Source organism: Opisthocomus hoazin, chromosome 19 (assembly GCF_030867145.1).
Source record: "Opisthocomus hoazin isolate bOpiHoa1 chromosome 19, bOpiHoa1.hap1, whole genome shotgun sequence".
Classification (NCBI taxonomy): domain Eukaryota; kingdom Metazoa; phylum Chordata; class Aves; order Opisthocomiformes; family Opisthocomidae; genus Opisthocomus; species Opisthocomus hoazin.
This window is the reverse complement of record NC_134432.1, coordinates 6,018,373-6,301,161: the sequence shown is the minus strand read 5'-3', so window position 1 is coordinate 6,301,161 and position 282,789 is coordinate 6,018,373. Positions and strand designations below refer to the sequence as shown.

The following is a 282,789-nucleotide window of genomic DNA, read 5'->3' as shown; positions in this document are numbered from 1 at the left end:
GGTTTCATTTTCTGGGCGCAGGAACCCCTCTGGTCCACAGCCACCCGCACACCCCGCAGCCCCCGGGCTGGGAGCTGCCCCCGGGGCCCGGCCGTGCCCGGGGACGTGCCAGTGCTTTGGAAGCGGCTGGTGGCCCATAGCAGAGGGCAGAGCCAGCCGCTGCTCCCGGACACTGGGAATTCGGGGACCAGCACTGGGCCAGCGGGGCTGTGCCTGCACAGAAAGCCTCAGCGTGCGCACACACGCACCCTCCGCCACGCACACGCGTGTACACACGTGTGCGCCCACCAGCCCGCGTGCACATCTCGGCCCCACGCTGCTGACGCCCCGGGGAACGGCGCTGCCCTGCGAGCGTCCTCCCGGCTGCTTCTGCTGCAGGTTTCTGCCTCTCCCAGCCGGGGAACTGCCGCGACGGTGACCCCGGGGCCCGCTCGGCACAGGCAGTGGGTGCTCCCCGCTGATGCTGTTTGCCGGGTACACGCTGGGTCTCGGGGCATTTCCGCGTGCCGCTGGGGATGGTGCGGAGAGGGGTGCATGGCAGCGCCTGTGGTGCGTCTGCCTCACTGGAGTGGGGCAGAGGGAGCCCAGCGCTGCCCATGTCCCTGCCCGGCTCCCTTCACCAGTGGGTGCTGCCAGGGCCAGGCTGGCAAATCCTCCTCCCAGTACCCTGTGTGACTCGGGGAGGAACGGGACATCTGACGGATATTTAAGAGCCTCTCGGTGTGGCTGAGGAACACTTGCCAAGGTGGGCAGAGCACCCCGAGGTGCCCAGCCATGTGCAGTGGGACCAAGGACTGGGCAGGGAAGGGGCACAACCGCGTCAGAGCCGAGAGCCAGGGCGGTGGTATCAGTCCAGAGAAAAGCCCTTCCTCTGGGTACCTCCCTCCCTCCCCAACCTGCCCCAGGGACCGAGCGGGGCCAGGGCGCAGTGTCCCGGCTGGTGCGCAGCCCCGCGCCTGCCCGCGACGTGCCCCCCGAGACGCTGGCTCGCCGTTCGTTCCAATATAACCTTTATTGGGGGAGACTGATGGGGGTTAGAACAAGGCCGGGTATAAAACATGATCATCGTCACAACCAGCAGCGGGAGGCATTGGCAGAGCAACACAGAAACGGTATTGGCCCCTGTTCTCCGCCGGCAGCGGGGTGGTACCCGGGGCTGCGCCGGCGGCATCGCCTGCTCCCTCGGGGCGGGCGGGGGGGGGTCGGTTCGGCCCCTCTCCCTGGCTGGATGCTGGGCTTCCGTCAGTGTTGGGGGCTGCTCTTTCCTCCAGGGCGCAGGGCTCCACGGGGCTCCTCCGGCTTGGCCAGCCTGGGTGCCCAGGGTCCGGGCACTGCATGCCCCCGGTGCCGCGGGGTGCTGGGTTGTGGTGCTCAGCCCCACGGGAGCACCCGCAAGTTATGGCTTTTTCTTTGTTTTTTTTTTAGGTTTAGTTTTTTTGCTTTTTTGGCAGCAAACTTACCCCTCCAGGTGCCCTGGAAAAAGCAAGACTGCACACAGCGGGCTGCCACCCTGCCAGCCCCCCTGCACAGGGGTCAGAGCAGAGGTGCTGCTCCGGGGACGGGACTGTGGGCAGGAGCCAGACCTCTGCCCCCCCTGCCCGGCCAAATCCCCTCGCTGGAGCTGGCAATTTGGGGTACCGGACCCCGCACCACCCCCCAGGCCATGCCCCGGGCAGAGCGGCAGAGAATGGGCACAGCTCAATGCCTTGGCGAACGCGTAGCGGCCTGGGATGGGGCGGCCGGGGATGGACAGGGGAAAAAACGAGAATCCTCCAAAACGAGGATAAAGTGGAGCTTTCCTCAAGGGCCTGCGGAGGAAACGGGCCGCGTGTCTGCTCGCAACCGAGGGGCCTGTGCGGCGGCGTGGCGTGGCTACAACGACTCGGGTGCACGGCAGCTTGGCCGCTGAGACGAAAGCTTTGGCAAATAACTTACAGAGAAGGAGCGGGGGGCAGGCATCCGGGGACCTGTCCTCACCTCCCGGCGTGGCACCGTGCACCTCCGGGGCTCCTCGTGCCGCTGCCGGCGTCCGCAGGGCGATGGGGAGGGTGTTGCTCCAGCCGGGACACAGTGTCTGCTCTTGGGAGCCACGGGGAGAGAGGAGGGAGAAGGCGCCCGGGGAAGGAGCGCGGCGGGATGCTCGATGCACGGCGGGGTCACCTGCGGCAGGGCGCGGGGCGCTGGAGCCCCTGGGTGCGCTGGCAGATGTGCTCCCCATCCCAGCGTCCCTCTCCCCGGACACCGCCGGGGTGCAGGGGGCTGCCGCCAGGTCCCAGCATCCCCATCGCTCCCTGGTCCCTCATCCTTGGCCACGGCGAGCATCAGAGCATCCCCAGGCCGTGCCGCCAGTGAAGAAGGGCTCGGGGACCGGCCGCGCCGCCGCGCCGTCCCCTGCCACCCGCTGCCGGGCAGTGCGGCCAGGGGCGCGGGGCTCACATGATGGTGCAGGAGGACAGTGGGTTGCGGATGTGGCAGGTGCAGGCGGCCCCGCAGTACTGGCGGAAGGTCTGGTAGCAGCTGCGGTCGGTGTCGCTGCTCCACTGGACGGGGTTGGCGGCCAGCGCCTCGGCCGGCAGTCTGTTGAGGATACTGGTGTTGACGGCCAGCGCCGCCAGCCCGTAGTCGGTGAAGAGGACGGTCTCCCGCTTGCAGGTGGGGCAGGAGATGAACTTGTACTTGGGGCAGGACTCGTAGAGGATCTGCAGGCACTCCTCGCACACCGAGTGCAGGCAGGAGAGGATGCGGGGCCGCTTGTTGGTGAAGTTGTACATGTGGCCGCAGGTGGGGCACTCGAGGGGCTCGCAGGGCGTCGAGGGGTGCAGCACGTACTGGTTGACGATGACCTCGTCCGACGGCGGCTGCCGGTGGTAGCAGACCTCCGAGCTGCCCTTCCGCTGGCTCTGGTACCCGCGCTCTCGCCGCGGCAGGGGGGGAGTCCGGGGCAGCGGCAAGGGGCCGGGGGTGGCATCCAAGGCGGGGATGTCCCCGCACGCCTGGTTGACGATGATCTCGGACTCGGAGGGCCACGCGCGCTTGGCCACGAGGGGCGGCTCGCGGCGTGGGGCCGGCGCGTAGCGCGGCTGCGAGGCCTGCAGCTCCGAAAACTTCTCCGGGTGGATGATCTTCATCGCCTCCATCTTAATGATGACCTGTTGCCCTTTCAGACACGACATGAGTATCGTTTTCACATTACTGTCCACTGCTCTGGGGTCTCCGAGGGACGCCTGCATGAGGCTAAAACATGCCGGCAGCCTGCTGAGCTTTCAGTCTCGGTCTGCCCACGGAGCAGGAGCACGGGGAGCAGCCGCCGGCGTGGGAGAGCATCCTGGGGAAACGGGACAGAGCCAGCGGGCCCCGTGCCCCTCTTCTCCCCGAGGGTGCCGGGTGTGAGGCCGGGGCAGGATGCTCTTGGGCAGGCGATCAGAGCTTCAGCTCCCCGCAGCGCCTCGCCGGGAGGTTAACGTGACAGTGGCCGTCGCTCGGCAGCCCCCTCTCCTTCGCCTTCGCTGGCGCTTCCCTCGCCGGATCAGCCGCAGTCGGGAACGGTGAACTGGGGGCCGTGGCAGGGCAGGTGAGTCCGGGGGGAGTCTCGCAGGAACCGGGGGCAGCCCCCGCCTCGCCCCGGCCTCCGCCCGGACTTTATTCCTGTTTAGGCGCCATGGGATCCTCGTGGGGCTGAAGAATGCGTCTGCAAATTCCTTTGCTCTGACTTCCCGGCTCTCCCACGTGCTGTCACCGGCAGCTCCCGCCGGGCAGGGTCTCAGGGGGCATCCCGTGCCGGGGGGCAGCTCACCTTGGCTGGTGTCAGTGCCGCCGCACGCCTTGTCCCCTCCGTCCCCAGCTCAGCTTCGTGCTCGCTGGAAATGAGAAGCGAGATGGGGGGTTGGATCCGCGGCTCTGCAGGGATCTACCGGCTGCCGGCGCTCCCTCGGGATGCGTGCCCGCCTGCATCCCGGCAGTTTGGCAAACGAGCCCTGCGGGTCCTGTCCATCCGCCCGCGTGTTTGGGCCGGTGGGAGCAGGAGCAGGCAAGTATTTCCCCCCCCCGGCATCTCCTCGGCACGGCCCCGAGCGTGGGTCCCGGGTCCCCCCTCTGCCCTGGGGGCCGGCAGGGCAAGACCCCTGCACCCCACTGGGAGGCAGGGCCCCTCCCGGGGGGGCTCCCCCACCGACCTGCCTCTGCTCAGGGTTTTCTCTCACGTTTAGCCCCTCCTCTGCTCGGTGGATCTATTTTTACCTCCATCGCTTGCTCCTGATCTGTGCCTGCCATTATCCCTCCCTCCAGCTTCCTCTCCCCCTTCCCAGCTCCCTGCCCTTGTCCCGGGGCTGCGGGAGAGGACGGGCCGCGCTCGGGGGGCAGAGGTGGGGGCAGGCAGCCAGCCCGTGGCCATTTTCTCCCTCCGCAGCCCTGGCGACAGCCTGTCTCTCCTCCGAGAAGGGCGAAGGCGCTCGCCTCCATCACGCTGCAAATCCTGTTAGAGGGATGGATGCCCGCTCGCTCCCAGCCCTGCCAGGCCTGACGGAGGGGGCCCGAGGGGGCCATCTGGTCGCAGCAGCAGCCCCTGGGGACGGCGAGAGGCCGGGGGGGGGGCTCAGCCCTGGACGCCCGAGAGCCGTGGGGGGCTGGATCCCTGCCCGACCCCCGTGGGGGGGTCCCCAAGGGCCATGCCCTGGTGGCACCGGAGCCTTGCGAGCATCCCGCGACGCCTGGCCGGGGGAAGGGAGGCCTCGCGTCCCGCACCCCGCATCCCGCGCCCACATCCCGCGCCCCACAAGCAGCACGCATCCCCCCCCCCGCGCCCCGCAGCAGTCCCGGGGGCTCCCTGCCCGCAGGTCTCACGCAGATGCTCACCCGCAGCCACGGCCATCCCCGCGGCCACGCAGCCGCCACCGCGTCGTCCCCCCGTCACACCCCTTCACGCGCAGCCCCGCCGCTGCACCCCGCAACCCCAGCGGCGACGCAGCCCTCCCCAGCATCCCCCTCCCCCCCTCTGACACACGGCACCCACCCCGCAACGCCCTCCCGCCGCACCCCCCCCCCCCAGCCCCCCAGCCCCCCGCACCCCAGTCCCGCGCAGGGCAGATGTGCGCACAGATGCGCACACTCGCACACACCCGCACACACCCGCACGTCCCGGGCGGCCCAAGGACGGTCGCTGCCGGTCGTTACCTGCATCGGGGATCCCGGTGCCGCCGCCTCCCCGCTTCAGCCTCCGGACCCCCCCCCCCCCACCGCTCCGGAGGCCCAGCCGGCTAAAGGTGATCTGAAAGGCAGAGCGATGCGGGGCGCTGCCCGTGCGGGGTGCCGGCTCCCCGGGGGGGTCCCGGCGGTTCCCTTCCCGGCCCCGCTTCCCACCGCCTCCTCCCGCGGCTTCCCCCGGCGGCGGGGAGGGGGGGGGAGGCTGCGGGGCACAAAGGCAGGGCCGGGCTCCGGATGCTCGGCGGGAGGGGGTGCGGGGGGGGGGGGGGGGGAGGCAGGTACCGCGGGGGGAGGCACCTTCCGCCCGCCCGCCCCCGGCTCCCCCGCCAGCCCGGGGCTGATGCAACGCTGGGTTGGCTGCCCTGGGGGGGGGGGTACAGCCTGGGTACCCCCGCTTCCCTCCTTCGGGCAGGTGCGGGGGGCTGGGTGCGCGCTGCCCGCGGGGGCTCGGCGGGCGCTGCCCGTGCGCGCTCCCGCAGTGCCGCCGCCCGCAGTCCCGCCGCAGTGGTGCAGCCGCCGCTCGCCTTTCCCCCGCTCGGCCGCCCCGCACGCCCCGCACGCCGGCCCCGCACTCCCCGCCCCCGGTACCCCCCGGGCGCTGCTCCGTGGAGGGGCCCGCCGTGACTCAGCAGCCGCCGCCGCCGCTGGAAATGGCTCCGCGGCGCGGGGGGGGGGGGGGGGGGGGGGGGGGGGGGGGGGGGGGGCGGCGCGGGGGGCTGCGGGTTCGGGGCCGGCGGCGGGGAGGGTGCGGGGTCGGGGGGGAGGGGCCCCCGCCTGCGGCCCCCCAGGGCGCTCGGGGCTGGGGGAAAGGTCACGGCACCAGTAACACCACCCCCCCCTCCCTCCACCCCCCCCGCCCCTTTTTCCACAGAGCCAGGCACCCCACCACATCCCAAGGGACCCCTGCCCCACCGCCGGGCCTGCCCCCAACCCCTGCGAGAGGGGAGCAGAGCAGGTCCCCCCACGCCGAGGTCAAAACCCAACTGAGCATCCCAGTCCCTGCTGGGCTCTAGGTGGGGGGAGCAGGGCACAGGGTCTCGCTGGTCCCCGGGGGACGTGGTGGGCTCGGCATGGCCTGGGGGTGCCAGGTCCCGGGAGAGGACTGGGGAGCATCACACACTGCCGTGGTCTTGCTGGTTTGACCCCTTCCACTGGGGTAGGCGGGTACGAGCTCGAGGGCTGGGGACACCCCACGTCGTGCCCCGGGATGACAAGTCCCAGTCTGGGCTTCCCAGCTCCTGCCGTGCCCTGGCAGATGTTAGAGCCCGGGCTGCCCTGTCCCCCCACCATGTGTGTGGGTGGGGAGTCTACAGGCAGCCAGAATGGGCATCCAGCCCCAAGTGGAGCCCCCCAGCTCCCCAGCCATCCTTGCACCCGCTGCTCACAGCCAGCACCCCCCCCAGTGACAGTGACAGAGGCATGCACGCACCCAAACCCAAAGCCACTCCAGCTCTCCAACCCGCCTCGGCCAGGACAGGGTGCCAGTGGGAGCCCCTTTGGGTGCTGCCGAGGTTTTCCTGGTCGTGTTGCCCACTGCCGCTCTCAAGCTCTTTATACTCCTTCCCTCTGGAAGGATTTTGCCTGGATTTGGATGCAGGATGGACACAGAAGCTGCAGCTCACAGATTTCACCGAACAGTTCTGCAGCCCCGCTGTCAGCCTGGAGGAAAGCTTAGCTCCATCAGGCCTTACACGTCCCACAGACGATCCGACCATCCATGCTCCAGGCAGTGATGCTAAAAACCTCACCCAGACGCCTGGCCTGGAGGAGATGACCAAACCGCCTGGTCCAGAGGGATGCCCTGGTACCCCAAGGGCTCAGCCACGCTCCGTCCTCGGGCTGGACTGACCCTGGAGCGTGGCTTCCCCCGGGACCATGCAGCTTCACCCACCCGCTGCCCCCACCGGGAAGCCCACGCTGCCTTGTTGGCAAGGTTAGCGGTTGTATTTTTAATCTTCTGGTTTCTCGTTGGGTAAGGGATTTTGTAACGACTTTGACTGTAGTCCCTCTAGGTGCGATGCTTTGATCTGCTCACCTGCCGAAATCAGTGCGAGCCTGCTGCTGCCTGGCCCCCTAACAGTGCGAAACAGGGATTCCCGCCGTCTTCCCCAGCCTCTCGGTGTCAGTTTTTGCTTACTTTCCCACTAACGCTTCTGGATGCAGACAGCAAGAACTGATATATTATTCTTGAACTCACAGAGCAAAGGAAATTGCAGGAAGTGAGTGAGCACGAGCCATTTTCTGTTATTAATTCATATGGCATCCCCGTGCTGACCCAGCTACGCGGCGTTACTACGCTCCTGTTCCGGGAGTTAAGCAACAGCTCTGTTTAAAAATGATCATAAATGATATCAGGCATCTTTTCCGCTGAACAAGAGCGTGTTTGTGCCAAGACGCTGGGGATCCTCGCGCTGCCCCAGTGGCACTGCTAGTCTGCTGCGTGTGCTCCGTGGACGCGGCCCTGGATCCTCCCCATCCCAGCGCAGCAGTGCTTCTGCGCCTCTCCACCATCTATTCAGGCACTTGCGAAGCAGTTTGCGGCCCAGGCCAAAGCCTGGCACTTCTTTTTTTCCTAGAGCTTGCGTTAGGCTTGATGGGGTGCTTGGTGGCAAGAGCCACTGGTTAAGACTTGGGCAAGGGAAGCTTTGGCCCCAAATTTTCATCCCGATGTATCAATCAGACTTGTAGAGCTCTCCCAGGCTTGCTTTTGGAGGCGCAGAGTTTTCCCTGTTCTCTGCTGAGCTGGTTCACCAAGAGCTCTGCTTTCCCACCCCAAACTGAAAATCATCTCGTCCTTCAAAGCCCAGACCCCTCCTGTCTGGCGGGGCCTGGGTGGCCGCGCTCTCGCTGATGTCCGTACCAAACCCCAGCCCCTGTGGCCGGCTTTAACATTTGCCTTTGGGTCTGGCCACACTCTGACTCCTGGCTTTAACACCTCACTTTTCCATATATACATCCATGCTGCATTATCCTTCACAAAAATCTGTTGTGTTCTGGGTTATCACAAATGTACATCCTTATGCTGCACGTGGATATTCTCAGCATGTCTTCTGAGCCGTGCTGATGTGACTTGACATGCTTTTCTGGGTTTTACAAACAGCACTGATTTATTTTCCCATTTTGTGAGACCTCTCCAGCAGGCCAAGCGTGCCCTTGGGTTCGGAGGGAGCTCCTTAGCTCAAGCGCAGCCGCCGCTCCCCGTGCCCTGCTTCGAGCTCTGCTTGGACAGACACGCGGAGGCAGCTTTGCCAGGGGGTTCGCTTGATGCCACCCAGGACAAGCGAAGATTTGCTTCTATGGCCAAGTGGTGGTGGTTGTTCTTTGGTACCTGCACGCAACCACAGCTCCTCTCCGCAAAGCTCCTTACTTTCCAGTGTCACAAAGGGATCATTTGTAAACCTTTGCTTTACAGATGCATTCAGAGAGGTAACGCCTCTGTCCAGTCTCTGCTGCAACTCTGCTGAGATGAACAGCGATGCCAGTAGATAATTTGACCCAAAATTTCTTCTTTGTCATCTGCATCAGCCATCACGGGCTCAGTCCTCCAGCTGCACGCTCCGGATTTTACTGCTCTTCCAGATTCCCAAAGCCTGCAGAGAAGGCTCTGCCCTAACATGATGGTTTCCTCCTTGCTTGGTGCTGACCCTGTGCCGTGATGAGACGCGAGTCTTTGCTTTTCGCTCAACCCGAGCGAGCCAGCAGCTCCGTGTGTGGCCAGGTCTTGCCCTGCGTCCCGGATCCCACCTACCGCCTGCAGACCCGGCACAGCGCTTTGCTGTCCGCGCTTCTGGCGGCAGCACCTGGGGTGCTTTGGCCGTGACTCACGCCGCTTTTATTTACTACTCGCCGCTCTCGTTACAGAGTTCACTTGACCGGGTCCTGCAGACACCCACAGCTCTTTCCAAAAGCCAGCCTGTTTCTTGCGATGATCCTGTTTTGCACTGGTGAATCACTTGTCACACAGATAATTCACCCACAAAAAAATGAGCTCATCTTCAGCTTTCCAGAGAGCAGCCTTATCAGCAGCTCTGCAGTGGGCCAGGCACCGGTGCCAGCGCCCGCCCGGCTGCTCTGCGGCGCCGGAGGGACGACCCATCCCGGCGTGGGGATGTGGGACCCACGCTCCACGTTACGCCCTTTCATCCTCTGTGCTCCACTGTGCCACGCTCCGTCCCCTCGGGACTGTTTCTCCTTCCCGATGTAGAGCATCAGGAAAAGGGACCCCAAGTGCCGCAATCTCCACCCTCACAGGCTGAGACTCTCCACGCCTGGCTGAGGTGGCATCAGCCCCATGACGGCTCAGCACAGACAGCAACAAAACGCAGGGACGTGGAGGGACCTGTTCAGAAGAGGTAAGCAGGGCAGGTCTCACATGGTGCATCTGTCACGCGGCTCCACCAAAACAATCACAGGAGCTGTCTGCAGCTCCGGGGATGTGCAGCTTGCCCAGGCAGAGCAAACACCATTTTGCAGGAGGGATGCTATTAAAAATCTGCCAAGAACCCAGCAGAATCGCTTGTTGCCAGCTGGTTGCTTAAGGATGCAACCAGCTGCTGCGGAGCTGGTCGCTCCGGTTGCTGTTTGAAGCAGCAGAAGCGTGGGTTGGTGGTGGTCAGGACCTGACGCTTGATGTTCTTGCAGTACAGTCCTAACACATTGATGGGGGGTCGGATGTGGTTGTTTCTAGGCTTGCAGCCCTCTACAGAGACTCCACCACGAGAAAAATGGTGCTCTGAAGATCTGCAAAGTGGTCTGAAGCCTGCGGCTCTTCCACGTGCTACCACGCGCAGACCTTGAGATTAGGAGAATTATAAGCTCCACAGTATGACAGATCTACACGTGTGGTGGTCTGGCCAGCTTGGAGGTTCTGGGTGTTCCTAAAGCCCCAACAGATCCCAAGGGGTGCAATCACTATTTTTACTACTCATTTGGTTTAGTGATTAATACTGTGGCCACTTCTGAGAGCCCTCGGTGTGAAGTAGGTGCCCACCTTGCTGGTGCTCCACTGAGGGCAGGAGGGTGGGGAGGAGGAGGAGGGATGCATGTGGACTGGGCAGAGATCAAGGCAGCAGGGCCAGAGAGAACATCTCCTCTCTCCTCGGCTGCGGTGACCTCTGTTCCCCTCCCCACCAGCTCCCTGCCTGCAGACCTGGGGTTGCTCAGCTGTCAGAAAAGGCTACTCATGGAAGATTCGTTGCTCTGCACAGCTATTTCACGGGAGGAGGGAGAGAGGCTGAGGATCAACAGCCACAAGCCGGGACGTGGGAAACTCCAGCTGTATTTCCCTATAGCTATGTAGCGAACAGTTTTTTCACTTTGAGAGTTAAACATTGGACCAGGGCGCAGAGAGGTGGTGGGATCTTCAGCCTTGGAGCTGTTCAGAGCTGCCCTGTGCAAGGACCAGACCAACACGTCGGCCATGCTTTCAGCAGGGCATTGGACTCCGCTATGGGACTGGGACCAGACGCAGTCCCCGTGGGGCAAGTGGGGTCCCCTGCTCCCATCAGAGCCCCCTTCTTCACCTGGGGGCTGCATCTCCCCCACCCCATGTCTGCGCAGTCCCAGGGACTCCAAGGCAAGGAGGATTTCCCATCTTGCTGGTGACCCCGCAGCAGCGCAGTCACGTCAGAAGCTCCCTCCTGGTCCTGCGGCGCTGACAGGGGCTGATGGGGGAGATCTGGAGCTCCCCGGGGGCTACTGGCCCAGACATGGGGTGGCCGCAAAGACCCAAAGCTGCATTTCAGAGGCGAGGGGGTGCAAGGAAGACCCACGTCCTTTAGAAAACACCTTGCGCCGAGGCAGAATGGGACAAGGATGGCCAAGAACTAGAAGCGGCAGCTCTGTAGAAACCTTCCCCTTTCCCATCCAGCTCAGCTGATGCTGGGTTCAACAGAGCTCGAGGAATCTGAGGTTCAGCAGAAACCAGAGCAGGTACCAGAGCGGGGATACGGCCGCTCTTCCCAGCCCTCCTACTCCGGGCTGGGCAGGCGCGGGGCTGGTGGAGCAGCTCCGGTGCCGGCGACGCTGGGGCTGAAGCAGATACCTCGTAAGCGCGGTGACCATTAGCGTTTGCTTTGCCAGCTCCCTGGGAGACCCCGGCGCTGCCTGCCCTTGTAACCTGACATCGCAGCTCGCCTGGACGCGGCGGCGAGTCGCAGACTGGGTCAGGGAGAAGGAGGGGGCGCGGCGGCTGCGTGGGCCTTGGGGATGCCCGTCAGCAGCGTGGTGGGGCAACGCGGACCTGGCGTGGGGGAAGAGGTGCCCAAGCTCCTGCTTGTCCCTCCTGGGTGCTGCCTTGGCTGGGGCACGGCTCCAAAGAGCAGCCCAGTGCCAAAGGAGCAATTTGATTTTGCAGCAGAATTTCAGTTTTTTGAGGCAAACTTCCCTGAAGGTGGTGGACGGGACACACTGAGCCCTGCCCGGCTCCCGGCCAGCACCGCTGCTGACGCTTGCTCCGAACGCAGCTCCACACACACGGCCACAGCCATGCTCGCGTGTGGTGGGATCCTGCTGTCCCAGCGTGGCTGGCCCGGGGTTCCTGGCAGGACCTGGGGGCACAAAATGCGTCCCCGTCCCTGCTCCCCGCAGCTGGCACCCACCCCAGGGTCTCCCACCAGCCCTTCTGCTCGGTTTGGGCGACCGATGCTCTAACACGGAGCACCGTGGTTGCATTTCTAGGTCAGTTGGGGGAATTTGAGTCTTGACCCGAGAATTTTGTTTTCCCTTCTGGGGAGCTGCGTGGGTGCAGGGCTGGGAGCTGCCCCCCTGCGTGGCTCCTGCTCCGGCACAGTGTCCTGCAGCAGGGTGGCTGCGGGCGAGTGGGGAGGAACACCTGGGGAGGAACAACCTGAGGAGGAACAACCTCATGCACCAGTACAGGCTTGGGGTGGACCTGCTGGAGAGCAGCTCTGCGGAGAGGGACCTGGGTGTCCTGGTGGACGACAGGTTAACCATGAGCCAGCAGCGTGCCCTGGCTGCCAAGAAAGCCAATGGGATCCTGGGGTGCATCAAGAAGAGTGTGGCCAGCAGGACGAGGGAGGTTCTCCTTCCCCTCTACACTGCCCTGGTGAGGCCCCATCTGGAGTACTGTGTCCAGTTCTGGGCTCCCCAGTTCAAGAAAGATGAAGAGCTACTGGAGAGAGTCCAGCGGAGGGCTACAAAGATGATGAGGGGACTGGAACATCTCCCCTACGAGGAGAGGCTGAGGGAGCTGGGCTTGTTCAGCCTGAAGAAGAGAAGGCTGAGAGGGGACCTTAGAAATGCTTACAAATATCTGCAGGATGGGTGTCAGGAGGATGAGGCCAGACTCTTTCCAGTGGTGCCCAGCAACAGGACAAGGGGCAATGGGCACAAACTGAAGCAGAGGAAGCTCCAACTGAACATGAGGAAGAACTTCTTCCCTCTGAGGGTGACGGAGCCCTGGCCCAGGCTGCCCAGGGAGGCTGTGGAGTCTCCTTCTCTGGAGATATTCCAGCCCCGCCTGGACGCGGTGCTGTGCAGCCTGCTCTGGGTGACCCTGCTTCAGCAGGAGGGTTGGACTGGGTGACCCCCAGAGGTCCCTTCCAACCCCTGCCATTCTGTGATTCTGTGATTCTGTGATTCTGTGGGGGCTGCTGGAGCAGGCTCTCCTTCGCTGCGGTTTGAGCATGGGGAGCTGAGCCGCTGCTTGCTCAGAGCGTGCGGTGGGGGGATCTTCAGCTGGGGGCAGAGCGGCTGCTTGCAGCCTGGGGACGGATGGCTGCAGGGTGGAGGCAGGGAGGGGGGCACGAGGAAGCACAGGGGCCAGTGAACTCCCCAGCATCTTCTCGGGTGGAAGCTGGGAGCCACGTAGAGCCCTTGGCAGGGGGTCTGTGGGAGGGGGCTGCATCCCACGGTGCCGGGACGATGTGCTGCGCCTGCTGTTGGGGACGTTTGCTGGGGCTGACAGCACCATCTGACCTTGGGCTTTCCATCACCTCTTTCCTCTCCCCAATTTCTTCAGTCCTCCAAGGGCCTGGCCAAAATATTTGGTGCCAGGGGCCATCCTGGGGTGCCATGGGAGGACCCATCGCCCATCACTCCCTGCTGCTCCCTCCAGAGAGGACGCCCTGCCCGGTGCCTTGGCTGGTGGGGGACCACTGTAACAGGGGGTTGCCACAGCCCAGTGCTCCCCTGCAAGGCTGTGGAGAAGCAAGTGGTCATACTGGATCCAGCTCCATCCCCAGTGTGACATGGGGAGATGAGATTTTCTCATGTAAGGGAAACCAGTGCTCCAGCCTGGAAGGGTACCTGGCATGCCCAGACTGCTGGGGGAGCCGGTGGGTGCCATCGGGGACTGTGCTGTGTCCCCAGGACAGGACAGGGGTAACCAGAGAGACTTGCACCGCTGTGAGCCGTGTCCCTGTCTGCTGGGGCCACATGTGGGTTTGGGGGGGATGGGAAGCTGTGCAGGGCACCAAGCACCCACGCAGCCCCCAGGATGCTCCAGAGTAGCTGTGGTCCTATGGATGGGGAAGAAGGTGCAGTTTTGGGTGCTGGCTCGAGGACAAGGGCCATCCTCCAGCAAGGCAGAAGGGGTCTCTAGGGAGCTCCCCATTTGCTGGGATTCACCCAGGTCCTCGCTTTCTGCAGGACCCTGGGGGATCTGGATCCACGCATGGGGGTTTGGGGCCAGCAGAGCTGCGGAGGAGGCTCTGCACCAGCACAGGGGCTGCCTGCCCAGTCACTGCCCACCCAGTCACTGCCCATGTGCCAGCGCGGTCCCCTGGCAGCACGACAGACACAAATGGGAGCAGACAGGCTGGCTCGAGCGGTAAACATCAAAAACCCTGGGAGCCCGGGGCTGCTGTCAGCACGAGATGGGGTGCTTGGAGCCATCCCAGCAGCAGCTGCATTGCTCACCCTGCCTGGTGATGCCCCCGTTGAAGTGTTGCATCCCTGCACGGCTGCGGCACGGTGCTGCTGGCAGAGAGCGGGCAGGAACCTGCCGGGGGGCTGCTCACGCTGCAGCCACCACGGCGGGGACTGGCAGGGCTCAGGATGGTGGCACAGGCAGAGGGTCCGGGGGTTTGCTGCCCTGGGTTTCAGATCTGGGGGATGTACAAGCCACTGCCCGGGTGTAGGAATAAACGACCCTGCTCCTCCCGCTGGGGTCTGCTGATGGGGATGCTCCTCTGCCCAGCACCTCACCAGGGGCTGCACCCCGGCTTCTCTGTGGGCTCAGGAGGGGAAGGCGGCCCCAAAACACGGCCCTGCCCGGAACTGCTGTGGAAAGTCCCCCTCCCCAGCCTGCATCAGCGAGCGGAAAATTCAACCGCCTGCCCCAGGCTCTCGCCGAGCCGGCGGCCGTGGGAGGACGGTGCTGCGGCGGTGGCACGTGTGTCGTGGGTTGCAGGAAGCCGGCAGGCTGCACCCACGCTCCCAGGGAGTGAGGCAGGGGAGCACCCTGCACGGCCGGGGCAGCACGGGCAGCACCCACCGAGGCGGGTGGAGGGAGCTGAGCAGATGTCAGTGGCACAGGGCTGGCACCCTGGGAGCTGCAGGTCCAGGCACAGCTTCCTCATCCTCCTCCAGCCCTGAAGAGGTTTGGAGGGAGCCGTGGGATCCCGCACGAGCCCAGAACGCCTGGATTTTGCACAACCTGCCTGTTTCCCACCCGGGAAGCCGGCAGTCATCACACAGAATCACAGAATGGTAGGAGCTGGAAGGACCCTCTGTGGGTCCCCCAGCCCAGCCCCCTGCCCAAGCAGGGTCACCCAGAGCAGGCTGCACAGCACCACATCCAGGCGGGGCTGGAATATCTCCAGAGAAGGAGACTCCACAGCCCCTCTGGGCAACCTGGGCCAGGGCTCTGTCACCCTCAGAGTGACACCCCGGTGCCCATGTCCTGCTGGGCTGGAGGTGGCCCGTTGCGGGCAGCAGAACTGCTGCCCCTGGCCCAGAGCAGGAGGGATGAATGTCCACAGTGCAGCCGGGGAGCACGGAGAGGGCATGGCTAATTGGGATAATTGCTAAAGCAGGCAAGGGGCGAGTGGTGGGAGAGGCAGCGAACAAGGAGCCGTTGTGCACAGGCAGCCCAGGCACGCGGCCCCGGCTCCAGCCAGTAGCAAGAGCCAAACAAACGGGGACTGTTCGGAGCAAGGGAGGACAAGCCGGCTGCAGGACAGAAACCAGACCTCCGCTGGGAAGGAGCCAGAGCCAAGGGCTTAGCTGGGAGCTGGGCGCTGCCTGGGATCTGCCTGCTCCCCACCGGGAAAGCATCCCCACACTGCCACGGCAAAGCCTTTGCCGAGGGCGGGATGGTGCCATCCCCGATCCATCCCTGGGGCAGGGACCAAAGGGGGAGGATGGCAAAATGCTGGGGATGCTCCGGGCTTGGTGACAGCCCTTCTGCTGCAGTCATGCTGGGGGCTGGAAACTTTGAATCATGGAAAAATAGCAGGAAATCAGCCCCTTGTCCTAAAAAAAGCCATCGACAGGTGTAATCGCCACGTAAGATCTCGTGGCACAGCGGAAGCCGCGGCATCGCCCAGCGCGGCTGTTTGCGGCGAAAGCAAAAGCGGTGCCTGCAGGGAGGCTGCCGAGGGGTGGGTGCCAGCAGCTGCCCCCGCCTCGGGCCGGCTTCTTCCTCTGCAGGAAGGAGAAGTGACATCTGAGGAGGGAGAACCGTGGCCGTGCACGTGAGTGTTCCCAGCTGGGGCTCTGACAGCCCGCTTTTCCAGGTCTCTGTGTGCGAGCCAGTGTTTAGCCTTGGAAGATATCCCGGGCTGTTTGCTGCTGCCTGGCTCTGAGTGGGGAGCTGCAGGTTATGGCCCGCTGGACACGAATCCTGCAGCACCGACCGGCCATGGGCGCGGGGCTGAGTTTGGCAATGGGTGAATTCCCCTTCCCGAAGTCCCCGCGCAATGGCACGAGGCCACCCCCACCACCCCGACCCCGTGGCACATCGCCGGAGGATGCACGAGCACCGAGGGCACGGAAGGGGACGTCTCCGTGCTGGCCAGAGGCTTTTCCTGAGTGGGAATTCTGCATGTGGGTAGGACAGAGCTGGGGGACAGATTTTGGCGCTGGAAGATGGCGTCAACCAACGTGCCCCGGCTCTGTGCTCCCCTCCTGCTCACTTGCACATTCGTCAGCAGCTCGGTGCAGGGCGGCCGCTGGCTCCCAGTCCGCAGCCCATCGGGAACAGCCCACCCTCAGCCCCAAAGCGCTCGGCTGCTGGGAGGAGACGGGAAGGACTTGCTCCGGGCCAGGAAATCCTTGCTTTCTCCTCCAGCTGGGCCGCAGTGGGCAGCCACAATGCACGCTTCCCCCGCGCCGCTGCCAAGCCCTGGTGTGACCCGGGGGCTGGCCGGGCCGGGGAGCCGCAGGGGACAGGGACGGAGGGTGAGTGCGGGAGGACGATAAGGAAACCAGCTCCTCTCCCGGTTCCTGCGGCCAGTGCAAGCCCGGGGAGAGGCAGGCAGCAAGCCAGGGGCCGGCCGACTCGCGCCATGCTGGTTCCAGCCGTGTCATCGTGGACACCGGATGATTTCACACACACACACACAATGGTCAGGGTTGGAAGGGACCTCTGTGGGTCACCCAGTCCAACCCTCCTGCCGAAGCAGGGTCACCTACAGCAGGCTGCACAGGACCGTATCCAGGGGTGTCTTGAATATCTCCAGAGAAGGAGACTCCACAACCTCCCTAGGCAGACTGTGCCAGGGCTCCGTCACCCTCAGAGGGAAGAAGTTCCTCCTCATCTTCAGACGGAAGTTCCTCTGCTTCAGTTTGTGCCCGTTGCCCCTTGTCCTGTCGCTGGGCACCACTGAAAAGAGCTTGGCCCCATCCTCCTGACACCCACCCTGCAGATATTGATAAGCATATATTACATCCCCTCGCAGCCTTCTCTTCTTCAGGCTGAACAAGCCCACCTCCCTCAGTCTTTCCTCGTAGGAGAGATGCTCCTGTCCCCTCACCATCCTCGTAGCCCTCCGCTGGACTCTCTCCAGTAGCTCCTCATCTTTCTTTATCCTTGGGGAACACAGCATCCCCCTGCCAGGGCAGCGTGGGGCTCAAACTAGAAAGGCTCTGGGCTCTGTGGTCGCGGCTTGAGCATCCCCCGCTTACGCGGACGACGTGCAGCGCAGGCTTGGGGGACCCCAAACGCACCAGGCGTTGCAGATGTGCCTCTGCAGCGTCCTCAGCCCTGCCGCGGGCACACAGGTCAACCAGGCAGGCAGACGGGTGCCCAGCATCACCTGTGCACGGATGCCCCAGCTGTGCACAGCACCCGCTGCGTTTCGCACGTCCCCGCGGTGCTCCCGGCGTCCCTGTCCCCCTCTCCCAGCCCTGCGGGGCGGCCAAGAGGTCACGTCGGGAGAGCGCAGCGTGTGCAGGATGGAGCCGGCGACGGATCCTGTCGGATGTGGGGAGCTGCCAACCCTTCTGGGGGACATGCTGGTGCCACAGGGCGAGTGCCAGAGCCGCAGGGGGTTTTGCAGAGGAGCCTGCGCTGCCCGTCTGTACAGAGCTGAGTGCCGGGAGCCAGTGTCGGTGCAGGATCGGACCTGCCTCAGGATAGGTGCGTGGCCCAGGGCCGCCCCGTGCTGACCCGAGTGACAGGACACATCCTGACACTGCAGGCAATCCCTCCCATTGAGCAGCTTCTGCAGGTCATTTGCAGGCTCCGTTTTGGCTTTAAAAGCTGCTGCTACCCTTTGGGACACATTTCTTTCCCTAAGACGGAACCGAGAGCTGAGAAAACGCATTGCATGCCACAGGCAGACTACCTGGAGACAAGCACCGCAGGGCTGCGACTCCGCACATGGACACCGGGCACGTGTGGGTGCCGCGGCCCCATGCAATGCTGCAGGGCTGCAGGGCTGCCAGGTCGCATGCCCCCACCGGGCTGCACCCACACGCTGCATCGAACGCCGGGTTCAGCCCCAGGACCCGCAGGGTGGGGTGCTGAGCACAGGCTGCCAGCCCGGCCTGGGGGCACGAGATGGATTTTGCTCCATCCCAGAATTTCCCACCCAGGGTGCTGGAAATGGGGCTGTGCCACCGAAGGGCACAGAGCACAAGCTGCTACTGCTGCCATGACCCCCCCAAGACCCCCGTCCTGGCAGCTTTGTCCCCATGTGCTGGTCTGTGCTCCCCACGTCACTGCTCAGAGAGGCACCAGCAGTCCCCTCCATGGCACCCTCGTGCCACCAGCACCTCGTCCCTGCTCGCTGGGTGCCCAGCTGAACCCCTGTGTGCGGTGGCACCAACCCCATGGGGGGGGGTCCCCTTACAGATCACTATTGCCTCCCGCTCCCTGGACCACCCCATACTCCCTCCTTCCACGTCCCCCAACCTTGCTCTGCTTTTTAATGAGGAGGCAGCCAAGAATTAGGGCCTTGGAGAAGACCTCAAACTGCAGAGGGGCCCATGGAGGGAGCCTTGTGATGTCTCCCAAATCATCCCACCTGTCTGGCTTTGTTTCGCACAGCCTGAAGCTGGGGTTTGGCTTCCTATTACTGCACTGGCCCAGCTCATCCACGCGCCCTTTTCACACAGTGACCACCTCTGAGCTCTCCTTATCTTCCAAAAAGTCTTCAGTCCCACCAAAGTTTGGTGAGTCTGCTTTGGGGGCTTCCAGGGAGCAGCTCCCCAAGCTGACTGCAGAACCTTTGCCACTCTGCAGCGTCCTTCGCCACTGCTGGGCTGGAAGGAGCATCAGACCCTCCCGTGCCTGCGCCCCGGCACAGCATCTCCCCGGGAGCCGGAGGGATATATTCAGCAAACATGACCTGCCCACGAGTTTTTGTGTCCTGGTGACTGCGAGAGCCCCTGGGAGGAGCTGTGGAAGCTCCACTGGCCCTGATGCCACGTGTGTGCCTGTCCCCGGGGGAGCGATGCCCGGTAGCGGGATGCACTCGTGGCTTTCTGGTTGTTTTTTTTTAACAAACTAAATGCCCCTTTTGCTGCGTGTGAGGCGTCGGTGAGTTGAGGCATCCCAGGAGATCACTGTAGTTACCGGTATCCCGCAAAAAAATCCTAAAAGCTTGTGTTCAGTCACACGGGATCAGGGCTGTGGGTCCCCCGCCACGGTACAGCTGCACACACCCAAGATCACAGAATCACAGAATCACAGAATAGTAGGGGTTGGAAGGGACCTCTGTGGGTCACCCAGTCCAACCCCCCTGCCGAAGCAGGGTCACCTACAGCAGGCTGCACAGGACCTTGTCCAGGCGGGTCTTGATTATCTCCAGAGAAGGAGACTCCACAACCTCCCTGGGCAGCCTGGGCCAGGGCTCCGTCACCCTCAGAGGGAAGAAGTTCTTCCTCATGTTCAGATGGAACTTCCTGTGCCTCAGTTTGTGCCCATTGCCCCTTGTCCTGTCGCTGGGCACCACTGAAAAGAGCTTGGCCCCATCCTCCTGACACCCACCCTTCAGATATTTGTAGGCATTTATAAGGTCCCCTCGCAGCCTTCTCTTCTTCAGGCTGATCAAGCCCAGTTCCCTCAACCTCTCCTCGTAGGGGAGATGCTCCAGTCCCCTCACCATCCTCGTAGATCCTTTATGGATGGCTGTTGCGGAACTGGTGAGCCCAGCGCCTTCTTCCTGGCTGCGCGTCCCACGGCTGGGGATGCTCCCACCCCTGCAGCACCCGCCGGACTCCAGACCTGCCATCAGCTGCCCACGCTGGGAACGCAACGCCCGGCCCCCTCCGTGGCTCTGCCCCCCGTTTCTGGGCTGCTGGGAGGCGGTACGGGCTGCAGACGAGCTCACAGGTCTGTGAAATAAAAGAAGGAAGGCAAAGCTTGGCTTTTTCTCCTGCTTCTCCTGGTTTTCTCAGGCTCCTCCTCAAAGCACAGAGCTTGTCTCCTGGGCTGCATGGAGCCGGAGCACCTTTCTGTGGAGGCACCACGGCATCTCGTGAGGACCTCCATCTCCATCGCCTCTTCTAGCACAGGACATCGCCTGGGTGGGCAGCGAGGTTTCGATGTTTTTTTCTGTTGAATTCCACTCCCCCCCGCAAACAATTGCAGGAAATTTGGCTGGTTTTAAGCAACAAAAAGCTACGCACTAGTTTGGCTCCTCCATTTACTGGAGGGGTGCACAGCTCCGAAGCACCCGCCGGCTCCCAGCTCAGCGAGTCCCACATGAGATGACTCCAAAACAGCAGCCTGAACTTGGGCACAGCGGCTTTTCCATCTGAGGCTTCTCCATCATCCAACCACCCTCCAAGGAGCTGCGTGAGGCTGCCAGGTGTGGCTGTCGGAGCTCAGTTCGGAGCCGTACCTTGCCAAGAAACGAAATGTTTGAACTTCAGGCTCCCGACTGGGGGTTGCTGCTCGGGCTGGGGCTGAGCCGCTGCGGATCTGGCCCGCTGCCAGCGCTGCTGCTCTGGCACTGGACGGACAAACGCCGAATGACTCTGCCATGCCCAAACTTCTCCCCCAGCTCCCGTAGGATGGACCGATTTCGGGGACATGGAGCAGGGAACGATGTTTTTCAGTGGTGAAAAGGGCGGATTTAGGCTTTCGTCCGCTGAATCTCCCTCCTGGGGAAGAACGCTGAACCTGAAGGACTGACTGATCTCCATTTGTGGGGACCGCAGGACTCCCGGGAAGGGGGGCTGGTGCCCGTCGTCCCCTGCCAGCAGGGACAGGCGAGCCCGGAGCCACCCTCCTGACCACGGGATGCAGCCTGGCCCTGGGGCTGTCCGTCCTGTCCGGCTGGGGGGACAGCAGGACAATCCTCCCCTCCCCGGGGACCCAGAGCTGCTTGGATGCAGGTCTGCCCGATGCTGCGATGCTCTGCAGCCAGCGAGGGACGGTGACGGGCACAGCTCCTGGGGCATCACCAGAGCAGCCAGGTGACCAGTCCCAGCATCTTCACCTCCCTGTCCGCGTTTGCTGGCTGCCTGTGACGACAGCGTCCCTCTCTCGTGGGTGTCCTCTTTCCCGGCTCCCGTTACAGACAAAGCCGCTCTTCCAAGGTGCCTCATTTCTGGAGGACGGACCCCAATAACTCCAGCCACCCCACACTTTGCAGAGGCTGGAGCTGGATGCATCCTCTGTCCAAGAGCAGCCCGCATGTGTGCCCACTGGTGCTGCAGCAGGTCGGTGCTGAGGCTGAGGGGAGCACTGGGGGCACTGGGAGTACTGGTATGGGCACTCATGAGAGTGAAGAGTATGGAGGTGTCACCAAAGCCATCCTCATGGGTGGGACACTTGTAGGGGTGCTGGCCCACGTGGGTTCACAAGTGGGAGCTCTGAGCAAAGCCCTTCCTGCACTTGGGGCATTTACAGGGTCTCTGCCACAGGGGCCTTTTGGCACAAGGGCTCTCCGCATCGTCCCTGAGGTCCCCAGCAGCCTGGGAGGGGGTGTCCCTGCGGCATCCTGATGTGCTAGATCTTCCACCTCCTCCTCCTCCACGTTCTCAGCATCTGTCGGAAGAGAGAAAACTGAGCTGTAACTCCTCCCACGGACCACCCGCACACGCCAGAGCCCCTGCTCCCATGTGAGTCACCCATAGCTGGGTCAACGTACCCCCGAGGAGATGAACAAGCCCCACGAGGGCCCAGGACCTCAGCCCTGGTGGCAGCGCCCTCGGTGCTGGGGACTTTATCTGCGACATGGGAGAAGAGGGTTGAAGCTCCCTGGGGCTGACATGGGGCTGGTGAGCTTTGAAGAGGAAGACGGGATGCTGCTGTGACCCTGAACTGATCAGCCTTTGGAGACACCTTGCCTACAGGCAGCAGCCCAAATGGCAGGTGCTGTGGTGGCCACCTTGGCCTGATAGGGACCGTACAGGGGACGCAGACGATGTAGCTGCTCCTGTTCCTTTTGCTCGCCAGAGGACCTGGGTTAACCCAATGTCCACCAGCGGTGCTGTCAGTCTGCTGCTCGCTGCGGGACTGGTTCCAGGTACGTCACCGCTGCGCCCACGGCCAGGGCGAAGAGAGCTGTTAAAGACACTGTTGGCCCAGGAACAAATTGCCCATCAGGAAATTGAGGCTGGAAAGGGGAAGGTGGCCAGATCTGAACCAGGAGAGCAGCAGCAGAGGCTGGAAGGGCTTTCCCGAGACGAGAGTGCAACCAGCCCGGCTGCTGCGGAGCAGGCACAGGAACCTGCGAGGAATGAGCTTGTCCAGAAGGTGCCTGCGAGATGGGAACTGCCGTGGCAAGATGCCCAGGAGAGACATCATCCAGGATGGAGACGCTTCAGATCAAAGCGAACACTCTGCTCAGAGAGGTAGTGAGGGGTCTGCAGCCCTGGGCAGCGGCGTGTGGGGTGTCCCCACCCCGAGAAGCTCCCAGGTGCTGATGAGGTGAGCTTCACGGTGGAGCTGCTCCGGGAGGGCGAAGGCACTGAGGACCAGGGTGCCGTGGTGGGGTCTCAGGGTTCCCCAGACCTGAGCCGTGCCTGGCGCGCAGCCTCGCAGCTCCCTGCGAGCGGAGCCGCTTATGAACAGGGCTGTGAGTGGAAATGTGGGGCGAAGAGCCGAAAGGAGCCAGTCCTGAGGCGCTGGCAGGGAGAGAAACTGGCTGCTGGAGAGAGCGACAGCGACATCCCCCGCGCGAGCAGGGATGCTCGGGCAGGCAGGGCTGGGGTCACGGCAGGACGCCTGGATGCACGCTGCCTCTTTTTTTTATGCCTGCTTAGCAAAATGTATGAATTTTTCTCCGGGTAGACAGCTCAAGATGGGAAAGTCTGGCAGCAGTGAGGCCCGGGGAAGGGACTGGGGCTGCCGGTGGCTTTCCTCCGGGTGAGCCTGAGGGAGCAGAGAGGACCCGAGGGTGTCTGTGCAAGCGTTTTGCAGCTTTCAGAACCCAAGAGCTGGGTGCTGTGATGCTGGTTATGCATGGCACATGCTCTGCTGCACCCCTACTGTCAGCCCTCAGTGGGGAAACTGAGGCACAGAGCTGCATGGGGCCCCTCTCCTGATGCTAGAGCTGGTCAGAGGAGGGTTTGACCTCCCAGGTTATCAAAAAAAAATCCCAGGCTTCCTTCTTCCCTTCCCTCCACCCCCTGGGAGGTCACTGGGTCTCATCACAGGGCAGACCATGCTGTGGGAGCTGCAAGCTCAGGACGGAGGGACCAGCATCAGAGGGCAGGTGAGGGAGACCGGGGCTTGCAGGCAGGGTGCTGGCAGCAGGACACACTGACAGGTGCCCGGCCAGCTCAGCACCCACCAGCATCTGTCCCTCATCCCAGGGACTATGCAGCCCCAGCTCCTCAGGGCAGGTGAGAAAGGCGGTTTTCTGTTGCAATGGCCAGAAGCAAGTGGCTTTTCCCCTTGCAAAGTGCTGCAGGAAACATAATTCAATCCAGGAGGATTCAGCTGCAATGTGGGGCACCCTCTGCCCTGCCCTGTCCCCCTCTGCACAGCCCTGTCCCCAGCACCCTGGGGCTCCCGGGACGGACAGGTTTCTGCACGGAACTGCTTGTGGGAAGATGCTGGGGCTCTTCACAAGCCGGTTTTGGGGGCTTGGTGTTGGGAATCATCTGACCATCATTCTGGCTGAGGACATCACAGCAGTGTCACGCGGCAGGGACACGACTGGAGCAGGGGACATGTGGTGGCCCTGTCCCGCGACACAGCAAGCTCAGCCACCAGCACAGGAGGGACCATCCAGCTGCAGGACAGGAGCTGTGTGCCACAGTCTGGGGACAGGACACCCTGTCCTCAAGCACCCAAAAGCAGGGACGTCATGCACTGGAGCCCCTGGCAGGGCTGGCTGTGGCCACCCAGCAGTAAGGACCCTCCTGAGGAGCCCAAAGTCCTGCAGCCTTCAGCAAAATGCCCGCTCAGGACCCACAGGGGACACACAGGGGACATGTGGGAGTCCTGCCCAGGGCAGGGCAGAGTGGTGAAGCTGTGGCAGTGCTGTATCCCCACCAAGCCTTGTTTCCCCAAGCTGAGCTGGCAGCATCTCCCGTTGTCCCTGCGCCTTCCAGCTTTCCCTGCAGCTTCCCCAGGGAAGTGGCAGCACGGAGGGTGCCAGGTCGGGGTGTGGGGCTGGGATGCTCCTGTGCCTGGCTGGCAGGCTGGTCCCCATGGTCCCCTCTGTCCCCCAAGGCTCAGCTCTTGCTCTGAGGGACATCCATCTGGAGATGGCCACCTCCTTCCAGCCACAGCTGGAGCCATGGGGCAGGCATGCCGGGGCAGCATCCGAGAAGAAAGCCCGGACCCTGGTGGGGGTGGCAGGAGGGGACACCAGAGGAGCAGCGAGGGGTGGCAGTGGCCCACGGGGCTGCGACAAGGCTGGGAACACGGGCCCAGCTCCATCAGCGCTGGGGTTTTCCTCGCTGGAGGGAAGCCACGAGCCTGGGGAGCTTGCAGGCAGCACTGCCCTGCCTGCAGCCCTGCGTGGAGAACTGCAGCAGGGTTTGGGCTCGGAGGGACCTTACAGACCACCTTGTTCCACCCTCTGCACTGGGCAGGGACCCCTTCCACCAGCCCAGGTTGCTCAGAGCTCCATCCAGCCTGGCCTTGAACCCTGCCAGGGAGGGGGCAGCCACAGCTCCTCTGGGCAGCCTGGGCCAGGGCCCCACTACCCTCAGAGGGAAGAGTTTCTTTCTTACAGAATCACAGGATCCCAGCATGGCAAGGGTTGGCAGGGACCTCTGGGGATCCCCCAGCCCAACCCCCTGCCCAAGCAGGGTCACCCAGAGCAGGCTGCACAGCACCGCGTCCAGGCGGGGCTGGAATATCTCCAGAGAAGGAGACTCCACAGCCTCCCTGGGCAGCCTGGGCCAGGGCTCCGTCACCCTCAGAGGGAAGAAGTTCTTCCTCGGGTTCAGCTGGAGCTTCCTCTGCTGCAGTTTGTGCCCGTTGCCCCTTGTCCTGTTGCTGGGCACCACTGGAAAGAGTCTGGCCCCGTCCTCCTGACCCCCACCCTGCAGATATTTACAAGCATTTATTAGGTCCCCTTATGTCTAATCTTTATCTCCCCACTTCCAGTTTAAAGCCATTCCTGCTGTCCTGGCAGGGCTGATGCTGCCCCAGAGCCCCACCATGGGCCCAGCAGGTATCAGTGAGCGGGACATGACAACGCCAGGGAACCAAAGGAGCCCTGGCAGCTGGTGATGGCGGGGACAGGGACACTGGTATGGTGATGGTGGGAGTGTGGCAGGATCAGCAGCCTGGCCTCTGGGCTGGGTTTTCAGCCGGGATATTCCAAAAAGCCTCGCAAGAGAGCAGGACTGAGGGCTGGGGCTCGCACAGGGTCTCTCCTGCCCGATCATGGGTGGAAGGTGCTGAAAACTTGCGTCTTTGCCCTCGCAGCACTTCTGGCCCTGGGGACTGGCACATGCACCAGCATCCCTCTTCTTGCCCTTGCGCCAGCCGTGTCCCTCTGTCCATCCAGCCTCGTGTGTCTCACCCGTGTCCCTCCACCCATCCAGCCTCGTGTGTCTCACCCTCCAGCGCTGCCCTGGGGGCAGGCACAGGGAAACCCCCCCAAACCTACGCTGGAAAGGGCTCCGGTGGTGGGCACAGGTTCACGCCACAGCCGACATCGCTCCATAGGACCTCCCGATGCCCAGGCACACACCGGGTCACTTGGGGCCAGCACGCTCAGTCCGTGCCCCTCCGGCCACCCGGGAGCCCAGGGATCACTGGGGGATGAGGACCCCAGCAGAGACCTGGTGGTGGGGTGTGGAGAGGTGGGCTGTGAGGGACCCCTGGGCTGCTGTGAGGGACCTGGGTGTCCAAGGGGACAAGCAGCGCCTGGCGGTGGGTCTGGGGGCTGCCCGAGCATGCAGCGGCTGCAGGTGCCTGGTGTCCCCCGCCTGGCGCTCAGGACCAGTGCATGGTACTCGGTGCCCTCCGCCCAGTGCCTGGTGCTTGGTGTTTGCTGCTTCCAACCTGCCCACGGTGTGAGGTGCCCCCACCCCATGGCCCCCGCCCGCTGCCCAGTACCAGTGCTGGTGCCAGCGCACAGTGCTGGAGCTCGGTGCCCGGCGCATGGAACTGCTGGTGCTGGTGCCAGCGGATGGTACTGGTGCCTGCACTGGTGTCAGTGCCTGGTCCTGGCAGTGGTGACAGTGCGTGGTACCACTGCCTGCTGTGTGGTGTCCGGTGCGCACTGCGTGGTGCTGGTGCCAGTGCACGCTACCAGTGCCCATGCTGTTGCTGGTACCCACTGCCTGGTGCCGAAGCCAGCACCCAGTGGCTGGTACCAGCAGCTGGTGCTGGTGCCTGGCGCACAGTGCTCTGTACTGGGGGCCTTGCCCAATGCCCAGTGCCTCTGTCCAGTGCCCAGACCTCATTGCCCAGTGCCCCCTGCCCAGTGTCCCTGCCCAGTGCTCAATGTCCCCTGCCCAGTGTCCCCTGCCTCCTGTCCCTGTCCAGTGCCCAGTGTCTCTGTTCAGTGCTGGTGCCCAGTGCCCCCTGCCCAGTGTCCCCGTCCAGTGCCCAGTGACCCTGTTCAGTGCTGGTGCCAGTGCCCAGTGCCCCCTGTCCAGTGCCCAGTGTCCCCTTCCCCCTGTCTCCGTCCAGTGCCCAGTGTCCCCTGCCCAGTGTCCCCTGCCCCTGTCTAGTGCCCAGTGCCCCCGCTCAGCGCTGGTACCAGTCCCCAGCTCACCCTGCCCAGTGCCCGGTGCCTGGTACTGGTGCCCAGGTCCTTTTGCCCCCAGCCTGGTGCCGGTGTCCAGTGCAGGCGCGGGCCGGGCCGGGCGGGGCGGGGCGGGGCTGAGCCGGGAGGGGCGGGGCCGGGGAAGGGCGGGGCTGAGCCGGGCGGGGCGGGGCCGGGCGGGGCGGGGCGGGGCTGAGCCGGGAGGGGCGGGGCCGGGCGGGGCGGGGCCGGGCGGGGCTGTCCCGTCCCCGCAGCAGGAAGTGCTGCCCGTGGCGGGGCGGCCCTGCAGCCCGCGCGGTCGGTGAGTGCCGGGAGCGACTCCCTGCCCCCCTCCTGCTGCCCCCCTACCCGCCTCCTGCCCCTGCCCGCCCGAGCCCACCTCCCCCTGCCTGCCCCCTGCCCCCCCGCCCCGCTTCCCCTTCTTCTCCCCGCCTGCCCCGTCCCCTGCCCCTCTCCCCCCCAACTCTGCCTCTCCTTCCCCCCGCACCCCCTTTCGCCCCGCTCCTCTCCCCAGCGCCTGCCCCCCACCGCAGAGACCTGTCTCCCCCTAGAAGCCCCTACCCCGCCCCACTGCCCTACCCGCACCGTGTCTCCCCCCCAGCACCCCCTCCCGCCCCCCAGCACCCACCCCCACGTCTCCCTGCCCAGGTGTCACCCTCTCCTGCCTCCCGCCCCCCCGGCTCTGCCATTGGGCCCCGCAGTACGGCTTGCATGGGAGGGTCCCCTGGGGCTGGCAGGGAGGGGGGAGCACAGCCCTGCACCCTGCTCCCAGACCGGTGGGCTCTGCCAGGGGTCCCTTCCCCGTGCCAGGAGAACAACCCCGGCACTGACACCCCTGCTCCCTGGGCTGGCAGGGTCTCTGTCTCCCAGGAGGTGGGCACTGCCAGCCAGGCCACGCGTGCTGACGACGAGCAGGGAGATGGATCGCGGCGTCAGCCTGGAGAACCCCTACGCCAGCGTCAACATCCCGCGGGACCAGTTCCAGCAAAGCTTCATCACTCGCTACCTGAAGGACGAGCCCACCGTCATCGCCAACCCCGCAGCCGTGCCCACCTACGGCGCAGAGGAGCAGGCGGACCCCGCTGGCAGCTGGAACAGCCCGGCCGTGTCCACGGAGAAGTCCTGGTCGCGTCCCTACAACCCCTACGCCAGCCTGAAGATGCCCAACGGGGAATCGCCCGACTCCTTCTACTCTGTCACCCTGAACAAGCCGCCCAAAGGCCAGGGGCAGGAGGCCGGCGGGGGCTGCGGCTGCTGCAAGTGCTGCGCGTGCTGCAGAAAGCGCTGCTGCGTCGTCTCCTGAGGGCCCTCGCTGCGCCCGCGGGACGTGCTGACCACGGGAGGGGGACGGGTGGCCCCGCGGGGACGTTTTCAGAGCTGGGAGGTGGCACCGGCTGGACTCTGCTGTTGGTTTTCACCCATGAGCCCTGCGGCCAGCTACGCCGGTGACGGGCACCTGCCAGGTCCCGAGAGCCCCGTGTGGGGCGTGGGGGACAAGGACCGGTCCCCCCTGCCCCGCCCAGAGCCGTGAACCTTGGGGATGACGTGTGCCAACGCAGATGCCACCAAGAAGTGCCTGTGCTGGGGACAGGGCAGCATACTGAGCTTGCGACCCTGCACCCTGAGCCTGCCAGTCTGCCCTGGCTGGGAGACCTCCGGCTCGGGGGAAGGCGCAGGCGCTGCCCGCCCGCCCACCGGAGGAGAGGTTCGGGTGATGGCAGCCCCGTGTGCGTGGCGGAGAAGGGCCTCGTCGCCGCTGTCCTGGAGCGGTGGAGAGGGGCCAGGGACATGCCCCCAGCTGAGCTGGGGTCCCACCTCCCCAGAACGGAGCGGTTCCCCCTCCCGCGGGATCACGGGGATGCTGCAGTGCCCTGCGCTGAGCTCTGGCTGGGTACTGCTGCCCGCGGGACGGAGGGAAGGAGACAGGACGGACGGACAGACAAAGCGTGGCAGCGTGCCGGGCAGCGCTCCGTGCGGCACAGCGTGGGTGCGGGTGTTAACGTCCCTGTGCCGGGAAACCCCCGGCCCCATTCGGTTCCTCCTGCTGATGGGGCGCTGGGCAGGACCCCTCACTCCATCTGCGTCCCGGCTCGGGGCTCCGCACCGCGGCGGGGGGCCCAGCGCCCAGGGCTGGCCCATCTGCACCCCGTTCGGGACGGAGATCCCCATCGTTCACCTTCTGCGACCCCCTGGCACGGAGGAAGGCGAGCGAGGAGCTTTCTGGCCTCTCCGCAGTGTGCTGGGGCGGCTCCGGGCTGGGTCTTTGGCTGGGGCTGACGCCGACGACGTGGAACAAGCCCGCCGTTGTGTCGGCGTCCCGCGGGCGGCTGCTGCCGGCGCTGCCAGGTCCGCAGGGGCTTGGAAAGAGTTGCGTGTGTTAGATGACTTCAGGGTGCTGCGAATAAAATTACAGCCATCTCCTCCCCTGCCAAGGTACGCCTCTTCCCTCCGCCCTGGGTTTTCCGGGATTCCCGTCTTACTTCTTGCTTACGCTGGTGGGTTGGGTAAGGGCAGGGCAGGGGGCACAGAGCCCTCTCCTCTGCCCTCAAAACCAGGCTTAACTGTTGCACTGCTGGCTCGCGGCAGCGGCGGTGGCACGCTGAGCTCTTCAGCTCGCTGCTGCCTGCTGCCCCGCTGCCAGCCTGGGCCCAGCGCTTCCCTCGCCCCGGCGTTCCCAGTACAGCCTGGTCCTGCCTGCCCGGGGACGCTGGCTGGTGCTCAGCCGGGTGGCTGTCCTGTCTGTGGGAAAGGGAGAGCCCGGTGCTGGGGGGGGGCTGGGGAAGGGGGAGGTTGCTGGCTGGGCCAGCTGGGTGGGCTTTGTGGCATTGCCCCGGCTGGCTGCAACCCCCTGGGAGCCCACCAGCACTGGGAGCCCATCACTGTTTGGAGCCCACCACCACCAGGGTTCCAACAGTGCTGGGATCCTGCCAGAACTGGGAGCCCACCAGTGCTGGGATCCTACCAGAACTGGGATCCTACCAGAACTGTTTGGAGCCCACCACCACCAGGGTTCCAACAGTGCTGGGATTCTACCAGAACTGGGAGCCCACCAGCACCAGGAGCCCACCATTGCTGGAAGCCCCCCAGCAGCAGGATCCCACCACCACTGAGATCCCACCAGAACTGGAAGCCAACCATCGCTGAGAGCCCACCACCACCTGTAAGCCCACCACCCTTGAAATCCCACCACCCTTGAAGTCTCACCACCCTTGGGAACTTCTGTCCTGGGTGACAGTGGCTTGGCAGAGGTGCAAGGCAGAGCTCTGCCAGTTTGCCCCCCCGGCCCTGACCCCTCTGCCTGGCGCAGGGCCCGTGCTGGTGGGTGGCCGGGGGTGTGCAGCTTGCAGGAGGAGGTTGGCAGGGACACAGCCCCACGCCCGCTCTGCACAAGGAGCACTCTTGTTCGCCCTGCCTGGATCGTGGGCAGTGCTGGCGTGGGGACGGGCACATCCACCCCTTGTCGGCTTTCGCGGCCCCACCACCAGCCCTGCCCTGCCGCAGAGCCCGCTCGCTGCGTGGCTGGGCACGGACGTGGCGTCACCACGTTGGCTTGGCTGAAACCCCCATCCCGCAGAGGCTGCTCGCTGCCCCGGGGGTCTGGCAGGGTCTGCGGGGACAAACATGGTTTGGGGAAGGAGAACTGCCCTGAGGGGTGTGCGGCAGCTGCGGGAGAGCCCCGTGCCAAGTTTGCTGATGACACAAAACGGGGAGGTATGGTGGATACACCGGCAGGCTGTGCTGCCATTCGGAGAGACCTGGACAGGCTGGAGAGCTGGGCACAGAGGAACCTGATGAGATTCAGCAAGGGCAAGGGCAGGGTCCTGCACCTGGGGAGGAACAACCCCAGGCACCAGTACAGGCTGGGGCAGACCTGCTGGAGAGCAGCTCTGTGGAGAGGGACTGGGAGTGCTGGGGGACGACAGGGTGACCATGAGCCAGCAGCGTGCCCTGGGTATCAAGAAGGCCAACGGGATCCTGGGGTGCATGAGGAGGAGTGTGGGCAGCAGGGCGAGGGAGGTTCTCCTGCCCCTCTGCTCTGCCCTGGGGAGGCCCCATCTGCAGTGCTGTGTCCAGTTCTGGGCTCCCCACTTCAAGAAAGATGAGGAGCTACTGGAGAGAGTCCAGCGGAGGGCTACGAGGATGGTGAGGGAACTGGAGCATCTCTGCTACGAGGAGAGGCTGAGGGAGCTGGGCTTGTTCAGCCTGGAGAAGAGAAGGCTGAGAGGGAACCTTCGAAATGCCTCAAAATATCTGCAGGGTGGGTGTCAGGAGGATGGGGCCAGACCCTTTCCAGTGGTGCCCAGCGACAGGACAAGGGGCAACGGGCACAAACTGAAGCAGAGGAAGCTCCAGCTGAACCTGAGGAAGAACTTCTTCCCCCTGAGGGTGACGGAGCCCTGGCCCAGGCTGCCCAGGGAGGCTGTGGTGTCTCCTTCTCTGGAGATATTCCAGCCCCGCCTGGCCGCGGTGCTGTGCAGCCTGCTCTGGGTGACCCTGCTTCAGCAGGGGGTTTGACAGGGTGACGTACAGAGGTCCCTTCCAGTCCCTACCATTCTGTGATTCTGTGCTGTGGGTGACCCTGCTTCGGCAGGGGGTTGGACTAGATGACCCACAGAGGTCCCTTCCAACCCCGAACATTCTGTGATTCTGTGAGAGGGTGAGGGATGTGCTGGCCTGGCCCGGACAGGGCGCTGGCGGGGGGCAGCATCTGCCAGCAGTGCCGTGTGTCACTGCTGCCCTTTGCTCTGCCCTTCCTAACCTTGGGGCGATGGCGAACAAGCCAGGAGAGGCCGGGCAGAGCGCTGCCTGCCAGCCACCTGGGCAATGGTTAAGCTGGAGGCAGCCGGAAAGCCAGGGCTGCGAGCAGGGGAGGGCACGGGATGCTGCCCCCGCCCTCGAGGGGCTCTGGGTGACGTGGGCTGCTGCGTGCAGGGTCCCATGGGTGCTCGCTGGGCGTGTTTCATCTCTGAAGGGCGCTCAGGGGTGCGGAGGGCTGTGCTGGGTGATTGCCACCTCGTGCGTCTGGAGCGTGGGTGGTGATGCGCGGCTCTGGCTCGTCTGGATCAGACCTTTGCACTCCCCCGAGGGTGCCGCTCCCCGTCCCGCTGGGCCAAAGGTCCCTGCAGCTCTTGGGCACGAATCCTGGGAAACAGCAAAAGACATTCCCCACCCATGCGTGTCTCTGCTGATTGCAGATATGCCTTCCCTGTGCCAGCATTCGAGTGTTTGGGCAGGAAGCTGGTTCCAGGCAGCGTGCCCCTCGGTGTCACCCTCGGTGTCACCCTGCGCGGGGCTGAAGGCTGGTTCCAGGCAGCGTGCCCCTCGGTGTCACCCTCGGTGTCACCCTGCGTGGGGCTGAAGGCTGTTTCCAAGCAGCGTGCCCCTCGGTGTCACCCTCGGTGTCACCCTTGGTGTCACCCTGCGCGGGGCTGAAGGCTGGTTCCAGGCAGCGTGCCCCTTGGTGTCACCCTTGGTGTCACCCTTGGTGTCACCCTGCGCGGGGCTGAAGGCTGGTTCCAGGCAGCGTGCCCCTCGGTGTCACCCTCGGTGTCACCCTTGGTGTCACCCTGCGCGGGGCTGAAGGCTGGTTCCAGGCAGCGTGCCCCTCGGTGTCACCCTCGGTGTCACCCTGCGCGGGGCTGAAGGCTGGTTCCAGGCAGCATGCCCCTTGGTGTCACCCTTGGTGTCACCCTGCGTGGCTTGGCAGATGCACAGCCCATGTCCCCAAGGGCTCTCCCCCCCCCCAAGCCCTGCCTGCGGGGTGCAGGATGGGTGAGTTGGGGTGCCCAGCCCCACACCGGGGGCTCACATGCGCAGGGCAGAAGTGGCCGAGGGCAGCTGGGCACAACCCCTCGCTGGGACGCAGCTCTGCTGGCCTCTGGGAGGGGGGCACGGCGGCTGGTGGGCAGGGGACGGGCAGGGGCGGCGTGGGGCAGAAGGGCAGGCAGCGTGCGTGTGTGTGTGTGTGTGCCTGCACATTTCTCAAGAAGCGGCAGCCAAGGGGGGGTCACTGCCCCTGGCCAGGGCTGGGGGTACCCCCAGTTATGCACGGAGCCAAGCCCACCCCTCTCACCCATGCAGTCTTTTTGGGCAGGGCTTCCTATGGCCCAAAGGGGCTGGCGCCTGCTTGCTCCGTCCCTCACCCTGCGGCAGGTGACCCAGGCCACTACCGTGCTTTGGATGCGAGTGACTTCGTGCCAGCGTCGGGACGTGCCCAGACATCGCCAGGCATCCGGCTGCCCGTGCCTCCCCGGGCACGCGGCCTCGGAGGGAGCGCGCTGAGCCTACCCGGGCGCTGGCTCTGCCCTGGCTGCCGGCATCCAGGGCGCTGCCGCCCAGCCCGCGGGCGTCGGGGCGGCACCCTGCGATGCCCGGGCACAGCGGCAATGCCACGCAGCTGGTTCCTGATCCGCCCAGGGCACGCGGCCCTTGCCACCGCCTCGCCCGCTGGGTCTGGCCAAAATCGAGGTCCCCAGCACAGCCCTGTCCCAAGCTGGCCGCTCTGCCGTCGCTTGCCTGCCGCCAGCCCGGCAAGGGGAGGGCAAAGCCGTGCCATGGGGTGCCATGCCCACACGCGCCTCGTGTGCCCTGCCTGGGGAAACCCGTGACAGAGGATGTATCGCGATCCTGTGTCGGGATATGGCCGCTGTGCCCCCTGAGCAGCCATGCTGCCGGCTCTGCTGCCTTGCTCCCAAGCGCCGGCGTCAAGGGGTGGAGATGTTCCGCAGAGCCTGGTGACCCTGTGGGGCTCTCCGTTTCCAAACCCCCCAGTTCTTGGTGCCGAGGAGTGTTGGGAACACGGCCCCTTTGGTAAGCAGGCAGCACAGGAGAGCACTGCCTGCCTCCCTGCCTGCACCGCTGCCTGCTCCTGCCTGGAGCAGAAGCTGCTGCCCTCTCCTGCTCCCAGGCAGAAACGCTGCTGGGTGTCCTGGCAGTCCTGCCCTGGCTCTAGGATGGGCTTTTCTTCTCCAGCATCCTGGGTGCAGGATCGATCCCCCTACCACACTCCCTGTTTTCATCCTTGCTCCCTGAAGAGGCTGTGGCATCGCTGTTGGACCAAGGGTCCTGCAGCTGCAGGGACCGCGTCTGCCACCACCCTGCTGCTGTCACCTCCCCTGGGTCATGCGTTGTCGTGAACCTTGCAGGTGTCACCAGAGGGTGCTGGGCTCTCCCCAGCCTGGTGATGAGCATCGGCCCTGGCAGAGTTGAGGGTAACTCAGCCCCCAGCGCAAGAACCCGCAGCGCCCGGTCACGAATGCGTCTGTGGCAGCGGTCACTCCCAGGCACAGGATGAGGACCACCACCCCATGCGTGGGCACTGCCAGGCTGGAGCCTCCGTGTCCCTGTGCCAGCCCCAGCCCCCCGATCCCCGCAAGCCTGGAGCCTCGCTGTGCCCTCCCGCGCCGGCCGCAGCCCTCCCCGCGGCCCGGACCACCTGGGATGTGCGGGTTGGAGTGCGATGGGGTGTCTCCACTGGCCAGCATCTGCCCAGATGTTCTTGGCCATGATGTGGTGGCCGAGGATGTGGAAGACTCCGCCGCTGCTGCCCAGGTCCAGCCAATGTCCAAGCGCTCTCCATCCATGGTGAAGCCCAGAGCTCCTTGGCCTCACGGGGACGGTTTCTTCTGCTAACGAAGCAGAGATGGACGGTTAATGACGCTCCTGAGGCTTAGATTTCAGAGGTCATTGTTATCCAGGTGCTTGTAACGCAATCTCCCAAGCTTGGCTTCCCGGCAGCCGCCTGTCCCTGAAAGGTGAGCCCCTTCCCGCTGCTGCAGCCACCGGCAGCCGTCGGGACCTGGCTGGGGACCTGCTGGTGGCTTGGACCCCCGATGCTCCCCATGGGACTGCCGCAGCCCCCCGGGACAGCACAGCCCTGCTGCCACCTCCTCTGAGGCCCTGGGGAACATCTCAGGACAGGTACGGATGGGGGAATTGGGAGGTGGGGAGAAGAGGGGTACCCACGGACACCAAAATGCTTGAGGTCACCCACAGAGAGGAAGCAGGGTCTTAGTGGCCTCCAGGAGAGGTTTGCAAATATGCTGGTGGGTACCAGACCCCACCTGAGATGAGGCTGGACCCCTCCACTCCTCCCCACCAGCCTGCATGCCCATCCCTGGCTGCTGACAGCCATGCCATGGCAGCCTGGCACAGCCCAGGTCTGGCGAGGAGCAGAGCTGGGGCACTGCCTGGTCCTCTGGACACAGCTCCCATGCCCACCGGGCCGACACGCTTCTGCCCACCCCGTATTGCCCACCAATGCAGAGCCCAGGCAGGCTGCTGAGATCCAGCCAGCCCCGATCCCTCACGGGACGAAAGGGGCATTTGGCTGAGCTCCTGGCAGAGATACAGGGTGGCACCAGGGAAAACGCATCCCCTTGGATGCAGGCAGAGCCGTCTGCAGTGGCAGGGTCCTGTTTTTCTAGGCAGGGCTGCCCACGGGGCAGGCATGCAGCAGGTAGGGGTGTTGGGCAGGGAGCCTGATGCCCCTGGGAACCCACCACAGGTCTCAGGTTCCCCACATCTCCCACACATCAGAGGCACTCAGAGGTGACATCCCACACCGGGGCCGTGGGTCTGACGGCTCCTCTCACCCTCCGTTCCCCAGTATGTCCCAGGCCAGCGGCAGCCCCCGGGCAGAGGAAGCGGGACCGTGTGTCGGGGAGCACTCGCGCACCCCGAGCCGGGGCAGCCAGCGGGTTGAGTGCATCATCTGCTACTCCTCCTACGACCTGTGCGGCCGGCTGCCGCGCCGGCTCTACTGCGGCCATACCTTCTGCCAAGCCTGCCTGAAACGCCTCGATGCCATCACCAACGAGCAGCGCTGGATCCCCTGCCCGCAGTGCCGCCAAAATACGCCCACACCACGCGGCGGCATCGCCATGCTCGACCTCGACCTGGCCACCTTCCTTGCCATCAAGGCTGACAAGGAGCATCCCCGGGTGGCCGGCAGGTCCCAGCCCGACTTGGCCACCAAGGGCTGGTGCAAAGAGCAGGCGGTCACTCAGCAGCCGGAGGGGCTGTGCCAAGATGCGGTGCCTCCAGCGCCGTTCCCCCGGCACGGGTGCTGCCGGCCATGCCTGTGCTGTGGGGTGACGGCGGCCTTCGAGAGCTGAGCGTGAGGAGGGGGCTGCCGGCGGTGCGCGGGCAGCTGAGCTCCTGGGGTGCAGAATGGGACCGTTTATGAGGACCCCACCCCATGGCTTGACCAAGGAGTGTGTGGACAGGAGCGGTGGGGCTGTGCTGGCAGCCTGGGGAGGTCTTCAGCTTGCTCGGGGCTTGCTGTCCATTCTGCTGGGGTTTGGGGTGTGGTGCAGGGGGGTGAGGATGCCGCCACCCCCTCACCCTGCCCACCCGCCCCTCTGACAACTCAGAAGCCTGGTCCAGCCGTCACGGATGTTCCCTGGTTCCCGGCCAAGGGCTTGCTCACACCCGGCTTCTCCACGCCTGTGGCTCTGCAGCAGGGACCCCCCCGCCCAGCATCCCCCAGGCAGGGGACACGGGAGCCTGGCACGCCACGCAGCGATGCTCCGGGGAGCGCATCCAGCACCCCGAAAGCTTCGCACCTATTAAACAGAGCTCGGTTGGCCCTGCTGGCCTGCACGTCTTGGTCGCATTTGTCCATAAGCCTCAGGCTAGCCCGGGGCAAGCCCTGCCTAGGGCGGTGGGGCAGGATGTGGAGAAGAGACTCGTCCTGCTGGATTGCTTTCCTTTAGTGTTTGCTCTGTTGGCTGTTTGCATGAGAAATCTGGGCGTTGGGGTAGCTGGACAGCTGAAACCAAGGATGACGGAGTTGTTAGGAGGCCACAACACGCTGGTCCAGCTCTTTGGATTTTACTGTTCACCGCCTACTTTGCTCCAGTATGGGAGGAGAGCTGAGTCCCCTGCTTGCCTTGTGCTCTGTGGCTCCTGCCAGGTTTGGTTTCTCCTTCCTGACCCCCTGCCCACCTCCCTGCCTGCACCCCCTTGCACATCCCCTACACGAGCCCCCCTGATGTTCTTCCAGGTCACGCCTTCGCTGCCAGCGTGGCTTTCCAAAACAGAGGGTGGAAGGGCGAGAGCCCGGACGGCTGGGTGTGGGTTTAACAGACGCCATACGGGGAGGACTGGGGTGCACTGGTGTGAGGCTAATACAGCTGCTGGGCAGGGCTTGCCTGGGAAGCTCGTGCGTTTCTTCCTCAGAGCCCATTTTCTGCACCTGCTTCCCTTGTGGTTTATGAGCTCTCACCATATCCCAGCACCAGGCACCTCTGGCTGCCCCCCAGGGTTCAGCAGGGGACCCCAGCCTGCACCTCCCTGGGGCCAGCAGCCACCCCGTGCTCCCTGGGCAGTCCTGGTGCTTGGCTGCACCTCCCTGGGGCCAGCAGCCACCCCGTGCCCCCTGGGCAGTCCTGGTGCTTAGCTGTCCCCTGTGCTGGGTGCTATGCGCAGCACTCACCCCACGCACAGCACCCACCGTGTGCACAGCACCCGCACTGCACACAGCATCCACGGTGTACAGAGCATCCAGACCGTGCACAGCACCCAACCCATGCACAGGACCCACCCCATGCATGACACCCACACCGTGCACAGCGCCCGTGCACAATTCTGCCACTTGGTGTCACCTGCCATTAAAAAGTCAGAGCTGAGACGTCCCCAGCAAAGCCCAACCCGGGGAACTCCAGCCGTGGGAGTGGGAGCACCAGGGATGTCCCAGGGCGGCTTGGGATGTCCCAGCATGGTTCAGGGACTCCATGAGACAGGCATCTGCCTACCCCGGATCTTTAATTACATGGAAACATGCAATAAATTAGAACCTTCCAGGATGGGATAAAAGCTAACACAGAGTCTTAAGGCACCTTCCCCTCTATCTTCATTTATCCCCAAATACACCACGGTGGGTGGTGGGAAGAGTCTGGGCATGGCCCATCCCTACCCCGGGCACGGCTCCGTGCAAAGGTGCCAGCAGGACTCTGTGCTCAGCCCAGCACCTTGGGTCCCAGCTTCCAGCAGTGGAGGGGGACAAAGACCCATGGCTCCCTGTCCCTAGCCCCAGGTCCTTGCCTCTGTGCTCCCACCCCTCTGCACTGCATCCCCCCAGCACCAGACCCCAGCTGTGAAGCTTGGCCCTTCCCATGCACCCCTGTGCACGTCCCTGCTGCTCCCGGCCGGTGGCCGGACTCTGAAGGACTTTATCTGCCCCTCCATCACTCCGTCGTGGGAACGGTCTTGGCGTGCTGGCCGGGCTTTCTGATTTACTCCCCTTGGCCAGAGCTGGTGTTGAGCCCCATGGCTCGGGGGACCCAAGCGTCCTTGCAGAACGGGCTCTCGGCGCAGCCTCTCCTGGAGCTGGACCGGGCTGCAGGAGCAGGCATCGCAGCGGGGGAGCAGGGACCTGGGCTGGGGATGGGGACGTGGGCTCTTCCTGCAGGGTGCTGGGTCCCCCTGCTCCAGGGAAGGGGACAGTGACAGGAGTGACAGGACCCATGCTCTGCTGAGCACTGGCAGCGTGCATGAAGGGACAGTGGTGGCACCGCGGGGGTGCAGGACCCCGCAGGGTCACCAGCCTGCGATCGCAGCAGGGTGCAGCCAGCGCATGCGAAACAGGAGAGGGATCAGGCACAGCCAGCACCAGCCCTGCGCTTGGCTGCTGGCCCTGGCAGGCAGGACACTGGGGACACCTCTCCTGCCACATACTACGGGAGAGTGCAGCGGGGTGACAGCGAGGGGCTGGCAGCAGAGCTGGGATGGGTTGCAGCCTCCTTCGCTCTCTGAGCACAAAATCTGGAAATGGCCTTGTTTTTCACACTTTTTTTCCCCCCCAAAGAATTTTATGCTTCTCACCTGATCCCAGGTGGCCGCAGGCAGTGTGTAATGCAGCCCCCGGGGAGGAAGAGCGTTTTGGGACAGCGGTCCCTAAAATTTCAGGTCCCCGTATAGCCCCAGCTGCTGGCGGGGTGAGCTGGTGCTGCAGCTCCACGTGGCTGCGGGTTTGTGCCCCGCTTCGGGGCTGGGCTGGGCTGGAGGATTCCTCTGAATTATTTCCAGATGGGGATTAAAGCAGCAAACCGAGTTTGCTGCAGGATAGATAAACAAACCAAAGCTCCTCTGGATGCTATTAATAAACTGCCTTCCTGCTGCTTCTGCCCCGGATTTGGGAACATCCTGGTCCTGGCCTGGGCTGCCCTGCCAGCCCTTTGGCTGTGGGGCAGAGGTGCCAGGGATCCCTCCGGGACCGGGACCGCCGAGGTCCCAGATGAGACGGGAGTTGTGAGGGTGCGAGTGGAGGACTCTGTCTGCTCCGGGTCCCCGCTCCGGGCTGCCGGTGGGATGGGGTGCTGCCGGCCATGTCTGCCAGGGACGGTGGGTGCCAGGAGGTGACATCTCTCCTCTCCAGCCTTCTGCTGTGGGGCTACAGGCAGCTTTGAAACCAGAGCAGGTGTAAACAGGGTGGAGGCAGACTTTGAGCCCTCTTGTACCGGTACTGCTGTGCCAGGGAAAGGGTAAGCAAGTTTTGGGCGGCTGCAGCCTGTCAAGGTCACCTTTCCCATGCCTGCTCATGTGGGGGGTCCCAGGTGTCCCCCAGCTTGCCTGCAGATGTGCCAGCCTGCTGGGGAGGAGGAGGGTGGTCCGTGGGACTCGCATCCCAACCTTCCTTGTTTTGGCAGGGCTTGCGATTCCTGCCAGGGGCAAACAGAGCCCGGCCAAGGGCTGGGCTCAGCGGGGTGGCCTGTAGCTCACAGCAGAGCTCCACATTGAGGACCTCTGGGCATGGTGGGCCAGCACAGAAGATGGGGTTAGACCTGCCTGGGATATGATTTAAGCTTTGTCCGACCCCAGCCAACTACAGGGGTCCCAGGTACACATCTCCCTGCAGGTGGCTGGTGAGGCAGCACACCCGTGGGGCATCCCCGTGGGGAGGATGGAGAACAAGGCATGGGTCTGGTTGTGCTTTTTTCCAGCTCTCCAGCCTGCAGCACACACAAGCAGTTAATGCCAGGCCGTGCGGAGCTGGCTGCTTACCTGGCTGGAGCAGTACCTGGCAGAGGGAGGGATGAGGGCACGGCTCCACACCTTGCCAGGGCAGACATCACTGCAAAAATATTTGCTGAAGAACCTTCAGCTCCACCCCGAGGAAAACTGAGGCCGGGAGCGCAGCCAGCTCCGGGTTCGCAGACGCAGGGTGGCAGCGAGCGGTGCAGGGAGCTGAGCACCTCCACCCGCTCCCCGCGCAGCCGGGCACTGCCCAGCACCTCTGCTCAGCACCGCCGGGCTCACCCAGGGGTGCTGGGCGGCTGGGTAAGGTGGCGGGGACTGGGGATCTTGTCGGGGAGCCCTGGCCGGCTCGGTGGGCAGCCATGGGCTGCTGGAGGGGTCCCAGCATGGTGCTGGTCTGCCTGCTGCTCCTGCGCCCGCTGCCCTCGCCGGGCTGCCCGGCCGCCTGCCGCTGCTCCTCGGGAGAGGTGGACTGCAGCGAGCGTGGCCTCAGCGAGGTGCCACAGAGCCTGCCCGCCAACACCAGCGTGCTGCAGCTCTGCTACAACTTCATCCGTGTGCTGGGGCCGTGGTCCTTCCCTCCTCTGCCAGAGCTGCTGCTGCTCAGCCTGCGCCACAACCACCTGGGGCAAATCCACAGCCACGCGCTGGCGGGGCTCGGGATGCTGCAGGAGCTGGACCTCAGCAACAACCACCTCACTGTGCTGACCCCCGAAACCTTCCTGCCCCTCACCAGCCTGGCCACGCTCAACCTGGGCGGCAACAGGCTGGGGGAGCTGGAACCCGGGGTGCTGCACGCCCTGCCCCAGCTCCGAGCCCTCCTCCTGCGGGACAACCCTTGGGTGTGCAGCTGCGGCATCCTGCCCCTCTGGCGCTGGCTCAGCCAAAACAGGGAAAAAGTGCAAGGTGAGTGCCCGGAGGACCGTGTCGCCAAGCCCCCTGCCCACGCCATGCTGGCTGGTCACACCGTCGGGGCTGAGGCAGGACCCAGCACCCTGGCTGCCAGCCGGCTGTGGGCTCGCGTGGTCGATGCCTGTGGGGGTACGATGAGGTTCCCCAGGACCGTGGCAGCTCCTGTGTCTGCTTGGGTGGATGCATCCCTGGGTCTGGTACCTAGTGCCCACCCTTGGTTCATGGTCACCAGCAGGGATTGCCGGGACAGGAGGGCCGGGCAATGTCCCAGCGATGGGCACCCAGCACTGTCCACAGAAGTGGCACCAGTCCTGCCACAGAGAGGGCAAGGCGTGCTGGGCAGTGGGCACTGGAGGGGGCAAGAAGAGCCTGAGTGACAGGGTGACCATCACCACTGACCTGGCCAGGATTCAGTGCCTTCAGCCCCTTCCCCAGTGAACATGGGTCTGATCCTGCATTTCTTCCCCTGTGAACCTCTGTGAGAGACAGCTCTGCCAGCGAGGTCTCTCCACTGCCACCCACGGCTGCTTGCTTCCAGCTTGGGTGTGTGCTTGTCACTCGTGCTGGCTGGGACCTTCTGTGGCATCTCCAGGCTGGCTGCTCACTGCTCCTCACATCTGTCCCATGGGAACCTTGCCTGCCCCATCTACTGCCCTGCCCCATCCAGTCCTGCCCCAAACCCATTTTCCAGTGTCCTCTTCAGAACTGCACCCACCTCCCCGTCCCATCCCACTCCCCAGGGCGCAGGATGTAGGTGAGCCCTGAACACTCACTGCTCCCCTTCTTTTTACCCTCCCCAGGGCTATCCTGGTCAACCTGGCCGCTGGCCTCCTGCCCTTGTCCCATCTGTCCCATACAGACCTGCTTCTGTCCTTGACACCTACCTTGTCCCAGCTGCCCACTGTCCCCATCAGCACTGCTTTTCTCTTCCAGAGAAGAGTTCGCTCGTGTGCAGAGTCCCAGAGCAGCTGAACAAGTATCCAGTCATGGCCTTTGAGAATGAATCCTTCAGGCAATGCCAGGAGACCTCACTCTCTCCCCAGCACTACGTCGCCTTCTTGAGCATTGGACTGTTCTCCTTCATGGGCAGCATCTTCTTCTGCACCTTCATGGGCTCCATCATAGTCGTTTTCCACAACCTGCGCAGGGAATCCCACTTCTGGAGGAGACCCCGCATCTGCAGGGACTGCTGAGGCAGGGTGACCAGGCTTTAGCTGTGGTCCATGCCCTCCTCCCAGTGTCTGCACCCCACTGTTGCAAACATTTCGCTGCGGACCAGTCAGAGGGTGCTCTGTTCCTGGAATCTGCTTTTCTTCCTCCTCCCAGAGTCCCCCAGGACGATGCCAAGCTCCCTCTGCCCCTCTGCCTCCAGCTCAGCCCCTCTGCACAGACACGGTGTGGTCTGACTGCAGATGCTCTCTGTGTTTGGGAAAGCTCCCCCAGGCCACCCTTGGACCTGCACATCCCCTTCCCTGGGAGGGCCAGGTGATCCTTCTCCTCCAGGTCACCCTGTCCAGCCCCATCTGCTGCCCAGGGGCCTCAGTGTGCATTTCGGGATGCGCCATGTGCCTCCATGTGCTTTTTGGTGCACCCTGGGAGCCCCTGTGTGCATCTCAGGACACACCATATTCCGCTGGGTGCCTTTCATTGCACCCCAGGAGCCTCCATTTGCCTTTTGGTGTGGCCTAGGAGACTCTGTGTGCCTTTCTGTTTGGCCCAAAGCCCTCCTTGGGCCATTTGGTGCCCCCAGAACTCCCCATCAGTGCCATTCAGTGCCCCCCAGCAGCCTCAGTGTGCCTCTCCATGCCCTCAAGACCCCATGACTTGGCTTTTTGTGCATGCTAACGCCATCCATTTGGTTTTCTGTGTCCTGACAGGCATTGGTTTGCCTTTTGGTGCACCCCAGAGCCCTCCATATGCTTTTTGGTGCACCTGAAGATCTCTGGGTGCTTTTGGGGCACTCCAGAGCCTCCACGGGGCTTTCAGAAAGCCCCAGACCCCTCTGTGTGCTGCCCAAGGACAGGGCAGGTTGAAAAATGTTTCTTTTAATAGTTTTTTTTTTTCATTGAGACAGGGCTGCTGCTGCTGAGAAAGCTCAGCCAGCAACCAAGGTTGAGGGTGAGGCTGAGGTTTAGGGTGAGGGTTGGAAAAAGTCAAAGACTCAAGCTCCCATGGATGTAGTTCGGCAAAGGGGCTGCCAAAGGATGGGTGAGGCTGCACGATGGTTCCTCACCCAGTATCTTTTCTCCTAGGCTAAAGCTCATCCAAGGCCCATGTCTAGGGTTAGCTCAGTGATGGAACTAGGGACAAAAAAAGCCCACATGGGTTTACAGCCCAGAGCCTGGAACCCTTGCTGCTGCCTCACCTCCCACAGCCCATAGACGGGGGCTGGGGCTGCCCCTGCATCTCCCCATCCTGAGGCCTCCTGCCCTTCCCTGTGGAAACGCTTCTCCCCTGCATTGCGTGGCAATGCTTAGTGAGTGCACAGGGAGATGGCCTGGAAGGAGCTGGAGCTCTGCTCCAGAGGAAAGCACGAGCTGTGGTGACAAAAGCGTCTCAGGTAGAAGCAACAGCCCTTTCTAAAATGAGCTCTTACCCATTGCAAGGCGATAAGAACCACAATGAGATGACTGTGGTCACCAGCCTCCCTTTGTCTGCTCAGTCTCTTGCCCATGCAAGAGCAGCAGGAGAAGCCAGGGATGTGGCAGGGGTCAGTGCATTCACTGGCAAGCTCTTGGCAAGGGTTGAATAAATTACGCAGAGAGTAAACTAAAAGTCATCTCAGTTGTGGCTTGCTTCCATTTTTACTTTCAAGAGAGAAACCAACCCAGTGTTCTGGGACCTGCATCGCTCCATTCCCACTCAGCCCTTCCTGCGGTGCCTCTCCCCAGCGAGGGGTGTGGGGGCTGTGGGGAGCTGGTGAAAGCAGCAGCTCCTCCAGTGCTACCAGCCCAGCACCCGGGACGGCTGCAGATCCTCTGCTAGGAGAAGCTCCTTGCACGGTACCTTTCCCAGGAGCAATCCCAGCTCTCCCAGACCCTCTCTAGTGACAGCACTCAGTCCTTTCTGAGAAGGCCTGGGCTTCCCATTTGGAGCTAGGATCTTGCTTATCGTCCTGCGTGGACACCCGATCCCCGCTCTTCCTCCCAGATCGTCCTGAGGCTGAGGGCCCCACATAGGTTTGCCTGGTGGTCTCAGAACATGGGGAGCATGCTGTGAATGAGTCCTGTTGCTTCAGTTCAGCCCAGGGGAGCTGTCTCTCTGTTTCGCAAATCCCTCAGGGCACCTCCCTACGGATGGGCTGATGTGCAGGGACTTCCCCAGGTGCCTTCATCCCTGCCGTCGGTCCTCTGTTCCCAAAGGCCAGCTCCTCCGGCTGTGCCCCATGCTGGCTTCCAGGAGCTGGGGAGCACAGCAGTGGCAGGGGACCATCCTCCCACGGACGGCGGTGGGTGAGAGCCAGCTGGCATGGTGCTGGCATTCAGACGGTTTCAGACCGTCCCTGGCCCCCCGTGGCCAGGCTTGTCCCCCCACACTGGCTGTTCAGGCTGTCCATCAGCCTGGCATCCCGCAATGGTGATGCCCCTTCCCTCCCAGTCTTCCCTGCAGCTCCTGGCCTTTCTCCCCGCTGGCTTCTTCATCCCTCCCCATCCCTCCACCTTTCACTGTTCGCAAACCCTGGGTGAGGCTCTGATTCAGCACAGGGCTCCCCGCCAGCTTTGCCAGAAGGCAGAGACGGAAAGAAGCACACGGCACTGGAATAAACCACTTCATGATCCAGTCTAGACTTTACTGAGCTCTTGCAAAAACTTGGTTTTAATGTTACATTGACGTATAAAGTAGGATGGGTCCAGTTTCTCAGCTGGAGAGAGATGAACTTGATGGAGCCACTGCAGTCAGTGGGACGACGCTCACAGACCTCAGCTGCCGTCTGGAGATCCTGCCTGCAAAAGCTGCCGACCCTCAGGGGGAAGCCCCATCTGCTCAGCTGCGGCAAGGAGAAGGAAGTTCATGCCGCTGGGGCTTGGTACCACATTGCAGGTGGGTTTTCCGCCTTCGCAGGAGGAGGGATGCGATGTTGCCCGTGCGTGTGCTGTAGCTGCTCATCACCAGCCTGGCTGGTGCCGGATGCTTCCCCGACGCTTGTGTCTCCACACTCGCTCACAGCACCCATGGGGAGGACACTCAGGGATGCTGGATCATGGGCACATATACTTGAGGGGAGGAAGGCGTGGGGACAAACAGCGTCAGCCTGTCTTGCTTGGTTCCCTTCACCCGAACTGGGGTCTGGTTTCCACGTCTCCATGTTCAGGCAGATGCAGCCGTGTGAGCTGGGGCTTCAATACTGCTGCAGGAGCTGCTGGCAAGCTTGAGCTGCAGGTGAGTGTGGCAGGGAAGCTGCCAGTGCCCGCTGTGGTGCCCTGACACTGCAGCCATGCTAGGCGGCCGCTGCAGACACCACAGCACACGGCAAGCCTTGACCAGCCAGCAGCATCTCTCCTTGCATTGCTGGTGCTGAGGCAGTGTGAGCTTGGCTAAAGGTCAATGCAACCATCCAGAGCCGTTCCCCATGGAGATGTTCCAGGCCAGGAGAGCCACGGTGTGAGAGCTACTGGCCATGGCCAGGCCCTGGGGATGTCTTCTGGTGGGGAGCCAGGATCTTGGCTGACAGCATGTTATGAGCTCCAGAGTACCACGTTTAGCACAGGAACGTGGGCTGCAGGGCCGGGAGTGATCCTGCTGCAAACTGACCACGTAGAGGAGCCAAGTCATAGCCACAGGCTGATGGGAGGGAGGAAGAGGGGGTTCATCTCTGGCAAGGAGCAGAGCACACATCTCCCGGTCCCTGCTGCAGAGGCAGGGGTCACTTGGCACAGCAGGAACACGTGCCCAACCTGCCGAACCGCACCGGCTGCTCCAGCCAGTTGGGACCATGAGCACGTCATACAGTCCTCTGGGGTGGTGGGAACCATGGAGCACACGTCTGAGGAGCCGTTCGTGCGCTGAGAAGCCTGAAGCCTGCAAAGTGAAGCACATGTTTGTAGTCTGGCACCAGCTCTTCCCCGCTACCGTGGGAGCGCGGGCACCATGTGCCTTTTGAAGTCCTTTCCCCTTGCACGTAGCCAGTCAGTGGCAATACTGGTTATCAACAGCACTGGTTGGAAGTGATTATCTCTGTACAGTGAAGCCCAAACCGTGTCCTGGTTCTGCTGTGCATCCTGGGGCACGAGCATGGCAGCAGGCCTGGGAAGGGAGGGAGATTTACAATGAAGTCACTGTGTATGGATGAAGGATGCTTTCCTCCCATCTCACCCAGAAGAACCCATCAGTGTCCCTTGAAAGGCAGTCCTGGCTGCGCCTTCCTTTGGTGTTGGGCAAGGACTGATGGCCCTCGGGGAGAAGGTCACACCACAGTGCTGACTGAGGGGTCGGAGAGGTTGAGCTGGCCAGTGATGTCGGTGGGATGATATTGCTGCAACACACAAATAGACAGACAAGGAAAAAGAAGTGTTAGGCAGTTCTGGCACTCGCCCCCGCCTCTGCTTACACCCCATGTGTCCCTACGGGCTATCTCTTGGGGGTGATGCAACAGCCCAAAACCTGCTGCTGGCTGAGGTCCCCTTCCCAATGCAACCCGAGCTTGTGCAGAGGTCGTTGCAGACACTCTCCAAGCACCCTGCGGCCGGGCAGGGAGGACGCCCAGCAGCGCGGTGCAGCTTCTGCAGAGCGCGGCAGCCGCGTCGCCTGCTGAGCGAGCCCCTCTCTGCTCCGGGAGAGCTACGAGACAAAGCCTGTGACTCATCAGCCCAGCCCACGGCTGAACCTGTGTTTGGAGGGTCTGGCTGGGTTTCGGCATCTCTCTGGTGCCAGATCAAGCTGTGCTTCGAGGCCAGGGCTTTCACCTCCCTGCTTGAATGTCTCTGCTTTGGCTATTCTGTCATGCAGGTGAGGAGGTGTGCGGTGCGGTTGACTTGTGATAAACTGCAGCGTCAGTTGCTAATGTGAAAATGCAGCCTGTGCTGGGGATATGGCCTGGGTTTGGGGTTCTGTGCTCCTTGCCGTTGGGGGGGAGCTTGGCAAATGCTTCCTGGGAGAGACCTCCCCATCCACAGTCCCACCAGCAAGCCAAAGGGGAGTGTGGAAATTCCCTTCAACGGGCAAGAAAAAAATAATCCTTCCTCCCCGGGCAGGGATTGACAATTGGGCAGTTATTTTCTCCCTTCCTCCTTCCATACTCCCTTCCTCTCCCAGTTCCATTCTCCTAACTCCGAACCCTGAACTGGAAGCCCTGCCCAGATCTGCTATGAGAGCGGGTGGCACAGAGCATCTCGTGCTGCCGTCTGGGGACCTAAATCGGTGCCGGGGCAGGAGAGGGTCTCAGCAGGTTCTGTGTGCTGCGGTGCGGACCCTCTCCCGTGACTTTTGCCCAGCCCTTGCACCATGCTACCGAGGAGGAATGCCATTTTGCTGGGCACCCTGAAGGCTCCTCGGCGACGGGATTTTACCTGTCTCGTGTTGGTCAGTGGTGACTGTGGCCCTTGCAGTGCTGCTGGTGGCTCTGGCACTGTGGCTACCCTGAGTGGCTCTGCACCCTGCCTTCTGCCACAGGGAGGTCTGGGGTCCCCCCGAGTGCTGCGTGGGGTCCTCAGGGCTGCCCTGCTCTGGATTCTGCGCGTCAGCAGCATCCTTCAGTGGGGAGATGCTGGGGCAGGGGCGAGAGCCAGCACACTCCCGTCTCTCCGGTACACGTGCCGGGGATGCGCTGACACCCGGGGAGCATCTCACGGGATCCCTCCTGCGTTTAGGGGACTGGCTAGTACTAAAATGGAGCCTCCGAGACATTCCTTGCGGTGGCCTTGCTTTGCTATGTGGCTACACCTTGGCCGTCGCCTGTTTGCACAGAGAACGGCCGAGGCGATCCTGAACTCGCTCTGCTGCCCTGGGGGAGCTTTTTGTGGCTGTTCGTCAGTCCACCAAAAAACACCCCTCTCTCCCCAGAACGGGTGCAGCCGCCCCCTCCTTGAGAAAAATTAGGGTTCCAGCTAAATGCAATCTTTCCACAGCAAAATGGCTCGAGGGACAGGGCTTGATTCTCGTAGGAAGGAGAGGCGACCGGGAAAGGGGAGAGGCTGGGTGACTCACTGGCGGACCAGAAGGAGGAAGCTGAGATACAAAAACGAGCATTCAAAAGAAAGGTCCTTTGTTAAATATCCTGCCTGACGCAAAGCAGGGGGGAAGAAGCGCTGTGTGCATGTGTGGGTGCGTGTGCCTCGGTGCACGTGTGCGTGTGGCTGCTGCAATGGAAAGCTGGAGGTCTAGCAGGGCAAGCTGGGGCGTTCTGGCCTCTCTGCACAGCTCTGGGGGTGGGAAATGCTAAAATGACCAAGCGAAGTGGGGAATCTGGCCAGAAAAATTAAAATACAAGAACATGGCTTTTGATTTGAAAGCATATCTCCTCCAATCACAGAGTTATCACAGGGTAACATTCTCATTTACTTTTTTCGTGAAGAGTTCATGCATGCAATTTTTAATAATAAAAATAAAAAAAAAGGAAAAGGAAAAAAAGCAAGAAAATTGTCATATCAAAATTATGTTAAAGTAGAACTAATGCTAGAAGCACATATCAGTAATTTAGGGTAAAATATGTTACAGGGATGGTGCAATTATCCCCAAACCAAACATTATAAAGCCAAGAAATTAATCAATATTAACCGTAGAAGAGACTCAAACATGTTAAGGTATGGAAGTGAAGTGAAGGCACCAAAAACTTTAAATGACAACCAGGAAGAAAATATAGACAAGAACTTAATATGTCTTTAAAAATGACTTCAACCTAATCTGGGTTCATATGGTAGTCCCTGGCTGGTGGAAGATTTTCTGGAAGAATTTTGGGGTTTGGTGTTTGTTTTTTTTTTTCAATTAAAAATCAGGATTCTAGCTAAATGCAATCTTGCTGTAGAAAACCTCAACTTTCCTTAAAAAAAAAAAAAAAGTTGTCTGTCTTTGACCTATTTTTGGTTCTTTTGGGCCAAAACCTAGGTTCTTTTTCAGCCAAGAAGCGTTTGGCTTTGGGCTGGCTGATCCTTTACTGAAAAGGGGACCTTTTCCATGAACCCCCTCAGTTCTCGACCAGCTGTGGCACCATCCCCACGGCTGCAGGGCGAGCATCGCCTCGCGGTGCCAGGCCCTCGCTTGGCGGTGACGTGGGGCGCGTGCCGTGCTGTGTCTGGGGGGGACGCCCGCGGGCTGGCAGCGTGACTCTGCGGGGGCTGATGACGGCTGCGGTGGCGGGGCTAAGGGACCTGTGCGCCTCGTTACGTGTCTGTACAAAATGTGCCGGCTCGGAAGGTGTCTGTGTGGTTTATGCGTCTCACATGGCTTCTGTGGGGTTGCAGTATCGTGGGTGGCTGCGATGGATGGCAGTACGTCAGCTCTGCGAGCGCTATTCGAGTTGCAGGAGCTGCCTATGGGGAACACATGCATCTCCTCCTGGGGCGGTGGGGATGATGTGCCGCGGAGAGGCTGTGCAGCTCGGGTGATGGTGGGCGCTAGGACGTTCAGAGTGGGGTGGTAGCTTCCCAGGGCTGTCTTGGCTCCATGGTGCCAGCCTGTCTCTCTGGCACTCCTGAGGGACCATTCTGCAGGGCTGCAGAGCAGAATCCATTTTTAAAACTCCCGACAACGAAAAGGAAAGAAGCAAGGCCACCAGGTTTGCGTCTTTCGCTCTCTAGCCAGGAGAGCCCATGGGGCTGGGGTCAGCGTGGCCTTCCAGCCCCATGGGCTCTCACGCCTTGCCCATCTGAGACCTGGTGTGGGCCCGCGGTTCTGCCAAGCACCATGAAACAGAGCGCCTTGCTGCTTTCTCATCTTTACAAGGACCCCAGGCAACGTGTCCCAGCATGCTACACACTCATGGGGCCTTCCACGGCAGGAGGGCACTGGGGTCTCTGAGCCAGGGCTGCTGCACGGAAGTGGAGGGCACCAAGTGGCAGGCTGTGACATCAGCTGGTGGCAGCACCCTCCCACTGGCCGCTCACCCCGCAGAGCAACCGGCGGGTCTGCCCGACATCACGACAAAGCTCACTCCACCGTGGGTCTCCTGCGATAGCCGGACCTTGACCTTGCTAGCCTCCATCTTGGCCCCATTGGCTTAGACGTTGGCCCCGCTAGCCTGTTCTTGACCCATCTAGCCTGACTCCTCAGGTTACTTGTTGTGGGGCCCCGGCCACATCACCCCACGGCAGGCAATAGACTGTTACAGGCTCCCAGGCAGCGGAGCATCGTTGCCATAGCTGCCCCACAGAGGCAGCTGACCCCAAAGCGGGAGCCATCCTCCGGGATAAGCGAGACCATATTCTCCATGACTTGCCCGTGAGCAATGTGCCGAGAAGAGCGTGGCCGGGGCCCAAAGGAGCAGCAGAGCTCCTGGGACCCCCATGCCCCGCTGATCCCCACCAGACCGCAGCTCCACTGCTCGCCCATAGGACCTCTGGTGCAGGTAGCCCCTGGACCTGGTCATCTCAGGGCATTGGGGTGCTCCTACCCTGGGGCAGCCGGCAGTGTGGAGTGGCATGGGGTAGTGTGGATGCCACACCGTGGAGCAGGATCAGCCCCAGGATGCCTCCCCAAGGAGGGAGCGATGTAGGAGGGAGGTACCAGGGATGCCACATGCCTACTGTCCCGTTGTTCCTGGGTTCTCCCCCTCTCCTGTGCCCACCAGTGTCAGCCCAGGTGCCCACTCCACTGTGATGTTCCTGCTCTCCCAGGATAGGACCTCTTGGATATCTAACTGTGGAGTGTTCAAGCACAACAAAACATGGTGTCTACTCAGGACATGCTGAGGGCGCTCCCACCAGATCTTTCTGCAATTTTTTCTCCCTTTTTTCTGTGCATCTTACCCATTCCTCCACCTCCTCGCTCTTCCCACCTTCTCCCCTCTGCACCACCCACCCCGTCTCTGTCTCCTCTCCTCTGGTCGGGGTCAGGCCACCAAGACACAACCTGGAACCTTCCTGCAGAGCTGCTCAGGGAGGCACAGCAGTGGGAAGGGGGGAACCCCAGGCATGTGAGCATCACTGGGACATGGTGCTGCCCAGGGTGTGTGAGGGCAGTGCAGGAGAAGACAGGGATGTCCATCTTCCCCGTGGGGCATGGGGGATGAGTGGGGAGTGTGCGGGCCCCCCCTGTGCCTGCCAGGCTTCGAGGTGACAGCGAGAGGAGCACTTCATGTGAGATGGTAGCAGTTGAGCCCGGCTGAGGGCTCAGCTGTCCCGGGGGCCGTGTCCCAGGGGTGCTCCAGAAGCTTCTCGAGATGGAGCCTGCATTGGTGTCAAAAGCAGCCGCCTCCGTTTTCCACACAGAGCCGTGGCCCCGAGACCCCCTGCAATATCGCACGCTGCTCCCCGAGGTGCCCCGAGCCTGCGGCCGGTGACGGGCCACCCCGCTGCGGGGAGCCGCGCGTCCCCACGCCGCCACCGTCCCCCCGTCCCCACCGTGCCTCGTGCCTGTCGAGGAGCCTGCTCTGAGCAACCCTGGGCAGAAACCCACCAGTCGCCCCGGGGAAGGCGATTTCGGCAAGCCCGTCGCGCCGGGAGGTCGGGCAGCCAAATGCAGCGGCCGCTGCCACATGAGACAACAGAGTAGCCACAGTGCAGAGTGTCATACAACAGACGGCAACATGCAGAGGGACACCGGCTCAGTCCGACAGACCAACAGCCCACCCTGACGCTGGAGAGTGTCTGAAGCTCCGGCACGAGCAGACACGTTTGCGCAGTTGGAAACAGCGGGCTTTAGAGGCAGCAATTTGGAAATTTTCTCTGGTTACGCGAGAGCAGTTTTACTCCGAGGCGGAAAGCACGAGTTTGAACCAAGGCTGGGTCTTTAACAACCTCCCCTTTCAAGCTTTTGCGTCTCTTTTCTAGAGCTGCGTTACTGCTGACGATAACCAGAGACAGCTGCCACTCCTGTGCCGAGGACTATGTCCCGAATGCTAATCGTCACAAACAAAAATCACATGTAGAGAATGTGACACGCATGGCTCTCGGTGAGGTGACACGGTGCCCAAATTAAATCGGGGTGATCATTTTTAGGCATACAATGACAAACAGGTACAGGAACACTCAGGAACAGAAAAAAAGAAAAAAAAAACCAAACAACTAAAAAATGTCATTGGTTTCAAGAGGTCAGCACCGGTAAGGTGAGCGAAGCACAGAGAGGAACATCAGAAATTATCCAGGCAAAAAGAAAACAAAAAAAAAAAACCAAAACAAAAACTGGGTTGCATCTCCCAACTCATCACAGGACTCCAAGCCGCCTCCTGCCTGCCCTCCAGGATCCCCGCATCCTTCGGGTACACGGGATGACTGACTCACTGACTCACTGACTGACTGGTGACGAACATGAGCTATGCATGTACACTGGCAGCTTCGGGATGGGTGTGTGGCAGTCGATGGGATGGCAGAAGAGAGAAAGAGAGAGAAAGAGAGAGGGCAGAATTGTTCTTCTTCCTCTTACCGTATCCTTGGAGGACCTACGTCTCTTGAAGCTGGAGGCCAGGGTGGAGGTGATGGACCTAAAAGTGGCTTTCTTTTTAGGGTCAGGTTCTGCTCTACCACTTTTTCTATCCTAAAATGAATATGTATAAGTGATTAGATCTCTAGTGTGTTGTTGGAAACGCTAAATCTATTTGAATACTGCCCCGTGTCATGTCCTTCATTTGGGTGAGAAAGCTACTGGAGGTGTCCTGTCACTCCCAGTCCTCCAAGGGCCTCCGTGACCCACGGCTACAGCACGGCCGCCACACTGCTACAGCTACGGGGCCGGCCTCGCGTCTGGAGCTCTGGAAACCCCTCTGGGGAGTAGCCCTGCTCTCCTGGGTGTCTGCGTCCAGGCCGGCACAGTGACCTCGCTTCTGGGGATGCTCTGCCTGGCGCCCTGCCCCTCGCTTCCACCGCTAGCCTGGCTGGACCGAGAGGGGAGATGCTGCTCCTACCACTAGAAAAAAAATTTCTCGGGGCTTTTTCTGAGGCTGAATCCTAGTGCCACAAGAGAGAGAGAGGACTGCATTGAAAGAGAAGTCATTGTATGAAAATTCTGTAAAAAAAAAATGTATTCAAAAATTTAAATGACGCAGTTGTGCAAAGCCGAACGTGGTTGTTGGTGGTGGTGGTTTTTTTTTTTTTTCCAAAGTAAAACAGGTTAAAAAAAAAAAAAAGGAAACTGGAAGAAAAAGAAAAGGAAAAAAAGTAAAGGAAAAGAAAGGGAGGAGGCAAAGCGTTAGCGCTATGATGTCATCGGGGTCGGGATGAACTCAAAGAGAAACAGAACTGAAAAATGTAGCCATTGGTGTTAGCGAGTCGGACCTGGTTAGCGCAGGCTGGGAGCACCAGCCGCCATGGTGCGGGGGCAGCGAGCCGTGGGGACCGGCCGCGCTCTGCGGCGGGCGCTGAGAACGATTCCTCCCCAATTGCTTTCGTGCCAATGAGTGTGACCTTTCCGACGGGGGACGGAGTGACCAGGTCTGGCTCTGCTACCGCACGGGGGTAACCAAAATGTATCCCGCTGGTGCGTAGAGCATGCTCGGGGATACATTTGCTCCTCCTTCTCAGTTCTCTCTTTTGCGGACATGCACAAACGGAAAGGAAAGCAAGATGAATGGAATGAAATGTCTTTTTCTTCCATGGCATCTCAGGAAATAGCCATGGCAAAACTGTGATCCCAAAAACCATTATTTTTGTTTGTTTGTTTTAACAAATAAATCTTTCCACTTGCCTACCTTCTAGCAATGTACCAGATACTAGTGCTCTGACGTTTCCTCCTGTGGAAAAGTCTCACAATGTCAAACGGCTCTTTACCATGAGGCTGTTTACCCCCACAGGGCAGCATGCTTTGCTCACAGTCCCACAGACTCTGCCCAAGGACCCAGTGCAGTATTTTCTAGAAGGTTGGCAAGTGAAAAATGGCAGTGCAACTAGTGTGCTCTGTCCCAGCAGCCTTAACCCCCTCGGTGCTGCTGCTTTTTGGAAGCAAAGGAAAAAAAAAATTAAAAAAGGAAAAAAAAATAGAGAAATGGCTTTTCCGAGACTTATCAGTGAACTGAACCCAGCGAGCTCTCAGGATACAGCAGCCCGGCCTCGCGCTCCCCCTCGCTGCTCTCGGGCAGGTCTCCTCCACCCGGGCAGCCCACCCGCACACCCCAGCCAGCGCAGCTCCCGCAGGGCCACTGCTCCGGGCTCCTTTCGGGGTCCCCGAGCCTTGTTCTCTCTCTTTCACTCACTGGCTCTGCTGTCAACAGCAGTCTCCTTTAGTCGCCTAAAGGATCTCTTGCTCTTTGAGCGCTGGTTTGCTTCCCCGAGGAAGAAAAGCAGCCCAGGCGATTCAGAGAGAGCCTCCAGCTGCCCTAAACTGGGGTTCAGGGGCACTGCGGGGCTCAGCCCCAAAAGCCACGGGGTAAGCGAAGCGTGAGGCTGGTGGCCCACGGACACACCCATGGCTCAGTGTCACTGCCAGGCACCACGGACCCTCCCGGGCTCCCCTGTCTGAGCAGCACAGAGGTGTTTCAGGGTTGGGAGAAGCTGGGGAGAGCAACGGCCCCACAGAAGGGGCCCGGAGGAGCCTTGATGCTCACAGGTGCCGGCACTGCTGGTTCCCGTGTCAGGAGATGTCCTTGTCTCCAAATGACAAGAGCACGCACCACCTCTTTTTGGGATCGGTCCTGGGTATGACAAGGGTTACCGCACCCCCGGGAAATGGGCAGGGACCGGAAGCGATGGAAACCATCCCTGGAGCGTTTCTCCACCTGAGCACCGGGCAGGGATGCTCAGCGGCAGCGGATTAACCCTCCCATCTGCTGGTGAGCGCGGCCGGAGCTGGGCAGCAGGGCAGAGCTCCTGCAAAGTGAGCTGTGCCGGCACCGCTGCCTTGGCCAGGGCAAGAGATGGCTCCGGCGCGTGGTCCCCAGCAGAGCAGGACCCCGTCCCGAGCACCGCTGGGGGCATCTGGGCCAGGTCTCTGTCCTGGTTGGAGCTGTGCACAGCACCTCCCGGGAGAGATGGCCTTGGCCAAGGGCAGCTCCCGGGGACAAGGCAGGGACCCTACCCTGCAGCTTGCTGGGCGCCCAGTAATGCCCAGCTGGAGTTACTGGGGTGTGGGGTGGGGGACAGAGGGCCCCATGCCAATCCACAGCTCTGCATTCACTGATTTGGTGAAGGAATGGAAAACGCACCTGTTGGAGATTTGCTCTAAAAACGGTTTGTCCTACCTGCAGGTTTTTCCTCCACACATTAACGGCTGCAAACGCCAGCTGCATCTGCTTCCTCCGCGCGTCCTTATGCCTTTTGTAAGCTATTTCTATGAATATTAAAAATATCCCGGCAACAATACCTCCAGCCACCAGCATAAACACACCTGAAATAAGCAGGAAAGTTACAGGGGGCAGTGGAAATTGCACCACGACACTTCATTTCCTCTCAGCAGATCACGCTCAGCAGCGGGAGCATCTGCCAACCCAGGGTCCCCACCCGGCCCCCCGCCATCCCCCCGCAGTCCTGGAGGGGCCGGGGAGGGGAACTCAGCAGGGCGCTGCAGGTTGGGCACCCGTGGTGAGGGGTGGAAAGGTGATGGGGTGCTGGATGTCCGGGCAAGCTCCAGTCGGTCGGGCACAGGGCACCGGCTGTGCGGCAGCGATGCTGGGGGCAGGCAGGGCGCGCTGGGCACCGAGCATCCCATGCGATTGCGGGGTCGTTTGCACCAGAAACCCAGCTCTGGTGCTCCCGTTTGGCTCATCGGGAAGGACAGCCACGCACAGAGCTCTCTGTGCTGTCCACAGCCGGCTGCAGCCCTCGGGGCTGATGTTTTAGGAGTGGTGTCACGAGGAGATGGAGCAAAGCGACCCCTCTTTTGGTGCTTCTGCCTTGGCCCACGGTGCTGACGAGGACGGGGTCCCATCAGACACCCATCACCTCATTGGCTGGGTGAAGGACTGGCAGCAGCGCATCGCTGCAAAGGGAGAGCCCGTCTGGGGGAACTCGCAGTCCTTGCAAAGGGGGGCCAAGAAAAACACCCCTCTGTACCGACGACCCTCCTCCTGCCCCTGCCTGCTGCCCAGGGCCAGCCGGGACGCGCTCCTCGGCGCTGGGGGCTGCCCCTCGCCAGCAGCTCCCTCCTGCAGCAGGGTCCTCGCTTGCTTCTCTCACCTCCCCCGAGGTGCTGCTCCCCCCCCTTTGCCTTGGCGACAGCTCTGATATGACGGTGACAGCTGCAGTTTGGCCAGAGCAGAGGGAGGGGAGCAATGTTCAAAGCAGGACAGCCCCACCGATGAGAAAGCCACCCCGGGGAAGGTGGGGGAAGCTTCACAGAGCTGTTTTGGACAAGGTGGGGTTGGAGCCCAGCACAGCAGCCTCCCAGCACTAGGAAAGCACAAACCCAGAAGAAGCAGAGCTTTGGCCCGAGCGGAGAGCCCCGGAGAGGAGAATGTCTTGAGCGAAAGCAGGCTACCCAGCGAAGAGGAAGAAAGAGGTTTGCAGAACAAACCTGCCATATTTTCAAAGGTGAGTGTTGCTGGGGCATTGCTACGGGAATCACACTCCTGATACCTCACCCAAGTCTTGTCCAAATCCTCCATGAAGCCGTTCTCGTGGGACCTGAAAGCACAAGGAGACAGGACAGAGTAGTCACGGGAGACCAGCCGCAGGCAGCTGGGCCACACGATCTTTGTGCCTTCGTGCCCTCCATCCTAGGACTCTGCACTCGCCTGCAGCCTACAAACACACGAACCGGTGACGGTGTGCACGCCTGGCTGACTGCGCGTGTGCGCACACGCATGTGCACGTATGGCTTTTGTGTGGAGGGAGCGCGCGTGGCCTGTCTGCAGCAGTGATTCTGTGATTTGGTGTCTGTGCTGCGCGTGTTCAGTGCAGAGCCCCGTGCACGGTGCAGCGGGGGCAAGCGGGCACCCACAGCTGCCTGGGGCCACTGCCCTGTGTTTGGGAGCTGGAGAGCCGGCCGGCTGCTGCCAAAAAGAGCCGTGGGTCAGCTCGGTTCCCAAGGAGAGGGATGGAGCCAGAAGCTGTAGGCAGGGCTTGGAGACCTGCATGGAGAGAGGCTGCAGGGAGCTGACGTGAACCATGTCTCCCGGTGCCCTTCCTGCACGGTCCCCCCACCTGCCAGTGTCACTTGGGAGCTCAGGCAAAGCCGGACCCCAGTCCTGACTCTGGTGGCCACCAGCACCCTCCAGATCAGGGCAGGGGCAAAACTGCTGCCTGGCAGCTCCCTGGTGCGCATGGCGAGGGCTGGGACTCCCCAGCAGCTTGGTGTCACATCTTGGGAGGAAGGAAACCATGTCCCTGCAGAGCCCACTGCTAGTGGGCTGGAGGTGGGCACAGAGCACGGGTCCCACCTCAAGTCCCCCTGCACGTTCCTCCCTCTTGTTCCTGGCACGTCCCCACCGCCTTCCTGGGCTGCCTGTAGCCCTGGGCTTCCCCATCCTCTCCCAGGAGGACACCAAGGGCTCCTGCTGCCTCTCCAGGCTTTTCACATCCTTGTCCCAAATCCCATCTGTCCCGCTGCCGCCCACCCCCATGGTAAGACCACCCCAGAGACGGGGTCCCACGGCTCCCTGTGTAACCTTGGGTCTCCCCCTTTTGCCTCCACAACTTGGGCAGGACCCTGGTGGCTCCTGACCCCGTCTCTCTAAAATTACTCTCACACGTTCCCCTCCCTCCACCTGCTGCTTCCCAGCTGCCTGTTGCTCCATCACCATATTCTTCTGTCTGCAACGAGTGTGGCATTTCCAAACTAATACAAGGAAGTCCCTTTTCACCCATAGTATCAGATTGACTGGTGGCACCCATGCTGCAGGTTAATGCTGGTATAAAAGCCTTCGTTGGACTCAGCAGGGGTGCTGATGTATCTCTGCCTAACAAGAAAAGTCACAGTTGGAAGAAACACTCCTGGAAGATGAAGCCAGGGCAGCGCAATGCTGTCGCCAGCCTGAGCTCGCAAGGAGAAGTGGGGAAATGGCAGAACCCCTGCCCGCTGCTGCGCCCCGTGCCCTGCTCACAAGGACCTGGTGCTGGACGGCCCCAGGGCAGGTCTCTGCCAGCTTTGCCTGCGCTCCTGCAGCTCAGCACAGCTCCTGCTCCCTGCTCTGCTCTGACCTCCCACCAGCTCCGTGCGGCTCCCTCAGCCCTGCGAGCCGGGGCTGGGGCCGTGGTTGCCCACCCTGGTCTCTCAGGCATGTCCCCTTTGTCAGGAGTGACACGGCAGCCCCCAGAGCCCCTGTCCCTGCAGAGAGTTTGGAGGGTGGGGGTGGCAGCGACTGGCACCAGGCTACTTGCGTGCTAAGACATGCAGCGTTTGGGGCAAGCCCCATGCCAACAGCCATGTACAGACTTGAGGATGGCCAGGGAGACGTTCTGCTTCCACGGGCTGTCCTTGCGCATCCCGATCCCGAAGCCGGAGCGGAAGAAAAGCTCCCCCGTCGTCACCAGGTCACACTTCTGGGAGGCTTCGAACTCCAGCACTGCCGAGTCCCAGATGAAGGCGTGGAGCTTGCTGGACACCGAGAGAGGACAGACAGGTAAGGTTGGGCAGCCCAGCTTGTCTGCAGCCACCGCGGGAGCAGCAAGGCTGCTCCCAGCTCTAATTTAAGCACCGATTGGCATCACCCTCCTCTTAGCAGGGTATGTGCTGCTGGGAGGCAAAAGGCTTGGCAAAATTTTGGAGGAGGAGCATGGGGGGTTTATATGGGATTTGAAGCCACCCAACCTTGCACAGAAGTAAGCGCAGAGGCCAGAAAGTGAGCCCATGGTCAGGGGCAGGGCTCCAAGTGTGCCTTTCCCCACGCAGACCTTGTGCTCTCCATCCAGAGTTGTGGTATGCACTGGGACCTGGGAGATCCCACCCAGCACCAACCGGACGGGTCCCATTAAGCCATGCTTTGATTGCGTTTCCCTCCAGGTTTCCATCAGCCCTGCTTGCTCCACCAAACTGCAGCTCCCTGCCACCCTTCCCAGCATGGCCAGGCAAGGTACTGGCCCCACTCACTTGTCCCTCACTGCCTGGATGGCTTCGGCAGCGCTCTCGTAGTTGTGCTTCTCCATGTGCCGGTACATGGTGCTCAGCTCCACCTGCCGTCGGAAGTAGATGTCCACCGAGCTCTGCTTCACCGTGGCGTAGATGAACTTATCGGACGGGTTGCGCAGCTGAAAGGCAAGGGCAGGGCTCCTATTTCTTCCGTCCTTCATCAACCCAACTGGCTCACCCCCCAAAGCTGTGTTTCCTAATTTCCCATCTCTTTCAGGGGCTTGTTTCCCAGAGAAGACCTTGATCTCCTCAGCAGAGCTGAAGATGCCATGGGGTAGTGGATGCTCTGGGACCACGGTGGCAGGGAGCAGACACTATGGGACAGGGACACCATGGCACTGAGGATGCAGGAGGCCTGTGGATGCCATGGGACTGGCAGCACCATGGGCAGGGGATGCAGGATGCTGTGGGTCGGCACTGCTGTGGGGTACATTCCTGCGTGCCTGGGCTGATAAGCTGTGGCTGTGTCCTTGCCAGAGCAGGAAATGGGTTTGAGGCATGCTGGTATGTGCTGAGAGTATTGACTGCACCGCAGGGACAATTTCATTAGTTATAACTCATCCATAATGAATCGTTTCCTCTTCGGATAGTGCAGGCTCTCCAGGAACTGGCAGGCAGTTTGGCTGGGTACGTGCTATTTCTGGACCAGCTTTTTCTTGCTGATCCCTCTCCATGTCTGTCCATTCCCACCCAGTTCAGGGGCTCAGACCCACCACCAACAGCCCCAGGCAGAGCCACCCAGGGCTTGCCCCCCTGGCACAGGCCCACAGCCATGTTAAAGCAGGGCTCTGGGTGCTACAAGCCACATTATATGAGCCAGGAGATGCCCACTGCAGGCATCTCCTGCACCTCTGCACAGAGGTGGACAGGGAAGGGAAGAGTAAGCGAGGGGTCATTACCCGGGGGTCATTAATGCCCGTAATTCTCTCCTCAGGCCGGTCTAACACCAGGAAGGCTGCCAGGTTGGCAGTGTAGGAAGCCACAATGATCATAGCAAAGCCAGCCCACACCATGCCAAGAATACGGGCAGAGAAACTCCGGGGAGCACCTGGAGGGAGAGAGGCGAGATCAGACTGGCACAAGGGCTTGACTTGGTTGCCAAAGCCATGTCCATCCCACATGAGACCGACGGCAGATGTGCACCATCTAGCTGCTCTGCCAACAGCCGTGCAAGCAGCTTCTGCGTTGCCCAAACCAAGAAAAACCCATCTCCTTCTAGTGCATGATGTGTCTCACCCCGAGTGGATGGGTAACCCTGGCCAGGAGAAGCAGCCCAAGAAGGACCTGTTTCCCGTCACTGATGGTGGGGGGTGGCAGGATGGTCTGCAACAGTGTCACAGACGTGCCACCCCCAGCATCACACTGAACGTCCTACCAGGCTGCTTCAGGGAAGGCTCAGGGGATGAGGTCCCTCCAGGGGATCAGCCCTGCCACAGAAAGGAGGCAGTGGAAGAGGGCATGGGCTTCTCCGCCAGCCCACCGTGTGCCCCCCAGCTCAGGGACAGTGCTGCAGGGCAGAGCGGTCCCACTGTGGGCTGTGACGCACCTTCTCCGATGCCGGAGTTCAGCAGGACTCCCCAGGAGAACCACATGGCTGAGGAGAGGGTCAGGGCATCTTCCTCCTCCTCCTCACTGTTCACTTTGAACCGGCCAAATGGGCTGGAAAACAAGACAGAGAGCTCTTCTCATATCCCTTCTCCTGGTTCCCAGGCCTCTCTGCTGTGCCCAAAGTGTCCCGACGGAGCCCTACATCACTCGTCCCTACAGACTGTGCCTATGTCCCAAACAGCTCTTCACCCTTCATGGCCCACCACCTTGCTGATCCGCAGCCCTGTTCAGCTCACACTGGTACTGTTCCCACCACGTTTCTCTCCAGGCCAGAAAGATCATCTAATCCAGGCCATCTCCAGCCTCTCGCACCGCAACACGGAGGGCTGACTGCAGTTTAAGCACAAAATCCTCTGAGCACAGGGCTAATGGGGGGACAGGGTCCCTGCCCTTCAGAGAAGCTGCCTTGGGGTCAAGCAAGGGGACTATCTCAGAGCCCAGGAGCTGATGGTCCCCTTGGTCAGGCGTCAGGTTGGCACCTAGTCTGACAGGCGAGTTCTGACATATCCAGGTGTCGGGTACCCCATATATCCATATCTCTGAGCTTAGCAGCAGCCAGAGAGGCCAGGAGCCTCAGCCCAGGGCTGGTGGAGCAGAAAAAGTGGGTTTAGCTCCTGCAAGAGCCTCCTGAAAGGCTGCAGGGCTGTGCCTGAGAAAGATGCTCCCAGGGGCACCTCGCTGTCCCCTCCAGCCCGTGGGTGACCCAAGCACACTCACCTGAATCGGTCTAAGAGGTACAACATCACTGCCACCACGTGCACAGACAGCCCCACCAGCAGCCAAAGCGTGCTCTGGAACGGCTGCATGAACGAGTCCAAGGTGCTGCGGGGGATTTCCTAGCACACAGGAGAGAGGTGGACGGCACTGGCACCCATCATGCCTGCACCTTGTCCGCCTGGCTGGACCCACAAGGGCCCCTGCCTTGCTCCGAGCTCCTGCTTTACTGCACAGGAAGGGTCAGGGTGGCCAAGTCAATATCCAGCATTAAAACCAGCAACTTGGAGGCCAGCATCCCACAGCAAAGGCTGGGATTTGTGGCAGCTGCCCTGGGGTGGGCAGGGGACAGCTGAGCAAGCTGGGCATGGTGCAGGCATAGCATGTATCTGCAAGGTGGGGAGCAAGGGGACACCTCCCCTGTTCTACAAAACAGCCCAGCCCAGCCCATACCTTCTTCACAAGGATGGTGAGGCCCTGGTACTTGAAGGGCTTGGAGAACTCAATGTACTGTGCCCGCTCGTTGTTGATGGTGAGGGGAGCCACAATCATGTCCGCTTGGCCGCTCAGCAGCTCCCCCATCATCCCGTTCCACTCCTTCTTGTTGCTGTTGTTAACCTGCCAGAGAGCCAGCTCAGGATCAGCCCACTGCCCTGGCACTGGTGCCCCACCAGCCAGGACCCCCACACACGCGGCAGGCACCCTGCCCTGCCCTCCCACCCCACCCCTGCTCCAGACAAAGGCCCAGGGATGTTTCAACAAACGACGCAGGCAAAGACTTATCACAAGCTGCCCAGACTCACCCGTTCTTGGGTACCAAATTTACCATCAGCCACCAGGTGAACCTCGTAGGTGAAGTTCATCACCCCCGCCAGCCGGATGAGCAGGTCGATGCAGAAGCCATAGCAGCACAGTGCTACAGTGGGACGGCCTGCGGGAGGGATAAAATGGGGGGACAAGTGGAGGCAACGCTTTTGCAGGGACCCCACGCAGGATCCATGGCTGTCCCCAGTGAGAGCAGCCACCTGCATGGTTCTGGTGTCATACGAGATGTAACCACATCATTCAGGCAAGGCCATCCGCTTTGACCACCCTCTCCCACTGCCTCCATCACCCACGGGTGGGATGGAAGGACCAGTGTGGGAAGAAGGCAAACTGGGGGCAAAGGGCTCTCATGCAATTGCTACGTCCCCATTGAGGTGGGGTGAGAGCTGCTGTTACCGACCCATTGCAGGGGACAGAGGGGGCTTGGTGCATGCAGGCTGTGCTGGAGGAGTGCGAACATGAACCCATCAGATCAAACACAGCCCAGGACACAGCTCGGGGCTGGGGAGGGCAGTTGTGCAGAGGAAAGCGTGGTGGGCCAAGGGGGTGGACTTCGGGTGGATTTGGGCAAGCCTGGCATCGCTAAGCAGCTCACACCCCATCAGCTGCACACTCCTAATCCTGAAGCAGGCTTTCCGTAACAAAATGGTTTGAAACTGGTGGTGTTAGTACCAGTGCAGCCGGTGCTAAAGTGCCTTGGGGTTCCCACTTTCTGCTTGAGATCAAGGCAGAGAAATGTAGCACATCAGGAGACAGAAATATGGGATGCAAACCCCCAGAACAGCCCTGTAGCCCACTCAGAACAGAGACAGTGGGAAAGTCATCTGTTCGGGTCAAGAACCTGAATCCCACTGCCCAGTTACTGCACAGCACTGCTATGGGGCCGAGCTGACAGCGGTCATTTGGGAGCTCAATGTGCTGTCACCTTTCTGCTCCTCATCCTCTGGGCCTCCTGTGTGACAGCACCCTCCCTGGGGTCCCCTTCTTGGGACACAAGTCTTTATCAGCTGCGTGGGCTAGGGGAGACGCTGCACTCACCCCCCCAGGCTTAGTTACCTGGGACGGTCTCGTTGGGTCCAGTGCAAAAGACCTTTTTCACAGGGTCTCCATTGATGGTGAATTCCTCCCTGCATGTCCCATCTGCTTGCGTGGGTTTCACATAGACAAAGGGCTCTTGGTGGATCGTCACGATCTGCAACGTGAAGCACAAACACCCGCTTGTCTCTGTTCCCCTCCAGAGCTGTGTTCCCCTGGGCGGGGAGCTGGGCTGTCCTCTCCACACAAGCATGGCCAAAATGCTGTAGTGCCCTTGTCAGCTGCCATCTCAGCATGAGACCACTCAGCCCAGCAGTGGGAGCTGGCTTTGGTGTGGGGAAGATTTGCTTTCCCTGCACCCAAGGTGAGGAACAGCCATATCAGCAACCTCCTTCGTGTAGCACTTTCACCTCACCCTCAAAGCCTTTCACAGCCCTTTCCCTAACAGCAGGCTGATGAGAGCCCCAGGTTAGCGCCCTGAATGGTGCTCTAGGCACTGTCACACTGCCCCAGGCTAATGTAGATATTTCTGTCCTGCCCTGGACCTTTTCAGTAAAGCAGCATCCCAATGCATCTACACCACCTCTGCAGGAAAGGGCTTGCTGCTGGTGGGAATGTGTGATTTCCCTTGCCTGGACAGCAGGACAAATGAACGGTCATACTGGTAGGACTGGCCGTCCCAGGGTCCAATCACTAAAGTGACTGCTGGGCTACACTTAAGGGAAGGGCATGAGAAACAAAGCAAGGGTGAAGGGACCTTCTCCCAGTGTCACCTCCAGCTTCTGGCTGTCAGCTCTTCAGGGATTTCCTGAGCCCAACATTGCAGCCACCAGCCCACCCACCTTCCACTAGCTTGTTTAATCTCCTTTCGAACCTGTTTCCTTCTGGCCTCTGCACTGTCTATCAGTAACAAGCTCCAGAACCGAACTATGCCTTGGCCAAAGGAGCCCATCCTTGTATTTCCTACAAACTTGTACTGGGTGCCTTCTGGCTCCCAAGCCATGAGGAATGGTGAACACCTTATCTCTCCATCTTTTCTCTGCTGTTCTCTCTCATATCCCCTTTCCAGCTGTCTCTTTCCAAACCAAAGGATGCCTGCCACCCTATCTAGTTTGTCTCCAGCTGGATGTTGTACTCTAGCTCTGAACACTCTCCAGTACCTTCTCTAAGTTGTTCCGCTATATCCTCTCCGAGGTGGCAGGTGCCCTGGGCTTGCAAATGCTGCTGACAGCTGCAAAGGCAGCAGCTGAAGTGGGAGGCAGATAAAGTCACAGCCCTGCATGTAGAGTGCTGAGGACACCTGCCACCCTGTAATGCCATTTGCTGTTACCTTCAACTTGGTCGACATCTGATAGCCTTGAGGTTTCTCAGTTTCTCCCCCTGGCCAGATAATCTTCCGGTCATTGGTCAAGACCTGCGATCAATCCCAGAGGAATGAGATAGACATGAGGCCATTGGTAGATACCCCAGTGCACACAGCCCTCCTGTCCAACCTGTCCAGGCCTGTACGTACATGGCTGCCGTTGTAAATCCCAACCTGGACCAATTTCCGATTCTGCAGGTTCATGATGCTGTAGTTGGCAAACTTCCGGTCCCCATCCTCATTGAATTCCACCCGGCCGGTGACACCCTCCGAGTACTTGGAGGACATCAGCACCCTATGGAGAGAAACACAGCGGGGCCATCCTAGAAAAACTGCTGTGGCCATTGGGACTTCTAAGAAGGGGTCAGAAAAGCAAATGCTGTCTCTCAGTTGCCTGCCATGTCCGATATGTCCATTACACTGTAGAAACCCAGTCAAGGCTACCTAGGATCTGTTCACAGCCCTGTGGTCATCTGCTCCTGGTGGATGAAGTCAGTCTGAGGACTCATATTGCCCGAATGTTGTACTACCGTATTTGTTGTCTTTGTCCCCTGTTCTTCACCAGATCAGTCCCATTCCTTTAAGAAATCATCTGTCCCACAGCACCCAAGGACACCTTCCTCTGGGGGTCCCTTGGCAGATGTGTCCATTGTACCGCTCCTGGTCCTTCTGTCTGGCACCAGCCCATCACAGCCTGGCTAACGCCCCAGGCACACACGTACATCACCAAGGGGAGAACCAGTGCCCCAAACCCTGCAAAGACTATAGTGAAAACACAGAAGTATTGCCGGAGCCACCTGCAGTGCACCACAGAGGGCAACTTCAAACAGCACATGCCAAAATCCATCACTGCGGAGGATGCTGGAAATCTTTCTAAAGCAAGCTCCAGGCTTTGCAGGTCCCATGCTCAACAGAACCCAGATCTGCAGAAAGGGCATCCCACAGTCACCACAACCACGTTTGCAGAGAGAAAGGCCCAGCACAGGATCCCGCTGACAAAAGCAACACCCTGGTGCCAGGTTGCACACAGCAGAGAGCAGCCCTCCCACGCAGGGAGCCATGTTGCAAAGGGAATCGCTGCTTTACCGAGACCCCGCCTGCAGAAGAGGCCCTTGTGGCTCCGGCATCTGCCGTGATGCAGCACAAAACCCCACGCAGCACAAAGACCGGGTTCTGGGGAACGCATGCAGCATGTGCCGGTCACACTGCCCAGGGAAGTGAGATCCAGCACACGCATGCTCTGATCTGCTGAGACCCCACCTCCCAAAACCACAGCACCAGTACTTGCTACAGCAAGAGCAGCCTGTCCCATGCATGGAGATCTCATGCCACCAAGTCCTGCTTGCAGCATGCTGACCTAGGCTGCAGCCCTGAAATGTTCAGCAAGAAAAGTGTCCGCAGCACTGAGCTCCAGTTTGAAAGAAATGTCCCCCTACCCTGATTTGGCAGAAAACCCCCTTTCTCCCCTCTTCCACCCACAGAATAAGGTCTGGACCAGAAGAGATCATGGCACCCAGATCTCTTCCTCCTGGAGCGCTCCCTGCCTACACTGATCCCAGCTGCCCAAACATTGCCCAGGAGACCATGGGTTGGCAAGGACCAAGTTGGTACCAGGCACCAGGATGACACCTAAAGCACCTGGACAAACTGGAGGCCAGCAACTGAGCCCATGTCCTGGCTCGTTTTCTAGAAGAGATGTAGCCCCCACATCTGAATCATGCAGGAGAGTCCAAGCAGTCCTGTGCCACATGCCCCAAAGCTTTAGTGACAGATACTCTGAACAAAGCTACCATGCTGCCCTTTTCCATGTGCTCCCACCTTTTCCAGCTCTCCCCCAGCAGGTCCTCTACTTGCTCCAGCAGGACCCTTCCCCAAATACCTCTTGAAAAGGGGTCCTGTCTTCCAGATGTTGGTGTTCCCCACACAGCCCCGTGGAGGGTCTGTGATATTCTCCTTCTCAAACAGGTCATGCACGGCCTGGGCCACCACCGCGACAGCATCGCTGATGTGGGCTGACTCGTTCTTCCCATTGATGAGCTGCAAACCGATCACTCCTGCCGCGAGCAGAGGGGAGAAGACATGTCAGCAGGGCACACCAGTTGCTCTGGCGTTGCTCCCACGGGCAGGGCTCGGGGGCCAGCAAGCATCTGGTTATGGGGCTGAGGACCCCTCAGATGCAGCTGGGGAGTTGTCTGAGCTTCAGGCAGGAGCAGGCAGGGAAAGTCCTGGCTGCTGGAGGGGGACAGGGGACAGCTACATGGACTGCTGACACCCCATGCTCCATCCCCATCCTTTTGACCAAGTCTTTCCCACAGGTGACAGCGAGCTGGATTTGGGACATAACAGCGTGGCCAAGGCTGCTGCCTCCCCATGTGGGCAAAAAGAGAAGAGAGCAACGTGTGGGACCCTCAACTTGCTTGACCACCACGTCATCGCGTTCCCCCAGCCCAAGGGTTCCCCGGGAGAGCAGGTGCTGCTCATCCCAGCTCCAAGCAGGCTCCTCCGAGCATGGCTGGCAGCGGGACAGGTGCCTCCGGCGGGTGCCTACCATCAGGGGCGTAACGCAGGGCATTGCCCGATATCTCCCGTTCCCCCACCAGCCACACGTAGCCGGAGCCTGTCATATTGAGCATGGCTGCTGATCTGTACACCGTGGCCGCATCATCCTCACTGCAACGAGAAGAAGGGAATGGCAATGTGGCTTCAGGTGCTAGACGGCCCCTTTTCTCCTGTATCGGATCCCAAGGGAGCAGCAGCTTCAGGGCAAACACACCCCCAGGCAGCCCTCCTCTGATAACTGGTTCTCCTGGGCAATGGCTAATTCCTTGACACAATGGGAACCTTCCTCTCAGCTTCATCTAATCCCACAGCACCCCACTGCTGAGCATCAGCAAATCTGGCCCTTTCCTTCTTGCTCACCATCTATAGGCATGCGGGCAATAAGATTCCCCTCCTTCACAGGTGGATCCAGATCCATCATCAGTAATTATTGCTGCTTCCACAGCTGCTAGCACTTTGTGGGACAGGGGGACATCTCAACCCTGCTCCTGATTGCAAGCTCCCTGGCCAGCAGCACGCACAGCATCCACCACCTGCCCAGCACATGGGGGTTTAAGTGGGTTTTCTCCCACGCTCCTTGGAAGGATGATGTGCCCCAAAATTGCACTGACTCCAGCGCTGGGCAGCGTTGCAAAGGTGGGAAATCAGAGCAGGTGAGGGAATTGGAGCAGGGAGGGGAAGAAATGGCTCTGCCTTACCTGGCAGAAAGGATGATGACGCGAGCCTCCAGTTCCTTGGCTTCCAGCAGCAGCGATGTCACGTTTTTGGTTCCGGGGTCAAACTGAAGCACTTTCTCAGCCTGTGATCAGTGTGAGCAAAACTGGTTAGTGCGGGAGCCCCAGGACTGCTTGTGAGAGCCATGCTATCTAGAAAAGGGTTAAGAGAATTCATTAAACTGCACAAAAGTCTGCTAAATAAGGTTGGTTATAGCTATTTTTTTTTCTTTTTTCTTTTCTTTTCTTTCTTTTCTTTCTTTCCTTCCTTCCTTTCTCTTTTAAGGTTTTGGCTTTTTGGTTTTTTTTTTGCACTGTGCATGCAAACTGAAGTCAATCAAGACCCAAAAAGAGGCGTGCATTGTACAGGAAAGAGAAAAAGGCTTTGAAATGCAATTGAAAACTCAAACGAGTGTTGTTTTTCAGAGACATGGGAAATGAAAAAAACATATTGCACAGGGTTAACCTCTGGGAGTAAAAGTGAGCAACTTACACCAAGGAACCGTTTCCTTTGGGGAGGAAAGGGGGTTGGTTCAACTTTTCAAAAAAAAAAAAAAAAAGAACTTGCAAGTTAATTACTGGTTCACATGCATGTTTCAAAAATAAATCCTTCCAGGGTCAGCTGGCTAGGTTTCCATTCTCAAGTCCAAACCAAGCTATCTCAACATAAAAACGTGCTACCAAGAAACATAGTCATGGATCTTTTTTATTTTCTTTCTTTTCTTTTCTTTTCTTTTTTTCTCTTTCTCTTTTATTTTCTTTTTTTTTTTTTAATTTTTCTGGTGGCTGTGGCTATTTCTCATTTGCTAGTTAGGTTGGTGGGCGGCGTGCATTTCCATGCATATATACCTTGGGTCCTCGCTTGTTGTCATAGGAAAGTTGGTCGAGGTTTTCATAGTTCCTTTTTTTACTCTGATGAATAATGTGCACAGAGAAAATATGTAGACACAGAAGAATATTATAAACAGTTGAAAATGACGTGTAGTAAAGCAATCCAACATCCACCTCCTCCTCCACTGTTTGCTAAAGGGTCTCTATAACGCTGGAGCTCGCAAAAACCACTATCAGGAGAGAGTGCCTCAGCTCTCACGGGAGCGTCACGGTGCGAAGCCGTACCGGTTAGCGCAAGACTGGGTGTCACAGCTGTTGCGATGCAGTTGCATTTCCCTTGTGGGACTGGGGAATTCTTCAGCAAGAAATTTTTACCTTAAACTCAGAAACAATCTACGCATCTCTAAGGGCCTAAGTGCTGGGCTTTCCATGGAATTACTGTGGAAGTAAAGGACAAATTGTTGTGTACGGAAAGCGCTGGATAAACACAAACTGTTACAGTTAAGAGTATGAGCATTACTACCGTCACTATTATCATTACATTCCTGTTCACCCTAAGAGAGTTCACAGCAAGTGAGGTGTCTCAGCTGAACTTCTTACCTCCTGCAAGGAGGGAGCAGCTTTTTGGAACTCTGTTGCTGTCCAAAAGAGAAAGAAAAAGCTCTCTACATCCCGTGCTGGCTCAAAGCGTGACGATATGAAGCAATGGTGATCATGGGATGACGCTGCAACTTTTACCTGGTGCTGGGGAGGGCTGAGGGCAACTCGTGGCTCTGCAGCACACAAGTGGCCCTGGGAGGTGCAGCTGCCGGAGACCACGGTGCCCATAACTTGGCCCTACACATGACTAGTGGGGTTCACTACTCGGTGGTCTCTATGCTGCTGGTTCGAGTATCAGACCTGGACTTGGGGCAAGTGGCTCAGCGTGCACTGACCTTGCAGATAACAGACCGGAGCAGAAAGCCTGCTCCTCCTCTTGTCTCCTGCCTGAGCCACTTGTGCTGCTTGGCCCCAAAAGAGCCAGGGGCATGAAACATCCTTCTGGAGGTTTCATCTCCTCCAGGCAGTGTGCTTAGGGTCAACAGCCTCTGCTCTCAGGAGCCTTGACCCTGCGGCAGGGTGCACAGAGTCCTGTGGATTTTCCTGGGAGCAGTCCCTGTGGTCAGGCCAATAATATCGACCTGATAGTGGTTGACAGGCTTTGGTGGGACATCATCTGACCTCTTCTTCTCGGCCCCGTCCCACCCCAGCTGGGCATCCCTGATCTGCGTGTATGAGGTACGGGACACGGCTCTATTCCGATCTCCATTTCACAGCATCTTATGACAATGGCAACAGATGCCTGCTAGGAAGCTGACCTTTTGCACCCCAGATGCAAGGGTTCGTGTTCCCAAGTTGCTTCTTAGGCAGTCAGGTTTGATCTCTGCATCTTGCTTTCCAAACTGAATAGCTTGCCTCTTCCTGAGCTCTCAGACTGCTCTTTGGCAGGACATTTTGCCAGGTCTCCTTTCCGTGCAGCTGTGTGGTCTTTCCTTTCTTCTCCTTGGACACAGCCTGACACGTTTTTCATTGCTCAGAGAAGTTGTGTCCTTGCAAGGAAAAGTATCTGAGGAGGAAAAATCCGCTTGGAGCCCAGGTCTGCCTTCAATTCTGATGACATCCACAGTGAGAATTTCTGCAATGGCTTCTTAGAGTCTGTTCAGATTGCAGTGAGACGTGGAGTAACAACGGCCTCCAAGGAGAGCGGAGCTGCAGCAGGACAGCATGAATATTATCCTGTGATGAGACATTGGCCACTTTTCCTCAGGCACCATCAATTTAGGAAGAAACTTGGTCATCCATCTTGCAGCCTCCAGCCATGAGTCATCTTGTGTGCCTGGTATATGCTGGCACCTCGACCCAAGCTGGTCAGCAAAGTGAAGCAGAGTCTTGGGTGCAAAAAAGCTGGACCTGATGGCACCTGATCACTTTTGCCTCTCCCTGTCACTATCCCTATCGCCATAACAGGACCAGTAATGTCTCCTCTCTTTCCCATTTTTCTGTGTGGTCCTGCAGCCCTTCCCTGCTCCTCAGCCCGTTTCACACAGGGACCCATAAATTCAAAATTCACTTTCTGCCATGTTCTCCAACATTCATTCCAAAAATTACCTCTTTCATATACACCACTGTCCCAGAGAAAGAGAGCCAGCACACTAGGGACCTGCCACCTCTGACTTGGACAAACTCTGATTTTCACAGTGTCTGGCACTCCCTCCTGAACCCGAGCAGTGTTGGAGCAGTGGTGGCCTGCCCAGATGAATGGGCAGAGTTGTACTGGGATGCAGCAGCAGCTCCAGGCTGAGTTACTGCAGACAGACCTAAGACAAGGCTAGCACGTCGGGTGCACCAAGGCTGGCCAGCCTGGCCCGAGTGCTGGGCTCTGAACGCCTGCTTGAAGTGCAAATCCACACAATGGTGCCTGAGTAACACCCAGGGCTGGCGCAGACCCCAGGGGACAAGCCATGCTCAGATTGAAGAGCTCAGGTGGGCAGGTGAGCCTCTGACCCATAGCAGATCCCCCAGGTCCTCAGGGGCTCTGACCCAAGCCTTGAAGAGGTCGAGAGCAGGTCTCCTGCCTGCTCTCTCCCCAGGGCCCAGGCTGCCCTTGAGGAGGTTGAGTAGGCGTCCAGGGTACCACTTCACAGCATGAAGAGAGTCAGAACACCAGTGATTAGAAGAGCAATTAGACAGCAGAAGAGAATGTGGAAGACAGGAAAGCCCCAACAGGGGTATCTACCACCTTCAAGACCAGTCAGGCCAGTCAATTTGCCCAGAGGAATCTCCTCAAAGGAAAAAGAAACAAGATGTGGTGGCACACCCCAAAGGGAAGACGAGGTGACCTACTGTCCCAGAGCTGGAGGATGACCAGGGCATTTGCAGTAGCCCAGGAGCTGCCAGGAGACACCAAGACATGTTGTAGATGCAGTGCAAACGGGCGGGTCTGAGGACAGACGCTCCCTTCCTCATCTTTCAAGCCCCAGATCTCAAAGGCTTTCCTGTAGGATGGCCAGGCTGAAGAAGAAATACAACCTGTGCCTGAGAGCATTGCATGGAGCAAGCAGGGAGTAAAGGCATGAGAGGCAGCAGCGAAAAGGGATGCACATAAACTGCAGGGAAACAAAAAGTGGAAATCAAAAGATGCAAGGAAAGGGACGACAAACTGACAGTGGGAAAAATCTTTCCACAGCTCTCCCTGGGTGAGGGACACTCTGCTGGGAAGAGGCTTTGGAAAGCAACACTGGCCCGCTGTCACCCAGCGAGAAGCTGCCTTTGGAGGCAGGAGGATCCCACCATGGTTGGTGGCACACCAGCATCTCATGATGGCCCAGGATGCTGCAAGGATGAAACTTCTTGGAAACCAGCACCAAAATCAAAAGCCTGCTGGTCAGTGTGGCTCGTGCCAACCTGCACCCCTGCACCAGTCACTCCTCCAGTGGCTTGACGAGAGGTGATGAAGAGCAGTGGCAGGCTGCTCTCTCTGTTCTCGCAGCTCCGCCGCCAACTCCAAACACAAGAAGTGTCTACGGCCACATCTACTCAACAGCCAAACGTCCAGCAGCTGCCGGTGGGGCTGGAGAAGAGCAGGTTGTGGACCCAGGAGGGAACAGCCAGCAACAGGTTCTTGCCCTGCGGCTGTTGGAGACTTGGAGATTGGCTTGGACTCTGCCCACCCAAAGAGGAGCTCACCCTGTCCCGGGCAAGAGGATGTGCTGGGACTTCACCCCGTAGAGCAGGAGGTGTTTCCTTGCCTTCCAGACAGGCGCCTGCCTTCGAAGCGCTGCAGCCGAACAGCTCCCTGTCTTCTCCTTCCCTGCTCGTCTTGAATGCTTGCTTGGTCCTTCTACTCAGCGGCAGCAGGTTGATGGTAGTCCTCCTGAATTTCTAGCAGGCTCGGGGACCTCTCCTGCCTCCCGCCCTGCTCCCCCGGCTGGCCCTGAGTGCAGGTGCAGTGCACCTCCTCGATAAAGCTGCTCCCGCCAGCCACAGCCGCCCTCTCGTAACAGCATGGGGTGTCAGGAAAGCAGCGTTTGGCATGGGCTTCGATGGAGATGGGAACGGGGGCGTCAGCCCACAGCCGCAGAGCTGACAGCTTTATAGAGAGGGTGCATTACACCTCCGTGCATCAACGTGCCGGCTGCCCTCGCCCCTCCTAAGCCACTAAGGTGAGCTCCAGTTAGCCAATTCAGAAGCTGCTTTTCGGGGTTGGTTTGGCACTGCTGGGTCTGCCTGGCCCCTGGGTGGCTGGAGCGGGGCAGATGCTTCCCTAAGCTGAGCGACTGGTCCTCTCCTTGGGTGGGAATCTTGGGCGAGGCATTTGCAGAGCTCCAGGTTATCCTTCCCTTCATTTTGTAGTCGATTTACATGTAGGAGATTTTGACCATGGCAAAGCAAGTGAAATGAATAAAGTACAAAGTTCTGTCAGGTACTAGTCAGACACTGTTGATGCTTTAAGCATGTTAGCCATGTTACAATGGAAAGAAAAGGTGTTTTACATACAGAAATCTACATACATACAACAGCCCGAGACTTCTAGTTTTGTTGTTGTTGCTTAAACAAAGCTACAAGACAATGTTCAGGAACTGACCTTGGACTCTCTCTCCTCCAAGAGGGTCTCCAGCTTCTTCTGTGCAGCACGACCTTCGTGGTCGTCACTGACTATCAGAATGACGTGATTCCAGTTGAAGACTCTCATCATCTCAAACCAGACGTTGGCCTGGTGAGAGTACGGTGGGACTGTGCGCAAGAAGGACAGGTGGATGCTCTGCAAGGAAGAACAAGAGCTCAACATAGACTGGTTGGGCTGTCAGCCGGGGTGCGTCTCGGGGACCGGGCAGGTTTACAGGGACGGGGCTGGGATCGCGAGGCCAAAGAGGCAGAGCAGCAATTTTTGGTAGACCTCTAGGCTGCACGCCTTGAGCTCGCCTCTGAGACCTGCACTGCTCTATTCTGGCTCAGAAGCAAACCCTGGCTATGATTCCGTACCTCTCTGTGGTTAATCCAGTGCATGGCAAAGAGGGTTTTTTGCTTTGCAGTCTGTAAATGCACGGTGAAGAAACGCCTATCCAGCAATGAACTGTCAACCACATTCAGTGCAAATATAGCCTTTCCTCTTGACTTTTTGAAAGTATTACTGAGTAATGGACATCAAAAAGAAAATTAATTACCTTCACAGAGTGAGAAGGAGCAGTTGCAGGTACATGCAGGTATAGGTTAGTTATTTGTCGTGAGACAAGTTGAGGAAAGCACTTTCATAATGTGCTGTTTGGCTCTTTCTAGGTCAGCTTGTGCTGCAGCAGCACACAGGAGGAGGCAGCTCTGGACTCTTGCCCCAGCTAACCTATCTGATTTGGTTAAGATATCATTATGGCTGGATGATTAAGCAATAGCAATTCCAGCCTAATTAAGTACAACACTCTTAGGGGAGCAATGGGACCAAAAGCTGTAGCTGACAGAGAGGTTTCAAAAAATGCAGCTTTTGCAAATGGCCCTGGAGTTGAATATTAGAAAATGAAAGTGCTTATGCTCAGCACGGATGCTACTTGACAAACCAGCTACGTGCTGGAGGGAGGCAGAAGTCTGAACAGGAGAGGACAACAAAGAAAGAAGTGCAATATTTCTTTTTTCATGGCTGAGATGGTCCTCTGGACCAAACAGGGCTTGTCTAGACCTGCTCATCCAGAGGCTAGACCCAGCCCAGGTCATAAATGTCCTGGATGGGCCAAAGTAAATTATGTGGGAGGGGAAAAGGCATCATGTCCACCATGGACTCATGCAGAGGAGGAAGAGGCAGACCAGACAATCCTCACACTCAACACAGTGATAAAGTCACACCGAACCACGGAACACATAGAAAATCGTGCAAACCCCTTGTCCTGGACAGGTCTCTCTGCACTGGGACGGCAGGTCTGTTCTGCTGCCCTGGCCCAAAACCCAGAGATGAGGGAGGCAGCAGCGAAGAAACCAAAGCACTGGAAAGATCTCCTAATTACCGAAGAGATGGAGAAGAACTGTGGACATTTAATCGAAGGAGGAAATGAACTAGGAGAGCCGTAACAAGCATTTCAGAGCTGCACTTTTGTATGGCTGATACAAACATTCCCAATCACACGAAGAGCAGGAGAAATGCCCCCCAAAAAACAGAAAAATAACTGTTAAAGAATAAAAATTCTAAATTAAAATTATTTCAATCACTTTTTGAAATGAAACCAGCTATAAAATTTCAATATATTGCATCAAATTATTTTTTAGTTTCCCAACTAGCTCGCAAAAATGCTGTGTAAACTGATCGTGGCTTTCTTAAGTGTTGTAAGTACATACCACTGGGTTCAGATGAACAAATTTTACTGCAAAGTTGCTGGAGAATAACTTGGTTTAACAGTGCAGGCAAATTTGCTTTCTGAAGTGGTGTCTAAAGGGCCATGGACTTGCTGTGATGATATCTCAGCTCCCAGATTACAGAACTGTGGTTTTTAAGTGGGATAATGAAGAATAAATAATTGCAAATGCTGAGTCTAGATTTCAGGATGAGCACTCACATTCTGTGCTCAGTTTTGAAGCCCCTGGGATTCCTGAACTCCTCTGCAGAGCCCAAAGGTTGGCAGAAAAGTGAAAGCAGAGTCCCCCAAAGGTTAACAAGTCCAGCCTGCGATGTGCAGAGCCAGCTGGGGGTCGGGTTTTGTGCGATTTGATGACCCCCGTCCCAGCGGACGCGGTGACTTCCCACGGGTCTCCGTCAAATCCCTCTGCAGCCCAGCACGGAGCTTTCCTGGCCGTGCGGCACACGGAAGCATGGGGCTGTGCTGCCAGCTACGTGGGCGAAATGATTTACGCGTCATATTTATCCCATTTTTAGGCAAATAACTGTTATAAAGACCTGATTTTTCAACACAGCCTCTGTGAGAGCACCAGCAGAGTATGTTCTCTCCTTTCAGCTGCACTGCTTGTCAGCACCATCCCTGAGGCACTGCTACAAGCGCTCCAACTCTGAGCTGTCGTGGGTCAGAACCCGCTCCCCTCAGATCAGGCACACAGGAAAAAAATGCTCCTAATTACAAATCAGCGGTTTACCTTGAAAGCTGTTTTGCAGGATTCACATCTTTTGCTCTGCTCCAAGCATGCCCGCCGCCAGCCAGGAGGGCTGGGGTGTGAGTGGGGGACGCGCTGGCAGCAGCCCCGGGCCAAGGAGCAGCTCTCTGCAATATCTTCCTAACACCACCAAAACCTGAGTGCCCAGCCCTGTGCTTCCTCCCTTCATTCACTATTTCTTCGAAAAGTAGGTAAATACAGGTTGGTACAGAATCCAGGCTTCCAAGTGGAATCAGCTCAGAAGAAACCCATGGGATTAGAGCTGAAATCACTGGGTTATAAGGCTGGGGACACTTGCTGGGTCAGGACTCTTAGGAACTGCAAATTATTAGCGGTGCTGACTTGGTTGATACGATACGTATGAAGAGGAGCTGAGTTTGAGCAGAACATGTGTGTGTGTGTATGCGTGTGTGAAAGCCAGGACCCTGTGTACGCGCGACTGCCAGCGCATACCTGCAGCAGGCGTGTGTGTGCGTGTACCCATGCAGGGAACGTGCTCGGGTGCTCGAATAGCTGCACACAAAGAGCCTGCACGTGGCCACGCCATGCCTGGGGGAGGGTGCACGTGTGGGTGCCTGTCGACGGAGTCTGTGTGCATAGGGGACGCACACACGTATGGGGAGTGTGCAGGCGTGGCTGTGGGGCCAGCAGGTAGTGCACGTGTGTCCGTATATGGACCACGTACAGGTCCACGAGTGAAAGCAGTGCTATTTTCTTTACCTCTATCTGCCTAAGGGTTCATCACAGCTCATGGTCCATGGCTGGTAATTTTTCCTACAGTCTTGAGGAAATGATGTGTTTTTTTTTCATTACCCACGGAAATCACGCGGTCAGTCCCCCTTCTAGCAACCCACTCCAAAACTGAGCTGTCTGGGCCGTTTCAAGAAGATTGACAGGGATCCCAATATATAAAGAGTCTGATAATTTAGCAAAAATCGTCAGCTGGGTATGAAGAAGAGGCCTTGGCCAGCGTCTCCATGGAAGGAGCCTGGGCTGCTGTGCCCCCTGCTCTGCTCAGCCTGCCCGCCAGCCAGCACACGTGTCACTGAGCCCACCAGAAAGCAGCCTGCCCACTGCCCCGCGTGATAGCTGCAGGCGTGGGAGGGAGCTGAGACAACTCTGCAATAGCTTAGACGTGTGCTGGGAGGGATTTCAGTGCAGGCAGACATATGGGGAGCTCAGGCACAAATGCATCGTCTGCCTTTCCCCTGCAGTGTGTGGAGGAAAGGACTTGTCAGCCCAGCACCGCAGCAGCAGCCTTGCACAGTGGTGGGGCTGCTCTGTCCAACCCCCAGCTTGAATCCTGAGAGCCTGTGAAGAGCTCTCCTCAGCTGGGATGAGTGGGCTCCATCACAGCCATCAGCATGGGCTTCAGCGCGCAGAGCCCCTCATCTGAGCTCTGAGCAACTGGGTCTGGTTGAAGATGTCCCTTCTCACTGCAGTGGGGTTGGACTAGATGACCTCTAAAGGTCCCTTCCAACCCAAATTATTCTATGATTCTCTGATTCTATGATCTGCTCTGACACACTGCAGGCCACCCCTGCTGACGGCTGTGCTGCTCGGCAGTGGCTGTCAAACCCATTCCGGGGGCAAACATCTCTACGTGACGTTAACCAGCCTCTCCAGTCACTTCTTGCAGGTGTCAGTGGAGGGGTCCTGACCCTGACACCCTGACCACGGTCACGGGGCATCACTTTTCTCCCCTCTTTCAGTGCAGCTTCCCATGATGACTAACACCATTTCTGCTGAGCATCGGTTGCCAATGAGGCCAGTAATAAAGAAAAATACCCTTCTCAATGAGTAATAACCCCTGGGAGGGCGTGGAACGGTTATACTGAGACAAGGAACCAGAGGGAAAAGCCATCCCCAGGCCCAGGCTGGAGAGAGACAGACCCCATTTCAACTACCAGGCGCAGCTGCTGGACGTTGGAATGGCTCTCCAAGTGCAGAATGGCTAAACTCCATTTTCCATCTCTTCCAGCAGCAGAGCAGGTCTCAGTTAAGAGCCACCCTTGATTCTCCGCTGCACTGCCTCTCTGACAGTGGGACGGTGGGCAGCTCAGCACCTCAGGGCACGCAGCCTGTCCCTTCATCCCCATCACGTAGGTGTGGTCCCACATGGTGGTGATGAACGGCACCAGACCCTCCCAGCTCTTGAGCTGTGCATGTCCCCACGAGCTCTGCTCTCACGTTCTCAGTGTCATTTCGCATTTCCCGTATTGTCAAGGCGTCAATGTCATCTCATCCTTTTGGCTGGGATGCAAAGGAGATATAAATACCCCCAATGACACATGGGGAACAGAAGCAATAGTCCAGCCTGTCCATTCAGCAGGCCCAGCATGAGAAGGTCAGAGTGTGATTTTTGAAATGCTCAGTCCGTGAGGAGTTCACAGAGGGCTCTCTGTAGTGATGGACACCACAGCCATGGGTACCGCTCTGCTACCTTTACCGTCAGACCCCCCTCTCTCCTCCTGCAGTTCCCTGCTCACCTCACTCGGAGGTGACCAGGACACCTCACCACGCAGGCAGGACTGTGCTGAATGACGTGAGGATCTCGGTGAGCAAACAGGTAATGATTTTGTAAGATGTACGCACAAGGAGACCAAACAAAAGCTGCCAAGCCAGAGTGCTCAGCTTGATAGCTGCAGTACTGTTTCTAGAACAAATGGTTCTTTGAATACTGGCAGGTATAATGCTGGCTTCCCTCGGGTATCTTTGTTGAAAGACCAGCTACAGCTCGTGGACCGCTGTGCTTGACTGGAGGTGCTCCAAGAGCATCCAAAGGTACTGGGCAAACCTCTCTGTGCTGAAGCCCACACCTTTCCTCCCCTTGGCAGCTTAGCCTTGGGAGGACCATAATTAACTCTGAGACTTCAAACCCCTGTGAAATTTAGCTAAAATTGGCTGGTGCCTCCAAAACCAATCAGGGGCATACACACAAAGTGATCTTACAAGCTTGTTTCCATAGAAACTAAGCTGAAAGATATAATTTCCTGAATCGAAAAAAAAAGAAAAAAGGCAAGCTGATCACTAGAAAACCAAAAAGGGAACCAGCTGTACGTCCCGCTGGTGCACTGGCCAGCCTGTCCTGCACGTGTGTGCGGAGCCTTGCACTGTCCTGTCCCATGTCTTCACGCCCCTTTGCTCTGCTGTCCTCCACTCCACTCCCACCTCTGCTGTCCCCTCCAGCTCCTGCCAGTTCACTATTCAACATCCTCGCTCCTCTGCCCACCCCGTCCCTGCCTTTGCCCCATCTCCTGCCTGCAACTCCCCTCTCTGCAGAGAGCTCGGAGTCCTCCAGCCCCTGGCCGCCTTGGTGGCAAGGATGCTGAGCAGGAGCCCAGCCAGGCAGGCGTGCTCAGAGGGGTGAGACGTGCAGTGGGACCTTCCTGCCGAGCCTCTGCCAGGGGAGTGCACCCCGCAGCCCTGCACCTGCCCAGCACCCCCAGACAGCCAGCGGGGAGCATCTCCCTGCCCCTGCAGTGGGTCGCTGCTACGCTCCTCCAGCCCTGAAGTGAGCCAGGCGGGTTTTATGAGCCGCTTTTGCAGAAAACGTGTTTTAAATAGGAAAACGATGGCTGAAGCAGAGTCTGCTGGGGAAGATCCCACCCCCTGAGGGTGGGCACGCAAACTCAGCACAAGGTCGTGCTGTGGAAAAGGCGGCCGATTCGCTTCGGTGAGCACAGCTCTGCTGAGATGAAGCTGGACCGACAGCACACAGGGTACCTTCTCCCCGCCATTGTGTGCAGGGTCACAAAGTCCTTCTCGGTGACATTGCTGATCAGACCCATCTCCTCCCCATGGCAGCACAAACTGGATTCCCCCCGCACATTTCCAGCCGGCTGCCTGCCCTCTCCCTCTGTCTGCCAGCTCCGTGACCATCTCTTCCCTTCTAACTGTGCCTGATCCGATCCTACCGGGGCACGCGGGTCCCCAGCCCTGGCAGCCACCGTTGCCATCACTGCCGTGGCCTTGCCTTGCTGGTTTTCCTACCATGGTGGGAGATGCCAAGACCTGCTGCTGCTCCAGCCGAGCAGTCCCGCAGGCTGCATCTCCGGGAGCCTCTGCTCCTCCTTCCTGAAATTTGGCTTCATTTAGCACGTAGGTGGAGTGACTATTTTTGCACTGAACATTTGCATTTGTGAATATTCACATTTTCCAAGCAAAGGCCGATTTGTGATTTGAAACGGGCCTGATCTCACCCACTGAGCTCATGCACCTGGACGTAAACCTCCCCCAAGGCTGCAATGGCATGTGGTCTGCCTGGCTCTGCTCAGCTCCTCCTTTTGCTTTACTCATCACAAAGCGTCTTTGCAAGATGGGCTGTGAGCTGAGTGCCCGGTGGCAGAGCCGGCCACGGCAGCATCTCATTGCCCAGGCCAGGGCATTGCCCCCACACACGGCAGGACCTCATCCAGCCTGAAAGTCTCTGTGTTTCCACAGGGTCAGCAGATAATGGTTTGAGATGCTGGAATTTGAATGTCTTTCTTGAGTGCTGGCTGGACTGAATGTCATTGAAAGCCTGGGGATAACTAGTTAGTCAATTCTATTATCTCCCCTACTGATGTCACATAAACCCAGAGAAGTGAACGCAACCAAACAACCTTCAAGCCTCAGAGAGCTCCTGCCCCATGCACAGGCTCCTCTAGGATGGTGCTGGCTCTCCGCAGGGCCCCGCACGCAGTGAGCACCCAGGGCCCCCCCGGATGTCACTAGTGAGCAGGGCAGGAGCTAGTTCATGCATCTGCCTTGGCTGACGAGCAGCGAAGCCAGCAGCCTGGCAGAGAAACGCTGCAGAAATCATCCAGCACTATGTAGGTCAACACGGGCAGCTGCAGAAAAATCATGTACTGGGGAATGCAGGATAGAGAGAGAGAGAGCTGCTGGTTTGACTGGAGAGGATGGATGGACAGACAGACACTTAGATAGGCAGGGTAGTGCAGACATCAATAACCCTCCTGACGGGCACTCTTGATTTACACCACACGTATGAGGTACTAGACTAGAAACATGCATCAGTTACCTTATCGGAATATATAGACATGCGTGTTGTCAGACCAATGACAGGGATCCTGTAGAAGCCAGCTGTGTATGATACGGGTGTTGGTGTTAGGTGATCGTTGGGAGCAGGAGGGTGGCTAACTAATATTGCATAGACCTGTAGGACAGGATACACGACACAAACATTATTTCACAGGAGCACATCGGCCATCGAGCATGATTTTTTTTTTTTTTTTCCTCCTTTTCTTTTCCGCAACGTTAAACAGCCCCACGTTAACACGAGAACGGCGTTCAAACAACCAGGAACAGCGAAGCGAGGGCTGCGCCGGGGAGCGAGGGGTGCAGCCCGCACAGAGGTGATGAGTCTGCTCAGGGTTATATCTTAATGGAAATGCCGTGCCTAGCCGCTCTGCTCGCTAAACTAATAACTTTCCTGGATTACAGATTAAAGGGAAACATCTCCCTTACAGTCGCACTGTGTAATGCAATTTCTTTAACCACACATTTAATACTCGTTGTAATTCCCCTCCGAGGACTATTACAAACAAAGTGGTCAGCTGGGACTCCGAGCAGGAGCGCAGAGCCGCGGAGCACATCAGCCATCTGACCCCGAGCACGCAGAGAAATGAGAGAGCTGGGGGGCGGCGGGGGCGAGAGCTGGGGTCTGCCCGCAGAATGCCAGGCTGGTGGGGCACGGGGGATCTGGGTTACACCAAGATGGGGAAGGAGGATCTCGGCAAGATCCTGCTGTTCTTACAGCGCTGGGATTTTGGTCTCCAGAAGGATCCTATTTTCTGCCAAAAGAGAGAAGAAAGAGCGGGGTAATCCCCGGGGGACCCTTTGCTGTGCTGATGCTCCTTCACAGCACAGGGAATGTCCCCAGCTGGTGACAGGTCTCTAGCTCGGGTGAATCAGTGCAAAGACTTTGATGTCTGGGAGGAAATAACACTTCTTCCTCCTCCAAGCATCTGCCTGAGCCCTGGGACATGATCTGCGCCCAGGCTGGAGGGATGGCTTGCTAATGGGAGAGGAGGATGAAGTGCGCCCAGGGAAGGGGACCTGGGGACCAGGTGGGAAGAGGAAAGATCCTGCCTGCATTGGTTGGGAGCAAGCTGAGGGTGCAGAGCAAGCTGGGACAAGGGGCTGGAGACCGTACCATGGGAGAAGGGAGGAATTACTGGGGAAGGTCACCTGGGGAGGCAGGAGGAGGGGAGTGCCCTGCACTGAGGTGCCCGGTGCCGTGCTGACATGGGGTGGGCGAGGACCTGCACCCTGAGGGCTGGGTGCTGGCCTCAGGGTAGGAGAAGGCACTGTGGGCTGCGTGGGGGCGAGGGCTGCGCTGTGCCGCACAGCAGCTGACCGGCAGGAGCCATTTTGCAGGCGCAGGCTGCCAGCCCCTCCTCTGCCTCGCAGCCCCCTGCTCGGGCACAGCGCCAGCGAGCGAGGACCGAGGGTGGCTGTGCCCCACACTGTGGCCGTGGGGCCAGCAGAACCCCTGCGTGTCGGGACAGCGTGGCCACCCTCAGCATCCTGACCCCCAGCACCCACAGCCCCCTCTGCACCCCAGCTTAGCTGCCTCCTGCATCCCACTGCAGGGACGTGCCAGCGCCTGCAACCCCGCACCAGCCCGGGGCTCTGTGACGTTTGCCATGGGGACAAGGCTTAGAGGTGGCATGGGCACAGGACCCACCAGCCGGGCTGCTTAAATGGAGCCTCTGCTCAGCGAGGGACGCGACTGAGCCCGCTCGCTGCTCCCTGCCAGGCAGCGGGGTATCCCTTACAGCCTGCACTGCGCCTCCGGCCCGGCTCTGCCAGCATCCCCAGGGATGTCTCCAGCCGTCCTCCATCTCCACATCGGGAAGCTGAGCTGCAAACGTGCTCTGCTGTGCAGCTCTGGCCCCTCCAGCTCCCTCCCTCCTCCCTGCTTTGTGTGTGCCTTGTGTGCACACACATGTTTACGTGTGCGTGTTGGCGTGTGAGTCTCCGTGGTGCGGGCGTTCGTAGGATTTGTGTGCGTGTTTCTACCTGTGCCTGGGTCTGTGTGCAGCTTGTGCATGTGCATGGGGGTGTTGGAGGTGGGGGTGGGTTTGCAACTCCCTGTCTGCCCTTATGGCCTTGGGTGGGGGGCATGGGTCTGGTTAGCTGGGCTCAGAACACAGGGGAGGTGGAAGGGCTGGGCCGCAGGCTGCCCAGGGCACCCAGGCTGCGCCCACCACCGCTGCGGACTCGGGCTGCTCCCTCGTGTGCGCTGAGAGCGACCCGTGTAGACAGGCAAAGGAGCGCGCCGTGCCTGTGTGCGCAGCACGCGTGCGCGGCATGCACCGTGTGCGAGCCCACGGCTCTCTGTGTCTGCGCGGCCGTGTGTGCGCTGGGGCTACTGGTGTGTGATCTGTGCCGGCGTGTGCCTGTGTCTCGTGTGCGTGGGTGTGCTCTCGTGCGTTGCATGGTGCTGGGGGGGCCCAGGGTGCGGTGTGGGATGGGGAGGGGGTGCTGCTGCGGTGCACGGACGTGCAAGCGTACGCCCCGGGGGTGTGCGTGCCTGTAGTGCAGGCAGCGGGGCGTGTTTGTGTGTCTGTACCCGGTGCAGTGCGTGGTCGTGTGTGCACACGGATGCGTGGATGCATGTAGCATGTGCGCACCAGCGTGTTTGCACACCAGGACGAGCGTAGTTGTGCGGTGCTCTGTGTGTGCGTGCCCGTGTTTGCACAGTGATGCATGTGTGCCTGCAGCATGTGTGTGCGTGCAGCGCAGCCCACGGGCATCCCCCCAGTGCACGCACGGCGCTCCCCGTGCCCGCATCTCCCCACAGCGGGTTGTTGCCCATGTGTGCACGTAGCTCTGCGTGTGCCCGCGTGTGCCCGCGGCGATGCGTGTCTGCGCATGGGGTGCGGGTGCATGCGTGTTGCTCTCTGCACGCATGGCGGTGGGTGCGCATGCCTGCGCACCCGCTCTGTGTGCCTGAGCCCGTGGGTGCCCCGGGGGGGGTGAGCCCATGGATGCCCAGGGTGTGTGTGAGCCCGTGGGTGCCCTGGGGTGCATGTGAACCCATGGGTGACCTGGGGGGGGTGTGAGTCCGTGGGTGCCCTGGGGTGCATAAGCCCGTGGGTGCCCCGGGGTGCGTGTGAACCTATGGGTGCCCCGGGGGGGGTGTGAGCCCGTGGGTGCCCCGGGGTGCGTGTGGGTGCCCATGAGGCGAAGCGTGCAGCCCAGCTGCTCTTACATAAAGGCTGCAATGCGGGCATCGGGTCCCGGGGCTCTTCCCGCACCCAATTCCGGGGGGCGGCCGGGGTGGGGGTGGGGGTGGGGGTGGGGGCTGCGGGGCCGGGGTCGCTGCGGCCGCGGGGGAGTCGGCGGCCCGGGGTACCTGGCTGGAGATGAGGTCCTCGCAGACGGAGAGGGCCATCTGGATGGCGTTGGGCTTGTGCGTGACCGAGGTGGCGTTGAGCTGGAGCTTCCAGGTGCCGTGCCGCTTGTTGGCCTGGTTCACCGCCTCGCGGAAGATCTGCTCGTGCTTCTTGGTGCTCAGCACCGCGCCGATGTTGACGATCTTGGGGTCGCAGCCGGCGCGGGCGAAGGAGGAGGAGAAGAGCAGGGCGAGCAGCAGCAGCCTCATGGTGCTCATCCACGGGCGGCCCGGAGCCCGCCGGGCCCCCCCCCGCCCCGCACCCCCCCCGCCGCCCCGGGGCCGCCCGCCCGCCTCAGCGCGGCGCGGCGCGGGGCGCTCTCCGTGGTGCTGAACCGCACCGCACCGCGCCGCCCCGCGCCTCCCCGCCCCGCTCCGCCCGCCCGCCGGCTCCTCCCGCCCCGCCGCCCCCGTGCTGCCGCAGCGCCGCCCCCCGCCCCGCCGAGCGCGGTGGGACCCCCGCAGGGCCGGGGCTGCGGCAGAGCCCACCCGGGGCACCGGGGGTTGCTGCGGGGCCGGCCGCACGCACAGCACCCCCCCCTCCCCACGCCAGGCTGCGTGCTGGACCCCGCGGGGGCCGGGGAGCGGGGGGGGGGTGGGGGTGTGGCTCCCGCCCCGCTGGGAAGTGCGGGGCGCGCCTGGGGCTGCGGGTCCGGCTGCTGTGGAGCGAGTCTGCAGGGGGTCCTGCTCCACCCTCTTCACCCGTCCGGGGTGCGGGCCCTGCCCTTGATTTGGGAGAAGTGACCCCACCAGAGAGCGGGTAAAGCAGGGTCTCTTCCAGGCGTCATCACACCAGAGCGGGCTTAAATCGGGGTCTTCGGGATCTGTTCTCCAGAACAAACATTCCCGGTCACGCAGCACCTCCAGACAGCCAGCCCTGGCTGCGGGGAGATGCCTGTGGCACGAAAACCACGAGGGTCTCTGCTCCCTGCTGGAGAACCCTCCCTTGACCAACACACCTCTTGGGCTGAGACGTGAAGCAGACGCCCAGCCTGGTTCCCTGGCTTCACTCCATCCCTCCAGACAGAGCCACCGCTCTTCCAGACATTGTCTCACAGGGCAACCAGTCATTTTCCTCCACTAAATTCTCCTGCTTCGGCAGGAGGGTTGGACTAGATGACCCACAGAGGTCCCTTCCAACCCCTACCATTCTGTGATTCTGTGATTCTGTGATTCACCACATTACTCCAGATATGACCTCTTGATTTGTCTGCTGAAGACATTTCTTGGGGTTCTCTTTATCTATCTGGGCCACCATTAGCCTCTCCAAAGGAGATGGAGGCACAGCAGCTAGAGGCCAACATCTGGAGGACAGTCCAGCTCTGCGGCTGAAAGAGATGGAGCTTCATTCCTGGACCGCGCCTCTCCCATTCCAGGGCCAGAGGGATGAGATGGTCAGAGCAGCACATTGCTCCCCAGAGCTGCCACTTTGGCCTTTTTGGAAAAAAACCAAAGGGGCTGCCGAAGGCGGCAGGGCGTTGCTTTGCAGCTGCGTGGGACAAACGCCATCAGCCAGCGCCCCGTGTGCCAGCCAGGCAGAGAGCGGGCCGAGCGCTGCAGCAGGAAAACCAGCGGAGATATTTTTACATCAGCCATTTCTAGGGTATTGCCGCAGCCCACCTCTGTGCCTGCTTGCAACGTGAGTTGAAGGAGAATTTTTTTTTTTTTTCCTCCCCCAACGCAAATTTTCTCACTGGCATCTCTGAAGTGCAAGTTGCCATGGAAACCGTTTTGCCTGTGTCCCACGTTGCCCACACGCACTCGGAAGAAGCTGCAGAAGCAAAATGGCCGTTGTGTAATGCCGCAGGGTTTCAGCGTACGCGGAGATGCTGTGCTACACAGCACCCTCCCAGCTATGAGACCCTCTCAGAGGAGCTCCGGACATTTACTTGGGGAAGCACTGAAACCCACGGAGGTTATGACACGCTCCGTGAGGGAAGGAAAATGGCCCCACCTCACCTTAACTCTCGCAGTGCTTTGCATGGAGCTCCACACCGGTCCCGCTGCGCTCTCAGCGCAGGCTTCCTGGCACGCTTTGCCCTGTTCAGTGTCACTGTGTCACTCCTACCCCTCCGCGCACGGAGCTGAGAGCCTGCGGGCACTCATCTGGTGTGGCTCTGCCCGCCCCGCGGGGCCCGAGCGCTGCCCTGAAGGGACGAAGGGTGCCAGTTAAAGAGTTGCAGCCATACCCTTAGCCTGCACACGTTTCACGTCGCCCCATCCGCTGCCTACCAGGTACGTTTGCAGGAGGTTGTTTAGGAAGAAACCGTGTTGGAGTGGGCTGTACAGACCCGGACCGGGGTGGGTGCGATGGCAGTGGAGTAACACAGGCATGACCCGGCCACAGCAGGGGACTTAGCAGAGAAGATGAAGGAAGAAGGCAGGCTTTGAAGTATTATTTGGATTGCTCTCATCGGAGTGCAAAAGGTCTCTTCTCCTTATTATCTGGAGTTCCCCACAGGGAGGAAAAGGAGTGCAGTGACTGAGCCCTTCCTGTCACCCACCAGTCTCAGATGATCACGGTCAGGAGTCAGGGTCTTCCCTTTGTGCCTCCATTCAGGTTTTGTCTCCAGAGACTCTTCTTGCTGGAATCATTGCAGAGATCTGAGGAACGCCTGCTTCCGTCTCAGGCCATGCCTCCCACCGGGCCGTGTTGTCCTGGCATCAGGAACAGCCCAGATCACAACCTCCAGCAGCCGGGCTCAGCTAGCACAGACGTTGTCACCGCAGGACTTCCACTCTCGCTGCGTCCTCAGGCTCTTTGATGCTCTGAGGGCAATGGGTGCCTGCAGGGTTTTCTCAGGGTGGGAGCTGTGTAAATGGCAGGTACGACTGCATCCACCAGCTGATCCTTGTGAGGACTGCGTAACGAGCAAAGGTCTTTGCTTTCCCTGTCGCTGCCTCCTGACTTCTCATGGCAACCTTCTTAGCCATGGTTTGGCACCAGAACTTCACACAATTGCCTGTTAGCAATTAGCATGTGCGTAGTGGGACCCTGCTCTTTATGTCTGGCACCTTCTGGGTGCAGGGGAGTTGGACAAGAGCACGGGACTGATGTTTCTGCGGTGTCCCGTTGGCTGTGAGCGGTGTAATTCCGCCCGTGGCCAGAGTAAGTCAGCCTAAAACCTAGAGACTTCAGGGGAGCAGCACCAAACCCAGCTGGAAATTTCATCTGCCTTGGGGTAAGGCATCAGTCACTGTGGTGGAAAAGACAATATGGAATTTCATAAATGAGAAAATCAAGCATGAGAAATATGTAATTTGTTCCAGTCATCATGGAGCTGCCAAACAAAATAAATTCTTCTTTTGAGAAAGCTAAAAATTGATTGGTAGCAGTAACCACACAGCTATAACACAGTCTACGGAAATGCTTTTTACATACAGCTGCAAGACGTAAGAGCGGTTAATCTCAGGTATAAAACTAAGTGAAGCCCTTTCCAAGTGGCCATAGCAGAGCTCTAAGAGCAGTTGTTAGTGAAGAGCTGCCACGGGATGTAGGTATTGCTACAGGTATGAAAGGATTTGAGATGCGGTTGAAACTTCAATATTTCTGCCATTGCTCTGGAAGCAATCACCGATGACGAAATCTGTGAGATAGCAAATAATGATGCCAAATAATTTGGATTATTTGACAAACAGAGTACTGAAATGTATTTGAAGACAGTCAGTGTAGAGCTACATCAGTAGAAGCAAATGGCAAATCCCTTAGGACAGGACTGAGGATGCAGTGGAAACATTGACTGGGAAGGTGGTCTCTAATATTGACCAGAGGCTCAGAGATAATGAATTTCAGAACAAAAAGGAGGTGGTGTTGTCCTTGGATGCGTCCCTGAGGGCTCAGAGCAGCAGCCGACAACACCCGGAGCCTCTGTACGAAGAACTGGGGCATCCCGGGTGGGAAAGCTGGGGATCGCACACTTTACAAAGAGGCTGAAAAAGTGGAGAAAAGGTCGCCTGAGAGCGTTTGGAGAAAAACTCCTCGTGATCCGCCGCAGAAGAGGTGAGAGGGGATGGAGTCGGGGCGTGCTGCCTGCAGCGTCAGGCGCTGCCTACCAGCAGCAGTGAGACGGCTGCCTCTGCGCGGGGGCTTTCCCCGGGGGCTCTGAGCACCGCAGAAGCTGTTTCCATAGTTGCTCCCGGGGTAGGCAGGGTGGAGAATTTGGAAGAAGCCAACCCTCCCCTCCTCGCACCGTCTCCACACCATGGGCAGAGCCTCCCGCCCGGTTTCACGTCTCCTTTGCTGGGGTCTCTGGACCTGCTGGGGTCTCTGGAACCCTGCCCTTGGGGGCTGTCTGCCCTGCGACCCGCACAGGGATGGCCTGGGGTGGGGACAGATTGCCGCACGAAGCCCCAGCCTGAGCTCGAGGCGGGCAGCGGGTGATGGCAGACAGCGGGCAGGGATGATGGGCACGGGAAGGGGTGCAGGGCCCCCCGCAGCTCCTCACCCCCCGCCTGGGGACTGGTGCAGTGCGTTCCCTGCTGTCAGCCCGCTGGGGAATGTGGTTTGTGTGAGCAGCTGGGACGCAGCAGCAGGACGTCCTTGTCACAGTGTCCGCCATCCCGCCAGACCGACAGGCAATGGCTGGTATCTGCAGAGAGTAACGCGCCCAAAGGCATTATTTCTGTGGCGGGGGGGCTGCAGAGAGCAATGGGATGGAGACCAAGGTGAAAGTGTCTGAGCAGCCGTTTAGATTGAGCGGTTGCTGTCGTATGTTCTGGCCCTATCTCCACCTCTCTTCCAGATGGTACCCAGGATGGACTGCAGTCCCTAAGCAGGTCTTGTGCTCTCCCTAAATGCTTTCTCAGCCAAGAGAGACTCAGCCCAGCCTGCTTTGCAATTCAGATGTGGCTGGTGGAGTCATCAGGCAGCACAGCTGCCCACTCCAGCTCTGGTCCAGCACAGAGCTGCCTTGCTATGGGCATCCATGTTGCCTTTACTCGGCTCTCCCCACAGGGCATGAGATCTAGGGCTCTAAGGGCCTTTGCCACCCTCCCGAGCACAGTGTGTGTCTCCTCTGGAGTCCCTGTCATCTCAGAAAGCAGCCGCAGCAGCAGCCTATGCCAAGAGGGCATCTCTCCCCCTCCGCTGTCAGGCTGCCGCATCACCCGTGCGCAGGAGCATTCACACCCTCTGCCAGTGCTTTGCCTTTGTCCAAGGCAGCCGGGCATTCACAGAGCTGCGGGGAGTTAAAACGAAAAGACAGCAGTTAGGCTGGCTTCTGGACACCAAGAGATTCCTGAGCCAGCAGGGAGATGTTCAGGTGACTGGTAAGAGGATGGGACACGGAACATCAACGGTCAGAGGCAAAGATGGTGAGAAACACAGGAACAGCTTCTGTTAAATCAGGAGGAACTGAGTGCACAGAAACAAAGTCAGCTGTGCAGTAGGAGTGAGTGGGAATTTCCAATGGAATTATTTTCTAAGGGAAAACCAGCATTCAAGTTTGAAATGCTCTGTAGGGAAACTTTCATTTTCACAAAATTCCAATTTTCTGCTCTAAAGCCAGCCATGAGGTGGCTGGGCTGCAGCTGCCTGCACCTCGTGTCCCAGGAGATGGGACAACTTGTCCTTGAGGGCTTCCAGTCCCCTGGGACTGCTGCAGAGCACAGGCTGGAAAGGAGCTCGGAGAGGTCAGTCACTGCTTCGGGGCTTCCTGCACGTCTTCACCTCAGAGGACGCTGGACCCTGGGCCCAGGTAGTGTGGTGATGCAGTCACCAGGGCAGAGTAGCTGGAGATGGAACATGTTGGGGAACCTCATCCCCCGCGCAGCCCTTTGTGCTCCCCAACATGCACAGCCCGTCACGCTGGAGCTCAGTCCAGGAGCTCGGCTGCCCATGGGAAAGCTTGCTGATGGGACACGGCTGCCTTGCTTCACAAAAGGTAGAGCTGACATCCAGGGCTGTCAGAGTCACTTCCTTTCTCTCCAGGGACTCTCTGGAGACACTGGGACACCAGAGACTGCAGTTGCTCCATAACCTGCAGTCCTGCTCGTTGCAGGATGTGGTGGGGTGTGCCTGTGCAGTACCTTGTTCACGCAGAAATGGCCCCGCCATTTGAAGAAGCTGGAGGTGTGCTGCAGGGTCCAAATTCCCTGGGAAAAGGGATTTATGAGCTTCTCCAGGTGGCTGTCTCCCCAACAGAATCCAGGCAGTTACAGGCTTCATTGGTAGGCAGAGGTGCCCTATCAAGTGGAGAGTGCGACCTCTGGCCGCGCCCAACCTCTTGGAGCTGGGATGAAGCTGACAAAAGGGAAGGAAAAGGGGGTCGATGACAAATGAGACACTCTGGAACTGGTAACCCTTCCAGAGCTGACCTCAAAGACAGGACATTGTCTTCACAGCAGTGGGTGCAGAAATGTACAAGAGGTGGGTGTCAGGAGGATGGGGCCAAACTCTTTCCAGTGATGCCCAGTGACAGGACAAGGGGCAAAGGGCACAAACTGAAGCAGAGGAAGTTCCAGCTGAACACGAGGAAGAACTTCTTCCCTCTGAGGGTGACGGAGCCCTGGCCCAGGCTGCCCAGAGGGGCTGTGGAGTTTCCTTCTCTGAAGATATTCAAGCCCCACCTGGATGCGGTGCTGTGCAGCCTGTTCTGGGTGACCCTGCTTCGGCAGGGGGTTGGACTAGATGACCCACAGAGGTCCCTTCCAACCCCTACCATTATGTGAAACCTGCATTTGGGAGGAGACAGCAAACATGTCCTCAGCTGAACCCCTTTGTGTGCATCCCCGAGCCTCGCATTCCCCTCCCAGGAGCTCCCCTCGCTCTGTGCTGCCCCAGCAAGTTGTGAATCTTCCCCCCCCATAGTGAACCGTGCCTAGGACACCGCAGTCCTCAGTACTTCCAGTTGCTGCTGGGAAATATTCATGTCTTTGCAAATGTGTAACTGGCTCCAGGGGCTCCCCAACCCATGCAGCTCCCATGTGAACGATCCCTACTTGGGCAGAACAGAAAAATCAGAGGGCTGCTTTCCAACCTGCCAGATGTGTCTTTCAAAGACACCAAACATGATAAATGAGAGGTGTGTGGCCTCAGGGGTATTTTGGAGGATGCTGAGCAAGCCAAAGCCAGAGCTGTCCCAGTTGTGTCAATATGGCAAGTAGGGGCAGGAGCTGAGTGGCACCAAACTTCCCGTGCTCTCGACGTGCCTCACCCCAGGAGCCAGCTGGCAGGCTCGAGCGTGGAGCCTGGGTGTGCTCCGGTGCACATCAGAACAGATAACTGGTGGGTTAGGGCTCAAACACAAAATCCAGAGCACAGGAATGTGACAGCAAACCTGCCCCTTCGAGAGCTGTGTCCTCCTGCAATGTGTGATTGATGTTTGCTAGAAGATCAAAACCTTGTTGCTGAGGACATATAGAAAGATTGATTGCACACATTCCATTATGAAACCAGCTGAAAAACAAATAAAACCATGATGAGACAAGGCTAAATAGCACTGGTTTTGAAGAAAACACTGTTTTCTTCTCATGTCCTTCCCTGAAGATATCTATAATGTACTCACAAGTCAGCACATCTGGAAAGCAAGACGCACAGTCTCGAGGTGGGCTGCCTGGAAAGACAAACACACAGGTAGGGTTATCTGGTGAAAAATGTCATCGAAAGCCTTTGTGGCCAACAACCCAGTTCTCTGCGGCTTCATCCTCCTCCTGCAGTCCTGTGAATTGTGCTTGACTTCCCATTTCAGTCGCCTTATCAAGCCCCAGCCCTGATCTAACACAGAGACAGGCTAGAAAGTCCCAGCCAGTCCAAGGATTTCTCATATTAGCTAAACACCACTTTTCACCTCCACTTTCACCAGCGTGCCCTGGCTGCCGAGAAGGCCAACAGGATCCTGGGGTGCATCAAGAGGAGTGTGGGCAGCAGGTCGAGGGAGGTTCTCCTCCTCCTCTACTCTGCCCTGGTGAGGCCCCATCTGCAGTGCTGTGTCCAGTGCTGGGCTCCCCAGTTCAAGAAAGATGAGGAGCTACTGGAGTCTCCTTCTCTGGAGATATCCAAGCCCCGCCTGGACGCGGTCCTGTGCAGCCTGCTCTGGGTGACCCTGCTTCGGCAGGGGGTTGGGCTGGAGATCCACAGAGGGCCCTTCCAACCCTGAACATTCTGTGATTCTGTGATTCTGTGACTTGCTTTTCTGCAGAGTTAAACTTTGTGTTTGCAGCCTCTTGAAGCAGACGAATCCTCTCTGCCACGAGCACTGCTCCGGTATGTGTAAAACCTGGGGAGAGAAGCATTTCAGCCTTAGGTGATTAGTTCAGTAAACTCAGAAGTGTTTGAAATCGGGGTTTTGTACGCGGTGAAAAGGCGTTCAGCATCTGTATCCATAGGTACTACTTCAAACCCCAAACACACGCTTTAGTGCAGCTAAGGTTGCTATGTACCAGTCAAAACACTCTCACTATATCCTAAGAATAAATACAGAGATAATAGCCTACAGAAGCCACAGTTACCTCACCGATGCTTAATTATACTCAGTTTACATAATTTACAGAAACATTCACTGCTTCTTGGACTCAGGTGTCCCAGCTTCCTCCTTTTCCATTTCCCAGCTGCGTTGGGTTGGTCCCCTGCAGGTCCTGGTCCAGCTTTGTCTGAGAAGTTAATGAGAAGGAAATCTCTGCATTGGACTTGATTTCCCCTTCTTGCACGAGGTGTGCTGCATCCCCATGCTGCCCATCCACAGCACCCTTGAACCAGGCACCCCAGCAAGCAGGAGGACACAAGGCAGAGCCACACGTCCTGTGTATCTGTGGAGGTCCTGCACTACTCAGCAAGCTCCTGCGTGCTCCTGCCATCACCCCACTTAGGAACTCCCAGGGCCCTGCAAATGCTTCTTGCACTAACACCCAGGGCTTCTGGGCAGCCTTCACACATCAAGAGCTATCTCACGTCTGTTCCTTGCCCCACCCCCATGCCTGGGGAAGCAGAGATTCCCCCAGCGACACACCAGATGTGCCGTGAGTAACTCTTGATGCTTCATCAGTGATGGGGAGTGTCCCCCACCAGGGAAGCTGTGGGTGCTTTGTCCCTCCTGTTTGCACCTGCAAGATGTCTTAGAAGTAAGATGTTTAAGACATCGGGGAAAAAGGCAGAGCAAAGGGGGTAAGTGTTCATAAAGGCTCTGGCCAGCCGGTTCTTGGACTGAGCCCTTCCTCGCCATGGAGGTGAGGGCTGCTGGGTTTGTGCAGCAACACCCTGGGGCTCCCCTTGTCTCCCATTTGTCCTTTCATTTTCCCTCCTGCTTGACTCAGTTCTGCCCACTCACAAATTCCTTCAAACTTGGAAAAGGGGTCAAATATGAGCTTAAAAGGCAAGTGCTAGATTGAGAGAAAGACCCATCTAGTTCAGGGACTGGTAATGGATGAGTAAAGTCACCTTCAGATTTTCAGGACTTCAAGTCTGTTCTATTCGTGCCACTCCCTGCTTCTGATCACTCTCCTCCTTTCTCTGTATCTCCTCCAGGTTTACTCCACACAAGGTTCGGTGTCCACCATTACGTGCACCTTGCAGTAAACCAAACATGTGCAGATGGTTTTTTGCTCTGTTCCCAGTTACATTCCTAATTTTTCTTAAAGGAGGGCTGTTATGCCTGAAAGCCTGACAATTTTTTTCCAGCTGTATCAGCTCATCTAATAGAAAATATTATTGTCCTCTACGGACCTTGCCTCTCTTATACGCTTAGATCATTGTGCCTACAAAAGCATTAATACTAATTATTCCTAACATTGCATTTGTCTTTTTGAGCAGCACGGACCTGTGAGCAGATCTATTCACAGAGCAAGTCCAGTAACGCTCAGACCTCTTTCCGAGTGCCCGTTAACAGCTAACCCTCTCCCGTGGGTCTGCACCACGGGCATCACATTGCACTGGCAGACATGGCTGCTTGCCTGCCAGTCACCGAGATATCCATAAAGCTTCTTTTGCAGTAGTTCACAGTCAGCTTTACATTTTACCATGGTGAATAATTTAGATTCATCTTAATCAGATGATTTAGACATCTGTTTATCCCAGGTTCTGTGGAAATAAATGCGGATCCCTACTCTCCCTTGTAACAGATGAGCATCTATTCCTTTTCCTTGATTCTCATCTTCTCTCCAATTACAAAAACAGAGAGGTTCCCCTGCTATTTCAGGATTATTCAAGGTCCTCTTGCAACATACAGTAGAGGAAGTGTCTTGAAGAGCGAAGTGAACCAAGTATGAACTTGTTCGCTTGTTTGCTGACGGCTCAGGTCTGTTCGTGAGATGCAACTTCTCCGTGCAAACAGGGTGCAGGGTGCTGACTCTTCCCCAACCGAGCACGTTCGCTCCTGTGTCTCTCAGCCCCTTCGCTGCAGCATCTCGTGGATTTGCCCAGCACAGTACTGAGACTCGTTGGTCTGCTGGTCCCCAAACCACCTGTCAAGTCTCTGGTTTTGTGCAATGAAGGTGTTTATTGTGTGCTTTTATGCCCTCAGTAAGTCACTCTTGAAAACCCCTCTCTGACCTGCCTTATTTTCACTTCATCCTTCTTGCCAGAGTTGCTGCCTTCTTCCTTTTCCCGGTGCAGACAGGACTGGCAGCCCGTCCCTCTCTGAGGGACCTCTGTTTACTTCCAACGGTTGTGTTCAATCTCCTGTGTAACTGCACTGGCATTCTTCTCCTAGAACAGGTTTCCAACAGGTCTTCAACAGGTCATATATATATTTACCTGAACCTTTCATGGGGGGCCTTCAAGCAATTCACCTTGTCTGAATTTAGCCCTTTAGTTGCTCCTTTTGCTGCAGCCAGTGCTCCATTGCTCTCTGCTTTTCCCTTTCCAGCTGGTACTAGGGTGGATATTTTGGGTCGCCGCTTCTCCCAGGAATCTCTAACGATATCTGCATGGCAGTGGCTTTTCTGCAGTCACCTCTTCAACCTGTGCAAGTCTTTGTTGGACTACATCAAGCGTTACTTCTCTGTCTCACTTCCCCAGCCAGCTGGCATGCCCAAATCGCCCAGCCCTGGGGATCCAAGTCCCCCGTTACCCCTGTTTTCCGCGCTGGCACCTCTCCGAGCTGCTCTTGAACTCCGAGGGACCTCTCGGGGTCCCGTCGGGTGCCCAGTGTCGCAGCCAGCCCCAGCGCCAGGTTCCTAAGCCCAGAGCAGCAGCCCAGCAGGGCGCTGGGGTATTCACTGATCTCATTGCCGTCTCTTCTGGATTCCAGATCACTCTTTTTCCTTTTTCCCTTTGCGTGCAAGTGGAGTTCCCCTCGCTGCGCCTTGCGCGCGTTGCCGCTTTGCTCTGTGCCTTGGAGCAGCCCCCGGCCCCCCCCCCGCTCCGTCACCCCGAGCTGGCAGCCGGCTGCGGTTGTCCCCCCAGCCATTTGCCCCCCCTTTCCCAGGCAGTACCCCTCCCCGCCCCCGGCCCTCGCCCCCCAGCCCCGGGTGCTGAGCCGGCTCGCAGCCCCCCGGGGCCGAGCAGGGGGGCTCCGCCCGCCCCCACCGCCGCAGCCCGGGAGGCAGCCGGGGGTGCGGGGGGGTCCCCGCGCCGGGGAGTCCCGTCCCCCCCCGCCCACGCCGCGCTCCCGGGGCGGGGCCGGCCGCGCTATAAGGGTGAGGGGGGGGGCGGCAGGGCCGCCCGCGCTATGGGGAGCGGGTGGTGCGGTGCGGGGCTGCTGGCTGCTGGGCCGGGGTGCGGGGGGCTGCTCTTCCTCCTCCTCTTCTTCTTCCTCCTCCTCGCCCTGCTGCTGGGCTGCTCCCGGCCGCTGGTTCTGCGGCGCGGCCCCGGGCAGGTGGGCTACCTGCCGACCCCCGGGCTGAGCCCCCGGCGGGCCGCCCGCCGCCCCCGCCGCCCCGGGGCCCTGCCGCCCGCCTACCCCAACGGCTGGTACCGCCTGCTCGACTCCGCGCAGCTGCCCCGCGGCGCCGTCCGCAGCCTCGCCCTGCTCGGTGAGTGCCGGTCCCCCGACCCCCGCCGCGGCCACCGCGCACGGGAGGGTCCGGGTCCCGGGCGGTGGGCAGGGCGTCCCTGCCCGGGCACCCCCCGGGGCACCGGGGAGTCCAGGCGGCACCCCTCCCAGGGAAACAGGGCGTCCCTGTCCGGGCATTCCTGCTGGGGCACGGGGACATCCCTACCGGGGTATCCCTGCCCGGACACCCCCGCCAGAGCACCAGGGAATCCCAGACGGCATCCTGCCCAGGGAAACAGGGCGTCTTTGCTGGGCCACCAGGGAATCCAGACGGCATCCCTCCCAGAGAAACAGGGACATCCCTGCCCGGGCATTAGTGCTGGGGCACAGGGACATCCCTACCGGGTATCCCTGCCCAGATATCCCCGCCAGACCACCAGGGAATCCCAAACGGCATCCTTTCCAGGGAAACAGGGCTTCCCTGCCCCGAGATCCCTGCTGGGGAATTGGACATCCCAACCGGGGCACCCCCGCCCGGGCACCCCCGCCAGAGCACCAGGGAATCCCAGACGGCATCCTTGCTGGGGAACCCGGGAATCCAGATGGCATCCTTGCCAAAAAAACAGGGTGTCCCTGCCGGGGAATGGGACATCCCAGCCTGGCATTCCTGCCAGGGCACCAGGGAATCCCTGCCCGGGCATCGTCACCAGAGCACTGGGGAATCCAGACAACATCCCTCCCAGGGAAATAGGGAGTCCCTGCCTGGGCATCCCGCCGGGGCACTGGGGAATCCCAAATGGCATTCCTCCCAGGGAAACAGGGTGTCCCTGCCCAGGCATTCCTGCTGAGGCATAGAGACGTCCCTGCCCGGGCATTCCCACGGAGGCATGGGACATCCTCACATGGATGTCCTCACCAGGGCACAGGAGCACCCCTGCCTGAGCGTCCTGCTAGGGCACTGGGGTGTCCAAACCCGCAGCCATGCTGGGGCACTGCAGTGCCCCTGCACGGGCTCCCTGCCAGCGTGCGGGGCATCCCTGCCAGGACATCCCTGCCTGGGCTCCGTTGCAGCACTGGGACAGCCCTGCCCAGGCTTTCCTTTCAGGGCACCCCAGCCAGCACCCACACAGGGCGCCGAGGGTGTCACAGCCTGGGATTCTGCACGGGCACTGCGTATCCCTGCTGGGGCACTGGGCTCCTCGCGAGGCTGCAGGGCAGCCCTGCCTGGGCTGCTTGCTGGGACAGGGGAGCATCTCGCTGCCTGGGATCTCCTTCCAGGCATTGCTGCCTGCAGCTCCCCATACTGTGGGGAGATTGGGATGGGGCCTCACAGACACATCCAGCGGGGTGCTGTGCTTGTCCAGGGTCCTGGCATCTTCAGGATGGTTTTGGGCTTGGGCTGGTGCCTTCCTCATCAGAAAGCTTGTATCTGCATTGAAATGCCTCAGATTCAGTGGTGAAAGTGTGGGGGGTTTCTGTTTTCAAGAGCCATCCTCTCCTGTGAAGTTATTCAGGTCTGCGGGGTTTTTTGTGTATTGGGACCTATTCAATTCAATATTACACATCCCGGAGAGCCCCCACCGACCTATCTATGAGTCCCTTGGTTGTCTGCCCAAAGCCTGGTTCCTGGCACCCAGTCCTCTGGGCCTGGCTGAAATGTGCAGGTGAAATCACTTCTAGTGGCAGAGTGACAGTAGCGTACCAGTGCCAGGAAGGTCAGGAAACAAGGCAGTTAAACAACCTGTACCCTCCAGGTCTGTGGGTGCCCAGTTTGTTTTGGAGTCTCTGAGGACAGCCTGGAAACGCAGCCTCGCTCCGGAGGCAAGGTGGTGAGCTTTTCAGACAGCCTAGCAAGGGTTGGCCGTGGGCATTTCCTCACATTTTCGAGGCAGAAGAGCTCCAGACTGTGAGTATGAAGGAGAGCTCTAGAGGTGGGACCTTCTTGGAGTAAAACTGTCTTAAAATTTGGTGGGCGAAGCACCAGGCTGCAGGGCTGCTCCTTTGGGCACGTGGCTGGGACAGCCCAAGCTCCAAGTGCTCTGCTCTGACCCTTCCAACACTGCTCCTCCTCCGTGTCCCCACACTGTGGCTGCTCCTGCAGCACCTCCAGCGACAGGCAGAAACCCTTCCCCTGCTTCCCCGCTTTTGCCCGGAACCTCAGGTCAGGCAGAGCGGCAAGTCAGAGAGAGCAGTAACCGCTGATGCTTCAGCATGAGCCCCCTGGTACCTGGGGCAGGGGGAGACACCTGCACCTCCCCTGCCTCCACTCCCCTTTGCCTGCTGCCAGCAGATGTGTCAGAGCCTTCTGGAAAGACTGCAGGGACTCCAGAGCCAGGTGCCTGCGTAAGGAGGGAGGGACCAGACTCTTTCCAGTGGTGCCCAGCGACAGGACAAGGGGCAACGGGCACAAACTGCAGCAGAGGAAGCTCCAGCTGAACCTGAGGAAGAACTTCTTCCCTCTGAGGGTGACGGAGCCCTGGCCCAGGCTGCCCAGGGAGGCTGTGGAGTCTCCTTCTCTGGAGATATTCCAGCCCCGCCTGGACGCGGTGCTGTGCAGCCTGCTCTGGGTGACCCTGCTTGGGCAGGGGGTTGAGTGGGGGATCCCCAGAGGGCCCTGCCAACCCCGAACATCCTGTGATTCTGTGAATCTGTGATTCTGTGATCAGAAATCATCTTCCCTAGGCTCAAGGGCTGGGAAAATTGGCAGGGTTTCATTTTCTTTGCCCAGACCATGAAACATCAATCAAGGAAAGTGGTTCTGAGTTGGATAGCTCACGCTGTGTCACCTGTCATCAGCGTGGCTGTCTGGGAAAATAAGGACAGAGCCTGGCTCCCAAAGTTTGGTTTGGTCTTAGCTCACCAGTTGAGCTTGAAGTTACAGCAACCGCTGTAACGATCAGATTTCAGGAGGTGATGAAAACTGCCTGCATCCACGCATAACCTGAAGCGCAGTACGGAAGAGAGGACCTGGCCTTTAGCTCCGTGGCCACAGCCGTAGGAAGAGGTTCTGAGCGCTCCTGAGAGCAGCCGCTGCCAGACCAGCTGCATCCCCCTCCAACCAGGGCACGGCTGGAGCGCACGCCAAGGCAGCTCTGGCTGTGCTTGCCGGCCGGGTCCTCAATGCGCAGCCCCTCTCCTCCGCGGGTGCTGGCAGGGCTGCGGGTGCTGGCAGGGCTGCGGTGCCGCAGCACCCTCGGAGCAGCTCTGTTACAGGGCAGGAAAACACCTGGCAGCGATTCAGTCCCTCCGGAAAGAGCATTTATTGGGATAATGCTGCAGCATGCCCTCCGGCCGCGGCTGCCTCACCCAGCCGCGCGGAGCCGTGCCATCAACTATATATATATGTACATATATATATATGTGTGTGTGTGTGTGTATATATGTATGTGTGTATATATGTGTGTGTATACATATATGTGTATATATAGATACATACGAATATATAGCCATGGCTATAGCCCAGCTACTCCCTGCCTCTCTGTTTTTATAGTTCCTTGCTCAGCCAGCGTGACGCTACGCTGGGGATGGGGAGGAAGAGGGCGATCCCAGAACTGAGCAGGGACAGACCCCAGCAGGGCAGACCTCACCTTGCTGCAGGGAGCGCAGGGAATCGGGCCCAGCGATGGAGAACAGCGCGGAGCGGACCAGTGTCCGGCGCTTCCCTTTGCTTGGCCAGAAACCTCCCCTTGCCAAGGAGCTGCCGGCTCCGGCTCACAGCACCCAGCCGTCCCTGCCCGGGGAAGGCACCCGCTGCCGAGCTGCGGCGCAGATGGCTCTTGGAGTTCAGGAGCGAAGAGGCGAAGGGCTTCTCCTTCCAGCTACCGTTACTGGAGATTCCTGAAGCGTGTGAGCCCGTGCTCTGTGCTGGAGACCTCTCAGGCACAGCGACGGGAACAGAGTTGTGTATAAGCGCGGTGATGGCTCTGCTCTGTGTGGATCCCTCCCTTAGCAGCAGAAGCATCCTAAATCTTTATACTTTTCTGTGAATATTTCAGCTGAAACAGGTTCCTTGAACACCAGGGCTGAGGGTTAAAGCCTTGAGCGTTTAGCGACAACCAGGAGAAATTACGCTTGCCCTGCCTGGAGCAAGGCGATGCCCTTCAGCACGGCCGTTCCTGGGCTGCCTAAAACCCAGGCAGCAAGTCGACAGCCACCGTGCCCCGGGAATCTGCCGCAGCAGCTGCCATCCCCGTTGTGCACGGCCCTTTTTGGGGTCAGCAATGCCCGCTGCCCGCTGCCTGCCCGCTCTCCCCTGCCCGCAGCTCCCGCAGCGGCCGGGTGCCATCTCCTGGTTAAACACCTTCTCCGGAGCAACCTATTTCTGCCCTGCCACTAGAAAGGAAAGAAAAACTCCGATATTAATTTTTAGCAGGATATTTCTGCATGTCTTTGCATAGGCAGGCGTCTGCAGCATTGAGTAGAAGCGCCCGTCGGTGCTGCCCGTTCAGAAGGGGCCGAGCCACGCACGTCTCGCCTGACCCCCTCACGTGGGGGTGATGTTCTCACACCCTCATAACCTCATCCTTCTGCAGGAGAACATCTCGCTGCGTTTCGCACCCAGGACGGCCAGGCCTACGTGGTCGACGCTTACTGCCCTCACCTCGGGGCGGACCTCGCCGCCGGCGGGCGCGTCGTGGGCGGTTGCATCGAATGCCCCTTTCACGGCTGGCGGTTTCGAGGAGAAGATGGAAAATGCACCAGCATCCCATACGCTGAGAAAGGTGAGGTTTCCCCCAGAGCCACAGCAAGCACCTGCAGCAATGGCAGCGCCCTGCATGTTCTCCTGAAAAGCTGCTTCATTAAGGAAAAGTGGTCCTTATAGTAATTGACCCTCCATCCTACTCCCCTCTTTCATGCAGGGCCCTACCTCTCCTCCTGGGTTGTCCACGTTGGGGCATGACGTTCCAGTGCCCTTTCCTACATTAGATGATAACTGGGACTTCAGTCTCATTAAACAACCACGCTTCTTGCTTTTGATAGTCCTACAACTCCTGTGTTCAGCAAGCAGGGTATAAAAGAAGCTTTTCAACTCTGAGTCATCCATCGCACCAGCAGCGATGGATCCCGAGGAGCTGCTGGGTTTCAGGACTGCTTCTGTACCCTGTGGGGATAGCTCGTACCACGTCAGTGCTTACATCTGTCGCATCAGCATGACAGAATAATCTCTCCATGGCCATTTTTTCTCCTTTTAAGGCTCGAAGGGAACTTTTGGTTAGCATCCAGGAAAGCTCTTTCCATACACCTACCATCTAGACGTGGTTTGCGCTGACTGTGTAGGAAGAGGATCTTACTTAAAGTTCACATGTAACAATTACCTGATCTGGTTGCACTAATTAGTTTCAATCACCAATGCTAAATGTGGCTGAAACCAGCAGACAGACTTACTTGAGTTTTGCTTTGGCTTGTGCTTCTGAGTTATTCTCCCCGACTTCAACTTTCTCTGGTTGGGATTGATAGAGATAGCAACAAAAACACTGATTAGAAGCAAAACTCAGTCTTTCTACTAAACAGACTATTTTTCCCAAAGTGGAAGAAATATTCCATCCATATGTATTAAGATAAACAATTTATAGATCTCACCAAACAGCAATTTCTTTTTTTTTTTGTGGGTTTTTTTTTTCAGAAAAAAGATTAATACTGGATTTTTTTTCCCATCCATACTCACTCAGGAGCTGCATTCAAATGAAAATTTGGATCCAAGTAATAAGCAGCGATGTGTTTCATCACAAAATTTGAATGAATATTCTGGACATAGGGAAATGCTTGCCAAGATGCCTTGTTCCATCTGAAATGGCTGTGTTCGGAGTCGTCGTTACCCATAGTAACTAAAAGCACAAAACTGCAGGCAGGTCCCATACAGCCCAAATGGGTCAGGTTGATTTAAACAGATTTAAAAGCCATCTGCACTCATGCAGGTCACTTTGATGGAGAAGTGTTTTGGAGAGCTCGGATGGGCAGCTCCTCTGGCGTTGGGCTTGCGGGGGACGGGCAGCCGGGCAGGAGAGCCACAGAACCCAACCTGGTGCTAGATGGATCTGGTGAAGGGTCTGGAGAACAAGTCCTATGGGGAGCGGCTGAGGGAGCTGGGGCTGCTCAGTCTGGAGAAGAGGAGGCTGAAGGGGCGACCTCATCGCTCTCTGCAGCTCCCTGACAGGAGGGGGTAGTGAGGCGGGGGTTGGTCTCTTCTCCCAAGTAACCAGCGACAGGACAAGAGGCAATGCCCTGGCACACCAGGGGAGGTTTAGATTGGATATTAGGAAAAATTCCTTCACTGAAAGGGTTGTCCAGCACTGGACCAGGCTGCTCAGGGCCGTGGTGGAGTCCCCATCCCTGGAGGTGTTTAAAAGCCACGTGAGTGTGGCGCTTAGGGACACGGTTTAGTGATGGACTTGGCAGCGTTAGGTTAATTGTTGGACTTCATGATCTTAAAGGTCTTTTCCAACCTAAATGCTTCTACGATTCTATGTCTGCGTGGGGGCTGATGAAGCCCTCTCTAAAATTTAATGAGCTGCATCACACCCAAAGCACCAGATTTTTTCAATCAGAAATCGCAGCACAGGTGTCCTCCTGCCCCCTCTGATATTCATTGACTGAAAATGTAATTTCTCCTATTGTTTCACCTTCCACACGGCTGTACAAGGCTGGGTAATAAGGACGCGCTATCCTCTGTGCTTGTTTGCAAATTAGAAAAACAAGTAATGAAGGCAAAATCCTTCCAGTCCGGTAGAAGCTGCATTTTCTGACAATTGGGTAAATACAAACGCCTAAATTCATCTCACTGGCAAGAGTGCGGATATATTCTTAAAGCAGCACATGATACTGCAGTGTGGCAACAGAGCATGACTTGAACTCGAGTGGTAGAGATGGCTTCTACTCTCTGCACATCTATAACTAAAAGCATCATCATTTAGCTCACAGGAACATGGGGAGGCTCCATTGATGGAGAAGCCATTTACTCATGGGAACAGTTTTAAGAGCAGTGAAGAGGTTGCAGAGCAGCCGGCCATGCTGCTTCCCTGAAAGGCTTCTGCCAGACACCCAACTGAAATAAAACTGATTTAAGCAAACTCTCTTCTACGAACTTCAAAACTTCTTCAGCAGCCTGAAAGCTGGAAAGGCATCACCAGAGAGTCTGTGCCAGCTGAATATTGCCCATGAAGATGATCTCTGAGCTGTGGTTCAGGACGAGGTGACCCTCAGCGCCAGGGTCAGCCTTGGACACGCCGCTTTTAACCAAATCCTTCCTGTCCTCCGCAGTGCCGGATTTTGCGAGGGTCCGGACCTGGCCGTCGTGCGAGGTGAACGGGATGCTGCTGGTCTGGTACCACTGCGAAGGGGTCAGTCCGACGTGGGCAGTGCCCGAGCAGCGGGAGATCACCACCAAAGAGTGGGTGTTCCGCGGGCAGACGGAGCACTTTGTCGACGCACACATCCAGGTAGGCAGCCCGGTCCCTCCGTGGGGCACGTCCACGCCTGGCTCACAGAATCTCAGAATCACAGAATCACAGAATGGCAGGGGTTGGAAGGGACCTCTGTGGATCACCCAGTCCAACCCCCTGCCAAAGCAGGGTCACCCGGAGCAGGCTGCACAGGACCTTGTCCAGGCGGGTCTTGAACATCTCCAGAGAAAATAGGCTCCTCTCCTGTGGTCCAGTTCAGGCACATTGCCTCCCAGTTAACCCATTCAGGGACACCTCCTCCCAGTTAACCAGTCCCAGCCTGCGCCCAGTGTCATCACTGCTGCTGGCAGAGCTCAGACCTAGGAATACATCCCTGCGCCGTATACCGACAGCACGGCATATGTTCCCCAAACACAGCTCGCGGGCTTCTTCAGTAGACAGCAGATGTTCCGCGTACTTAAAAGGAATCTGTTAATTTACTTTGACTTATAACTGATGTAATTTAAAAAAAAGATTCTCTAAGGATTGCTGCACTTAGTGTCAGGAGGCTTTTCAACTCATCGATCAGCGAAATTGAAACGCGCGGTTATTTTGCTGTTAATCTTCATAATCACCATCACATGCTGACAAACGTGCCAAGGAGAACAGAATGGCTGCTGCCTCCGTCGCCTCTCCGTGGGAATGAGTCTGGAAAAGGGGCACCGCTCTGCGGCACTCAGCAGAAGGGATCCCGGCCGCGCTCCTCGGGGGGAGCCGGGGGCAGCCGTGGACGGAGGCTGCTCCGGGAGAGCGACGGCAGGCGGCAGCAGCTTTGAAAACCGGCAGTCCCTTGGGATTTTGGGCCTTGGGAGATTTTTTTACATACTTGCCACTGAGCAGAACAGTTCTATTTGTAAAAATCCGTGACAAAAATGAGCCGTCACCTGTAGCGCGCTTCCCTCCAAAGGCAGCGCCTGCCTGCTGACTAAACCACGGCTTAGGTGGGTGGGTTAGGAAGAAAGGAAGAATTATTAAGAAGGTGCATGAGACACAGGAGATGCAGCTCTGGGAGCGTGCAGAGGAGTTGTGACAGGCAGGGAGAATTTGAGAGATTAATGGGATAGTAACATTTATTTTTACTTTTCAGTGCAAGCCACTGTGCACTGGTCTATACTGGGGCTGCCTGTGCTACTTGCCAAGCTGGTAGAAAACTGGCGTGTTTGAGAAATAAAGCAGATAAATCTTCTCAGAAAAGTGACATACTGCAGGCAGGCTGGTGGGGTATAAGAGTTTTAAAATACATGAAATCTAGTCTGGGAGCACAAACACAAAAATGCTTTCTCCCTTACAATTACTACAGGGCCAAAGCGAGGACTGACTTGGAGTCCCAGCTTGTACCGCTGCAGAAGTTAACATGCGTAGGCTTGTTTGAGCTCAAAGCGAATGCTAAATTTTCTGCTTAAAATTATTCCTATTCCCTAGTGCAGAAGCAGCCCCAGGTCAGTCCGTGCTGAGGCCGCTTCCTGGGCTCACTCGGTTGCCTCTGCTGCGTCAGGCACCCGGGAGCGTCCCTGCGGTGCTCGGAGCGAGGTGCCCCGGGCTGTGCTGCAGCCACGCTGGTGCCATCGCAACGCTGCGCTGAAGTGCGGGCAGCTCGCACCCAAGGCAGCTCTTGCCAACCGCAAACTGTTCCCCGATGGCAGGAAATCCCCGAGAATGCGGCCGACACGGCTCACTTGGCTTTTCTCCACGGACCGGCTATCCTGGGCGGATCCGATCTCCAATACACAAGGTCCAAGCTGTGGGATTTTATGAAGCACATCTGGAAGGTAAGACCCTAGCTCCCCTCTTAGCTGTGAGGAGGTCGAAGTCTTTCAGACCAGGTCCCCTTTCTGCCTCAAAGCATCAGTCCCACCTCATCCCCTCTGCCGCATCCCTCCACCCGCAGGTCCAGTCTTTCTGTGTCTCTGAGGGCTTTAGCTGCACTCCCTCATCTGCGCTCATCCCTAGATGGTCCTCACCACCTCGCTGCTACCTCCACTCCGTCTGTACTCTCCACCTCTTGGACTGAGCCAACCCTTCTCCATCCCCCCAGGCTGAGTGGCGGCCGGAGCCGGAGCCCGACGAGCACTGCTCCCGGCTGCTGGTTCAACACACCGCGACCATCTTCGGGAAACACCTCTCCTTGATGGACTTGACGGTTTCAGCCAGGCAGGTATGTCCCGCACCGGTGACCACCAGCACCCTGAGCTGAAAGGTTCTGTCACCCGAGAGGCTGAGCGAGCCCCTGCCCATCCCGCCGAGCGCGTCAGCCACACGGGCTGCTCTGGGGCTGGGCAGCGCGAAGAAAAGGGAGCGTTCCTCAGGACTGCTGTGCCCGCAAAAGAATGGAAAAAAAAATGAATAGGTAGTACCTGAGCACCCAGTGGTGACAATCCCAAGGGCCCTTCGCACCGCGCTGTCACGGCGCAGAAGTGCCAACTTTTCCAGGCTGAGGCGAACGGGCCCGGGAAAGGCGCAGCGAGCACGCGAGGTGCAGTAAGGAACATGCCGAGGGTGTTGATCTGCGAGATCCAAAAAACACAGGGTTTTTCAGGCGACTTTCTGGAAAGCACAAAGATTCGTCAGTTTACGAACATTTACGCTGAAGAAATAAATTCATACTAATGCCAAAAGCTCCTTCTGCAATTGAAAGTTCACTCATTTTCTGATTTTCTTCCTTTCTTCTCCTTTTGGTTTTTGTTTTGGAAACATGCCTATTAACCACACCTCTCTCTCTCCCCTCTTCACTTCCAAAAAACCAGACACAGTGTGTCTTGGGGCCCTGAATGAGACAATAAAATAGCTGACAGAAATTGATAAAGAATTATAGGAAAAGAGAAATAATGCCACTGAACATGAATCAATGGGAACTAGATAGTCTCACTTTCATTTTTGGTTGTGGGTTATTTTTATTTGATTAAATGCTAAGCTTGCCTGATAAAACCAGTAACTTTGGTTTTGACCTGTTGCCATATCACAAATTCAGATCAATGGAAAACAAGTCACGACACAAAACTGTGGAAAGGGACAGACCTCGGTGTAATTAGCGAATTATCACAAAGTGGATGGTGGCTGTATCTCCGTTCAATTCTTAGATCTGCTATCAAACAGGAGATAAAAGGCCTTAAAATAACGTTACAAAGAGTTTGTACCCAAACAAACATTAAAGGAGTAGTAAATAAAGTAGCCAAAAACCCCAGCAATGTCTGCACTGCTTCAGAGAACCAAGTGCGTGACCATGCCTCCGTGTGTCCGGGTGCACGGCTAAGAGCCGAGAACGAGCACTTCGTCTCATGCAAGAGAAAAGGCTGAACCTGATTTCAGCTAAAACCTAATGATGTGGCTGTTCTGGCTGCGCAGGAGAAAGCCAGAGCAGCGCAGGGATGCTGTAGTACCTCCATACTGTGCTGCAGTTGCTGCTGCGGAGATCAGAGCCCAGGACTGGTGTCCACAACCCAGCAAGGCTGTTGGTGACCTGAAGGTAATTCAGGGACGAACAACAAGACCAAGCGAAACATGGAAGCGTTTCCTAGAAGATTAGATTTTTAAACTTTTTGGGACCAGTGGAGCTCTGTAAACCCTTGTGAATTCCTGTAGGCCCACAGCAAAGCCATCCAGCCCTGACACCTCTGTGAATGCCCCAGCCCAGTACAGGCTGCCCAGCTCTGCTGGGTTTCCCCCAGCCTGGGGCACATGAACAGTTGGCCACCATGACCCATGGCCCTGAGGCGTAGCTTCACTTTGTGCCTAATAGCTGATGAAAGACAGAGTAAGGGGGAGCTTGAGCACAGTCCAGGAGACATCTCAAGGAGGTCTCAAGCTGTGGCAGTTGCTGTACCAGAGGGCTGGGCCGCCGGGGACTGTTCTCTGAGGGTGCTCTGTTGCTCTGCAGGTGGGGCCAGGGCTGGTTTTCCTGATCTTTGAACATGCTTTCCTGGGCCATGGGATCATCCTGCAGACGGTGACTCCGCTGGAGCCTCTCCTGCAGAACGTTGTCCACAAAATCTACTACCAGAAGAACGTGCCGGCCATAATCCCCAAGTTCATCCTGAGGGCAGAGTGCATACAGGTAAGGCCTGTGAAGAAGAGCTGCCAAAGGTGGTCCCCTGGAGCTTGGTGGCTAGGAGGTGTGAGGAGGAAGAGCAGTTGCCCATGTGGGCTCAGATATACATGGGAGCAAAGCACGCATGGGCAAGATCTTTCCAGTGCTTGGCACGGTCTTGCAGTTTCAGTAGCCCAAAGAACTAAACTGGAGGTTTAGTAAAGAGGGTCCCTGCAGTGGCGCATCAGTTGATGATGGCAGAGAGGTGCTATTCCTCCCCTGTGGAGGGGAACTGAGGCACAAGGATGAGGCAACCTCTTCCAAGCTGCAGGAAGTCTTTCAGAGAACTAATAACTGCATCCCAATTTCCAGCATCCCAGGTTAGTGACCATCCTATCTACTTCAGTGAGAACTGCACCAAGACATCCTCCTGCTGTTAAATTTTCATGAGATTTGGCAACTCTCGCCCCTCCTGACAGGTTTTCCAGGTCCTTACCACAGGGATTCATGGGAGTGGTGGAAGGTCCCTCTGGAGGTCTCCAGTTAAGTGTCCCAGCTGGGGGCAAGACTATTGCCAAATTCAGGTCAAGCACGGCCTTGAAGGCCTCCTCCTTTGGAGAACACCCCCATCTCTCCAACTCCCTGGGTGACGCATTCCACTATTACTCTACCCATATTGTTATTTTTTATTTTTAATGTCCATTTTGAACTTCTTAACCTGCAATCTGTAGCTGTTTCTCCTTGCTATACCAGCTGGAATTACCAAGAAAAATCTGACTCCATCATCCCTGTAGCTCCCTTTCCAGCAGGCAGAAGAGTTCACGCCATTCCCTTCTGCCAGGGGTTAAAGCCAGGAAACTGTTTGGTCTGACCAGAGAGGGTTTCACTGGCACTACAGTAAAAATTGCCAAAAGATGATTTTTTTCAGATGCCAAAAAGCTACCCCAAATCCAACTTAGCTGTGCTAGCTCGTATTGTATAATGCTGACTTAATATTTTGCATCTTACTAACGTGAATGAGCAGCACTCATTTCTGCAGAGACTTCTTCACAATGGAAAACTCCATAAATCTCACTGCGTGTGTGTCTGAGCAGAGTTTCAGATGCAGATGTTTAATTTCTAATGTGTTGCTTGGCTGGAGCTACCCAACGAATCCAAAATCTCAGGTGCAGCAGCTCCTACCTACACAACATCCATTTCTGTTCCAGTATCTCCTGGGACAGTCTAAGAGGAAGGCGCCTTCTTGTTTGGGAGACACAAAGGGTGAAACGTCTGCTAACTGCAGACAGCGCTGTAGCGTTCCAAGTTACAAACAGCCCGAGCAGTCCCACGCTGACTAGAAAATAAACCTCGTGTGCAGGTAGCTCGCACAAAATGGCTGGTTCAGCTTCCCCACCTGAACGGGACCATGCTTCTCCCCTCAGTTTGAGCGCGATATAACCATCTGGAACAACAAGCAGTATCTGCCCAAGCCGCTGCTGGTCAGGGAGGACTCCAGCATCCAGAAGCACCGGCGCTGGTACGCGCAGTTCTACAGTGAGAAGAGCACGCGGCTCCCGGCACGGAAGGAGGGCTTGGACTGGTGAGGACCTCGCTGTCCGTGCAGAAGGTGGCCAGAGGCTCTCAGGTGGCTCCTGCCCATGGTGCTAGGCAGGCCTGGTCAATATAATAAATATTGGCACCACCACAAGGAGCAGAGCCTGAGTCCTGGAGGTCCTTGCTTACCTTCCGTGTTCAGGGCACCAAAGCTCAAAGTGTGTAACGTGCTTGCTTTTGTACCTGTGCTGCAACGTGTGAGCTCAGTGTGAAGTTAAGCTTGCCAGAACTGCATTTTAAGTGCCCTTGTCTCTCACTGCTGCTATCACTTTGAGTAGTTATACGAAAAGCTTTCCATGTGGCCTTTTATTGCCCCTCTCAGCCATTCCTGCTGTTGCTTCTGTACCGTCACCTTGGCTGGGGCAAGCTTCAGCTCTCCAGGGAAGCCTTGGCTGATGTCTGCATGGCATCAGAGGTGTGACTGCAAAGCTCACAGACTCGTGCCCTCTTCCTTCTCTCTGGCAGCAGGCAGGACAGCTTGGGTTTTAGCTGCCCACCATGTTCTTACCATCCCTGTGGGCTTCCTTCAGCCTACTGAGCTCTTGCATGAGCCAATTCCCCATGAAGCAGCTACTTGGGAAGCAGAGGGACTATCCTGGTGATCAAATTACTTGGACTGACAACAACTCTGCAGGTCAAGGGTGTGAATAAGATCCTGTTTCGGTAGTCCCTGGATTCCAGCACGGTTGGCTGTCAAAATTCATGTCTCATGGTAAGACCATAGGTACCCTTACTGGGATCAGAAATGACGCTAACACCTGGAGACTAGGCTATAAATCTGACAAAAACTGGTCTAGATGCTCCTGTGCTTTGTGCCTACATACTCTGTATTATAAGGGCTAAATTCTACCTTGGCGCACACTCTGGAGGAACCTGTAATCCCCAGAGGCAGGGCCTGCCTTGTGCGGTCAGCAGGACTCCGGCAGGCACCCTGTGCCAAGAGCCAGCACGAGCAAGTGCTCAAACCCAGGAGCTCTCCAAGGCGGCTGGTAGCTGCTGCTCTCACGCACCGCGCGCTTGTGAATTCTGCACTTTGCTGAGGCCTCTGGTTCCTCCTTCACCATCAACCAGTGAGCAGAACCAGGAGCAGGAACCATGTAGCCCTCTGCCAGCAGAGTCCATCGCCCGCCCTGGCAGCAGCTCAGATAACCACGCGCAAGCTGTGCCTTTGCTGTTCGCATCTCACTATTGCACTGTCAATATTTAACTATTAAATTTTTTTTTAAAACTGGTCTCATGTTCACGGTTTGTTGTTCTTCGCTGTTTTGTGGGGTGTTCTTTCATGGGAGAAGTGATTCTGCAGCTGGCCCATGCTGTCCTGCTTCAGCAGCCACAGGGAATCCCCAGCACAGAACTTGAGGAGATCACAGGAGCTTGGACAAGAAGCATTGCCCAACTCAACGGCCTGAGACGCTCAGGGACCTTCACGGCCCTGGCCAGCCTCACCTGGCTTTCACCCATGTCCTGCCCATGGCCCAGGAGCCCCATTTCAGCTCAGCTCTGGACCTTCAGGCCCTGTCCTGAGCTAAGCTGTAGGACATCTCCAGACATGCCCACACCTGGCTGATCTGAAGGCTGACCACAGACCGAGTTCCCAGCTTGACCTCCACCCTGCCCATCACTGTGGACCTGCCCAGCAACCGCTGGGCTGTGTCTGACCCTGGATACCCTCATCAGACCCCAACCCCGAGCTGCAGACTGAGTTCCCAGCTTGACCTCAGACCCGCCTCATCACCATAAACTTGCCTGATGATCTGGACTCTTGGTTGAGCCTGGCCATGACCTCTGTGCCCATCCCGCTCGGGGGTGGTGTGACCCCCCTTGGCTCCAGCACCCCATTCCTTCGGGAGCAGTCGCTTTCCTGGTGACAGGTGGTGGAGAAGCAGCGAGAGGCGCAAATTGCAGCTACCAGGACAGTGCTGTTACGTTACAGGGTGTGGGTCAAGATGTTCACCCACACGTTCACAGGGGCATGTGGCCACCACATGCCCACACCCACCCATGAGTAGAGAGGTCTTGCAACACACCTGGGCTGCTGCTCCCCGCTCCCTGCTGTGTTCCCACGTACAGAACCTCAGGATGAACAGAAGTCCAAGGAAGGCAAATTGTGGAAGATCAGATTAGAGGTGGCGAGTTAAATTAACTTCCCTAGATTCATCAGTCCCTCTGAAATCAGAGGAAACTGTGGGATACCTCCAGGAGAGCCTGAATTCTGTGCTACCATTTCCTTTATCACTAAGGCTAAAGTAGTTGTGTCCTGTTCAGGCAGAAATTAGAGAATCGGGAAATAAGACAGCATTAGCTTAAGCCTTTTGTTTCCATTTGCAATCTTCTTTATCCTCTTAAATAGGTCTAGCAAAAAGGACAATTTAGTGCCGAGAGACACTGGCATGCCAAGCAGCACTGTCCTCCAGTCTACCATGCCTACACTACCCACTTCACATATTTAGATGTTCAAACAAATCCTATCTGGTTAGGATGCGAGAGTATCTGGTCTCTCCATTTACTGAAATCACTTTTATATCAAATCTACTGCAAAGCTACAGCCACTCTTGCTACTGTGCTCTGAGAGGCGCAGTTATTGTTGTGGCTTATCTTCACACCTGACTACCAGCCAAGAGTTTATCCAACTGCCAGACTTTGGGTCATTCCATGTCACTGGGTTTTGGTTTTTCCCCAACTAACAAACTGAGCACACAGATTTCCTAATTCTCAAGCAGAGTTATTTCTTGCTTTTCTTTTTTTTTGAGGGGGGTGAGGGAACCCCACAGGGGATCAAAACCAGCCAAAGAAAAGGATACACGCAGGGTGACAGACAACATACCTTGGATTTTCCAGTGGTAGCTCTGGTGTTCCTTCTCCTTTGCACCTCAGTCTACGCACTCATTCCACTCGGCACGATGTCTCCAGCTTGTCTGGAAGTGGGTCCTCCTGCACGCAGGACTTCCAGTGACCCCGCTCACCACCACATCCTCGTGACCCTGTGGGACACTGCTGCAGGCCAAGGCTGACACGGCCTCCAGGCAAGGATTTCTGCGCCCCTTCGCATTTTGGCATTCATTACACCCGGCTGCCCAGGGCCTTGTCTTGCGGAGAGGCGCGAGCCTGCTCAGTGCCTGCTCAATGCCCCAACGCCTCTCTCCTGCTGGGTGGAAGCAAGTCTGCAGGCGGATCTGCTGACAGAAGTGAAACTCTCTGACCACACTGGGCAGCAACACGGTGCGTGCCAGTCCAGGCGATCTGGCCAGCACCGTCTTGCACTGCTTTGGCAGTGAAACAGCGAGCTGAGCTGAATCTGTCCTGCTGGTGTGAACATACACACGGCGTTACAACACGCCAAACCACCCCTCCGGCTGGCCAAGCAGTCTTGGCTCCCCTTCTGCTACACATCAACGTCCCACTGGTGAGAGAGGAGCAGGTTCATGCACTGGCAACCAAGCAGGAGACAGAGGATGCTCTGGAAAATGCTCCGGGGAGCTTCGGATGCAGAAGGGATGCGGGGAGAAGCCCACTGCAGAGCTTTACGGCTGCCGAGTCCACCAAGGAGACTGCTGCGGAGATTGAGGTCACTTTAATGACTGTTCTCCTTCTTCACAACCAGACGCTCGGCAGTGGGTGATGTCCCATTCGTGTGCTGGAAAAATAGAAAACCTCAGACAATTTTTTTTTTTTCCTAAAGGTTGTTTTATTGTAAAACCATAAATACAACACTGACATGAAAATCCTCAAGCAACGGATGCTTTCTTAGTTACAGTTTGTCTTCTGCCTTGGCATCAACTCTGAAAAGAATGTTGCAGAAACACGTCTCTAAGAGATCTCCAAATAACCGAGCTCTGGCCTGGAGCGCTCAGCTCGTTTGGAAGCTAAGTGGAACTATTCCTCCTCTCTCGTGGAATATTTCCATTCAGACAGCAACAGACTTGTAAAAACAGCAACATTTAAACACCTTGATTTTTTTTTTCTTTAATAATCCTTTTCATTTGACGTCAGTCTAAGTTTCAAACAGCACTGAATTTATTTAGCTGTAAAAAAACCGAAACAAAACAAAACAAAATCCTAAAAAGAAAAAAATCAGAAGAACTTGAGTTGGCCTCAAGCGTTCATATATCACAATGAAAATCAGTAACTCAACCCCGTGCAATATTGCTCTCTATTGAGTCATTCGATCCACACCAACAATACATGAGACTTCAAACAGGTTTTGTTTTGTTTATTAACACAGCAAGTGTGACATTAGATAACCTTTTAAATACAGTACATGGTACAGCGCGGGGCCAGCTGCCCGCACTTGTCCCCATTATGAAGACAAAGCCAGCGGTGGCGGTTTATAAAAATATTGTGTTGCTACAAAAGTATAAATTAATGCTACCGGTATTAAGAAATATTAAACACATAAAACTTATAAGGATTAAGAAAAATATTCATTAATACCTGTAGAAAACTCTGGCCTAAAAAAGATATTTTTTGTATATTTTTTGTATATTTTTTGTATTTTTTAGGATGACATGAGATCCTTGCACTCGCAGGTAGAGACACACGCAGGTGCATCTGTGGTATTGCCTAGAACATCTGCATCTACAGAAAGGAGGGAAACGCACACAAGTTACTGAGGGGAGGGAGGGTGAGGAGGGAGGGGACAACATTAACCGTCTGCTTGATGAAACAAGAAGAATTCAGCTCCCAACAGGAGGTTTCAAAAAACGAACGTACGAACAAGGAACAGCTTCTCATTTCAGACTGGCTGCAAACAAGGATTTCCTGACGGTTTGGTTTGTCGGCATGACACTTCCTAGCTACGGCGCGGACCAGAATCCTCACAGTCTGGCCGATGTGTGCTCCTCCTGGACTCACAGCCTCAGCTAGTCACCTGTCACCAATGTTTCAGTTCATCCATTATCACTTCTCTTTTTAAATAATTAAAAAAAATAAAATTAAAGTCCCAGTAAGTTTAGGGGGACCGCGGAAAACAGCTCCTAAGACTGTTGCTCCTTCCAGAATACATGCCTCCTTCCTTGAGCGGAAAGGTCTTCTCCATAGACAGCAAGAAAAAAAAAAAAAACAATCCCTCCTCCCACCCCCCAGCCCACCGGAAAGAAACCAACCCATCCTACCCACAGACACTGCAGAGATCGCCACAAGAACCCGCAGCAGACTGAAAACAAGCACTCAGGGCTGATGGGCCTGGAAGCGTCTTTTTAAGGAACTTTGGTTGTAAAAAGCCAGGGTTTGACACGCCTCTACCCGTCGGCTCCGCTGCACAACACCCCTCTCGTTAGGGCTGCGCTGCTGACCGGCTGCCACGACACGCCGGCCACTGTCAACGGCGCTGGACCGGCGGGGAGGAAGAAAATCCCTGCGGCCAGCGCTCAGTGCCGCGCATCAACGAGCCATCTGTGTGAGTCCCCTCAGAAGCTGGTCGGGAAACCTCCGCCTCGGCTGCCTGCAGACCACACCACCCTCACGGGTCTACTGGATACACCGTCGTCTAACGTCAGCAAAACTCTTCCGTCCAGTTACTAAACAATAACAGGAGTAGCAAAAACCCCAACTAACCAGCCAAATGAAAAACAAAATTAAACAGAAATCCTCCAAACATTCAATATCTAAAGTTAAATTTCAGGGCAATACACTCTCATTGGTTCACCATTTCTGGCCTAGCATAAGCGAACTACCCCACAGCAGGAATGGGGCATCCAACGCGGAGCTGTGCCCGGGTTCCCTCTCCGTATTTTCACTGCTGTTTGGATGGTTCAGTGACACTTCCAGAAGCCGCAGGAAGATGACAACCCGCGGCACGGGGACCAGTCCCACACACTGCAAAAAGGGAGTTCTTATTGCTACAGGGCGACATCTTCAGAAGAATCTGACACAGGACCTCGAGTCTCAGCCGATGTGTCTGGGCATTCCCAATGGATCCCACGGATTCAAGACCGCGGCGTAGCACAGAAAACGCACAGCAGAAGCAGCAGAACATTTAATGCTCTCCCCTACCCCGATTCTTTCACCTTGGCAGTGTAAGGGTTGACAAGACATTCGCTCCTCAGCTGGTTGTCTCCTCTGCCTCTCCGCTGGTCAGCTACCTCCCTCCTTCAGGAAACCTGGTTAAGGTATGTACTGGAGTGCTGGGAACGGTCTGGGGCCGGTGGCGAGTGCAAGGATGCGGAGGAAGATGCTTTGTGAACCCTCCTGGACCTATCGGGCAGGACTGGACTCAACACCCAGGCAACCGTTTCCCACGTCTGCATCCAGTCTCCTTCCTCCCGGCAAGGTCCACAGCAGGCTCCTGCCTTACGGAGCGTGCTCCACGCAGCTGTGCAGCCTTGTGGCAAACGGCAGGGCTCAAAAAACACGCCCGCAACGGACTCCTCCCAGATGAACGGATTTCACCTCCCTGAAAACGCTTCCCAGAACCTGCCTTTAGTGTCTTTTTGTTCTTTTCATCCAACTACTCCTAATCATTCCACAGGGAACATCTTGTCCCCTCCTGCGTGTGCCCCCTCTGAACACTCCCAGGAGCTCCTCTCCACCTCCTTCAGCCAGAGAGATGCAATTAGAGCTCTGAGTCTTTCCTCCGTACAAAGCAGCACTCCCAGCCACTGACTCACTTCTTGGCCGCTCTTTCCCGGTCTTTTGATTTCTCAGTAACTTGGCGCTGTCTAGAAATGCACACAGCGGTCTCCGAGCAGCACGATGTCTCAGTCACCCTGCTCCTGTGCAACACTACGTCCTGGCTTGCCTAGTGCAGGATCCAGAAGTGGAAACGGTCCCTCAGGCTGGGTACGGCTGAGCAGACTCATCCACCAATATAGACATACAAGATAATTTCTTCTCACACTAAACCTTCCATGTTATTGCAAGCAGTTGAAGAAACCAACCAACCTGAGACATCTCACTGAACACGGTATTAATTCAGATACCACAATTTAGAGCTCAAACTATTTTCAGAAGCGCCTGCCCTCCATTTTCAGTCATTGCCAGGCTTTGAGAATATCTGCCACAACTTCATTTGCAAAATTCATGTGAGGGTCCTGACTCCCTGAGCTGCTTCTGGATGTATTCTCTGATCAGCAGGGGAGAACACCCAGCAAGCACACTTAAACCAGTGCAGGTGGTTCATGCGGATACTTAAACCAATTTATCTCAAAGCTAAACTGGTTTAACCAGCAACTAACAGACAACGGAGTTAGACAAAACCTAAGCCCACAGCTGGCTTTCACAGAAAGTTTCCCAGATTGCACTAGTTCAAACACAACCGAATCACTTTTCTTAGAACAGACATATAGCTTTGACAAAAAGAAAAGTTGACTTCTGTCTGAAACCAACCCAGGCGCAAGACACCGAGCCCACCTTGCAAGCCAAAACACAACAATCATCTGCTGCTAGAGAGATGGGGAGGAGAGACAGAGATGGGAGACCAATCTGGGCTCCACGTTCTCCACTCACCCTCTGGCTGCCGTACTCACACAGGAACAACCGTCTGCTTTGAAGAGCTCTGCCTTTGTATCCCACTTCCTCAAGTTTTCTAGTAAAAAGGAGATGAAGTAATCTTCAGGCAGGACTGAAGGCCCTTCACTTCTACAGTTCATCTTCTGCTGGTACTTGCTCCCCACCTGAAGATGGTAACACCTCCCAAAGCAAACAGCGAAGTCAGGAAGAGCAGTCTGCCAGGTCGGGCACAGAGTAAGCAGCAGAAGCATGAAGGCCTGGAGGACACGGACACCATTTTTGTCTCCCAACACATTTCTCAAGCGCGAGTAAAGCAAACAAACATGCAGAAGGCCAACTCCCAACATGACCTACCAGAGGATGATCCCAGTTCTAAGGACTTCTCCTCCCAGCTCAAAGGGAGCAGAACCTCATGACAGCTCTGGCCAAACTAAGAGACCCTCTCCTCTCTGGTCTCCCACCATGGATGGACAGTGCTCCTTACAGCACAAGTGCTGCTCCACACCACCAAGCTAATCATCAAATGGTTTGGGTTGGAGGAACCTAGCAAATTAAGAGCTTCCAAAATTCAGACCTTAGTAAAGCATCTATGCTCCCAAGAACGCAAATCCAAGTCTTGAAGAGGGAAGTAGAAACAGGAGCAGAAGCTTGGCATTTAGGGGAAAGATGTGCTTCTCTCCTTTTAATGAAGCGTAAGTACATCAGACCAAAGTCAGCCCGGGAGCAGACACAGCAGGAATAGCTCCTCTGCGCAGAACACCCTGTAACCACATTTAAGTCTCACGAAAAGCTGCGCCTTCTTCCAGCGACTCGCTGCAGAAGGGGGCTGGCCGACCAGCTCCTCACCAACTTTCCAGATTGCTCCATTTTAGGGCTTTAGGTTTTATTTTGCTTTTTCAGCTGCTAAGTTGAGTTTTTAAGTCTTTGGGAGAATCTCACCTACCAGACAACGCTGCATGTTTACTTAAAATCCACCATTAGTGCAATTATAACCAAAGTTGCCTTGGAGGGGACAGCTGCTTGGATGGGGAGAGGTCCAGTCAATCCCTCTCTTTGGTTGTCACAGCAAGAAAGCTCCAGATTTGATGCAAAGCCACACGGTAAAAAGGGGAAGGGGAGATGGGCTGGGGGCCAAGGGTGGCAGTGGCCATTTTGTTTGCATGCCCTGGCTGTGCAGCCATGGTTCAGCTCACTGCCGTGCACAGCCCGGCATCAAATGGTTGCACAAATGACTGCAATTTTCCCTCATCCTCAATTCCAGAACTTTAAACCTGTACTAACTCTGCTTTGCCCGCTTCCCCACCCTTCACGCCCTGCAGACCGACAACACAGCGAGCTCGAGTTGGCAAATCCCACAGAAGTTATCAGCCTGTGCCTTAGCAAAGGAGTGCTGGGGTTTGGAACCTTCTTTTCAAAGGAACGCAAGGGTTCTGCACACTCACCCGAGCACCGTGGAGCCTGTGAGCGGCCCTCAGAGTCTCAGGCGAACCAAGCAAAAAGGTGTAAGACGTCATTAGGAGAAAGAGCTACAAATCCTGGCCCCAGTTCTGCCCATCAGCCGAGCTGCACAGTACACACTCTGCAGCCTCAAAAGCTAATCTTGCTTTGGATTCATCCTCCAGCCACGTTTTCTTGCTGCAGGACCTTGTGCTTTTCAGTGGGAACAGCAGCACAGCACAGCACAAATCCTTTGTAATCGGCACACATCTATCTCACTTGGGTTCTTCGTTTGTAGTTTGAGACTCAGTTATTGTTTGCTACAGGTTTCTCCTGCAACTGCAAGTGCAAACAGACGTCTTACCATGGGCCCAACTGCTGTCTGGGCAGGCAGGATTTGTACAGGAGAAAACAAAACCAGCAAGCAGAAAAGTTGGCTCTACAACCAACACCTCCATTTGCAAAAGCCACTGCCAGAGAAAGCAGATATCCAAGTGCCTCTGCCTTGGCAGCTCATCTTGAAGTGCTGCTACCCCTGCAGTTGTCAGTGGGATTGCAGACGGTGTCTTTTACGGTAGCCATACGCAAAACTTACATTTAGGAGACAGCTAGTTTTGCCCTGATGCCAGTAATAGTGCTGAGAGGTCAGCCCAAACGCTAGACTCAAGCTAATATTAGGTCCTGTTTCCAGGCTGAAAAGAGCAAGACAGCTGGGTGCAAAGAGCCATCCTCAGTGACCTTGACCTAGGGAAGTTCTCTAGCCTGCAAACCGTTCCCCTGTCCGAGCCCCACGGCAGTGAAGCGGTCAGTCAGTGCCTGTCAGGTTCAAGACATCTGCACACAAAACCTGAGAGACTGGGTTTGCCATTTCTCATGTCTTGGGACTTGCAACTTCTCCTACACCCAGAGATGGGCAGGTGGGATCACAGTTTAACATCTGTTCAACAGCAGCACTGCAAAGAGGGCCTCCAGTCTCACCACTGCATGGCCAGCAGCCAGAAAACACCCTTGGCTGTTGAAGGGCTTCAGCCTCCAACCCGCTTGCTGGGAGCTGAGCGAGTCCATCCTCCCGAACCTCCAACGCTGCTCTGCTGCCACTGTGACCGCAGCTCCAGAGCACGCTACTGGGAGCAGGAAAGACCACTTAAAAAATAAGAATTTGCTTCAATCTGCCTCTGGGATACAAGTCCCAGTGATGAAAAATTAACAGTTTGGCACCAGAAGTTGGGAATTGTCCAAGAGGCACCAAACCCGACAGCCTGCAGAGATCCCGTCCAGCAGCCCCTGAACTGTGCCTGCGGGCACTGGGCACAGCAGAGCACTGGCCTCGGTAGACAGCAGAGTGACCAAGATGTTTTTGCGTTATGATGATCTCTAATTGCATTTGGGGTGAGCTAGTAGGTGTGAACGTTTAAGGGCCCATGGCCTTCCTAGCCAGAACGATTCAGCAACATAACAAGTAGTGTAATGCACTGTAGGTATCAGAAAGACATTCGTGCTACTAGAGGAAACCATTCCAAATAAAATGGGGAGATATTCTTTGCACTCAATCAGGAGCACTTACATTCAGAAGGATCTTTGAGCCCATGCACTTCTCTAAGCTTCCTTCAAAGCCCAGTTTGACAAAACTGATGATCTTTGTTCCCCTGAAAAATCATACACCTTGGTTTGTCCTTGGCCTTGACACACTTATTTTGAGTCTGTGTACTGAGAAACTTTTTTACAAAAATTTTAGGTGCACGGGTTCTCAACGGCAGCTGGCAGACCCCGGGAAGCTTGCTGGTGGCCCACAGATATCTGTGCTGTCACCGCCTGCTTGCTTTTCCTGGTTTCTAGCTTTCCCACATAAGCAACTGCTGTGGTTCCCATAAGGATATTATTTAATCACAAATGGGCTACTCTAGAACAAGTTTGAGAACACCTGATGTACAAAAATTTGCAGAGAAGCTAATTAACATCGGGAATTCAGAAAAGAAGTTCTGCTGTAAAAAAATAAATCCAAGAGACGAAACAACTACAGACATTTTCTGCCATGAACCATTTCTCTTAGTTTAAAATCAAACTTATAATCACTAGCTAACATGATAAACTCAAAACTGGGAGTGGGGACAGGAGAGTAACTTTTTTTTTTTTTGGAAAAAACGTGTACGAAAAAGTTTAAAATAAAGTAAAAAAACCCCTTAAAGTTTCCCTTCCTGATTTCTAAAGATATTGGTGTTCCTAAAACACAGCTGCCCTGATAACACGCACCGTATGTCAAGAAGGCTGCAGACAAATGCCCTCAAGGTGTACAGTTATTCAAAGGAGCAAAGTCCAGTGCAGAACTGGTCTGTTCAAATGTAGTCTGATTATCCATGGCAAGATGGCCCAGGGGACAAGAGGAAAGGTGGGGTGGAGGAGAAACAAAAGAAACTTCAAGTCACTTTAGATCTCAGCTGCCTGAAGACTTTAGAACATCAGCCTCCCATTGGTCTGCCCACTTGAAAACATTAGAAAGTCTGTCAAGTCCACACACTATCTATGGAAAGGAGCACGTTCCTGGCAGAGGGCTGTGTCTCTCACGTGCTCAGCTTTCCTTTCAAACTTAATTTTATATATATTTATATTTTTATATATATATAAAAAAGCACTTGGTTTCCAGGGGCATTCATAATGAGGTCCACAGTGTTTAGAACTTAAAATTCTTTTTCTTTGTTTGGAACAGTGTTTTAAAGTTTTGTTTTAATTAAAAGACAGTCTTAAAGCATGTTGGACTTCAAAAACATGAGTTTGTTCATGTCTTCTGGACTGAGTAGCCGTCTCCTTTTGATTAAGAGAGCCTGCTCACACATATTTACACATTCGCTTCTGGCACCAACAGCAGGCACTGCTAAGAGCCAAAAGGCTAGCTTGGCTAGTTTTGTATGCTTTTGGGTAACACACGACCAGTACTGAAACAGGTCAGGGGTGGCCTGGAAGAGAGGTTCTTGCAAATAATCATAGACTTCATTTTTCCCGAACCAATCTTCTTCCTGAGCTGCTGTGGCTTCCCCTGTTGCCCGAGGCTTCTTGGTTGAAGGTTCAAATTCCGTTTCTTCTGCCCAGGACTCTTTCACCTCATTGATCAACTCACAGACCTTGCCAATGATCTCTTCATGCTGGTATGGTGGAACGGGCCGCAGCTTCTGCTGAGGGTCTAAGATCATGGCTACCTTGTGTGCCGAATGAACTTTGAAGTTCTCCTTCAGCGCCTCCAAGAAGAGGTGGCAGAGTTTGCTGACCACACCAGCATCGTTAGCTTTGGAAGTGAACAGTTTCTCCAGTTTGACATACGTGGGCAGTACCAGCTGCAAGGTGGGCCGGCTCTCGTTGCTCAGCTCAATCACGGCCTGTTTCACTGGAGCCAAAATGGCTGCCAGGTTGCTGAGCAGGTGTTTGTTCAGGTTTTGGATGAGGTTCATTTTCTTGGCCCTGCTGTAGAACTCGCAGATCTGCTCGTAGCGCTCATGGACGAGCAGGAGGGAGTCGGTGACCGAGTTCCAGCAGGGTGGGGGAGAGGTCTCTTCCAGGGAACCAAAGGTCTCCTTTGAGAGGCCCGTGGATCCTGCCAGATCTTCACACACATTCAGGAGCTCGATCACTTCGTGCATATTGCGAGCCTGTAGTGTTCGCTTGTTCAGCACACTCTGCACTACTGAGTTCAAGGCACAGGCCGAACAACGCAAGCACATGCCTGCCTTGGAGAACGCAGAGGAATTGACTTTGCAGTCTGTGACGTACACCGTCCTGATCTCCGACATCACAAACTCCGAGAGCACGTTCTGTACCCAGTGGTGGATAAAATCACCATTATCTCGAATGTCTACGCCCTTAATTCCCAAGACGTAACTCTTGATGTGGTTGCCTTCCACCTGGTAAGCCGTCAGGATGTAGCAAGAATCGGGGCCAATGCTCTGCGAGTGACAAGTGACACCGATGCCAAGGCATGCGTTGCTGCCCAGGGCGCAGGTGACTTTCACCTTCACTTGGTTGTACATCCGAGGCAAATGCTTCAGAGCCAGCGTGTTGAAATTGCCAAGGATTTCGGTGACAGAGAAGGCACCATAGCGAGCTCCACTATCCACCAGGGTCTGTGCTAGCTTGATGAATTCCTTCCCGCTCACCACGCTCAGAGCCCCAAGGTCAGTGCACATCACCCTCAGGAGCCTCTCAGCAATGTTCTGCCGCTCCTTCTCTGGGATCGCGCTGTTCCCTACCGAACCGCTCGTGGATGCTGCAGTGAAATACAAGGAGAGAGAGAAAGCACCAGGTGAGAATTGCTCCTCTGCAATGGGATAGAGGAGGAAGCCACACAACAATTCTGAGAGACCCAAAGAGGTGGAACATGCCCAGATGATGGCAGAGACATCACCAACCCTGAATTTCTTCCCCCAATGGATTCTGGACAGAGGAACCTCCAGGGACAGGCCTTGCTCTTGTTTAAGAGCAGCAAGGAGCTTATCTGCATGCTTTCCCTGGGGTGTGGACTGAGACAGAGCACACACTGTCTACTCACAATCCAGTGCCTTCACCAGTGGCATCTCTGTGATGTTCACTTAGGAACTCCCTAGACAAGTTACAATCATCTGTACCATTCCCCATCCATGTCTACGGGCTGGTGGCCACAGCGTAGCCCAGCTCAAAAGTTGGACATCTTTTCGTTTTTGTGATTTGAGCCTTTCCTTTGAGACAGTTATTTAAAGAAAAGTTGTTTCAGTGAAGCATACAAGTTCCTCCACCATCTCCAACAGTGCTGAAGGCCAAGTTTCCATGGATTCCTCTGAACTCCAGCAACTCCACTTTTTGTGGCTGATTTCAGACAAAGTGAATGTCACTTCTGGCCATACCAGAATACAAAAGCACCATGTTTTTGTATCATCTTTCCCCCAGGCTGCTCAGCTCAAGCGCTTTGGAACTGACTGCCCACAGGGCCGTGTTTTACCTTTTCCCAGGGTGAAGCACAAGCTCACAGGACAAGCTGGGGATAAAGCCAGACACTGGCTGCCCGCACACACAGGGAGTGACAGGTTATGCCTATGCCACACCATGACGACTGCATTATTTTTTTAACCCCAGGCCAGAAAGTCTGACCTTGGATTGGAAGTTAACTTTTTCCAGGAGTTCCCAAATGCAACTTCCTTACAAACCTTTCCTATCACTTCCCCGGGGTTCCCAGTACTTTTGGCATACGAGTGCTCCTGTAATGGGAATGGGTGCTCTGCTCTGCAGGGCAGTACATGAATTATGGGTGAGATCAAGTGCAGTCAGGTGAGGACAAGGGCCTTGTGCAATGCCCATCACTGCTGCACCCTCTCTTGACAGTCGCTTCTTCAAAGCAGACAGGTAAGCCCAGGACAGAAGAGCAAATACTGCTACGTACTATTGTTGGCGTTATTTCTTTGGAGCTGTGGTTTCCACTTTTCTTCAACAACAGCTAGAGGTGATCTGGGCTGGCTAGAGGCAATATTGTTCTCGTTGTCAGCTGTGGGCAAGAGAGAGGGAGGTGTTAGAAGCACAAGGTAATAATGCTTAAAGCACAAAGAAGGGGAAACAGTACCCATCTGCTTAGCATTTACTTATGGTTCCCTTAACTAAGGTGATACCAACCTACTCCCTTCTCTGTAGCTCTTAAGCAGTTTTCAGTGAGATGGCACAGTACAGTCAGGAGCCTTGAAAACTGTCTTTGGACCTGCAACCTATCACCTCCCAAAACGTGGCTGAAATGACAACGGCTTTTTCTGTGCACCGCTGACACTGATGCCATCAGCACACCTCGAGAAATGTCTCCCACTCCAGTGAAGCTGCACACCAGGAGGAACAGACATTCCTTCTGCAGCCCGACTTGCGCAATTTGCTTGCTTTCAAAATAAAAGCAGGCGTAACAAACATTTATCCTTCTGTTGCCTTACTGCCTCTTTCTCCACTGCAGGTGGCTTCCCTTTTCTTTACTGTTAAGTACTGTTTTTCAAGCTATGCTCAACTCCTCTATATCTAAGGGTCTTAATACAATCCTCGTATATGTTTTCCTCACACTGTAGAGAGAGGGCCAATCTCTTCTCAGGCTGCTCACTGCTGCCTCAGACTGGAAACAAAAATTTTAAAACCCACACTTCTGGAGTGTGACCAAAGCTTGTTTCCTCCCTGTTGCTGCAGATACCAACTGCCCTCAGCATCTTTGTGTTCATGCTCCCATTTCTGTATGTGTAACTGGGCTAAATACTTCAGCTGCCAATCTGATGGGCTCTTCAAGGAAATGCAGTCAAATTCTGTAGCGTATCCATGTTCTTTCCTCTCCTGTGCCCCATGAACTTCACCCCACCCTCTAGAGGAAATTTTCTAGGTCTTCACATGCTTCGCTATGAAACTGTGCTCTGAAACAGGCTGTGAGGCAACAGTAAAGTGCACAATGAAGAGAGGTGTAAGAGGAAGGAGAAAGATGGAGAGACTGATGACCAAGCTGAACAGAAGGATGGAATTAAAAACAAAGAAGACAAACCAGGTCCTTTATTCATCACAGCTGGACTCATATGCCCTGATTTTGGACACCTCTATTAGACACACCCCTCTTCAGAGTGGTCCCTCGGGGCTCCTTTTACACTCAGTGGTGCAAAACAGGCTTAAGAGTGAGATTCATTCACCCAAGCAGAACTAGACGTCTCTTGTAGTGTAAGATCCACCATGCTCTGAACTCAGCTGGAGTCAGTGACAACTTCTCCACTGATTACAAAGCAAGTCCAAGCTGACCAGCTCAGGTGGCAACATCTATAGCCTAGGCAGACCAGCATGCAGTGAAATGAATCCTGCCCCAGTGCTCCAGACAGCAGAGCATGAATTAGAGGAATGCCTTACTAAGGCACACACAGGCGCTTTGCTCTGCAGCCAAGGCTGATGAAGTGCTGGGCAGAGCAGCGGGCTGCCCATCAGAACAAACAGGGGGGGACAAAGTTGCTCTCCTGCATGTGTGGCAATGACCTGGGAGAGAAGGAAGACCAGCAAGGATCTAAAGACAAGCAATGATGTGATGAAACTCCAGTGCTCTCTTCCTCACAAGCAAGTCCTCTCAAATTTGAGCAGCTCCACTTGTCAACCGCTGGGGCATTCACAAACCTCGCTGATGAACAGCCACGGACTGCACAGTTATTATTAGGTCTGGGCACTGCACTGGCCACAGACTGGATCAATACCTAAGAGCAAACCAGGGTATGACAGAACCAGGGTAGACTCTGGGACTGCCTCGAGGACTGTGTGTGCCCAGGGCACTCGCTGGTGGTTGCTGGTACCTGGGGAGCACTGCCATGCTCAGGCCTGCAGCCAGAGACTGGTCTTTGCACGCGCAGAAGAGACGTGAAGAGCAGGAGCTGCTCCAGTGGATGCCAGTGATCAGATATGACACATCACTTTTTCCCCAGCATTTGCCTAGACTAACTGCACTTCAGCTACTGTCACCAGTGTCCTCAACCCCCAACATCTGTGGGTAGGCAAACGCTGGATGTCACCTACTAACTTTGTTCACGGTTCAAACCTTCCTTGTCTTGGTGAGGGGTGGGTAGGGGGAGAAACCTTCTATATTTCCTCCCCACAACTCTTTATCGATTTCATAGTAATAGGGGATTTATTATGTACAAATATCTGCTGGCATTCAATATGGCATTAACAAGATTTCTGCATTTCAGCCTCATCTTCCTTATCAGACAGTCGGTGAACTACACAGATCATGGTTCTTTCTCTTCATGCTTCCAATCCTTTAATCCAGGTTCAACCCAGTCGTCCTTTTATTTTTTTAGCTCTAGATCGTAGGAAGGGCATTATAGGGTAGCACTCGACCTGAACAAAGTACTCTAAAGGGAGTCAAAGCTGTATATTGTACAGTGTAATTACAGAACAAATTCCTTTGCCTGGTGTTCTGCTGTTCTATTTCTGCCTTTCAGCCTCTAATTTACATTCTAATTGCTTCTTCTCATTGTGTAGCTTCTTTATGGAGCTATAATCTCTCCTTATTACCTTCTAGCCTCCAGGCTCAGCCCTCTGAATGACTCAAGAGCTAGCATGTCCCTGCTTTTGCTCCTCCAGACCAGCAGCGCATTCCTGGTCTCAGTCACTTTCGAGAGGGGCACAGGGGGTGCATCACATTTAGTTGGAAGAGATTAGCCCTTTGCATCAGACACGGTAAACCGCACCGGACTCCTGATCACATTAACTGAGGGGGTATCTGACCCATATGGGCTTCTTGTTTCTCTGCATCCCCAAAAAGAAAGATTCCTTGAAGCAGGCATATGGACCAGTATAAACCGCTACCATTCCAGAGTCCCCAGTATGTGGATCCTATGCCACCAGTTCTGCTGACTACTGCAAGGCCTCTGAACTCCCAGACTTCAGAGATCTTGTGCCGATGCTGTTTGTTGGATATGCAAATACCCGAGCTCTTGCAGGCTGGAAGGCAATAAACTGCAAGCCCTGTGCCATCTCCACTGGTGCTCTGCTGAAGTGCAGTGTCCAGAACCAGACACACACCAAAGCTGCCCGTGGCTTTCACACCTCTTCATCCCACAGCCACAAACACCGGGCCGCGCGCCTCCAGCTGCACGGGTCCAGAGGAAAGGCTGCTGCTCCCCCCCAAGGAAGGGGCTGGAGCACAGGACGGGCAAGCACCACGCACAGAGATGCCACAGCAGGGCACAGCCGCTTTCGTGGGGCGCAGCCTCGGCAACACCTCGAGAAAGCACTTAAAGAAGTCATGGACAAGCTTGCTGTCATTGTACCAGCGAGACATTAGGGGGGAAGCAGTCAAGCAGAAGACAGTGACTTACAAACAGAGCAGGGAGGGATAACAAACTACAGAGTTTAACAGGAATAATTCTGAGCTGGGGAGAGGGGATTTACCCATTAATATATCTCTGCTGACATTACGTGAGTCAGACCACAGATACCTGCTCCCTCCAGCCCTGTTCTGTGTCCAACGTAAGCCAGGTGAACAAGCCCAGAGGCCATGGGAATTTTGTAAAGTAGAGAGAAGGAAGAAGCTGCAGACCGCATGAGTTTAAAATTTTCAACAGCTCACACCTTGCCAGTGAATTGCCATTCTCCGCTTTGTCACTTTAGCCTTGGTTCCTCCTTTGGAGCTCCTCTACTCAGTGTCACCAAGAGCTATAACCCAAAATACTTCAGTACCAGAGACCAGAGCAGGGAACAGGATGGTCAGGAGACAGCTCAGAGGCAAGCAGAAACTGCCACCAACAGACAGCGAGAACAGACCCCAACGCCACGGAGTGACGGCAGCCACGACCCCAAGCAGAGCCACTGCGCCTCGGTGTAACATGAAGTCCAGTTACTCCACATTAACCCGCTTACGCTCTAACAGAAAATAACATCCACCAACCTCATACCATCTTTTAAGAAATCACCCTAAATGTCTATTCATAACATCACAAAGATGATAAATACAGTCGCTGCTGAACACACAAAGCCTGCACTAAGATTTGCCAGTGAGAACTGAACTGGAACCAAGCAACCGGCAGATGAAGAACTCCAGGGACACTGATTAAAACTACCACTAAAACACAGAACAAGAACTTGGATTAGAATGACTGTTACAGAATGGAAAATATGCTTTTCCCCAAGCTACTTGTCCTTCTGTGCCACTCTACTCAGGGCTTACCTGTAAGGTGAGGGCAAATGCAAGCACTGAATGTGTATCTCAACAGAGCAACTGTCTGTCAGAGCTGTCTGTCAAAGGCGAATTAATTCGTAAGCCTGTGTTAATTCACTTGAATTTTCATTCAAGAGGAAAAAAAGAAAAAAATCTGCCAATACAAAAAAAATCCTGTTTCTACATTTTTGAATATTCTGAGTGCTGTCTTTGAAACAGCTTTGGCTTTGAAATTTTATTATCGTCTCTTCTGTGTTGAGATAGCAAACAAAAAAGGTGGCTTAGAAACAAAGTAGAGGAACTACCCCTCAGAATTTTCTTTTGAAGAGAGCTGAGAAGGAAATGAACACAACTGCTGAAATAGAAAATTCTTCTTCTGAGAACACACTTCAGTCCTCTGCAGAACTCCAGGAGACACAAGCACAGAAAAAGACTTGTGTGGGCAAAGCCTCTGCTGCCGTGCAGGCACTTTCGCTTTGTTGGCTTCAGCGAGCACTACCCTTTTCGCAGGGGGGCTTTCATCTGCTGTAGGAGGGACCCACTCCTGCTTACACCATGAGCGTTCCCTAGACACCTTTGGATAAAGGGAATGAGTAGCTTCATGTGCTCTGTGCTAGCACGGCACGCTTCCTCTCCCGAGGTAAAGGAGTAATATTTATGATCTACCCTGAGCCTTGCATCGTTGCAGCCACTGCTACATGCTCCAGCCTTTGAAGATCTTTTTTGCGGCAGGTGAAATTACTGGGGCTTTGGAAACTGTGAGCACAGAAAGCTCTATTGACACACAACGGGGTCAACATCAGGCATCAGCGCAGAATTTAATTCTCCGCTTTAAGCGAGTCGAAGTGCCCAGCTTACCTGCATGGGACTGCATGTGCTCCAGGAGATTGTTATAAAACTGGAACTGGATTCCACAAGCTCCACAGGTGTAAGGCTCTGTTTGGGAGAAATCAGTTCAGAAGAATTACACAGAGTATGCAGGGAAGCAGCACACGTGCGTACTTCAGTTTGTACAGCCACGGGGCAGTGCCTCGGGGCCCGGGCCTTGTCACCTCAGCCCACGTGTGCATGTCACAGCGGCTCTTGAGAACCGAACCTGCAGGGCTCGGGCTGCGGTCTGGGGAAGCAGGACACATCACTGCTTCCCGGGCCGGGGTCAGCCGCTTTACCATGTGCTTCACCTTACTGCCCGGGTCGGCAGAGGGACAGCTCGTGCACTAAAGCGAAGCACATGCCAGGGCGCGTGTGTGGGGATCTCCGTGAAGCTGCACAAGATCTGAGGGCTACACACTGACAGGGGTTTACTAGCTCACGCCTGCTGCAGGCTGTTTTAAGCATATCCTTGTTCTTTTTAAGCCTGAAAGCAAAGCATGCTGAATTTATTTTACATCCAGTTCTGTCAAATTCCAGTTTCTGCTGCCTTTCCTAAGACAAGAAGCATCACGATGTCAAAAATCCTGTTGCTCAGAAGCTGGGGCATGGAGAAGTGCCATGGCGGGGCTCGGCTTGTTTTTCAGTAGCTGCCAACAAGTGCAGTGAGACTGGGGAATGGCGAGAGCCACTGGGCTTGGGGGCAGCAAGTCGCCGGGGTAAGCAGAGGCGGAGGGGAAGAAGCACAGAAATCAGCGCTGTGCCAGAAGGCTGAGAGCAGAGCAGGAGAGCCACTTCGCCAGAGTAATACGGATGAGCCGGAGTCAGGAAAGAGTTGGGTGCAGAGCTCCCTCACGAGCTGAAAGATACGTTTAGTTCTGTTCTAACAAGTATGTTCAAAGTGCATTTTTTCCACTGAACTAACCTAATAGAAAATGTTTGCAGTTGCTTATTTAAACAGTATGAGTTGAGTGCATTAGCTGACAGATGCAATATCAAACTACAGTGGCTGAAATAGGTTAACATTGCAGTTTGCTTCTATACCTCCAGATACACCAGCACACTTGCCACCATTTACGCTGTGGCATTTTGTTTCGTAACAGCAGAATGGACAAATGCAAGTGTTTGGCATAAAACCAACTTTGCACATAAATGCCTGGCACACACAGAGAGCAAGGTCTACTGCTACAGTATACCAGAAATCTGTATCTGTGTTCAAAGCGAAAAACATATTCTGTATCAATTAATAAGCAAAAGCACCAGCATCCAGAATGGAAGAACCAAAACACAGGAAAGCACAAGCCTGACTTGGCTATAATCTGCAAGATGTCTATCTCAGGTAGCAAACCCCAGAATTCATCAGATGGCTATAGGCAGCTGCAAAGAAACACGTAAAAGAGACCATGAGCGGTTCGTACAAACTATGCATATATGCCGTAAGGCAAAATACCCTGCTGTGCCTTTGCACAGCACCTACAGCCCCCTGAAACAACGGAGCCAGCTCTGTCTGGAGGAGCTGTGCTCAACGCTTTATTTAACTCACTGTATTTTCTTGTGATGTTACTCCTGTATTTTGCTGTAGTGAGGAAGTTTGGAAATACTGTACTTAAGTAACTGTGCTTGTGAAAAAAAGGGATGACTTTGGCAGCTGAGTGGCACGCTTAGGAATACCCGGACTGGGGGAATTAACATGGACGGGCTGTTTCTGCCGGAATCTTCAGTATTGAAACAGTCAGTTGTGGTAAAATGCCACAATAGGTACAATGTCATCTAATGATTTAGACTCCTTTTGTACTTATCGGAGAGGAGAAGACCCTACATGGGTTCAGACCATTCCTCTTACATACTTATTTCCATGTCAGATGACTCACGTTACAGATGCACTGATTTGCTGCTTACGGAGCCTAGACTGCTCAGACAGAAATGTCTCAAACTAAGTGGGCTGACTCCCCCTTCAAGTGTCAAAATTAACATTTGATTAATCTAACGAGAGAAGTCACACTTCAAAGAGCCTGCTGAATGTTGCTGACAAGTTCCTGCAGGGTCAGCAGAGCTGCGCTGCTGCAGCCAGGACAGCCCACAAGGCTATCACCCCTGTTCTTTGCCCCATTGCTCTGCTGGAGCCCCATCCCCTGCAGCAGAGTTGGGAGAACAGAACGTGCTGTACATCTCAGGTGCTTCAGAAGTCTCAAATTTAGAGATGGCACACCGTGGCTCCCTGGGACACTTTCAGGTCTCCGTGTGCCATTTAAACATAAGCAGGCACAAGCATTCTCTTCTGCCATCTCTGCCTGTAGTAACCCTGGCCGGAGAAAGCGGTTGGCGGAGCAATCCATCCTTCACTGCTGCAGTCCAAGGACTCTCCTCTGCTCCCAGATGAGTACACAAACTCCACCAATCCCCTAGAAGCAGGTTTCCAAATGCAGTCACCAGAACAACTCTTCCCCTAAACTCAGTTGCAGGGTGCCTCACGGGGAAGCAAACCACCCACATACATCCAGCAGTCTCCAAACAGCACATCTCCCACATTCATTCTTCCCTCCTGTTTCACTACATCCTCACACTTCCTTCGTCTCACTGAGCTGCTTTACTTTCCTCCTGTTATATTCTCAGCTATTTTATCACCATAAACCTGTGTTGTCTTTCTTCCAGTTCCCCCCTTGCCTGACTCCCCTTCACTCCTGACCAGTCTTGTCTGAGTTCTCTTCATCTCCATCCATCATGCAGTGACCACCAAGGTCCCCAAGGCTCTTCATCTCAAGCTGCTCTCTCTGCTACTACAACGTACTGGGTACTCGTGCACTCAGTGACTCTCAAAAGTCTCTCCTTTGTGATTGTTCTCAGAAAAATCCTGTTGATTTTCACTCCATTTCCAAAAGCCTCCCCTTCTGTTCTACTACAGAAATGTCCACCTCTGGAAACAAAACCACTGTCTACTTTCAAAAACTAATTTTGCATTCTGAAAATGCCAGAACATTTTCTAAATACTTTCGAGACAAAAGAGTCATAGATATCCACAGTTTGCCACAAATGAAAATGAGTGAAGTTAAAATCAGGGATAAAATTTAAACTCATATAACAATTCAAAAGTCTTTTCCAGGGAAGAGAGAAGGGCCGTTTGGAAGGATGTGCAGAATCCCCATGGGAATGAACGAACTTGCTTTACTTCCCAGGGCTTTCTCAATCCTCATACTTCCGAGATTTCAGCTTCTAAGCCCCTGATGCTCCACAGTGCAGAGAGCTGGGAACAGTCAGGCTGGCTGGAAGGAGGGTGGGATGCGTCAGTGCTAGAAGAGGGAGAGGGATCTGGAAGGTGGAGAGAGGAAAGAGCGTCAATCTATCTGAAACCAGGCAAAAGCCACCGCTGGAAAAGAACTGCTCACCTGGGCTGGTACACACAGCAAGTAAATCCCCCCTCCCTTCGATTTCTGCTTGCACCTTACAGGTAGTTAACTGGAAAAGTTGTTAAAACTGCTCTGAACACGCCTGTGAGCCACACTTGTGGCCCTGCCCCCTTCCTGGGAGCACAGCCCCCGCCACACCACTGCAGGACCTCTGCTTTTCCTTCCTCAGGGGCAATTTCAGCTCTCCTCTTCCTCACTCAGACTGAGGTTTACAGCATCCAGAAGGGATCTGGTCTCTGTCAGGTGGTCTGAACTCAGCAAGGGGCCCACAGGTCCTCCCATGACTGCTCCCATCAGCGAACCTCTCCCTTCCCTCTTGGCTTTGCTGGTGGAGGTTGTGCTGCCCACGCCAACGCCCTGAGAACACTTCCACTCCCCAACAGCCCAAATTCTTTTGGGTGGCCAAGACAGGCCATATGTATGAGCAAAGCAGCAAGGGCTGTTGTGGAATCAGCTCAGAAATGGCCCAGAGGCTTCCAACCTGCAGCAGAGCTGCCCAGACAACCTGTCTCGTGCTGCTGGAAACCTTCCCGCCTACCTCCCCAAACTCTGCATTGCTTCTCAGGAACCAACTCCTCTCGCTGCTCCACATCTGAGGGCGTGGGAGTTGTGGCAGGAGCAACAGTACCCCCTTCCAACGAGGAAAAAACAGCCATTTACCCCATGGGCTCAGACAGGCTCTCCGCTCTCACCAGGGCCCATGGGCCTCCTAGCCGTGCCAGGTGCTGTGAACTTTCTCGCTCTGTTCCCCTGGCATGGGCTGGGGAGGAGGGTGCTCTGCTTTCTCCAAGCTTCCTCTATTTGCATTCCCCTGGGCAGATGCTAAACACGTGCTGGTGCCACCTTCCTTCACACTTCTATCTCAAGGGAGCGGAGGATAAATTCACCAGGCTGCATGAGAAGTTTTCCCTTCCTCTCCTTGTTTCCACAGCTCACTTCTAGTAACCACTGCTGAACCTAAAGCAGCTGGGTGATGTGAAGGGAGGGTGTGAAACCAGCCCAAAGCTCACTTTATGCAGCCAAGCAAGGTGGAAGGAGAGAGGCAGAGACCTCACCGAGGCTGCCGTTGGAGCACTCCCCCTTTACAGTTCGCAATGCTGAGCTGTAGTTGCTCCTTGCTGTGCTGGCCAGGCTGTGACCTAGGCACAAGGTGCTGCAGTTTGCATGTAGCAGACTACGGCCTCTCTACCACTGACTGCCACTACTGCGTCCTACAAGAACTTCACATTAAGTCACTAAAATGCTGCAACGCTCAACTCTAAACCTGTAGCCCAGCATTCTCACACTTCACTAGACGTCTCAGAAGATGAAATGCCAAGCTGCTATCGTTCCTCTACCCACCTCCAGAGAGCAAGCTTTTCACATAGCCAGGACCAGAGCCATGAAGCTGGGGCAGCAGAGATGCTGCATTTTCTGCAGGCCTCAGTGTACATCTTGACCTCTCCCATGGGTTCATACTCAGCCACAGCTACGATGCACTCTCCTGCAGCAGCAGGAAAAGCTGGAGAGCTTGTGCAGCAACAGGGAAATGGCACTACCCGACCCCCAACACACGCTGCTGCTGCTGCACGGGGAGCCTTGCAAAGCAAGGCTCAGGGCATCTCCTCTCCTCCATGTTCTGCCACACGGCTGAGCTGCACGCAAGAGGCTTTGGTGCAGAAGGGGTGAAAACAGAGGTTCTAAGTCTTCACAAAAGGATAAGAAATCATGAACTGGATCCTCGGAGAGCTCACGCTTACACAATAGCCCCGCTGTCTCTCTGGCTCTCTGTTGTTCCTGTATGTTCAGAAGCCTTCCGCAATCCTGTAGCCTAAATTTGGCAGCAGAAAGTCTGTGCATGAAATGGCAAATGTTGCGTGGGCCAGACCTGTCCACATGGCATCGGAGAAGAAGGGGAGAGGGTACAACACTGAGCACACGACAGGCGGCTGGCTGCACAGCACCTACGCTGCTCCCCTGCTACCTGTCCACCCACCATCTTCTCCCACCTCCTGTGGTCCCCTCCTTCCTCACTGCCTGTCCCCTTCCAACTCGGAGCTCGTGGCGCAGACCCAGCAGGATTTTCCCGTGAGCTGTGCTCCCCGCTCGTGCCACTGCCCGCCAGGCAGAGGGGCAGAGCCCAGCGCTCGCAGACGGCCGTCGGACGCCGCGGTGCTATCCTCTCTCCAGCAACTGGGGGACCGCACTGTGCGGAGCCAGGACCCTGACTCTGAAAGGCTCTTCTGAGGCAAAATATTTGAAAGAGCAGGAAATCACCCTGAACATGTCCTGTCTATCACTACAAAAGGGCTACTCTACAGCCAGCTGACCTCAGTGCAGTCTGCCTCGCATTCCTGAGTTTTCCCATAATGTTGAGAGGTGGTGTCACAGAGAGCACAAGAACATTTGCTGCAAGCAAGCAGTGCCATCAGAGCTGCAAATACCCATCCCAGGGCACTTCTGACAGCCTCCTGCAAGCTGTCTGAAACTCCAGCATTGCAGCATCCCCAAGCAATGACACTTCACTCTCCCTTCAAGCACCAACGGGCTTCCCTTCCCATAAAGAAGAGCCATTTGTCTGCGGGGCACCGGGAGTCGGCTGCTGAGCACAAAGGACTCCTTCTCCCTAAAAGCATCCTTCCCCAGCAAAACCGATCTCCGCTGCGAGCCAGGTCTCTCTCTGCCCTGAACAAGACACGCTATCACGTCACCCTTACTGCCTGCCCAGGTACTCTCTGAAAACACCTTTACAGAAACCTAAAGCACCAGCACCAGCAGCTGCTGAAGCCTCTGCAGTCTCTTGAGCCACTCAGAACTAAAACTCACAGTTGGTTGCACAATTTAAAACATCCTTCCCCAGGGCTATTATTAGACGCTTTTATTAGCACTTTATATACACCCAGTGAGCAAGGCTCCAGAGTAAGGCAGCAGGCTGTATAAACCAAGACAGAGAAAAAACACTATTTGCGCTTAGGTTAAATAAATCACTCTAATTCCCACGTTAACTCTCATGCCACATCTAAGCCAGAGAAAATAGCAGAACCTGGTGTGAGGCCAGGAGTGAACATGAGTTGAGTTTTTAACAGAAAAGTTTCAACAGAAAACACCCTGAGCTGCTTGCGCACGAGTGAAACCCAGCAGCCAGCTCCACGACTGATGGCAGAGCAGGGACCTCTCTCTCAGCAGAAAAGACCCACATTTCAACACTTCTGTCCACATTTTGATGAGAAACAAATGCAGAAGAACTGTAATGGAAACTTCTCAGCTTTTTTGCCCAATGTCTCCATTAGCTTTAGCTTTAGTAAGAGTGTAACTGCATCTTCCCATACCTTTGACACAAACCGATGAAACAATGCATTAGAATCTGCAGCAGTCTCCTGGAAAAACGCCATCACGTACCAAAATAAGTGGAAGCTTCTTGAAAACATAACTTCTGTCACTTCCACCCATCTCAGACAATGAAAGAGGTGCTATGTAAAGAGGTGCTATGAAGCATGCATTAAAAAGGGGAGTCCCGAATGCATCACGGTTGTTAAATTTGTTGGCACTCATTTGATTTCTCTTCCAATTTGAACTCTCATATTCTGAATAAAGCTCTCGCTTCTTTCTCAGATTTTATAAGTGGAGAAAGAACAAACGTCCTCTGCCACTGTGGCCATGCTCAGGGTGCAGCACTTAGGGCTGTCCTACGCTAAGGGACAGCAGTGCTGGATCATGAGGCTGGCGCAGACAGTATCACCCCTAAAATCCAGGCGCAAACCAAGCAGCAACCAAACACGCTGGAAGGCAAAGGAAAAGGCTGTTGAAAGCATCGAGGACACGGGGCAGAATCTCGAGCAGAGACCACCTGCGCCTGCCCATCCCAGAGCTGCTCTCCCTCCCCTCCTGCTTGCTCACCACCGTGCCCTGGGCCCCCATTTCTCATCTGTGCTCTCAGGCCCAAGGGAATTGTCTCTGCAAAGGTGTTTAGTGAGCTGAGCCATGAAGACAAGTTTTCCTACGCATAAATGTAACTTAAACATGGATTCATTTTCAGTCTTCAAACCTTGGTGTCTCAGAACGTGTATTATTGGCATACTTCACAAATCTCCCAGAAGGCTGGAAGTGAGTCTAGCATGGTCTAGCAGCCACATACTGCGCAGAAACACCCTGAAGGATTTCTGTTGCATTTAAATCTGAAAGCAGAGCCAGAGAAGTGAGGCATTTTGTTTTTGACACCTGGACTCATAATAAAAAACATTTATTCATGAAAAATGCTAAAAGGGCAGACAGGCCAGCATGGCTGCAGGGTGGAAGTCCCCCGCCTTTGTGCACCACAGACATCCATCACACTTACTTTGTAAAAGCGGGAAAGGATTTGAAATCAGGGGACTTGCGGTTTCTGCAAAAAAGAAAGAGATTTAAATATTGAGACTGGCAGAGACCTCGCTGCATGCTACACAGCGCTGCCTATCTGCTCACTGATCCTTATCCTTACTCCGCACTTCCAGATTTAACTGTGGCAGCATGGGGGTCTCTGTCTGCTGTAAATTACAACATATCCAGCTATGAATTATCTCTCTCGGTGTCTTGCTAAGTTTCTCATGGTTGGGAATCTACATCTTTCCTTCCCATTTTGAAATGTTCAGAGATTTTAACATACATCCTGTGCTACAGTAATGGCGAGGGCCAGCAGAAGAAGAGCTAAGGGTGTAAGAAACCCTTTACAAATGGGGGTTTTCTGGGGGCCCGGATGCAAAATCCCCAGATTCACCATGCAGCTTCCTCAAACTGAAGCTGGGAAGGAAAAAAAGGGTGTTTCAGCCTCACTGGACGATATGCCAAAGGAGAGAGTTCCTAGGCAGTGCACATTACTTCAGGCTGAGAATACACGTTTTCTGTCGAGCACACCTTGCAGATTGCCTCTCTTTAAGGTGTGACGGAAAGGAACGGAGACCCTGGGTGCTCAACGAGCCCTTGGTCAACCAGGGGCCATCTGCACCCACCCCACGGTGCACTGGAGCAGAAGCAGTGATTCTCAGCACCTCAGACCCTGTGTGGTTTCCTACAGTTTCCAGGTGAGTTCCTTTAGTGACAAACCCCTGCGGAGGGGAAGAAATCATTAGTGTTAAATATTCAGTCAGCAATTCAGTGCATTTACAGAATGGTCCCCAGTCCACAAATATGAATTGACGCATCAGCGGAGGAGGCTCTTAGGGCTGACAGACTTGGACCGGTTTGCCTGGAAGGAAAACTTAACTTGTTAACCTCATAGGTCAAGTACAGTGAGCCTTTGTGCTGAATATTTCAACACGATAAGAACCCGAGCTGTTGAAAAGGGCACCAGCTGGCAGGGCCAGCCGGTAAGGAATGAAGATGAAGGCATGGATGATGCTTGGCAAAGACATGAGTAGACAGTGCTATGGAAAGGGTATGCATGGATGGCACCAGCAGGATACAGAACACTGCCGATCCCTTAACACATTTCTGTTAGCCAGCGTGGCACTAGAAGTGCTGTTTGCAGCTGATGAGGTCTGTATCTGGAGGAAGACCTTCACTGAAACAGGTTCCTAATCTGGTCTTAACAAGCAGCTGAACAGGGCAAGCTCCTCCAGCTACCACTCTTTCACTGTTTGTGCTCTCTGCCTCTGCTTTGGGAAGCGCTGTACCAACTCAGTGAACACGTGGCGCTCACTGGACCGTCCCACGGCTTCAGGCTTTAAAGCCCTCTTTCAGCACACCAGAGGCAAGTAAGCTTTTGAGGGCCAGAACCTGACATTTTACCGTCCCTCAAGAACTCAACTTGATCTGAAGAGGCACACAGCAGTGGCATACACCACCAAATATACCACAATGAATTCTCAACATACTCTCTGGATGCTTTCCAGACAGGAGTGCTAACGTAGTGTCACCTTTATGCTTGACTTCCCATACACAGGAAAACCATTGTCACTCTGCAGTAGGAGTTCAGGCCACTTGCTAAACATTGCTGCTGTGGTATTCTAAGTAAAGAAAGACTCTTGGGATTTTTCTGGTCTTTATATTATGGGCCATTTTGTTATCCATGCACTGTAATGTCCCTGCCTCAGCACAGTCAGTTCCACTAAAGGCAACTACTGAGAGAACAGTCACAGAAGTGTCAGTTTGAATGATTACTGACAATCTGGCTCGCTTTAGGGATTTGCCAATCCACAGATTTGCCACAGATTCTCCATGCAAAACCGAAACAGGAGTTCACCTTTTTCTGCCCGTACATCAGTCTTTCAGTGGCCCTTTTTGCCACCTCCTGTCCAGGCCCAGCACAGCACAGCATCTGCGCTTGATGACTGCAATCCACAGCTCGTATCACTGGCTGTTTGCTCTCAGTTTTGCTGACTGCTCACACTCTTGCCTCAGTGTATTGTCTTGGTGTCCTTCCTGGTGTCCCAGAGCTCTTGAGCAACTGGCAGGATGTCACTCACAGAGACTTGCTGCTGAGTGGTTGTTTTCACCCAGACATCTTTCTTCCTGTCTACAAGTTGCCTGTTCAACATGGCAAATCTGGAACAATTTAAATGAATATGGCACCAGAAATAGACAGTTCATTCCTGGAAACCTCAATTCCACGCAAAGGCCCAGTGAACACAGCAACTCATATTTATGTGATGGAGTAAAGTGACACTTTCTTAAGTGACACCTCTCCCTATGTTAGTCTTCCTCTAATGGTGAGAGCCGCACTCTGGTGCCAGTCCTTCATCTGGGCACATAATTTTTAGCCTGCCTTGAAAAATGCAGCTCTATGCATGTGCAATTGTGTTGTCCCTTGGTCGCATTACCTGTGCTCTGTGCAGTTTAGTTATGACAATGTAGGAGCTCACATAACAACTCCCACCCTTTTCCTCGCTCCTCAACGTGGTCATTAGCAGGCTTGGACCTCCCAGCTCAGTGGAAAGGCAGCAGTAGCAGGCTTGTAGCATTTGCAAACTAACAAATAGATGAGAAAGAGATTGACTCAAAGATGAACCACTGGAATGAGATTTGTATTTTGGGCTTCAGCCCAGCTCACATAACCTGCAAGACAGTTGGGTGTGTCTCAGGAGGCAGAGGCGTAGAGGGCTGGCTGTGCTAACATCAGACTGGAATCAACAATCAGGAATTGTTATGCCTCAAGTGTTAAAGCTGTATTCACCCACCAAAAATCCTAGCCTAAGAGTCATGTCTTCCCAGAAGAAACCCAACCAGATTTGGATGTGCTATATGATCAGTAGCCTGCAGAGAAAGAGCAGAAGAGGACATCTGGCCAACAACAGAACAGGAGGAAGATCCCAATGCTTGTCACACACCTAGCTGACTCCTCCCATACATACACCATGACCACCTGCACTTCCAGTGCAAACCAGCTTTTTTGGACTAGCTGGCAGTTTGAGGACGTGAACATCCTCACTCTGTAGTGAGATCACCCATCCACTCGAGTCTCGTGAACACACAGTAATGCTGACAACAGTCTCAACATCGTGACGCAATTTGCTTCATCCCACAAGTCTGGCAGCAGCCCCCGCTGGGTGCCCGAGCCTGGCCTTCCATTCGGGTGCGCCACGGGACCTGGCATCGTAAGGGCAAGAGGCGGAACTGAACTCTCGCTGCTGCAACAGAAGTTGCACAGGGGACCCCACCGAACAAAGCTTCAGAAGAGATTTATACGACGAGTTTAACGCTGATTTGCACTCTGCCTTTTTGCTGCTTTCCATAAAACTAAAGGTTAGTTCCGCTCAGCTGCTAAGCAAGAAAGACATACCACCTATTTCTGGTTAAGAGACTACCCTGTTTAACACACACTAAAAGTACTGTTTTTATGTGGCAAGTGGCAAATGAGACATTTCTGATTATCCTTCCACTTGAAACAGTTCCATGCTACAACTGGATGGTAACTGGGATCCATAATATATTGTAGGATGCTGCTTCTGTACATTTTCACTAGTTAAATGTAACTATCGTAAGTGTGCTGCATATGTAGGAAAATAAAGGGCACTACTGAAAAATATTTTGCACTTAGAATTGATGTACTGAAGAGAAATATAGCATATAAGATCAGGAAATGACAGACTAACAAGTCTGAAAACCCCACTGAGCACATGTTTAAAATTTAGTCCTATGATCTTTCAATTTTGAGAACTGGCACTTCTCAGTCTTCTCCAAAAATTCTTACTTCTAAATCGTAAGGAGGAAATTAACTTTTTTTGGGTCTCAATCTCACCTCAGCTTGCCATGAACTGATTCGAAAAAGAAGGTATTTCCCTTGCCCCTCTACCCAGTCTGAAATAAACACTGCTGGAAAGAAAAGCTTCCCTGTGTAAGTATGAATGAAAAGCACTGACACTTTAAAAACTGTAAATGCTAAAATTTGTTCCACTGGAACTTATGACAGTAATAGTTACCCGTGCAGCAGATGAAATTGAGACATTTTTATATAGCTTCAGTCAACCTTGAAAGTTGAAAAATATTTCCCCTTATATCATGAACAGGTTTAAGTGGCTATGGAATCTCTTTCCTACTAATACAAAGGACACTCTCCCGATCATGAGGTGGATGGCACCTAAACAGTCCTTCTCCATCCACTCTGTGGCTCCATCTGGGAAACGGACTTTGTGCTAGTACATGGCCTCAAACGCAGCCACAGGAACCACTGTTGTTTTACGGGGAGTAAGATGCCAGGTCACTCAGATAAGGATACCAAGTACTTGCATTCACTATGACAAGGATTGGGGTTGTGCACAGGGGCGAGACATCTGAAATCCAACATTTTCCCTTCTAGTTGTCTTACTCCCACTGAGAACTCCCTACAGCATCGCATCTAAGTCTTTGAGGTGGCTTCAGCTGCTGACCTTCCTGCTTTGCTTGTCCTCCTCCTCACTGCAGACAGGAAGCGGTCTGTGGCACTGCAAGTCGGGTGGTGATACAGGGAAAGAGCATTATGTACCCGGCCGGGTGGATTAAAAAAATCCTGCTGCTCTGCTTGATATCATTATAACTGAGCCTGTCACACAAAATTCACATCCACAAAGAGCAAGTGGTACAAAGAATCAAGCATTTAACAAGGCCAAGCCACACAGCTCTCAGGCTGCTCAATGGGAACCTACAGGTACCTCCCAAACCTGGGGACTATTCTTTACAGCAGCAGGAGTTTGGTGATAAGCAGCAGATGGAAGTGGGGAGGACGGAAGTGTTCGTCCTTCTGTCATTCTCAACCACGTTATCACCAGCTGCTTCCCCGCCTGTGCGAAATCTGCTGGCTGGAACACAAGAGAGGACAAGCCAACAATGCCAGAATTGCTCCTCAGCGTTCACATCACACGTGAACAGAGCCACACAGAGTTTGTCCCATCTACTGAAACAGCCATGGAAAGAAGGAAAATGGGGAGGTAAAGACATGTCAGCTATTCAAAAAGCAAGTTAAGGAGAGCTCTGCTTGGACACCCAAGCACGCAGATGCCTCCAGAGCTTTCCACACCCCCTCTAATCACCAGTGCCATTCACAGTGTGACACGGTTATGCTCACTCAAGTTGCTATCAATGAGAACATTTAGATCAACTCCCGAGAACAAGAATAAATAGAAGAAATGGCTTGGTGGAAGAGCTGGAAACTGAATGGGACACAAAGGAAGCAGCACAAAGATGGAGTCAAGGAGGGAAAGCAGGCTGAGGAAGAAAAGAGGATGCAGGACAGATAACGGAAGAGGGGAAAAGGAAGACATTTATACATCCCCATCCACCAGTCTGGTTTTGAGAAGTGTGTCAGCTGCCTAATGCCGAAAAGAACTGTTTCCAACCAGAGCCCAACTTCCCTCAAAATAGTCCTGAGTTCTCAGGTTTCCCAGCTCAAAGGTGAGCACCTTGCAACTCCCCTGCAGCCTGCCAGGCCCTAGACGAAGCCACTAAAATAAACTGATCATCCACGTGGTGCAGACAGAAACAGTTCTTACAATGAAACAAGACAAGCAAATCACATGAATCTCACTATTCAATTTGTAAGAATTTCTGTCTTTGTTATCATTTTTACTCTGAGCTTTTACTCGTGCTTTAAATGCTGCAGTTCAGATAGAAACAGATTCAGGAGGATGAGTGTGATGTGAGCTGGTACAGGAGATGGCAGGGAGAACCTGTGAGATGTGTCACAACAACAATGCGTCAGTATTTAACAGCAGTTCAGACAGAACTAAAGTCTTGGACTATTCAACACAGCCACTCTGCGTGTGCTTCGTGTCAGTGGTTCCTGGACCCCCTCCCATGCTACAAGTTCATTTCCCCTCCTGCAAAACTTCGAAGAGGAGGTTTGCAACCAGAAGGTTTTACAATGCAGCCTTCTTGGCTCTAGGGACAAGCTGTTTGATAGGCAGGGAGACAGTTCTGTCCTTCCTCTGAAGGCTATACAGGGCTTGACAGGAATAAAAAAGAACAATCTAAGGCTGCTGCTTTCAAAGGGCCGCAGAGGAGTCAGGAACCCGAATGGCATACTGGCATTTAGAGACGTGCACTTAAAGGCTTTGAAGCCCTTCACACAAACCGCTCGTACTACCCACAGAAGACAGACAGGAGGAGCAGACCTGCTGAGAGGCAAGTGGCCATTTTCAGAGCAGCAGGTCACACTAGTAACTCCTGGTAGTCAGTGAACTACACTGTTTTGTGTCATGTCTAACAGCCTGGCTGGGCTGACTGAAGACAGACTGGGCCAGCCCCTAAGGATTCCCGACTGCTGCTACCCAAGTGGAACAGGACTAAAGAGTACAAGGGCCTGAAACACAGAGACAAGCTCACCTGATGCGTTCTGCTTACACCTCTTTTCTTTAGGTTTTTCTGTCCCCGAATGAACAGCTGTAATTGTGGTGAATGGTTGGATTAGTACAGGATTGTTCCCCAAAACATAATATGCAGTATTTTATTAATAAACAACTTTCTTCCCATTCACTATCACCCACTCTGCTACTGCACGTAGGTTTTCCAACACCACTTCGTTCCTTTTCAACATGGTTCCAGAAAGCCCCTTCTTTGCTTCAGAGGCAGACACACCCCCCCACACCAGACGCTGTGTAACCTGCTCTGGGCAGAAATCCCTTCCCTTACCTGTCCATTCCAGCTAGCAGCATCGCGAACACCACGTGTTCTGGTACTCTTGAACGTGGAATGGAGGGAGGCCAGCCTTTTCTGCTGGCATGTTATTTATCTCTGCATCAAGACACCAAAATTACATCTCATCTGGTCGGTCTGTTATGCTCCATTTAAGGAGTCTAGGAGAATGGCAGTATCCCACCTGAAGGCTGGGGGATACACTGCCAGGATAAAAACCTTGTAAAGAAAACTCTATAAATGGTGTACTCAAACAAAATTGTCTAGGCCAGTGGTTATGTCTTGTTACTACCACTTGGACTTAAAACCCCAATGAAACTCCAGAAGTGGGGTAAATTTGAATTCCTTCTAGCACATGTATTCTGATCCCACATCTACACATCTGATACGCTGTGACCTCCACGTAGCAAACTCGCAAACAGCTTGACTCCCGTTACAGTGATGCATAAATAAACTCACATTTAGCATCACTGTAATATGCAAACTGCTGTTCTACTTCTCAAACTTCTCTTGCTTGTTGCAAATGGCTTTGCTTCACAAGGACTTCACTGATGCACAGACAAAGAACAAGCATTGCTTTATCTCCATCTATATTCCCCTCTCTCCACATCTCTGCTCCCCATAGAAAAACCTGTGCTGAAGTACATGGACCTTGGGAGCAGGATCCTCACATCGCAATTTTTTACAGGCTCTGGAGTGCCAGCAGCCTATGGAGGACTGAGAGGAGGGCACTACCCCAGGAAGGCTAGCTGCCTGCAGGCTCAAAAAGGTACTCCAAATACATAAAGAATCACCAATCACAGCTGAATCCTGCTCTGGAGAGGGACGTGGTAAGCAACAGCAGGAAGGAGTGAACACACTTACCGCTGGAGTTCTGGGAATTGCTGTTTGCTTCTTCAAAGTTGTTTTGCGCTTTGCCTTCCACTCTCCTGCTGAAAGCACTTTCTGCTGGGTGGAGAACAAAGCAAGGATGGTGACTGGTCAATACTGGATGCAGAAGGTAAGACAACATGCTCATGCGCCACATAATAGCATTCCCTGAATAGAGCAGAAAGGTCAAACACCTCATTTTGGAGGCAAATTGGCAAGATTCATTGAAGGGGTAACAGGCAGATATTTTTCTGGAATGCCTTCTGGCTGTGGTGGCCTGGATTGGCTCTTAGGGAGCCCACGAGCACCAGTCTTGACTGAACCAGAAGGACCACACCTTCCTCCCCTGCAAAAAACCCCCAACCCTGACCTTCCTCTTCCTTAAGACAATAAGCAGCCCTTAAAGCCTCTGGCATAGGTGACCAAGCCTATGACCAGACGGAACTCGGGTCCTCATCACAACATGTAGAGTGTCACCTACAGAAGCACTATGCCAGCTCTCCCTGCGCTTCCCAGTAATCTGAATTCCCTTCTTAAACACCCTCCCTGAAACATCCGAGTGGAGGACTGGAGGGCTGTCTCAGAGCCTGCCCACGATGTCCAGAAAAGCTACGGTAGATCCTCTGGTCCTCTGCGCTTTCCAGCAGGGAACTCGCCACCGCACCCCTCCCACGGCCAAGCATGCTGGCCCTGCTCCTCTGCACCGTGCCGCCAGCTCGTGCTCTTGGCAGTCCACTTGCTTCGCACCCTTCAGCAACAGCACAGGATGATTTCCCAGCAACTGTAACGGGAGGAGTCCTGCAGTGTGCAGAGGTGGCTCCTGACCCTGGCAGTAGCTGCAGTGGCCTGAACTGTCACTGTACAGCACAGCCGAGGTGCCTCCCACCCTCCTCAAGCTAGTGTCCCCTAGCACAAGTTCAACAGTACAAATGGTGTGAGGTCTCGTCTCACTTCAACTAGGTTTGCAGTATCTGGGCAAATGTATTTACTGTAGTGACTCAAACAGTACACTAGAAATAAATAAAATGAAAGGTGAACTGGCCAAACTAATGTGCATGGTCTATGCTCTTCCCATATGTGGACTTTTTACTCATGAAGTTCAGTCACCCATGGGGCTCATCTGAACTTGGCTTAGCAAGGCTCTGCTGGGCTCAGCAGCAAGCAGACTCTGTCGGGAGGGAGCTGGGGGACAGAAGCCTTTCATTCAGGAGTGACAGGGACTACTGAAAATTGCTATCAGACCATGATTTCACTACATATTTCTGCAGACCACTGGAGTGGTCAGAACTGCTGTCACAACTCTCATAAAGAGGCCTCAGCTCCCGGCAGCCTCGCAGCCTCCCTGTGCTGAAGCGTGACTCAGACAGGTGGGCTTTAAGCCTGACACAGCCAGAAAAGACCTGAACCGCATGAAGCTCCCAGCCCATGGATTTTGGACCAGCCAATCCTTAGTGGACACTTCCAAGTCCTGAGCAGGGTTTTCAAATTCTCTATCATCTACTACATTCATGACTCTTTCTAAAATGCAGGAGAACATGAAAACTTCATAATCAAATCAGTTAAAACAGAACCGCATAAAACAGGGCTGAAAAGGAACTGGAGACATTATCTAGCCCATCCCCCTTGAGAGATAAATCATAGGAACCAGAGACCTTAAGTACCCAGAACATCAAATGGCACAGTGGGGAAAAAAGAGACCATGACAAAATGGATTAGGCCAACCTACCCCCCAAGAGACCCAGGTTCAAATCCTGGCTTATGTCACAAGTGAAAGTGAGTTGGAGGTCTCCAAAAATGATTGGAAAAAATTTGCATGGTAGTTTTGTCCTCATGCCCTATCCTTTATTTTTTTTCTTTTGGCCAAGACTGGTAATAAGAAAAAGCTGGCTTAATGCACCTCCTTGGACTTACTGTGTCCTTCCCACACAGGAGAGGGCATCTCACACAAGTTCTCTCTCTCTCTCTTTCTTCCTGCCTGAACCTGTTGCACGCAAAGCAAAATTATCTGTAGACAGAAAGTAAGTGCCACTCCACTAAGCGTCTCTGCAAACACTGTCAGTGGAGTGGTACTCCACCATCTCTGGTATTACCCAGGCCCACGCGGAACTCCTCTAACCGCAGCGCTCGGAAGGCATCCCTTCTGGAGACTGTCTTCCTGATAGGTGTTATGGTCAATGCATTTGGACCAGAAATGCAAGAAACTGCTCAGAGTGTATTTGTACAAGACGCTGCCTTGAAAGACACCATGCAAATGACACCAGAGATTGACAGGGTAGGACCCCAAGACTAATACTAGCTTCTTGAAGATCAATCTACCAGGCTCAAGCATCATGTGGTTCCTTCCTCCACAGAGGAAGAGAACAGCTCAAACTTTTCACCCAACGTACTGATACACCTTTTAATTAGAGAAGTAGCAGGGAAAAAGTGCCTTTACAAAAAACATCTCCCAATTACTGCTCAGGTCAGTGGCCTCTGACCCAGGAAGGCTCCCTTTTTTTCTACTTTTGTAAGAGACATGAAACTGGAAGAAGTTGTTTCAAGCTTAAGTAAATAATGAAAAAAGTTTCTCAGCTTTAACTCCTAATTTGGTTGAACTGGATGGACCTCAAATTAGTGTCAAAATCATATAAATGTTTAAGAGGTGCAACAACAATATGGAATCTCAAGACTCACAAGCTGTAAGAAGACAGGTCACTCACTGCAACATCTGCCAGCTGTGTGCATCGTCTAACAACAAGCATCCTTGTTCAGGATCCTGTGGCCTCTCCCACCACAGCCACCTCTGCGACTCGGCATCCGTCCATGCCAGACAGTTCAGGGGCGTTTAAACACCCGCTGATTAACCAGCCCTTCTTCTGTACTGAGATGGAACACGTACCTATCGAACCCACAGATTTAAGAGACTGCTTCCCTGCTGCCTGGACATGTGAACGCTATGTCTCACATCCTATTTATTAATAGCTCTTTTCAGTGCTCTTGGCTTTTTTTTTTTTTTTTATATTTTCTTTTTTTTTAAGGTTTGATCTTGTTTGGAAGGAGGAAATGGGGACTATGGGAGGATCAACCTTAACTTGAGTCTTCTAACACCTTTGTTAACGGTTCTGTACCGTTAATTTTGCTGCTGGAGTCCAGCTTCTCGCTCGGTGGTTCCTGTGGGGAGTGGAGCACTGTGAAAACACCTGTACTCCCATTTCACTTCCTCAGGCACAGGCCTAGCCCTGAAGACACTGCTGTGAGGGAAACACACACTAAATGCCAAACAAAGCTGAAAACCAAACAAAAATCCCCATACCTGACAAGCTATTATGCCAGTCATTGTCAGGAAGGTCTCCTCAGTTTGTGACACCAGGATTTGAAACAGGGTCTTTTGTACCTCAAAGTTAGCACAATGCACATAAAGCCCCCAACTTGTCACTGGCAAGAGGTTAGAAAGATCTACTGCTGATCTAAATTTTTATTTGTAACGTGCCACAGGATCTAATCCCCTCAGCTGCTTCTGGGAGTAGCTTTTCTGGGACAGTCATGGATGGAGCAGACTGAGTCCAGGAAGGGTCAAACGCCAACCCAGGGTAGGACCGGACACTAAGCAGTTAAGAAAGTTGATGGTAGAAAGGCAATTGGTACCTGTGATGGCCTTGCTTCCTGGGGATCCAGAATTTGGAGCGCGGAACATCTGGGATTGGGATGCCGGTGGGACACCGGAGGGGGTACGGTGCAGGAGGGTAGAACATCGGTTTATTGAAGCCGGTGTTTTTTTGCTGGATTGGCTCGCCTGTGTCTTCACTGCCACGAAGAGTGGAGATCGAGAGAACTCTGGATATGAACACTCAAAACTAGTGCCTGGACAGTCAGTCAGCTCCCAGACCGTGTGCCTTCTGGGAAGGTTGCTTTCTAACAGCCATGCTCACGAATCCCTTCCATGGGGACCTGCAGCGACTGTGGATCCACTGATCCCATGTAACAAAACTGCCTTCCCCATTCCCCCGAGGGGACAGATTCTTGAAGTTTATTAGTTCCCTTCCACACCTTCAACTGCCATGTGACCAACCGATTCCTCCTCTAGCAGGAACCACCCCATCCATCCAGGAATACTATTTGATTGCCATGGCCTGGCTGGGTGTACCTGCATCTCTGTCCTCCATTTCTACGTGTGTAAGAGTTTGAATTTTGAGAGCAGGTTGCCAATGTGATACTCAGAGCTCTGAACAGGGAGAAGTTTACATCTTTGTTACTTGAGCCCTGCACAAATCCTAGAGATCTCCAACTACGTTGTTTCGTTAACCAAATACAAAGGAAAGGGGACTGTTGGTAATGGAAGGGAATTAGGAGGCAGAGTTCTCAAGCTACACATCAGGAAAGGCCTTTTGGCCCCCATCTCCAGACAAGTACTGGTGACGTGGAGAAATTCTGAGTATTACTGGCATATGGTCTTTGAATGTATCTACTGTTTGGTCTCTGCAATGCACGGTGATGATCACCGGGAATTATCAATGCCAAAAGTCATACGAAAAACCTTCAAAAGGACAGCCCTTTGTCTAGGCCACATAGACTAAAAAAACAATTACAAAAATGGAGAAACAACCTAACAACCCCCTTCATTCCTCAGTGGCTTCTTCCAGGGAAATCTGAATATGGCTCCTGAAGTCCCAGTTCCACTCCAACCATCTGCCATGAAGAATCACCAAGAAACAAGGTTCACATAACCCACAGTCCAAGCTCACTACCAGTAATTTCTACAGAGTGATATTTTAGGATGCCTAAAGACAGATGGATAACACTAGCAGCTGTTCATGCTATACAGTATAATTCAGAAATACTTATCCACCTTGAGCAGTTCTCCGTCATGGACTGCCATGGCAGCACAACAGCCCGCCTCTGAAACAGGTGATTTGAAAAGTCACCCGGACTGGGACTGGATGCTCATTTCCAGAATCCCAGGAGATATCACAGACCTTGAATGTGAACTGCTCTCATTTTACCAGTCAGCAGTGCTGGAGAGTGAGGATGTGTACATTCAAAGCGGCTTGCAAAAAGATACCCAAAGGAAACCAGTTTTTGTTTCACTTGATCTGATATGCAGACCCAAGATGACATTTCCTGTAAATATTATGGTACTTCTGCAGAAGATTCTGCACTAGGTTTTCTCATGGCTTAGGTCAAGATACTTCTCCTCTGCTTGGTCTCTGGCCAGCTGAACAGGCAGGAGGCTTGCTTTTGCTTTCAATCCTCATGTATAATCCTCCCCCAGCTGCTGCCAAACTGCCAGGAAAAATGTAGTCAGATATGACGATTTCCTGCTTATGTGTCATCTAGTTTTCCATGAGGCCCATTCCCACCAGTTGCTGCTTGATTACTTGTCCATACCAAGAGAAGCAGTGACCAGCCAACTACTCAGTGTCAAAAACAAAAAGCGTCATTGCGAATCCTCTGCAGTCCAGATACTGCTCTCTCAGATCTGAAGAAAAAAGTCCCAGTGCTTTGAAGACCTCCAAAACTACTTCTTTCGCCCCCCAACTTCAACAAACAGTACGTCTTCAAATTCAGGCCCCAGAGAGAGGGCTGCTCCATCTGGCTCTAGGCAGAGAGCGAGTTCGAATCAGCAAGGCAAGACAGGCAAATGAATATTAGTCCTAGCAGTCTGGAGGATGCTAACTGAAAAAAAAGTTTTAGTCTTTAGTTCATCAGATGACAAATTCCTTCTGAAGACTAAGAAACAAAGGTAGAGAGGATCACGTAGCTCCCCTGTTCTGCTCTAGAAAGTCATCTTCACTGTGGAACTCACTGCCTCAGGCTGATGAAAAGGTCAAGGTATTTCCAAAAATGAAAATACTGAGTTGCTGAATGGTTACAAAAACCTCCTGTCTCAAAATCTGCAGCTAGAACGCAAGACTGGAGACAGCATTGTGGACAGACCATCCCAAAACCACTGCTATTAAGTTTTTTGAACTTTCTCAGAAAGCACTGGAGATATGCCCCGCTTGAAGCTGACACACTGGAGAAGGGAGGGCCAGAGAGGAGTCATGTAGAAGGTAAGTCTCACTGAATGATCTCCAGTCCCTTGGCAAACTGAGTGCACCGAGCTACAGCCGCACAGCATGTCACATGGCGTGCTACAGAATACAGATGATACAGGTGATACTTAAAAGATGGTGCACTCTGCCTTGGCAGCAGGAAAAAGAGCTTGTTCATTGCCGTGCTCAGTCACGATGGCTGTACAGGAGCTCCCAGGGCAACGATGCAGCTGAAGAGACAGAGGTACTCCATGGGTATGCCATGAGGGCACTTTCAAAGCAGATCAGGAAGAAAATGTTAGCTCTCAGTTCCTTCACTAGACTCAGCACCGGTGCGTGCCCTCCATGAAAGTGGTTAACAGACTTGAGAATGTTCAGATGAGAAGGCAAGAGGATAAATAAAGGACACGAACAGCACACCTTACAGTGGAAACATCAGGTCACTCCTTTGGCTTAACTGGGAGGTTACTCACTAGGAAGCGACATGACAGCAGGCTATACAAAGGTCTAGAAAGGACAGAAATTTGGTAACCTAGCCCTCCTTCACCCAGCAGACAAAGTTATAAATAGGATCCAGTGTCTGAAAGCTACATCTGGGTATTTTTAGTCTTAACTTAGTCAGAATAATAATTCATCAAAATAATTACCTTAAGAGGTTGCTGTATTTTCTGTCACTCTTAAGAGCAAGATTAGATGTCCCTCTAAAACATGTATGTGAGTAATTAAATCAAGGCAGTCCTATAGTACCCCAGTCGGTCCAGAGATCCCAGCGGTCCCTCCTGGTTTTCCTGTCTTTGATAAGACCTTTAAGCCCTGTGAACAGCAAGCTGCAACAGTGAAGTAGAAAATCTAGCAGACATTTCAACGTGTCTCCTCAAAAGCTACACAGATCTACACAGTACCACAATGCACCACCACAACAGCACAGCGACCACATTATCTCATTAACTTTGCTTTTTCCAGGTGAAACTTCTAGCTAGTAATCTGTGTATGATATTTTTTCAGAAATATCTTGTCAAGATGGGTAAGGAACCATTCAGATGGTTCAGATGGAATCATAATCACCTCTGGAGAAAATCCTATCTTTAATGAATACGATGGAAAGTGATTCCTTAACAATGGCTTGAAATTCAACCTGCTGGGGGAAACCCCTGCTATTGGGAACAGGTCTTTCCACAGGAAAAACCCTGTGCTCAAAATTGTCAAATTCTTAATGTGCTTCTTTACGCATACAAACAAATATTGCCAGTGGAGGCTGCTGCTAAGGCACTGTGGGATCAGAGGGTGGGAAAAACATCTGAACTCACAGATTTCACTCACCAAGATGGAGGAACCAAAGACACAACATCCAACTGGAATCTGGATCTGCTTTTTTTCTTGGTTAGGTGGGACCTTGTGGAAACTAGATGTGCTACCAAAAAGGATCCCTTTCTCCAAGAGAAAAAGCCACGATGGCAGCTGCCTTTAAGAAACACTGTGTTTAAGTACTTTCGATGAACAAATTGTATCCAGTGTCTTTCATGATAAGAAAAGTAATTGAGCAGAGAGGCTTGATGAACTTCCTTGAGTGTCTCAGGTGTCAGGGTGGATGTAGGTCTGTCTGTCCCCTACGGATCTAAGTACGATCACGGGGCTGGCAGGGCAGGGTCTTCGACAGCCAGGGCCCATCCCACAGCCCCTGAGAGCAGTGAGCAAGGCAGGACCAGAGATGACAGCCAGGTTCATCCAAACGTCCAGATCATCAGGAAGTTCATGGCCATGAGCCAGGTTCGTAGTGAAGCTGAGAAGTCAATCCACAGGTCAGCGGCAGGATCAGCTCTGGTGAGGATAACCAGGACCAGACACATACCAGCGATCCTCAGGGAGATCCAGAGTGATGAGACATGGTTGATGTCAAGCTGGGAAATCAGTCTGCTGGCTGGGGTACAGACCAATGGGATTCATGGCCAGGCATGGCCATGTCTACAAATGAGTTGGAGACCAAGGTCCTACAGTGTAGCTCAGGCAGGGACTGACAGTCCAGAGCTGAGCTGAAATATGGAGGCCCCATGTGAGGTCAGGGCCATTAAGCCCTATTAGCGCACGCAGGGCGCTGACATCGCTTCAGATTTTAACCCTGGAAGCCATGGACATGGAGAGCTGTGCAGACTTTAGTGCTCTCACCGCATACTTCCATGCCCAGGGAGTCTGCTGCTTATCTGCAGTTAGCATAAGAGGATGCGGTGAGTGCATACTCCTAAGCCTGGACTTCCCCAGCTAAAACCCACTCTTGGTGGCTTTTCCAGCCAGTCCACATCCCAAACACACTAGGTTTTCTCTGCACTGTAAACACATCATCTAAGAGCAATCACAACAGTCCAGCGACCTGCAAATGTGGTTAAATCTGTTCCACCCTACAGAGCAGACCGAGCCTGGAGGAGGATGCAAAGCAATCTCTGAACCCTCCCCCGTGCACCTCTATTCAGGGACGTTTCTAAAACTGGGACAATGAATGTGCCTACAATCTACTTTTTTTGGAAACAGCCTCTGACACCTTTCTTAGAAGGCGTGAATAGGCTGACAGAAGCACCATAAGAACACATATTTTAAACGAGTAATAGCCTAGTTCTAAGCATATGAAAAAGCCCCTACTCCTCACTAACAAAAGGGAACTTTTGAAGGAGACATTTGGCATTAACAATTCCAGGGAACTCCACAGCAGAGCGCTTTTCCACAAAGCAGGTATCCAGCAGCACTGACCAAAAATTATCCTGCAAGGTTCTATTGACCCTGCAGGATATGAGTCCTTGTTTTAGAACCATTTCAATAAATTTTTATCCATTATCACAGAAAACCAGAAAGACAGGCTCCGGAAGGGAAGTTTGCACTCAAGCAGAGAGACCCAGAAAGTTGAACTGGTAATGCTGAAGCGTTTTCCTTACCTGCTCCCACTACGGCTAATTTTTCAGCATTTGCCTTGTAACCACAAGACTAAGACCAGGGTAAAGACACAGTCTCAGCTTTACTTCTTCTGACTGCTAGGGCCCAAGAAAAGCCAATCGTGCTTTTCAGAAGTCATGTGTGTTCAGCTGCCTTAAAGGACCCTGGTTTATAGGAAGAGCAGAGTCTGAGCAATAGAAAGGTGGGAGGATGTACTGGCCAGCCTGCCTTAGGAGCTAATCATGCCCTCTCCTGTATGCACATTAGGGTCAGTGGCTTGTTACTGTAAATCACAAATCTTACTGGTCATGGGAACTAGGAGAGAAAAAAATAAGTTTTTAAAAAAAAAGGAAAAAGAAAAGTTTATGGGCAGGGGGTTAAACCTTATGGAAATATTATCCTCATCTGATCTTAAGTATCCTCATAGTTAAAGATATTTGCTGAAAAGACTGGAAACTGATCTGCACACCTCAGTGACCGCTGGTCAGTCAGACCTGCAGGGCTCACTTCAGGGAAATATCTCAGAGAGAAGAACAGTTGTGTTTTTCTTTCATGCTGGATAGCCTGGACTGGAACCAGCAGCTACAGCCTATTACTACAGATGGTTTGGAGGGTGGAGAGACAACCACAGGGATAAATTCCCTTGAAATGGGAAGTACTGGGAAGATACACATCTGCTATTGCTGAGCAGAGATTTGGTGCAGTCCTTGCAGCATACTGCTCCTTCGCTAGCCGCACAGGGGTGGACTAGAGACACCAAGTCCTTAGTGTCTGAGGGCCCATCTATATTAGAAGATTGACATACTGCTGACCACCACCAACGGCTTTTCTGAGGACTTGAAAATGCCTGAATTAAGAGTTGGAGTTTGGGGGTGCAGGGACGTTTAGCAATAACTGTTAATTGTGCAGTCATAAGCACTGGGTTAGTTCCCTCAGGCAGATGAGAGATAATAAGACTAATTTTGTGATGATGGTGGTAGAGGTATTTTGTGCCCTACAGCTTCTACCATGATCTTGGTCCATCTCCATGCTCCCAAGAACCTGCATGGGAGCCACCAAGCCTTGACCCACCTTAAAAGTGATAATTTGGTGGACTATGTTCCTAATTTATTTCTATACATGTTTAAACCAAAGCTGCCCTATTTTAATAACATAAAAAGCCTCTGCAAAGCAGAATTTGGTGAGGAAGGAGTGTGTGCTCCCTCTGCCGGCTGCGAGAAGCAGCTAACGAAACCACTAAGCTCAGCTCATCCATCCTCATCCTCAGCCAAAATGCTGGCAGCCGGACGGACATGGGCAACGAGCAACCACGCTGGCTCACAGCATTATAATCCCAATAAACCACAGGGCAACGCTATGAAAGAAGCGTGAAGTTCAGGTGTCAAGAACTTCTCTGCATACTTTTAAAGCATCCAAAACCAGCATGCAGGAAGAATTTCTCTCAACTGTTTTACTAAAATTTTGCACTGAATTACACTTAATTGCTCATTAAAACTTCCCCTTTGGGGAGTGCAGATCGCAGTGTCCCTCCAGAGTGCAGATCGTAGTGTCGGGTAGTATGCTGAGAACTGCCTTTTCCCGAGCTCCCTGAAATAAATATTTTATTGCCTGTGATTTAGTAGCAAGCTACCAAGGTAATTTACATGACTTTGAAAACCAGTTTTAACTCACTGCCTGAAATAATTTCTCAGAAGCTCATAAGAAAGAAGCTTCTTCCCTAGCATGTACGTTCAATTATTCAGGGGAGTAAAAAATTTTGTGCATCACTTCAGTTAAATAACAAAATAAAATACCAAACCCCCAAGGAACACATGTAGACTTGCACGGACTTTGGTAAAAGTTCAGTGACATTACAGACCTAACAGTGACAGCGCTCCTCTGAGAAGTGATTCCAGCTCAGCTTTAATGCCCTGGTCAGAACACGATCTACGTCCTGCCACCTGCAATCCCACAGGTTCAGTGGAAGGATCCACAAGAATGATGCTCTTTCCTGCAACCCTCGTGTTTACCACCAACCCCTGTAAATCAGTCTGTAATGAAATAGATCTCCAGCAGGATACTCACTAATAGGTGCATGCAGTGCCACATGTTCTTGGTAAGGAGTGTAGTATTTGTACTGCTTGCCACAGAATTCACAGGTGTAATTGCCAGTTTCTGTGAAAATGAAACGAATACAAAGATCAGAAAGGACTGCAGCACCCTCTCGCGCCCTCACTGACTTCCTGACTTTTGACATAGAAACTGGCTTAGTGACAAAAACAGAGCAGATTCCTCAGGCACCTGGAAGTTCTCTGCCCTGCAATTCACACATCCTTTTCCCCAACAAACGGAACAGCTAAAGCTAGTGTCCAGAGGGATGGACCGTGCATCAACAGTTCAGCAGAACTGAACAAGCTACAGGAGATTATCCCAAACTTCCAGCACATACGTATGCAAAACAAAAGCAAGACTATTTCAGAAGTCTGTATTACAGATGACACAGTTTTGTCTTCTGGTTACAGACGGTCTGTGATGTGTAGGCAACAGGTACAGTCAAACTAGGAAACAAGTTCAAATTCAAGTCTTAATGACAGAACTTTTACATTGGAATTGTAGATTTCTCTTGCAGGAGGAGGGGCTTTTCTGCAGTAACTGCAATCATTCCTGTTTTGGGCGTACTTAAAATAACAAACTAGCGTAACCATACACTGACACCTGCCACTCCTGCCAGTGCTGGGAAGTACAGAACTGACAGCAAGCTGCAAGCCAAAGGAAAATCCAAGGTTAATCAATTGTTTCCGAAAGGGAGAATTCAGAGAAATGCTTCGGCGAAGTCTGGTCCTCTCTTTGTTTCACTCTATCTGACAAACCCACCACCAAGGCAGTGAGAATGCAAAGACCTGCCAACTCTGCCAATACACCTTAAGACCCTCTCTAATTGCTGCCAGCTTGCTTTTCTCCTGAACCTCTTCCCTCTCCTCTCTGCAGAGCTCTTGAGCAGAAAACATCACAAAGCTGCCTTTGTTAAGGCCAGGGCTGCTGGTGCTTGGTGTTCATTTGAACCTAAACGTATCTTTCAGCACCCCTGAGTCCCAGCACCTCTGCGTAACGCAGCGCTTTCTGGTTTTCCTAGAGGTACTCCAGCTAATGTCAGTTTTGAAACCCTTGTGCTTTCTCTCTCACGTTTGAAGCTGTATTATAACTCATACTTGGACCAATCTTCTGGAATGGTTCCGGCTCCTCCTCCTTCACTTCATCTGCTGCTATGACGGCCTGGTCATAGGGGTCTGCAAGAGAACAGAACCAGCAAGAGAGCTAACACCCTCAGGTTTTCCTCCTACAGCTGCATAGGCACTGAATGCTCCTGCATCTGTAATGACATTTCGATCTGTAACAAGATTTCAAGACAGGAATTATAAATGGCCCCTCTGTCTGATTGGCCCCTCCTCCTCCGGTGCCACAAGCAGGTACTACCCCCTTCCAGTTCAGTAACAGGCCTTGTAGGTAAATAATGTTTAAAAAATACAGAGAAAGACTGAACAAACACTTTGCAATCCTGTCTTATAAAATAATTTAATTTATGCCTTGAACAATTCACTGAATCACCAGAGACTTGAAACACCTGTTTCTTTGATCTTCAAAAGCCTGATCAGTTGCATACACAAATAAAGCCTGGTATCTACTAGGGCTGGGCATCAACCTGCTGGCTGTACACACTGAGGGAGGGAGGGAGGGAGAGAGCTCCTCTCCCGTTGCAATCAGTGACAAAACTCCCTTGACTCTTGCAAGTGTAGAACCTGACCTGCTGTGCCTGAACTACTGAATGTTTGAAAAGGTTTGTGAAATAAAGCACATGAAGGATCTCAGCTTACCTGCCCGGTTTTCTGGGGCCCCTTCCACACTAAAAACTAACATAGAATAGAAGAAGGAGGGGAAGAAACAAAACAGAAATTAAATCCTCTTAAATGGTCTTGTTTTCCTCCTGTATTTCACACACTGCTTCAGCATATTTCAGCCCCACAGAATTAACCAGGCTTTGTGCCCCAGTCCCTCCTCTTCCCAGCAGCATCCACACAGGAACTATTCGAGCATGCCCAGCCCTAATTCACACAGATTTTCAAGGCCTCTGTTCTGACACTGACACAGCCCCACGTAAAGTTCAGATGCACAGCTGCCCGACAGTTGTGTTTGCTAAGACACAACCAGCCCCTTGAAGGAACTGAGACAAACAGTGTCCTTGCAAGACACAAGTGGAAGCTACTTCCAAAGCCCTCTCATAACCCTACACAGAGCTCCCTGACCCACAGCTATGAAGACACGTTTCTGACAGAAGCAGACACGTCCATCTCACAGTGACTTTCAGTCCCAGTAATTCAATTTTGGCTCCCCGTGGGAGGAAGGGAGCTTGCAGTGGTGCCCTGCAAGAGAATGCTGGCTGTTCTTAGAGCACGTTCAGATGCACGTTCCTGGCAAAACCAGCATTTTTTGGGGACATCACACATTGTGAAAAACCACTTGCTTTCCCAAGACAGTCCAGCTATTCAATACCTTTTGCTTTTCTAGCAGTCTCTTTCTAAAACTCTGCCAGGGTTTCCTCCTTGGCCAAGTGAGGAGCAATACCAATAGGCTTGTAGCAATACGCAGAGAGGATTTGGAGCACCTGTGGGCTCTGAGTCAAGGAGCTTTAGATACCCAGTTAGCAGGGGGCAAGCCAAAGACGGTATGTTGTTGCTTCTATTTCCACCAAAAACAAACACTGCTTCTGGAGGAGGGTGTCTGCTTCTGTCTGAGTGTCACCAGCCTTGGCCACATCTACATTCACAGAAGAAAAACTGGCCTGTAAGCTCCACTGACAACTGCATCAGTTCACTACCACAGTGATTAATGAGACCGAAACAACATTTGCCAACTGTGAAATGTGGTTTCTCACAGAGAGGCATGTTGGGAACAATCCTGTGAAGGCAGAAACCAAAAGGCAACCAACTCTTGCCCAGCGAGTAGCCAGACTGACAATTTACCTTGAGGGACTCAGCTCTAGCATATCCACCCTAACCACGAACCTTAATGCAGAGGAGGACTGCAAGGACTACAGGTCCCAGCAGAGGGTGTTACTTTGATGCACGCAAAGAGAATCAAACACAGCAAACTTCTTCCTGCAGCGCCGGGCGACTATGCCTCCACCGACAGAGGCAAGCCAGCCACGCTGTGCAACGTCCGCACACGGGCCGCACGGTCCTGCAGAACCACATTTTGCCTTCCCCAGAGTAACACAGCAAAGACTTCTCATTCTAGTCTGTGTATCTAAGCATCAAAACAGTACTCACCATCCACAGCATGTAGGTCTCTGTGCTCTTGGAAGCAGCTATAATATTTATATTTTTTCCCACAAATGTCACACGTGTACCTAAAATTGTCTGTAGAAAGAAGAAAACACGCCACTTTAGAAACTTTGAGGTAAAAGGCAAGCACTCCAGACAATGCTGCTCAGTCAGACACCCCCATGCAGTTACACCCATCCCACACGCTCTGTCCAGTCTCTCAGGCATGCAGACAACCATCGCTTCACAACGTCCCCCGCATGCCCCACGCTGGATGGCTTGGGGCATATTCCGACTTGTTAGTTCCTATGCAGGCTGCTCTGCTCTCCGGTGCAGCCTCCGTAAGACCTCACAGCAATGACGGCGCAGAGCAGCAGCCCCTGCTGAATCTCCTTTGGAAGTTCAGGGCCACAGTAGGCAAGTACTGGTCAGGATGGGGACAAACTGGCAGAACTAAACACGGAGCCAATGTATGTGCTGTTAGAAGTCAAAGTCTTAATACGCCGACTACAACACGGACCGGACGTGCCTACACGCTCGCACCACACTTGGTTCTCACTGCTGCTGCTTGCTGATTACTAACTGCATCCAAGATCCCGTAAGGGCACATTATAACAAACAAAGCCAAAGGGAACCAACACTCCAAAACACTCAGGACAGTAAGATGGTCAATGAACAGGAGGACTGATGAAACCTGGCTTCATATATGTTTGTTTCCTAGATGCTCTCCCTTCATCTCAGCAACAACAGACCCCCTTCACCATGGCTGCGTGGGGAAGACAGACAGATGCAAAAGAACTCAAGATGCTTGAATTCGTTTCAGTCTGACTGGGGACAACTCATATCTTTGGCTCAGCTATCACATCAGTGTAAGAGGAAAATTTCACTTGTCAACTTGGTGGGGTTTTCCCATCTTCTGATGTCTGACAGCCACCACAGGTACAGCCTGACATCCACGAGCAGTCGCTCCGCTGCAGCTTGCAGCATTGTACTTGCCAGCCGACCACAGTAGCCGATGGGTTGCGTGCTACTAGCCCATTGCAAACAAAGTGAAACACATCAGCTTGTGTAGCCACAAAGGATATTGAAACTAATGTGTTTCACTTCATAACAGGGGCAAGCTAAGAGTGCACACATCAGCGACCGTAGCTCCACAGAAGAGCTGCTGTTCAGTAAGCTCCCCTGTCGTGCCTCTGTTGTTGGTGTTCATGGAGCCACACGATTAGCAAAAGTAAAGCCTTGTTTCTACCTCCTCCACACCGTGTTCAAATGCACCAGAGTATTCACATTTACTAAGCTTTTATTTTACTTCTCCATAATTTTATTTTTAAAAGAAATAAATATTTTAAGCTAGTAAGCACTGGTGCAGTCTAATCGCTCACTTGGGTTCACTACTGGAGTCCATCAGCACATGGGGTTCCAACACTAAATGAAGAATCACCTTTCGCCCTTTATTCTGCTTGGCAGAATGAAAGCAGAAGCTATGGTGATCTATAAGAGAAAAAATGCCAAATATAAAAGGTGTTAAAACAGTTGGGCACAGGAACTTTACTTCTGCTATCAAAAAATATTTGTATCTCCATCAGAGCACAGCAATGCTAAGCCAGACCTAAGGGATTTTAAACAGTCTAGGCTGAAAAAGCAAGACAGAGCCCAAGCAAACATCGAGATGAAAAGGATTCACTGCTTCACAGTGCACTGCTTAAGGAAGAGCAGGAGGAGAAGCAACACACAACTGCAAGAACATTCAAGTGATAAAAGCACTGGTGGGTCACATTCAACGACGTTTCATTACACAGTCTTAGGCAGTCTCTTTTTGCGGTTGCACTACGGCACTGAGGGTCTCAGTCTACCTGATTGCTAGCGAGTGTCTGTGTATCTGCTGCAAAAATATACAGTCAATTCTCAGCAGAGAAAATTCATAACTTGTCATCAGTAATCAGTCCTGCATTGCTGGGCGTCCCAAAGACAAGAAACGAGCCTCCTTTTTGAAGTGTAATGAGCCATGCAGTAGATGAACTGAAGGCTAATTCTTCAAAGGAGCATCAAATATCAAGCACTTTCAATACCTCCATTTGGAGGAAGGAAACCATTACGGCCACAGTTTGGAAGAAAAGTGGCCAATAAATAAGGAGACCTGTTCGAAAAGAATCAAACTAAACGCCAGGCACACCACCTCACAGACTCAAACAGGCATGGCTAGTTATAGTTTCTGTAACTTAGGAAAGATCGTGGGGATCTCACTGTCAACAGCAGAGACTCGAGTAGCACCTGAGTAGCACTGGGTATGACCACTTCCTGCCCTAGGCCGTGTAGGGAAAATGGAAATGCTGTAAAATGTCCAAAAGCACATGCCAAGAGAACAGGGTTTTGCTTATTTTGTTAGGGGACTGCTTTCCCCAAGGAAGAATGACCTCCAGAGACTACAGCAAAACAAGTCGTTATGATTAGTAAGAATTTGTCCCAGCTGGTATTGGTACTAATGTCTTCCTCGACTATTTAACGGAGCTAACACCCAGCAAACAGTGCCAGCTCTCAGAGATGAGGAGGTTTAGGGAGAATTCAGAAAGAATCAGGAGACTGCCGGTGTCTAGCTAAACTTTACCCTCCCTGAGCAACAGTCCCTCTTCCAGGGCTGCACCCCAGTGCCAGACTTCTTCCTTGTCGCCCAATAAAGCTGTCTTTGCTGCGAGCCATCAAACACTTCCAGTGCTGCTCACAGCAGTGACAGCTTTCTTCACAAGACTGTCCACCTTCCTGTTCTGCGTTGTAACTACTACACCAAGGTAGATTCCAGCCAGGACACCATACCCAACACACGTAACAACACAGCCTTCAATGGGAAGGACTACAGGGGACCCGGAGGGCTCAGGTGTGCCTGCGAGCCCCTGCCGAAACGCTCGTCGCTGAACCTCTGAAGAGACGGTACCAGACACAGCCAAACTAACGCTACTTCAGCAAGTCTGCTGGGATTCAAGGTCTCTCCTATCACCAGGCGGACACTAACACAGTGCAGCTCCACCAAAAGTAAAATAATACCAACAGGCACTATTAGGACTTACGGAAAAATACTGGGAAAGATACTAATTAACCCACTAGCACAGAGGTACAGCGCTGGCCCTTACTGGTGTTCAGGCAACAGCCCTGCAGAACACATCCTTGCTGCAAGCCGAGCAATCACCCTCTTACACTGCAGCAAACCTAGAGTTTCAGAATGCTTAAGAGGCATCCAGTTAACAACTAAATTCCAGCAAATATGATTCCTCCTTCCTGCTCAAGAATCTTTCCAAGGGGAGCAGAGAATCCCGAAGGGGGTCTAAGGAGTAATGGCCTTATATGTTTAGTCAGCAAACATTCCATCTTGTGAAATGCACACACCAAAATACAGCAGACTTTTTTACTAGAAAAAAAGAGAAGCAACAGCTGTGTTACAAGACAGTTCCTCAGATAAAAGGACTGACATACTGAGATGACAAACAGGCAGGTTTTTCAAGTACCCCAAGAAATAACTCCATGGGACCTGAAAGCATTTTTGACCACTCCGCTTGCATGTGCACCTCCAGTAATAGCCAGGGAACGTGCTGCTCTCTTCTGCCTGTCTCCAGAGGATGCTGCCGCCTGGCTCCTCGTGCAGTCTCTGTTCAGCAGTGACTCCCAGCTGCTCAAATACCCTGCCCTAGGGACAATCAGCCAGGTCATCTTTCTTCCCAGATGTTGCATTAAATATTTTGAGCTCTTTTTGTTGTTTTACTTTAAATATTCAGCAGAGAAGAAAGGACATATTTCATTTTGTCAGGAAAGAGGGAGGGCAGAGAACACATGCCCAGCAGTGGCAGGCAGAAGAAGAGGCTTCTTTCCTTAGGGCTCCTGGCCCAGAGTCTCAGTGGATTTTCCTCCAGAAACTCAGGAAGGGAATGACAGCAATCAGCAACTTGTTAAAAGGTCACAACTTCTATCTATATCACAAGCTAAAAATACAGATCCCTTCACCCACCCTGGTAAGTGCAGGAGTCTGAGACCACAGCAGTGTACGAACTAGCTTCCATTGGGCTCAGAGAGCTCTGCGCAAAAACCAAAAACCCAAACTGGAAACAGTTACATACATCATCCAGATGACATCCCTGCAATGATGACAGCCCATCCCATTAAGAGTCCAGAATGGTGTGGTCTCCACACAGCAGGCTGCGGGAGGGAGTCTTAAGGACTTCTTCAAAGTGAAGAACAATTTTCACCTGACCCAGAATTCATACTGACCTTTCAAATGGAAGAAGCCACAAAAGCTACTCGATAGAGGAGCTCTCAGGGCAGCTAGACACTTTGCAGATACTCCTGAATCCTAAGCGATCCTGCTCTTATGGAGCACTGCAGAAATGGCTGTCTAGTAGGGACAGCCTCCAAATGTGGCAGGGCAAAATTGCTGAATGTAAATAGATTGAAACAGCCTGCTGAATTATTCCTAAAATACATCAGTGTGCCAGGCCCCAGTCAAGAAAAAAGCAATAAAATTAAAAAAAGAAGAGAGAGCAGACTGGACAGCAACACTTGTCCTGCTCCATGGTCAGGGTGACACCTTTATACCAGAAGGTCAGAGAACACCAAAGAAAGCACCAAACTCCAGGAATTCCACATTCCTGGCTCACCTTGGGAAACAAGGTTTCCCAAACAGTTCATGAAGTCCAGCAGCATCTCTGAAAGAGGAGGGGGGCTGGATTTCTTACAGTTAAGTGCACTGCAATACATTTATCTGTCATCCCTTTATTTGAGTTTGTGATGTTTCTCCCTCGAAACAGGCTTTCTGAGAGAGGCTTATGTGACAACGAAGTATCAGCATCGTCCCTCCAGCCATGGCCACTGGATCAGGGGACAGTCCATGAGATGCTCTGATGCTGAGTTTCACATGCATTAACTGTTTCTTGAAAATCTGCCGGCAGATGCTGGAGTCCTTACGAGTCCTGATGGTGACAAACACAGAGGGCTGGAGCTGGTGATGGCTGTGTAGCAGTACCTGAAAAAAGCATCATCTTTCCTGGGATGTCTGCTGCACTGAAATGAACCATGAGCAACTCCAACACTCTTCAGTAAGAACCAAAGCCACCATGACTGAACCACGTGATGCAAAGAAACAGGAAAGGCTGGTGTTTTCTGACATATATGCCACACGCTTGTCACTGGGAAACAACCTTCTCAGTTGTGTCCAGTGCACAGACTACCCGAGCAGCCTCCCCAGAAGAAGACCCACAGAGCAGAGAGCAAAAACATCTGCGACCCTCACTTGTTTCTGTGGATTCCACCCAGGGCAGCACAAAGACAGCTCTGGAGAGACGCTTCTTCTCCCTTTCCGCAGCCAGAGGGGCACCTAGATGGAAAGGAACATATTTATGGCTTCCCAAGGTAGCAGGATATTCCCTGCACAGGTTCCCCGACAATTCCTTTGACCTAACCCTTTGGCATCTTTAGGGGCTTCCTTCTAGATGCTGGACTGGCAGTGGGGAGAGGCAAAATGCCAGTTTGCAGTCATACAGCTTGCTGCCTGGAGACCTCCATCTACTCCTCATTCAAACTGTGTTCTTGCACAGAAGTTATGAGCTTTACACCTGCATTTTACAGCCAAGTAGAGAGCTGCCAGTAAAATCGGTTGCCATCTACATCAGAGCTCAACTTAAAGGTGTCTAATGGCAAAATTCCTTGAAAAGGGAGCAGGACTGAGCCCAAAGTCAGCAGCAACCCCGTAAGAGGATTAAAGTATCCAGAGTTACATTAGTGAGGATTAAATAATAATAAAATCCAGAAATTTGGAAAGGACAGAAACCCTAACACACAAAGGCACAAGCCAATTCCTAAGTGGGGGCTAGGAAAAAACTTTCCCTGTGGGCAAACTATTCCAAGATGCCTCACTTCATGATCACTTCCTTCCTTCCCACAAACATTTGGTCTTTGCCAGGAACACAGGAGATATCCAGGCACACGCTGGCTCAAACTACCAAACCAAGAAAATGGTAATCTCGAACCTCACACAATGGGGGCCGGGGCTAAATCTCTTGAAATTACCAAAAAAATGGTGCAAGATGTTAGCTCACCTTCAAGCTGGCAAGGGGCTAAATGACAGGGCAGAGTGCACGGAGCCACAGGCTTGTGCTCAGTTTCTCGCAGAAGCATTTCAGAGCTTGGGCCCAGCTCCTAAGACAAGCTGTTGCAGATGCACTCAGTAGCTACAGGACTGACTTCACCTTACAGCATTTTTTAAGCTGCTTTCAAGTAGGCAGCCAGTGAATTCTACAAATTCTGTGATACTTTATCCAAACCATGTGCCAGCTGAATGTATCAGCATGATGGGAGATTTAAATGCAGATCATCCAGGGCTATACGTGATCCCCTCTGGGTCTGGAAACTTGATGCCAGACTAGCAGGAAATTCCATACAGAGGGGAATGTCCTGAATTAGTTTCTAAAAGACAGCCCCCTTGTTCTGAGGGTCACATACTGTATTTTTTTAAAAACCAAAAGGTGTGTTGGGTACTACTCACTGGATGTTGAGAGAGAAAAGATATCCCAGGCATTCTCATGATGTTACACATCAATGAATTTCCTTCTCCCACAGTTAAAAGTATGTTAAAGCTGAGTCCATACAGACTGAAAATATCCCCACTTTAAAATGAAAATATTACAGCATTTTACAATTATCCCCAAAATCAGCACTATGAACCAGGATATTCAGACCCCATGGCACAACATGGACACACCAAACAATATAACACCAGCAGATCTAGTTTCACACTTTTCATTCTGGTGTCACCTTCAGGGCAGTGTTGGGATTCTTTTTTATTCAAATTGTAACTAAGTGTTAAGATAAAGAATGTTGAAAAGGGAGATTTAATATGCTACAACCAGCAATTTGACAAAGAACAGCATTAATCTTGCATAATTAAAAAAGGTGTGCTTGTACTTACCTAACTTCTTGATGGAAAAAGATATTTTTTTTTTATATCAACAAGGATGTTGAATTTCTATTTTAAGCGGGGAAAAAAAAGCGCAGTCCACATTATGGAGTTACGCACAACACACAACAAAGGCCATTTTATTTTAACCTCCTTTTGCAATCAAAGTGGTTTGGCTGGGAACGTACACTACGCTATCTACTTCACAACTGTTTAGATTAAATGATGTAGCACTGAGAGTTTCACAATGGAAAAGCAAGCCTCATCTTGACTTTCTCCTACTCATTTGTCCTTGACTAGAAATTCTGTTCTTACCGTGATTTCCAGAGGGGAATTCACAGGGAGTATCACTGCCTAGTTTTCAAAGTGGAAAGGAATAGTGATAGCTAAATGAGCAGCACTAAAGAAGAGATCCTGGTTCCATAAACCTTCATAAATAACAAATTACAATAAACTAGGAGGGATGCAGAACCCTCCTCTCTACAATCAGCCATGATAATCAAGAACTCCAACCTTGCCGCTTACGTTGAAAGGAAGAGGTCTTCGGAAGGTAAACCTTGGATTGCTCTGCCTTTCCTGGTTATAAAGATCCTCAGAAGTGGAAATACCAAGCACTGTGGTGAGGCAAGCTGCATTACTCAACAGTACAGACTGCTGCATCTTTTTGACTGTTTTCCTGGCTAACAAATGACTGGGATATAGTTTTCAAGATATAAAAAAAAGACTTAAATTGTTGGGGTTTTGTGTGCTATTCAGGTTTATTGTTGCTGAAATGCCAACACGCAGCTCAGCAGACAAAGGTTCAGGCTGAAAGAAGAATTTGGAATAATTAATGGCATTGTTGTTTGTACATCTCTTGCTAAACTTCAAACCATGCTGCAAGATGGAAAGTGCATCCCTTCTTAATGAACGGTGGAGGGATGTACTTCTATCTTCAGTAAAGCTCTCCTAGCATTTTCAGGACTAACTGATGGATGATCGAACAGTCTGGGGTTACTAAAATTCTTATCCTTTTTTATTAGAACAAATCTATTTCTTCATCAATTCTGCTGCCTAGGAACTCTGTGAAAGATTTGTTGGAAAGTATTAATATTCAGATTACTGTAAACATAGTCTATTTGGTCAGCATCTGGGAAAGGGGCAGAAATTTGATTTTTATGGGTGTATTAGCAAATTTCTGTATAAGATCATGTGAAGATCACAGATTTATAGACAGCTGGAAAGCCTCCTTGTCCAAACACTTAGATTAAAACTATATACACAGCAACTGGTCCTCTCCAGAGCTATGGAACCCTTAGTGTAACAGTTATGTCAGAAGAGCAGCTTCAAATTTACCCTATGTTACCTGCTTCATCCAGCCTCAAAAAAGGACATTGGTGCTGTAACGTGAAGGCACTAGGTGGGAACTAGCAAAGAGCAGCAGAGAAACGGAATTGGAAATGGATCTCCCATGTTTCAGAAAACCTGAGAAACTGCAGCGACAAACTCTCCCATTCCAGTCCTGAAATGTATTCAGAGCGGGAGAATGTAAAGGCAAGACAGGAGGAACCTGTGTTAAGGTGCTAGAGACAGCATTTGCACCTTGCCAAAGAAGTCTTGTTCTAGGGGAGACCGAATGACCCCGGCCCCAGAGCTGCCAAGAACTATGCTTTTGTGAAAGGCAACGACGACAGCGCTGAAGGAACGTATCCCAGGCCTCCAGGTCAAAATCTCTTCACACTGTAGATCCCAGAACTAAGTTCCTTACCATTTTCTTAATGTCCTTCTCCTGCACCAAAGTTCATCATTCTTGGTCTCAGCCCACTGGTCATTTAAATTTGAAGATGAACACACTCATCTATTTGTTAGCAAACGGGAATCTAAAGAGACTTTACCTACTTAAAATGCAAACACGTTAGAAAAATGAACTCTATTTTTATAGCTCTCCCCAAGGAGTGGGAGAATTATTAAATAAGAACATGGGAAAAACTAATCACAAAGTTGTAAATGACTAACTGTTCACTTTGGTGTGTGTAGGTGGGTGTGCACGCGCACACACATCATTTAGATCAGGCTTTTAATTGTGCTAGGCATTAGTAAGTTTTACCAAGCACAACAGTGGAACTTTCCATTTTTCACTCTCTTACACTCCAAAAAGTAAAAGGAAATCAAAAGCTAAATTTCCTTTAAGGAAACATTAAGGCTGTAAATTTGAATATTTAAAATTGATCAAGAAAAGGAGATGCTAAAGCTCCTCAATATTAAATTAACACCAGTAAACCACTTACATATCTTTCCATCACTAGTCAGAACACTAAAATCACCATATCCTGTATGTGTAAGGTCTGGGAAAGAAAACCTTCATTTTGAATATATTAATTTCATGGTTTAAATTCACAACCCTCCAAATGTTTTTGCACATGCAAGGCATTAGCACCATGCGTCCACAGTTAACGTTTGCAAGGCATATTCCAGCCCACATCCTTACTTCTAACCTTTCACTGCTTTTTCAAATAAATTCCCTCTTAGGCTGAACTTTCTCATGCTTAGTTGGAGCCCAAAGGGAAATACGTTTTTACAAGATCAGGCCAATCATTTTATATTTATGGGATTGTGAAATATTTACTATGCAGTCCATTTTGGAAAAAAAAAAGTTGGTATTTTCTTTTTCCCATCTTGTAACTAAATAACATCGCACAGCGGAGACAGACACTCCTCACTGATGCTGCCCTGTACACAGGTGATGGGTTTCAATGCATTTGGCTAAGCAACTGGAAAGAAAAACATTCTGCATCTCTGCAGCCTACAACATCCTCAGACCCAGATAAAAGTTAGTGCCCTCCCTATCAGCGCATATTCTAACCTTAGCTCAGCACCCAGGTACAATCCAGCACACAATAAACAAGTATGATACTACAATGAATGGGGAAGGAGGAAATAAAGCTCACAGATGACAGCACAGTTCTATTTCATTTTCAAAAGACACACCTCCTGGCCCACCATCAGTCTGCTAAGAATTACAGCCAGCTACCAGGAGTCACGATATGATCACAAACTCCAACACATCTTGCAATGAGGCATAAATGCTTCACTTCATCTAGGTACTTGGTAAGAGGGCCTGAAGATCTGGCAAGGAGAAATGACTCAGACATCACACGGCACCCACTAAAAAAATGTGCTTACAATGTGGGAGCTTCAGCGTGAGAGCTGAACAGGCTGGCAACGTCCTTGGCAGCCAGCTCTGCTGTGCCACAGCCATGTGCTTCCCTCTAGGCCACAGCAAAGCCCAAGCTTGGAGCCAAGCTCTGAACCGGTGATGGTGATGGCACTCAGCTAGTAACACAAAAACCAAGAGATACTGGGTTGTCTTGCCTGCTTCATCACACACATAGCTCCTCTGAAGATCATCTTGGTACCTCCTGTATTATAAGGCTATCTATCCTTAAAAGCAGTTACTTTTAACTCTGACACTGCAGCAGACTGTGCATCCCCATCTTCCTTGGTATTTGCTCTCACCTGACACAGCACAAGGAAAACGTGCTGACTAGCTTTTCCTTCCCTGGATAGAAGGGAAGAACTGGCAGCCTCGGAGCTGAAATGCTTCTCAGCATTTTGTAGTTGTAGTTTGCAGTATGATTTTGGTCTGTACTCCAGCAGTCTGTCACTCAAGAGGAGAGTGCAGTCCATGCACTTATTTTCTATGTGAGGGCCAGTTCTGAGCTGGAGGGGATGCTAAAGCACGGACTGTATCAAACAAGCTAAGAACTCTTCGTATCACCAGCTGCACCTTGTCTTCCCTGGAAGACATATCTGTGGTTTTCTCTCTGTAGGATACCAGTACCTGTGTAAACCTTCGACTGCACAAACTTCGTACCCTCAACGCAGTAACACAACTCTCTTCAATAGGGAAAGCAATGTGTAATACATTAAAAAGTTGCTACAAATTGGGAAGGGTGACTGAGTCTGGCCATAGCAGGAAAGGCAAGACAAGTTTAACTGCAGCAAAGAGCAGTTAAGATCGTGTACCGGCACCCACCTGGGGCTGGGAAAAGCCTCACGTTTGAGAGGTTGAGGAACAGTCTGCACAGCAAATTTCTGCAGAACGTATCAGGAAAACAACCTTGAGGATGTTCTGTCTATGAAGCAATGAAACTTTCTGGAGCCCAAACCTACTTTTTAAATGCTTGCAAGCTCACAGCTATCAACACCAGCCCAAATTTTTGTCAGTGACAACCACCCATTCCATCTAGTCATATTTGCCCAGCCTTTGTGCAAGGGGAAAGAGTTCTCTTGAGACGACTAGAAGGAAAAGTGCATTCAAGTGCTAGCTGACAGTCATGAACTCTAGTTTCAGGAGCAATCAGCAGCTACTCCTAACGAACAGACACTCGCTGCCGTCACATACAGTCCGATGATCACCAGTTACCGCGGCGCCTTGCAGCGGGCTATGAGCTTGGCTCTTGCGCAGTCCTTCCAACACTTCTCACAGCAGGGTCCCTAACTCCGGCAGCTCCTCCAGTAAGAGCCATGGCCAACCCCAGCACACGCCACGTTTACCTGACCACAGGGGAACAGCTTCTCCTCCCTCACGAAAGCCCAGCTGAAATCCACCTCCTCTCTGGGCAAGGAGAGGCAGGCTGCAGGCTGCTGCGGCTCAGGGCACGGGAGTTACTGCCTCGCAGCTCGGCTCTGCGGCTGTGCTCTGCCAGCTGCCACCGACTCCTGCTGCACAGGGTGCTCCTGCGCCGGGGCAGGCTGCAGAATCCGGCCCGGCAGGGGCTGTGACACTATTTCAGGTCAGCCAGTGCCTTCCACCGGTGCTGCTGGCCACAGCTTGGCCGTAGCCCCTCTCCCACGTGTACTGCTGCTGGCCTCAGCCTCACCTCAGGCACGCAGGGGCTGCTCTCGTCCTGCTTCTGCCGGTTCCACGTAGCTTTCTCTCCACTGTCCAGACACAGGAACATTAAGGGCGCTGGTATAACCATTTTCTTCCCAGTAAATACAGTCACTTCTTTCTCTCCTTCAAAGGGCAGCATGGAGAGATGCCTGCTTCCTTCCAGGAGAGATTCAGGCAGGACACTCCCTTTGTAGTGCCAGAACTTCCCCCTACCCCAGAAAAACCTCCTACCACGACGGTCTGGGAAGAGCCTCTCATCAGGGTGTGTGGAGGTGACATAAAATTGACATTCCCTCCACAACCTGGTAACTCAACAGGGCGGTCGAATACTAATTTTCGGAAATTATCTGTGAACACAAAAGAAGGGCTCCAACACAACAGAAAGGCCAGCAGACACAAGGAAAAAACAGGCTGTGTTACTTGGGATCAGTCTTGGGATTTTGTGGGATCTAGCCTAGGAGCTTTTAACCTATGGGGCTGGCCACTGCAAGCAGAAATGCACTAGGAAAGTCGCTCCTGTTTCCACTAGAATCTAACGCACGAGTGAAGGAGGCCGTCAGGCGCTGCCAGGCAAAGGCCAGGCTGGGCTTACAGACAGGACCTGTATGCCGTGCTCTCAGGCATCTCCCGAACGGTGGAGTCCACTGAGGAGCTGTGTTGGAGTAACCTGCTGGCAGCATGAGCACAGGGATCTGCACAAAGCCCAGCTTCAACGCTGAAACAGGATTGCATGTACGCAAACGCGGGAAATGGAGATAGAACGAACAGGATTTACCAGAAAACAACCATTAGTGATATTCTGACCTCCAGCAAATGTCACTGAATTGCCATAGTAACAAACTGTAACACCACTAGGAATGAAAGCAGGCAGAGCATTTGAACCAGCCTGTTTTAGTGGAACTGTTTTTTCATGTCGTCTTCCTGCAGAGCACAGAATTACTGGCTGGTGGAATGCTCACAGTCTAACAGCGCAAGCTTCCCAGTCACGGCTAGTACCGCCTGCGAGCACTACCTGCTTTTCAACGACATCTTGCTTGTCAAGGTGTTCAAAATAGTTGTTAGAAGGGCCAAAGAACAGAGCAAACCACACTACCAGCAAGCTCCCCTGAACTCAGCTAACCCGACTGACACACTGGAGACGAATTCAAGGCTCCCAGAACCACCTCTTCCTGATTCTTCTCACTTTTAACAGCATTTTATCTAAAGATTCCAGGAATGGTAAGGCTCTTCCCCACAATGTTAATCAGCATTGCTCCATCAGGCTCAGGACTTCTCCCCTGAGAAGAGGAACACTTCCTAAGTCTCAAATAGCTAACCAGACATATGCGAAGTTAATACACCAGGTCAAGAAACCTTCAGCTTTCAGCAATGCCTCCCCTCGCATTTCTCCCTGCATTTGTTTTCTGCTTTCTTTCACAGGGCACAGAAATGCAATCCAACAGTGTAAGGCTGTGCCCCGCAGACAGGGACTGGGCTGCAAGCCCAGAGACTTGCGCTCTCCTCCTTTGCCACTTGGTTGCCTCTGGGAAGCCACTTTCTCTGCCTGCCTGCAGAATGCCAAACTCCTCTGTGAAGGGGGCCGAGGCTCACCCAGGCCAAAGGCTCTGAAGTACTAGGGACTGATAACACTATTTGCTGTGCTTGTTAACATCTGGTATTTTGAAAACAGGTATTAAAAGGCCATTGGTAAGTTGTAATTAGGCGAGTGCCATGTTAACAGTTGCCAGAGCAACCTTAATTCTGTCCTAGGCTGGTCCAAAGAGGCAGAGACACTACTGGAAATAGCAGCAGTGAGCATGCAGACAAAACCTTAGGCCCTTACGCAGACGAAATAAGTTTTCACTGGAAACCACAAAACTCGGAGTCTAACTTTGAGCTCTACAAGCCAGTTATGGTTATTCTGGAGATGTTCTTGTACATAAATTCCTCTTTCCTACAGAGAAGAATAATACCAAAATCCAATAGCCTGCATATTACAATCCATAATCTGCAGCAGAGTTACAGCTACGGAAACAGCAAAGGCTACCAGGCTCTGGAGAACAGGGCTGTGCTGGTGGAACCTCATACTCCCTTTGACCTCTGGGGATGAGCCCAGAAACAAGCTGTCAGCATGGAAACCTTCCTAACCCAACTGCCGCTCCCAGGTATAGGCACTGCCATGGGCAGGACTGCTGATCCAACCCTGGTGCCAGCTGAACTCTTAAAACTACCATCCCCAAACTGCGACACGTGCACTGCACGCAACCCACTCCATGAGCCAGCACAGCGCAAAGCCCTGCTCACGTCAGAGGTGATGCTTCCCACAGCACGCTGTCCCTGCTGCTGCAGGGCTTGTGGACCCCTGCTTGCCAGTGGTTTTATTCAGCTGCCTGTCAGCTTGCCAAGAATTTCCCGTGGTATGTGAGCAGCAGGAGGGAGACTGTTTGTACAAAGCTTGTAACTCCCCTAAACATGACCGGAATTTCCACGGAAAATGATGGTGCAGATCTAGCCCAAACACCTTCTTCCTGAGGACTTCCAAAAGTCCGGGACAAATCACAGAGGCATAGGAGCATCTCAGAAAAGACTGCCAGACTCTTCTACAGGAACAGCCAGTGACCTAGATGTCAAACTGGCCACCTCTGCCTAGGAAAAAATATCAAATAGAAAGTTTATTTCAAAACCTCTCCTCCCTCCCTTCTCCCTGCCAGTCAAAGTTGGTAGCAGTCAAACAAGCCTTTTCATTAACACATTAGCACTGTGGGTTGCATTGTTTTCTTCTCTCTGCATGTGGGAATTCTGGTCTTGGACCCTGAGCCAAGGCTAGAAAAGTAGCTCCCAAAGCCATGTAACTACATCCCGATGAGCACAGCTTCTCCTCAATACCACAAATCTGTGTCCCTTCAAGAATGAGTCAAAGAAAAAAAGGGGGGGGGGGAGTCCCAGAGACACAATCTATGGACTAAAAACCCCAAAGGCTGCAAATAACCAAGTGCAACAGTTTTTTCCCAAGGGAGTCTTCAAAGCACCTTCCCAGCTGGAAAGTCTAAACACCACTGCCTCCTCTTTAAGCCGGCAGCAAACAAACAACTAGCCTCAGCTGCATCCCAGCTTGCCCCATGGCTCCCTTCTTCCCAGGAAAAAAGGCCAGGACAGCCCTTCCTGCAGCAGCCCCTTCTTACCACAGTCCTTCAGACCCGAAGGTAAGGGCACATCACAACGCAGTTTCACCCACCACGTCAGTAACTCATCCTCCTCACAGGCCAAGCACAACTTGCTCTCAGACCCAGAACGGCAAGATGCAGGCTTTGCCTCCCAAGAACAAACATGACCCGTTGCTCTCAGGGAAAGTCTAGGGAGCACAACACAGCCAACTGCCTCCAAAGCTCAATTACTCTGGCACCAAGCCAAGGTGTCCTTGCTGCTGCCCTTGCAGAGACAGCAGCTGACATGTCTCCCCACTTGACTCATGAGGTTGCCTTCATTAAAACTTCTCAGGTGCCTGCTGTGGTCATGAGTAACAGCTGGCTCCAAAAAGTCACCACGGAGAAAACTTGAACAGCTGTTAAAAACTTGCAGATTTCCTTTTTTGAACTAATGCCAAGGACCCACTGCTGGTCAGGGTAGCTCCTCATCCACACCAGTTTGTGATGGATGCAATCTATGCCCCAAGGAGAAGCACATGAAAGAAAATAAGATGTTGCTGTGTCCCTTAAATACTGAGAAAATTTGGAAGGCGGCAGCAAACCACGCCTGCAGAGACCATGAATCTAGAGGTTCCCAATGAAATAAAAATAGCAGAGGAAGATTTGAACAATACAGACGCCTGTAACAGAAAGGGTGTAAACAGCCAAATCAGGTCACAGAGGAATAGCAGTGGAGCAGCAGGCAAAACAAAAATAGCAGGAAAGGAAAGATAAATTAAAAATTCCTAAAATATAGGAGGAGCAAACAGACTGACAAGAAAACAAGAGAGCCCTTGAGTGGAAAAAGGAGAAGAGCCATGCAGAGGCAACCAGGGTAGGCCAGGGATTTAACCCAGCCCCAGAGGAGAAGGCACAGGCAGGAAAGAAGACAGCTGAACTATTTCATTGCAGCAGCAACGAGGGGAAGAGGAAGATGACTTTGTCAGGAAATTACAACCATCTGCACCTAAGAACAGCAGCACTGGCTGAGCAGTTTCATGTTCACGCTGGAACACAGGTGACGTGCACGGCCTGTTCTTTCACCGGGGTGGATGGCTGCGGTGGACCTTCCTTCCCCTTCCCCCTGCCCACCACTCACCGTCGCCCTGCTCTGGCGGCTTGTTCTTGCCTCCAGCTTTTTCAGCTAGACGAGACTATTCTGGGATAGCAATGAGTGTGGCAGGTAAAAAGTAGGTTCAGCAAATCCCGGACTGGGGAGGAGGTCAGATTCGTACAGCCCTGCATGAAGACACCAGCAGTCCCTGCCTCTCTTCCTGCTCCCTGCTGCACCTCCACCATTAGCACGGCAGCTCCTCTGAAGCCTGGTGCAGATGGAAGCTGCTCGTCACTGTCCTCTCCCAGTGACTTCTGCCTGTGACCTCCCATTCTCCCCAGCTCCCTGAAATCCAGACACCACGAAAGAGACACTAATGTTCACAGAAACCCTTCTACAGCTTGAACAACAGGAGGTTTTCCCACACAGTAGAGGCATGAACCATGTTTTTTCCACCTTGCTCTCCATACCTCACTCTGTCACGTCTTTCTCAGCTAAAAAAAATCCTGTGCCTGGTAAGAACTGGAAAAGGTGACTTACAAAAAAACCCCATCTCTTCGCACAAGGTGGGTCCCAGGCTCTGGCAAAAGAATACTATGTCCAATACCCCAATAAAAAGCCCAGGATTCACACAGCCTAGCCTAGAACACAGTTGGGCGCTGTGTCAAAACTCACAGTAGGGAGGCCAAGAGATGAGCCTGGAAAGACTCAGGGTAAGTAAACACCAACGGACAGCAGAGCCCCTACTGAAAAACAGACAACAGAGGAGGTGACAGGAGCCTGGGAAGGAGTCTCCATCCCCAGCACGGAGCTGGACACCACATGTCCCTGGGTCAATGGAAAGGGCCCAGCTGCAGAGCGCATCTCCCCTCCAGCGGGCACCAGGAGCGGGTGTGGGCACCAGGAGCGGGTGTGGGCACCAGGAGCGGGTGTGGGCACCAGGAGCGGGTGTACGCTGCCACCGAGACTTTTCAGCCCCGGGCTGGGGCTCTTCGCCCCCCGCCTGCAGCGCAGTCAGCCCCGCTTCCTTCTCCGGACAGAGAGCTGGGACTCCCCCCCGCCAACCCCAACCCTTCACCTGCCACAGCACAGGCCTGAAGAAACAGCACTGCGGAAAAGGTGGCACAGTTCTACTTTTTAACTATCATTTTTCTTTACTATTTACCTAATGTTTTTATACCCAACCAGAGTAAGTTTGGTTCCAAGCTGCCCTCTGTAATCGCCGAGGTTGGTAACTTACCTTTCCCGTGGCACCCGTGGCTCTCCCCTAAGGTGCTCACAGCAAAATCCAGGCTGGCAGAGACCTCAGCAGGTCTCCAGCCCGACCTCCAGCTCGAAGCAGGGTCTGCTCTGAGCTCAGTTACCTGGGCCTTCACTCGGGCTGGTCTTGTAAACCTCCCAGGAGGCAGACGGCACCACCTCTCTGGCCAACCTACTCCACAGCCTGGGGAAAAGCTTCTCCTTCAGCATAGCCTGAACCTCTCATCTTACCACTTCACGCCCACTGCCTCACGTTCTCCTGCCACTGTGACCTGCCTGCCTCCATCTGCCCGACCGCCCCCCTCACAGGGACCCCCTGATGCCACCTCTTCCTCTGTGGCACCCGCCCGGCTGCCTCAGCCCCTCAGGGGCCTGTGCTGAGCCCACCCTGCCCTACCAGCACCCTTCCTCGGGGCAGGGACACACACGGCCCCCGGACTGCAGGTTTAAGGTTTAAAAATCCTACAAAACCTGGTCAGACTAGAGAGGCTGGCAGCACCCAGCACCCCCCCCGCCGCGGGGGCTGAGGCCCACGGCCGCCCGCCGCCCAGCTCCTCGCGCTCCCGCCCGCCCCCGCCGCCATCTCCGCGGCGCCGGCCGCCCCCTGCCGGCCGCGCCCCCGCGTCGCAGCCCCGGCCCAGGGGCAGGGCCCCGTTCCCCGCGCCGCCCCGCCGCAGCCCCGCGGCGGGCGAGGGACGCGGGGGAGCTGCGGGCTGCGAGCCTCGCGCCCCTCCGCCCCAACCCCCCACCGAGGGGAGAGCGCCCGCCGTGCCCCGGTCCCCCCTCACGCACCCACGGCGCCATCAGTACTTACTGCCTTGGGAGGCTCCTTCACCTGAGGCAGCTTCAGTGTCTGCAAAGAGAAAGAGCTGCGCTTAGACCCGACGGCCGGCTCTGCCCCGGCCCCTCGCTCGCTCTCCTCCGCCACGGCTCCCCGCCATCGCCGCCCGCGACGCCCGGCCGAGAGCAGCTCCCGGGCGCGGCTGCCTCTGCCCCACGGCGCGGGCTCCCTGGGTGGCCGTCACCGGGTCGGGATGCGGGGCCGAACCGGGCCACCCCAGGGGCCGTCCGTCGAAAGGCGGCTGCCCCCCGGCTCTTCTCCTCTGCGCGGTGGCAGGGCCTGGCTTCCCAAGGACACGGCTGGGAGGGACAGCCCTGCCCCGGCCCCGCAGCGGCTCCAGGGAGCCCCGGGAGGGATTCGGCGCGAGGGACGGCCGCGCTCTGCCCCCGCCGCCAGCCCTCCTCGCTTCTGCGTCCCTGGGCCCCGGCTGCACGGAGGCATCCAGCGGTGCCGCCGCCATTCCTGCAGCTCACGACGATGCCGTTCGCAATTTCTGCTGGCGGTTTGCTGAAATCGCTCCTGCGCTGAATTCCTGGGCAAGCACTGCCGACCCGGGAACAGCGCACCCAGCTCAGCCGCCCACGGGAGACGGCAGAGCCTGCTCCGCTGCCGTGCCGGCCCTTCACGGACACCATGGCAGAGCCTCCGCAGGAGGTGGGCCACGAGGATCCAGCCCCGGTGCTGTCCCGTCCTGCTCTCACTGAAAGCACACATGAAAAGACGGGAGAGAAAGCTCTCTCCGCTGGGACACACGGCACCGCAAGAAGCGCACGGCAACAACCGCGTCCAAGCCCTAAATAATGCAACGGGCAAAGCTGCACGCTGGAAAACAAAACCCAATGTTACAAGTCAAGGATCATAAATGATTAGGAGTTCCAAGCCATTTTGAAGTGTTCCATACATCCTAAATTGCATATACTGTATGTCACAATATCTAGTAACAGAACTACATTTCAAAATATTCCGTATGTCTCTTGGAATCACGCTCGCATTGCTCTGAAAACCACAGCTGCGGAATGTCACAGCATTTTTGAATTTAAAATTTGCAACCTTAAAGTAATGAACGCTGCTCGCATTTAATTTCCTTATTTCTTAAAAATAATAAAACCAAATGATTGTGGGTTTGCAAATTTGTACATTCCTACTTGATTAACCTGCCTGATTAGATCACTTTCCTAGGCAACAATATTAATTTGGCACAACTTCATAAATGGAGGGGCCAGATCAGAAACCCTTAGCATCACACGCAAAACCTCCACAGTCAAACCCCTGGATTTTTCCACAGCTGCTACTTGTTTGAATCACCGCCTATCACTCAGGGAAAAAGCTAGCTGTGCCACAATGGGGTTCTGCAAAATGCTGTCCTGGCATTCACAGAAAATGGCATAAATAAACCATAAAAGACACGTACTATGCATGCACCAGGCCATTTCTGTCATTTAAATAGCTTTAAAAAGTACTTTAGTCCAACTTAATAAGAATCAGGCAACACACAAAGGTTTAAGGAGCAGCCATTTCTGAACTGTGTTAAGAAATGTTGTTACTTTCAGTCACAAGACAGACTGAAGTCTTCAGAAATTAAAAAAAAACCCTCAAAAATCCCCTAACAGCCCACTCTAAATCACCTTTGGGCTGAGACCAAGTAATTACAGCTTTAAAACAAAAGACCAATTTCTAAGAAAGTAACTTTGTAGTTAGTAGGGAGGTCGGCAGGAAAGCTGGAAAATAAGCAAGTTAACTCCTGTGTCTCAAGGAACTTTCTGCATCACCAGTAAAAATCTGCTGCAGACTGGGAAATGTGCACAGTAAAAAATGGAGGCTTGGGATGCAGCACGGAGGGCACAGCACCCTCCAGAATCCTGTTTTTTCAGAAGCGGATCATCATACAAATGAAACCCAGCTTTCTCCAACTCAGAGGCACCATCTCTCCTCAGGAATGGTTATTTTGCTATTAATTTTCAACTTCTCGCCTCAAAATCGTTTCAGTCACAGAACTACTCCAACTCAGACTCCAAAAATGTGCGCTTTGGAAAAACGCTTTTTTCCATATTCACAGGCTGAACGCGTCATCTTCCTTTTCACATTTTTGGAATCGAGTAGAACCCATTCTTGGAAAATATGAATCCAAAACTTTAAAGCTTTGAGAAGCTTTTTAACAATTGGTTAAAGCAGAAGCTTTGCCTGAAGAGAACACTCTTACTCGCGCGCATTCAGCATCGGTTCCGCCGGCGGCAGCGCAGCCCCGGGGCTGGCACAGCCACGCGGGACGGTAACGGGGAGCCGGGCGGTTCAGAGGGAGGCAAGGCAGCAACCAAGCCGTGTAAATAAATAATAAAGAAAAACAACTTGAGCAAAATCATCACTCAGCCCAGCAAAGCTTATCTGGAAACAGAGAACTTCCACCAATTCTTAGAACAGAGGCGATATATCCTGCGAGGGTTAAACTTCAGCCTTGCTATTTTCTTTCATTTGGTTTCTGAAGAATTCTCCTTTGGGTAAAAATCTCCCTTGCTTGGCCTCAGCCCAGAGGTTTTTAGATTTACTTTTTGCAAGTCTAATAAAGTAATTTCAGCCTTTTTTTTTTTTTACCTAAAAGTGAAATAATTTTTGCTGCTCATGTTGCTTCAATACGACCCAACCGTACAAAACAGAACTCTCCAGCTAACTCCTGAAGGGAATCCAAACCTTTCAACGACTTCAAAAACCCCGCAAACCAACAGCACTGCAAGCAATCCGTTCTGAAGGCCTGGGCTGCAAGCAGGCGAAGCGCCTGTCCGCGCCGAGCGCTGGGACGGAGCCTTCCATCGCCACCAGGAACGTGCGGCCCTTCTGCTCCGGCGGAACCCCGGCAGCTCGGCAGGAGGAAGGAGCCGCGATCCCGCCGGGCTGCACAACCGCGCACAAAGGAGCCTTTCAGCAAGACTGCATAACTTTATTTTTTGTTGTTGGGTTTCTTTTTTATTTTATTAGTGTGTTTCGGGGAGGCGAAGGGGAAGGAACGCAACCTTTTCCTTGATTCCTCGATAAAACATCGTGAGTGAATTTCTTCCCAACGTTTCTGATCCTTTGCAGAGCCCTTTACACAGGGTTTTCCGTGTCTGCATCGTGGCTTTCAGAGCAGAGCAGCAAGGGAGCTCGACCCTGCGAGGCAGCATGTCTGGACCAAGAGCTGCCTCAGCCCTCTGCACTTGCGAACTGCCAGGAGATCAATCGCTCCCTGAAGTTCTCCAGCCAACACTGAGCACCACAGGGAAGGCTCAAGAAACTAAGAAACTGCCCCGTTTTCCAGTAAGAAACCACTCATTGATGAAGGCAGCCAACAAAAAAAAATCAGCCTGAAGAACAGGTGACCTCCAACACAGCTGCTCTACTATGGAGACCTAGGGAGGAGGCAAGTGCAGATATAAAAAATAAAGTCTAGGAAATTTCTCCCAAGAATGATCATTGCAAAGAAAAATGTAAGTTTTGACCTTCGGAGATCTTGCCAGTGTGAAAGCTTTAATGTGGAACTGAACAGCTCAAAGCATGAGAAGAAATTTAAGCTTTGCACAGGGTAAACCAAGTGACTGACAAGCAAGGACCAACTGGAAGAGCAGAGAGGACAACAGAGCTCCCACCCACGCTGGCCACGAGCCGTAAGCCCCCAGCTTATCCGCTGCAGCTCCAAACTGGGCACCGAGATGTACAAAAACCAGCTTAGAAATAACCCAGCTCAAAGCAAGGGCGACTTGGGACCTCCAAACCTCCCACTCTGGGGACAGGGGTCACTGAACGGGGACAGTGAGGCAGGCTAGACAGGTGGGTTTTTCAGTTGTTCTGCCCCAAAGGTCCCCACCAGATCAACATGACTACTCTCTGCTCTCCCATGGGCTGAACCTTGGGCATCACTGGTTCTGTCCATCTGGAGGACCAACTCCCAGCTTGGCCAAGGGCCCTTAGTGACACACGAACCGCATAGCAAAGCAAAAAGCAGAGGGCTATTCAAGAGGAAGGGCTGTATCCTTCAGCAAATCACCAAAAGCAGGTATTTCTGCTTCAATGCCCCAAAAGCCCTGGAAGCAAACACCTAAAGAGAAGGGAAAGCGGCCTGAGTTTGCTCTTGCTACTCTGATGCTGAGCTAGTGAGTTTAGCCAGGATCAGTCAAACCTTCAGGGAAAGCAGATGCTACGTGACTGATGGGTGGCCCAGACCTCAGGGAAACGGCAGCTGACGCTTGGAAAATGCATCAGGCAAAGAAGGAATGCCAGGTCCTGCCACTGCAATACAGCTCCCTCCTCGCCCAGCCAAAACCAAATGACTAAAAGATTGAGGATCTGAGATTCTGGCACGTGATAGGCCAAGGGAGCTCAATTTTCAGTGCCTGGAGGACAAGCAGACCTAGGTTTGCCAGCGCCTTCAGGCTGTATCCAAGACAGAGGACATGGAAAATGCAGCATCACATCCTCAATGCACGTGAAACCACCACGTTAGCTCACGTCTGTTATGACGGTGCAACACCAGCCACTTCTTTCTATGAAACCGCAGACACGGGTGGCAATAAATGCATCTTTCACAAACATTTCTCTCAGTCCTGCAGTCTTATTTTATTTCCAGCTTTGTTGCTGGTACAGCTCTGTGTACGACTCTCACTGGATAACACCACACAGGGCTTTCCTCCATTTAATCCTTTCCTTTTTTTTCCTAACTCTAGATTACACGCACACTCAATGGCGCATTATTTCCCTGCAGACAGGGACGCTTCCCGACTGCTGTAACTGCCAGCTCGGGTTCTGCTTCTGGGAGAATCACATTTAGAGAGTCGCATCGAGTTTCAGTTTGACTTCTTGCTGAGGAGTGTACGTGAATAAATATCTCATTTTGATTTTTATTGTCTTCAGGCAATTCAAATGCACTGTAAATGTTACAACTACATGCATCAATTTACAGCAACATAAACCAACATTTTCAAAGTTTCACAACTATAAATTGTGCTTCTCTATGACTAATAAATTTCCAGATTCATAATTTTGAAAATTTCCATCTTTTACAGCTACACATTAAAAGGGCTCTGGAAGCAAAAGGTAAAGTCATGTCTCCACTGAGTTCATGACCAAACTATGGATATCAATTGCACATGTGTATGCTGATGCATCCCGACCATTTAATATGCAGCTTGATTTAATAATCAAATGTATAAATACAAATCAATTGGATCACACACCGGGAGGTGACCTCTCACTCATATAGCTCCTAAAATTCCAGCTGAATTAAGCATCCCATAGTGTTTGGGGAAGAGAAGTGAAATAAAAGCAATCCTTGTCCCCAATCTAAATGCTGCGATTATTATTGCAGAATTATTGCAGTGCTGTGATGCAACAGTAAAACATTCTGCAGATCAGCAAATAACTGCTATTATTTTAGGGATTTTTTTTTTTTTCTTAAACTGCAGAGTGAAGCTACTTTGTAGTTACATTTAAAGGACTTTCCGGAATTTTATTGGTATTTAGAAAGGAATACCAGCCCCGAAAAACAATTCTGCATGTATCTCAGGATACAGAAGAAGTTCTGTGATGTTGAACAGCACAGGAGAAACGCAACCATGCAATTAAAGGATCCATTATGAGACTGTGAAAAACTGAGCAGTTACGGATGCGTGTTCGCTTTTCAGCTGTGCATCTGCGGACTTCTGTGAGTTCACACATCTCAAATTTAATATTGCATTAGCGTCCATTCTTCCTGGATTTTCAGACTTTTCACTGGGAGTTTCCATTATGCTCCTTTAGACGTTCCAGTCAATCGGTTTACTGCAGACCGCATGCGCTGATGCTGCTAGTTACAACTGAGGAGCTAAAGCAGATGATCCTACAAGTCTGCCGCACAGACTGCAGTGCTCAACTCGGGTGAAAGAAAATAAAACCACTGGCAGGCTCCTGAGCTAGTTTCAAGTCCCTGTTGTTCTGTTATTTCAGATACGTATTTCTCCAAATTCTCCAAACTGCGCTAACTGTACAAACCACCAAGCAAAACTTTCACATTTCTGCAATTAGGCAACATCGAACTGGCCAGACGTACAGAAAATTTCATATAAAGTCACTCCTGGCTAAGCACAAGTTATTTCACACACTATACATTAGCAAAGAGACCTCAGCTGACAGCAGGGGTATGGGGGCGAGTTCAAGTATCATTTTGATTTTAACATAAATATACCACAGTATAGCAAAGCCAGTATCTGACTTGATATCCTCCCATCTCGACTTAACAGGGACGGACTAACACAGCCAGGAGCACGGGGCACCTGGGGGAGACGCCTGGCCCTGCGGTGGTAACCACACCGCTGGCACGCGGGATCGTTTGCCAGGAGCACCTTTGATTTGCAGCTCTCCCAACGCACAGCGATGCCCCCAGAGAGCCCTGTGCAGTAAATCCTGCACCGAACGCAAGAGCTGCTCCCGACCTCCGAAGAAATATCGCTGAAGCAGAGAGCCACAAAGCTTACACAGCCCCAAAATTTATCCTATGAAGGGGCCACCCAAAAGAAGTGTTACTGGTGAACAGAGAAGCAGCAGAGCAATCTCCAAGTCCTTCCCGAAAATAGTCCCTGAACCTGAATGTCACCCCAGGATTCCCAAAGATTTGAGCAGGAGCTGATACCTCTATGCGCTCGCACATGGGTCTGGAAACAGTTGTAATACTTGTATTTCTTCCCACATATTCCACACTCGTAAGACCCTGAAAAAGAAGACAGGAAAAGTATACATCACCATATTAGATCAGGGAAAACAGCCTCACCACATACTTCTCCATAAACTGGGGACAGAAGAATGCAGTTTGCAGGAAAGTAATTTCTGGAAGGTTCATGGAGATAAATGCAGGAAATCACTATCCCAGACTCCATTCTTTTTTCAGTCTTATTTAAGATTCCTTGGCATATTACCCTGAACTTAGATTTTCAGTATATCTTCATAACTTTGCTAACATGAAAGAGCCTCTCTCAAAATAGCCTGACTTGTAATTTTATAATAATGACTAATATTTCCTATGAACAGAAATAACCTTGAGTTACTTTTCAGTTAAGTTCCTATTATATGGGGAAAAAAAAAGCTTTTCAGCTGAAAAAAAGAAGGCAGTATGTTATCTTGAGGCAAGGAGTTTTCAAAATTTCTCAAGAAATGCACAATGTACAAATTTCTCAAGAAACCCACAGAGATTTGGTAAATATCCACCCAGAGGAAACCAAATAGATACAAATAGAACTTTTGACCTTTTTAAGGAAAAGCACATGACCACAGTAGTCTCTCTTCTCAATTTGTGTCTCTAATTCCAGAAAACACACATCTGCAAACAGTCATTTGAAATGAAACCAGAGAAACAGAGCTGGAGAAGCATTTGTAACGATGAAATTATGAGCTGAATTTAGCCTCTTCTGTTTATTGGACAGGCAGACAGAAATTTCCTTAGATTTGTTGATTCAACCCTTTTCCCCCCCCTCTCCAACTTGGTGAACAGGCTACAAATTCACCTTTCAAGCTCTCACTTGCAAAATGTATTGCATTTCTTCGCTGTCCGTCAGCAGCTAAGGAACTGTGACCCTATCTGTGCTCCTCACTAGGGTGAGAGCGGCGCTTACTGGAAGAGGAGGTGGGAGAAAGGAGGGCTGAACACTACTTTGTGTGAACCTCGCCTTTCATTTCCATGGACGCTTCCTCACACAACCTTCAAACAATCTTTTTCTGACCATGCAAAGCAGTAAAACTCAGGAATGAGCCACAACCAAGAACAAAAGATTCACACACACATCCAGATAAATCTTCCCAAACATCCTCCTACAGCAATACTCACCCAGCGCTACTCAAAGTGAGCTCTTTCCAGGAGCAAAACCAACCGTGTTATTTGAGCACGCCATTCTCGCGTTTGTTTTTTCCCTTCCCATGCCCTGTTGCTTACAGCTTGGGAAGAAAACCACCCTCCTTCCAGTTTGTAACCGCGCTCGATTCCCTGTCGATCACTGTTAGCGTCACTTGGGACTGCCTTTGGCGCTTGGGAGGCTACTTCATCACTGCTGCTGAAAGAGGCAATTCGCTACAGTCCGACACACGAGAGTACACGTCTGAAAAAATACTCCAAAATACTGACATTCTAGTCACTTGACTATGTCTGATCTGCTCCACAACCTTTTAACCATCATAGCTAGTTGTATTTTATATATAGATACACATATATGGGACCGCCAGCACCCACGGTTCCTCCACACCGGCTTTTCTGAGTGAAATCCTGGATATCAGCAGTCGGCAGCATCTACCGGCCCGCATTTTCCGTGCTCAAGGACTGATTATATTCACTGCCAACTTCCCAGATTCGGTCCTGAGAGCCGTTCCAGCTGGAGCCGCGAAGCAGCACCGCCAGAAGACGAGCGCACTCACCGTCGCTCGGGCCCTGCCACCCGCCAGCCCTGGGCAACAGCCGCGGCTCGGCTGCACCGACAGCGAAACGCGCCCACCCGCACCCCGAAACGGCACCGCCTGCACGCACAGCACTGGGAAAACCGATAAAAAACAGCGAGGGACTCCAGGCTGAATTTTTTTTTTCTCATTTTTTGTGTATTTCCCCCTTCCCCTGGAGACAGTCTGTGGAACATACATGCATTTCACTGTGCAGAAGTTCCTCAAGTAGAGCCTAAGCTGCACAAGTAACTGTGTAGTGCCTTCCTTCTCCACTACCAAACCCAATGGAGAGCAGGGGCAGCGGCTGAGGGCAGGAGAGCAACCAGCGCAGCCCACGGCCAGCGCTTCTGTGCCGATGTCCGGAAGCACCCAGGGCTCAGGTGCAACCCAGGGAAGGCTGGAGCGGTCTTCTTCGAGTGGGTACCTCCACCCCCTCCCACGCACGGCCGGCCGAGCGCTGCCCCAGGAGGACAGCGAGTCTGTGGAGGGTCGAAGGGAGGTGCAGTACAGATCTAAAGCCCTGCGGGCACCGAGAGACAACTCAACAGCCACAACCGTGTACTCAGCACACTACGATTTGGGGGGCAAACACACAGATCCTTATATTAGAGAAAGGAGGGATGACTTGCCACAATAAATGCGTTATAAGGGTGGAGGAAAGATGAAGTGGGGGAAAAAAAAATGAAGACATCACTACGTGTTAAGCCCTTACAAAGAACATGCCCATGTGGTGTTGGACACTGCTGCCGTGGTCATGGTTTATCTCGGACTTTGTCCACATCAGGCTGTGCCATGCAGGTTAAAGGCGTCTGTAGCAGGAGGGGAAATGGGGAAGGGTTTTGGTTAGTTGGTGCGTTCAGTTTTGCCAGGCTGTTCCTGAGCCTCGCAGTTGGAATTTGGGCAACACACTCATTGCATCCAGAGCTTTCCCTTGCTCCCTGATCCCTGGTTAGACTTTCACACCCTTCCATCACATACCGGACGTGTATCTCAATGCATGGTCAAAAATCCAGGTCCCTGAATATCGATTTCGTGTATATCCAACGGGACAGCCACGTTCCACTGCTTTTCCATCTAAATTGTGCAAAAAGAAATCAGAAAAAAGCCCTTAAAGTGGATGCATTTCTAAAGAATAATGATGGCTGAAGCCTATTAAAAATTTCCCAGACCCTGTGGCTTGCTAACAAGATTTCAGAGGTCACACAGAGTTTCTCAAGGTTCCTGCAGCACTATTTTATTTGGTATAACTAGGAGCATCCAAAGTGCTCTCGAATGACGCGTGCTGAGCAGCTCAGCAACGGAGGCATCAGCATCACGGCACAAATCAAGCGTGTGCATGTTAGACTGATAGTCTCAAAGCAGAAGGATTCACTCTTCACTTTGTCTCAGAAACATCTCTGATTTAATGCATTACTTGAAAAATCCTCTCCAAAATGCCTCTGGTAAAGCAGAAGCCAGATTGAGAGCTTAAACAGTCTTGTGTGAAACTTCTCCTGATCAACTCGCAGGTAACTCAGCCCTCCAAAACACAAATACTGACCCGACGGTATTCCCAGCATTAGAAAATGGTCACAGAATCACAGAACGTTAGGGGTTGGAAGGGACCTCTGTGGGTCACCCAGTCCAACCCCCTGCCCAAGCAGGGTCACCCAGAGCAGGCTGCACAGCACCGCGTCCAGGCAGGGCTGGAATATCTCCAGAGAAGGAGACTCCACAGCCTCCCTGGGCAGCCTGGGCCAGGGCTCCGTCACCCTCAGAGGGAAGAAGTTCTTGTGTCTACATCAGCCTAATACTCTCTCCCCCTTTCTCTTGATTTTCTCTTGATTTACAAGGTTTTCCTTCCCCTTTCTAGACAGCTTCATGGTGGACTTCTCTACCTTCTCGCCCTGATGCCCCTGCCCTGAGCAATGCTAACACGCTGGAGCTCTTCAGACAACCCTGAAACGCCCCACGGACGAGGCAGGGAGCCCCGGCGAGTGCGGGAGCCGCAGCGGCTGTCACCCCTCTGCTGCTGAGTAGACCCAGGGACACAGCCAACCGCTCCGCTGGCTTTTTTTGCTCGGGATGCCACAGGCGGACCCCACGGGGCTCGCAAGACTTCTGTGGAAAAGCAGATGCAAGGGAAATGGTCCAAACCCACAAACATCAGCGCCGGCTCTTCGGCTGGGGAACTGCAGCCACTGCCAGCACCCACCCCGCTTCGCTGCATCCGCTTCCAGCCATCGCGGGGTCTGGGCTGCTCCGAGCGCAGGGAAACAGAGTCTGGAGCAGTCCAGAGTGCAGGGACAGACGTGTGAACGTGGAACCAAACAGGAGGCAGCACACACAACGCCTAATTTGATGAAAACGCTGCAAGTGAATTGCACCAACTGAGCTGGGAATCCCTGTTGTAAATTACACCAAGTAACAACTAAAAATATAAATATAGCACAATCCTGCAGGAGTTGTGTGACTCAGAAAAGAGACATAAATCTTCTACTGCGCATTTCAGCCAAGTCCCGAAGCTGAGCCCCGCAGGAAAGCTGTCTGTCCCTTGGAGCCACACGCGCCCGACGCCTCCAGCACCGCAGCCCCGGCTCAGACAACGCATCCCCCGTTTGCCTGACTGCCCCAGCACACCACGAAGGCAGACAGTCTGCGGGTCGGCATTTCCACGTGAAGGACAGGGATTCATTTACTCCCAATTCACCACTTCATCACGAATTACTACAAAAACCCCCCATTTTCGACACCTCCAATCTCAAGTTTCCCTGATGAAGGCGAACAAAATCATATCAAAGCCTTGCCCTTCTTCACAGCTGGAGGGATTTAGATACTGGGCTACCAGATCACATCATGAGAAAGGCTTCAGAGAGGAAAACTCCTGGAGGTACCAGTGAGCAGCAGCATCAAGCACGGAGCCTTTGCTCTGGAGGCAGCAGGCACCGGCGTCCTCAGCTGCTCGCAACCTGGGGCTGCTCCAGAGCAGCAGCCAAAATCGCCAGTGACAGCAGCAGGCACGGGACGTTTGCTGTGCGAGTTACACCGACGTCTGCGGCGATGGAAACAGTGCCTGTCTGTGGTTTCTGCGGGGGGATGGAGGGGACCAGAAGAATTGACTGGGAGCCAGTTCAAGAAACCACAAGGAACTGATATCTGGGCACCACAGTCCGTCCACATAGAGCCCAGTATTTGGTGGCCAAACAGAAAAGTTATTCAGAGCCACCTCCCCAACAAACAAGAGTTAAGTGAATGGCCCAATGAATGGGGGCACTTACAGGGCTCTTTTCACAAAGGCATCGGCCACCAACTGCCAATCGCCTCAGGACCAAGTTGCCTTTAAAGAAACCCAGCACGAGGCTATAAAATAACAAATATGATGCACATTGCATGTGAAAAGGCCCTTCCAGATAGAAGTTCTTCAGTTTACTTTCTACGGCTTTCAACCACCACTTGTTAACTAGTAAATAACTCTCTGTCCCTCTCCCCATGGTGCCTAAACGCTGAATCGTGTCCTCCTTCACCCCAGCCTGCCCCCAGTGCTCCACAGATACAACATGTTGGTGCACACCCGAAGCCAACAGCAAAAGCTGGCTCCCCACTTTGCACAATACAGTCAACCTATTATGCTAGAAACCACCGTTTTCATGGGACATCATCTGCAGAGCAGCTGCAGCTGCCCAGCCAGAAGCCATGGGGAGAAGGGGGTCCTACACAGCAGATACCCAATCTCCAGAGGCTTTCACCAAGGGCTGGTGACTATGGCTGAAGGAGAAGCTCCTTTTTCTTCCCATCTGTAGTCTTATCTCCACCCTTCCCTCCCCAGGCACCAGGGACACCTCTGCATTTCAGGGTTGCCCATCAACCTATCAAGAGCTGTGAGGGCACAAAAACTCTGAATATACACAGAGTATTTCCTCCAAACTGTAAGACCTTTAAGTGAGAAACAGTTATGGACTTCTTAGGCTTTTTCCCTAGATGTTCTGACCCTGCATACACAGCAGTGACCTCCCAACCTGCTGTTCTCCGTGGCCGTCCTGCTGGGGAAGGGAGGACAGGAAGGAGGACAATGCTCCCAGGACAGTCACCAGCACACGACGCCTCCACGGTTTCTTTCCAACAGCGTGGACAACGATCAGGCAAAAGCCAGGAGAAAATCTAACATCAATACCTCTTTTCTCTCCCCCTGCAAGACAAACCAACCCCAACAACAACACCGGGCATCTCCAGTTAGCTTTTTCCAGAGTCCCTTGAAGGAAACATGGTCCAACTGCTCTTTCTTCTTTGTATTAGCAACTGCCTTTGGCTCTCAGAATCACTGCTGCGACCTGCTCCATGTTGGAGCCAATGGATGATTCCCTTTAGCAAGAGTGGTGCCTCTCCAGGATCCCACAGAAAGCCCTTTCCCTGGAGCGGGAGGAGAGGACAGTCTGATGTTCACAGAAAAAAAAGGAAAAGCTTCTTCTCATCATTGCTCAAGGCAGGGTGGGGATAGGACGTACTATTTTGGACATGGCACACCACAGCCTGTCAAAAGTCAAAATTATTCCCGCAGTGTTACCAGCGATCAGAAAAACAACCAACCTGTAAAACCTGTTCTTCAGCTAAATCTGATCATTCACAGAAAGTTGCCACTTGTCTCAAAGCAACTTTCCTCAAAACATTTCAATTTTTTCTCAGGCTTTCCTTCCGATTGCCTCCTCATCTATGCCCAACATACCTACCACCAGCCCTGGGTTCACTTGAATTTTGCATGTGACTGATGGCAAGTCATTTAGAATCACAGAATTGGTCAGGTTGGAGGAGACCTTCAAGATCATTGAGTCCAACCATTAACCCAACACTGTCAGTTCCACCACTAAACCATGTCCCTAGACTCCGCATTTTTAAATACCTCCAGGGATGGTGCCTCAACCACAGCCCTGGGCAGCCTGGTCCATTGCTTTACAACTCTTTCAGTGAATAAATTTTTCCTAATATCCAATCTAAACCTTCCCTCACGCAACTTATTTCCTCTCGTCCTGTCGCTGGTTACCTGGGAGACGAGACCAACCCCCACCTCACTGCACCCTCCTGTCAGGGAGCTGTAGAGAGCGATAAGGTCTCCCCTCAGCCTCCTCTTCTCCAGACTGAACAGCCCCAGCTCCCCCAGCCGCTCCTCATCAGACTTGTTCTCCAGACCCCTCCCCAGCCTCACTGCCCTTCTCTGGACGCGCTCCAGCCCCTCAATGTCCTGCTTGGAGTGAGGGGTCCAAAACTGCACACAGCATTCGAGGTGCGACCTCACCAGTGCCGAGTACAGGTCACGATCACTACTCTGGTCCTGCTGCCCACACCATTCCTGACACAAGCCAGGATGCCGTTGGCCTTCTTGGCCACCTGGGCACACTGCTGGCTCATGTTCAGCTGTCAACCAACACCCCCAGGTCCTTTTCCGCCGGGCAGCTTTCCAGCCACTCCCCCCCAAGCCTGTAGCGTTGCATGGGGTTGTTGTGACTGAAGTGCAGGACCCAGCACTTGGCCTGTGGAACCTCATACAGTTGGCCTCGGCCCATTGTTCCAGCCTGTCCAGATCCCTCTGCAGAGCCTTCCTACCCTCCAGCAGATCAACACTCCTGCCCAACTTGTCATCTGAGACAAAACACGACAAAAGAAGACAATAAGCTTTTTCTTACAGTTACCCTGATCTTGGTTGAGTCTTTAGGGGTGACCAGACAGAAATAAATAGCAAAAATTAAAGAAGATCAATAATCCTGAGCCAGGGCCCTCAGACTGATGTGTACCTTGGCTCTAGTCCCTCTGACAAAGCTGAGCTTCCAGGAACAGTTCTCCAGAGCTTTGTTCCTCTCCCAGGCACCATGGACTCAGGAAACCGACTGATGGGGTACATTATCCCATGGCTTACCGAGTGTCTGCTGGTTGCGGACCCCACCTATGACCACGCAGATCTCCGCAGGCACATCTCCTGGCCCATCTTTTATGTTCTTCTTGGAATCTTTGGTGTCGTCCTGCCAGATCACCTCTTCGATATAGTCATCTGGTACCTCTGTTTTCACTTTCACCTCAGTCATCATTCCAGCCTCTTCACTGGGTGAGGACTGAGATGTCACCGAATCGGAGCCCTCCGCTTTCGGGCTCCGCGGGCTCCTCTTCAAACACTCCCTGCATGGGGGGAAAGAGGGAAAACATGAAACCTCACTGTCAAGTGTGCACTTTCTCATCACTAGGATGTAATAAAAGGTACTTTTGTTTAATACAGTTTATTTAAAATAAGTACGAGTAGGTAACGTGTGTCTGTCATATATGGTAATTAATTGAAATTTAACCAGATGAATGTAATACAACCATTTGCTAGTAATGAAAATAACCTTAATCATCACAAGGAATAGTAGCAGTCATGAACAGACTTGCCCGCTATCCTAAACAAGAGCACAGAATTTCACCTGGTTCCTAGCAGGCCAAAAGCACAACTCCTGCAGTCCTGACAGCAAGTATTATGCCAAGACTAGTCCATATGTGCAAAAGAAAAGCCATAGCCTCCTGACATTTTTAATTTGGAGCTATCTCCACACTTGTGCACCTCTCCACGGGTTAATCAACCGACACATTCTCTGTTTTCTACCTTGAAAGCAACCTAACTCTCATCCTACGGTATTCGTACGGCCTTATCTAACACATACAGTGATGATCAGAGGGGATCATACGTAGTATAATGATATTTAGGGACACTATTACATTATGGACAGATAGAAGTATCAAAGATGACAGAGAAAGCATGATGGATGGGGAAAGGCAGAGGGAAGAAAGGAGGGGTCCGGTGTATTTATAAAACAGATAAAGCAACTAGTGTATGTTTTCATCTTGGAAGGAGAAAGCTGGAAATTCATGGGAGAAATCAATGTAAATAAATAAATATTCAAAACCCCTTAAGGAAGGAAACTGGACACCCCAAAGCTGTAAAACAACATCAACAAGTGCTATGGTGGCAAAAGGCAGAGGGAGATTGAGCACGACAGACGAGGAGCGGGTAATAAGCCAGTGTAGCTGCTTCTCCGAATGCGCCATCCCACCACTCATTAGAGGCTCCCTGTTTTTAATACTAGTTATTAATAAATTCCAACATGCAATGCAAAGATAAAATAATTGCTGGTTCAGTCTGTGCAGAAATCGGAAGAGCTAAATATATAATAGCTTAGACTACCCAGAAACAGTGATTTTGAAGACTGTGACATATTTAGAGTCATGTAAACACTGGGAACAGCCGAAGGTGTTTGAAAACATTTTAAGCAGAAGTAATAGGCAAAATTCCATGAAAAACAGGCTGAACTTACAGATGAGAGTCATTAGACCATGCAATAGCGAAAGAGAAGGAAATCCCATTGCTTAGAAAGTCAGAACAAAATATGAATTAAAATGGTAGAAAACTAACAACTGCACTGGTTTCCAGTGCGGGTTCTGAAGCTGGCAGACAAATCCAGATGCTGCGACCGAAGGCGGGAGTGCCCAGCGGGTAATCCTGGGAGCACGGAGATGAGGGGCACAGATGAACGAAGAGAACAATCTTCTGCGACAATTACTGTCCAACCTCCTACACCGACACGTAGTTGCTATTTCAAAATGGGTCAGTCACATCGTATCACCAGATACTTTATTATTCATCCTTTCCTTCTCATTACGGAATGAAATGTACAATTAATAGCCCCTAAACAGCGAGAATTAGCCTTGACCTGCCTCCCCACTCATTCCCATCCTCCTCACACGTAATCCTCCCCATGCTCCCAAAATCATACAGGGCTTTTACAAGTGAGAAAGATGAATTAAGACAGAGAAAATGTGTTTGAAAACTGGGCGATCTTTATGGTAATATTATCGGACGTCCAAAAGGTCCATTAATCTCACCCGACAGCGGCGTGGCTGAGCACCCATTCTAAAGCCAAGGGAAAGGCAGCAGCCAGGAGCACGAGTACAAACCATTCCGCACTCAGCAAAGGGTGGGATTAATTGCCAATCAATCAAACTGAGAAGGTCTGAAACGCAAAACACTTATAAAAGCAGCAGAAGCAATAGGGTGGGGAGTGAAAAAAAGCAGTGGAGGAAGATCAAAATCAAACCCATACAATTACCACCGGCAGGCAGAGAGGTGAAGGCAGCCAGTGACAACCAGCTTCGCACCTAAGGTGAAGGCCAAAAGCCTCCGTTACAGATGGCACAGCACCCTGTACGTGCCAATCCTGGACAAAACAACACATAAATCAATGCAGGAGCCAAGTGACATGGAAATAAAAGCTAATACAACTAGCAGCGAGGGTAAGGATACGGCTTTCTGAGGAGATTATAAATTGGGAAAGAACGTAAGAGACCTTGTGATGGCACCCGGCTTTGCGAGGCCTCACACTCGGATATAAACCAAACCAGCAGCACACAGCATGAAGCGAGCTGCAAGGCAAAACGCTGTCCTCAGCGTCCACTGCTCCTGAGCAGAGGTATTCCCACGGGGCTCCTGAAATGCTTGATGTGGGGCAGATTTATTAATGCTCCGGAATTAAATTTAACATCACTTGCTAAAAATTATGGGTGACCCATAGAGGGGTGGAGAGCAACGACTGTGACAGGGAGCCCACCACCAGCGGATCCGTCACTCCGTGTGCTGGCTGAGCAGTTGCAGCGTAGCCCATGTGTCCATGAATGTGGTGGGTGCACCCACGAACAGCACCCACGGTGCTCAGCTGTGATGCCAGCAGGCAGGTCACGCTGCAGCTGCAAAGAGCCATGCCCTGACCTGAAAGACTAACGTAATTTCTTCAGATGCACGTGCCTAAGATCAAGCAAGGAGGTAATTTTGTCCCTGTACGAAGCTGTGGTGAAGTCAGTCCCGGTGTGCTGCAGACAAACTGAGCGCTCTCCTTTTTCAAAAGGCCATTAGGAAAGCTGGAGCAGGTTCATATAAGAGGCACTGAAATGGTTCAACACTGGGAAAAGATACTTTACGACTTCGTGAGACCAAACAACTTCAATCTGTTTCTCAAGCCAAAAGGAAGACTGAGAGATGATCTGATTGCAGCGTATTATCATCTTCATGGGGAGAAAATACTGTCTTTCCTTGATTTGGCAGGGAAGAGTAGCATACAAGCTCATTGCTGGAAGCTGGAATCAGCTGAAATGAGGCATAAAACATTAGCATGGATGGTGGTCCACTGGAACAACCATTTTCCAAAGGATGTGCTCATGGAGAACAAACCTCCCCAAGCCTTCACACCCAGTGTATCCTCTTCTGGCCGGCCCCGGGTTATTGAGCACCATACAGATGTGCACTGGCCAGGCTCGGTGGCCTGAAGCTGTAGGAATACAGAAATTATTAGACCAGACCGAAAGACTGCCAAAAACTTTGCTTTTCACGCTTGCTGACTTTCTGGATCCATCTCTGCCAAGCAAGTATCTCCCCGGCTGAGCTGTCTGCTCCTCGGTGGGACCTGAACCTGCAAACATTAATCGAAAGCAGTGCTACTCCTCCGACACTGCCCCGTATGTAGTAAGCCTGAGCAGGTACTTGGTGTACAGAAGGACACCAGCCCCAAACATTTTAGCAACTGTCTTCTCCATGATTTCACAGGACAGAAGCCCTGAAAGGAGCCTGCTGATTCTCTCTAACACAAAATAAACAAAACCATAAAAAACACAGCACCACTGGATTTTTACAACAATTTTACAACAAGCAGAGACCTTTTGACTCCTGATGCTCTCTAGGAGAGCTGCAGGCAGCAGCCAGCAGATGGGCAGTGATGCACGTGTCAGGGAGGTGAACCCCCAGCCCCTCGCAACGCTCCCCATTGAGCACCCCGGCATCGCGTGCGAGGCCAGGCACTGCCCGGTGACCCAGCAGAGAGGTCTGCACAGACCCACGCCCTGCTCCGATCCCTGGGAATGAGCCCTAAGGTGGTGAGAAGGGAATACCTTATAAGCACTAAGATTTCTTTTCAGAGTACGTATATATCTATAAAAATAAAAATACTTGTAATACATAAATGTGTGTGTGTGTCTATGCGCACACACACATAGATCTGCATGTACTATATATAAGATGGGCTGACACCTGCGTCTCTGGCGGCACCCCCTTCTCGCGCCCGGCTCCCACCCCTCCTGCCACGGCAGCCCCGGGACGCGCATTCTCTGCTGACACCCCGAGGTGCCGGCGTTTTATTGCACGAGCCAGACCCCGGTTGACGGGGCCGGCGTCCAGACTGCGCACGGCAAACTGCAGGTAACGCCCTGCCCGAAGGCACGCTTTGCTGCTGACCTGCACCGGGCTGGAACCAGCCCCACACCACCCGAGAGCAGTTTTAGCTACCTTTTTCATGGCCATTGCTGCTTTGCTTAAGAAAGAAGAGCTGGGTTCTTACATCATTCTTATCATTTTGTAACTTGCAGAGATTTTCTAGCCACTGGCTGATGTCAAGCTTTAGCCAAACTTCAACTGCAGAGTCTCTCCAGCTCAATGGCCAGAGGAACATTAGTCTTCGCAGACTACCTTAAAATAAGCATGATTAAACAGCAGCCCAGTCCCAGCCCTCCTTCCTTCTCCTCTGGCTTTGCCACGCAGGGGACAGAGGAACCAGACCGTGATTACTTCACGCGATGCATGAGGAACATCACCAGCTGCCGATAACAGCAGGTGAAGGTGATGGACCCCTCCTACCTTCCATGCGTGTGGAGAGTATCTCCTGCACTTCAGTCATAGAATCATAGGTTGGAAAAGACCTCTAAGATCATCAAGTCCAACCATCCATCCTTACAGCCTCCAAAGCACTGATGGACAGACAAGACAGGAGAACTTGTCTGAAGACTACAAAACAAGATTCCGACAGCCGATGGGATTGACTTTTACTGGCCTCCTGCTAGCAGCAACAGAGACAGCGGTCCCCAAGAGCACAGCATCGCACGGTGACTGTCCAGTGACGGTTCAATCTCCATTCTGCTTGGGCGCCATGGCCAAAGCATGAAGGTGGGTCCCCTTCCAGGCCAGGAGGAGCAGGGCTGATGGAGAGCTGCTGCTGCGGGTGGGAATACACCCAATGGCACAGCGCTGAAAGCCCTGGGAACAGGTCTGAGCTCTCAAAAGCTCACTCAGTGCCTCTGCTGGGACCTGCACAGCTTTGGAGAGAAGGTGACAGCCATAGTAAAAGAAAGCTCCCCTAGCAAGAACTAGCATCACTTTCTTTTGGTCTCACGTGAAATCCAGTTAGTGCTCCTGCGCCTAGAGCAAACTAGGATCAGCCCAGCCTTCTTGGGTCTGAACCCAGTTTGCCGAGGTGATGCTGTGCCAGTGTGGGTGCAGGAGGGAGCTGCATTGATGGAACGATGCTCACAGGACAGCAGAGTGCGAAGCCTCCTGGTTTGGCTGGGGAAACAGCACTGACATCATGGAGCAAAACAGGAAAGAAAAGGAAATTACCGACATGGGAGCACAGCGGAACCAGGTTCCACTTAGAAGACAGCATCCACCATGGTCTCCATCAAGCATGGCATCAAGCCAGGAGGGAACACACATGCTGACCCAAGCGCGGTGACCCAGTAAAGCAACATTTCTTTACCACCCCTTTGGTCCTTGGATGTTGCATCCCTCGAAAGCCCATTACACTGCTCTTGCTCGGTGCTGTGCCGAATTTTGCCTCCCTGGCTTCTGAGCAGCACTAAGAGCCTCCAACTAGAGAAGAGAAGAAAGCAGCAGCCGATCCAGCATTCCCCGAGAGCCACGGTGACAGAGAACATGCTGCCTGGTCGAGGGAAGAAATTGGGCCCCAGCACCACCATGTCCAGACCTGGTTCTGCCATCCCTCTCCTGCTGGCAGCACCGCTGGAGCTGATGCACAACTGCCAGAACGGTGTCGGAAAGAGGATGAGTAAGAATCAGTGTGAATTTTCATTTCTGCAGATCCCAAGGCTGGAAGCAAGTCTTACTGGTTTTGGGTGGAGGCACACAGAGAGAAGAGGACTACGCAGCTTCCGGGATGTCAGCTAAGTCAGATATTGGTACCCGGCCTTGGAAGCAGGAGTACTGCCCAACACGAACTGTGAGGTGGTCCTGTCTCCGAGCTCTGTGACCGCAAGGCACAGAGCTGTCACTGTGCTAACACAGAGATCAGCCCCATCTTCTGAATTCCTGTGGGGCACTGCTGGGTGACACACTGGTATCAGTGACACAGTCACAGCCTCCATTTGGTGGAGACAGCAGCGCACAAGAACTAAGGGAGAACCTACCACGAGCCAGATCCCACTCCTGGGCACCTGCAGTGCTCCTGCCCGGTGGCTCTGAACGCAGTCCCCAGCCTCAGGCACTCACTTGTCTGGCTGAAACAACGCAATTTTCCAGTGTTGAAGCATGGCCTTCCAGGGACCAGCTGCAGTTCCTTCTGCAGGTCCAACCTGCGTTTCACATCCATGGCACAATGTCCCCTTGGAAGAGGACATTCTTCAAACACAGCACTGTTTGTACAGGAGAAAACTTCTCAGAGAAGTCAGAGCAGAGATTAGCAGAGTGCACAGGGACATCTAGCTTAGAGCCTCCCTGCTTCCACCGGGTGCATCTAACTTCTCCACATCTCTGCGCCTTCCTGGGGAATACCAACCTCCTTTACTGTTTGACGTCTTGTCTCTACCGAGTTGTGGAGCTTGGCAATCCAAGAGGCTCTTCCTCACCGAAGAGGAGGCAGAAGCCTTGGGAGCACACACTGCTCACACCATCACTCCATGGTGTGCCTGGTTGCTCCTACACGTGAGGTACCGTTTCACTTTCCAGAGCAGACTCTACCGAGTTTAAACATCAAAGAGGCAAACAAACATTGCACTCGCATGTATCACTCCCCTCACTAAGTAGGCCACACAACCAATTACTGTATTACCAGCTCTGCCATCTCACAGTGCTCATTTCAACATTGCTGCCTGCTTTGATCATCAGACTTTCATCTTCTGATGACGTTACGGCCACTTTCATGTCAAATACAAGCATGTGAAGGCAGAGTAGATTTAAGGAGGCCTTGATGAAGACTCCTCCCGGGGAACTGGAGAGGTAGGGGTAAAAATGGGTTCCTGGACGCATTTAGGTACAGCTTCCCTTGGTCCCACACCCATGAGAGTCCACAAAGGTCCAAGGCTTTAGCACTGACAGATGACGCAGCACGGTAGTATGGACAAATGACCACACAAGCAGTACAATTTTGGCTATAAAGCTGAGTAGCCTGGATGATGCCTCACCAGCATCAACACAAGGAGCAACCAAAGGGCAATGCAAGGAGCTCTTCCAGATGGAAGGACAGAAAGGCAATGGCTGACACTGTAAAGCTTTACCCATGAAGCTGGTGGCCCGGCTTCCAGCCAGTCTCCCGCCGTAGAGAGAGGAGGAGAAGGGGGTGCAGACCAAAGAGCTGCAATATGGTGCCATTTCCATCTTTGGAGAGCATTTCCTGCTGGCTGTGATAAGCGGAACCAGCAATGACTGAAAGCAAATGGGGCCCGTCAGCTGCTGCAGCCAGAAGAAAGTCGCGTTTGCAGTTTGCTTTTTCTGATCTGAAGTAGCATTCTCATAAATAATGAAAGTGACTAAAAGCTACTTAAAAAACACACACTCCTCCCTTATGAAAGAATGAGAGAAAACCCCAATTATAAAAGGACGTTTCTTCCAGCTAGGAATAATTTGTCATGTAATTCTCTGAAGACAGCAACAGAAACACGCGTGCTCTGTGCTCGCTTTTGAGTGATCTGTGATTGCATATGTACTCAGACGGCTTCTAATGAGGCTATTTTTATAGCACACATCCTGCTAAGCTTTTGGGGAGGGGCAAAGTGAGATCAGTGGAGAATCAGTCTTCAACGTCAGCTCCTGTGTATCTTCTCCTCAAAAGGAGAGGAAAAGGAAACAAATGTGGAGCAGGACATACCACTCTGAATCAACACCTACAAACAAAGCTCTTCTGCCCCAGCAGCAAACGTGGAGCATCTTCAGCTTTTTCCTGGACACCACTCAAGCTGGAAGAACCAGAGACACATCACTAATGCCTTGATGACAACGATGGCGATACCCAACTGCCCCTTGGCTGAGCATGCTGTGCCCATTACACTACTGAAACACACTCTTGCATGGTCCTTGGTATGCTCTTCTGGTCTGCAGGATCAAAGAGGTTCAGAAGAGTGCAGTAATGACCACGGTGACCATGCCATGACCATGCAGTGGGCACCTGAGGGAACAGGCTTTGCAGAGCCCACCAGGACAGTACATCAGTATGATGTTACAACTTGTCTTCTTGAAGCCAACGTGCAGCTGGCTCATGCCACGCCAAATCAAAAGGCCTCAGCTGTCAGAAAGGAAAGGAAGAAAAAATGGTGGAGGCTGAAACTGGGCTCAATTTACAGATGTCTGCCATGGTTTTAAAAGAAACAGAAGGTTCCTGCCATGATGGGAGCTAAGGGAAGTCAAATGGACAGAACAGATGTAAATGAGCTCTTGTTTTACGTGGAGATGATGCAAGCAGAGATAGAAAAAGAAAGATGTAAATTTAACATCTGCTTGTCTGATAAATTATTTGTGGTGGCCTTCCTCGCCCTTCCCCATAGTTCTCATCTGCTCCCTGGGGCAGCCCAGCTGCACAGGCACCATGCCTTACACAGGGAGGAGGGAGGTGGAACAGGTCAGGAAGCAGAGGAACCACTTGGTGTCCTTCCTCAGGGACATCTCTTTCGCAGACATTACTCGTCAAAAAGATTTTCAGGTTCAGGGTTAAAATAGAGAAAAGACGGGAGCTATTTTTTCCAGTGTTACAGCTGAGTACTTTTCTTCTAGTCTGCACACCTCCTGCTTCAGCTTTCTGATGTTCCATCACAGACTGGACAGCCAGAGACCGACCTACTCATCCAACCCAACCTCCTGCGCCACAGCTCACAGAGCTGTTCCTCTCTCAAAACTACGTCCACATCTTCAGCCGGTGCCTCTTTCATGTAGGCTGTCTTGATTTGGATGAGTAAAGTGCTGGAGTAACCATCACATTTCTCGGTCCCTCCTCTGAGTAATTATTTTCCAAAAGAGTATTTCCAGCATGGATTTCTGCCTCTGGCCATTGAGCCACACTCCAGCTGGGTTTGCTGGAAGAGAGACTCTTAACCAGGAATCACCCCCTCCATAGGAGGGAACAAACTCTTCTGCTGCCTCTTGAATGAAGTAAAGCAAACACGCTCCCCTAACATATCTGCAATCTGCCTTCTCATTCTTGACTCTTTCCATGAGTGGCTGGGAACCTGTCCATATTCTGAAGGTTGGATACCGGAGCAGGACCAAGTACGCTACCACTCTTCATAACACACACGGCGGCAGCACATGCTGGTGCATGTGTCTAAAACCCAAACTTTCTCTTGGTCGCAGAGTTGCACAAGGAGTTCATGGTCATTCACGTTCTACCAGGAGACTTCAGTTCTCTTCACAGTTACCACTGTCCAAGACGCAACCGTGTATTGCCAAAGTGTGAGTTTAATCCCTGAAAGCAAACGTTGTAGGAGAAACCTGTTCACTCATTCTCTGAAGTTATTTTAGCGAACATGCACTCCTTCTGTCAGTCGTAGAGGAGTAAAGACTTGTGGAAGAACAGAAACAAAGAAAAAGCTGGTCAGAGCTTCTGGACATCTTCCATGTGCAACATGCTCATGTGAATCTCACGCTTCAAGGACCTCAAGGTCACTACTACATTGCAAGTGTTACTTCAAATCTCTCTGCCTGTTTGGTCCATGATGCTACAGGCTCTGTCCTTGGTCAATGGGTTGGTTTTCTTCACAAGGCTGGTGGATCCACCCTCTCCCACACACGACTTTCCTGAACACAGTGATCACTTATAAACTTACCAAAATAAGCTGAAGCTAACCAGGATGAATGTGCAACTCTTGAAAGCTGTGAGGCCCACACTCCAAATTGAGCGATGAGATTTGAGGAGATCACGCAAACTGGGCATGCAAAGCAAATTTTGGGGCAAGAGAAGCAGCCCCAAACCCTGCCCTTATCTCGGATGCATTCAAGTTTTCTGCTTTTCCACTCAAAAATAAACTGAAATCAGAGCATGAGACCACATCCTTCTGCAGGTAGAAGTATAACAGCAGTGACCATTTAGGCTTTCCTGGAATAAACTTGCTCAACAAATACCAACATTATTATGGAGTTCATAAATTTAGAGAGAGCTAAGAGCTTTTTAGACGAGAGATGCCTCAAGTAGGATGACTACCCGCCTCTGAGGGCAGCCGGCTCTTAAAAACAGAGGCAACAGCTTTCAGAAAACCCCAAACTAACTGGCGCAACACTTGGCGGGATGGTGTGGTGCGGTGTCAGTGCTAAAATCTGCCAAAAACAAACAAACAAAGCAGCACGCTTAATTTTTCCAGCATCTGGGTCTAGCAGCACACACCACCCTTCCTGACAGCCAACGCCGCTTCAGGGAGCGCAGGAGGCATTTAATGGTGCGTGCGTTCCTCCAGAGATGCTCAGCAGTTCCAAACCCTTCAGAAAAGGTAAACGGCAGGACCAGATCCGGCTCAAGAAATTAAACACGAAAATACAAACCAGAACAATAGTCAAGAGCCACAAAGAATTCCTAAGGTATGAGCAAAACAAATTCCCTTCAGTCCTTATTAGGAATATCTTGAGGATGGTTTGAAGAGGAAAGTCTAACCAAATAAAAAAAAAAATTGGCTTATCCAACAAAAAACAAATGCACGCTGCTTGCCAAAAGCGAAAGAATTCAGTCAGATAAAAAATGCAACATACAAATGATGCAGGTTAAAAACTAAATTTAAGATGATAATAGAATAGCTGCCAGCGTCTTTAAATTTTCAAGCATGGAAATGTCAACAAAGAAATTCAGGGAAAAACAAAGAGAATAGATGAAGGGTTTATTTATATCGGTGAAAAAGCTCTACATTGCTGGCCTAAGAAATGACTGAGGGGGTGCCAGCTGCCAGCAAACGCCCCCAGGCCCCCCAACACGGCCACGAGGAGCCTACGCCGGGCTGCAGCACCGACCCGGCAGCGGCACAGCACGGCATGGCCCGGCCACACGAGGAGTGGGAGAAAAGGAGCGACGGGGAAAGATGGACAGAAAAGGAGACAGGACCTTGGGGCTGGGAAAACTCCCCGGCTGGGGAGCGATACAAATGAGGTGGTAGATGTCCTGTGCCGGAGACACGCAGGCATCGAACGTCAACAGGCTACGAGGCTCTACGCCATTATCAGCACGGCCCCGAGCCGGCCGGGAGAGGGGGTGACCCAAGGAAAACAGTCTCCTGGGAACTCAGCTTTGCAGAGGACGTCACAGCTACCGAGACTCCGTCCTTCAGGGCGCCAGAAAGGGACATTTCTCCACCTCGCACCACCCGAAGCCCTCCGAAGCTCTGGCGCTTGGCAAATTGGTGTGGTTTACACAGAAAATATGCCAGTCGCACAGGAGCCGGGATGTGCCCGAGCGCTGTCGTCCCTTCCTACGTGGACGTCTGACCTTCTCTCGGGTTTCTGGTAAACCTGCCAGGGTTTCCTGCAGCTTCTGAGCTGGTCGCAGTACAGAACTGAATTATCCGCTTCTCTCACAGGGGCCAGAGGGGACTTTCAGGGGGGTTTTGCGCTGGCTGGCTGGTTTGTTTCTTTTTCAAGATGGCTGGTGAGAGTCCTTCAGAAAGCACCACAGCTTATTAAATACCTTGCCTAATTGTTAGTAGTTTTCTCTCTTTCTGACGCAGGATGAGTCTGGAGCTCTTCAAACCATGGGACTGAAAATCCCACAGGTGACCTTTTAAACAAGGGGAAACAATTTAAAATCATTTTTCTTCTCGGAAACCCTCAGCCCTTGCCCTGTCCCCACACAGATCCCTCTGCGGGGTGTGGAGCTCTCTCATGAGGTTTGGAGGACCACAACTTCCAGCTTGGGCATGCACGGAGGTTCTGGGCTCCCCAGTTCAAGAAAGATGAGGAGCTACTGGAGAGAGTCCAGCGCAGGGCTACGAGGATGAGGAGGGGACTGGAGCATCTCTCCTACGAGGAGAGGCTGAGGGAGCTGGGCTTGTTCAGGCTGGAGAAGAGAAGGCTGAGAGGGGACCTTAGAAATGCCTCTAAATATCTGCAGGGTGGGGGTCAGGAGGACGGGGCCAGACTCTTTCCAGTGGTGCCCAGCAACAGGACAAGGGGCAACGGGCACAAACTGAAGCAGAGGAGGCTCCAGCTGAACATGAGGAAGAACTTCTTCCCTCTGAGGGTGACGGAGCCCTGGCCCAGGCTGCCCAGGGAGGCTGTGGAGTCTCCTTCTCTGGAGATATTCCAGCCCCGCCTGGCCGCGGTGCTGTGCAGCCTGCTCTGGGTGACCCTGCTTGGGCAGGGGGTTGGGCTGGGTGACCCACAGAGGGCCCTGCCAACCCCGACCAGTCTGTGATTCTGTGAACGCTGGGGAGCTGGTGAGGACTGATCAGCTGGGAGGGGAGCCTGCAGAAGGGCTGTGCCATCCCAGGGCAGAGCCTCCCCTGGGTTACGGGAGCTGCTAGGGAAGACGCGTCCGTGGAGGACAGAGTAAGCAACAAGGGAAAAGATGGAAAAGAGGAAAAGATGCCACCAGCAAGGCTGGAGAAGGGAGAACTGAGAAGGAGGAAAGCAGGTGCAACTGCTTCTCAGTACCTGCTCCTCCAGCTGGAAAGTCACATCTTCTAAGACAGAGACCGAAATGACCAGCCTACCTAAGCACCACGGCTTGCTCTGGTGCATCGGGGAAAACTGCACCATGTCAGAGCTGGGAGCTCTCCGTGTCCCAGCCTGAAGGAGCCACTGGGAACGCCCCGGCCTGCCCAGCTCTGCCTCGCTCCAGGCCAGCACCGCAGAGCCCTTCTGCGGGACCTCCATCTCCAAGGGACCTCCTACCCTTTCCAGGACCTTGACCACAGTGCAGTCAACACCGCCATAAAAACGAGACCCGCGCGTGCCCTCAGAGGCAGCTCGTCACCCCAGAAGGCCTGGGATGTCACCCCTGTTTCGGGAGCAGAGCCTGCTTTTCTGCACAGCTACATCTGTGCCGCGAGCGGGCTGCCGGCTGGTGACAGCCCTGGTGCAGACGCGGGCTGAGCTTCCAGCTGGCTCCGTTCCCTCCGCAAACAGATGCAGTTCCTGTATCAGGGTCTGATTTATTCAGCAGGAGTCTCGCACATTAAGCATAGTTAAGTCTGAAAACAAATCTAATGACTTTAAAATAAATAGCCAACGGAGGACTTGAAACTAAACTTCTTCCTTCCTCTGACACCCACCATATAAACAATAATAATTATATAAAACCGTGTCTAACACATGACTACACAAGGCTCTGGTGACCAAGAAAAGCACACGCTGCTTGTCAGACATAATTGCACATTTGGTTTTTCAATTATTTCTTGTCAAGATCCAGAGCCCACCATCTGAATGCTGACATTAATTATTGGTAAGTAGTTCGTTTTACAACAGCGTTATGGAGACTCCCAACGATTACCCCGAGGTCTGCAGCTCCCTGCACCGTTCCCACGCTGCCCTCCAGCCCCTCCAGCCCCTCCAGGACCACCACGCAGGCTCACACCAGCAAGCGATACACGATCTGGTCCAACATGTGCATGGAGCTTCAGAAGAAGCTTCCAGAACCTCCAGCAGACGGCAGCAGGGTGATGGATCCGCAGGCAGCAGGCCTCATCCACGCCACCCCACGTCACCTACCGACGGCATCTTCCACTGAGTCCCCTCTGAGCCCCGCTCACGCACCCGACTCTTGGCAACACGCTCCAACAGCCAACTGCCCATCATGCCAGAAAAAATCCTGCCTTTCACTGGCTTTTAATTTGCTGCCTTCTAATTTTGTTGACTGTCTCTTTTTTTCTTGCCGAAGGAAGAAAGGAGTCTCTGATCTACCTTTTCTGGAGCGTTCAGAAACACGCACAGCTTTGTCATGTTGTCTCTCCGTCGTCATCTTCTCCAAGGCAAACAGCCGTCTCTCTTCTACCTCCCTTAAAGGCAAGGGTTTTTCTATGTTCCTAATAAAACTCTTTCTGAAATTTCCCATTAATAAGCGTTCAGTGAGGTAGAGGAACCACACACAGGTTAATCAGGTAGGAGCACAGCTAGCGCCTTCTCCCACCACTAATTCTCAGCTGCAACCAGCGTCACACGCTGAACCGTGTTATTTCAAAGGCAGCAGACAGGCCTGGCCAGAGCTGTGGGGGTGATCAGATCATAAAAATCCTGTGCCTTCAGAGCTTTAAACATTTACTTGAAACAGAATAAAATCAGTTCAATACAACAAACAAATAAAAATAGGACTGACCCAATACTATGGTCACCGCATGAGGATGAAGCATGCTATAGTAAAAAAAAAAGGTGCAGAAAGATAAAGTTGTCCTGGCAACCCTATTTTGCTTGTATTTTTTACTGATATAAATGAATCGCTAAAAGCTTCCTCGATAGTTTGCAATTAGCAAGAGTTTTGAGCAGCAACAACTTTGAAAAGCATCTACCTTGTACCTCCAGCCAACGTGCAGCCTCACAGGGTTCCTCGGGGCCACATTTCAACCTGCAATCGCTGACCCAGCTTTCTTGAAATCCTAAATCTTTATTCCATTTCACTTTTTTTTATCAGATGTGGTCATTTTCCTTTTTTTGACCATCTTTTGTTTAGCTGGGTAGAGGCTGAAGAGGATTTTTGTTTTTTCCACTTATCTAAAAGAAAAAAGCAATGGCCAACCTCACCCTTCTTCTCTCTGGACGCACAAAACAACAGCGACAACGGAAGGAGGCTCTGCCACCCCGACCGGTGGCTCTGCCCGCTGCCAGCAGCCCATCTCTCACGGCCTGGTACTCACCGCGGGCAGCCCATCGCTCACACCCCGATACCCGCCGCGGGCAGACCATCCCTCACGTCCCGGTACCCACTGCGGCGGGCAGACCATCGCTCACGCATGGGTACCCTCCATGGGCAGCCCATCGCTCACGCCCGGGAGGATGCTCAGGCACCCGGCCCCGAGGGCAGTTCCCACATGCCCAGGAAGGGAGGGCGCCCACGGGGGACACCCCAAAGGGTGAGCTCCCACATGGAGAAGACGCTCACCCACCTCCTCTGCAAAACCCTCCGTCAAGAGCTACAAAACTGGGTTAAAAGGCAGAATAAACAACGTAGGGGATGGAAGCGATGCCTGGCTCCTTTCCCCTTGCTCCTCAACATACACCCAGTTTTCCTTCCAGGGCTTCGCTCAGGCTAATTCCCAGCATCCCAAGAGCGAGCACTGCCGGACCACGCTGACGAGCCGCCCCAACACCGGGAAAAGAGCAGCTTTCGTCTGCGCAAGAGCCCCGACGCTGGCGCTGCTCCCCACTGCCCAGCCCAACCCCACGGGCATCCCCAGAGGTGTCCAACGCCGGGCAGAGCCACCGGATATCCCACTCCGAAACGCTGAGCGGCGGAGCCGGGGCGCCGGGCAGGGACCGCGGCTGTCACGGCCAGGAGCACTCGGTGCACGCTGAGCAGCGGAAGGTGGAGGACCCTGCACCGCAGCGTTTCGGAGATGAGAAGCTCGGCATGGGGTTTTAACACAGAAGGATGCTTTTCACCTGAGAGATAAAACTTGAGCAGCGCTTCCAAGTCTCCAGAGGGAACAGAAGGTGCTGTGGCACACGGTTAGCGGGGAGACGGCATCGCTGGCAGTGCAAAGGGGCGGACACAATTCACAGCTCGGGTGGCGAAGGAGACAGGCAGCGCTGGACGGCAGCGCTGGTACTCGCTGCTTCACCGCCAAGGGCTGTGGGTGCCCAGGGCAGGGCCTCGGGTCTCACCCGGGTCCGCTCCACGCAGCACCGCGGGCCTGCCCCATGGCACCGAGCCCAGGAGTGCGACTGGCAGAGCTGGTCTGGGTGCGCCTGTGGTGGTCTCACTCCACGCAGATGACGCCGATGTGCAGACGGTGGCTTCTCCCACCCCATCACAGCTCCACTGCTTGCGCCGTTGTCCTCACCGAGGATGGGGCCGATGGAGGGGATGCCAGGACAGGGTGCAGCCCCCGGCACTGGGCTGACTTTTCTCCCACAGCAACCAAACTGGCTCTTGTTTTCTGTTGCCCATCGTGCTCTGTCCATGCTGCTGTAACCCATCAAGGTGTCTCCGGTGCTCGGCAGTCCTTTCAACAACCTGTGCATTGTTCCACCACGTGATGGCACCTCCACGACTTTCCTACCATCTTCTCCAACCCCCGTGGATATTCCCATGCTCCACTGCAGCCCGCTGCCCTTCTTGGGCCATGCGCTCCCCTCCCTGGTGCATCTTCAGCATTGCCCGCATTTCCAGCCTGGCATCTCCCATCTCCTACATCTCCACCTATTTTTACCACCAAACCTTTCAGACCTGGGAGGTGAGTCTGCCAGTTTGCTCATGGGTGGCTGACAACCAGGACCCATCTTTCAGCACGCACGGGACCTGGTAAATCCGACTGTCACCAAAGCCATGCTTTGCTCCCGGCTCCCACCACCCCCCCAGGGCTGCCCAGCACACCAGTGCTGCTCTGCAGAGGAAACCCAGCTAGGAGTTTGTGCCTGGCCAAGGAAGGAAAGCTGCCCCTTCTTCCATGCTTTCACAGCTCTGGACTGACTCCACCAGACGGAGATGGAGAGGGACCACAAAGCACCATCTCCAGTGCTGCCCAGCGAGGTAAGATGTCCTACAGCATCAGCAGCAGATGGAGAGGCCACAGCACCAGGCAGACCCAGCCTCACCACCTCCCTCTCCTTTGCGTCGGGCTCTTCTCCCGCCGCTCGTGCCAGGGCTGCGTGCCTCCCTCCCGCACCGCGCAGGGCTGCTGGGACATGCCGGCGGGGGGTGCCCCGCGCCCCGGCACCCCGCCCGCCGCCACGCACACCGGGAGCAGCGTCCCCTGCGTGGGACTGGACGGGTCCCACCCCCAGCAGAGCAGGAGCAGCGCAGACACCTGTTAGCTGGGTCAGAGCGGGGGGGGTGGTGGGACACCCCCTCCTCTCCCCTTGTATGGGAGCAGGGTGGTCCGCACCCAACCACCGCAGCATGGCCCAAGGGCTCCATCCGAGAACCTCACCATGCAATGGTCTTCGCGCCTCAGTGTGGGCAGGGGGCTGGGGGGGCTCAGCCGTACCACCCCGCACAGCCCCCCAGGCCAAAACGATCCTTCTTCCATCTATCTTTTTAGCAAACTCCCAACAGGGGGGGTGTAAGGACGCCGCGTTCCAACAGCTCCCAGCTCATCCCTCTCGCGGGGCCGCCCGTCGCCATCCGCCTCCGACACGGAGAGCTGCCCCCGAGCGGAGCCGCATCTGCCCAGCGCACCCCAGCCCGGCAGAGCAGACCGTCCCCGTCCACCTACCTGCTGGAAGAGCTCCTCCGCCCGCTGCTGCTGCTCTCCTCGGCCTAAGGGGGCAAAAGACACCAAAAAAAAAAAGGCTGTTTAGGTTAAAAAAGGCAAGACCGCCCTGCAAACTCTTCCTGCTAGAGCGCTGTACCCAAAACACCTGGGTTTTTTTCTATTTTTTCCGCTCCGAGCTACACACACGGCCCGTGCCTGGTGTCGGTGGGACGCGTGGTGCTCTGACACCCATCGCAGGCGCGGCCCCAGCACGGGGGCGACTTGCTGAGCCCATTCCCTCCAGCCGCTCTCGTGCAATTATTTTATCGCACTTTACCAAAATAACGAAACCTCCTATGCAAAATTACGCCATTGGTGGGGGGAAATTAGGTGGAAATAGCCAAATTCGACGCTGCGCCCAAGCTGGGGTGGCCCCGCTCCTGGCCCATGGGGGCACGTCCAGCGCCCTCCCTTCATTAGCGATGAATTGTCTAATTGAGCCCCTCGGGGCGGGAAGTAACCAGGGGCTCCTCCTTTCCGCCTCCTTCCCCCGGCTCTCTGACGAGAGGCTTCCCTGGAAAGACAATATTATTCCAAACCCAGAAATTTTATTTCTGAATTTGTGCAAATACAAGTGAAAAGATATTAGCGGCATTTCCCATTTTGCGCAAATGGCAGAACCCGGCAATTCATGTGCAGCAGGATGGGGGCTAGCCAACGATTTCGATAAAATAAACCCTTTTTTAATTTAAATGCTAATGCACTGAATTAAAATTTAATAACTGAGGAAATTGAAAAGCCGAGCAGGAATATTGGAAATAAATCCAAGCAGAAACAGCTGAAATTAAAAATTCTAGAGAGTGGGAGGATAGCAGCTAAGCTGTCTTATATGATTACTTTTTTTTTTTTTTCTTTTCAGAACGAAGGGGGGAAGGAAAAAAAAAATCCTATCTTTGGCTGGCTGTAGGGCAGTAAATCGAGAGTGCTGTGATTTATTGCTCAATTTTCCTGAGGGAAAAAGGCTTTCTTTCATGCTGAAATATTTCATAAATTTCAAGCCAGCATAAATTCTTAATTTAAAAGTTATGGAGGTCACATTTAGTGCATTGGTGCAATTCTGAAATCTTAAAGGAATAGCAACCAAAAATTGCAATTTGATTTTCTTTTTTTTAATTCTTCCTCTGAAATTTTGTTCAATGGGATTCTAGGAGTTACACAGGCAGAAACACATCCCAGCTTCTCAAGGTTTAAGAGATCCACTGGAAATGAAGAGATAAAAATCTAATTAAATTACAAAAAAGTATTTTTTTATTATCATTATTATTATTATTGTTAGCCACTTGAGGAATTTCTGTTAAAAAATTTCCTCCCTCCACTGCCTGGGAAAAGCCAGCAGGGAGGAGCTGACAGTGTAATTGCTCCTGTTAGATCCCCAATCTTTTGTGAGCACTGATATGTTCATTTGTTATACAGCTGTTCAGCTACAGAGAGGATGTCAGAGCACCCATAATTCAAAGCAATCAATCAAAAATTAATGATTTGTCATGCTTACACAATGGAAAAAGAAAAAAAAAAAAAAGCTTTATGGGTTCCTGCAACTGGTAGATTGCTCGAGCCTTCGGGGCGTTTTCTGGAAGATTAGATCTGTGCATATGAAAAAAAGAAGGAAAAATGGAGATTTAATGCACAGCCAGGGCAGCAATCTTGTGGGGTGCCGGGACACGGTGTCACCCGCAGTCCCCTACGGCCGGGGCACGCTGCAGGGACGCTGCGCCGGCTCCCGCCACTCGAATTCCACCCGGAAAACGCCCGCGGAATATAGAGGTCGCCTGGACGAGTGCTCGTGGAAGCCACAAAATACAGACCTGCAAGCTAAAGGCACGGCCTCGACTCCGCCGGTGCGCCGGGGTGGTCGCCTCGCCCGCAGGACCTCTCCAGCCACAACCCCCAGTGCCACCCAATACTGCCAAAAATCACAGTATTCCCGTCTGAGCAGCGGTAGCCAACCTCCGCTTTGGAAAACCGATTGCAAAGTTACGCATCCACCACGGAAGCAGGAATTTTTTTAGCCATAAATTCACTTGGGGCGGGCGTCGGGCAGGGATCGTGCTCCTGAAACGGAGCGTGTCGAGGGCGCGACGCCATGTTTTATTCCTGGATAAGCACACGTGGTGGCTGATGCCCGAGGTGTGATTTGCTGCCCAGCCTGACGCAGGCAGGACTCTGCGCAGGGGATCACGCCTGCGATTCACCTGATGTTCCTTTTCATACTCGTATTTGGAGTTGGGTGAAAGAATTGCTGGAAATAAATGACGTGGGGACTGCAGCCTCTGTGCCCAATACACAGTTTCGCTATTTACTTCTTTTTTTGCTTACCTTCCTCATTCTGTGTGTGTCTGCCCTGCCCAATTTTCCCCTCCTATCCCCCCTTTTTTCAAAAAACAAAAAAAGAAAATCTAATGCCAATTTTCTGGCTTTTTGAACTCTTTCCATGAGGAATCCACGGCCTCCCCTCTCTCCGGTCACGGCACACACCAGTGCAAAGGACAAGATGTCCACGAGGAGCACAGAAAGGGAGGTGTGATGGCACAACCCCACCAGCACTGGGGGGGTTCTTTATTTTAAAAAAGAACTGCGAGAAATAAAAGCGCTCATTCTCGACAGTTTCATAGCAGCCAAGATGCTCCTGGAGAGAGGAGGCATCTCCTGGGCATCTCCCACGGGGGAAACACTCCAAACCCAGCGATGGACATGGGCAGAGCTGGTGTGGTTGTCTCTGGGCTGCTGCAAGCCCACGGCTGACTCGGATCCATTCGACCCAAACATCAAGCCAAGTCTGAATGAAATCAGATCCACCCGTCTTCAGGGTGTCTGGATGCTTAAACAAGCCCATCCTCACCAAAGGTGCTACCAGGAGACACCTTCACACACCGCTCCGGTTTCCAAACACCCAGCCAACTGCCAAATTCTCCGTGCCAGCAATCTGTCTTGGTTACAGACTCCTTCGGAAGAGCTCTGTTAGCTCAGCACTTGTGCAGCGCCAAGCACAGCAAATCCCAGCCCGTCCGCAGGCTGCAAGATGAGTTCATCACCGATCGCCGGCACTCGCACCACCCGAGACCACGGAGCCTCCAGCCGAAGCGCAGGAGGTCATCTCCTCTGACAGCACGTGGTACGTGATGGTGGAAAAGCACAGTAAAGAAGTGCCACAGTGTTCTCCTCAAACTTTGCAAAATGAACACAATAATAAGCTTAAAAACCCCAAAATATTGCAGGAACGTGTGTATGAGTTGACCTGCGTGAGCCATATGCTGTCCCTCAGCTCTCCGTGGGAAGAGCCAGGGCCATCACGGTGTGATGCCCAGGGCCCTGTCAGATGGCTCCAACCCTCAGCAATCACCAAGCAAATCTCAAGAACAACCTCAACGCCCAAGACTGGCACCCATGGGCGTCTACCCGGCGCAGGGCTCGGTGGCAGCACCCGCTGCGCTGCTCGAAGAACCGGCAACGGCGCCCGGCTGGGCCCCCCCGGACAGCCCCCACCTCGACGTCCAGCAAGAACATCTCCACGTCATGGTGGCACCAGCCCGTGGCTGACCAGAGAGGCAACCTTCTCCTCCTCCTCCTCCTCCTCCCAGGGCTCACCTTCAGCATGGGGGAAGACCGGCAGATGCGTACACACATATTTCTTTAAATTTGGCTAAATAAGCTTTTTTACTTTTAGTCTGCAGTAAGCCCATTTGGAACCAAACGCGCAGGGATGACACCTTTTGCAGGTAATTAGTCACACAATCGCTCACGTGAAATCATTTACAATTCAAAATATGATTCCCTGAAGCTGCTTTTGTACGTATTGGGTACATTTAAGGTAGTTTTGTTTAACTAATGCTAATAAATATCTATTAAATTAAAATGCATGAAAGCAGAATGTGGTTTCTGGCCATATGCTCCTCGACTGAAGTCGTCAGCGCGAAGTAAATCAAGTGATAAAGAAGAAATGTATCAGTCAACATCTCCTAACAGGATGAAGTGTCAGAAATTAGGAGTCCAAGCAGATGTATCACTGACCTGAGAAAGGCATGTTTACACAAAGGCTACACTATATTGGGAAAAAACCCCAATGTTTTAACAGTCACTGCAAAACAACAACATAACTAAGAACCATAAACATGTTACACGAGATTTTGGAAGATTTAAGCAGGGGCTTTCTGCCTGGTCACTTACATGATGATTAAAAACAATTCTTCACTTTGCTTTGCACCCCCGTCCAGGGCACCAGGCGCAGCTCCGCTCCCAGGGGTGAGGTGCCCAGCGTGGGACCAGGGTGCCAGGACCCCCCAGGCGCTGCCAAAGCCCTCCCCAGGGGGAAGCAGGTCGTAAATCCATTTATTTCTCCGTACGCCATGGCTTCCCTCCCAACTTCATCCCGGCTCTGCAGGGTGGAGATGCCCCTGACTCTGCCCAGGGTCTGCAGGAGGAGCAGGAGCCGCTCGCCCCAGCTCCTTTCCCAGAGCAGGGAAAGATCGGGTTTACTCGCCAGGCGCCTTCTAACAGGGCTGAATTATTTGTTTTACCTGAGGAAAAAAAGAAAAAAAACCCAACCCCCCAAACCGCTTTCCCTGAACGCCTTCCCAAGGACAGCTGAATGATCCTCAGCGAGGCACCAAGCACACGCACAGCTCAGAAATGAGCCAGCAGCACCCAGCGCGGAAAATTTCACCCCAAATAATTAAAATTTGGCAACGGGAGAAGCAACTGGAAACAGGTCTCGCAAAGGAATGCGCCATAAAAATAACTGCGGGCCTGCCTACCTGCGCTGTCTGTTATTATTAACTTCAGAGCAACAGAAAATGCAGGAAGGGCTTTTTTTTTTTTTTGCCTTTTTTATTTTTTTCCAAACAAAGGGCAAGACATTGGCAGTTTCCTATTTAATTTTCATTTAAAACTATAAAAAGCAGCCCCGCATCTAACTGAAACATGTGCAGAGCACAAGGACCCATAAATACGCCCGTGCCCTTTCTTTTTTTTTGGATTTCCCTTCCTCCTGCCAACACAGCGGATGCTACGGGAACCCAAAGCTTTAGCTTTTGCATGGCACCACAGCCCCCTTCACCACCCCCTCATCATCCTCCTCACCCTCCCCAAGCTCAGCGACGTCCCTCAAAGTTTCTAAGAAGCGATGCGCACCGCTGAGCCAATGGGTGAGCCATGCCCGGGCACGTCCCAGAGCCAGGGCATCCCCTGCACCACGGGAAATCATGATCCCCGCTGCTTTAGGATCTCCGCTGGTTCACCCCATCCTCCGCCTCTGCCGTTGCCCAAGGGCGGCCTCTGCCAGGGATGCTTCTTCCACCAGGGAACAAGTAAGTTCCTTGGGCTGGAGGAATGCGCTGCCTATTTCCTCAGCTGCAGCTTCCCCTCAAGAAACAACCCAAATAATAGTAATAAAAAAAAGTATCTGCAAGGAGGAAATCTGAGCTCTACCCGAGGCATCTTCTCTGGTCCCATGGCAGAGCCAAAGTCAAGGAGGAAAGGTCCCGCCGGCCCCCCATGCTCATCGTGGGGTCTGCGAACACCCCTCGTCCTGACCATGGGGCAAAACCACCCAGACGCGGGTCAGGAATGCCGGTGGCAGCTTTAAAAAATATCAGCTTCAACATTACTCATGAGCATCCAGGGGAATTTTGCCCTTTTACCGAGCTGCATCCTCGCCACGAGAAGAAACAGCACGTGGATGGGCTGAGGTCAGCGCTTCTTCCTGCGGCAAAGGGGAAAACCCGACAGTAAAAAGAAAATCTCGGAGATTTTTGAACCCTCTGAGATGAGAACAGCGGAGTGTTTTCTACTTGAGGTCATCAGCAGCATCAGCAGCAAAAGGCAGCGACTCCCAGACACGGCAGCCGTGCGCGCGGCTCCTGCCAAGCCCGGGACGAGCCTCCCAGCACGGCGAGAGGGATGACGCAGGCGCTGGCGACGCGGCGATGGGTATAACCGAAGGAGCCGGGGACAGGCGCAGGCGATGCTCAGCACCTCCGCCGCGGCAGCGCGGGGACAGCCGAGACGCGCTGGTACCAAAAGCCCGCAGACCACCCGCCGGCGCGGAGACCAGTGATCTGCTTGGGCTCCAACAGGGAATGCAGGAAAGCTCCAGCGCGAGAAGAAGGTGCTCACGGCCCCCAGGCACAGGCATCATTCAAACCCGGCTTTAGAAAGACTTCTTCTAACGTTGAGGTTTCCCAGGTTTACTCACGGGAAGGCGCTGAGGCGACTGTGACCCGCAGGGACGCGGCCCATCCCCAGCACCCCCGCGCCGGGCAGACGGAGCCTCCCGATGCTCGATGTCTGGGGACACACGGCATTCCCCACACGACCGCTCTGAAGCCCCGTGTCCAGAGCGTGTTCGAGCAGACCAAAAGACACGAGGTTTATTGAGCAGCCACCTCGCCGGCGTGAGCATCTCCACCACATTTACCTACGCACATGAACGCCCGCTGGAGACGGTTGCTCAGCGTGAAAAGAAATCAGAGTGGTTTCTAGGTAGGAAAACAGCATGACCCAAGCTTGGCCAGGCCCTTGACCACGTCCCCTTCTTGCTGGTGGCCAACCTCCCAAAGAGGACACATGCCAAGGAAGACCCTCAGCCAGCAAACACCATCGCCGAGGGCACTGGTGCTGCGGGATCACAGTGCTCAGGCACACCCCAGAGCTCCCACCACGAGCGCGCGTGCCGGCTGCCGAGGAGACGCTCTCGCCACCCATCCGGCCGTCCCTGGAGCAGCCAGGGTCTCCTCCGGTCCCACCATGGGATATCCCGACTGCGGATAACGAACAGCTGACGATGCTTCTCACCGCTCGCCTTCCCGCAGGTCCCCGGCCGCGTGCAGTCGCTAGGTGCCTCCCAAATACTAATTAGTAACAAACACTAACGACCCAACCAGCCAGGAGGTTGAGCAGCCCAATCCAAAGGTCAGGCCGAGCACGGGTTTTCACTGGACAAGCCGAGACGGGAATGATCCCCTCTGCTTTTCTAGTTTCACTTCTGACTTCACTCGGGGGCCCTCTCCACAGTGATTTCAATTTTCTCTGTATTGGCAGGAGAGTTATTTTTCTTTTAACGTCTTTCTCTTTTTCCTTCCCCCCCAACCCAAATTGTTTCATTTGCAAACAGCAGGACTGGGTTTGCTCAGACTTCTCCCCAAACTCTTATATTGGGCAGAGAAAGTTGCAGCACAGAGGTGAAAACTGTAAGTAGACAAATAATAATTTAAAAGATCACAATTAAAATCTAGAAATTATTCTCATTCAGTTTCATTGTGTTTACTTCTTGTCTACTGCTTATTATCTTCCCACTTCATAATCTTAATTTAATAACTCGGGTGTGTCGCCTGCATCTCTCCCGTTTCCGAGCTCTCCTGGTAACTCATAAATATAAGATCTTCTAAAAAGTTTCAAACTGAAACGGGTGAATTCCTGCTGGAAAGGGCACACCGGGGTTCTGCTCACCGGGAGAGCCGCACAAACACCCAAACCACCGTGGCAGTGAAAAGTCCCAGCGCCAGCCCAGCCGCAGCCCGGCCAGGGGCTGCACCACGCCAGCGCCCTGCCCTCCCGCCACGCAACCGGCCTCCGCGGGACCCCAGGTCCTCGCGTCCCCCCCGCCCGCTTCGGCTCCCAGCACTTCAGGCACTCGCAGGCGTGTTGAAGGGCTGCAAGCAGCTGCCTCTGAGTCAAGGGAATATTCATACCAGTAATTTTATGAACTTGGTGAAAGTACTGGCAGAATCTGTGCTTTGAATTTCAATTTTTCGCCCGTGGCAGCCCAGGAAATTCAAGCAGCACGCGCCAGCAGAAGTAGACTAAAAGAAAGAGAACATTAAATAATTTTTAACTTAAAACTACAAATGTTCCAACAAGTATTACAAAGCTTCAACCTGACATTTTTTTCCAAAACAGTCATGAAATTAAAATTATGAATTAAATCAATGCAGCAAATTGGTCTGGATTATAAGAGTTACTCCTTGATTATAAGCAACCGAAAAGTAATCAAAATATTTTTTCCATCTCCTGTTGCTCAGTGCTCTCCTTACTCCATTCTTTACGAGAAAAATCATCAAATTGAGGGGGAAGATGAGCAAAGGCATTACTGATTACTTCTGAACTCTCACATTATAAAAGCTGGAAAATAAGAGTGACCAGGCAAAACAACAGAATTCTCTGCATCACGCGTCTGTTTACAGATGGTCTGAGTTTCCCAGCAAAAGAAACAGCTGGAAATATTTGTAAAGAATAAATGTATATGGAATGAAACCTTGGGGGGGAGGAGGGAATTATTATTTTTTACTTGGGGGGGGAAGAAGGGGGAGCAGGAGCCACGCGATAGCGTTTCAGAAATCCACCCATTTTCCCAGGTTTCCAATTTCACAGGAAACTCTCAGGAAATCAATTTTTAAAAAAAAAATCCCGTTAGAGGCCCTTTTCCAAGTTGATAAAACAAACACATCTCTCGAGCTACGAGTGCACACGGAAAAAAAAGAAAATTAAAATAGGGCTTCTTTATGCCCGGGATCCCACCCGCTGCGCCACGCAAGGGCCGTTACAGGCGTTCTGTCGAGTCCCATCTCCGGCGGCGTGCGGGCAGGCTCTGCCTCGAAACGCCGCGCCTGGCGGGCCCGCGGCACCCCGCGGCAGGGACCACCAGGAACCCCCCACCTCCAGAGGTCCAGCCCTGCCCCGCGGGAGCCCACACGATGTGGTGGGAAAGGTGTGCAGGTTGAGCTTAAGACCAACCACCTCGCCAGCCGAGAGGGCTGGGGGCACGTGCACAGGCTCCCACCACAGCTCAGCTGATAGGAGGCAACCTGAGAAACCCTCTAATCTCCACTGCATGTGGAAGAACCCAGCAGAAGTTGACCAGTACTGCGTCCAGTTCTGGGCTCCCCAGGTCAAGAAAGATGAGGAGCTACTGGAGAGAGTCCAGCGCAGGGCTACGAGGATGAGGAGGGGACTGGAGCATCTCTCCTGTGAGGAGAGGCTGAGGGAGCTGGGCTTGTTCAGCCTGGAGAAGAGAAGGCTGCGAGGGGACCTTAGAAATGCCTCTAAATATCTGCAGGGTGGGGGTCAGGAGGACGGGGCCAGACTCTTTTTCAGTGGTGCCCAGCGACAGGACAAGGGGCAACGGGCACAAACTGAAGCAGAGGAAGCTCCAGCTGAACCCGAGGAAGAACTTCTTCCCTCTGAGGGTGACGGAGCCCTGGCCCAGGCTGCCCAGGGAGGCTGTGGAGTCTCCTTCTCTGGAGATATTCCAGCCCCGCCTGGACGCAGTGCTGTGCAGCCTGCTCTGGGTGACCCTGCTTGGGCAGGGGGTTGGGCTGGGGGATCCCCAGAGGTCCCTTCCAACCCCAAACATTCTGTGATTCTGTGATTCTGTAATCTAATCTACCCCAAAATACGCCTCTGGGCAATGACAGCGAGAGCAGGGGCTCACAGTGGTTGGAGATGTGCAGCGGGGAGCACAGCTCCCTGGGCAGTCCCGGCATGGAGGTGGTTGTAGAGTTCGGCATGGTTTGGACAAAGCAAAGACCAGCCAGGAGACACTTCAAGCTCTCAGCAGGATGTCCAAATCCAAACACACCTGCAGATGCAACACTGCATCATGGACACTATGTGGGAGCCTTCCCTGTCATGGCCAGCCTGCACTCCTGATGCACGTCAAAGCAGGGCAAGTACCTGACAGCAAGAAGGCCCATCAGATACAGCCCCACGTGCCATCACGAGCTGTTGTAGATGCTCAAATCCTGCTCTCTGAGCATTAAAAAGGATGCTAGGAAAGAGTTAGCCAAGCATGTATCTAGAGGAAAAACCATCTCCAAACTGGGTGTCTCCCATCTGCCCATGAATACCTCCCGGTCCCACTGCTGCTTCCCACCCCGAGAAGGACGGAGACTCACACGTGTCATCCAGCTGGTCGTTTGCAACAGTCTACGTGACCTTCAAGAAGCCCCAACCCAACATGTGAGGAAAAATTAAAACCAAAACCAAAACCAGCTCACGTCCAGAACATCCCCAGAGGACCGCTCTCACTGGTGGGACAGCCACCGGCCGCAGCGCCGTGGATCTCAGAGCCAAGAAGGAGCCTGGCGATGAGGCACTTCTTGGAAGAAGCTTACGTAAGACGAAAACTTTGCCCTCTAAATCTGCAGCGGCTGTGAAACACATCCCAGGAGCTGCTCCAGCTCCTGGTGAAGTCATCTCTGTTTCGCTGGGAGTAATGTCACCCTGGGCAGAATCGCACAGTTTGCGGTTGCTTTTACCTCTTTTTAAAGTTTTGGAGAATCCTTTGGCTCCCTTCATAACGAACAGCACTGCGCAGATGCAAGGTACTGACAATGTTCAGCTTAAATCTGAGGTACGTAATCAAAAATGATCATCCAAGGCAGGAAATTAGTATCTGGAACTAAAAAAGGCATAATTTGATAAACATTGCAGTGAGAAGGTGTTAGGAACAGGACCGTAAAGAGGTCCAGCCTTGGCCAAGGGTCCCCTGCAAGGCTGGCACCCGAGACGACGCGACGGCCCGAAGCTAGCGGGCAAGGCTGTCCATTTGCAAAATATAAATTTAATCCGTATAAACAAAATCCCTCCTAGCGCTTAGAAATGGGCCAAGAGGCTGAAACCAAACCAACCTTCACCGTTGGGAGGTTAACTACTGGCCGTCACCTTCTCTGCTGGTTTCGTGTGACTGGCTTTTTTTAATAGCATGAAATGGTGGTAATTTTACTTTGGAAAGGAAAAAAAAAAAAAAAAAGCCAAACCACACAGATCTAAAAGTAAGAAGGGGGGAAGGCGTACAAAGCTGGATAATTTTTTCAAACTTAAAAAAGAGCAGTAATTACAGGGGGAAAAATTCAGAAAGAGTTTAGTCTGCCTGGCTCCCTCAGAAATGGAAAAAAAAGAAAAAAAAAGCAAGGAAAAAAAGTAAAAAGGGAAGAGAGCAGGGGAAAATGAAGGAAGTTGGAGAAAAAGCAGGCTTAAAGTAGAAATCTTAGAAATTCTGCTTGCAAAATAACTCCCATCAGCCAACCACAAATCCTATAAATACCACCAGATCGACTCCCCGAGCAGATATAAATCAATGAGTAAACAAACAAACCTCCAAGATTTAAAAACAAAAAAAAAAAAAAACACCAGCCAAAATTAAAAAAGAGCAAAAAACGCAGAAAAGCCTGGCTGCTCTCAGCACGGGTGGGGGGGCTGCCGGCTTCCCAAGAACGACAGCAATCTGGAAAACAAGGAAAAACACCTTTTCCTGGGTACATCTGAACCTGCCCAGGCTGCAGCAGCGATCCTGCTGGGACACGGCTTCTCTCCTCGAGACAACCCCAATGGTGCCCGGGGCAGAGGGCACAGTGACCCCGCAACCCTCCCCCAGAAGCCCTCAAACCGGGCACGGCACTGGGAAAGCGGGACGTCACCCCACGCCGTCGACCTTCGCCTCCGTCCCTCCCAAACCGACACCTCCGAGCCATCGGCTGGGCGGAGAAAGCGTTTTCCAAGCAGTTTGCAGGGGACAAACATCGCCCGGGCCCGACCTGTGCGACCTTCAACTCTCTGCAGTCCCTGGAGCTGACAAAACCAGGGCACGGAGCGGCAGGGACATCATTTCCAGCCAGAAGCGCAGCTCTAGCGAGACCGGCCGCTGCACGGCTTAGTGCCATCCCTGCTGAACCATTCACACCATGGAATATGACTCTCGTTTTCAAAAAGTGGAAGCGACACAGTCTGACATTTAAAATTTTCTGATTCATACAGGCAAAATATCTGCCCTATTTATATTTTCAGCAAGAACTCCGAGATGTGTTCAAAACCTAAATGCAGCTCTTGAAAGCCTCAGATTCTGTTCAGCTCAAAACTACGCAACGCAAAATGATATTCTTTATCTTCTGGTCAACGACAAAAATTAAAATCCATCCATTTTTCTTCTGGCTCAACCTGAAAAGGAATTTTTCAGTTTGTCAGAGCTTCAAGGGAACCAAAAGATCTGCTGCTTGCGCAGCCCCGCTGCCAGAGAGCTTTGCTGGCGCCGCACGGGAGCACCGCCACCGCCACGCGAAAAAAGGCACCAACGTTCTCACAGGATCCATTTCAAGGCTGAATTTTTGCCCAGTCCTGTGAAAGCAAAGCCAGCAGGCGTGACTGCCTCCCCAAAATTCAGATGCAGCCTTGGGTCATGGCAAGGAACTAGAGAGAAACTCCCGAGCCCACGCGTCCAAGCCTGATCTCCAACTGAAGCCCGGGTTTCCCTGCAACACCAGCGGCTGCTGCCAGGGCCAGACAGGTTCTGCCTCCGAGTCAGGAACGCAGCAACGAACCCACTGAAATGGATCGGTGGTCTTTGCACAAAAAGAATTGTTAGGCTGAGGGCTGTTTCCTCCTCCAGATGTGTCACCAGGCATCCTCTGGCCACCAGCCTGCTCCGGTCCCCTTTGAGCACCAGCTGCAGAAGATGCTGGGCTGTGAAAGGGTCACACGTGCCAGCCTCCACCAGCTCTTGCATTTACACAGAAGCAAGGATGCTCACCTACGCTTCGTGCTGTGGCAGCCCCCTAGACAGTTACTCACCTTGGGTGCCCTGTTCTTCACGCGGAACCTACACAGCCTCAGCAGCGGCCAGGGCTATCATCTACACGAACTGTTTTGTACCCAAGGAACGTGGCATACCACAAACTCCAGGACTGGCTTACGGCACATCATCGCCACTAAATTACTCTACTGAACATCTGGAAAACTTCTTCAGCCCAAAGATCTCTTTCTGCACATAACACTCCAAGCGCGGGATTAAAATTCTGGGAAGCTGTGACAATTCAGGGCACCCAGGTAAAAGCTCAGTGAATATTTGGGACTGTACTTGACTCCCCGAACTCCAGCCTGGGTGAGGGACCTCTACTTTGCTGCACTCTGTCTCCACATTGCCCTAAACACAAAGGAGGACACAGGACGTTCCTGAGCCTAGGAGAAGGCTGGCTGCAGAGAGACAGGGACACGAGAGACAACGTCCCCACGCAAGGGCAGGACAGGGTGCAGAGAGCTTTTTGGAGAGATTCACCATTACAAATACTCAAAAGCACCTTCACTCCAGCCTTCTCCTGCTGGTGCCCTTCTCCTGGGGCACCTCCGATTCTTCACAAACACCACACATTTCCTCACCCACTGCAATACATCCCTGAAGGGGTGAGCAGACACCCCAGGGTGGAGCTATGGACAAGGTTTGCTAAAGCTACAGCAGGTCAGAGACCTGCTCTGGGCCAGTGGACATCTGGCAGTAAGCCACCATACCGTGTTGTCTGTGAAGAGGGAAGAAACAGGTAACCCACGTCCAGGCTCAGACTGCTCCAGCGTGTTAGGGGACAGGCTCAGGAGCCCAGTGAGTGTCTCATGGACGAGTCTCACCCTGCCAAGACCAGCAGAACACCTGCCAGGATGGTGACTGAACTGGGACTGGAGATAACCTAGGATGTTACGCTGAAAATACTCCCTCCTCTCACATTACCAAGTCACACGACATGCTATTCAAACCAGAGAACACCCGCCCTTCCACCCAACTCCTCCAGTTCTTTATCTAGCATTTATTAAAAGACAGAAGGCCAATATCCAGTTAATTGCACTGTATTGCTTTGCCAGCTGTCACCCCAAAAAACCCACAGGTAAGGGACACCACCTCCCTGCACACTAGGAATGACACAGAGAAGCTCCAGTTCCTACCTTGGTAACTTCAAACCAGACCACCTTAGCAAAAATGGAAAATTCTTATCAACTAATGGCTATTTATTTGTGTACAGAAAACTAGACTACAAGCCACCTTCTCCTCTGAGCTAACAGAAGCTCCAGTTCGCGAAGCCACAGCTCCAGGAGGTGCTCACTGCACTCCTGGTAGCCAGTGACTGCAGAGAAGCCAAGGAGTGGGTTGTCCAGGGAAGTAGCTGCTGATACCACCTGCAACGCCTCCTCCAAGGACTGGTGACCACGTGAGAAAGCATCTGGCGGGTCTAACTGAAGAAGTAATTGTCTGAATATTTTCCTGTCTAAGGTCCTTGCCCCCAGAAACCAAGATGCCTACGCATCATGGCCAATGCGAGCACAAAGGCAACATGACCACCCTGGCATGCATGCGTCTCTGCTCAAGGGTCCCAGACACTTCAGTGTCGTATCATCCCTAGCTCTTTTTCTTAAGAAAGATAAATGTTGGTTTATGTCCACTTGGATGATCCAGAAAACATGGTCAACCTGGTGCTCCTCACTAGATCTAGATGATCACCGCCACTCGCACACTGAGGCAGGGTCCTTACAGATCCGAGGTGCTTCTCCCAGGATCCACAAACATGGGCTGAACTGCTTGAAGGGCTCCTCTGTTCGGAGTGGGCTAAGGAGAGTGAGGATGAACACACGTTTCTGCAAAGGCCAGCAGCACCTACAGCTACCCAGCGCCCGTCCTGCGACACCGGTCTGCCGTCACCAGCTAACCTCGGGAGCTCAGGCTCCAGCCAAGCACTCGGGTTCCCCAGCGAGACCCGAGACACCAAAGCAGCTCCCTGGCTCCAAGCTTGGAGGGTCTTCATACGACTTGGTGCCTCGCAAAGAGGTTTTTGCGGATGTTGTGTGCTCTGCAGAAAACCACAGAAGTTCTTCTGCTCACTACCAGCCTTCGGCTCTGCCTCTGCACGGGCGGCAGAGGAGCCTCCCCACACTCTCCATCAGCGTGATCTCACAGCGCTCTGTTTCCCACACGCACACACATGGGAAGGCGCAGCTTGCAGCTTCGGTGTATTGCTCTCCGGTGACTAATCACCCAGGTAATAACGAAAATTAGAATGTACCCTCAGCCAGTTTGCTGGTGACACAAAACTGGGAGGAGTGGTGGAGACACCAGCAGGCTGTGCTGCCATTCAGTGAGACCTGGACAGGCTGGAGAGTTGGGCACAGAGGAACCTGATGAAATTCAACATGGACAAGGGCAGGGTCCTGCACCTGGGGAGGAACAACCCCAGGCACCAGTACAGGCTTGGGGCGGACCTGCTGGAGAGCAGCTCTGCGGAGAGGGACCTGAGCGTCCTGGTGGACGACAGAGTGACCATGAGCCAGCAGTGTGCCCTGGCTGCCAAGAAAGCCAATGGGATCCTGGTGTGCATCAAGAAGAGTGTGGCCAGCAGGACGAGGGAGGTTCTCCTTCCCCTCTACCCTGCCCTAGTGGGGCCTCATCTGGAGTACTGTGTCCAGTTCTGGGCTCCCCAGTTCAAGAAAGATGAAGAGCTACTGGAGAGAGTCCAGCGGAGGGCTACGAGGATGATGAGGGGACTGGAACATCTCTCCTACGAGGAGAGGCTGAGGGAGCTGGGCTTGTTCAGCCTGGAGAAGAGAAGGCTGAGAGGGGACCTTAGAAATGCCTCTAAATATCTGCATGGTGGGGATCAGGAGGATGGGGCCACACTCTTTGCAGTGGTGCCCAGTGACAGGACAAGGGGCAACGGGCACAAACTGAAGCAGAGGAAGCTCCAGCTGAACCCGAGGAAGAACTTCTTCCCTCTGAGGGTGACGGAGCCCTGGCCCAGGCTGCCCAGGGAGGCTGTGGAGTCTCCTTCTCTGGAGATATTCCAGCCCCGCCTGGCCGCGGTGCTGTGCAGCCGGCTCTGGGTGACCCTGCTTGGGCAGGGGGTTGGGCTGGGTGACCCACAGAGGGCCCTGCCAACCCCTGCCATGCTGGGATCCTGTGATTCTGTATTGAAAATGGTAGGTTTTTTTTAGACAGCAGCTATCAGAATAAGGGCCGGGTACCAACTGTTTTCTCCCCTTGTCTTGTTTGTTTTCATCTTTCTGTGGTAAATGGTTGGTTTCCGTTGGGCGATTTGGGAGCAAGGGTTCTCCCAGCTGGGCCGGTCCTTGCAGCGTCGGGCACGTACCAGATAGCAGCCCCTGTCCCAAGCTGACGTGTGTCATGCCAAGAATAGCATGAAGGTTTCAAACTGAAGGAGGGATACTCTTTTTTTTTTTTTTTGTGGTGGTTAATGATTAATTAGGTCAAATTCTCCAAAATTAGACTGCTGGAGAAGGAAAGGGCCAACAATTTGCCTTTTGACAAAGCCTTGCAACAGAAACCGGTGGGGGCTGATTCTGCTGCCTCCCCCACAAGCTCTGTCCCGTGCCCAAGCTCACTGCTCCCCAGAAGAGGTCCAGTTTTAAAACTGTATCCATTAATATCCTAATTTCCTTCCCCCCCCCTTTTTTTCAAGTCTTGCATTAAACCCCTGTAGGTTCTGCTTTAAGTAGGCAATTAAGCTAACAACATAATTATATCCCTTAATGCTCATTTTAACTGGTTTAGAGAAGAAACAAAAGGGGAAAGCAGCTTCAGAGATACGGAGATGGGTCCATCCAGGTCACTGATGAAGAAGTTGAACAAGACTGGGCCCAGTACGGACCTCTGGGGAACACCACCAGTTACAGTCCTCTACCTAGACTCAGCACCGCTGATGAGAACCATCTGAGCTCTGCAAGGCAGAAGGATGCTCATCACCCCTACAAGCCAACTCCTCCTCTCCTGCACACGCCCAGACACGGGCCCTCTTCTGTGTTTATTTAGAAACACAAAAACAAATCCTCAAAGCTTTCCGTGTTTACACTGCCCCATCTAACTAATTGCATGCCAGACCCAAAAAAAGGCCTTCGGAGGCCGGAGAGCCAGCCGCGCGCTGCCATGGGTCTCACCACCTCCCCGCTGTCGCCAACAGCATCGCACGGCTCTGCACGGGGAGAGACTTCTCAGGCATCACCAACAACTGGGATTCTTTTTCCATTCGTGTTCCTAAATGCCTCCGATTTCTACATTTTTCCTCTCGTCCCAAGGAGAGTCGCCATGCCTGGTGGTGTCTCCACTGTCTCGGCGACTGAGATGCCGCTTCTCGAGCACTTTTGGGGTCCCCTAACCACACCCTATCGATTTAGCTTCTCTGGCACCAGGTTTTGTCAGACCTAGAATTAAGCTTAGCCCTTCTCTGTGCAGCCATCCCCTCCCCAGCTCGACCGCTGTATTTCAAGTAGGGCTCTAACCAGAGCGAAACCCCACGCTCTGAACCTCCAGTCTGAGTCAGAAACCCGGTTTCTGGAGGTTTTTGATGACCTTCCCCCTGTACAGCGCTCGCCACAGAGCCGGGCACGCTGGGGACACAAAATTTGGAGGAAAGCCCCACCACCACCTTTGCAAGGTCTCACTGCCCGTACGACCGAGCAAGCAAAAACGCTCATGAAAATCCAAAAAATACAGGTGGGATGTACCGTTCTGCTCCTGCAGAGATGGAGCAAACCTTCACCCACGGCGTGTGCTCAGAAATACACGGTGAGCAAAACTGAGCGCCAGCATGTTCTGGTTTTCCCAGAAAGAGAAACAAAATGGTGATGGCAAAAGAGAAGCTTTGCACCCAAAGCAAGAGCCCTTCCTCACCAAGGCTGCCCATCCTAAAAGCTTATTTAAATAAAATTTTGAAATAATTCAGAAAATTATTTATTTATTATACTCTTCAAATATTCAATACCTAATATATTATTTCAACTATTATTAGATTTGAAATCTTTAAGTAAGCTATTCTATGTTAGCAGCACCTCTTTCCCTACAACCTTTTGGCGACCGCAGCTGGGATTCTGGAGCCTGACGGCGCTGGATGTGGCTGCGCACGGGGACATCGCGCTCCTGGATGAATTATTGGCGTACTCAAAAAAAAATAAATCACAGAATTAATGCACTTCAGTGTCTCCTTGGGAACACAGAGGAAACGTGCATTGTTACAAAGTTCGATATCATTAGGAGGAATATGTATAGCACAAATTAAGGACTTCAGAGGAGAAGCCACCTTGGATCGTTTGATTAATATATGAAGTACTTCCTATACCGACATAAGTGGATTTCAAGCAACTTGAACTCAACATAATTAGACGGATTAATAAAGCACCAGAATTAAGACATTAGGTTGAAAGGAAAAATGGGAAAGAATTTGGAAATTAGCAGATAAATTGAGAGAAAGTAAACAAATGGCTGCGTCAACCAGCTGGCTCATAAATCCTGCAGACTGCTGGTGAGTCCGACCGACCACAGCCACCAAGCAGCAACGCATGGCACCATCAGAAAAAGCCGTCTTTAAAAGCCCATACTGGAAACCTAACCCCATGCACAGCTTACATGCAAACCACATCAAAAAATCACCCAGTTGCTAAAGCAAAAAGCGGAAAATGCCAACATTTTGGTGGAATCCACCCTGGGCTACGTGCCGCCAGCCTGCCCCGCGCTCTGACACAGCCCCGAGCTGCCTGAACACGCTCCACTCCTTCCACGGGACCCTCAGCTTCTCCAGCGCTCCATCTGATTTAGAAAAAAATAAAAATAAAGTACAAAAAACCCAAAAAAAGAACATTCCTACCAGCCGGACTGACCTGGCCAAGGCCACTGCTGGATGACCGGGGGTCACTGACTCTGCAATATTTGAGCATAAATGTTTTATTTAGAATTAGAATTTTTAGAATATTTCTTACAAATAATTAGAAACATCTTCCCCCCCCATGTATTTGTGCTTTCCTCTGTACCCAGGGTTTGGCAACGTGGGGACACGGAGGACGTGGGAGGGATGCTCCGCTCCTCGGCCCCACTGCATGCCGCCCCGGCTGCCCCTTTCTCCCAAGGCTCAGCTGAGCATTTCCACTCTCCGAGGTTAATAATTCAGCTGGATTGGGGTGTTTTTCCACAGTGCCATGTCCTTGAAACACAGCAAGTCCTCCCAGTTCTGCCCTCGATGCCCAGTCGCGGGTTTTGCCTCCGTCCCCAGAGCCAGCGCTGGGCAACTGCGCCAGCCCCGAACCGGCCGCCCGAGCCCGCGGGTCATTTAACCACATTTAGGTGGGAAGATCTCAAACCCACAAAAGTTCGAAAGATCAGCGAAAGACAGAAGACCCCTCGGGGGGCAGGGACCCAGCAACCCCCAGGTCCAGCGCAACGCGCTTTCCTCCACCCCGACGGCATTCTTTGGGGCTCATCGTGGGCGAACCCGTCTTCCCCTCCGCCCCAACCATCAGCCAGCGGTAGCTTTTGCTGCAGCTGAGCACGAGGAAGAACTTCTTCCCTCTGAGGGTGACGGAGCCCTGGCCCAGGCTGCCCAGGGAGGCTGTGGAGTCTCCTTCTCTGGAGATATTCCAGCCCCGCCTGGCCGCGGTGCTGTGCAGCCTGCTCTGGGTGACCCTGCTTGGGCAGGGGGTTGGGCTGGGGGATCCCCAGAGGGCCCTGCCAACCCCGAACATTCTGGGATCCTGGGATTCTGTGAAACAAATTCCCCCTCAGGCAGACACCTGCCTTGGAAAATTTTGTCCCAAACACCTAAAAAGTTTTGGCAGAGTTACAGAGTCAAGCGCAGGGGCTCGTCGGAGCCAGGCAACCTTCACGGGCAGTGACACTGCCCGCGCCTGCAACGCGGCCACCCAAGGGAAGCAAAGGCCAAAATGAAAAAGAAAACCGAAACAGTAAAGAAAAAAAAAAAAAGCTGAGTGAGTCATTGTTCGTCAGGGGAGAGGAGGAATTGGGATTTTTTTGTTTGTTTGTTTGGGAGGGGGGTGGCGCGCTGGAAATACTGAAGGGAGAAAGGTTGTTTTGTTTTGCTTTGCTTTACAGATATATCACAGGAAAAGTCTTGTTTCGAGATGAAGTGGAGCTATTAATGACAGCAAAATGGCTGTCAGTCACAGCCTATATTCCCCGGGGTAATGAACACAGCAGTATTTTTATTCTACACAAAAATAGACGGGCCCTCCCACCGGCAGCCTCCAGCCCGACGGGAGCAGGCACCCAGCACCGGGACCCACCCTCCGCGCACCCAGCCCCGGCACGGCCCGCGCCCTCTCCTGCGCGGGGCTTGGGGGGAATAAAGCTAAAGCCAACACGGGGCTGCAGCCGCCAGCGGTGAATTCAAACCCCCTTGTCTGCAGGAGTTAAGGGCAACCGGAGGGAGCGAGGGTGAAACACCCGGTGGCAGGAGACGGTGCGGATCGGGCACACCAAGCCCAGACAGGCCTCTTCAGGGCTGTGCCGAGAGGTTTTTTTTTCCTTTTTTGATGAAGAAGAAATAACATTAATGAATCATGAACACATCACGTGCCCCGTGGCCTTGCAGAGTCACCAGCAACTCCCACTCATTTATTTTTCAAACAGAACGAGGAAATAAATAGGAAAGCGTCGCCAGCCCGCGTCTTCCTCAACGCCGCTGTCAGAGGAACAAGAAAAGACGTCTGGGCAAGGAGGAAGAAGCAGGGAAGAATTTCAGCAAACAGCCCGAGCGCAGGCCCACGGCCGGCCGGCGACGGTCCCACCGCCGTGCCCGGGGCACCGGCTCCGCTCCCAACTGCCGCCGCGCAGGTGCTTTGCCAATCCCATCCCACACGCCAGCGCACCTGAATTTTGGGAAACCCTTTAATACCTCACGAGCATAAAGTCTTGCACTCCAAAAAAAAAACAAAAATTAAAAAAACACTTAGGGCTTCATATGGGCTTTTTTCTACAGTTCCGATTAAAGTTTTAGCAAAATAAATAATAATAAATAATGATTTAATAATATTATAATAATACTATAATAATAATATAATAAATAATAAAAAATAAATAATAATTTAGTAAAATAAGTGACTGGGGGCTTCACCTCCACGGTACACCCATCTACTGAGCCACCCAGATTTTGATTTATTGGCTGACACCAGCGACTAAAGTACAAGACTACTTGGGAGAGAAGGCATCTCTGCCTGATGCGGAGCGGAGGGGTCCCTGGCCCGGTCCCGGCCAGTTCTGGAGACCCCCGCGCACGCTGACAGTGCAGCTCTACAACAGCTCTCCCCAGCAGTGCGGGAATGCCCACGTCACGCATCGCGTCCTTCCCCACACGAGGAGAATTACACATGAAACCTCCACGGTGAGTTTCTTGCCCTACACAAGGAGAACTTCCCAGGGCCGACGACGCTGTAGAACAGACAGCGGAGATCGCACACAATAATCAGCAATATGATTTTAAATTTCCCCTTGCGCTGGCACCAAGAACCTGAATTTTAAGGTCATCTCACAACAGCTTTTGAAACTTTGTGAATGAAAATTGTTCCCCCCGTCCCCCTTTGTTTTAAAGAAGTGTTTCTGTGGTGTATCACGGGTTTGGTTTTGTTTTCAGTTTTTGGTTTGAAAGGGGAAATTATCTACCAAGCCTTCTCGGGAAGGCAGAAAGAGCTCAGCACACTAACAGCAGCGCACAGCGAGACGGGGCCAAGCGGCGTCACGACTTTCCAGACGGGCGAACGCGCTGGCGATGGAGTCGCCCGTCTGCCCAGAAAACGGGTGCCACAACCGCTCCAGTTTCTCTTTGAAGTAAAGGTGCAGCAACCAACCCACAAACCAGCAGTCAGTGCCTCAGAGCCATTTTTATAATCCTTGTTTTTCTCCAGATTATCCCAGCGTGGTTTTCCTCCTGTTTCCTTGTCGAGCGCTATTTAACCAGCACAAAGTCTGCAATCATTAAACCCTGCGACGCAGAGCCAGCGGGTCACCCCGAGACGACCAACAGCAGCAGCCGGTCATTTCCGAAATCACTGGTTTGTTGGTAAACTGATAAAAATAAATTCCTCTTTGGCGAATGTAATTTGAAGGCAGAGCTGGGTGCTCTGCGGGTTTGGTTTCCGCCCTGCAACGCGCCGGGTCCTGGCACAGGAGAGCGGCCGAGCTGCACCGGGTCCCCACCGCATGCGTTTGCACCCTCCGAGAGCCGCAAGACGGACGCAGATATCTAAGAAACATGAAACTACAAGCACCTCTATAGCGATAATCACTTTATTTAATAAATAAAAAATCTGTTTCGAGGCCTGGCCCTCCAAGCTGGAGTTTCTCTCTCTTGCAAGGAGCAGACCTGCAACGACTAAAGTCTGTCTTTAAATTAAATATTGCACGTTAAGGCACACAGGCGTTTCCCGATGCACCGGGGATCCGGGTGGCATCACGGGTGCCACCACCCGAGGCTCAGCTCTGGACATCGGGTAACGGTTCTTCAATTCCTTCCAGGTTCAGACTCTGAACCGGAGCAGAGCACCGGGGCCCGCCGCACCGAGTCTGGAAGGAAGACGGGTAAAACCCAACGCGCCGGTCCTGCCCGAGCGCTGCTCACTGCGCCGGGATGCGGGATGAGCGCCGGGACATGGTCCCCTGGCTCAGGTTCGGCTCCGTGCTCGCTCCAGGCATTTACCAAGGCAAGTTGGGAGCAGCCGCGGGGCAATCATTAACCAGGGAGGCCAGCGGACACCGAGTCCAGGCACCTGCCTCGCAGGGGAAAGTCACGTGAAATAACACCGCTAAGGAACCGGCACTGCTCGCCATCCTGCAGAGACTCAGATTTAGGGATAAAGTGCTTATTCCCACGGAAAAAAACCCAACCAGCATGTGCAATACACAAACCCATCGCCGCCTCTGAAATTTGAAAGACGTGCTGGGAGCAAGAAGCGAGCGCTGCTGCGACCGACGTGTCACCATCTCTGCAGCCGCATCTTACCCACGGGAAACAGAGCGATTCCCGGCCACAGTTTCCCCCACACCATCCAGACTTGCAGGACAACAAGCTGCATCTTCCCTTCTATTTAGGATTTATTTAATCAACCTGCCCTTCCTCCACACTCGTAATTGTATCCCGCGGCTCCAGGGCCCTCCAAGGCTGGCAAGGCAGAAAACCTCTGCCTTTTATTGAAAAAAAATCTTTTTAAAAGCCTGAGTGAGGTTTTGGGAGCAGCCGAGCCCCTCTTTGGACAGTGTCTACTCACTTATCCGATCCCAATTTTACAAACTCGACGGCAGCCGAGCCCGGGGGTGAAGCGCAGCCTGCGCCAACGCTGCCTGCGTTCTTCTGGCCGTGCTCATGGAGGGAGCGGGGAAGGGCCACGGCCCCCGGCCGGCGCAGGGACCCCCATCTCATCCATTTCTAGAAGCACAGGTACCTTGTCCTCTCACTTTCATGTCTCCTAAACGCGCTGAACCAGTTTTTCCTGTTTTAAGTTAATGGTCACCAGCACACGCGGAGGGAGAAGAGTACAGGGGCAGTGGAGCAGCCGCAGCACCGCAGACATGGCCGCTGGGGCATGGGACGCCGGACATCACGGCCCTGCCAGCGCCCTGTCCCCTCCCCACGCAGTCGGCACACCACAGCGGCCGCTGGCACTCGCTGCTGGCACCCTCGAGCCCCCACGTCCCACGGTCACAGAATCACAGAAACAAAGAATAGTAGGGGTTGGAAGGGACCTCTGGGGGTCCCCCAGCCCAACCCCCTGCCCAAGCAGGGTCACCCAGAGCAGGCTGCACAGCACCGCGGCCAGGCGGGGCTGGAATATCTCCAGAGAAGGAGACTCCACAGCCTCCCTGGGCAGCCTGGGCCAGGGCTCCGTCACCCTCAGAGGGAAGAAGTTCTTCCTCGGGTTCAGACGGAACTTCCTGTGCCTCAGTTTGTGCCTGTTGCCCCTTGTCCTGTTGCTGGGCACCACTGGAAAGAGCTTGGCCCCATCCTCCTGACCCCCACCCTGCAGATATTTGTAAGCATTTCTAAGGTCCCCTCTCAGCCTTCTCTTCTTCAGGCTGAACAAGCCCAGTTCCCTCAACCTCTCCTCGTAGGGGAGATGTTCCAGTCCCCTCATCATCCTCGTAGCCCTCCGCTGGACTCTCTCCAGTAGCTCTTCATCTTTCTTGAACTGGGGAGCCCAGCACTGGACACAGTACTCTAGATGAGGCCTCACTAGGGCAGGGTAGAGGGGAAGGAGAACCTCCCTCGTCCTGCTGGCCACACTCTTCTTGATGCACACCAGGATCCCATTGGCTTTCTTGGCAGCCAGGGCACACTGCTGGCTCATGGTCACTCTGTCGTCCACCAGGACGCCCAGGTCCCTCTCCGCAGAGCTGCTCTCCAGCAGGTCCACCCCAAGCCTGTACTGGTGCATGAGGTTGTTCCTCCCCAGGTGCAGGACCCTGCATTTGGCTTTGTTGAACCTCATCAGGTTCCTCTCTGCCCAGCTTTCCAGCCTATCCAGGTCACGCTGAATGGCAGCACAGCCTTCTGGTGTATATACCACACCTCCCAGATCGGGGCCTGCAGCCCCCCAGGGTCCCCCTGGGCAGGGGGTCAGTGCCGCTCGCCAGCCGTGCTGCAGCAGCAGGGAGAAGGAGGAGGAGGAGGAGGAGAAGAGAAGGTCTGGTCCAGCCCAGTGAGCTGTGCTCAGCCACACCAGGCTTCCATGGGCACAGGTCTCCTCTTGTTCGAGCGGCATCACGTTAAAACGAGAATTACAGAGTCATCACCTGCAGGTCTCCAGCACTTCTCTAGGAAAGAAAATCCTCCACAGTAATTTAACTTCTTCATCAATGACCTGGATGAAGAGTTAGAATGTACCCTCAGCAAGTTTGCTGATGACACCAAACTGGGAGGAGTGGTGGATACACCGGCAGGCTGTGCTGCCATCCAGCGTGACCTGGACAGGCTGGAGAGTTGGGCAGAGAGGAGAGGTTGTGGAGTCTCCTTCTCTGGAGATGTTCCAGCCCCGCCTGGACGCGGTGCTGTGCAGCCTGCTGTGGGTGACCCTGCTTGGGCAGGGGGTTGGGCTGGGTGACCCACAGAGGGCCCTACCAACCCCTTCACCACTCTGTGATTCTGTGTAATGATTTCTGTTCAGGTACCGGTCATTGCCATGCAAAAACCCAACGTTTCTGCAAAAGGAAGGGATGAATTCCCGCCTGGCCATTGTCACCATCCTCATCCTCCTCCAAACACAACCCAACCGCCCCGACCGGTGTGGGGAGGGAGCCCGGGACACGAGCCTGGCCGGAGAGGTGAGCCCTGCGCCAGCTCACGGGTCCTGCAATGGCTGCAATCCTCCGGCACGCTCTGCAAGATCTTTAAATAACTCCAAGGCACGCAAATGCTGCTGAGCCCCTTCGCTCGTAGGGGCTCAAGGCATCAACCATCACTCAACGACCAGCCCGTTGCTTCGACCTGCTACAGGGCAAAACATTTACGCATCTGATTTTTAACAGGTTTCTGTGCCTCTCTGTACGCCGACATGGAAACCCGTTCTGAAATGCATTAGAACACACAGCTACTGTGAAATCACTGATTTTTTTGCCTTGCTTTCAGTGGAAGAAAGCCCAAAATGGAGGCTTTGCAATTTCTCAAATACAGAATTTCAATTCCCACGAGATTACTAATTTTTGTTTTTTAAAAAAAAAAAAAAAAAAATGCAGCAGAGTTATTTTGTAACTAAAATATTGAATGTCCAAACTAAGTCAAAAGTTAAACATGCCACTGCCAAACTCCTGCAAGGCCCAATCGCTATATTAAGACAAGCGATCATAAAACAAACACAACTCCAAACAACCTAAGGCCCGCGATAACCAACATCCAACAGCAATACTTCTGCCGCTCTGTGTAAATTTCTAATTATAACCACACACAAAAAATTCCTCTAAATCCAATCAGAATCTCTCCCCCCTTGTCCCCAGAGACCAAATTTAGCCAATCACAGTTTTAAAAATTATTTCCATATGTTAATTATTTCCTGTAAAAGATGAACTCACTTCTCCTTTGTGTTACAGAAAAATCCACGCAAAGGGCTCCAGTTCAGCCTCGGCCGAGCACCGAATTACGGGACTTTTCCATGTTGCAGGCCCCAAATAGATGCTCACAAAGCAAAACGCAAACCCGAGCAAACTTCTACGCAGCCAGGTCTGTCGTCATCAGCGATCGCACGATTGGGCCAACGCCTGTTCCAACGTTCAGCTGGGACGAGGAGGAACATGAAAGCTACTTCTTGATGCCCACCAAGGACAGTATGTGAGAATCTTCCTATGGAAAGCCTCTTCAACAAAGGTCCAATCACTCTTCTGTGCTGATGAAGACCTGGGCAATTCGGGCGGTTTCTGGGGATCCTTCTCATTCTCCAGCTCTTCCTTCTCGGCCTTCAGCCCATGCACCCTGCTCTCCGCTATCACAAACCCAAGCACTCCTTCCAAGCTGGTGCTGGTCCCAAAATGTGTCCTCTAGCAGCCTGACCAAGCTGTTACCCAGGAGAACAAGCATCCACCCAATGGGGACTTTATTTTTTTTTTTTGGTGGCTGGTTATCTCAGTCCTGAAGGGCCAACGTGGCCCAAACCCCTCCTTCCTACCCAAACACGGCTCAGGACCGGCAAGGAGGATGGCTGCTTCCAACGGCGGGGAAGGGCTCAGCCGCCCCCGGTCCCATAAACTTCAACCGATCCATAAGACTGTTTGCTTTGTCAATACGAAAGTACAGCATAAAGCCTTCAGGCACCAGTTAAATCTCGACATCACTGTATTTATAGTTATGAATAATAAGAGCTTTTCCACAGCACTACAGCAGCAAGGCATAATTCAACCGAAATTCAATTTTTAAAGGATGATGAATTGTGATACACTGAGATTTTTATGCTCCTCTGACTATTAAGAAGCCCATGATATTCATTTTACTCAAGTCAAAACTGAATATGGCAAAGTACTGTTCCCGACTAGGGTACGAGCATCACTACCAGCATCTGCACAGGTCTCCATCGCAACCGGGCAGGAGATGGGCGAGCTCCGGCGACTCCCGGGCTGTGTCATCACAGACGTCAGCCGCGAGTCTGGAGATCACTGAGCATCGGCACCTTCCCGACCACCTCCCGTAAGAGGCCACTGTCCCTCTGTGTGTCACACCACGCCATGCTCACCTCGCAACTCTGCTTTTCCTAAATTCTTCTGCACTTCTCCCTCTGATTCATGGAAAAAACACTCAAAGACTGGTTTTAAAGCCTTCTCCAGCCTTTCTCCCAAGGCAACCACCCCTACACAGACGACGCGCTGCTCTACACAGATCTGCTCTCCGATCTGCTGCTCCTTCTCGAGCATCACACAGAACTTTTGCCCTATTAGGACTGTGTGTTGGCTCACTCAGGGTGCCAACAGCACCTCTTCTTAAACCACGCGCTGCTTTTGCCTCCGCAGACCCAAACTGCCCTCTTTCGTGACACTCCTCCAGCCGGCGAGGCAGTTGTCTTCTCCTTTAAAGCACCACCAGCATCCACCTCCCGAGACCTTGCCCCCTCAGCACAAACCAGCCGTCGCGATGCTGACTGCGGCAGTGCCATCATCGGCCGAGAGGCAGAAAGGGGCGAAGAAATTCTGAAGTGAGCAATTACAGACCAACCCGCGCACGAGGATGCTTCTGCTTTATTTGATAGGCCAGTGGCTGGCTTTTACCCCACACTACAGGGGCTTCTCTCGCTAATAAAAACCTTTATATCCCAGCTGTATTAACCACGGAAGCTTTCAGCATCCATATAAAGATGTTTCAACATTCTGACGCTCTTCTCACCACTGATTTCTAGCAGTAGGCTCCATCTCTACAGCACTATGTGTCATTTTAAAGGGACTGATTCACCACCAAGCTCCATTTTACCCATAAAGGCAACAAACCATTTCAGCCCAACGAAGGAAAAACAAACACTTATTCACAGACCTCCACACAAACTGGCTTGTGCTGAGGCTTGGCAACTTGTGGCCAAGCTCTCTGTTGCCTTAGGGTCCTACTCACATCTAGAAATCGGGCCCCAGGGCTGATTCCTGACACTGGATCACAGGTTTGCAGCACCGGGCAGAGTCAGCGGACCTACGAGGACACACACCCACCCCCACCCCACAGGACCCAGAGCCCTGCTCCAGCACGAGAACTCTCACATCTCATTCTGCAGACACCCAGCAGACCCCAGCCCTCCATCCCATCCCTTCCACAACTGTGTATTCACCAAGGGCAGTCCCATAGATAGAATCTGCCCAAAACAGTACTGAAGAAACACCTGAAACAGGTTAAATAAGGAGCCTGGCACCAGAAGAGGCAGATAATGTAGATACACGGTCTCTCCACTCTCCAGCTTCTCATCTTCCTCCCAACCACACCCATGGGGTCCCCACTGCCCACCCTCTCCTCCGCTGTTCTCACAGCCTCCTGCCCCAGAGCCTGGGGAAGAAGGCAAACAGGTCTCATACCTCCAGCACACCCAAACCCATACTCAGAAACTCTTACTCCCCTCTAAATCTTGTCTCAAGGCTTTTCAGCTCATCGAGTCTTTCATTTGACTCCGGTGGCCTTTGGAAAAGGCTCCCCGAGCCTCTCAGCGATGCTCCTCAGCTCTCATCTAACAAACCCTTCCGTAGGCAACCGGCCGGCCCGACGGCAGGGCAGCTCTGCCCCGAAGCCTGGGCAGCTGCAGACTCAAACAGGGGACGCGTGACTGCCCACACAGGTCAGACATTGCCTACCAACATCGACCACGTTCTTGCCCAAGAAAACGCTGCAAGAGCTACCGAGAGAAGCAACTGACTCCTGAACATCAGGGCTAAAGTGGGAAAACTCACTGGGGAGGTAGATTGAATGACCTTCACAGCCACTCCACCAATGGGTGCTGCCGGCATGGCTGGAGGTAACTCACTCCTTCCTGGCCACCGAACACCTTGGTTGCACCCGGGGGGAGGCGCAGAGCGGACCCCCACACGTGCCGTCCTCTCCGCAACGCTAGCAGCAGTGTTTCAGACGAGTTAGAAGCAGAGGTCTTCAAAACACGTATCTAGGCAGGAGCTATGAAGACACCTAAAACTTCGCACACCACTTTCAACCCAATCCAAATCAGGAGCTGTCGGTGACTGCCCTTCCATGAGCCCTGGGGACAGCCAAGCCACCCCCATTCCCAAGCATTTCATGGACATCAAACAGCTGGGGCTGATCCATCTGTGAAAACGTGGCCACGACCACAAGCAGCGTGGAGGGACACCCATCCCTTCATCCCCCTTGGACTACTCCCAGGTCCAGGTCTTCCTCGTCAGACTCCTTTCAGACTCATAAACAAGGACTGGGTTTTTGATGGACATCCCTACCAGGTCCTACCACACCACACATCAACAGGTCAGGTCACAAAGAGACAGAAACATGGACTTTTAACACAGCTCGAGCTTCAGAACAGCTCATACTTGAGTCTGTTTCTATAAGCATCCCACAACATTGTCCTCCCTAACAAAAAAGGTGGAGGAAATACAACTATGAAGAAATGACAGTTACTGTGTGATGTTGCCAGACCAAAGAGAGGGACTCCCATACCCGTGGCAGAAAGAACAAACACACCTCAGGCAGAAAAATGTGCAGAAAGGATTAAAAATGATTCTTCTGTAGGTGTGAACACCCTGTGCCAACCTGGCTAAAAATGTCTCAGCAAGACGTTCAGCCTGTATGTCTTCATGTGGGGAAGAAGAAAGAAAAGCAGCCTTGTCAAACAGACTTGGCATTACGTCCCGATACGATTTATGGCTTTGGTTAAGAAAGATAACTATTTTAGCCTAAGAGACTTAGCTTTTTGCAGGGCTTACTAGTGCACAAGATGTTGATTCAAAGAAAATCAGCCCTAGAAAAGAAATCAATGTAAACACGTACTAAGTGAATTAAAAGATAGCTATTTGATAAATGTTGAAAACTAACTGCAATGGGGGAATCCTCATTTCTTCCAAGAGAAAGCAATCTCTGAAAGGATTCAATATCTATCAATGATTTACAAGCAGCCAGAAAATCATTCCCAGTCGTGTTTGCAGAGAACATAAAATTAAAAATTAGTTGCACATAATTAAAGAGGACAGGTCACTAATACAATGCCATCTGGATCGATGGGTGTGCTGGACTCATTTAAACAAGATGCATTTTTAAGCAGCCAAATACAAGACTGTACAACTAGGGAAAAAAAAAACCCAAACCAACATGCCGCAGATGGACAGTGTCCTGGAAGAACGTCTGGAAACCGCCGAGTTGTCGTGGTGGAGACCAAAGGCAGTCCTGCTGCCCACTTAATGCCGTGGAGAAGGAGGTATGGGGAGTTCAGAAGAGGACGGCGAGGCTGTGCAATGTACTGACACCTCCAGTGACATCATCATTTTGTGCTGCTTCCATTTCTCGTGCAACAATCACAAACGAGAGAAGAGAGAAAGAGGTACATCCACCACCCAACCCCTCGTATCCTACAGCAGGTATCTGAAACGTGCCCATCCCTCCCTGTTGACTATAGACATGGAGAGACACTGGGAGACACTCATACCATTTCCAAAGTCTTGAAATCAGGGTTACGGACCTTTTCCTGAAGATCAGCTTCAGGCCAAACAAAACCCATGGGTTTGACTCCGGAGCTGCTGCCCTGGGCAGCACAGGAGGTTGTGGCTGGACGATCACGACCCCTTCCAGCCTTGAAAGCTACAGGCTGATGAAAGGTGGACAGAGCATCGTCTGGACTCACCCTACTGTCACTTCAGACATCAAAGCCAGCCCCATTTTCCTCCGTCCTTCCTGGACTGGATGACTGCAGTCCAAGAGCCTGTTTATTTTTGCTGAGTGAGTCAGATGGGTTCCTGTCAAAAACAAAGCTAATTCTCCAGCAAATTTGATCACATCTAACAAAAATCTGCATAGCTTGGACCTGGGGATCCTGACTTACAACTGTAGAATCCAAGGAAAGAAACAAGGAATGAGGTAGCAATTATTTTCTTCCCACTTCATGCCTTATAAACCCCTTTTCCTCCGTGGCTGCCCAATTTATTTTTTATTACTGCCCTAGATGGCAGCTCCAGAAATGAAACACTTAACCTCTGCAAGTTGCTTCTCTTAATGAATACGCAGCAGTTTGCTATTCATTACATCCACAAGGAAAAGCCAAATCTGTTTCTGCTGCATTAGCCAGCACGGCTGTTAAACACAGCACGGAGAGTAGCCATGGCGACCTTCTCGGAAAGGAAAATCGGACTTTTCCAAAGGCTATTGTCAGCGCTCAAAAAACAAAACAGAAGCAACTTTTTTATTATTATTTATTCCTACTGTGGAAGCAAATTCAAAGCCAGCGAAAGACAGCAGACTGAGAGCAATAAAGAAGGAGTTTATCCACAGACTGAGCGTAATACACTCAACGTGTTGAGAGTTTATTGTCGGGGTACCTCAGCTCTGACCTGGAAATCACCACCTTTCTAATGACACAGCAACTGATCTCCTTCTACACCAAAAAACCCAGCAGCTCTGCTAAGTCTACTGGCTGATGCCCAACCGGTCATTTATCTACAGCCCAGCAAAAATTTGGCCAAGTCTACCAAGACAAAGCCACCTGGAAGCTATGAGATTGTATTTTTTTCTGCCTCGAAAGAGGACAAGGACAAGGCAAACAAAGATAGCTTCTATGGAAAGAGGGCTCCAGAGGCTCAAGTAAACCTCACTCAACCACTCTAACCATTCAAAGCTATCAGAAACACCAACCAAAACGTCTACAACACCCGGATGTCTCCCAAACACTAGTTATCATTGACAATTTCAGTGTGAGCTGATGAAGTCTTTTCCCTTCAGCTCTTGTGCTGGGAAATCTAAGACAGATTACACAACATGCCCAGAGCCACAGAAAAAGATTTTGTGAGAACCAGACACTTCTCTCTTGAACTTCACTCGCACATTTTTTTCACAAAACCATTCCCTCATTTTGGAGGGGTTATCTAAGTGCCTACGGTCATCCCCAGCCTCTCCTGGACAGTCAAAACATCAAAAAGCTGACAGATGCAACCTGGCAAGTAAAAGGAAGAATACTAAGAGCACTCTAAACTGCTTATTGCTACTGCAGTTATTATTAAATGAAAACAGGGTCATTTGATTGCTTTCCGAAGCTAAGAAAGGTGTTCCAGGATGGAGAAATCCAGGTGGTGAACTCCATGATGGAGAACACTATCCGAAGAGCGTTTGTGCAGACTGACACACCAGCAACTATATAATCAGATACTGTTCTTTGGGGTCTGTTGGTAGCTTCCTCTCAGAAAAAAAAAAAAAAATGAAGGTTTCCTGAAGTGTTCCCACGTGGCAGGTAACACAGCCAGACACTGCAGTCAGCTGCTGAGCAGAAACACAAACTCAACAAGCAGAAAAACCAAAAAGTTGCCATAGCTTCTACCAAATGTGACATTTAGGCTTGGCAAAAATCCATGAGTGCCCGAGACCCAAAAGCCTGTTCTGTCATCTCCTTGTTAACCATCAAACAAGGGTCCAGACCTCACTCTATCCTGTCCTCCAAACCACTGACTGAAAACTCTGCCTCTCCACTGAGGTCCAATCTTTACACAGCCAGCTCAAGACTCCAAGTCCCCCTGCGACACAGTAAATTATTGGGACAGAAGTGACACTTCCCTCCCCATTCTGGTAATTAACCACGTGGATTTGCTCTTCAAGCAGTTGGAGGTACCCTCAACTGCTGTCCAGCCATACAATGCAACTGCAGAGCTTTTCTGGCCAGCAGCGACAGTCCTCCTCCGGGAAGAGCAGGCAGCGACCCTCACAGAGGTGGCTGGGCATCCAAGCACGTTGGCCAGGCATCAAATAGCGCTGGCCAGCACATGTGGCTTGGCATGCAAACTGCCAGATCAACTACTTCTGGCCTTCAGGCTCTAATCTGTGTCCTTGCAAACACAACACAACTACTGTCTTCCTCCAGCAATGTTTAGAAAACATAAAATCTGAACTCCAAGCACAAATCTCAACCCACTTGTGTTTGGCGGATGCAAGATTTACTGTTCCCTGACCATCTTCCACAGCTTTGAGCTAACTGGCAAACACTGCTGAAGACCATAAAGGGTTTCCACTGCCTGTGACTACCCACAGCCTTCAGGCCCTACAACTCTGGGTGTCACTTGTTAACGTCAGCCTGCACGAGCACTAACTCATTTTTTTTAATGAGCTGTAGACAGACCTGCACTCTTCAACATCTTACCCACGCACTTATTTCCAGGGCCAAATACTTACTTCACACTTTATTTTTATGTATTTAACTGCCAGCACTACACAGCTCCTATCTGTCAAGCTTCTGAATACCAGATGAGAAATGGCACGTTAGCCACGCAGCTGAGAAACTATCCATCCCAGCTAGTTATGAGGCAGACAGATGAAGACTGCTGGGAACTCTGCGATGAGGTTGCCTACAAAAACCAACCTAGGCTCTATAACCAGAGGTATTTTCAGAATTACAGACTTTGGTTCAAATGCCTTCTGCCCTTATTGGCACTCTGACCTTCACAACTGTGACCCTGCAGCCATCATCAGCAATCTGGACTGTTGGACAATGCTGGTCCTCGCTCTCCTCCCAGTGACCCTGGTACTGCTCAGACCTCCCTTGCAAGGGCAGGCAGAGGAGCTTCCGAGCCATCAGAAAGAACCTTCATCCAGTCAAAGTTCTTTGCCTCCTTGCAAACTGGAGGCTGACTACGTTAGAGCAGTTATGCACAAGTGCTGCAGAGCAAAAGCTTTCTTATCATATGAGGAGATATATTTGGAAGCGCCAAATAATGGAATTTTATCCTTTTATCCCTCTTTTCTGGAAGAGACAACACAAGCACGATATGGGAGCTCCTTCACCTTTCACAGTGCTTCGAGGAAAAGTCCACTCCCACCTGGACACGTGCTTTCCAGGACACACTCTCTCCTCCACAGAGGAGAGCCTCCAAGCAAAGCTCAGCACTGTCTGGAGGAGGCACCAACGCTTTCGCAGAGCCCCAGCCTGCGCTGGCAGGCACCCTCAGGACATGCACCAAGTGCTCCCATGGCACGGTCTCCTGGCACCCCTGTAAGGTGCTCCTCATCATTCTCAGGCACACCTCAGAACTTCTAGATACTCGCACAAGTTATTTCAGTTGCATCTTGCACCAGAGATGAGGCAGGGGGGAGGTAACATAAAGGCAGGACAGGAGCTTTTCGCAACTCATATTCCACAGAAGCCAAGACTGCAACACCACAAGGGGGTTCACCTGGACCCCACCTACAGAAACCAACAGAGAGTTTCTGTGGCGCAGGAGAAAACTACAGCAACTGCAGTGTCAGAAGAGACAAGCCTAGAAAGCTGCTGGGTGGCAGGGAAGGACTCACTAAACCAAGACTGCTCCTTGCCCAAGAGCTCCTCCCAGCCCCACCACAGGCTGCTCTGCCCAACGCACAAAGCTTTGCTTCAACTGACCAGGTTTCGATGCTCCCTTTTTTTGGTCTTCTGAAACCTTTTGGAGGTGTGCGCACTCCTACAAGCTTGCTTTCCCAGTAGCCTTCTGCTGGCCATGTACAGCCCGCTGGGGTGCTACACCCAACCCAGTGACAACCAGTGCTGCCACTACACCCCCTCCCCATCAGATACGGGTGGACTCAGCACAGACATCAGCGTTTACAGCAGGGATGACCCGAGCTGCTGGGCTACAAACGGAGAAACAGCCAAAGGTCCACCCACACCACTGCTGGCTCAGCCGGACCAGTTACGCTTTAAGACCAGTAACACCATTAGGACTTTTTGCCCTTAATTCAGCCCTTGAGGATGAGAACCCGAGGTCATCTGGCACTTACACACTCGCTGCAGTGAGCTCAGACGCTTTCAGTGCCCGGTGGAACCTCAGAGCAACTTCACAGAGTGGGTCACGGCTTGGAGCAACATTTCCATGCAAACCCATGCCCAGGTTTTGAGAAGCAGGGGTGGTCACAGAGGATTCTCCCTTTACAAAGTTACGCCATCGGTCTGCCACCTGCCAGCAACAACAGCTTCCTGACACGTGCTTCCCAAGACCCCGCCAGGCACAGGAAAAAGGAAACACAAATTTTGAATCTATGAATAAATGTGACGTCCAATACTGAACCGAAGGATAAAGGCAACTTCAGGCCAGTTTTTGAAACTCCTGCTTTTGTAGCAAGCAGGATCGCAGGGAAGGGGAGAAGAGGGATGCCGCGCTGCATCCCAAACGTGCACGGAGGTCACCGCCTCCGCTCAGAGCTCCATCCACCAGCACAGCACCCACCTCCTCAGCTCTCTGAGCACATCTCATCCCCATACCACACCTACGCTTCCAAGAAGATGCAGTCATAGAATCGTAAAATGGTCTGGGTTGGAAAGGACCTTAAAGATCATCTCGTTCCAACTCCCCGCCATGGGCAGGGACACCTTCCACTAGCCAAGGTTGCTCAAAGCCCCGTCCAACCTGGCCTGGAACACCTCCAGGGAATCTTCCAGCTAGCCAACATCCGAAGAGCTTTGCACATGGACTGAATCCACGACCAGCCTTACTCTCATGACAGTGACGAATGGAGACATCCTCTACCAGAACGAAAGCTGCTGGGCCCAGCTGAGGTTGTGGACACATCAGCCCCATCGTCGTCACGCTCTCGCAGATGCAGATGATGGCTCGGGCTCTTCACCATACTCCAGCAATGCTCTCCAAGTGCTGCGAACAGAGCAAGCGAAAGCAACGGGAGCTGCACTTCCCAGCACACTCGAATGAAAAATGCCTCTCGGGTTTTTCCAGCATTTCACAGAAGAAAAGAGCGCTTCTCAGAAAGGGAAGCATCATTATCGGGCTTACCCAGCGCAGGTAGCTATCCTGGTTCAGGGTGCGACCTTGCAAGATGCCAGCAGTCCCAGCCGTGCTCCAGACCCATCTGTCTTCACACACCAACGAGCGAAACTCGCTCTGGCTCCCGTATCCTCTGCTTCTCACTCAGTTTCGTGCAGGATCAAGCCCTTGAAAAAATGGCTGAAAAGGAGCTGGACCACTCCTATACGAGGGTGCCTATGCGAGGAAGCCTGAGCAGGCTCAGACCACGGGTGCATATACACCACTATTCTGCCCTCAGCAGGGGCTGGGTTAGGAAAGCGTATAAAATCAGGAAAAGCATAACCAGGACTTCGCTGGAATAATCTCCCATCCTCCAACGAGCTGCAGCTCCGGGGCTTCACGGGCAAGAGGTGTTGCCTTTGCGCTTGGCCGCTGTTGGCAGATATTTGTTTCATTAATTTATCCACTTGCTGCTTTTTTATTATTTTACAAATACAAAACCTAACACCAGACTCTCAGAAACAGACGGGACGGAAGAAGCTTGAAGCATTCCCGTAAAAACCATTCAGAACATTTTGCTCGGTGAAGTATCAACACATCGCACGCACAAAGGAAGAGGAAAAGGAGCTGCTGAAAGGCGGCTTGGAGCGAGCAGAGCCGTCAAAACCCACTCCTTGGGGCACAACCTGACAAACCCCACACAACCCACGAGCCCCTCGCCCCCGGCTGGCAGCATCACTCGGCTCATCAGCCAGTTTTAAGCCGTGGCAGAGGGAGGAGACCCCTCCCGCGGGCGCGGGGCGAGCAGCCAGGGCATGGCCAGGGACCGGTGTGTGGGGCAGGCTGGCAGCGATGCTCAGACGAGGGGCAGCCCACGCCGGCTGCGTTCACACCCAGCACCAGAAACGGGCTGCAGCCACGTCTCTCCCTGCATCGTTCTGTCGTCCCGCGGCGCGCGCTGCCCTGTCGCATCGCTGCACGGCAGGGCCACTATCACCCAGGTCTGGCTTTGGGGTTTTTTTGCCGCCTAAGAGGGGCACATATTTTGAAAAGCAAACCGAAAGCTTCGTGGCACACTGGACTGTCACCAAACATTTTCTGACGTTTGAGAAGGTGGGCTAAGCAACATGTCGGAACCAAACGTTCGGATTCGAGAGACTACTACAAGCTGGCTGGCAGCCCTTCGTGTGCGCCAAGGCACCGAGCAGTCCCAGTCCTGTACGCACGCCACTACGTACCTGCAACTCAAAAAGGATTTCTTGATTTTTTTTTTTAATTTTTAAATGAACTACACAAACCTAAGGACATTAAACATTCGGCACTTTTTTTTTTTACTATTGTTCTTGAAGGCCCAATGTGACAGCTCTTCACCAAGCAAAGCATTTTGCTGAACTGCTCACGGTCCCCATCACCTGCGAGAAGAGCGAACAGGCCACCGGGAGCCCAGGTTTTAAACCATTCTCCAGAGTCTGGACACTTCAGAAACAGCGGCAAATAATTCAACACGTTGACATTTATTATTTTAAAGCTGCTGGCGGTACAATCTGCAAAATCTATTTCAAAACCTATTTCTACTAGAAATATTTTCACTCCTTAATAAAATTAAAATGAAAACTGGGCATAAGCTTAAGTATTGCTTTCAGACCGCTGCCTCCGAAATTTTACCTTGCTGTAGCAGTGAAGGAGAACCAGAAGATGAAAAGCAGCAGTGATCTCAGCCAGCTTTCATCTCTAAAAGAGACGCAAAAGAGAGTTTTCTAGGATGGATGTGTTGCTTCGTTTGGTTTTAGGAACCTTTGTCTCTGCCAGCAATGCAAGGCAGGAGATCGCCAGCCCACTGCAGCGCTTTTTCCCCAGTAAATCTGGCTCCCTTTTCGTACGGGTTCAGCGATGCCCGGCCCCAACAGCCCTGGGCTCAGCACTGCCTGCCCCTGCCCACAGCCCACGCATTGGGCTCCGAGCCCCTGGAAGGGACCCAAACCAGGCACCCCGGAGAGCCCGGTGCTGCCCCAGCTCTAGGGGGGGCTCGGCCCCAGCCCTGACCCCAGCCCCAGGGGTCTCATAGTCGCGGGGTGCTGAGCCCAGCAGCGGGACGGCTGCTGCAGGGACAACGGCCAGCGAACGCAGGCAGCTCCTCCAGCCCTGTGGGGCTGAGCATTTCACAACACCGGTGAGTTCCACGGAACTTTTCCTCTCCATAAACTCCAGTTTTTTTCCACGACAAAACATGTTTCTGTACCTAAAAGGAAGCCCGTGCTACACAGACTGTGAAAAAAGCCACGAAAGAAAAAGCACTTGCGATTCCTCTTCTCTCCATCACCCATAAACCTGACCGGTACCCAGCAGCCAGGTAACCTATCGCAACCAGGAGCACACCTGGGTACCACACCCAGGACACACACTGCCTATAAATAGAATTTATTACCCAGCACCACAGACGTTTCCCACCTCATGCCCCAAACAAAACTCCCTCTGCGAAGAAGCACCCCGATGCCCGCTCGCCGGCGCGCGGTCCTGCTGCTACACGATGTTACCACCGGATAAACGCAGCTTCCAAACCCACAACTCTCTCCAGCAGTTTCTGAGCAAAAGCAGATCTACGGTCGTTGGTAACGCCTTGCGGGGAGCACAGATTTCTTGCTCTTGGTAGACCTCAAAGTCCTTTTATCTCAAGCGAGAGTGTGCTGCAGCAGCCAGCACCACCCAGCCTGCAGCAGCGACTGGCAGCAGACAGGGAAAAGGCAGCCGCTGTGCCCGATGCAGGGGAAGACAAATAACCAATTCTCCGTGGAGTAGGAGGGGAATCATTTATTTCACAGTTGCTTTGTACCTAGAAGAGAAGCCCTGGCAATGAATCTTAACTACGCCTTGAATGCTCCCATGAGACCGTGCAGGTGCTTTGGGGGATCACACAGCGATACTATAAATATATTAAGAAAAGAAATGGGGAGCTGCTCCCGCCAAGCTACAGTGGTGTCTCGTGCAGTCCATTACAGACTGCTAAGTTCAGGGAAAACCTTGAATTTTCATCAGACAACCAAAAGGTCAGCCTTTCTTATGGGATTCCAGCCATCTGAGTGCCCTTTTGAGCTACAATCTTGAAATTAGGAATAATTCATTCATTACAGACTGCTGATTACTGGGGGGGGGGGACACACGACACGACAGAAATTTGACATTTCTTTCCAGTTCACCAAAAGGTCAGTCTACTGATTTACAAAATTTGTATTAATTTTAACTCTGAGGCTGTCACATTGGGCATGAGGCATCCAATTTGGAGAAATTAAGGTCACTTAGGGTCTCTAGTTGCATTTATCATTTTGAATGCAAAAAGTTCTCAAAGGCATCGGCAATGCTGAGGGAGCCAACAGCCAAAGTCACCCAAACTGGGGACAACTGCCAATTTAAGACACCAAAACGCATTTCTGTTGAACTTCACGTCTCTTCTTGCTGCATGTTGCCAGACATCCAACTACCATTGCTCTGTGACACAAACGACATTTTGGGGTTGAACCAGCTGCCATGGCAGACCCAACAGTCCTCAGGTCATCCTGCCACTCCTCTGGGCTCGCACCGGCACCAGGCACTACTGCCACCAGCTCTGCTCACCATCACCAGCCAGCCCAGCTCCTGGAGATCTGCCATCCAGGGCTTAAAAACCCTGAGAGATGAGGAGGAGGAGGCAGCATGGATGTCACCTTACTGAGCTGCTGGAGCAGAGGAAGGCATGTTTCAGGGCTGGCTCAAAGGCTGCCGGGAGGAGGGTGGGAGGTGTCTCCCACAAACATGGAAAACATCGCAAAGCCACAAAGCATGAAGCAGCTCTCAAAGGCACTGCTGGAGCTCCAACAGCCGTCGTGACGGCCCACAGGCAAAGCTCAGCCACCTCGCTTCGCCATCTGGGAGTGAGCAGATAAGCAAAGTTCAAATGCTCCCTCCCAAACCCAGTGACCGCCTTGCTGAGATTTATGAGTCCTGTTCTTTGTAAGTACGGCATGCGTGGAGATTTACAGCACCATCAAGGCCACCTTGTGCACCGCGGGATCCCTGCACAAAGCTTGGAGCTCCTCGGGTCCCTCCCAAGGAAGCTCAGCTTGGGCAGCTCTTCATCAGAAGGTAAGGAAAAGCATCCTCACGTTTACCAAGAGCAGCAACAAAGATGGGGCAATCCCGACACCGGTTCTCCTGTCGCAGTCCCCAGCCCAGACCACTGTCCACACTGGGAGCCATCCTGCCCAGGGGATGGCTCCCAGCTTTGGAATAAAGCCACAGCCAGGGCCAAACCCTCAGCTGGTCTAAACCAGACCCATTCACACCAGCCACTGCTGCTCCCTCGATTTTTTTTAACGGAAACATTGCTAATTTTATTATTTTTTTCTAAAGACACACTCCTAAGGAACTGAAGGGAGGGCTGTTCTGGCTTACCAGGCAGAAGGCTGCTCTGGCTGTCTCCGTCCGCCCTTGCGAGCCGGACCCGTGTGCGCTCGGTCCTTTGCTGCGCTACCCTGACCTTTCACACAGCACACCTGACGTTATTTTCTTCTTCAAGCAGGAAAAATTAAGGAAACCATCTTGACATTGTGGTAATTTTATGCTCCAGCTATAGCCTCCGCCCATCAAACCTTTGTCCAGTCTACCCGTGTTAGTGCTGTAAGTAGACTTGAATTTTCTAACTTCTTAAATACAGAAAGTTGCATTTTACTAATTTCTCTTTATAAAAACAGTTCAATGTTTAGTTCTGTATTAAAAATTGGCCTCGGTACAACTAGATTTTAAAATCAATCGCTACTTTTAAAACTATTTGAAAATACTAGTTCCTCCCTGTATTTCATTTCTTCAGGGAAAAAAAATACAAATCCAATCCACAATCAGACATTTGCCTTTTTTCTCCTTTTTAATTTAGTAACTTGTGAATTCATGCATGGACCCAGCCGAGCAAAGGGCAAAGACTGTTAAATTCCAGAGCCCAGGAGATATTTGGTTACTCATTCAAGGCCTTCCGCAGAGTTTTAAAAGAAAAAAACGTAAAAATGAGACTTAACGAGGAGGAGAGCCAGATCTGGAAATGATACTTGTACATTAACAACCGAAAAGGGGAAAGAGGTAAACTGGGAAGAGATTAGCTGCTTGCTGTGCCGCAATGGGAAGACGGAGAGTGGGTTGGAACTCATTAGCCCAATTACATAACAGATGGCTTTGGTCAAATTCGCAGGCAATAAATGCAGCAAGAGCAACTGTTAGGTAACAGCGACGATGGAATGGAGGGGGACAGAAGGAAAAGAAAAGGCTTTTTAAATATTTATTTGTGAAGCTTGGTTAAAAGGTTTCTCTCGGCAGGGCAGCAGCGAGCGGAGGCAGGAATTTGGGGTAACGACCCGGACCGCGGCGGGGGTGCCCGTCGCCGCGCGGCAGAGGCGATGCCGCGGGCACTGCGGGTCCGAGGGGCTCCGGCAGCGTCGGGCACGAAGGGCTGGCACACCACGCGAGGGGGGAAAAACCACAACACGAAATTTCCCTGCCTTCCCTTCCTCCTCTCCCCGAAAATCACATTTCATTGAATTCAAAAGCATCCTGAAATTCTACTACTTTAGGAAAGACTGAATAAGCATGTAATTAAATTAATTACAGAATCACTGCTCTGCATCCTACTGCAGGAACAGCAGCGAATCAACCAAATGGATTCAGAATCACATCCTAAACGCTTTCCAGTCAGATGAAACTTCAGGAACAGTTTCAAACCACTTAGAGCATGGTCCAGAAAAAATCCAACCTTTCAACCAGCTTCCTTCACCCGTACGGGGCCGCGCTCCTAAAGGGCACGGCCCGACACGGAGCGTTTTCCTTCCCAAATAAACAGCAGCCGCTCCGCGCCGGACGCCTGCCCTCCCTGCCTGCACCCCCTGCCCCGCTCGCCGCCGTCCAGGCCGGCTGCTAGGGACACCCACCACACGCTCCTGATCAATCGTCGCTCTGGGCAAGCAGGAGGTAGGAGAAATCCCTCTGAGAGCTAGCGGGTGCGTTGCAAAGCGCACGCACAAACTGCGGGCGGGCGCCCGGTTCCCACCAGCAAAGGTGTCGCCAGCCCCGCGGCCGGCATCGCCTTGCCCGCACCGGCAGGACCAGAGCCAAGACTCGGATGTCACAGAATCATGGAATGGGTTGGGTTGGAAGGGACCTTAAAGATCATCTGGTTCCAACCCCCTGCCATGAGCAGGGACAGCTTCCACCAGCCCAGGGTGCTCAGAGCTCCATCCAACCTGGCCTTGGACACTGCCAGGGAGGGGGCAGCCACAGCTCCTCTGGGCAACCTGGGCCGGTGTTTCGCCACCCTCATGGGGAAGAATTTCTTCCCAATATCTCATCTAAATCTGCCCTCTTTTACTTTAGAGCCATTCCCCCTCATCCTATCACTCCACACCCTTGTGCAAAGCCCCCCTCCATCCTTCCTGTCGGCCCCTTCAGGCACTGGCAGCTGCTCTAAGGTCACCCCAGAGCCTTCTCTTCTCCAGGCTGAACAGCCCCAGCTCCCTCAGCCTGTCCTTGGAGGAGACGTGCTCCAGCCCTTGGATCATCTTCGTGGCCTCCTCTGCACCCGCTCCAACACATCCACGTCCTTCTGATGTTGGGGGCTCCAGAGCTGGACACAGGACTCATCTCAGATTAGGGCTGTGTGTGGTCCCATGCAGTGAGCTGTGCCGGCACGGCTGGAGCCAGGAGTTCAGTCTCGGTCAGTGGGATGGAGCATCACTCCCCTTAGCTGGGGGATGTCCAAGATCGGAGGAGCCTCCTTCTCCACTCCGAGAGAGCAGCAGCGTGCAAGCGGAGGTGGATTAGCTACAAACGGCACCAGCTGCATCCCAGCCCTGGCGCGCACCAGACCACAAGCAGCACCACAACCACGGGCAGCACCGGGGAGCGGGCGCAGGCATCCGCTCTTCCAAGAAAACAGGAATTGCCTCACGCTGCCTCCGCCCCAGTTCAGGGCAAGCCTTTCTGTTAATGCTTAATGTGAAGGTAGTTTCGCATACCACCGCGCCTGCCGAGCACGTCGACGCGGTGAGGCCATCGTGGTGCAGACAGAATCACAGAACGTTCGGGGTTGGCAGGGCCCTCTGTGGGTCACCCAGTCCAACCCCTGCCCAAGCAGGGTCACCAAGAGCAGGCTGCACAGCACCGCGGCCAGGCGGGGCTGGAATATCTCCAGAGAAGGAGACTCCACAGCCTCCCTGGGCAGCCTGGGCCAGGGCTCCGTCACCCTCAGAGGGAAGAAGTTCTTCCTCGGGTTCAGCTGGAGCTTCCTCTGCTTCAGTTTGTGCCCGTTGCCCCTTGTCCTGTCACTGGGCACCACTGCAAAGAGCTTGGCCCCATCCTCCTGACACCCACCCTGCAGATATTTGTAAGCATTTATAAAGTCCCTTCTCAGCCTTCTCTTCTCCAGGCTGAACAAGCCCAGTTCCCTCAACCTCTCCTCGTAGGGGAGATGTTCCAGTCCCCTCATCATCCTCGTAGCCCTCCGCTGGACTCTCTCCAGTAGCTCCTCATCTTTCTTGAAGTGGGGAGCCCAGAACTGGACACAGTACTCTAGATGAGGCCTCACTAGGGCAGGGTAGAGGGGAAGGAGAACCTCCCTCGACCTGCTGGCCACACTCCTCCTCATGCACCCCAGGATCCCATTGGCCTTCTTGGCAGCCAGGGCACACTGCTGGCTCATGGTCACCCTGTCGTCCACCAGGACACCCAGGTCCCTCTCCACAGAGCTGCTCTCCAGCAGGTCCGCCCCAGCCTGTACTGGTGCCTGGGGTTGTTCCTCCCCAGGTGCAGGACCCTGCACTTGCCCTTGTTGAACCTCATCAGGTTCCTCTCTGCACAACTTTCCAGCCTGTCCAGGTCAAGCCTGCACAGGGATGCAGCAGGGCTCGCTCGCTGCCTCCTCCCACAGCCCCGTGCCCAGCAGTAGGGCCCAGGGAAGAGGACCGTGGGGTTTCTGGGGGAAGCACTGTGATGACCTGGTATAAGCTCTCTCCTTTGGATGCTCACCCTCATTTCGCGCAGGAAAATCCAGCAGGTCCTGTTCCCACCGCCCCGTGGCAACACCGATGCTGCCAGCTCGGCCCCGCGAGGCTGCAACATGGAACACGCAACGCGTCGCCTCCCAGCAGGGCCTTCCACGGGTCCTTGGGGCACGCAGGGGTGGAAGAGGGACTGTCACACGCCTCCAGCCTGGGGCTGAACCCCAAACACGGCCACAGACAGAGCCCACGACTGCTCCGGGGAAATGGAGTGTGAATGCTCAGACCAGAAATCAAACATCAATGCTAACCCGGGTGACTCTGCTCAAATGAAGTCAGGTAAGCTCCTCCACCAGCACTGCTGCTTCCAGAAAGATGTCCATCCACAGCCTCAGTGGCTTCAGCTAGCAACGAAGGCAGCAGCCAAAGGCGGCTTCCATCCCCTAACCTGTGTGAGATGCTGCCTCCAAATCTATGCAAGAGGTGCCCAAGGTCAGAAATCTCAAACAGGCAACACCCGCAGGGCCGCAGCCCCATGGAACTGGTCCTCAGGCAGTGGACACCAACACCACCTCTTGCTTGCTCAAAGATACATAAAAAAATCCAAAGCAGAACGCCAGGACCTGCACTGTTTTCAACAAGCTATGGTCTATTTGTCCATAGTAAATCTCACCGACTTCCCAACAGGGATGGACACCACCTGATGTGACCACCCAGGATCCTCATCTTCAAACAGAGCAAAACCAGTATGTTACTGGAGAGCCAATCAAGTTTGAAGGCTGCAAATAGAACTTGTGGACCCAAGCAGAGATGAGCAGAAATAAACACATCAACAGGGGGTTTCTCTAGTCTCCTGGGACTGCAGGAAGGGCTGATCTCTTCCCCCCAAAAAACATCTTATCCAGTGAAGCAGCTGCCAGCTTGTACAGCCACGTGTGCTACCTGCCGGATGAATAAGATCTGTTCCCAACCAGCCCAGAAGCCAACCAAGAGCTCAACGATGGGATGGGCTCCAACACATGGCACAGATCATCCCTCAGCCCAAACACAGCTGCAGTGAGCACCAGGATCTCCACCAGCGCTAAGGACATATGTAGTTGCCCTTTTTCTGGCTTCTGGCAAGATGGGGCACCCAGCAGGTACTGAACATCTCCCATGCCACCACCACTGCAGATGGAGACCACCTCATGATACAGGCTTTAATCCCCTGAAGGCATTTCTAACTAGCATATTAAAAGGTGTGAAATGCTTCCTTCTCACACAGGTATGGCTGTCTTTGGGGTCTGAAAGCCAAACCTCTCCTTGGCAGAAGGAAACCAGCCTCCCAACCGCCCCCATGAATTGATGGTCTGGGTGTCTCTAGGGCTTATGCTCCCCTGGCTTCCTCCTCATCTGCCCCCTCATCCCCACATACAATTAACCACATCTGCCCATGGAAACACCAGCAAAGATCTTCACAACACAGCCAGGAAGGCTTCAGAGTGAACTGGATAAACTAAGCAGTAAGACCAGGCGAGACTGAACAAAACCTCTTGGGGAACGCAACCATGAAATGCCTGAAGCATCCCGTGTGCTGACCACGCTCTGATGGGAGCCACAAAGCCCACCCGGCGACCTCCTGACAGCTCTGCAGGAGGACATGCAGGTGACTGAAGACTACCAGTGGGAAAATTGGAAGCAACCACTAAAATCAAACAAACCACTCAAATCAGAGTAGAATTAGAAAAAAAGCAATAGATCCATTCTTCACGTTAGGAAAGGGTCACACCTGATCTCAGTTTGCCTTTAGGTCTTAGATGTGCAGGGAAAACATCAGCTCAGTGCTTGTTAGCAGTCAAGGAAGAAAACAGAATGTAAGGAATTGTTAAAAAAAGGTAAAATAAACACAAAACGCAATTGTGCCATGTACACATCCCTACCACACCTGCATTCTGAACGTGGCCTGCAGACTTGGCCATCCTATTCCAAAAACAGACTACTTCTGGGGAAGGCAGAGAGCAAGACGATCAGCAGCAGAACTAAAATGAGCGAAAACCTTTCAGCTGAGAGGAGGCAACGGGAGAAAGGAGATCACAGAATCATTAAGGTTGGAAAAAACCTCTAAGATCATCAAGTCCGACTGTCAACCCAACAACCCCATGCCTGCTAAGCCATATACTGAAGTGCCACGTCCACACGTTTTGAAGCCGTCCAGGGATGGGGACTCCACCATAGCTCTGGGCAGCCTGGTCCAACGCCTGACCACTCTTTCAGTAAAGAAATTTTTCCTAATGTCCAACCTAAACCTCTCCTGACACAACTTATTTCCTCTTGTCCTATCGCTGGTTACTTAAGAGACCAACCCCCCCTCACCACACCCTCCTGTCAGGGAGCTGTAGAGAGCAATGAGGTCCCCCCTCAGCCTCCTCTTCTCCAGACTGAACAGCCCCAGCTCCCTCAGCCGCTCCCCATCAGACTTGTTCTCCAGACCCCTCCCCAGCCTCTCTGCCCTTCTCTCGACACACTCCAGCCCCTCCATGTCCTGCTCGGAGTGAGGGGCCCAACACTGAACACAGCATCCAAGATGCGGCCTCACCAGTGCCAAGTATGCGTCACGATCACTGCTCTGGTCCTGCTGCCCACACTATTCCTGATACAAGCCAGGACGCCGTTGGCCTGGAGATGGGATCCCTCAGATGGGTGACAGTGCTGAAACGCATCCTCCAGTGCCGCAGCTGTGAGCGCGGGATGGCCCAGGAGGTTCGGGGTTTGCCCTGCTGTCACCCTCCAGCCTGGACACCACCAAGATGGCCAAGATCTGACCCAGGACGCACAGCGATGCGGGGAAGCGCAGAGCCCACGGCGGCACCGGCACGGCAGCAGACCCCGAGGCACAGCCGCTCCTTCCCCGCGCTGCACACTGACGTTTCGCTTGGAGAGAGGTGCTGTAGTTTGTACCACTCGGTCCCATCATGGCTCGCTGGGGAACGTCCTCCGAGTTTGAGGGAAAGGAAGCGGGGGATGAATTACGCGTTGGGTGACCTCGGGAACAGAAACCCATCGAGTTTCACTACTTCATCACTCTGGCACTGCCAGTCACTGTGCCAAGATCTCTGCTGGGATCGGCGCAGAGGCAAGGCAGGACACCCCGATGGCACTTCTGGCAGAAGCTTTAAGAACTTGTTACTTGGGAAAGCGAGTACAGAAGTACAAAATATGTTTTCTTACATATTCAAGCAGATTATTTAACTTTTTAAAAAAGACAATTTCTTACATAGTAGCACTTTAAACCTGTCATAGCTGTTTTCACGTTTTTCAGTTTAGCTCAAAAGAATCCCAGTAGCAGCATGAAATCTTAAATTTAAGCAGCGCAATGTCTCTTGATAAACCATCAGCCACAACACATAAGTTACTGCAGACTTGGTGCAGCCATGTGTAGCTCTGGCTACCAGCATTTTGTGGGAAAACAACCCTAAAACATAAAAGTAGAGTGTGCCTTCTTCCAAAACGCAGGAGGCAAAAGGCCCTTCACCCCCATCTCCAGCGCTCGGGGATGAGCAGTCCCCATCCTCACGGCACAGCCAGAATTACGGGGCAGGGGTGAGGCAGGTCACGACATTGCAAGCCAGGCTACGTAAAACACCGTAATAAATTCTCACCGTAAGAGAAAAACCCCGCTGGTTCACTCATGTCCATCCCTGCGGTAACACCGGCAAACAGAGCAGAGTTTGCTCAGAAATGAGTTTGGTCCCTGGTGAAATTAGGTGCTGCCCTCCATTGACACTCTCCTGATAAAGAGGTTTCGCATAAAGAAGAAGAGATCTCAGGAAAGCCGCCAGATTTCCCCAGTTTTACCCTTTTTCCTGAGGTACGTGGTGACCGAACGCAGGCTCCAGCACAGCAGCCTCCTCTGAAGTCGGGAGCAGAACGCCGCTTTCATCTCACTTCTTGTTACCAACCTTTTACACACCCTGACGAGCTACAGCCTGTGAAGTCATTGCAAATTTTGGAAGAAAGAGAAATACTCTGCCGTCAGCATTCGGGCTGGAGCTGCCCAGAGCACAGCTCGTCTCCCAGTCCCTTGGGAAAGGACAGGTCAGACCACTGGACATGAAGGTTGCCCATGTCCCAGGGGCTCCCAATTAGTTGGGAGAGCCCAACAGCGATCGCCCTGCGCGAGGAGCACCCAGCGCCAGAGGACACAGTGCTGGGCTCCTGCCCCGGGGGACAGCCTGCCCGGTACGAGCCACCACTCTTACCCCCACAGCCAGCAGCTCTGCTCTATGAACCAAAATGGCCGGCGCATCTGAAGGAACCTGCTCAAGAACCACTGCTGCGAGCAAGTGCAGCCGCTCCAAGCCAACATCCACAGGGTGCAGCAGGGCTGCAAGATTTCTGGAGAGGGCAGAGGTCTGGAAAGGGTGACGGGAGAGAGCCGGAGGGTTTCCACGTGTCTTCTCAGAGTCTTCTAGGACAGCCCTGGGGCTGCAAAAGACCTCAGGGCACAACTTGGCACATCAGTGAGTGCAGGGAGCAGGAAGATATCGAGACACAAATATTTTTACGTAGCACATGCTAAAACAAAGTTCTCCGTTTGACTTCATCTGAGGAGTAAGATCCACCAGCTTCTTGGAAAACAAGGACTCCAATGGCCACTGCACGGCTGCAGCTGACTGCCTGCAGCGCAGCAGCTCACCAGCTTCTGCGGTGAAGCCTGCAGGCATAAAATACAGCTAAAGTGGGAAAAATCCAGCGGAGGCCAAGCAGCAGCTGGAAGGGTGACTGTGTGGGCTGGAGGTGCTTCTGTCCCAGGACTCGGTGGCGTGACGGGAACTTGCATGAGGTCCTGTCCAGTCCGGTGGAGGTGAGGTACGGCAGGACGGCACTGTGACCCAGGGGACATGGCACTGCTCCAGGGGTCAGAAACCCGGGTCCTGCTCCTGTCCGTGGCTCTGGCAACCCTGGGAATGGTTTATTCTTCAACCATTTGTAACCAGACTAGAAACTGTGTGACTTGACAGGGCTCAGCTCCATGAGACCTGGCCTCAGCCAGCAACACCGAGGAGCTAATGTTACAGAAGCCAAAGAGCCACCGCTATTCCTTCGTGCCAGAAAATTGTGTCGGACCCCTGATGTTATGACCACTGAGGGACGATGACTCCAAACGCAGTGCTGAGCCTGGACCATGCCATGCCTCAAAGCAGGCGGCAGGAATGGAGCTGAGCCCTCTGCTCTGCACCATGGCCGTGGTGGCTGGGACGGGCTGCAGGCAGGGCAGCCGTCGCCAGACGCCGGCAGGCACTGGCAGTAGCACATCCAGAGAGACGGCAAGTCCAGGGACAGCAGAGCCTGCCTGAGAAGTGGGTAATTAAGATGATGGCTTTTGCTGAACAACGCTGCAGTGACATCCCTGCCGAGGTTGCAGCAACTCCACAAACTGCGTTACAAGGGGTTCAGCCACATCCACGTGAGCTGCTGACCACGCTGCCTAGAAAGCTGCTGAAGGAAACTTCTCCCTTCACACCCACACCATTGCTGAAGTCCAGTCCTCCCCCCTTTGTTTTTAATGCCGCAATCCTCAGCCCCTTACACCACATCAGAGGTGAGCCCTTAAGTGGCTGAAGTGGTCTAATGGTACAGAGTGTGGTACCTTCCTCCTCCCACCCATCCTCCTCCTCTCCCTGTGCCTGCTCCCCACTCACTGCTCCTCTCCGTAAGCCAATTTACTCACCAACCTGGCAGAAAGCCCTGTCTTTCCCTCTCCTCCGTAGCTTTTTTTTTTTAAAACATGCTTTTCCAGGGTTAGGGAGATAAATGAACTCACAGAAGGCTCCAGCAAACACTAGCCCACGAGACAGGCAGCAGAAGAGCATGGACAGAAGGCAGAGGACCAGCACCTCCATCTTTTGGCAACAGACTGCTCTTGGCCAGGCTCCCTTCCCCATCTTGCAGGCTCTGCTTGCCACCCACTCCTCCCTTCCACAGGATGACTAGCAGGGTCATTAACATCCAACAAACGAGGGCTAAGGGAGTTCACACCTCCAGTTCTTTTGTAACGCCGCGGGCAAGCTTCAGGAGAGGACCAGATGCTGGGCTGTCCTCAGACTGCACTTGGAAAATGCTCCTCATAAAAAGCGCTCCAGCTATTTTTAAAGGAAATCCTGGATGTGTGAACGCAGCGGGCAGCCGCGCAGGTACGCCAAGCCAACGAGCCGACGGGTTGGATCCGGCAGTCTGACACCACATCGCCGCTCCAGCAGCGGCCGCCAAGCAGGCAACGAGGCTGCGGCGCTGGCCAAAGCCACGGGCCTGCCGACGGAGGCCAAGAGACACAAGAGCGCAGCCAGGAGTATGGCAGGAGGACCTCCAGAGGACTCCTCAGCTGTTCACTGGAGGTCAGAAGCTGCCAGCACAACGCAGCGCGGCACCGAGGGCTGTCACGACGCACTGCGCGTCGCGCCGAGCAACGCACGAGGCTGTGGGCGTAGTTAGCTCTGCGCTTGCGTTCGTAAGGTTGATGCAAACAGGTCAATTACTGAAAGCTCACCGGAGTGAGAATTCTACTGAAAATCACATTATCCAGCCTTTAAAGGCTCCCAACACCCCCTCCATGGAAGAACAGGTGAAGAAATAAGATTAATCTCTACGATGGAAAGAACAAAATTTCTTATTTTTAGTAATAACATTTCCCTGCAAATCCAGTAACTGGGATGGATCAGAATCAGCAAGACCTCAAACTAAAAGTCTCTGAAGGACAGGAAATCTGTCACTAACAAAACAGGGGAGAAGAGACAGAACAATTCATGGAGGGCACCTTAGGCAACATCTCGGTCTCATCCACCATGACTACACCTACAGGCACAACGTCTATGCAACTACCTCTCCTCTGCCAGGACCTGAGCTCCAGGGACGCGTTCTCCCAGAGCAACGTCTCCTGAGAGCAACGAGTCCCAACACGCTGGCCTGCACCCCAAGGCGATGTCGCTGCGGCCACTCATACCTGTGCCATGATCCAAAAGGCACGTGAAGGGACTCCCCTCAGCCCTCTCCTTCCTTCCACCGCTGTGTGTACCGAGGGAGGGACGTGCCCCACCGAAGGGCATGGGGAGAGAGCAGAGGTATCAGCGCTGCAGAGACAGCTCACTTTTACATTCTTTTTGAACATCAAGCAAATCTGAGTGTTCCATCGGCAAGGCTGACTCCAAAATTCTTAATTAAGCCACCACATTTTAGCAACATTGCACATCTCTCTCACCCTTGGTTTTCTCCCACCTCCTCTATGAATATTCTCCCTTCTCCTAACCATGCCCACCCTGAGATCCCTCACACCACGGCAGCGCGGTGCAGCCTTCCTAGCAGAGTCCTCGAGCATCCCTGTCCTTCAGCCCTTAGGAGAGCACACAGACTGCTATCTCCTGCTTTTTCCTTTGCTTCCTCCCACCGGCACAACTGCCAAAGCTGAAACACCGCTCAGGCTACGCAGTCAGTCTCCGGCAATCCTGCCTTGTCACAGGCAGCAGCTGCAGATGTTTGAACAGCAGAAAGACCCTGCAGGTTCACAGAAATCCATCCTCCCCCTGAACGCGCCGGCGGGATCTCACCCCAAAGAGCAGGGAGCTGGAGCTTTGCAGGTGATCCAGACCTTAATGACATGACCTCAAAGCTGAGTCTGCGCCGCTTGAGAAAGGTGCCTGTGGCCAATCTGCACCATGGGGCAGATATCCTTCCCACACCGACCCTGCAAACATGCCCAGCTCAACGTGAACCCCGAGCCAGCAGCCCGGCCTGCGCACAACAGCACACGGCCACAGTGCCGCATGGACAGGTTTAGGCTACTCTGAGACACGGAGTCTTCACGTCTCAATGAACCACACAGACTTCCTTGGGCACCTCTTACTGCCCATCTCTGGACGGGAATAAAACCTCCCAGCCTTGGTGCACCACGGTAAAAACAGCCTCAAATCCCTCTGCTGCTCCTGTAACAGGAGAAGTGTCTTGGTGTAACAAGTGAGATCCTTCCCCAGCCAGCCGATGGTGGACAGAAGGTGCCCCTTCACAGTGTGTTTGTGGCTCCATAATCCCACCGCCAATACCAAGGATGAACTTCCTGGGAGGCTACAGAGAGGGGGAAAGCAGCTCTCACCCAGTCTAGACAATAGACTTCATCTAATTTTCAAGTTTCCTCCCTCAATTATTTGCCACAAAGAGGAACAAAGGCAGGTCAAAACATCTGAAACTTTCTTTAGGGTTTGTTCACATTTTTCCTCTTCCATGTAATGAACCAGAAGAGTCGATATGAAAGAATCAAAGAATCATCAAATGGTTTGGGTTGGAAGGGACCTTACAGACCATCCAGTTCCAACCCCCCTGCCATGGGCAGGGACGCCTTCCACCATACAAGGGTGGTCAAAGCCCCGTCCAACCTGGCCTTGAACACTGCCAGGGAGGGGGCAGCCACATCTTCGCTGGGCAACCACCCAGTCTTGTACTGCTGCACACCCAAGCCAAGCTACACAACCAGCCCTGCCACTTCTTCCCCACAGCTCAACTTCTGGACTTCTGTAACCAATCACATCTTCTGGTTTGCTCTGGTTCCAACCTAAGCTCCCGCATCTGGTGAAACCCATCACCTCCTGGTCACTCCTCCCGCTCTCAGAGGGAATCTTCACCTGACGGGCACCATCACTTTGATAGCGGCAGCAGTCAACGCCGGGGTGGACACGACGAGATAGCTTGCTAATCCTGGCATCACTGCAGGGCAAACATGGAATTCGAGACCAGGTCTGCCAAAATTTCCAGTTTTCACTACCCACAGACTTACTTCTGATTCCTACAATGCAGCCTAGGTCTAACAAGCTACGTAGGACACAGGGACTCAAGCTCAGGTACTTCCACTCCCTCTCATATCTGAACACTATCCACAAGGTCTTCTCATCCTCCACCCTAGCAAGTTACTGAGTTTGCACCATATAAACACCCTCAGAGAAGCTGGAACGAGAGCAGGTCCTTTACCGCAGGCACGCTCGCAAGCAATATGTTCACTTTCCTCTCCAAAGCGGCTGCGATTTGAAAACAGCAGCGGTGCCAGCTCCAGTACAAGCGAGGCTTGGTGTGGTAACCACATCTCATTAGCAAACTGTTCCCTCCATCAGGCCCTCTTGCTTTCATCTCTTCTTTGTCTGGGCTGATGGCTCCAGGACTCTGTAGCCCTCCTTTGCTTTTCCAATACAACACGCAACTTCATTTGGTGCCAATTACATCTGCTGATTTACAAAAGCTTTTCCTCAAGATCTACATTCCTTTTGCACAAATATCTCCCACATACTGTTTTTTTTACTGTAATTTAACTTTTCTCCCCTTGAATCAAATTACCATTTTCCTCCGATCGTAATTTTGGCGAATGGAACAGAAAGTTGCAGGATATCAGACTGGAGGAGCAGAGGACAGCAGAGTGCAATGGCAGATGTGGTGCATTCTTGTCTGGCTTTACTGCCCTTTTAGCCCAAAAGACACCCTGGTCTCATTAGCACTCCATGCAGGTGAAAATAAAGGGGTTTAATATTAAAACAGTGCAGGCACATGGAAAACATACACTCCGGATCTGTTGGAACTTGCCCACTATCAACGCTAAGCTCTTTCTCTATAGGAGGAGCTCTTTCACTCCTAAGACTATAACTTCTTATCTGGGCTAATAATGTTCAATATGAAACCTCTCAAATCCCATTTGAAAACTTAAGTATTCAATATTTAGGACATTTATCCACTCCATTAGAAACGTAACAGCTTAAAGAATACCTTCCTGCTGTCATCAGGAAATGTGCTAACCACTTATCTGCTGGTTACACCCAAGCCCCAGGGTGTGAATCCAGGGTGCCCCTGCAGCTCTCCCACCCCCCCAGCTCGTTTATGCGAAAGAAAGATCTCCCTGTTTCCCTGCCTGCAAAGAAAGGGAGGGCTATGCAAGGGAACAGCGACCAGGAGGCCCAAGGGCCCCTGTGGGACGAGGACCCGGAGCGTGGGCTCTGCGGAAGGCAGCACCAACGCCGTGCACAGCTGGGCACCTCATTCAAGCAGACGGAGCTGGCAACTCCAAGCTAAACACAGGCAGGCAAGGCTGTGAGCCCACAACGCTCTGCGCTAATGCTGTCATGTTTTAAGGGACAAGCCATAATCTGTGAACAATAGATCTGGTCACACTCCCAACAAGGCGAATTCCACCCTCCGGTCAAGATGCGACACCAGGCAGCCGGCGCTCGCTGACACGGGAACTGGGTCTGCTGGCGAGGCACCGCCCGTGCAACCGCAGCACCCCAGGAACGGAACTGCAGAGCCACGCGCCGCAGCTGCTTGAAACATTGCTAATTTCCTCCTAAATTTATTGAAATTCAGATGATGGTGGCGGCTGGGTGAAAAGCAGGAATTCAAACCCGGGACTCCAGAAATGTCTTTGCCCAGCCGGTGAAGGGGCATGGACCCACGAGGAGGTGTCCACCGCTGGGACAGCCTCCCCGCCACCGGCTGCGACAACTTCTCTAGCGTAGTAACACATGGAATCCATCCTCATAAACACAGAAACCAGAACAAAACAAGGTCTTCTGACATTGCTGATCCTACTCTCCAGCTCAGGGGAAGCAGGCGGAGAGGAGCCCACAGATCTGTCTGGCCCCACAGCAGCCACCAGAAGCATCACCAACTTTCCCAGCCTCTTAAAGTCAACCCGTTTTTCTAAATGAAACATTAACCACAGTGTGATATCAAGATAGAAGACGTTTTTTAATTACACATACAAAGGAGTTTGTAACACACTTCACCTCTGCTGCAAGGGCAGCTTGCTGAGAAAAGCAACTTTGATCAAAGCTTCCAGGCCCCTTCTATAGACCATAAAAAAGAAAATCTAGTGAGCTTACTGAGTAACTGCATAAATTGTCCCCAGGTTTTTATGCACAAGACTCATGAGTTTCTAGCCAGAATGCGTTTCCTTTGTGGCATTACCTCTTTTTTTTCTGATTTACGTGCCTGTTGAGCTTAGAGGGGGAGCATTTGGGAAGTGAAGCATCCAACAAACACGCATACACAAAAACAGTTGTTTTTACCCGAAACATCCACTTCCAGGTGACAAGCTTTGTGTTTCTGTGCAGAATATTTACATATACACACTCACACAATACATACAAATATATGTGTCTATATATACACACACATATGTGTGTGTATACATGTATATACACATATATATGTATATACACATATATATGTATACATGTATATACACATATATATGTATATACACATATATATTGCACATACACACGTGTGTGGGTATATATGTATATACACATATATATGGATATACACATATATATGTATATACACATACACATGTGTGTGTGTATATGTGTGTGTGTGTATATATATATATATATATATATGTACCTGCCAGTTGAGAACGTTATGAGAAAAAGCTAATTCCGCAGGACTGCCCGTGGCACACGGTCACCGCCCCACGTCGCAGGTGAGCGCAGCAACCAGGCATTTTTCTTGTGCAACGCCAAGACTTCAGGCTTCTTGGCAAGCTGCACACACCTCTTCGTTTGAAAACCATACCCGCACCAAAAGAACGTGCCCAAGTGTTTTGCAGCTCCCTTTGCTGATTGTGGAGCTCCCAGCAGGGGACACAAACTGGGCCCAGCACCTACCAGAGGCAGAAAACTCCTACCAGAGGCACTCAGTAGCTCACTTACAAACACGCTGTTCCCGCATCTCCTGCTCCAACCGCTATCATCATCTTCAGTGGACAAGTTTCCTCTGCTAGCTTCTGCCTGCTCTGAATATAACTAAAGAACCCTTTGAAGTCAAAATATTCTTAGCAATTAGATGTTCTCTATTTCTTTTTGCCTTCCTAATTATCCTTTTAACTGCCTTCTGCTTATTTTAATAATCTTCCTATCCTCCTCCTTACCAGACTGTTTATACTTTCTAAAAGCCTGCTGCTTACTGCTTCTAATACTGTTTACATCTTCACTTCGCCACCTCAGCTCAGTTGCTGCTTTCTGCCTGATTTCAGAGTTAACCAGGGGAAATTTCCTTTCTGATCTCTACAGTACTTTGTAAATACCTCCCGTTTTTTCTGCAATACGTTTCCCTTGTATGTGGGAGAGGGAATGAAGTCTCCTCCAGACCACAAAGCACTCTGAGAAAAATCCATATTCTTCTGTGTTGCTCTAGGCACACTTCTCTCCACTGCTCTGCCTATCGCTTTCGCATTAGGAATATTAAGCAGATTATTAACGACTGCGTCCCATGTGTTCCTAACTACCTTCTTCATTATCATTTCCTGCCTGAAAAAGTAAACAAATAGCCTTTTGTGCTCACTGTTACAGTAGATTACCTATGAATTTCATTAGTTATATCTCTACTAGGGGGAAAGAAAACCACTTCCAAGTACTTTGGTTTCATGCAGGGGCTTATGCTGGGGTGTGTGTGCGCACGTGCACTGGTCCGGCGTTGGCAGAGGAGGCTTTGGAGCAACCCTTAGGCTTTGGAAGTGAGAGCAATTTCGGGTCCATTCGGCAAGAGCGGGAGAGTATATTAAAGGGAGGCTCGCTCAATATTTCCTCTGTTCCTTATAATCCTTCCCCAACCATCTGCTACTGGACACTGGGAAACAGGATACCAAACGAGCGAGACAGAAAGCAAGATCTTTTGTTTAACCCACAGAATAGCCATTCTTTATAACATCACAGCAATTCTCCCCTGTCTAACCGCTCAGCTCTGCCAGAAAACTCTGAAACACATATTCCATAGATGCAAAGAATAAGCAACGGCACGAGATACGCAGCGTCCACAGTTTCCCCTGGTAGTTTGTTCTAACAGCTAATCTCCCTGCTGCTCAACATTTCCACCTCCTACTCTTAAAAATATTTTTGCGTCTTCATTTTGTCATCTGAATGCCTGGATCCAGCTTCCAGGTATTGTTTCTTGCTACGCAGTTTGCTAAAATGAAGGGCTCTGGTACCTGCTTTGTTTCTTTTTTCTTTCTTTTAAACCCATGGAGATCTGGCTCCATGAAGATAAAAATCAAAGAGCGAGATTATTTTTCAGACTCTTCTTGTCAGGGAGAGTTTCCCAAAACGTGGTGCATAACCCAAACGTTTAGGAACAAATATCAATGAGCATTTGCTCTGACTCCTCACATCGCTTCACTCACACGGTGTGCGTCTTCTCCAACCTTCCAAAATTTCCTAAAAAACTGAGAGAACTGATAACAGGGATACTGTACTGAAGCGTAAGCAATGGGAGAAGCCAGCATAGCTGTTTTCACACAGCGCTCTCGTTCTGCACACCCGTTGTTTGCATCGCCCCACTCCCACAGACTCCGTGTCACTGCTTGCGCTGCAGCAGTTGTCCTTTTCCCACCCCAAAGCCTGGTTTGGCATCTCTGCTCCTTCTCTGGTCTCCCCATCCCAAAAGCACGCCTTCCAGCTCTCACCTCCAGACGCACCAAGCCTACGATTCACCGTATCAAACAAAGCTCATCTGATGGCGACTAACCGATCATCAAAGTCCCTTTGAACACCACACACCCTTGTCACTCCATTTTCACCCACCCTTCGGGCACCTGCAAGCCCAGTACGTCAGCCCCAGCACCATGGGGCTGGACCCCGTGCAGCCACCGGCCATGCATGGGGTCACCCCAGACTCCGTAGCCTGATGCTACCAGAGAGTGTGTTGGTGCATCAAACCAAGACGTTTTGCCAGCTTGGCAGATGACGCATCCTCCCTCACTTTGACTACAGAACAGATCCAGTTTGATACTCCCATCACCCCCTCCCCTACGCTTTGTGCGCTCCTCTGCTTCGGCAGTCCTCACCGCCAGACCGATGCCAGGCTAAGAGGGTACGACAGCAGCATTCGCCAGTTTTTCTGGAATATTCTCACTATATCCAAGCTGCACAGGAAAAAAAAAAAAAGATGGAAAACCAACAGCCAGACCCCACCGGAGTCTCCAGTGAACATCACCCACACGTGCTGGCCGGGAAATGCTCCCAGCACTGGCCCTGGTTAACGCCGGACCTGGCAGCTCCTCCGCACATGGGCTGTGAGCGTATCACACCTCTTCCTTACAAATAAGGAACCGCAATATTTATTAAACATGTCTAGTTTTTCTGATTTATTATGCATTTTACCTCTCCTCAGTCATGATAAGTCTACACAAACCATTATTAGAATTTCTTTTGTTCCTAATACAAATACTTTCTCACTGTTCCTTCCACTGACAGTCACAGATTTTTTTCCCTTGTGTTTTTAACTTCCTTTATCAATTTTCTGCACTTGATAACTTCGAACTCAAGGATAACTGTCATCTCTTCCTTTTATTATTCCCTTATTTTCCCCTTTTTTTTTTTTCTCCTCTTCTTAACTCTCACCAGCGCAGCGCTGCCCGGCTCTTGCAGCAGCTCAGCCTGCTCGCGCAGGAGGGTGGGAGCGGGGAGCGCAGGGTTCCGCACAACGCAACCTGCATCCCAGGTTTCGAGAAACTTCAAACCCAGACAAGGGTTCTCATTTCAGGACAGCAACGCCCCTCTCCTAAACAGCACCCGTGAATGCCACAGAGGACAACGCATCCTGAGAAAGCAAAACTCCGGACCCACACGGTGCCTTTTTGCGAAACCCCCTGAGGACCACCAGCCCATCCAGGCAGGGTCGGAGGGCTCTGAGGTGCGACCTGCAGCAGGGCTCACGCCAAAGGAGATGGAGCCCCTGCAAGCAAACCAGATGCCGTCAAAACTAAACTGAAAACAGATGCCAGCATATAAAGGCCTATTTAAACTAAAGCCTGGGAAAATCAAACAAGGGCAGGAGAACATCCAGTTTAAGTGAAGCATTTTCAGTTGATGAGGTCATAAATGTACCGCATCCCTGGAAAACTCTACAAAAATTCAGGTAGGAGACAAAAGACTCCAGGCATTGCAGCCCATATCGGAATGACGCAGGAATGATGGAGCTGTGCTGGAAGAGAAGCAAAGTGCAGCCCAATAAATTCAACATGATTACTATGCTAATAGGTAGCAGAGAACCTTTACGAACTGGAAGCCCATCCAAGAACGATGGAGTACAGCTACAGCACCGGCGAGCAGAGACGGACGGTGGCAGCATCTACGACGAGCCAAGGAACACCAGACAGGCTGCAGGCCTCTGCCAGGCAGCAAACACAACCACGGTGATGGAAGAACTCAGTTAATCACAGAATCCCAGGATCCCAGCATGGCAGGGTTGGAAGGGACCTCTGGGGGTCACCCAGCCCAACCCCCTGCCCAAGCAGGGTCACCCAGAGCAGGCTGCACAGCACCGCGGCCAGGCGGGGCTGGAATATCTCCAGAGAAGGAGACTCCACAGCCTCCCTGGGCAGCCTGGGCCAGGGCTCCGTCACCCTCAGAGGGAAGAAGTTCTTCCTCGGGTTCAGCTGGAGCTTCCTCTGCTTCACTTTGTGCCCGTTGCCCCTTGTCCTGTCGCTGGGCACCACTGCAAAGAGTCTGGTCCCGTCCTCCTGACACCCACCCTGCAGATATTTAGAGGCATTTCTAAGGTCCCCTCTCAGCCTTCTCTTCTCCAGGCTGAACAAGCCCAGCTCCCTCAGCCTCTCCTCGTAGGAGAGATGCTCCAGTCCCCTCCTCATCCTCGTAGCCCTGCGCTGGACTCTCTCCAGTAGCTCCTCATCTTTCTTGACCTGGGGAGCCCAGCACTGGACACAGCACTGCAGATGGGGCCTCCCCAGGGCAGAGCAGAGGGGCCTTGCAATGTGAAAGCAGGTTTGCAGGACACAGGACCTCTCCCCGCCCCATGTCCTCAGCCCAGGTGCCTGAGGAAAGTCCACGGGTCCTGCTCTGCTGCTCGAGGACCACCAGCCCTGGCACGAGCAGGAGACAGGGCCCGGCTCGGGACGAAGCCGGCTCTGGAGCCCCTGGACCCCCCTCAGCCCTGCTGCTCCTCTGCCCCCTGGGCTGCTCCACGGGCCCGGACTCCTGGGCTAATCCCCACCGGGCAGCCAACCCCAACAGCCTTCCGAACACAAAGGCCACACAAAAAAAGTCCATTATGCTAACACTTAACTCAAGAAAAGGACCCTTGAATAGGAAAATGTGTTTAAAAGAGTGTTAATGGAGCAGCTCACAGGGCTTGCAGGTGAGGTGGGAAGATGGTTATCACCTCCCAAAGGCGGCCTGTTAAAGAAATTAGCGTTGTTTAACGGCAGAGTGAAAAAGGCCATTAGAAACAAAAAGACATGCTCGGAAAGAAATCAAAATTACAAGAATGTAAACTCAAGGAAGCTATGCTTCAAGCCGTAAAAAGTCAATCCAGAAAAAGATTTTACAAATCCGGTCGCTGAAGGAATAAAACCCAGTTTGAAAACATCAGACACACAAGCACCAGACCTCTGCCAGTTTCTGGTTCAAGCACCGAAGAAAGACAAAACCACAGGATAAAAATTCAACTTCTTTGCACTCTGAGCGCTCACAAACTCAACTTTCAGCGCTCACGAACTCCCCTCCCGGCCTGCTCCTTCACCGGGAACCAGCTCCGTCTCTGCCCCAGTCTGCGGGGTCACCACCAACAGGTACCGACCCACCTGGCACAATTAACAGCAACAAGAAAACTCCACAGGGCCAGCCAGGATCCATCCGAATGTCAGAAAGGCATTAAGCTATCGAAATTACCTATCTACCACCAACTCACTGGTGTACCCTAAGAACCAGCAAGCCATGAGTGTGACCCCACTGCTTTAGAAGAGCTACAGCAGAAATCCAAGGAACTACGAACCGCAGAACTTCATTTTTGTAGCAGGAAAAAGAGTATAAACAGTAATTAAAAAAATAAAAAGCAGTGTTCACACGGATAAAAAAGAATTAAGATGGCTTCTGTGGACAGCTGTAACTCACTAAGCTGTCAGGAGCGTTGGCAAGGGTCAGCGTGGAGCAGAACAGGGTGGTGAGCGGTGCAGCGTACCTGGATCTCCAAAAAGCCTCCGACAAGTCTCCTCTACAGCGGCTCTTACGGCAAGCGCACTCGCAACACTTCCACATGCACAGGATAAAGTAAGAAGCCATCTCATTGATTAACAACTGATTAAAAGATGGAAAATAAAGGGCAGAAATAGTTCGTTATCACAGCGGGGTCTCGCAAACATCTGCTCCACGCACCAAGTCAGATCTGGAGAAAGTAACGCACTGAGGGAGAAACGACGGCCCACGGAAGACGAAGGTATCTAAATTAGACATTAGCATTCACAAAAGCAACGGAGGAGACGCTGAGGGCACTCCTCCAGCAGCGCGAGCGCGGTGTTCGACGGTAACCAGCAAGGCAACAACTAATTATGAGTAAAGAAAGAGAAAATGTGCCGACGCATAAAGCTGCATCCATAGCGCTGGGCGTAGTTCTGGAGATCCCACCCCGACAGCGACGGCAGAAATAAAACGGGAAGAAAGGGAGCAAAGGAGGGCGAGAAGGGCGGCCCAGCGGGAGCAACTCCTGCGGAGCACAGGGTGTCCCGAGCAGCCCCGAGGACGGGCTGGGAGCAGGGGCACGCGGGACGGCTGGGCGCTGCTTCCCAAAGTACAATGCTAAACCCCAAAAATTAACCCCGCCAGCAAGGGAAAGCAAATATTTCTCCTGCTTCTATTTGCCTAAACAAATTCCAGACGCTGCAATTCTCCAACTCCTCGGCCCGGCGGTCGGTAACACCAGGCTACCGAGCATCCACGTAACGGGGGGCTGCAGCGCGTCCCGGGGACAAGGCACCAGGGGCCTGCAAAGGGTGGGCACGGCACCGTGGAGCAGAGGTGAGAAAGTAACAGCTGGATGCTACACCTGCCAGAGCGGAGAATAAAGCTGTTATTAGTAAATCATCTGTCCCGTACCCGAAATTATACAGGACACGGGCATAAGGCAGCTCCTGCCCTGCAGAGCTTGCTGGCAAGGCGGCAAGCTCAGTAGAAAACCAAGAAAAAAGCCTGAAATACCATTTTCTTCTTCGAATTTATGCAGTCAGTTGCCACTGAACATCTGGTGACGGAGGAATGGGAACCAAAGCTGCCGACGGCTTCCAGACCTCACATTAAACGGCATCGCCCATAAGCGAACGGCACAAAAACATCGAGGGAGGGCAGGAGCAACCAACCACCTCCGCCCGCGACCGCGCAGGAGCAGAGAGCTCGGGCAAAGGGACGCGCTCGGAGACGTGGCTTGGAGCAAAAGCTCCTCTGCCTTGAAACAGAGAGATGGGGAAACGCTGCAACGCAGAGAGTCGAGGGAAATACCGCAGGATGGAGTCATAGGGGTGTCCAAGAGGGGAAGAACGGTTGTGACCCAACATCTCACCTTCCTCAGGGAGAATTATTAATAATTCTCGCACAGAAATTAGTAACTGAGCCAGCGTGTTTGCCGAGTCTTCGACTTTGCTGGGGGATGCTCTTTGAGTCAGCTTTGGGTCGCATCTGAAACCCCTGAGCTATCCCCAGAGAGAAAGAACAAGCCCCAACTTCTCGAGTTTACAGCTCGCTGCGATGTCTGCTCGGAAAAATCTAACAAAAATAACTGGGCAAAAAGTTTAAGAGTGATGTCTTCAAAAAAATGTTTCTGCAGTTTGCTTTTGAAAAATTTCCTACTGCTTTTTTTGGGCTTGTGGGATCATTAAAATAGCTGAGCTGGGAACATCGTTTACTTTGTTGGTTTTGCTAAGAAAGAGTACCTTCTGGGATGGAACAGGGGGAATGTTTCTGGGGGGAAAAAGGCATTTTGTGAATAAATTGGAGTCAATTACTGATACGCAAAATAGACCAAATGATTACTTATTTAACAAACTATTATAATGCGATCAAACTTTAAATATTACAAAAAAAACCCTACACCCTGGCAGAGAAGAAACTAAAATGTATTCTTCTTGATGGCAGAATATTTCTAAATGAAAGCACGTTTTAGGGGAACATGTTCCCCGCATTTATTGCGTCGGAGCTCTCGTGCCACAGAGAGAGTTAAGGCAGAGGACAATGTTTTGGAACAATGTTGGCCGAACACTTGCAAATTACACAAATCCAGAGGAGACAGATAATTTTTTTTTTGCTATTTTTGGGTGGGAGGAAGGAAGAGGTTTGAGAAATGTAAATATTCTAATGCCATTTTTCCTCCAGAATGCTATCTCGCTCATGATAACAGTCTCTTTACAGGACGAAATCCTGCCGTCCCGCAGAGGCAAGGGGGTAGGCGAAGGTACAGCAGTCAGGCTCCGTGTCACGGCCTCCAGTCCGAGCTACCTGTGGGGAAACGTAACCACAAGCCCAAATCTCTGCCGGACTGGTCCTAAAGTGAATTCCTAAGCAGAACAAATATTAAAGCATTGAGGATTAAAAAACACAAAAAACAAGCCACACATCCTATGAGGGCAAGTCAAGATACAAATGGAAAATTCCTTCCTGACTCCATGGATGCTAATTGCGTACCTTATGCTAGGAGCTGAATATCATAAATTTCTACATATATATTTAATTAGGTTAATTTGTAAAACGGAGACATATTTCTGCTTAAAGTAGACAGGAACATTTCATTTTATACATTTTAAATATCACTTAATGAACTACAGTCACAAACACCGCTTATGCCGGAGCAGGAAGGCCGAAGAGCTCTCCGTGAAAGGAGGAAAGCACAAACATTTAGGACTAAGGCAAACAACCATCCACGGCGTGGGACCACTATCTCCTCGCGTTATCTGAAACCAAAAGCAAATGGAGCATCCTCAGCGAATCTGCTTTTTAGCAGCTAAACCAATTAAGATCACAGCATAACAAATAAATAAATTAATAAATAAATACATGCAAGGTTTGAGGAAAAGGGCCTCTTTTTCTTCTCGATTTTGGGGTGGTTTTGTCTCCTTTATGAATGGCACGGCTGCCTCCACCGAGGATGCTCCAGCGGACTCCTGCCTACATCCCTCCAACGTCTGCGAGCCGCTTCCAGGAGCGGGAATTGATCGCTGCTCTCAGACCACGCGCGATACAACCTGGACCTTGCCAACTTGCTCCAGATGTATTTTGCCTCCACCTAATGCAATTTATTGGGATGCATCTGCACGTTTTACTTCTCGCCGGCTCGCGGCAGATCGAGGTCCCCCTCCAACGCTGTCTGTCTGGCAGGGTCCTAACAAACCCGATTAAGGAAAAACGCTAATTCTAACTGCTGTTATCACCAGTCAGCCCAATTTATAGGCCTCTCAAATCATGACAGATAAGAAGGTAAAAATATCCCTCCCTCAGAGGTAGAACGTAGTATGCCTCGGCGGTATTAACCATACCCAGATAGCCAAAGCCACATGCCCCAAGCAGTCTAAACACGACAGAGCCAGAACACACCCAGGGACGGTCTGCCCGCTGTTCAATTATCAATCTCTTCACTGGCAAAGTCCATGTCCAGCCCTGCCAGCCCACAGCGATCCCACCGGCTCGCGCCCACTGCCAAGCACCCATCCCGGCAGCCCTGGGGCCACCGACCGGCAGGTCCCAACCCGTCCCTGCCATCGCCATCCCCAGGAAGCACCTGCGCATCTCGAGAGCCCGACGTGGGCTCCCGTCGACAGCAGCACCCGATCGCAAAGAGAAATCCCGCCGATTCCCAGCAGGATTTTCAGATCCCCTCTGACACCAGCCCCATCCAAGTCCAGCTATGCCTCCCTACACAGGTTTCAAAACCGCAGAGAGGAATTCAGAAAGGCATTTTGTTTCCAACAAATAATTATTCTGTATCCGTACAACCCTCCCTTCCCACCCTCAAAACTACAAATATCACCAATGCCGGTAAAAGCTCAGGATCTGCAGCCCGCAGACTAAAGAGCATCAGGCCTCAAGTGACAGATTTACACCCAGAAAGCAGGAGCTCTTCTTGGGTTTCAAGCTATGAAGCTGCCGGGGTCATCTGCACGCTGTTCTCCGGGATGCTCCGAGCTCAGCCTCCAAACTACGCCCAGTCTGCAGGCTCCACACAAGAGATTGTCAAGATCTGCTGAAATTGGGGTTTACTCTCTTCTCGCGCAGACAAGTAATTAAAATAGTAATAAATAAAAAACCCTCACCAAAATACGGACAACCTGACTTCAAGCGTGCATGCCACGGGCTCTGCGGGGCCCTGAGCACTGGCCGAGGACCATGACCACGCTCTGCTCCCAACGGGGTCAATCCACAGCACTCCGGGTTTTCCTCCAGGTTCCTCTCCCGGCTCTCCTACACCAGCAGAGCTGTTGGCTTCGGTTGCAGAGTTTTGAAAACTGAGGTTTAATGCTTCTAAAAATAGGTCTAAAGCAATTAAATACTTGTACTAAAATTGTTCTCAACATACTGGAAGCAGAACCGAAATGACGGGCCTTCCACGCAAGCACACCCAGCTCCTTCTGAAAACTCACTTCTGCTGCTATTTTCGGGCAGGAAAGGATACCTACACCCACACGGAGTAAAAAAACATTAACTTTCAGAAAATGACTTGCTGCCTGCGTGTATCTAGCAAAAGGAAATCACAACAAGTATTAAAACCTGAGGACCCTGGGAAGACGGCGGTGCCACCAGGACGCCAGCCCCGGGACGTGCCCACGCCTGACCCATGGCAGCCGCCGAGCGAGAGCCTTGCTCAGCTCACCGCCGACGGAACGGGCTGACAAACGCGGCCGTTCTCACTTCTACCAGTCGCTGAGATACTGAACCCCGCGTGATAACGTCCCCCATTTCTCAAACAGCCCAGAGGATACCGACGGCTCACTGAGCTCCCGGACGATCCGACCCCAGCGCTGCCCAGCCCCTTGCCGGTGCGGACCCAGCAGCCCCAGCAGCACCCCAGGCTCACTGGAGAACTGCTCTCCACCAACGAGTCTCCTGGGCATGTCCATCTTCACGAACACGCACACGCACATATCGATCCCTCAAATCTACAGCGACTCCTCGACGGCTTCGACAGCCTCCAGCCGACATCCGTGTGTCCCTGCGTCAGCCCTTTATCGGCACGGGCAACGTCTACAGTCGCTGCTTTTCTGTTTCCAGCCTTATTTGTCACATTACACCAGGCAAACACAGATCCAAAAAGAGATGCAAAAAAACGAAGTACTGTAAATGACGAGCAAGGAAGGCCTTGCTTGTACAATTAAATCTCTGCAGGTACAGCAGACCAGCTATGCTTTTCTAAGCACGCACCGAAGAGTGCCCTGGCAATACAGGTGAGAGAAATACTCCCGAGAAGAGCTACCCTAGCAGAGGAATTGGCACGGTGACATCAGTCCCACCAGTGGAAAGCTTCACACACGGCCATCCCAATTTCACCCCAAATGGGCAACGTGGCCTCCAGCTTCTCTACAGGCAGCACAACTCCATCAACCACAAGTCACATCATCTGGTAGGAGCCTCAAACTCTGTCCTGACCTTGTCCAGGCGTCACCTGGGCCCATCCACATCCGCAGAGGCACAAATACAGGGGTTCAGCTCATCCGACCTTCCCACGGGAGGCACAACCCACCCCAGGCACCCCACAGCCTCCGCTCCCCGAGCCACCCAACACAGCATCCCGGACGGAGCAAAGGCTTCCAGCGGGCTGGCACCAGCACCCACAGACCAGCCAACGACCCTCAGCTGCCAGTCAATTGCCAAAAACACCTAAAAAACGTAGAGCGCAAAACCTCTTCTGTACGGGTACAGAGGAGGTTTAAACAGGGGTACAGAGTCTCATCTGCTAACATCACTTCTACCCAACACGCACCCTCACGGCTGCACCCTGCCCAAAGACACCTCTCTGAACACGGAACTTTTTTGCGGCTGCACTTCCACAGAGTGCGGAGGAGGACTTTTTCTACTTAACCTCCTTTCTCTGCCACGTCTTACTTGGCTTATTTTGGGCGCAACAGACAGACACACTCCAATAAGTAAAACCCAAGTAACTCAGAAAAGCCACCACGCAGCTTGCCCGGCACCTCCACGAGCGTTTACACGCCTAACAGCGTCCGTGCACGAAACCCGCGTCACAGGGGATCGATCACCCACGTCCATCGGTTTGGTATCCGCCCAGCACACGCACACTTCGGTGTCCAGCAAAGCAACTTCTTGTGGGCAGAGCCCAGGCTGACCCCAGCCCAGAAGCAAGACCAACGCCCATGCTCAACCTCACCCACCACCGCAGCCCCACCAGCGGCAACGACCACGCTCGACAGGAGACAGCAAACAAGGCCCAGGACCACGGGAGGAGAGATTCAATGTCTAAATACCCAACGTCAACCAAGGGAAAGCAACCCTGCCTTTACAAAGACCCTGTCCAAGGAATGGGGCAGGGCAGCTTTGATGTCTCCAGCATGCACACATCTTGGGAAGGGACCTGCTCCACAGGAAGGGCATCTCCTCCAGCCCTTCTCTTCTTCCAAAGAAGACACAAGCGTGCAGCAAAGCCTCCTGTGTCCCAACCGAACATGGAACAACCATGGGTGCATCTCAGCTTCCCTGAGACGAGGCGAGGACGGGAGGCACCAAACCCTGCTCCAGCCAGCACCGACCACAGGCTCTACCGAGAGCTGACTGCCGCTGCAGCCCCCCAGCTCCTCCTTACCATTTATGACCATTAAATTTTGTGTCCTCTTGATTATATCCCCAAGTGGAAAGCTCTCTCTCTATATATATGTGCTAAATTACATGTTATAGTCTATATGCTATATATTAGATCTTATATCTATTTATTTCTTTCCACTCCCTTTCTGCTACAGCTCCACCCCACTCCCACCGTCACTGGAGCTAACCAAGGTAACCAGGACCCACGCGCCGTGCCTCCCCCACGCAGCCCACCCCTTCGCCGCACACCACCCGCCGCTGCCTTCCCCGCTCCCCCTTCCCGCTCCTGGTGCCATGGCTTAAAAATTCAGCTCTCGCACGAACGCCGACGAGGCAGAGCCGCTGTGATAAGTCGCACCGGAGCCGCGTGCCGCTGATGAAAGGCGCATCGCGGACGGTTATTTTTCATACACCATCCACGGTAAACAGCATCATTCATTCCTATTCCCTTGCTCCAGACAAATCAATGATTGTTAATGCAAAGTCAACACGTCCAGATGTAGTTTGCATACTAGTTAACCACTAAATTGGCATCGCATAGTACAAAATAATCAAGAGACATTCAAGGAACCAAACAAAAGCAAAAAGGAGGCAGATGACTAGCAATTAATCTATAAAAGACCTTTAAAAATTAGAAACTTCTTCCCCAGAAAATGCGGTATGGCCAAAACTGAATCCACAAATGAGAAATTCTAAATATACGTAACGCTAGAGTTCTAACTGCTCAGAAATTCTGAGATTACAAGAAATAAATATCTCCCGGTGCCATTTACTTGTGCCCTCCATCGAAAAGCAGCCGCCACCTCCAGCCGCGCCCGCAGCCCCTGCCCAGGCGCCTCTGCCCCTCGCCCTCCCCGTTCTGTCCCTGCTCGGCATGCGATGCTCCAACAGGGCCGGATCCCGCAAGCGGCTCCCCCGGCAAGAGTCGCGCCGACGGGCAGCTCCCCACGGCCGCGCGACCGACCCTGCCCGTTTCACAGCCCCCAGCACGACTCACACGCAGAGAACCGCTTCGTGGAGCCGAGCGCGAGCCTGAGCAACCCGCAGCGCCCTGTGAAACGCCAGGTCAGGGCGTGAGGGTTAAGGTGGGATCCAGCAAACCCTTCGCAGAATCGTCAAGGTTGGGAAAGACCTCCAAGATCGTCCGAGTCCACGTGCAACACGCTCCACGCACGCACGCAGTCCCACAGCCACTACGTGGGTGGGCCACCCCGCGGTCCCCTGCGCGGGCAGCGCCTGCTCCACGCCGCGTCCGACATCCCGGCGATGGCCGAGGTGATGCTCGAGCCCAGACCGCCAGCGGCTCAACGCCCAACACCAATGACCGGGAAAGGCGCCATTCCCACCACCACCCACCCACCCGGAGCCCGCGTGGCCCCGTGGGCAGCTGCGCCACGGGGGGCTGTGCCGTGGGGACCACCCCAGCCACCAGCACGGAGACCACGCCGTGGGGGGAAGCTCTGAACCCCTGAGCAGGAACAGCACCCGAAGAAGCGGGCACAAATCCCGGACCTGGATCACCACGAGCCTTACAGCAGATTTTAATTCCATCACTCCCTCAAAAAAAAAATCAAATTAATCTAATTTTTCGAGCACTAATTTCACTACCACACTGGCATAATTGCAAACTTGACTGTGCATCACCGCGGGCACGCGCCTGCGCCCGTGAGCTGAACTATTCACGGTGTTGCATTATGGCACTGATATATATTTAAATTATTCTGGAGTCACGCTAATAGCGTCGTAAGGTTTTATATAGCGCCTGTGTAAATATTATCTACTTCTTTAATAATATTATGTCTATTTTCACCCAGCGATGAAAATATGTCTATTTTCATCCTCACTGAGGATGAGGTACTTGAAACCCTTTTTTAAAAAATATATTTCAGTTATGTCGTAAGAAATCTCTTGGTACGGCTCTGCTGGGCTCCCTTCCTCCTCCCCTCCTCTCCCCCCTTCCAGGCTGCCAAGCAGGAATTTTTAAAATGATAAATATTGATCAACTTTCCTGTAAAAAAAAAAAAAAAAAAAAAAAAAAAAATCAGACTGCAATGAAAAATTATGAAAAACTCTTCCAGCAGGAGAGGGTCTCCCCTCGAAGGACATGGGCACGCAGCAAGGTTAGACTCAGCCAGCCAGCACCACCTCAGCCGCAGCGCGCGTCGCCGGCGGAAGGCAGAATGGAAGCCGTTGTTCGAAAGCGACCGCCCGAGAGAGAGTTAAAGATTGCACAGGTTGCGGCACGCACACCCACGGCGTGACAGCATCCCCACCAGTTGCAGCCCAGCCCCGTGGCGTCGCGGTCGTCCCCGCGCTGCGGAGAACGCGCGCGACGCAGACCCATCGCCCGCCTCGCCAGAAAACTCGCTGCTTCCCGCAACAGCCGAAAACAGGTGAAAACAGACAGAAACCGGGCCCTTCCAGTTTCAATTCCTCTGCCTCAGGACAGCACGATCAACTTTCAAGACCGAACTGCAAAATGTTGCCGTTGTGACCCAAAATTGAATAGATGTCATTTATCGGTAATTAAAACGCAGCACACACCAATGTGGACCCCCCCCCCCCCGCCAAAAAGCAGACCCACGGCGCTGCTCCCCACATCGCGGGGCTGGGCAGGGCAAAAGCAGCAGCAAAGGAGCTCTGCTCGGAAAAAAACGTACGAAACCTTAAAAAAATTAAAAATTACAGCTACACGGTTTCTCTGGGTATAACCAGCGAGTGAGGGAAAGTTACAGGGGGGCAGCTCACGGCAGGGAATTCCTGGAGCGTAAGAATATGGAAGTGCCACCACGTTAACGCTTCCTAAATACAATAAAATATTCTCGGGGATTTTTTAAAATCCAATTTAGAGCATTGTGTGGAATTGGTGCCCGCCTGTGCCACCCCGCTCTACCCGCTCCGCTGCTGCTTTGTCGCCGCGGTCCTGGCTTCGTGCTCTGCTAAACCAGGGGCTCAGGAAGAGGGTGGGTCCTTCTCGGGGGGGGGTCGGAGGCGGAATAAATGCAAAAATAAAAATATGAAGTTGACATCTCGGAGTATTTTCTCCTCCACCCAAGAGTTATCCTGCTTTGCCAATTTTTTCCATCGCTGCCCCCCCTCCTCCCCCCCCCGCGAGCAACTCAAAACATGAAACAAATAAAGGGAAGGAGGGTGCAAAACAGCCCCAGAACCCTGAATTCCCCACCCACTCCTGCCTAATTTCAAGTAAATATCAAGTTACAGGGAAATAAAAATCAAAATAGAAAAAAAAACAAAAAAACTTTTCAGGGGTTTGAGACTCAAATTTTAAAAATTCATTCTGGATTGAAATTTAATTTGTTTTTTAAGTGCTTGGATTTCAGCATCTGAGGGTGGGTGCCTGGCAGCTCCAGAAACTCACTTCTGAGTTCGAAATTTAAAAACGCTTTTTTTTTTTAAAAAAAAAAAAAAAAAAAGGGCAAAAAAAACCCAGCCCTGCTGCAGCTGTGGAGCCAGCCATCTTGCTATTTTGTCCCCATTTTAGAGAGGAGACTGTGTCAAGGTTGGTAAAACTCAATGTTGACCTAATCCTTCCCTTCCTCTCCCTCCCCCGCTTCTGGGTGGAAAGGCCATCTCTCTCTCGCCTATATTGCTTTTTTCTTGAAACAATGCATGTTTCAGTGCTCTTTTGTTATTTATTTTTAAAAAGATCAATACCAAGACCCCAGTATTCAAGGGCAACCCTACAATAATAAACCAGTGTGTGCACAGTCCAGAACTCACAGGCACCCCGTCACAGCAAAATAATAGGAACACGGCAGCATTTGAAAAAAGCAAAAGCAAAAAAAAAAAATGACGAAAAAACCATTTTCGATTCAAACTCCAGGAAGGCTTTCTAGTAAGTCAGGGAGAAAAAGGATTTTCAAATTGTGAAAAAAATCATGGCTGAGCCCTTTAAAGGCACTTAAGTTTTACTGGTTAAAAAAAAAAATCAAAATCACTAAATCTGCAATTATTTTTTCACAATATTGTTAATTATGCATATTCATAATATCATGGCGGACTTGTGTAAATACCAAATTTATATGATCCACAGTGTCTGGAGTTGTTACAGCGTGTGTGTTTAAAAAAAGAAGGAAAAAAAAAAAAACCCTGGTATGGAAATTTTTTTCTTTACTAAAGAAGTAGGAAATTAACTGCTGGAAACTATGTTTTAATTATGCCAGGAGAAAGCCTCGGAAAAGCCAACAAATTCAAAAATAAAACTGACATTCGACTCGCAATTTTGCTTGTCCTCGTGTTTTCCCGGACCGCGTTCAGAACCTTCATTGTTTCAGAGCAGTTTGGCATGAAATCCAAAATCGCCAAAAAAAAAAAAAAAAAAAAAAAAAAATTAAAAAAAAAATTTGGGTGTGTCCACAGCAAATTTTCTACGCTCTAATTTTCCTCCAAAAAAACTCCTCATTCGAAACAAATCACTTTGAGCACTGCAGCAAAGAAAAAAAAAAGAGAAAAAAAAAAAAAGAAAAAAAAAATCCGGTTTCGGCACAGCTGGCTGCAGAAGTTGGGAATGAGAACCAAGCACAATTCCTAATTGCTCCGTGCGATTCTCCACTCTCGCCGAGTCCCGGCTCCTCGCAGCCCCCCCGGGGGTCCCCACCTCCAACTGGAACCCCATCCCGCTCCCCAGCACCCCCGGCTCCCGGCTCCCCTCTCCTCCAGAAACAGGGGCTGGGGGGGGGGGAACCTGAATTCATTCAAATTCCGGCTTAATTTTCATTTACGGATCCGCCGGGCTTTGCCTCCGCAGGGACAAAAACGGGGCTGGGGGGGCGGGCGGGGGCACTGGGGGTGCGGGGGGGGACCCGGCCCCGCACCGCCCCGCCGCCCCCAACTTTCTTGGAAAAATAAAAAATAGCTGAATATTTCCTCTTTTTTTTTTTTTTCAATTTTAATTTTTTTTATTTACGAAATACTCTCCTCTAGGTGGCGTCGTTTTAATGGAAAAAATAAAAAAAAAAAACCTCGCCGTTCGGGAGGAAAATTAGAGGGGGGGGGGGGGGGGGGGAGAAAAAAAGCAAAAGCCCCGCGAAGGGGAGCGGGGGAGTGGGGGAGCGGCGGGAGGGAGCTCGGCGGGCCCGGAGCGCGGGGCCGGGCGGGCCGCGCCGCGCCAGGCCGGGGGCCGGCGGTGCGGGCCGGGGTGCGGGCTCCGGGCCGGGCCGGGCCGCTGCCGCCGGCTCGTCCCCGCCATGGCCGCCGGGCGCCGCTTTGTTTTCCGCCGCGGTCCGAGGCGGGCGGCGGGGCCGGGCCGCGCCGGGGCCGGGGAGCCGCGTCCCGGCCGGCGCCCCCCGCGCACTGCGCCAAAGCGCCGCCGGCGGGGGCTCCGCGACGGGGCGGCTGCGGCTGCCGCCCTCCCTCCCTTCCTCCCCGCTCCCTCCGCCTCCCCCCGGGGGACACGCCGCCCGCCCGGCCGCCCGCCCGGCCGCCCGCGGTACCTGCGCTCCCGCCGCCGCCGCCGGAGCGGAGCCGTCCGGCTGGTTCATGAGGCTGTGGGGCGGGAGGCAGGCGAGCCCCGCGCCGCCGGGGCCTGCGATCCGCCGCGCACAATGCCGCCGCCGCCTCCTTTCCGCCCTCCCAGGAGCGGCGAGTGGGGGCGATGCCCCCGCTGCGCGGGTGGGCGGCTCGCCGGGCTGCTGCAGCCCCCCTTCCCCCCGGGGGCATGGGCCGGGGCGGCCGCCGCGGGCACGGGCGCTGGCGCTAGCGGCGCGGCGCGGAGGGCTGGGCGGGCGCCTCCCGCTGCCGAGCCCGCGCCGCCGCCATCACCGCCCGCTCTGGGGGCAGCTCCTCGCAGCCGGCGGCGCCGGGAGAAAGGGGCTGAGTCTGGCCCGGCGCGGGAGCTCCGCGCCCCGCCGCGCTGCCCTCCGCCCCCGCCCGGCCCCGCGCCGGCCACCGCCGCCGCCCGGCGGGCGCGGGGCCGCTCCGCGCTGTGGGGCCGCCGCCGCCGCGCCCCCCGTGGGGTGGCGACGCTGGGGGGGGCGGTGGGGGTGCGGACCCCCCGAGGGCGTCGAGCCGGGCCGGGGCGGGGGGTGTCAACCCCCCGCGGCACCCCCGCGTCCTCCCGGGCCTCTCGCGTTTTGCGGGGGCGAAGGGCCCGCGGGCGGAGCGGGACCCGGCGGAAGGGTCTGGGCAGCGTCGGCGCTGCCCGCGCTCCCCGTCCCCCCCCCGCCCGGGGCACCCTGTGTCCCGGCAGCCCCGAAGCGCCCGGGTGTTGCCCCCCGCCATGTTCGAGGGCTCGTTGTTCGTGGTGCGAAGCAGGGGGAAAAGCCTTTCCCCGTCCTCGTGGGAAACTCATCCCGACACCGCCGAGAGCCTTTCCTCGGCGCGTCCTCACGATGCCCGCTGCTGCCCGGCAAACTTCGCGATTTTCCTCCAAAAAGAAAAGAAAAAAAAAAAAAAAAAGCGCGTTGCTTTTCTTCCCCTGGAAAACACACGGCATTAACTACACACATAATTACAGCTCGGCCATACCTGGTGTTTTTCTCCCTTGCGAAGCACCACCAAAAATAGTTACTAATAAAATAATCCGATCTGGCGGGTTTGCCCGCCCTGGCCCGTGAAACTCCCTTTCCCAAGAGCCCCACAAAGTTAGACGTTTGTGGAGAGCCGGGTGCTGATGTCGTTCTGGTTGCCCAGACTAAAGATAGCTTCAAAGATATTGCAAAACACAGATTTATTTTTCCTTAGTGTCTTTCATGCAGATTTCATTCCAAAACGCTGTGCGATCAGATAATGTAATGACAGAGCCAAATAAAAACAAAGGGGCAGGGGAACTGGCGAGACGACGGGCCAGGGAAGATGTTTTCCGAGTGAGCTTAGAAGGGATGTGGGAAGTCAAGAGGCAACAAGCGCTCATGCGGCTCTTTCACCCCCAGCATCGGCGCGAAGAGGAGCCAGAAGGAACCCCCTGTGGGCCAGAAGAACACAAAATAGGGTGTTTAACAGATAATACAGTGCGAGGAAGGTTTGGGGACATAACGCCGTTTTGATGCGGGGTGTGCAGGGTGAGAAGGCGCGCAGAGATGCCCTCAACAGCCTGCGGGAAACCTGCTCGCTGCCCCCCTTCCTGAAGTCCAAGCCCGGAGAGAAAAGATCTCCACCCCTCCGTGAACCGTGATGTCCAAGGGCCCGTTTCGAGCCGTCGCTGCGTGCTTCTGAGCGTCTTCGGCTATGGGGAATCCATCACAACTCATGGTAGACTTGGCCAACCGTTCTTCACCTCCGCTGTTGAAGGACAGTGCCTCGCCTCGAGCCTGTCCCTGCTGGGCTCCCGTTCGGCACGTCTGTAACGTGGAAGAGCCTCCTGCCATCCCGTGACTGAACCGTGTAGGTAAATCATCCCTTTGCCGTCATTTGGGGTCTGTCTTCCCTCTGGAAGCGCAGTGTTTGAGCTCTCCGAGCTTCCTCAGCCCAAACCTTCTCCTGTTTCTTCTGATCGTGGATGCAGAAGGGATGGGGAATCAAGCAGCAGCCAGGAGACTGCCAGAGACACCAGCCAGATCTTTGTCAGGCGTGTTTTTTCAGTGGCTTTGCAGTCTGCTGTGGCCGTCCAACTAACATGGCCGTTGCACTGGGTGGTGGCGTTGGGGCCCCTGTGGGAGAGAGCTGCCAGTTCTCTCGGTCAGATCTCGGAGTTTGAAGCCTTCCTCCCGAGGGATCTGGCTGCTGGTTGGTCTTGGCTTCGTGAAGCCTGCGCTCCAAAAGCAGCATGTGTTTCTGCTGCTGAGGATGGATTTCATGCTGTTTATGCATAAGAAATGTAGAATCATAGAATCATAGGTTGGAAAAGACCTCGCAGATCATCAAGTCCAACCATCACCCCAACCCCCCCATGCCTGCTATACCATGTCCTGAAGTGCCACAGCCACACCTTTTTGAACCCCTCCAGGGATGGGGACTCCCCCACTGCCCTGGGCAGCCTGGTCCAAGGCCTGACCACTCTTTCAGTAAAGAATTTTTTCCTCATATCCAATCTCAATAG

At 53.5% G+C, this 282,789-nt stretch overlaps 6 protein-coding genes across 23 annotated transcripts; 3 read left to right on the top strand and 3 right to left on the bottom strand.

Moving 5' to 3' along the window:
* Positions 1-993: 993 nt before the first annotated feature.
* RNF208 (ring finger protein 208) lies at positions 994-5,689 on the bottom strand. 2 transcript variants are annotated; one of them, XM_075439726.1, is made up of 2 exons: positions 5,170-5,689; positions 994-3,857 (listed from the first exon to the last, which is right to left on the bottom strand). In XM_075439726.1, the coding sequence occupies exon 2, from the start codon at positions 3,228-3,230 to the stop codon at positions 2,433-2,435; it is 798 nt and encodes a 265-aa protein (XP_075295841.1). In that variant the 5' UTR covers positions 3,231-3,857; positions 5,170-5,689; the 3' UTR covers positions 994-2,432. The 2 variants fall into 2 exon arrangements, with proteins under 2 accessions (XP_075295841.1, XP_075295842.1); XM_075439727.1 differs by lacking the exon at positions 5,170-5,689 and adding an exon at positions 4,852-4,927.
* A 29,661-nt stretch (positions 5,690-35,350) lies between these two features.
* RNF224 (ring finger protein 224) lies at positions 35,351-35,857 on the top strand. The gene has a single exon (XM_009941115.2). The coding sequence runs from the start codon at positions 35,351-35,353 to the stop codon at positions 35,855-35,857; it is 507 nt and encodes a 168-aa protein (XP_009939417.2).
* A 4,224-nt stretch (positions 35,858-40,081) lies between these two features.
* LRRC26 (leucine rich repeat containing 26) lies at positions 40,082-41,824 on the top strand. The gene is made up of 2 exons (XM_009941114.2): positions 40,082-40,625; positions 41,565-41,824. The coding sequence occupies exons 1-2, from the start codon at positions 40,082-40,084 to the stop codon at positions 41,822-41,824; spliced, it is 804 nt and encodes a 267-aa protein (XP_009939416.2).
* Positions 41,825-45,932: 4,108 nt separating this feature from the next.
* GRIN1 (glutamate ionotropic receptor NMDA type subunit 1) lies at positions 45,933-84,157 on the bottom strand. 15 transcript variants are annotated; one of them, XR_012765841.1, is made up of 23 exons: positions 83,854-84,157; positions 80,512-80,646; positions 72,988-73,164; positions 68,382-68,444; positions 67,518-67,618; positions 66,809-66,930; positions 66,140-66,314; positions 64,411-64,555; positions 64,228-64,311; positions 62,919-63,054; positions 61,841-61,968; positions 61,491-61,655; positions 61,041-61,159; positions 60,262-60,374; positions 59,615-59,763; positions 58,677-58,834; positions 58,023-58,184; positions 56,163-56,272; positions 54,892-55,037; positions 52,994-53,245; positions 52,146-52,256; positions 49,007-49,278; positions 46,016-46,104 (listed from the first exon to the last, which is right to left on the bottom strand). XR_012765841.1 is itself a non-coding variant. In XM_075439146.1 (22 exons), exons 1-22 carry the CDS (start codon positions 84,109-84,111, stop codon positions 46,036-46,038), a joined length of 3,078 nt encoding a protein of 1,025 aa, XP_075295261.1. In that variant the 5' UTR covers positions 84,112-84,157; the 3' UTR covers positions 45,933-46,035. The 15 variants fall into 15 exon arrangements, 14 of the variants coding, with proteins under 14 accessions (XP_075295261.1, XP_075295262.1, XP_075295265.1 ...); XM_075439146.1 differs by lacking the exon at positions 49,007-49,278 and having other exon boundaries at positions 45,933-46,104; XM_075439142.1 differs by lacking the exon at positions 46,016-46,104 and having other exon boundaries at positions 48,534-49,278.
* An 11,338-nt stretch (positions 84,158-95,495) lies between these two features.
* On the top strand, positions 95,496-109,013 carry LOC104335383 (cholesterol 7-desaturase nvd). The gene is made up of 7 exons (XM_075439320.1): positions 95,496-95,799; positions 100,292-100,480; positions 103,017-103,195; positions 104,842-104,967; positions 105,234-105,353; positions 107,073-107,249; positions 108,647-109,013. Exons 1-7 carry the CDS (start codon positions 95,496-95,498, stop codon positions 108,806-108,808), a joined length of 1,257 nt encoding a protein of 418 aa, XP_075295435.1. The 3' UTR covers positions 108,809-109,013.
* Positions 109,014-113,910: 4,897 nt separating this feature from the next.
* On the bottom strand, positions 113,911-280,385 carry ZNF618 (zinc finger protein 618). Of its 3 annotated transcripts, XM_075439136.1 has the most exons (18): positions 280,247-280,385; positions 207,721-207,764; positions 190,229-190,485; positions 185,323-185,418; positions 182,555-182,632; positions 175,897-175,935; positions 163,067-163,150; positions 157,801-157,890; positions 156,349-156,384; positions 155,686-155,763; positions 154,562-154,651; positions 147,192-147,380; positions 143,562-143,645; positions 142,389-142,445; positions 135,955-135,999; positions 128,224-128,301; positions 123,100-123,201; positions 113,911-121,953 (listed from the first exon to the last, which is right to left on the bottom strand). In XM_075439136.1, exons 1-18 carry the CDS (start codon positions 280,292-280,294, stop codon positions 120,440-120,442), a joined length of 3,009 nt encoding a protein of 1,002 aa, XP_075295251.1. In that variant the 5' UTR covers positions 280,295-280,385; the 3' UTR covers positions 113,911-120,439. The 3 variants fall into 3 exon arrangements, with proteins under 3 accessions (XP_075295251.1, XP_075295253.1, XP_075295254.1); XM_075439138.1 differs by lacking the exon at positions 156,349-156,384; XM_075439139.1 differs by lacking the exons at positions 135,955-135,999; positions 163,067-163,150.
* Positions 280,386-282,789: the final 2,404 nt, after the last annotated feature.

What these genes read in the sequence shown, in the direction of transcription:
- RNF224 (XM_009941115.2), top strand. Translation starts at nt 35,351, where the DNA reads ATGTCCCAGGCCAGCGGCAGCCCCCGGGCAGAGGAAGCGGGACCGTGT.
- LRRC26 (XM_009941114.2), top strand. Translation starts at nt 40,082, where the DNA reads ATGGGCTGCTGGAGGGGTCCCAGCATGGTGCTGGTCTGCCTGCTGCTC. An exon ending in AAACAGGGAAAAAGTGCAAG is followed by an intron (nt 40,626 to 41,564) that starts GTGAGTGCCCGG and finishes TTTCTCTTCCAG; the next exon opens with AGAAGAGTTCGCTCGTGTGC.
- ZNF618 (XM_075439136.1), bottom strand. Translation starts at nt 280,294, where the DNA reads ATGAACCAGCCGGACGGCTCCGCTCCGGCGGCGGCGGCGGGAGCGCAG. An exon ending in TGCATTGAGATACACGTCCG is followed by an intron (nt 182,633 to 185,322) that starts GTATGTGATGGA and finishes CTTCTTTTTCAG; the next exon opens with GGTCTTACGAGTGTGGAATA. An exon ending in TCCTTTCCCGCTTTTACAAA is followed by an intron (nt 128,302 to 135,954) that starts GTAAGTGTGATG and finishes TCTCCCAAACAG; the next exon opens with AGCCTTACACCTGTGGAGCT.
- RNF208 (XM_075439726.1), bottom strand. Translation starts at nt 3,230, where the DNA reads ATGCAGGCGTCCCTCGGAGACCCCAGAGCAGTGGACAGTAATGTGAAA.
- GRIN1 (XM_075439142.1), bottom strand. Translation starts at nt 84,111, where the DNA reads ATGAGCACCATGAGGCTGCTGCTGCTCGCCCTGCTCTTCTCCTCCTCC. An exon ending in TGTGGAGGAAAAACCTGCAG is followed by an intron (nt 53,246 to 54,891) that starts GTAGGACAAACC and finishes TGTCCGCAAAAG; the next exon opens with AGAGAACTGAGAAGGAGGAG. An exon ending in TCCCAGCCTGCGCTAACCAG is followed by an intron (nt 52,257 to 52,993) that starts GTCCGACTCGCT and finishes TATTCATTTTAG; the next exon opens with GATAGAAAAAGTGGTAGAGC.
- LOC104335383 (XM_075439320.1), top strand. Translation starts at nt 95,496, where the DNA reads ATGGGGAGCGGGTGGTGCGGTGCGGGGCTGCTGGCTGCTGGGCCGGGG. An exon ending in TTATGAAGCACATCTGGAAG is followed by an intron (nt 104,968 to 105,233) that starts GTAAGACCCTAG and finishes CCATCCCCCCAG; the next exon opens with GCTGAGTGGCGGCCGGAGCC. An exon ending in TGACGGTTTCAGCCAGGCAG is followed by an intron (nt 105,354 to 107,072) that starts GTATGTCCCGCA and finishes GTTGCTCTGCAG; the next exon opens with GTGGGGCCAGGGCTGGTTTT.